The sequence below is a fragment of the Mustelus asterias genome, chromosome 30 (assembly GCF_964213995.1).
Source record: "Mustelus asterias chromosome 30, sMusAst1.hap1.1, whole genome shotgun sequence".
NCBI lineage: Eukaryota > Metazoa > Chordata > Chondrichthyes > Carcharhiniformes > Triakidae > Mustelus > Mustelus asterias.
The window spans coordinates 10203870-10445598 of record NC_135830.1 but is presented as its reverse complement, the minus strand read 5'-3'; the positions used below and the strand labels follow the sequence as shown (position 1 = coordinate 10445598).

General features: G+C 46.2%; 6 protein-coding genes and 4 pseudogenes across 11 annotated transcripts; 6 read left to right on the top strand and 4 right to left on the bottom strand.

The window, feature by feature from the left end:
- The first annotated feature begins 5309 nt into the window (after window positions 1-5309).
- LOC144480750 (uncharacterized) lies at window positions 5310-117424 on the top strand (annotated as a pseudogene).
- LOC144481031 (uncharacterized) lies at window positions 33375-91355 on the bottom strand. 4 transcript variants are annotated; one of them, XM_078200672.1, is made up of 3 exons: window positions 91197-91355; window positions 90448-90559; window positions 33375-35363 (listed from the first exon to the last, which is right to left on the bottom strand). In XM_078200672.1, the coding sequence occupies exon 3, from the start codon at window positions 34998-35000 to the stop codon at window positions 34062-34064; it is 939 nt and encodes a 312-aa protein (XP_078056798.1). In that variant the 5' UTR covers window positions 35001-35363; window positions 90448-90559; window positions 91197-91355; the 3' UTR covers window positions 33375-34061. The 4 variants fall into 4 exon arrangements, with proteins under 4 accessions (XP_078056798.1, XP_078056799.1, XP_078056801.1 ...); XM_078200673.1 differs by having other exon boundaries at window positions 90448-90556; XM_078200675.1 differs by lacking the exons at window positions 90448-90559; window positions 91197-91355 and adding an exon at window positions 36349-36587.
- On the top strand, window positions 36291-66199 carry LOC144480751 (uncharacterized). Its single transcript, XM_078200330.1, has 5 exons — window positions 36291-36351; window positions 37566-38604; window positions 39004-39315; window positions 64611-64662; window positions 65264-66199. Exons 2-5 carry the CDS (start codon window positions 37655-37657, stop codon window positions 66197-66199), a joined length of 2250 nt encoding a protein of 749 aa, XP_078056456.1. The 5' UTR covers window positions 36291-36351; window positions 37566-37654.
- LOC144481040 (small ribosomal subunit protein uS3 pseudogene) lies at window positions 63125-63936 on the top strand (annotated as a pseudogene).
- On the bottom strand, window positions 117069-131281 carry LOC144480749 (uncharacterized). The gene is made up of 4 exons (XM_078200328.1): window positions 131174-131281; window positions 128223-129749; window positions 119597-119718; window positions 117069-118508 (listed from the first exon to the last, which is right to left on the bottom strand). The coding sequence occupies exons 2-4, from the start codon at window positions 129558-129560 to the stop codon at window positions 117842-117844; spliced, it is 2127 nt and encodes a 708-aa protein (XP_078056454.1). The 5' UTR covers window positions 129561-129749; window positions 131174-131281; the 3' UTR covers window positions 117069-117841.
- Window positions 119407-123955, top strand: LOC144481032 (uncharacterized). Its single transcript, XM_078200676.1, has 2 exons — window positions 119407-119485; window positions 121917-123955. The coding sequence occupies exon 2, from the start codon at window positions 122258-122260 to the stop codon at window positions 123179-123181; it is 924 nt and encodes a 307-aa protein (XP_078056802.1). The 5' UTR covers window positions 119407-119485; window positions 121917-122257; the 3' UTR covers window positions 123182-123955.
- A 210-nt stretch (window positions 131282-131491) lies between the features above and the next one.
- LOC144481008 (uncharacterized) lies at window positions 131492-135135 on the top strand (annotated as a pseudogene). The gene is made up of 2 exons (XR_013495733.1): window positions 131492-131511; window positions 132080-135135. The product of XR_013495733.1 is annotated as an uncharacterized LOC144481008 (transcript).
- Window positions 135136-166737: 31602 nt separating this feature from the next.
- LOC144480668 (uncharacterized) lies at window positions 166738-167618 on the bottom strand. The gene has a single exon (XM_078200263.1). It carries the CDS (start codon window positions 167616-167618, stop codon window positions 166749-166751), a length of 870 nt encoding a protein of 289 aa, XP_078056389.1. The 3' UTR covers window positions 166738-166748.
- Window positions 167619-188087: 20469 nt separating this feature from the next.
- LOC144481003 (uncharacterized) lies at window positions 188088-232918 on the top strand. Its single transcript, XM_078200631.1, has 7 exons — window positions 188088-188693; window positions 190079-190080; window positions 197349-197545; window positions 197630-197867; window positions 197952-198362; window positions 231066-231228; window positions 231397-232918. Exons 1-7 carry the CDS (start codon window positions 188088-188090, stop codon window positions 231745-231747), a joined length of 1968 nt encoding a protein of 655 aa, XP_078056757.1. The 3' UTR covers window positions 231748-232918.
- On the bottom strand, window positions 208179-221490 carry LOC144481016 (uncharacterized; annotated as a pseudogene). Its single transcript, XR_013495734.1, has 2 exons — window positions 220183-221490; window positions 208179-209178 (listed from the first exon to the last, which is right to left on the bottom strand). The product of XR_013495734.1 is annotated as an uncharacterized LOC144481016 (transcript).
- Window positions 232919-241729: the final 8811 nt, after the last annotated feature.

The window sequence follows — 241729 nt, the reverse complement described above, 5'->3', positions numbered from 1 at the left end:
CTGGTTTATTGAACAGAAACTGGCTTCAAATAAATTGGTTGAAGTCTGCATTAAAGTAGCAGCTGGAGAAGTTCAAAGGAGCCTGTTAACTGCTGGGACAATTAGACAACAATTTGATTCCCAAATAGAGAAGGAGCTGCAGTGTGTGTCCAAGAATTCTCAGTTTTGTTGTGTGCTTCCCATACACTATCCTTTTAAATAAACCTCACTCCTATCAGCCTTTAACCATTATAAACAGAACAGAGAGAAGCTGAGCAGCATCGGAGCCCCGACTGACCATTTAAGAATGAGTGATGTGTTCAGCTGAAGTTTCCTGTTGGTAGTTTTCTGGGTGATCTCCTTATTTTGATCATTCTCAGTGACCCCTGGTGTGAACCTGCTCTCCTCTCTTTCAGACATTCACTCACTTAACATCTCCTCTCTCTCAGAAACTCAATCGCTCAACATCTCTCATCTCTCTAACACTCACTGAACGTCTCTCTTTCTCCAGGCATTCACTCACACCTTACCTTCCAACTCTCTTACACTCTAACCTCGCTCCTCTCTCATTTTCACTTAATCTCTCTCCTCTCAGAAACTGTCTTCGTCACTTAATGTCTCTCTATCGTTCTTTCAAACACTCACTCATTTAACCTTCCTATTTCAGATAATGTTTAAACTTATTCATTGTTTTCTCTCTCTCATTACCTCTCTCTGAAAAAGCACAAACACACTTCATCCCTCTTCGCTGTCTGAGAAAACATCTAATTGATGGAGATTCAATCCTCTCTGTTTCTCTCTCCCACTTCCTCTGACAGGCCTTGACTCACTTTAAATCTCCTCTTTTCTAATAACCCTCTTTGGGAAAACTCATTTGTTCTCTAATTCCTCCTCATTTCTCCCACTGATGACCCTCAGTCCATCTCCCAATTCAGTGAATGTGTTAAAAGTCCAAATAATCTCCTTTATTGTTTAAAATGGGAATGGAGGTGACTGTAATGCTGAGACTGGCAGCAATCTGTGTGGTTGTTCTTGATGCTGTCAGAGTGAGTTCACCCTCACAGACAGGAAGACTGTTCACGGTGATAACATCAAACTGACGCCGGCTGTTTCATTCTCAGGTAACACAACTTCCTGTTTCTCTGCTGCCAGTTCCAAACCTCACATCTCACTTCTGAGCAGAAAATCCAGGAACCACAATCTGGTGAGAACATCTGTCAATGCGGCCTGTATCTGTCCACAGAGTCAGGGCAGAGTCACACAGATCACATTGTGGTGACATTTACAAATGAGTCAGTTATTTCTGTTCAGAGTTTCCATTTGCAGATAAAACCAGCTGTGTCTGTGGATCAGTTTCTGAATCATAGAATCATAGAAACCCTACAGTGCAGGAGGAGGCCATTCGGCCCATCGAGTCTGCATCGACCACAATCCCACCCAGGCCCTACCCCCATATCCCTACATATATTTACCCGCTAATCCCTCTAACCTACACATCTCAGAACACTAAGCGGCAATTTTAGCCTGGCCAATCAGCCTAACCCACACATCTTTGGACTGTGGGAGGAAACCGGAGCACCCGGAGGAAACGCACGCAGACACGAGGAGAATGTGCAAACTCCACACAGACAGTGACCCGAGCCGGGAATCGAGCCCAGGTCCCTGGAGCTGTGAAGAAGCAGTGCTAACCACTGTGCTATCGTGCCGCCCACTGAGTTCCCTCTGCTCTGATGTGGAGATGCCGACTCTGCTCCCCATAGCTGGGAACTGATAGCCTGCTCCCTTAAATTCTATATCATTCTCTCTGTATTGCTTGTTTCCTCTGTTTCTCAGCTTTTATCTTTGACCGTCTCATCTTTCTGCTTTTTAAAATCTCTCTCAGTTTTTCTCTCAGTCTTTCTGTCTCTCCTTTCCTCTGTATCTTTCTCAGGCTTTGTGTGTTCCTATTTGATCAAGATGTTCAAAATCAGGGAGAGTTTCTGATTGATTACAGAGGGAAAAACAGGGAGAAAAGCAGAAAAACCCGGCAGGTCCGGCGGCATCTGTTCAGAGAGTTAACATTTTGAGTCCATATAATTCTTCAGGGCAGGAAAAACATGGGTTATCCACCTTAGATTAGGGAATGTGCTGGGGGAGATTTAATAGAGGTGTTTAAAATGACAAATGATTTATGATAGTGTCAATGGAGAGAAATTATCTCCCAGCAGCAGGAGGGTTTGTCGATGGAGAGAATCGATTTCCCCGGTGCAGGAGGGTCTGTAAGCAGAGGACACAGAGATTTAATTTAATTGACAACAGAATTGGAAGGGGTGTTAAGGAGAATGTTTTACACAATAACTTGATATGATCTGGAATGCACAAACTGACAGGTGCTAGAAGCAAGTTTAATAGTAGCTTTCAAAGGGAATTGGATAAATACTTGCAGAGGATAAATTGGCAAAGTTATGGTGAATGGGATTAATTAGACAGTTCACTCATCTTTGTGACATTCTGAATGTATCTCTCCTCAGGTTTTAATATTTGATCTTTTCGATTATAATGTGTCTCAAACAGAAGATTAAAATATTGGGTTTGATGAGCTGTCAGATCTCTTTCCTGTGTGTCTGTGTAACTTGAGAACTGGAGATAACCATGAGGAGGAACTGATTATTTTCAGTTCCTCTAACAGATACACCTCAGATATCAGAAATCCCTGGAGTTCCCCATGTCCTCATTATTCTCACCTCGGGTATAACAGCTCTCAGTCAGGCCGAGTCAGTCACATGTGTCTCTGTCATGATGTTTCCACTTGTATTTTATCACTCACCTCCCAGTGACACTCACCATAACACAGACACCTTAAAATATCATTGTTCCCTTGCACTTTGTCCTCCTATTATAATCAAATGTTTGTTGGGCCTCTTGTCTCCCTTAATGTCAGATTACCTGCAGTTAAAATGACCTCAGAGACACTGAAACTGCAGTTGTAAAATACAGCAGAATTGGAATAACAGACAGGTTATTGTCTGATACTGACAGTGGCAGAGTAACACACATCGGAATTTAAATACATTATATCAATAGACCACGACTCACTCACACTATCAAATGAAACCTAAACTTTGGTTATGGTGCACTAGATACTGACTGTATTACCATTACATTGGATCTAATGCTGTGTTCACTAACATACTGCAATGTGACTCTAAATATTTTAACAAACATTGTATTTGTTACACTCAGAGTAAGTCAGTGCTTTGCTGTGTTGTCTCTGTGCCCCATCTCCACTCTGAATGAATTGGAGCCTGTGTGTGTCATTGTTACACTGAGACTCTGTCACTGTTATTACTAATGTGGAGATGCCGGCGTTGGACTGGGGTAAACACAGTAAGAAGTTTAACAACACCAGGTTAAAGTCCAACAGGTTTATTTGGTAGCAAAAGCCACAAGCTTTCGGAGTCTTAAGCTCCTTCTTCAGGTGAGTGGGAATTCTGTTCACAAACAGGGCATATAAAGACACAAACTCAATTAACAGAATAATGGTTGGAATGCAAATACTTACAGCTAATCAAGTCTTAAAGGTACAAACAATGTGAGTGGAGACAGCATCAAGACAGGCTAAAGAGATGTGTATTCATAGAATCATAGAAACCCTACAGCACAGAAAGAGGCCATTCAGCCCATCGAGTCTGCACTGACCACAATCCCACCCAGGCCCTACCCCCATATCCCTACATATTTACCCACTAATCCCTCTAACCTACGCATCTCAGGACACTAAGGGCAATTTTAGCACGGCCAATCAACCTCACCCGCACATCTTTGGACTGTGGGAGGAAACCGGAGCACCCGGAGGAAACTCACGCAGACAACGTGCAAACTCCACACAGACAGTGACCCAAGCCGGGAATCGAACCCAGGTCCTTGGAGCTGTAAAGCAGCAGTGCTAACCACTGTGCTACCGTGCCGCCCCACTGTCCAGACAGGACAGCCAGTGAGACTCTGCAAGTCCAGGCAAGTTGTGGGGATTACAGATAGTGTGACATGAACCCAATATCCCGGTTGAGGCCGTCCTCATGTGTGCAGAACTTGGCTATCAGTTTCTGCTCAGCGACTCTGCGCCGTCGTGTGTCGTGAAGGCCGCCTTGGAGAACGCTTACCCGAATATCAGAGGCCGAATGCCCGTGACCGCTCAAGTGCTCCCCAACAGGAAGAGAACAGTCTTGCCTGGTGATTGTCGAGTGGTATTCATTCATCCGTTGTCACAGCGTCTGCATGGTTTCCCCAATGTACCATGCCTCGGGACATCCTTTCCTGCAGCGTATCAGGTAGACAACTTTGGCCGAGTTGCAAGAGTATGTACCGTGTACCTGGTGGATGGTGTTCTCACGTGAGATGATGGCATCTGTGTCGATGATCCGGCATGTGTTGCAGAGGTTGCTGTGGCAGGGTTGTGTGGTGTCGTGGTCACTGTTCTCCTGAAGGCTGGGTAGTTTGCTGCGGACAATGGTCTGTTTGAGGTTGTGCGGTTGTTTGAAGGCAAGAAGTGGGGGTGTGGGGATGGCCTTGGCGAGATGTTCGTCTTCATCAATGACATGTTGAAGGCTCCAGAGGAGATGCCGTAGCTTCTCCGCTCCGATGAAGTACTGGACGACGAAGGGTACTCTGTCCACCTTGTCCCGTGTTTGTCTTCTGAGGAGGTCGGTGCGGTTTTTCGCTGTGGCGCGTTGGAACTGTCGATCGATGAGTTGAGCGCTATATCCTGTTCTTATGAGGGCATCTTTCAGCATCTGGAGGTGTCTGTTGCGATCCTCCTCATCCGAGCAGATCCTGTGTATACGGAGGGCTTGTCCGTAGGGGATGGCTTCTTTAACGTGTTTAGAGTGGAAGCTCTCCACTCACATTGTTTGTACCTTTAAGACTTGATGAGCTGCAAGGATTCGCATTCCAACCATTATTCTGTAAATTGAGTCTGTGTCTTTATAAGCCCTGTTTGTAAACAGAATTCCCACTCACCTGAAGAAGGAGCTTGAGGCTCCGAAAGCTTGTGTGACGTTTGCTACCAAATAGACCTGTTGGACTTTAACCTGGTGTTGTTAAACTTCTTCCTGTTATTATTGGACAAGCAGCAAATCACCGTCACAATGCCCGGCTGATTGACGGCAGCGCGGACCAATGGGAAGAGGGGACAGTGCTGGAGGACCGACTTGGAGCGGTCGGTCCTCCAACCAATGGGAGCGAAAGAGGGGCGGGGCCAGCTTTGACTGGAGCATGCGCAGTGTGAGTAATGGCGATGGGAAACGGCTTTTGTTCTGGGCTCGGAAATCTGTTAGAGGTGATTGGAGGTACGGAGAGAGCAATGGATCGTCCAGGTGGGTGGAAACGCTGCGTAAGCATGTTGTGTCAGCCGCAAACCGCGGAAGAGAACTTCTCGGACCCAGTTTGTACCGAGAAGGGCTGCAGCTCCTCGTGTTCGTCCCGGGTTAACGTTCGCCATCTTTATTGGGGGCAATATGCAGCAGTGCGCACGTGCGGCCGCCATGTTTGTAGAGGGCAATGTTGTCAATCAGTGGGAGGGGCTTGTTCCCCAGTGTTCAGAATGGAGACAACTTGTCCATCAAACTGCATCAACCCTGAGTCCCAATGTCTTATTGATGAGGCAGAGCGGTGGCAGAGAAGGAAAAAGAAAGGAAAATAAAAACAATAAATGCTGGAAAATCTCAGCAGATCTGACAGCATCTGTGGAGAGAGAATAGAACCAACGTTTCGAGACTGGATGACCCATAGTCAGGGCTTGTACACGTGTAAACAGAGCATGTAAACTTTGACACCTCCATGTACCCTTGTACACCTCTATCAATCTACTTTGCTCCAAGGAGAACAACCCCAAGTTCATAGAATCATAGAAATAACCCCAAGTTATCCAGCCTAACATTGTAACTATAATTCCTCATCCCTGAAACCATTTTGATAAATCTCCTCTGCATCCTGTCAAGGAGCCTCACATCCTCCATAATGTGTGGTGATCACTGGTTTGCACAGACCCAGGTATTCTGTGTTCCTGTCTGTGATCTCATCGCATACTTACAATTGCACAGTGACATCACCCCCGCTCCCCGGGGATTTCCTCAACTGGGAGATTTTTCTCTGATGCCAATGCTTCTGATATCTTTCCAGCTGCAGGCTCCAGCAGGAGATTTTAATATTAAAATCAGTTAAATTGTTTCAGAGGTGAGTGTTTGTGACCATTCACAGGCGCGAGTTCACGTCATAAACCAGCTGGTCACCTCCATGCTGTGGTACCGGCTGGTCCCTTTGACCCCTCCCCCTGGCTTTGTCACCGATATCCAGAGAACCCTCGTGCGGTTCTTCTGGGGCAATCGACTGCACTGGGTCCCTGCTGCAGTTTTGCATCTCCCGCTTGAGGAGGGTGGACAAGGTCTGGTGTGCCTCCGCACTCAGATAGCGACCTTCCGCCTCCAGGCCCTGCAGAGGTACCTTTACGTTGAGCCCCCTCCACAGTGGTGTGCCATGGCGACGTATTTCTTCTGCCAGTGGCACGGCCTCAATTATGACGTGCAGCTCCTGCATATCGAACTGGGGCGTGTTCCGACCACCCTGCAGGAGTTGCCCGTCTTTTACCAGGACCTCCTCACTGTCTGGAACACGGTCGCCTCGCGACGCAGCTCTCCCCCGTCAGGAGTAGCGGCTCTCGTGACTTCAGGTGGCTGGCGGAGAGGAGGGCTGTGGACGCCGGGGTGACCAGAATCGGGGACGTGCTCGATGTCGGAGGAGCGGGCTGGATGAGTCCCCGCATGCTGGCTGAGCGCGCGGGGACGACCGTCTGGCGCGCGGCCAAAGCCATCCTAGACCTTAGGACGGTCGTGCTCGGCCCCGAAACTGCACGCAAACTCGAGACGGCGCAGGCATGCGGTGGGATCCCGCCCGAGCGTTCCCCTGTTCGGGCAGAATTCCACATTGGCCCAAAGCCTCAGCCCCCCCCCCCCCCCCCCTGGGTGAGGTGCCCCACAGCCTGAGCCGCCTCGCGGAAATGTCCTCCGTGCCTTTTTCTACCGCGCGGAGGCGTTTCCTGTGCGGGCTGCTGCTGCACACCTTCCACTACCGCCTCCTCGCCTGTCGCCCGGATACACCTTGGCGGGCCTTGTTGCCGCCGGGCGGCGGAGGTCCCCGCTGGAGGTCCCTCTACGGAGGGATCTCCCCCACTTACGTCTGGGACCTGGGGTGGAGGGTGATGCATGCAGCAGTTCCGCACAACCGTAGGATTCACTGGTTCACGGGCTCCGAAGACTGCCCTTTCTGCGGCCTTGTGGAGTCCGTGGACCATGTCTATGTTGTGTGTCTTAGGCTGCACTCCCTTTATGTTTTCCTAAAGAACCTTTTATTGATGTTTCGTTTGCACTTCAGTCCCATGCTCCTGATCTACGGACACCCAGTGCAGAGAGGGGAGGGTCGGGATGGCGACCTCCTCGTGAACCTGCTCCTGGCGAAACGCGCCATTTACCGGTCCAGGCAGCGGGCGATCGAGGGGGCCGTCCATTCTGACTGTCTTCCCCTCTACCGCGGCTACGTTCGCGGCCAGGTGTCCCTGGAGAGGGAGCATGCGGTGTTCACGGGCGCGGTTGACGCCTTCCGCGCCCGCTGGGCACCGCAGGGGTTGGGGTGCATTATTCACCCTAATAATCACATTATGATTTGATGTTTTTAAGTTTCCTTTGTACTTTGATTTCTGTTCGGGCTGTTCCCCCTCCTTTTTGGGAGCTGCCCCTTTTACTTTGTCCTGATTTAATCTGAGTTTGTTTATTTTGTTTGACCGAAAAAGAGGGCAACATCTGGGAGAAAATCAATGTTTCCCCCTTTCCATTTCTTTTCTCATTCTGGGGGAAATTGGGGACTTGCAGCAACTGAAGGGAAAGGAAGTGAATTCGGTCTGTATATTCCACGCATTTTTCCTCCAGTAATGTAGACATTTATCTGTCTGGCCGCCTGCATGGAAATTTTCAGCTCTCTGTGTCCAGGACAGGAAGCAGTGAGCATGGATCTGTTAATCAGCCTCAAGCAGCACCTTCAGGAGAATTGGGAGGGTGAATATTAGATACAGCAGAGTGAGAATGGAGGGAGAATGTGTGGGATGGAGATTTACAGCTTTTGGGGAATGAGAGAGGAAAGAATGCTCCATAGAAACTTGAATTGTCTGTTCTGAATTTCTATCCTGTGCTGACACTGATGACTTTTGTAAATTCCTTTAGCAGGATATCAGAAGGCGAAAATTTAAAGACGAATATCAAACCAAACTTCACATCAAAATCTAACATAGTCACTCAGTTCATTGGGACCTGAATATCATCGACATTTGAATCTAGAATGGAAATGTTTCTCTGCTCTGTCTGCTTCAGGAGATTTTAAACATCAGTGTGACTGGAAAAGCACCGAGACACACACACACTGAAACATGCACACACCTGAGTGACTGTGGAAAGAACTTTAACCAGTTAAACAGCCTGAAAATACATTGCAGCAGAGAGACTGCACCCATGTTATGTTGTAACTGAACTGATTGTCAAGCCTGGAGAGTCACAAGGACACCCGCACCATGGAGAAATTGTGTAAATGTGGGGACTGTGGGAAAGGATTCAGGTTCCCATCTGCACTGGAAACTCATCGGCGCAGTCACACTGGAGAGAGACCATTCACCTGCTCTGTGTGTGGGAAGGGATTCACTCAGTTATCCCATTTACAAACACACCAGGGAGTTCACACTGGGGAGAGTCCATTCACCTGCTCTGTGTGTGGGAAGGGATTCAGTCAGTTATCCAACCTGCTGAAACACAATCTCACTCACATCCAGGAGAGACCCTTTAAATGCTCTGACTGTGGGAGTAGCTTCAAAAGCTCTGGGGAACTGGTGTCCCACCAGCGCATTCACAGTGAGGAGAGACCGTTCAGCTGCTCTCACAGCACAAACAGGTTTAGAAGGTCATCCAGTCTGCGGGTACACCAGCGAGTTCACACTGGGGAGAGGCCATTCACCTGCTCTGACTGTGGGAAAGAGTTCACTCGGTTAACAATCTGTTGACACACCAACGGGTTCATGCCAGAGAGAGACCGTACACCTGCTCTGTGTGTGGGAAGGGATTCACTCAGTTGCCCAACCTGTTGAGCCACAAGGTCACTCACACCCAGGAGAGACCCTTTAAATGCTCTGACTGTGGGAGTGGCTTCAAAAGCCCTCAGGAACTGATGATCCACCAGTCCATTCACACTGACTTGAGACCGTTTAGCTGCTCTCACTGCTCAAAGAGGTTTAGGAGGTCATCCACACGGCGGAGACACCAACGAGTTCACACCAGGGAGAGATCGTTCACCTGCTCTGTGTGTGGGAAGGGATTCAATCGGTCATCCAACCTGCAGAGACACCAACAAGTTCACAAGTGATTACAGGGGTTGGATTCTTTCTCTTTCAATCTTTCTCTCTCTCTCTGTCAATCTTTCTCTCTCAATCTTTCTCTCTCTCTCTCTCCCAATCTTTCTCTCTCTCAATCTTGCTCTCCCCCCCCCCACCCCTCCCCCTGCTCCTTTCCCCCCCTTGCTCTTTTGAGAATGTGTATAAGGTAGATTGAGAAGAGGAAAGGGTTAAAATTGGGATGCGTAACTAGAAATCAGTTGAGGGATAAACTGGTTTTGGAAAGGGCCTGAGGCGAGGGCGACAAGTGAAACTAATGATCACGTTAAAGAAACTGCTGATAGGTAATTGTGGTTCTGGCTTCGGAGGGCAGGGCCTTATCGATTGGCCTTTTGTCCTTGAAAGTAATCTAATCAAAATGTAACAATACAGCTATGCCCTTATTGGCTAACAGAAGTTTGTGGATGTATCTCCGTCGTGTATCACTGAAACTGTTTTGTAAGCCAGACAGAGACTCACAAACCCATGCTGGATGTGCATGGTCTTGCGATCTCTCCTCTGATGCAATAAAGGCGGCTTTCGGAGAAACCTGTGTCTCTTCAGTTTTTGATCCGACTTCCGAAACACGAATTCTACACTTTCTCCCCCTGCTCCTTTCTCCCTCTCTGCTCTTTTCCCCCGGTCTATCCCCCCCTGCTCTTCCACCCCCCTGCTCTTCCCCCCCCGCTCTTCCACCCCCCTGCTCTTCCCCCCCCGCTCTTCCACCCCCCTGCTCTTCCCCCCCCCTGCTTTTTCCCCCCCACTCTCTCCCCCCCGCTCTTTCCCCCCCGCTCTTTCCCCCCACGCTCTTCCCCCTGCTCTTCCCCCCCCCCCACTCTTTCCCCTCCCCCCACTCTTTCCCCTCCCCTGCTCCTTTCCCCCCCCCCTCGCCGCTCTAACCCCCCCCCTCCCCCCCCCCCGCAGGGTGGGTGAATCTCTGAATCCCTTCCCACACTGTGAGCAGGTGACTAGCCTCTCCTCAGTGTGAATTCACTGGTGTCTCAGCAGATTTGATGAATGATTGAATCCCTTCCAACAAGTGCAGCATATGAACGGTCTCTCCCCGATGTGACTGCGTCGATGAGATTCCACCTCAGATGGGGCTCTGAATCCCTTCCCACAGTCTCCACATTTCCATGGTTTCTCCATGGTGTCGGAGTCCTTGTGTCTCTCCACAATCAGTGCACTGGAACACTCTGATACGGGTGTGTGAATCTCAGTGCTTTTCCAGTCACACTGATGTTAAAAAGGCTGATGATTTTCACGTCCTTATGAATCAAGTGACTCTTTTGAGATTTCCATTTTCCAAACCTCTCCTTCCGATATCCACTGAAAGCAGTTTACAAAAATCATCACTGTCAGCACATGATAGTAATTCAAAACAGACAATTGTAGTTTCTATGGAACATTCTTTAAATCTCCACCCACGCCCCTCACACATACACTCTCTCTCTCATTCCATTTAGCATTCTGCAGCACGGTAGCACAGTGGTTAGCACCATCAGCTCCAAGTTCCCCTCCAACTCACATACCATCCTGACTTGTCTGACATCCAGGACTAAGAGAACAGAAATTTCACCCATATAAATACTGGGAAGTCTGAAGCCATTGTCTTCAGTCCCCACGACAAACTCCACTCCCTGTCGGAGCCGGAACCAGGCTGTTCACAACCATGGTGAAATATTTCACTCCAGGATGAGCTTCAAGACTGTCTATTTCCACCTCAGTGACATCATCCAACGCCACCCCAGTCTCAACTCATAAGACCATAAGACACAGAAACAGAATAAGGCCACTCGGCCCATCGAGTCTGCTCCGCCATTCAATCATGGCTGATATTTTTCTCATCCCCATTCTCCTGCCTTTTCCCCATAACCCCTGATCCCCTCATTAATAAAGAACCTATCTATCTCTGTCTTAAAGACACTCAATGACCTGGCCTCCACAGCCTTCTGCAGCAAAGAGTTCCACAGATTCACCACTCTCTGGCTGAAGAAATTCCTCCTCCTCTCTGTTTTAAAGGATCGGCCCTTTAGTCTGAGGTTGTGCCCTCTATTTCTCGCTGTTCCTACTAGTGGAAACATTCTCTCCACATCCACTCTATCCAGGCCTCACAGTATCCTGTAAGTTTCAATAAGATCCCCCCTCATCCTTATAAACTCCAATGAGTACAGACCCAGAGTCCTGAGCTGTTCCTCATAGGACAAGCTTTTCATTCCAGTGATCATTCTTGTGAACCTCCTCTGGACCTTTTCCAAAGCCAGCACATCCTTCCTTAGATATGGGGACCAAAACTGCTCACAATAGTCCAAATGGGGGCTGACCAGAGCCTTATACAGCCTCAGAAATATATCCCAGCTCTTGTATTCTGGGCCTATCGACATGAATGCTAACATTGCATTTGCCTTCCTAACTGCCGACTGAACCTGCACGTTAACTTTAAGAGAATCTTGAACAATGACTTCCAAGTCCCTTTGTGTTTCTGATTTCCTCAGCATTTCCCCATTTAGAAAATAGTTGATGTCTCCATTCCTCCTTCCAAAGTGCATAACCTCACACTTTTCCACATTGTATTCTATCTGCTGCTTCTTTGCTCACTCTCCTAACCTGTCCAAGTCCTTCTGCAGTCCCCTTGCTTCCTCGATACTACCTCTCCCTCTACATATCTTTGTATCATCTGCAAACCTAGCTACAGTGCCTTCAGTTCCTTCCTCCAAATCGTTAATGTATATTGTGAAAGGTTGTGGTCCCAGCACTGACCCCTGAGGCACACCACTAGTCACCGGCTGCCATCCTGAGAAAGACCCCTTTATCCCCACTCTCTGCCTTCTGCCAGCCAATCCTCTATCCATGCCAGGATCTTACCCTTAACACCATGGGCACTTAACTTATTGAACAGTTTCCTCTGCAGCACCTTGTCAAAGGCCTTCTGGAAATCTAAATAAATCAGGTCCACTAGTTCTCCTTTATCTAACTTCTTTGTTACCAGATATGATCTAAGGAGATCCATCAAAGATGCCAAAAGACAATACCGGACCAAGCTAGAGTCCCAGGCTCGCCACACCAATCCCCGCTGACTATGGCAAGGTCTGCAAGACATAACAGGCTACAAGATGAAGGCATGTAAAATCGCCGGCTCCAACGCTCCTCGCCCTGATGAGCTCAATGCATTCGTTTTGAGCAAGAGGTCAGCGAGAGCATGCCCTCCACCCTGGAAGCCCTGGATGAACCTGTATCTGGGGTCTCCATTGCAGATGTCAGAGCAGCTTTCTTGAAGGTCAACCCACAGAAAGCAACGGGCCCGGATGGGATACCCGGACGGGCACTCAGATCCTGCGCGGATCAGCTGATGGGGGTATTCACAGACATCTTCAACCTCTCTTTACAACAATCTGAGGTCCCTATCTGCTTCAAGAAGACTACCTTCATCCTGGTACTGAAGCAAAACCAAGCAGCGTGCCTTAATGACTATCGGCCGGTGGCTCTGATATTCATCATTATGAAGTGCTTCGAAAGGTCAGTCATGGCACAAATCAATTCCAGCCTCCCGGACTATCTGGATCCACTACAGTTTGCCTACCGCCGCAACAGGTCCACAGCAGACACCATTTCCCTGGCCCTGTACTCAACCCTGCAACACGTAGATTACAAGGACACCAATGTCAGACTCCTATTTGTTGACTACAGCTCAGCCTTCAACACTCTTCTTCCCATGAAACTCATCTCCAAACTCCGTGGCCTGGGTCTCGGCACCTCCCTCTGCAACTGGATCCTGAACTTCCTAACTCACAGACCACAATCAGTAAGGATAGTCAACAACACCTCCTCCACGATCGTCCTCAACACCGGTGCCCCACAAGGCTGTGTTCTCAGCCCCCTATTATACTCTTATACACCTATGACTGTGCGGCAAAATTCCCCTCCAATTCGATTTTCAAGTTTGCTGACGACACCCCAGTACTGGGTCGGATCTCAAACAATGATGAGACAGAGTACAGGAATGAGACAGAGAACCTGGTGAACTGGTGCGGCAACAATAATCTCTCCCTCAATGTCAACAAAACAAAGGAGATTGTCATCGACTTCAGGAAGCGTAAAGAAGAACATGCCCATGTCGACATCAATGGGGACGAAGTAGAAAGCGTCAAGAGCTTCAGGTTTTTAGGTGTCCGGATCACCAACAACCTGTCCTGGTCCCCCCATGTTGACACTATAGTTAAGAAAGCTCACCAACGCCTCTACTTTCTCAGAAGACTAAGGAAATTTGGCATGTCAGCTACGACTCTCACCAACTTTTACAGATGCACCATAGAAAGCATTCTTTCTGGTTGTATCACAGCTTGGTATGGCTCCTGCTCTGCCCAAGACCGCAAGGATCTACAAAAGGTCGTGAATGTGCCCAATCTATCACACAAACCAGCCTCCCATCCATTGACTCTGTCTACACTTCCCGCCGCGTCGGCAAAGCAGCCGGCATAATTAAGGACCCCACGCACCCCGGACATTCTCTCTTCCACCTTCTTCCTTTAGGAAAAAGATACAAAAGTCTGAGGTCACGTACCAACCGACTTGAGAACAGCTTCTTCTCTGCTGCTGCCAGACTTTTGAATGGACTTAACTTGCATTAAGTTGATCTTTCTCTACATCCTAGCTGTGACTGTAACACTACATTCTGCACTCTCTCGTTTCCTTCTCTATGAACGGTATGTTTTGTCTGTATAGCGAGCAAGAAACAATACTTTTCACTGTATGATAATACATGTGACAATAATAAATTATTATTGGAGGACGCGGAAAGTCTGCAGAGAGATTTGGATAGGCTGAGCGAGTGGGCGAGGATCTGGCAGATGGAATATAACGTTAGCAAATGTGAGGTTATCCACTTTGGAAGAAATAATAGTAAATTGGAATATTATTTAAATGGAGAAAAATTACATCATGCTACTGTGCAGAGGGACCTGGGGGTCCTTGTGCACGAATCGCAAAAACTCAGTCTGCAGCTACAGCAGGTGATCAAGGTGGTGAGTGGAATGTTGGCCTTTATCGCGAGGGGGATAGAATATAAAAGCAGGGAGGTCTTGATACAACTATACAAGGCACTGGTGAGGCCGCAACTGGAGTACTGTGGGCAGTTTTGGTCCCCTTGTTTGCGAAAGGATATATTGGCCTTGAGGGAGTGCAGAGAAGATGCACCAGGTTGATACCGGAGATTAGGGGTGTAGCTTATGAGGAGAGATTGATCAGATTGGGTCTGTACTCGTTGGAGTTTAGAAGGCTGAGGGGTGATCTTCTCGAGACGTATAAGATAATGAAGGGGCTGGATAGGGTACAGGTAGAGGTAGAGACATTCTTTCCATTTAGAAGGAAAACCAGAACTAGAGGGCACAGCCTCAAAATAAGTGGGGGCCGGTTCAGAACAAAGTTGAGGGGGAACTTCTTCTCTCAGAGGGTAGTGAATCTCTGGAATTCTCTGCCCATTGAAGTGGTGGAGGCTACCTCGTTGAATATGTTTAAATCATGGGGTAGATAGATTTCTGATCGCTAAGGGAATTAGGGGATATGGGGAGCAGGCGGGTAAGTGGAACTGATTCGCTTCAGATCAGGCATGATCTTGTTGAATGGCGGGGCAGGCTCGAGGGGCTAGATGGCCTACTCCTGCTCCTATTTCTTATGTTCTTAAATCAAATCAGATGGAGAAATTTCATTGGTCTGTGGAATTCTCTACCACAGAAAGCACTGGAGGCTGGGTCATTTAATAAAGATGTGGAGATGCCGGCATTGGAATTGGGCAAACACAGTAAGAAGTTTAACAACACCAGGTTAAAGTCCAACAGGTTTATTTGGTAGCAAAAGCCACTTCCCAGTGTGGCTCTTTCTACCAAATAAACCTGTTGGACTTTAACCTGGTGTCATTTAATAAATTCAAGGCTGAGTTAGACTATTTTTTATCTGAGGGAGGCAGTCAGCATAATAGAATTAATCAGATGAGCCACGAGTTTATTGAATGACAGAGCAAGGTGAATGGGCTGAATGGCCTACTCCTGACGCTAACACACTGATGTTCTCAGGATGTCCACAGTCTCTGCAGCAGCTCCGTTCACCAGGGCCTGTCAATCAATCACACAATCATTTTCTCTCCTGAGAACCGGGACCCTGAAGCCCCGCCCCCTCACTATTGCGTCACCAAGAGGGCCACGCATGCGCTTCGCTCCTTGCTGGACCAAGATGGCGGCCATTAACCTGGGCCTGCTCCAAGAAAAAAATCCCCATAGCAGCAAACCCGGGACCCGCAGGGTCTTATTCGGGCCTTCGGCTTTCAGCAAGTGTTTGTGAAGCCTCCGATCCCTCCCCACCCCGACTCCCGGCTAATTCCTCCCTCCGCCCCACTGATTCTCACCAGCTGAAGAAAAGCGTCTGCCGCACACAAGCATCCGAGCAAGTGACACTGCGCATGCTCGAGATGCAGCATGGAGCCTGCGCACTGGTCTCTTGTGAAGTAAATCAGGCACTTTCAAACCCACGGGGAATGCTGGGTAACAACAGGGCCATTGAAAAACCAAATAGCAACAGAAAATGAATTTGTTACTCATCGAGATCAATTAATAAAAATATTAAAATAAATTATTGGTTTGATTTAGTATTGTCACGTGTTAGTATATGGTGAAAAATATTGTTTCTCACGTGCTATACAAATTGTGAATTCTGTGAATTGTGAATGTGTCTATTGTGAATGGGCACTCTGCTGTGCTCCATTTCTCGAAACCATGCACGCAGCACAGGAGCACAGTGGGTAGCACTGCTGCCTCACAGCACCAGGCACCCGGGTTCAATTCCGGCCTCGTGTCACTGTCCGTATGGAATTTGCACGCTTTCCCTGTGTCTGCGTGGGTTTCATCCGGTTTCCTCCCACACTCCAAAGATGTGTGGGTTAGGCTGATTGGCCCTGCTAAATTGCCCTATAGTATCAGGGGACCAGAAGTTGTAATGTGCACAGGGTAAGACAAAGAACAACAAAGAACAGTACAGTACAGGAAACAGGCCCTTCGGCCCTCCAAGCCCATGCCACTCCTTGGTCCAACTGGACCAATCGTTTGTATCCCTCCATTCCCAGGCTCATGTGACTATCCAGGTAAGTCTTAAACGATGTCAGCGTGTCTGCCTCCACCACCCTACAGGACCTGGCTGGGATTGGTGTCGGTGCAGGTTCAATGAGTTAAATGGCCTCCTTCTGCAGTGTAGGTATGAAAATACTGCTATCTTCTGGAACAATGGAGTTTTTTTCAAGTTTTTTCCTTCTAGTTCCCCTGACTCTCATTCTCAGAAGATGCAGACCCTGGCTGGGTTCAAAAATCAGAATGAGTAGTTCCTCTGTCATTACTACTTTATTTGTGATGCTTACTATTACTTGATGCCCTATGATGTGGAGATGCTGGCATTGGACTGGGGTGGGCACAGTAAAAAGTCTCACACTACCGGGTTAAAGTCCAACAGGTTTATTTGGAATCATGAGCTTCCAGAGTGCTGCTCCTTCATCAGGTGAGTGATGAAGGAGCAGCACTCCAAAAGCTCATGATTCCAAATAAACCTGTTGGACTTTAACTTGGTGTTGTGAGACTTGATTCCCCATGACAGTAGTATGATTACTAAAAATCCGCCGCAACAGTTAACACAGAAATCTGAGGGCATTGTCATCACAGCCTTTCAAACCATTAATAATAGAATCATCAGATATTCGGTTGTAATTCTCTCTATGAAAATCTCTCTGGCAAAATAAATATGGCTTCTCCACAGTAGAAAGGAAATCATTCACTCATCAATCCAAGCTCAGAATGCATGGGGATATTGCTGGTAAGTGTCCAGGACAAATTGCGATTTGTAAGATGAAGGTACATCAGCAGCAGGAGTTAGTGAAGAGGGTGATGGTAATAACTAGACAAACTGACTCAGCAGGAAAGCTGCTCTAAAGGAGATTCCATAGGATCCACCCAAAACACAATCGTTGGCACCAGTACGACAGATTCCAGTTAAACCGGACTGGTTTTGGTGCAGGTTCAATGAGTTAAATGGCCTCCTTCTGCAGTGTAGGTATGAAAATACTGCTATCTTCTGGAACAATGGAGAGTTTTTCAAGTTTTTTCCTTCTGACCCTGACGCGAGTATGGCCAAAGATACCACACACCATAGGAAAGCCTTTCCCTCATCCCTCACAGCAAGTAAGAACTCATCCATCCTACATGATGAGGTTTTCTATCACAAGGATGTGATGTGTATCACAAAAATGGTTAAAACCTTTTTTAGTTACATGGATTACATACATTGTTGTTGGATCATAGCATGGTATATTTCTGTTTTGAGTCCTCGATATTATATCCAGGTTGTGTATCTCACCAGGCTTCCACACCCCATCATTACTCTACAGACTCATGGCCAGTTTCTTCAGAATCTCCAACAAATCTTCACATCCTCCCTGCTACAGACAGTGGAAAAGATGGATCCTGCCCATCTCAACACCTCCAGGGAGAAACTCCCACACAGTACACTAACTGTTCAATGTGAAATGAAGTAATGTTAAAAACATTGTTATAAAATGAGGCCAGGTGGCAAATTGGAAAGGTACATTTGATGTTCCAGATAGATTGGGGAAAAGCAAAACTTATCTTAGCAAATTGGAAATGAGGGAAGGAAACACACCATGAAGGCCAGTGAAAAGGTCAGGTAACTGGATGGAGAATAAACGCAATGAAGTTACTGTGAAAATCCCCTAATCACCACACTCCACCGCCTGTTCGGGTACACTAAGGGAGAATTTAGCATGGCCAATGCACCTAACCAGCACATCTTTTTGGACTGTGGGAGGAAACCGGAGCACCCGGAGGAAACCCAAGCAGAAAAGGGGAGAACATGCAGACTCCGCAAACAGTGACCCTGATTTTATCAACAGGGCCAAGATGTGGATGGTAGTCATGATCCTGGACTGTGTCCAGGCTGAAGTTCTGTTCTTGCCATGCGATCCCCGCGCAGATTGTCTTTCTGAGCTCCAGACAGGTGATAAACACTCAGGATGGAAAGACAAAATCTACACCAATGTCTCAAAACAAAGCTGGATTATTTCACATTTATTCAAAATATTAAACAGTAGCAAAGTTAACGTGGTGATTCGCATCAGAAAGAAAATTTGACTCTCTGAACAAACATGGTTCAATCCTGGATATGATTAAAAGCAGCAGTGACAGCTGAAGCCAATCTCTGCAGTCACTTGTGAACTTGCTGCTGTCAACACAGATTAGAAGAATGGACGAATACCTTCCCACACATGGAGCCAGTGAATGACCTCTGCAGTGTCAATTAATTGGTGTTTCAGCACTTCACATCTGCTTTAACTTTCTTCTCACATTCAGATCATTTAAAATAACTCTTTTCAGTGTGAACAAGTTGATGTTCAGTGAGACAGTATGACTGAGCGAATCCCAGATTAGGGTTTGGAATGCACGGCCTGAGAGTGTGATGGAGGCAGGTTCAGTTGATGCATTCAAAAGGGAATTAAGAATGTTCCCAATTGTGGGGGAGTCCAAACCTAGGGGTCGTAGTTTGAGGATAAGGGGTAAACCTTTTCGGACTGAGGTGAGGAGAAATTTCTTCACCCAGAGGGTGGTGAATGTGTGGAATTCCTGATCACAGAATGTAGTTGAGGCCAAAATGTTGTCTGATTTCAAGAAGAAATTAGATATAGCTCTCGGGGCCAAAGGCATCAAGGGATGGGGGGTGGGGAGGTTAGATCAGGATATTGAATTCGATGATCAGCCATGATCAAATTGAATGGCACAGTAGGTTCGAAAGGCTGAATGGTCTACTCCTGCTTCTAGTTTCTATGTTATCTGAAAAGGAAGAATGTGCAGGATTACAGGGAGAAGGCGGGAGAATGGAATTCGGCGAGTTGTTCATTCGGAGAGCTGGTGCACACATGATGGGCCAAATGGCCTCCTTCTGCATCAAAACTATTTGGTGATTCTGGTGAAATCCTTAAAAACTGAAAATGCTGGAACAAAACTCAGCAGGTTCAGCAGCATCTGTGCAGAGAGAGAAACAGAGTTAACATTTCAGGTCTGTGACCTTTCCTGTGAACTGGGGAAAGCCAGAAATGTAACAGGTTTGGAGAAAGGGGCGGGTGGGACAGGGACAGGGACTAAAGGAAGGTCTGTGAGAGGGTGGAAGACAGGAGAGATTGAATGAGAGAAAAGTGAATCACCCCCAAAGAGCCAAAGGGAATGGAGATGGAGCGAGAGAAGAAAGAGAGAAACAGAAGCTGTGTCTGGAGCAGGGGGGCTGCCGACTGAAAGAAAGAAAAGTGAAACAATCAAAGAAAAAGAAACAGAACGGGCTGAGAGTTTACTCTCTGAAACTGTTGGACTGAATGTTGGGTCCAGAAGGCTGTAAAGTGTGGAGGGGATGGGTCAGTGGGAGGATCTTCTCCTGGACCTGCTCTAGACCCTGGTTAGAACAGTAATCCAGGATGGGTGGGGCTGAAGGGGGTGGCGGGGTCACTCTGACAGATCTTCTGTGGTCTTGTCTGTGCCCAGGTGACCCTGGAGAGGGAGATTCTATCGGGGGTTTGTTGCTGATTAGTTTGATTTAATCACAAGTTTGGGGAAACGAGAGGAAAGAATGTTCCAGAGAAACTGGAATTGTCTATTCTGAATTTCTATCCTGCACTGATAGTGACACTGACACTGTCAACTCTTTTTACAGGGGATTAGAAGGGGAGGATTTACTGATAGAAAACTCAGATCAAACATCTGACAGTCACTCATTTCATCAGGACCTGAATTTCACAGGTTTGGCACAGAAGGCCATTTGGCCCATCGTGTCTGTGTCTGCTCCCCAAGTGAGCATTAAGGCATAGTGCCATTCTCCTGCCTTTTCCCCATGCTAGTGAATTTCATAAGCTATCCAGCTCTTTGCTCCCCCAAGAGACCAGATGAAGATTTTCGGAGTCTAAAATTGCCCTTTATTCAAGTTATAGCAGGGCAAACTGGTTTCCACACACATGGCGACAGACTGCCAGAACAAAGGAATACTATTGCAATTATACCTTTAGGATCAACTACAGGTAATTAACATACACAGATTGAAATTGTACACTGATTTAAAGGTACTCACTATCCAATCACAACTAATAGTTCTGATTACTTCATTTGTTTCCCACAGTGAAGTTTAACCAATTACAGCAACTCTCCCCTTGCCTAATTGAAATATCCAATTATCAACAGGGCACATACACATAGCTACATCAATAAACACATGTCTATGGTCCTTGACGATCTGGCACCCTGAGTGCTGACGTATGACTTCTATCAAAACACTGCAGTCTTGGGCTGTTATCTGAAAGCAGTGATGTTGTAGTTACAGCCTCTTGTGGCCTATCAAAGCCCCCTTGTCTATTGTTTTTGCAGCTGTGCCTTGCAGCTCCAGCAGTTTCCCAGGAACTTTGCTGCATTGAATGATTTTTAACCCTTTCACCATCTATTAGTCCAGTGGACCTTCTCCGAACCATTTCTTACGCATTTACATCCTTTCTTAAATAAGGAGACCAATAATACTCCAGATGTGACCTCACCAGTGTTCTGTATAACCGAAGAATAACATCCCTTCTTTTGTAATTAATTCTCCTCACAATAAACAATAACATTCTATTAACTTTCCTGGTTACTTGCTGTACCTGCCTTTTCTGATTCATGCACAAGGACACCCAGATCCCTCTAAATCTCTCACTGTTTAGACAATATTCTTTGTATTTATACTTCCTGCCAAAATGGACAATTTTGCATTTGCCCACATTATACTACATTTGCCAGTTCTTTGCCCACTCACTTAACCTATGTCCCTTTGTAGCCTCCTCACATCCTCTTCACAACTTATTTTACTAATTATTTTATATCATCAGCAAATTTAGCAACCATACATTCAGTACCTTCATCCAAGTCATTGAAATAAATGGGAAAAAGATTCCAGCATTGATCCCTGTGGCACACCGCTCATCACATCCAGCCAACTAGAAAAATACCTATTTATGCCAACTCTCTTCTTCCTGTTAGTCATAGAGTTATACAACACAGAAAAAGGCCATTCGACCCATCATTTCTATGCTGGTCAAAGACAAATCACCAAACTATTCTAATCCCATTTCCCAGAACTTGGACCGTAGCCTTGCATGTCTTGGTATCGCAAATGCACTTCTAAATAAGCAACAAAGAAAATTACAGCACAGGAATAGGCCCGTCGGCCCTCCAAGCCTGCACCGACTATGCTGCCCGACTTAACTAAAACCCCCTCCCCTTCCGGGGGTCATATCCCTCTCTTCCCATCCTATTCATGTATTTGTCCAGATGCCCCTTAAAAGTCACTATCATGTCTGCTTCCCCTATCTCCCCTGGCAGCGAGTTCCAGGCACCCACCACCCTCTGAGTAAAAAAACTTGCCTCGTACATCTCCTTTAAACCTTGCCCCTTAAACCTATGCTCCCGAGTAATTTGACTCTTCCACCCTGGGAAACTAACTATCCACTCTGTCAATGCCCCTACTAATCTTGTAGACTTCTATCAGATCACCCCTCAACCTCTGTCTTTCCAGTGAGAACAAACCAAGTTTCTCCAACCTCTCCTCATAGCTAATGCCCTCCATACCAGGCAACATCCTGGTAAATCTTTTCTGTACCCTCTCCAAAGCCGCCACATCTTTCTGGTAGCGTGGCGACCAGAATTGAACACTAGATTCCAAATGCGGTGTAACTAAGGTTCTATAAAGCTGCAACATGACTTGCCAATTTTTAAACTCAACACCCCAGCCGATGAAGGCAAGCATGCCGTATGCCTTCTTGACTACTTTCTCCACCTGCATTGCCACTTTCAGTGACCTGTTTACCTGTACACCCAGATCCCTCTGCCTATCAATACTCTTAAGGTTTCTGCCATTTATTGAATATTTCCTGTCTTTATTAGACCTTCCAAGATGCATTACCTCACATTTGTCCAGATTAAACTCCATCTGCCATCTCTCTGCCCAAGTCTCCAACCGATGTATATCCTGCTGTATCCCCTGATGGTCCTCATCACTATCCGCAATTCCACCAACCTTTGTGTCGGCCGCAAACTTATCAAACCAGTTACGTTTTCCTCCAAATCATTTATATATATTACAAACAGCAAAGGTCCCAGCACTGATCCCTGAGGAACGCCACTTGTCACAGCCCTCCATTCAGAAACGCACTCTTCCACTGCTACCCTCGGTCTTCTTTGACCAAGCCAGTTTTGTATCCATCTTGCCAGCTCACCTCTGATCCCATGCGACTTCACCTTCTGCACAACTCTGCCATGAGGGACCTTGTCAAAGGCCTTACTGAAGTCCATGTGGACAACATCCACTGCCCTACCCTCATCAATCATCTTCGTCACTTCCTCCAAAAACTCGATCAAGTTAGTGAGACATGACCTCCCCATCACAAAACCATGTTGCCTCTCACTAATACATCCACTTATTTCCAAGTGGGAGTAAATCCTGTCTCAAAGAATCCTCTCCAATAATTTCCCGATCACTGAAGTAAGGCTCACTTGCCTGTAATTACCTGGATTATTCTTGCTACCCTTCTTAGACAAAGGAACAACATTGGCTATTCTCCAATCCTCTGGGACCTCCCTGTAAAAAGTCTCACAACACCAGGTTAAAGTCCAACAGGTTTATTTGGTAGCAAAAGCCACTAGCTTTCGGACCGCTCGCTGCTCCTTCGTCAGGTGAGTGGGAGATGTGTTCACAAACAGGGCATATAAAGACACAAACTCAATTTACAAAATAATGGTTGGAATGCAAGTCTTTACAGGTAATCAAGTCTCAAAAGGTACAGACAATGTGAGTGGAGAGAGCGTTAAGCACAGGTTAAAGAGATGTGTATTGTCTCCAGACAGGACAGTTAGTGTGATTTTGCAAGCCCAGGTAAGTCGTGGGGGTTACAGATAGTGTGACATGAACCCAAGATCCCGGTTGAGGCCGTCCTCATGTGTGTGGAACTTACCAAGCATTCTCCAACACTTGGTAAGCGTTCCCCAAGGCAGCCTTCACGACACACGACAACGCAGAGTCGCTGAGCAGAGACTGATAGCCAAGTTCACACACAAGAGGACTAACTGTCCTGGCTGGAGACAATACATATCTCTTGAACCTGTGCTTAACCCTCTCTCCACTCACATTGTCTGCACCTTTAAGACTTGATTACCTGTAAAGACTCGCATTCCAACCATTATTTTGTAAATTGTGTCTTTATATGCCCTGTTTGTGAACAGAACTCCCACTTACCTGATGAAGGAGCAGCACTCCGAAAGCTAGTGGCTTTTGTTACCAAATAAACCTGTTGGACTTTAACTTGGTGTTGTGAGACTTATTGTGTTTACCCCAATCCAACACTGGCATCTCCACATTTTGGAAATATATCGCCGTTCCTTCACAGTCGCTGGGTCAAAATCCTGGAATTCCCTCCCTATCAGCAGGGTGGATGTACCTGCACAACATGGACGGCAGTGGGTTCAGGTCCCATACGTCACAAAGGTAGACACTCCTGCGCCCCCTACAAACATGGCGATTGCACCTGCACCCTGCTGCACATTGCCCCTTACAAAGATGCCGGCCGCACATGCGCACTGATAGACATTGCCACCAACAGATTGGCGGCCGTCAGCCCAGGCCCGTGTTGCGCCTCCAATTTGGTACCAACTGGGCGCCCGGGAAGTTATTTACCAGGGTTTGAATTTGAACAACATGTTTACGAAGCCGCTCCACCCACCACATTCATCGCTCTCTGCGCGCCGCCCTCTACCTTGAACTGATCTCGGATCCGAGTTAAAACCGTTCGTCCGCCGCCATTACCCACACTGCGCATGCTTCAGACCCCTCCCCTCTTCACTCTGGTTGGAGGACCAGCTGCTCCTGCTCGGTCCTCCAGCCCCGCCCCCTTTTCCTATTGGTCCAGAGCTGCCGTCAATCAGTCCCTGGGCATTGTGACGGGGAGCATGCGCAGTGCGGCTCATGTCCAGGGACAGGCGCTTGTTTGTCTGATCTTCAGGCGGGAAGGAGGCGGATAAGCGGAGGCAGCGTTAGGGGCAGTGGGTGGGAGGGGAGGCTCCACACACCCAGTGGAGGCTTCAACACCCCCAATAAGGAACTAGCGGCACCGCCTCAACACCCAACACAACGGCAGCTGCAGCGCTTTCTCCCGGGGCCAGGCCCCAGTGGACAAATGTGGCTTCAGGAAGGAAATGCAGCAATGGGTTTGATTTATTATTGTCACATGTATTGGGATACAGTGAAAAGTATTGTTTCTTGGGCGGTATACAGACAAAGCATACTGTTCATAGAGTACATAGGGGAGTAGGAGAGAGTGCAGAATATAGTGTTACAGTTACAGAAAGGGTGAAGAGAAAGATCAGCTTAATATGAGGTCGGTCCATTCAAAAGGAGGAGGCTTTGGAGAGGGTACAGAAAAGATTTACCAGGATGTTGCCTGGTGTGGAGGGCATTAGTTATGAGGAGAGGTTGGAGAAACTTGGTTTGTTCTCACTGGAACGACGGAGGTTGAGGGGAGACCTGACAGAAGTTTACAAGATTATTGAGGGGCATAGACAGAGTGGATAGTCAGAAGCTTTTTCCTAGGATGGAAGAGTCAATTACTGGGGGGCACAGGTTTAAGGTGTGAGGGGCAAGGTTTAAAGGAGAGGCAAGTTTTTTACACAGAGGGTGGTGGGTGCCTGGAACTTGCTGCCGGGGGAGATAGTGGAAGCAGATACGACAGTGACTTTTAAGGGGCATCTTGACAAATACATGAATAGGATGGGAATGGAGGGATATGGTCCCCGGAAGGGTAGGGGGTTTTAGTTCAGTCGGGCAGCATGGTCGGTGCAGGCTTGAAAGGTCGAAGGGCCTGTTCCTATGCTGTAATTTTCTTTGTTCTTTGTTTGTAAAAGTCCGATGGCAGCAGCAGGGAAGAAGCTGTTCTTGAGTCGGTTGGTTTGTGACCTCAGACTTTTGTCTCTTTTTCCCGATGGAAGAAGATAGAAAAGAGAATGTCCAGGATAAGTGGGGTCCTTGATTATGCGGGCTGCTTTTCTGAAGCAATAGGAAATGTAGACAGTGTCAACGGATAAGAGGCTGATTTGTGTGATGGACTTGGCCACATTCACACCCCTTGTCGTTTCTTACGCTCTTGGTCAGAGCAGCAGCAATACCAAGCTGTGATACAACTGGATGGGATGCTTTCTGTGGTGTCCCTGTAAAAATTGGTGAGAGTCGTAGCTGACGTGTCGACATGTCGAATTTCCTTAGCCTCCTGAGAAAGTCGAGGCGTTGGTGGGCTTTCTTAACTAAAGCAGCAGCATGGAGGAACCAGGACAGGTTATTGTGATCTGAACACCTAGAAACTTGAGCTCTCAACCATTTCCACTTTGTCACCGTTGATGTAGACAGGGCATGTCTTCCACTACATTGCCTGAAATTTTGTATATATTCCAGTGATATTTCTCATCAGTATTCACTGTTCAGAAAAGCATGGATGTTAAGGAACTTGGGGAAATAAATAGTGATGTCTTGAGGAGTGTACTCACAACAGGGAAGGAGGTGCTGGAAGTCTTAAAGCACATCAAGGTAGATAAATTCCCGGGACCTGATGAAGTGTATCCCAGGACACTGTGGGAGGCTAGGGGGGGAAATTGAGAGTCCCCTAGCAGAGATATTTGAATCATCGATAGTCGCAGGTGAGGTGCCTGAAGATTGGACGGTGGCAAATGTTGTGCCTTTGTTTAAAAAGGGCTGCAGGGAAAAGCCTGGGAACTACAGGCCGGTGAGCCTCACATCTGTAGTGGGTAAGTTGTCAGAAGGTACTTTGAGAGACAGGATCTACAGGCATTTAGAGACACAAGGACTGATTAGGGACAGTCAGCATGGCTTTGTGAGTGGAAAATCATGTCTCATAAATTTGGTTGAGTTTTTTGAAGGGTTAACCAAGAAGGTAGATGAGGGCAGTGAAGTTGATGTTGTCTACATGGACTTTAGCAAGACCTTTGACAAGGAACCACAGGTTGTTGCACAACGTTAGATCTCACGGGATCCAGGCGAGGTAGCCAAATGGATACAAAATTGGCTTGATGACGGAAGACAGAGGGAGGTTGTCGAAGGTTTTTCTCAAACTGGAGGCCTGTGACCAGCAGATAGCCTCAGGGATCGCTGCTGGGTCCACTGTTATTTGACATTTATAAGAATGATTTGGATGACAATGGAGGAGGCATGGATCGTAAGTTTTCAGATGGCACCAAGATTGGTGGCATAGTGGACAGTGAAGAAGGTTATCTAGGATTGCAACAGGATCTTGATCAATTGGGCCAATGGGCTGACAATGGCAGATGGAGTTTAATTTAGATAAATGCGAAGTGATGCATTTTGGTTGATCAAACCAGGGCAGGGCTTACTCAGTTAATGGTTGGGCGTTGGGGAGAGTTAAAGAACAAAGAGATCTAGGGGTACAGGTTCATAACTCCTTGAAAGTGGAGTCACAGGTGGACAGAGTGGTGAAGAAGGCATTCGGCATGCTTGGTTTCATCGGTCAGAACATTGAATACAGGGGTTGGAACATCTTGTTGAAGTTGTACAAGACATTGGGAAGACCACATGTGGAATACTGTGTTCAGTTCTGGTCACCCTATTATAGAAAGGATATTATTAAACTAGAAAGAGTGCAGAAAAGATTTACAAGGATGCTACCAGGACTTGATGGATTGAGTTATGAGGAGAGGCTGGATAGACTGAGATGTTTTTCCCTGGAGCATAGGTTTAGGGATGACCTTATAGAGGTCTATAAAATAATGAGGGGCACAGATCAGCTAGATAGTCAACATCTTTTCCCAAAGGTAGGGGAGTCTAAAACTAGAGAGCATAGGTTTAAGGTGAGAGGGGAGAGATACAAAAGGGTCCAGAGGGGCAGTTCTTTCAAACAGAGGGTGATGAGTGTCTGGAAGAAGCTGCCAGAGGTAATAGTAGAGGTGGGTTCAATTTTTAAAAGTGTTTGGACCGTTACATGGGTAAGATAGGTACAGAGGGATATGGGCCAAACGCGGGCAATTGGAACTAGCTTAGGGGTTAAAAAAGGGGCGGCATGGACAAGTTGGGCCAAAGGGCCTGTTTCCATGCTATAAACCTCTATGACAAAATCAACTATCTGCTGAAAGGGTTAACTTTTCTACAGGACCTAAAGCGGGGAGTGAACAGAAAACACTTGGCACACAGTTACATCACTTTACATAATTTTTAAAAACTTCTCGAACAACAAAACAAAGTTGATTTCAAACTTCATCTATTAATTCTTTTGTTCTCTTCCTCAATCTAATTATTTTAATTAATCAGTTTTTGTTAGGGATGGGTAACTTCTGTTCTTTATAAACTGGTTCACTCGTTTTGTTAAAACTACATGGGCTCGGAGAATCAGAACGCAGTCTTTATCATCCTTATCCTTTTTCTCCTTTTGCCACCACTCCCTCTGTCTTGCGGGAGGGTCGTGGGGATTCCAATCAGACCGAATCATTTTATCAGAAGAGTAAAATACTGCGGATGCTGGAATCTGAAACAAAAATAGAAGATGCTGGAAAATCTCAGCGGGTCTGGCAGCATCTGTGGAGAGAGAATATAGCTAATGTTTTGATACTGGATGACCCTTCATAACAGCTCATATGAAGTGTCATCCAGACTCGAAACGTTGGCTCTGTTCTCTAATCATTTTATCGATACATTTCTTGTTCTTAGTTTTAGGTTTAAAGTGAGAGGGGAGAGATACAAAAGGGTCCAGAGGGGCAGTTTTTCGCTCAGGTGGTGGTGAGTGTCTGGAACGAGTTGCCAGAGGCAGTAGTAGAGGCGGGTACAATACTGTCTTTTCAAAAGCATTTAGACAGTTACATGGGTAAGATGGGTAAAGAGGGATATGGGCAAAATACGGGCAATTAACACGGAAACATAGAAACCCTACAGTACAGAAAGAGGCCATTCGGCCCATCGAGTCTGCACCGACCACAATCCCACCCAGGCCCTCCCCCCATATCCCTGCATACTTACCCAATAATCCCTCTAATCTACGCATCTCAGGACACGAAGGGCAATTTTTAGCACGGCCAATCAGCCTAACCCACACATCTTTGGACTGTGGGAGGAAACCGGAGCACCCGGAGGAAACCCACGCAGACACGAGGAGAATGTGCAAACTTCACACAGACAGTGACCCAAGCCAGGAATCGAACCCAGGTCCCTGGAGCTGTGAAGCAGCAGTGCTAACCACTGTGCCACCATGCCGCCCCTTTTGGAACTAGCTTAGTGGTAAAAACTGAGCGGCATGGACAAGTTGGGCCGAAGGGCCTGTTTCCATGTTGTAAACCTCTATAACTTCCTAACATCCTGTCACTCTGTGATCCTTGTGAAATCTAAAAACCAGGTATTCGCAACAAGACTCAAAGAGCATCAGCCCACTGGAGGCAAAGTCGTGAGACTGGCCAGTCCAGCAGAAAGAAACCCTCCGACCCTCCCCATTGACCAACTGTGAGAATGAACAAAATGCAGTCCTGGATGTAATTGAGAGCAGAAACAATAACAGCAGAATCCAACCCCTGGAATCACTCGTGAATTTGTTGGTGTCTCAGCAGCTGGGATGAAACTCTGAATCCCTTCCCACACTGAGAGCAGGTGAACGGCCTCTCCCCAGTGTGAACTCGCTGGTGTGACTGCAGGTTGGATGACTGAATGAATCCTTTCCCACACTGAGAGCAGGTGAACGGCCTCTCCCCAGTGTGAACTCGCTGGTGTGTCCGCAGTTCAGATGACTAAGTGAATCCCTTCCCACACACAGAGCAGGTGAATGGTTTCTCCCCAGTGTGAACTCGCTGGTGTGTCTGCAGGGTGGATGACTGACTGAATCCCTTCCCACACTGAGAGCAGATGAAGGGTCTCTCCCCAGTGTGAACTCGCTGGTGTGTCCGCAGATGGGTTGACAGAGTGAATCCCTTCCCACACTGAGAGCAGATGAATGGTTTCTCCCCAGTGTGAACTCGCTGGTGTATCCGCAGGTGGGTTGACAGAGTGAATCCCTTCCCACACTGAGAGCAGGTGAATGGTCTCTCCCCAGTGTGAACTCGTTCGTGTGTCCGCAGGGTGGATAACCGAGCGAATCCCTTCCCACACTTAGAGCAGGTGAACGGTCTCTCCCCAGTGTGAACTCGCTGGTGTGTCTGTAGGACGGATAACTGGATGAATCCCTTCCCACACTTAGAGCAGGTGAACGGTCTCTCCCCAGTGTGAACTTGCTGGTGTATCCGTAAGATGGATAACTGAGTGAATCCCTTCTCAGAGCAGGTGAACGGCCTCTCCCCAGTGTGGCTGCGCCGATGAGTTTCCAGCTCCGATGGGGCTCTGTATCTCTTCCCACAGTCTGCACATTTCCATGGTTTTTCCATGGTGCAGGTGTCCTTACCTCTCTCGAGTGGACAATTAGTTGAAACTTCGTCCACACACAGAACAAGATTACAGTCTCTCCCCGCTGTGAATGGTGTGATATTTATTCAGACTGTGTAACTGGTTAAAGCTCTTTAGTCAGTGCATTGGAACACACTCACTCAAGTGTGGCAGTGTGTTGATGCTTTTTCACTCACACTGACATTTCAAATCTTTTCAAATCGACAGACTGGACAATCATTTCTCCTTCTGGATTCAAAGTCCGATGATGTTGAGGTCCCAAGGACATGACGTTTGAGATTTCGGCCTGTGATTCCTCTTTCAATATCCTGGAAAATTAGTTTCCAAAAGTCATCAGTGTCAGTACAGGATAGAAATTCAGAACAGACAAGTTCTGTGGAACATTCTTTCCTCTCTCATTCCCCAAAAGCTGTCAATCTCCATCCCACACACTCTCTCCCCATTCTCAGCAGGTCTGGCAGCATCTGTATGGAGAGAAAAGAACTGATGTTTCAGAGCTTTGACAAAGGGTCACCTAGACAAGAAACATCAGCTCTTTTCTCTCCTCACAGATGCTGCCAGACCTGCTGAGATTTTCCAGCATTTTCTCTCTTGGTTTCAGATTCCAGCATCCGCACAAATTTGCTTTTATAAGGCTGCAGATACCTCCTCCCAAGTAACATGCGTATGCCCAAGACATTACCACTTGTTTCCCTTATTTCTTTAGCACCCATGGTGCTCTCCACAGTAAACACAGAGAAGTATTCATTAAAAATCTCACCCATCTCCTGTGGCTCCACACACAGATGGCCATACTGATTTTTAAGGGGATCTATTCTCTCTCTCGCCACCCTCTTACTCTTAATATAGCTATAGAACCTCCCAATAGTGCTCCCAGACTGACACTTCAGTCACTTGCTCGACCTCATTTCTTAACTGTCTCATAGAAAGTGAGTCCAGGAATTGATAATGCAAAATAAGGAGCTGGGAGATGAATTGAACAAGTATTTTGCCTCTGTGTTCACAATAGAGGATACAGTTAAAACTCAAACAGCTGGAAATCAGAATAGTAATTAATTAATAATAATGAATAATAAAATACAGTGTAGAAGGAGGCCATTCAGCCCATCGAGCCTGCACTGACAACAATCCCATCCAGGCCCTATCCACATATTTACCTGTTAATCCCCCTGATACCAAGTGGCAATTTATCATGGCCAATCCGTCTAACCGGCACATCTTTGGACTGTGGAAGGAAACCGGAACACCCGGAGGAAACCCATAGACACGGGGAGAATGTAGAAACACTGCACAGACAGCGACCCGAGGCTGGAATTGAACCCGGGTCCCTGGCGCTGTTAGGCAGCTGCGCTAACCACTGTGCCACCGGGCCACATGTCAGTGCCATCGCCCGACTCCAGCCCAGTCTCAGCTCATCTGGAACCCTCACCCATTCCATTGTGACGTCACACCCTCACCCATTCCATTGTGACATCACACCCTCACCCATTCCATTGTGATGTCACACTCTCACCCATTCCATTGTGACGTCAGGGCTTCCCTCTCCGATCGCAATCCCTGCCGGCCTCCCACATGCAGCCTCAATGGCGGCAGTCAGCCCGGGTCTAACACTACAAGCTGCCGCTCCATTTGGTACAAAGGGGGGGGACCGGGAAGTTCATTTCCGGGGTTTGGGTTTGAACAACATGTTTACAAAGTCTCTCCACCCACCCGCCACATTTATCATTCCCCGCACGCCGCCCTCTACCTCGTATTGATCTCGCTTCCAAACTAAAACCGTCCATCTGCCACCCGGAGGAAACCCATGCAGACATGGGGAGAATGTGCAAATTCCACACAGACATTGACACGAGGGCAGAATTGAACCCAGGTCCCTGGCGCTATGTGGCAGCAGTGCTAACCATTGTGTCACCGTGCCACCCCAAAATTGTGGATTACTAATGTCTCATCAATGTTTTCACACTGATGAGAGACTGGGTTCAGGGGATCATTTCAACTCACTGTATACCTAGTTCACATTGGGGAGGGGCTGTTCACCTGCTTTGAGTTTGGGAAGATATTCACTGTTTCGAGGTCAGATTTGCAGTATCTAGTTTTGGGGTCACTGTGGATAGTTTTCTCTGACTTACTGTTACCTGTTTAAAGATGAAGAAGGAGTTTTAAGAAGGAGACAACAGTAATTCTCATCCTGTTCAACATGAAACTAAACTCACTGTTAATTCCTCCTCAGTAACAATTTTAAACACAAAGTTTGCAGGCAGGATTGAAGCGGGGACTTTCTCCTGTAAAGTTGCAGTGATAATGAGTGCCCTCGGGAAATGAGTGTGAATCCCCCAGCCCCGGACAGAGGGGAACTGACCATCCATCTCTTGCTCTAATTCCACCACCCTCTGTCTCCTTCCAGCAAGCCAATTCTGTATTCAATTTTTGATATGATTTATTATCACATGTATTAGTATACAGTGAAAAGTATTGTTTCTTGCACGCTGTACAAAGTATACCATTCATAGAGAAGGAAACGAGAGAGTGCAGAATGTAGTGTTAGTCATAGCTATGGTGCGGAGAAAGATCAACTTAGCGCAAGGTAGGTCCATTTATAACTCCATGGATCCCATGTGATCTAACCTTAACTGGCCAGTATACCATAGGTACCTTGTCAAAGGCCTTGCTGAAGTCCATGCAGACAACATCTACTGCACCGTCCTCATCTATTTTTTTTGATCACCCTTTCAAAAAGCTCTGTTAAATTTTTAAGACACAATTTCCCACGCACAAAGCGATGCTGACAATCCGTAATCAGCCTTTGTCTTTCCAAATGCATGTAGATCCTGTCTCTAAGACTACCCTCCAACAACTTACCCACCACTGACGTTAGGTTCACCGGTCTGTAGTTCCCTGGCTTTTCCCTGCTGCCTTTCTCAAATAACAGTGTAACATTTGCCTCTCTCCAGTCTTCTGGCACCTCACCCGTGGTTGTTGATGATACAAATATATACGCTAGGGGGTGCCACAATGTTTTCCCCAGCTTCCCACAATGTCCTGGGATGCGCTTGATCAGGTCCTTGAGATTTATCTACCTTTATGTGTTTTAAAACTTCCAGCACCTTGTCTTCTGTAAGGTGGGCGCCATTGAAGACATCACTATTTACATCCCTGAATTCCCAAGTTTTCATGTCTTTCTCCAGGGTAAATACTGATGAGAAATATTCCATTAGGATCTCACCCATCTCCTGTGGCTTCACACATAAATGACCTTGTTGATCTTTAAGGGGCCTATTCTCTCCCTAGTTACTCTTTTGCCCTGAATATACTTGTCGAATCTCTTTGGATTTTCTTTGACTTTATCTGCCAAAGCTATCTCATGTTCCCATTTTGCCTCCTGATTACCATTTTAAGTGGACTTCTGCACTCCCGATACTCCTCAAGGGATTCACTTGGCCCCAGCTGCCTGTACCTGACATATGCTTCCTTCTTTTTATTGACCAGAATCTCAGTATCTCTCGTCATCGAGTGTTTCCTACTCCTGGCGGCTTTGTCCTTTACAGTAACAGGAAGGTGCTGGCCCTGAACTCTCGCTATCTCGCTTCTGAAAGCATCCCACATTCCAGACGTTCCTTGACCTGTGAACAGCCTTCCCCAATCAACTTGTGAAAGTTCCTGTACAATACCATCAAAATTGGCCAAGCCCCAATTTAGAACTTTAACTTGTGGACCAGACCTATCCTTTTCCATAACTATGTTAAAACTAATCGAATTATGGTCATTGATCCCAAAGTGCTCCCCAGTAACACTTCAGTCACATGCTGCTTTACATCCTGGTTACTTGTTCGTATGTATATTTCCTCAACTTCATATCACAACAAGGACATCAATTTGTCTCTTATCTTGGGGAAATCAACAATAAATAAACTTTGAAACTTCAAACTTTTACCCAACACACAGTCAAAACGCTGTTAGACTTAACACTATGAGAAAATATTAAACTCCAGTGCAGTCACAGGAATTATGAACATCATGAAAAGAATGAGCCCTGTCAGAATGAAAATAGTCCAGTCCAGGATGTGATTAACAGGAGCAATAATAGCAGAATCCAACCCTGCAGTCACTCGTGAACTCGCTGGTGTCTCAGTAGGTGATAGGACTGAGTAAATCCCTTCCCACACTGGGAGCAGATGAATGGCCTCTCTCCAGTGTGAATTCGCTGGTGTCTCAGCAGTTGGAATGACTGAATGAATCCTATCCCACACTCAGAGCAGATGAAAGGCCTCTCTGTAGAGTGAACACGCTGGTGTCTCAGGAGGAGAGTTGACTGAGTGAATCCCTTACCACAGATGAAACAGATGAATGGGTTCTCCGCAGAGTGAATTTGTTGATGTCTTTGCAAGCTGCACGACCGACTGAATCGCTTTCCACATTTAGTGCAAGGGAACGGTCTCTCCTCGGTATGAACTCGCTGGTGTCGCAGGAGACTGAATGATCGAGTGAATCCCTTACTGCACACAGAACAGGAGAATGGGCTCTGACTAGAGTGAATGTATTGGTGTCTCTGTAGATCCCTTGTGCTTTTGAAGCTCTTACCACAGTCCGAACATTTAAAAAGTCTCTCATCAGTGTGAACAAGCTGATGAGAAGTGAGATTAGTTAAACTGGTGAATCCCTTCACACACACAGAGCAGCTAAATGGTCTCTCCCCAGTGTGAACTTGCTGATGTACAGTGAGGTGAGATAACTGAGTGAATCCCATGCCACATTGGGAGCAGGTGAACGGCCTCGCCCCAGTGTGAACTCGCTGGTGTCTCAGCAGGGTGGATGTCTGAGCAAATCCTTTCCCACACTTGAAGCAGGTGAATGGTCTCTCCCCAGTGTGACCACGTCGATGAGTTTCCAGATCTGATGGGGATCTGGTCACTTTACCACAGTCCCCACATTTCAGTGGCCTGTGTGTGATGTTGGCTCCAGTGTGAGTGCATCGATGGTATTCCAGCCGGGATGGATAATTAAATCCCTTCCCACAGTCCCCACATTTCCACGGTTTCTCCATGGTGCCGGTGTCCTTGTGTCTCTCCAGGTTGCACGATCAGTTGAAGCTTCATCCACACACAGAACACATGTACAGTTTCTCCTCGCTGTGGATGGTGTGATGTTTTATCAGGCTGTGTAACTGGTTGAAGCTCTTTCCACAGTCAGTTAACTGGAACACTCTCATTCGGGTGTGTGTGTCTCGGTGCTTTTCCAGTCACAGTGATGTTTGAAATCTTTTCCCACAGACAGAACAGACATTCTCCTCCTTCCACAGTGTAAGGTTGATGATATTCAAATCCTGACGAATCGGGTGATTCTGTTAAATATTGATGTGATGTTTGCTTTTGTACTTTTTATCTGCAAATTCTCCCCTTCTAACACCCTGCAAAAGAAATTTAGGAAAATGATACCTAAGTCTGGGATAGAAGTTCTGAAAAGATCATTCTAGTTTTTCTGGAACATTTTTTCCTCTTTTGTTCCCCCAAATCTGTAAATCCCTGTCCCACACACTCTCCCTCCTCCCTGGGCTGAAATCCAAACCCATCTCACCATCTCCACCATTTCTTTCCTCCACTCCCAGTTTTCTCCCTCCCTCTCCTCTGTCTGGGTGCAGATATCCACTCCATCTGACAAAGGAGCAGCGCTCCAAAAGCTAATCGCATTTGCTGCCAAATAAACCTGTTGGACTTTAACCTGGTGTTGTTAAACTTCTTACTGTGTTTACCCCAGTCCAACGCCGGCATCTCCACATCATGGGTTCAGTTCTCCAGCTCCTGTCTGCAGACTGACAATAAAACCAATGGGTCTTATTGGGGGTGTTGGGGCCTCCAGCGGGTGTTTGTGAATCCTCCCCGCCCACCTCCCAGGGTTTCCTTCCTTCCTTCCCAGAGATCAGAGTCCTCATTGATTTGAAGCCAAAGTGTAACCTCTTATTTATTGTCCCCCTCCCCCATCCTCTGATGTGAACCATCCTCCAGTGGCTGAGCCAGGATGGGGCCGTTAACCTGGGCCTGTTCCCGGGAGGGAGGGAGGGAGAAGCCCCGCAGCTGCAAACCAGGGAGCTGACAATGATTCTGAAGGGTTTGCGGATCCACAAAGTGTTTCCAAATCCTCCCAGCCACCGCCTAACGCTGACTCCGCTTCTCCGGGACAAACAAGCGCCAAGGACAGCAATGACACTGCGCATGCTCCACATCACAATGCTCGGGGATTGATTGACGGCAACTCCGGACCAATAGGAAGAGGGGGCGGGGCTGGAGGACCGAGCGGGAGCGGCTGGTCCTCCAACCAATCAGGATGAATGAGGGGCGGGACCTGAGGGTAATGGCGATGCATGGACGGTTTTAAGTCGGAACCAAGATCAATACCAGGTAGAGGGCGGCGCGCGGGGAGCGATGAACATGGCGGGTGGGTGAAGAGCTTCCTAAACATGTTCAAAGGCAAACCCCGGAAATGAACTTCCCGGTTCCCCCCGTTTGTGGCAAATGGAGCCGCAACTTGTCGTGTTGGGCCTGGGCTGACTGCCGCCATTGAGGCTGAGTGTGGAAGACCGGCAGGGAGTGAAGTCCTGACGTCACAATAGAATTCATGACAGTAACGCGTCACAATGGAGAGTGAGTGTGACGTCACAATGGAGAGTGAGTGTGACGTCACAATAGAATGGATGAGGGTTCCAGATGAGCTGAGACTGGGGTGGAGTCGGGCGATGGTACTGAGGTGGAAGTAGACGGTCTTGATGATGATGTGGATATTGTGGCTGGAACCTCATCTTGGGGTGAAATATTTCACCAGGATTGTGAACAGCCTGGTTCAGCCTCAGACAGTTCCCAGGAAGAGGGATAGAGTTGCTGGTGAGGGAGTGGAGTTTGTAGTGGGGACTGAAGACAATGGGTTCAGAATTCCCAGTATTGATTTGGAAAAAAATTCTCTTAGTCCTTGACGTCAGACAAGTCAGGATGGTGTGTGAGTTGGAGGGGAACTTGGAGGTGATGGTGTTCACGTCTACCTGCTATCTTAGTCCTTCTGAATGATGGAGGTTGAGGGTTTGGGAGATTCTGTCAAAGTTCTCATTGAGTTGTTGATGTATAAAATCCCTCTCCTTCACCCCTGGCCTCTCCTACTTCTCTCTGTCTCCTCCCACAGTGCCCAGAGTCTTGTGTAGACCCAGCCTGGATGACAAGTTTCTTTTCGTGAAGGACATTAGTGAATCAGTTGGAACAAAAACAGAAAATGCTGGAGAAATTCAGCAGGTCTGACAGTGTCTATGGAGAGAGAATAGAGCCAATGTTTTGGGTCTGGATGACACTTGTCGACAATGGGTCTTCCAGACTCAGAACGTTGGCCCCATTCTCTCTCTACAGATGCTGTCAGACCTGCTGAGTTTCTCCAGCATTTTCTGTTTTTGTTTCAGATTCCAGCATCCACAGTATTTTGCTTTGATCTTAGTGAATCAGTTGGCAATCCAAAAGCTTTCATAGTCACTTTTTCCTAGTGCTGGCCCCAGATTCATTCAGCTCAATTTCACAACCATTGTTTTTTTGTGGGTTCCCTTACTCTCTTCTTTCTGTTTTAATCAATTTCACAGGGTTTTAGAAGATGAGGATTCAAACAATGTATCAGAACCTGATGGAATCGTCCGATTTATTGTAACCTGAATATCATTGTATTTTGAACATGGAAGAAAATAGCACCGTTCACAGTGAAGAGAAACTGTACATATGTTCTCTGTGTGGACAAGACTTCAACCAATCATCTGGCCTTTCGGAGCACAATTGCAGTCACAACAGGGAGGTGGCATGGAAATGTAGAGACTGTGGGAAGGAATTCGATTACCCATCCCTGCTGGAAACTCATCGGCGCAGTCACACTGGGGAGAGGCCATTCACCTGCTCCCAGTGTGGAAAGGGTTTTGCTCACCCATCCACCCTAGTAAAACACCAGCGAATTCACACTGGGGAGAGACCATTCACCTGCTCCCAGTGTGGGAAGCGATTTGCTCACTCATCCAATCTGCTGAAACATCAGCGAATGCACACTGGAGAGAGACCGTTCACCTGCTCTGTTTGTGGGAAGGGATTCACTCAGTCATCCAACCTTGCATTACACAAGCAAATTCACACTGAGGAGAAGCCGTTCACCTGCTCCCAATGTGGGAAGGGATTCAGTCGGTCATCAAATTTGCTGACACACCAGACTGTTCACACTGGGGAGAGGCCGTTCACCTGCTCCCAGTGTGGGAAGGGATTTGCTCACTCACACACACTGCGGACGCACCAGCGAATTCACACTGGGGAAAGACCATACACCTGCTCTGTATGTGGGAAGGGATTCAATCAGTCATCCAACCTAGCAATACACAAGGAAGGGCACACCGGGGAGAGACCGTTCACCTGCTCCCAGTGTGGGAAGGGATTTGCTCATTCAGCCAACCTGCTGAAACACCAGAGAGTTCACACTGGGGAGAGGCCATTCATTTGCTCCGTTTGTGGGAAAGGTTTTGCTCGCTCATCCAACCTGCGGTTACACCAGCGAGTTCACACTGGGGAGAGACCTTTCATCTGCTCCACATGTGGGAAGGGATTCACTCAGTCATCCACTCTGCAGACACACCAGCGAGTTCACAAGTAACTATTGTGATGGGATTTTTCTGTTAATCATATTCGTTGAATGATTCAACCTCTGCTGAGACATCGCAGCAGTCACTCCGATTAGATTTATTATCTGCTCCGACTCTTGGGGATAACCAAATCATTTGAGATTAAGTACATACAAATTGAGGGCATTGATTGGATGATTATGAATGCAAATAAAGAGACATGTACTGACATAGTGTGAAGTTCAGAGAGAAATACCTGTGAAGTTTCACTCTAAATAAATCTGTACCAAATAAAGATTGGCTCCAACTTCTTCCTTCACCATAAGCTGTCAGGATTGTAACATGGTCAGAGGGAATATTTTCTAATGGTGGAGATTGGAAGCTAAAGGGAAATATTTTTCAGACAGAAGTTTTGCAATCCCAACAGCTTTTGTGAGAACTGGCTGAAAGTGAGTGGGAATTGTCAGGGTCTGATTACCCGCTGCTGCTCTCAGAGTCTGAACCATATGAAAGTGGAAATGTGGATACTGGTTACATCCCTACCAAGGGGGAAACAAGGTCTGGCCTTGGCATTGTCACTTCCCAGCAAAAGGAAAATCAGAAGCAAAGTATTTTGTGAGCTGGATGTCCATCAGTTGGACACTGATAAAGGTTTGGATCTACTGTTTGGGTTCAATGATGAGATTGACAAGATAGATGATCGACTGGATGGTTATGAAACATGGTTAGACTTTGACAGGTTTTGTAGGGGGTGAAAGCAGCCATAGCAGATCTGGATATCACAACAAAAGACAGATTGGAACAGCATTAATAAACAAATGAACCCCAGGAATGACTGGGGAACAATTAACAAGTGCTTCAGGTCTGACTCAAAATATCATCATGTGATGAACTTCCCAAAGTGGAAAATTAGGGATTTTGCAGTGAGACACAACACAGAGAATTCTGAGAAATTAGAGATAGCATTAGATCCAAGATAGAGATATACAATTTGGCCAAGGAAAACAACAGACTTGATGATTGGGAGCAGTTTAGAATTCAGCAACAGAGGACCAAGGGATTGATAAAAAGAGGAAAATGGAATATGAGAGTAAGCTTGCAGGGAACATAAAAACTGACTGTAAAAGTTTCTATCGGTATGTCACAAGAAAAAGATTGATGAAGACAAATTACCTTACAGTCAGAAACAGGGGAATTTATAATGGAGAACAAAGAAATGGCTGACCAACTGACCACATACTTTGGTTCTGTCTTCACAAAGGAGGACTCAAAAATGTTGGGGAACATAGGGTTTAGTGAGAGGGAGGAACTGATGGAGATCAGTATTAGTAGAGAAATAGTGTTGGGGAAACTGATGGGATTGAAGGCCTCTAAATCCCCAGGACCTGATAATGTGTACGCCAGATTCCTCAAGGAAGGAGCCTGAGAAATAGTGGATGCATTGGTGGTCATCTTCCAAGATTCTATAAATGCTGGAACAGTTTCTACAGGTTGGAGTGTAGCTAATGTAACCCCACTATTTAAAAAAGGAGGTAGAGAGAAAACAAGGAGTTATAGACCAGTAAGCCTGACACCGTCAGCGGGGATTATTCAAGAATCCATTTTCAAAGATTCTGTTGCAAAACACTTGAAAAACAGTGGCAGGATCGGACAGAGTCAGCATGGATTTAAGAAAGGGAAATGGTGCTTGACAAAAACTATTGGAATTCTTTGAGGATATAACTAGTAGAATTGATGAGGGGGAGCCAGTTGATGTGGTTTATTTCAGTTTTCAGAAGGATTTCGACAAAGTCCCACATAAAAGATTAACGTGTAAAATTAAAGCACATGGGATTGAGGTACTGTGTTGAGATGGATAGAAACTAGTTGGCAGACAGGAAACAAAGAGTAGGAATAAACGGGTCTTTTTCCAAATGGTGGCACGGTAGCACAGTGCTTAGCACTGCTGCTTCACAGCGCCAGGGACGCAGGTTCGATTCCTGGCTTGGGTCACTGTCTGTGTGGAGTTTGCATGTTCCCCCCGTATCTGCGTGGGTTTCCTCCCACATTCTGAAAGATGTGCTGGTTAGGTACATTGACCCAAACAGGCGCTGGACTATGGCAACTTGGGGAATTTCACAGTAACTTCATTGTAGTGTTAATGTAAGCCTTACTTGCGACTAATAAATAAACTTTAAAAAAACTTTTTAAAAATGGCAGGATGTGACTAATGGGGTAATGCAGGGGTCAGAGCTGGGACCTCAGCTTGTTACTACATATAAATGACTTAGATGAGGGAACTAAATGCAATATCTCCAAATTTGTTAATGACACAAAGCAAGGTGGGAGGGTGAGCTGTGAGGAGGATGCAGCAATCCTTCAGTGTAATTTGACAAGTTGAGTGAGTGGGCAAATGATTGGCAGTTGCAGTATAATTTGGATAAATGTGAGGTCATCCACTTTGGGAGCAAAAACGGGAAGACAGATTACTATCTGAATAGTCATAAAGTAGGAGGAGGAAATATGCAACAAGACCTGGGTGTTCTTGCACAATAGTCACTGAAGGTAAGCATGCAGGTGTAAAAGGCAGTAAAAAAGACGAATGGTATGTTGGAACAAAATTCAGCAGTTTAGGCAGCATCTGTGCAGAGAGAGAAACACAGTTAACATTTCAGGTCTGTGACCTTTCTTCAGAACTGGGAAAAGTTAGAAATGTAACAGGTTTGGAGAAAGGGGCGGGTGAGACAGGGACTAAAGGAAGGTCTGATAGGGTGGAAGCCAGGAGAAATTGAATGAGAGAAAAGTGAATTCCTCAGAGCCAAAGGGAATGGAGCGAGAAAAGGAACAAAAGGTGTGCCTGGAGCAGGGGGGGGGGGGGGGCTGCCGACTGAAAGAAAGAAAAATGAAACAATCAAAGAAAAATAAACAAAATAGGCTCAGAGTTGTAGAGTCATAGAGGTTTACAGCATGGAAACAGGCCCTTCAGCCCCACTTGTCCATGCCACCTTTTTTTTAAACCCCTAAACTAATCCCAATTGTCCGCATTTGGCCCATATCCCTCTATACCCATCGTATCCATGTAACTGTTAAATGCTTTTTAAAAGACAAAATTGTACCTGCCTCTACTACTACCTCTGGCAGCTTGTTCCAGACACTCACCACCCTCTGTGTGAAAAAATTGCCCCTCTGGACACTTTTGTATCTCTCCCCTCTCAACTTAAATCTATGCCCTCTAGTTTTAGCCTCCCCTACCTTTGGGAAAAGATATTGACTAGCTGATCTGTGCCCCTCATTATTTTATAGACCTCTGTAAGATCACCCCTCAGCCTTCTATGCTTCAGAGAAAAAAGTCCCAGTCTGTCCAGCCTCTCCTTATAACTCAATCCATCAAGTCCCGGTAGCATCCTAGTAAATCTCTTCTGCGCTCTTTCTAGTTTAATAATATCCTTTCTACAATAGGATGACCAGAACTGTACATACTATCCCAAATGTGGTCTTACCAATGTCTTCTACAACTTCAGTAAGACATCCCAACTCCTGTATTCAATGTTCTGACCAATGAAACTAAGCATGCTGAATGCCTTCTTCACCACTCTGTCCACCTGTGACTTCACTTTCAAGGAGCTATGAACCTGTACCCCTAGATCTCTTTGTTCTGTAACTCTCCCCAACGCCCGTCCATTAACTGAGTAAGTCCTGCCCTGGCTCAATCTACCAAAATGCATCACCTCGCATTTGTCTAAATTAAACTCCATCTACCATTCATCAGCCCACTGGTCCAATTGAGAGTTTACTCTCAGAGTAAAGAGAGTTTACTCTCTGAAACTGTTGAACTAAATGAGGAGTCTGAAAGGCTGTAAAATGTGGGTGTGGGTGGGTGAATGGGAGGATCTTCTGGATCTGCTCGAGACCTTGGTTAAGCAGTAATCTGTAGATCCAGGATGGGTGGGGCTGAATGGGGAGGCAGGGGTCACTCTGGCTGCCGACTTATCTTCTGTCTTGCCTGTGCCCAGGTGGCCCTGGAGAGGGAGATTCTATTGGGACTTTGTTGCTGATTTTGGTCTTTTAGTTTGATTGAACCACATGTTTGGGTGAAGGATTGGAATTGTCTGTTCTGAATTTGTGTCCTGAACTGTAACTTTGACAGAATCTCCCAAACCCTCAACCTCCATCACCGAGAAAGATCAGGATAGCAGATAGATGTGAACACCATCACCTCCAAGTTCCTCCAACTCACACATCATCCTGACTTATCTCACTTTCAGTATTGAAAGAACAGAAATTGCTTTCATATAAACACTGGTAAGACTGAACCCATTGTCTTCAATCCCCACTACAAATTCCATTCCCTCGCCAGCAACTCAATCTCTTCTTGGCAACTGTCTGACCTGAACCAGGCTGTTCACAACCATGGTGAAATATTTCACCCCGAGTTGAGCTTCCAGCCACATATCCAGATCATCGTCAAGACCCGCCCATTTCCACCCCAGTAACATCACCCGACTCCACCCCAGTCTTAGCTCATCTGGAATCCTCATCCATTCTATTAACAACCTGACATTCAGGGTGTAAGAAGAATTTTCTCAGGTGTCCCCCTGGGGTGCTCTGTATTTTGCTGAACCTCTCTCAACCAATATACAGACTGCGAAAGACAGCATATAGTTAAAGAACGAAAAGGAATTTATTTGCAAATGCATGCATCAGGAGAGAGACACAGTCAATGTCCTCGCTGAGCTAATATTGCAAGGTAAAATTATTATATTATTCTGAACATTTCAAAATCCCACCCAGTCTTGTCAATCAGACTGGAGGCCCAATCGCAATATTACCCATTATTATCTGAGCCAATTACGTTCCACCTGTCAACAGGAATAAGCGATTATTCGCTTATTGCCCATGTAGGTTCCTTCCCCTTTACCGAGGAAACCGAACCCATGTCATTCCAGTAACCAAGGCCATAACTAACACCTGCCAATTTTAATTGGTGAAAGGAGTCACTCTTTCACTGGAACCAGGGCCTCCTTTATCAGCTTGAGAGACTGCTCCAGCCTCACTGCCCATGAACGGATTTACTCCCTTAAATACCAGGCCATTAAACTTGCCTTTCGCATATCCAGAAGCTGCCTTTCTATGCTCCATTGTATTAAAAGAATTCAGCCTGTCCACCACTATTTCCCCTCATGCTGCATTCGGAACGAAGTTGGCCAAGACACAATATATATATATTGAAAATACAGTTTAAGCTTATAATACTTGGTTAATTTGTGGTTATTCAGTTTATAATAGAACATAGAACAGTACAGCACAGAACAGGCCCTTCGGCCCACGATGTTGTGCCGAGCTTTATCTGAAACCAAGATCAAGCTATCCCACTCCCTATCATGCTGGCGTGCTCCATGTGCCTATCCAATAACCGCTTCAATGTTCCTAAAGTGTCTGACTCCACTATCACTGCAGGCAGTCCATTCCACACCCCAACCACTCTCTGCATAAAGAACCTACCTCTGATATCCTTCCTGTATTTCCCACCATGAACCCTATAGTTATGCCCCCTTGTAATAGCTCCATCCACCCGAGGAAATAGTCTTTGAACGTTCACTCTATCTATCCCCTTCATCATTTTATAAACCTCTATTAAGTCTCCCTTCAGCCTCCTCCGCTCCAGAGAGAACAGCCCTAGCTCCCTCAACCTTTCCTCATAAGACCTACCCTCCAAACCAGGCAGCATCCTGGTAAATCTCCTCTGCACTCTTTCCAGCGATTCCACATCCTTCTTAGAGTGAGGTGACCAGAACTGCACACAATATTCCAAATGTGGTCTCACCAAGGTCCCGTACAGTTGCAGCATAACCCCACGGCTCTTAAACTCCAACCACTTGTTAATAAAAGCTAACACACTCTAGGCCTTCTTCACAGCTCTATCCACTTGAGTGGCAACCTTTAGAGATCTGTGGATATGGACCCCAAGATCTCTCTGTTCCTCCACAGTCTTCAGAACCCTACCTTTGACTCTGTAATCCACATGTAAATTAGTCCTACCAAAATGAATCACCTCACATTTATCAGGGTTAAACTCCATTTGCCATTTTTCAGCCCAGCTTTGCATCCTATCTATGTCTCTTTGCAGCCTACAACAGCCCTCCACCTCATCCACTACTCCACCAATCTTGGTGTCATCAGCAAATTTACTTATCCACCCTTCAGCCCCCTCCTCTAAGTCATTAATAAAAATCACAAAGAGCAGAGGACCAAGCACTGGTCCCTGTGGCACTCCGCTAGCAACCTGCCTCCAATCCAAAAATTTTCCATCCACCACCACCCTCTGTCTTCGATCAGACAGCCAGTTACTTATCCAATCGGCCAACTTTCCCTCTATCCCACACCTCCTCACTTTCATCATAAGCCGACCATGGGAGACTTTATCAAATGCCTTAGTAAAATCCATGTATATGACATCAACTGCCCTACCTTCATCAACACACTTAGTTACCTCTTCAAAAGATTCTATCAAATTTGTGAGGCACGACTTGCCCTTCACCAATCCGTGCTGACTATCCCGGATTAATCCGCATCTTTCTAAATGGTCGTAAATCCCATCCCTAAGGACCTCTTTCATCAATTTACCAACCACCGAAGTAAGACTAACCGGTCTATAATTACCAGGGTCATTTCTATTCCGTTTCTTAAACAGAGGAACAACATTCCCAACTCTCCAATTCTCTGGCACCATCCCCGTGGACAGTGAGGACCCAAAGATCAAAGCCAAAGTCTCTGCAATCTCATCCCTTGCCTCCCAAAGAATCCTAGGATATATTTCATCAGGCCCATGGGACTTATCGACCTTCAGTTTATTCAAAACTGCCAGGACATCCTCCCTCCGAACATCTATTTCCTCCAGCCTATTAGCCTGTAACACCTTATCTTCCTCAAAAACATGGCCCCTCTCCTTGGTGAACACTGAAGAAAAGTATTCATCACCTCGCCTATCTCTACTGACTCCATACACAAGTTCCCACGACTGTCCTTGACTGGCCCTAACCTCACCCTGGTCATTCTTTTATTCCTCACATAAGAGTAAAAAGCCTTGGGGTTTTACTTGATCCGACCCGCCAAGGACTTCTCATGTCCCCTCCTAGCTCTCCTAAGCCCCCTTTTCAGCTTGTTCCTTGCTAACTTGTAACCCTCAATCGAGCCCATAAAAGGCTGCTGAAGAAGATTAGGGCGCACGGAGTTGGGGGTAGTGTGTTAAAGTGGATTGGGGACTGGCTATCCGACAGGAAGCAAAGAGTCGGAATAAATGGGTGTTTTTCCGGTTGGAGGAAGGTAACTAGTGGCGTGCCGCAGGGATCGGTACTCGGGCCGCAACTATTTACCATTTATATAGATGATCTGGAGGAGGGGACGGAGTGTAGGGTAACGAAGTTTGCAGACGACACAAAGATAAGTGGAAAAGTGAATCGTGTGGAGGACGGAGAAGATCTGCAGAGAGATTTGGACAGGCTGAGTGAGTGGGCGAGGATATGGCAAATGGAGTATAACGTTGAGAAATGCGAGGTTATACACTTTGGAGGAAATAATAACAAATGGGATTACTATCTCAATGGAAACAAATTAAAACATGCTACCGTGCAAAGGGACCTGGGGGTCCTTGTGCATGAGACGCAAAAGCCCAGTCTGCAGGTACAACAGGTGATAAAGGCGGCAAATGGGATGTTAGAACATAGAACATAGAACATTACAGCGCAGAACAGGCCCTTCGGCCCACGATGTTGCACCGACCAGTTAAAAAAAAAAACTGTGACCCTCCAACCTAAACCAATTTCTTTTCGTCCATGAACCTATCTACGGATCTCTTAAACGCCCCCAAACTAGGCGCATTTACTACTGATGCTGGCAGGGCATTCCAATCCCTCACCACCCTCTGGGTAAAGAACCTACCCCTGACATCGGTTCTATAACTACCCCCCCTCAATTTAAAGCCATGCCCCCTCGTGCTGGATTTCTCCATCAGAGGAAAAAGGCTATCACTATCCACCCTATCTAAACCTCTAATCATCTTATATGTTTCAATAAGATCCCCTCTTAGCCGCCGCCTTTCCAGCGAAAACAATCCCAAATCCCTCAGCCTCTCCTCATAGGATCTCCCCTCCATACCAGGCAACATCCTGGTAAACCTCCTCTGCACCCTCTCCAAAGCCTCCACATCCTTCCTGTAATGTGGGGACCAGAACTGCACACAGTACTCCAAGTGCGGCCGCACCAGAGTTGTGTACAGTTGCAACATAACGCTACGACTCCTAAATTCAATCCCCCTACCAATAAACGCCAAGACACCATATGCCTTCTTAACAACCTTATCTACTTGATTCCCAACTTTCAGGGATCTATGCACACATACACCTAGATCCCTCTGCTCCTCCACACTATTCAAAGTCCTCCCGTTAGCCCTATACTCAACACATCTGTTATTCCTACCAAAGTGAATTACCTCACACTTCTCCGCATTAAACTCCATCCGCCACCTCTCGGCCCAACTTTGCAACCTGTCTAAGTCTTCCTGCAAACTACGACACCCTTCCTCACTGTCTACCACACCACCGACTTTGGTGTCATCAGCAAATTTGCTAATCCACCCAACTATACCCTCATCCAGATCATTAATAAATATTACAAACAGCAGTGGCCCCAAAACAGATCCCTGAGGTACACCACTTGTAACCGCACTCCATGATGAATATTTACTATCAACCACCACCCTCTGTTTCCTATCCGCTAGCCAATTCCTGATCCAATTTCCTAGATCACCCCCAATCCCATACATCTGCATTTTCTGCAGAAGCCTACCATGGTGAACCTTATCAAACGCCTTACTAAAATCCATATATACCACGTCCACTGCCTTGCCCCCATCCACCTCCTTGGTCACTTTCTCAAAAAACTCAATAAGGTTAGTAAGGCACGACCTACCTGCCACAAAACCATGCTGACTATCACCTATCAATTCATTACTCTCCAAATAACTATAAATCCTATCCCTTATAATTTTTTCCAACATCTTGCCGACAACAGAAGTGAGACTCACCGGTCTATAATTCCCGGGGAAGTCTCTGTTCCCCTTCTTAAACAATGGGACAACATTCGCTAACCTCCAATCTTCTGGTACTATACCAGAGGCCAACGACGACCTGAAGATCAGAGCCAGAGGCTCTGCAATCACTTCTCTTGCCTCCCAGAGAATCCTTGGATAAATCCCATCCGGACCAGGGGATTTATCTATTTTCAGACCCTCCAGAATATCCTGCACATCCTCCTTATCAACTGTAATACTGTCTATTCTACTCCCTTGCAACCCAGTGTCCTCCTCAGCTATATTCATGTCCCCTTGCGTGAACACCGAAGAGAAATATTGGTTCAATGCTTCACCAATCTCCTCCGGTTCCACACATAACTTCCCTCTGCCATCTATAACTGGCCCTAAACTTGCCCTAACCAACCTTCTGTTCTTGACATACCTATAGAACGCCTTAGGATTCTCTTTAACCCTATCCGCCAAAGTCTTCTCATGTCCCCTTTTAGCCCTTCTAAGCTCGCTCTTCAACTCCCTCTTAGCCAATCTAAAGCTTTCTAGTGCACTACCCGAGTGCTCACGTCTCATCCGAACATAAGCCTCCTTTTTCTTTTTAACCAACAAAGAAACTTTTTTGGTGCACCACGGTTCCCTAGCCCTACCAATTCCTCCTTGCCTGACAGGGACATACCTATCACAGACTCGCAGTAGCTGCTCCTTGAAAAAACTCCACATGTCGGACGTTCCCAGTCCCTGTAATCTCCTAGTCCAACCTATGTTTCCTAATTCTCTCCTAATAGCCTCATAATTACCCTTCCCCCAGCTAAAACCACTGGCCCGAGGTTCATGCCTATCCCTTTCCATCACTAAGGTGAACGTAACCGAATTGTGGTCACTATCACCAAAATGCACACCAACTTCCAAGTCTAGCACCTGGTCTGGCTCATTTCCCAGCACCAGATCCAATATAGCCTCACCTCTAGTTGGCCTGTCTACATACTGAGTCAAAAAACCTTCCTGCACGCTTTGAACAAAAACTGACCCCTCTAACGAGCTAGAGCTATAACAATTCCAGTCAATATTAGTCAAGTTAAAATCCCCCATAACAATTGCCCTATTACTTTCACTCCTAAGCAGGATTGACTCCGCAATCCTTTCCTCAACCTCTCTAGAACTTTTAGGAGGTCTATAAAAGACTCCCAACAGGGTGACCTCTCCTCTCCTATTTCTAATCTCCGCCCATACTACCTCAACAGATAAGTCCTCATCAAACCTCCTCTCTGACACTGTGATACAATCTCTGACCAATAATGCTACCCCTCCCCCTCTTCTACCTCCTTCCCTACTTCGACTAAAACATTTGAACCCCGGGACCTGCAGCATCCATTCCTGCCCCTGCTCTATCCATGTCTCTGAAATAGCCACAACATCGAAGTCCCAGGTACTGATCCACGCTGCAAGTTCACCCACTTTATTGCGAATACTCCTGGCATTGAAGTATACACATTTCAAACCCTGCTCCACCCCACCTCTGCAATGCCGTGCATTGCAGTCCCCATCCATGCATCCCTCACTTTCAGCCCCACTACTCAGGATCCCTCCCCCCCCCCGAATCAGTTTAAACCTCCCTGCATGGCCTTAGCAAATTTACCCCCCAGGATATTGGTCCCCTTCTGATTAAGGTGTAGACCATCCTTCTCATAGAGGTCACACCTTCCCCAGTACGAGCCCCAATTGCTTAAGTACCTGAACCCCTCCCTCCTGCACCATCCCCTCAGCCATGAATTCAAACCTTCCCTCTCCCTATTCCTCTCTAAACTATCCCGTGGTACAGGCAAGAGTCCAGAGATAACCACTCTGTCAGTCTTGGCCTTTAGTTTCCACCCCAACTCCATAAATCCCTGCCTAATATCCCCTTCCCCTATCCTCCCTATGTCGTGTGTCCCCACATGTACAATAACTTGTGGTTTATCTCCCTCCCCCCTAAGAGTCCTGAATACCCTGTCAGACACATCCCGGACCCCAGCCCCTGGTAGGCAACACACCAACCCTGAGTCCCTACCTTTAGTTCCGACCCTCCTATCTGTCCCCTTAATTGTGGAGTCCCCAATCACAAGGCCCAGTCTTTTACAGCCCCTAACCACCTGAGCTTTCTCACTCGGCTCACCCCCAGAGATCTGCTCTCTATGCTCAGTTGATTCCTCCTCAACTGTAGCCTCCAGCACCGAAAACCTATTATGGAGGGGAACCGCCCCAGGGGATTGTCTTCCCGATTGCTTCTTACCCCTCCTCCTGGCATTGACCCAAGCCTCATTTCTAGGAGTTACTATTTCTCTATAACTCCTATCAACTTCCACCTCCGCCTCCCGAATTATGCGGAGTTCCTCTACCTCCCCCTCCAGCTCCTTTACACGCTCCTCCAGAAGCTGCAATCTATTGTTGGCCTATATTGCGAGGGGGATAGAATATAAAAGCAGGGATGTCTTGATGCACCTGTACAGGGCATTGGTGAGGCCGCAGCTGGAATACTGTGTGCAGTATTGGTCCCCTTATATGAGGAAGGACATATTGGCATTGGAGGGAGTGCAGAGAAGGTTCACCAGGTTGATACCGGAGATGAGGGGTTTGGATTATGAGGAGAGGCTGAGGAGATTGGGTTTGTACTCGTTGGAGTTTAGAAGGATGAGGGGGGATCTTATGGAGACTTATAAGATAATGCGGGGGCTGGATAGGGTGGAGGCGGAGAGATTCTTTCCACTTAGTAAGGAAGTTAAAACTAGAGGACACAACCTCAAAATAAAGGGGGGTCGGTTTAAGACAGAGTTGAGGAGGAACTTCTTCTCCCAGAGGGTGGTGAATCTCTGGAATTCTCTGCCCACTGAGGTGGTGGAGGCTACCTCGCTGAATATGTTTAAAGCGCGGATGGATGGATTCCTGATCGGTAAGGGAATTAAGGGTTATGGGGATCAGGCGGGTAAGTGGTACTGATCCACGTCAGATCAGCCATGATCTTATTGAATGGCGGGGCAGGCTCGAGGGGCTAGATGGCCTACTCCTGCTCCTATTTCTTATGTTCTTATGAGCCATCTGAACCTTGTTTCCTCATCCCTACATAAGCTTCCCTCTTCCTTTTCATATTTTCATATTTCTTTTCACATTTCATACCTTTGCATATATTCCACGCACATTGTGAATTCTCAGTACATATACAGTAAGGCACTTTATAATTACCTTAACTTAGTCAATTTATTTTAGAAAAAATGAAATGAAGGGTCTCATACTAGGAATTCTATATCACCCCCCATCAGTCCGTGATTGCAGAAACTGAGCAGTCACAGGAATGTGGTCAAGATAGTCCAGTCCCACAATGCCTCACATTCAATCTGCAGTCCTTCAATTATAACAGAATATGTGGCTGTATGTAGCTGCCTCGGCCGTAGTCAACCCCAACACTGCCTTCTTGAACTGTTGCAATGCCTGAGGTGTAAGTACATCCACAGTGCTGTTAGGGAGGGATTTCCAGCTACACATCCCAGATTTTCATTGAACTGTAGGTGGATACCAGATTGATATATTCCATTCAACCACACCCAAGATGAATTGTTCAAATTCCTTTATTGTCCAGGACAATATATTCACAATCATAGAAATCATGGAAATCCTACAGTACAGAAAGAGGCCATTCAGCCCATCGAGTCTGCATCGACCACAATCCCACCCAGGCCCTACCCCCATATCCCTACATATTGTACCCACTAATCCTTCTAATCTACGCATCCCAGGACACTAAGGGGCAATTTTAGCATGGCCAATCAACCTAACCCGCACATCTTTGGACTGTGGGAGGAAACCGGAGCACCCAGAGGAAACCCACGCAGACACGGGGAGAATGTGCAAACTCCGCACAGACAGTGACCCAAGCCGGGAATTGAACCCAGGTCCCTGGAGCTGTGAAGCAGCAGTGCTAACCACTGTGCTACCGTGCCGCCAATCTCTTTCAAACAGAAATTAAACATTCCCATTTGATTTCAGGTATTAACATATTCTGTTTGTTTGTTCTTTATTGTCGATGTCAGGCTGGGGTTGTTCCTCTGGGAGCAAAGGAGGTTGAGGGGAGATTTGATAGAGGTGGACAAGATTCTGACAGGTTGAGATAAGGTGGACAAAGAAAAGCTGTTCTCATTAGCTGATGAGACAAGGACGAGGGGGTCACAGATTTAAGGTTTTGGGTCAGAGATGGGGGTGGCGGGGGGGGGGGATGTGAGGAAGAATATTTTGATGCAGCGAATGGTAATGATCTGGAACTCGCTGCCTACGAGAGTGGAGGAAGTGGAGACAATAAACAATTACAAAGGAAATTGGATGGGCATTGGGAGGTTTCAAACAAAAATGCTGACTAAATATCTCTGAACTTCCTAACACCCGGTCACTCTGTGATCCGTGTGAAATCTGAAACCAGGTATTTGCAACAAGACTCAAAGAGCATCAGCCCACTGGAGGCAAAGTCGTAAGACCGGCCAGTCCAGCAGAAAGAAACCCTCCGACCCTCCCCATTGACCAACTGTGAGAATGAACAAAATGCAGTCCTGGATGTAACTGAGAGCAGAAACAATAACAGCAGAATCCAACCCCTGGAATCACTCGTGAACTCGTTGGTGTCTCAGCAGGGCAGATGAAGCTCTGAAACCCTTACCACACTGAGAGCAGGTGAATGGCTTCTCCCCAGTGTGAACTCGCAGGTGGGATGACCGAGTGAATCCCTCCCCACATTGAGAGCAGGTGAACAGTTTCTCCCCAGTGTGAACTCGCTGGTGTGTCTGCAGGTTGGATAACTGACTGAATCCCTCCCCACACTGAGAGCAGGTGAATGGTCTCTCCCCAGTGTGAACTCGCTGGTGTATCTGCAGGCTGGATAACTGAGTAAACCCTTTCCCACAATCAGAGCAGGTGAATGGTCTCCCCCCAGTGTGGCTGCGCCGATGAGTTTCTAGCAGAGATGGGTAATTGAATCCCTTCCCACAGTCCCCACATTTCCACGGTTTCTCCATGGTGCGGGTGTCCTTGTGACTCTCCAGGTTAAACAATCAGTTCAATCTCACACAGAACACGGGTACAGTCTCTCCCCGCTGTGAATGCTGCGATGTATTTTCAGGCTGTGTAACTGTTTAAAGCTCTTTCCACAGTCAGTGCACGGGAACACTCTCACTTGGGGTATATGTGTGTCACGGCATTTTTCCAGTCACATTTATGCAAAAAAAAAGTCTGAAGCAGACAGAACAGAAAAGTATTTCTCCTTTTAGATTGAAAGGCCGATGGTATTCAGGTCCAGATGAACTAAATGACTGTCAGAATTTGACATGACATTTGTTCGAGATTTCTGTCTGTCAATCCTCACCTTCTCATATTCTGTGAAAGGAGGTTACAAAAGTCATCACTGTCAGCACAGATTAGAAATTCAGAACAGACAATTCTAGTTTCTATGGAACATTGTTTCCTCTCTCATTCCCCAAAAGCTGGGGGGGGGGGTGGGGGGTGGGGGGGGTGGGGGGTGGGGGGTGGGGGGGGGGGGGTGGGGGGTGGGGGGGGGGGGGGGTGGGGGGGGTGGGGGGGGGGGGGGTGGGGGGTGGGGGGGGGGGTGGGGGGTGGGGGGGGGGGGGGGGTGGGGGGGGGGTGGGGGGGGGGGGTGGGGGGGGGGTAGATTTAACGCTCTCCCCCCCACTCCTCATTAGAGTAAAATCACAGGCTGGTCAATTGCTAATACCTCAAGGTGCTGACATCAGCATACTTGCCATCAAGGTTGTTTACTTTCTAGAAAAACGGACCATTTTCTCACAAACGTTTGAGTGAAGGTTTAAGAACAAACCTACGTAGGCAAGATTGGAATTTTACATGTTCTGTGTATTGAATAATTGTGTAACCTGTCTGTATCTGTGACTTGGATTAGAGTTGTATTAGAATGCTGTCTCTGTGATTACTCTGTTAGAGAGCTGTGTCAGAGCTGTGACTTTGAGCTGTGAGAGCTGTGTCACAGGAGGGTGCTCTTCCAGAGCATTCTCTGGGGTTGTTCCCTCCAGGCGTGAATCATGAATAAACTATTGTAACATGTTCCTGGGTCTCCTGTGGTTAGTTGGAAGAAATACATCACAACAGGACAATAAAGGAATTGGAATAACTCCCCTTGGATGTGGTTGAATGGAATATATCAATCTGATGTCCACCTGCATTCTAGTGAAAGTCTGGAATGTGTAGATGGGATGAATAAGTCGATCACTTTCTCTTGGTGATATTTACATCCTTGTCCATGAACTTTGATTTAACAAAATCCACATTTGAAAGCCCGGCCAGTACATGAAATATCAGCACCATAACAGGGGGAGATAAGAAAGACAGGCACATTTTGATCATTTCATTCGTGCATCTGAGAGTTAAGAATGTGTGACATGATTTTGGGATACCGGAGTGAGTGTGCAGATGTGATTTGTTACATGTGAAAAATAACAAGCCTAAATTCATGGTGAGATGGAGTGAAGAGCGGGTCCCAAACACACACAGCTACTTGAGACACAGCAGGAGATGAAATGGTTAATGTGGCCAGGGGATTGAGACAACATTGGGACATCATCAAGGCACTGACACTCCAGAGAGAAACTGAGTTCAAAACAATCAGGATCCAATTAAACACAATACACATGGACAGAAAGTGAGGAAAATTACAGTAAAATGAATAATATTATAGATTGGGACAATTAAGGGCTTGGGGGAAATAATACTGAATAAGAACTGTCCACAACTTAGATAGTGGTAAAGAGAGAGCTGGAGAATCTTTTACATCCATGCTTGATCTGTTGCTTGAAGCATCTGTCCTTATGGACTAGTAACCTAAAACTCACAGCGCTCCTTCAGTAGTAGGAAAAATCGATTAGATGTTACCCCAGGCGGGGCCAGAACAGAACTGGAAAATAACGGATTGAAATTGAGTGAGGGGTCAGAGAGAGAGTTCTCCCCCTCAGGGTGTGGACTGTAAGAATCCTGGGGGACACTCTACTTTGGGTTTTCTTGCTAATTAGTGAATATTATATTAGATTCTATAACTGGTTATGCATTGATTTTGAATTTGATTGTTACACTTCTCCTGTTTTTATTCCTGTTGTGATTACGCTCGGGGTAAGGATGGTTGACAGGTGACAGGATGGGAAATTGTGGTTTGGGTCATTGACCAAATGTTTTATTGATCCGAAAGGTGTAAAAGGGGCCAAACTTCAGCAGAAATCCAGCAGAGCTGAGAACAGGCGACTTGCTGTGTGGGAGCAGGGAGATAAACAGCTCCCAGAGGACAGAGAAAACAGGAGAGCCTTGAATCCTGGATGACACCAGTGTGTCAAGGCCACCATGTTTTCACTGCTTGGCATGGGAATGCTGACTCCCTGTACCAGGGACGGAGCGTGGGAAGACAATTGGTTTTAGAGTTTGATGTGGCTTGGGCAGATACAGATGGTTCAGTGACAGGTTTTGTTATGTTAGCTGGACAATGATTGGGTTAAATCAGTCTCCATAGTCTTGGTGATGTAACAAAGTATAAGAAGGGATTCCCCGAGCACAGAGATTTGTCGAGGTTTTACATATTGCATTGACTGGTGCCGTGGCATCTGGGGCAGAGCAGGGAGCATTTCCGTGGAGATGCTGCTTCTACCCAGAGTGTAATGGTAATGCTGCTGCACTTTGATACGACTGCTCAGACATTAGCCTGTGTCAGCTCTTATTGATACTGAATAAAATCTAACCACTGTCACCAATAAGGGTTATCACTGGGAATCATTTCAGAGTTTGGGAAAAGGGGAGAAAGGGTTAATTGACTCCCTGAACCTCATTTTCTAACATCGCTGTGTCAAAAATAAAATCCCACCTCCCCCTCTGGCTCCTTTGCCAATTACCTTAGAGGGATTCACTTTCTGTTAAAGAGCCTGCCAACCCCTCTCACCCACTTTCCCTAAAGTGCATCAATCTCATCAGGAAAAGTCCAAAACAATCAAATATTTTTACTGATAAAAGTTTATTAATGAAACAGAACATGGTTAAAACAAACAGAAAATGACTTGAGGATCAAAGACAACCAGAGTAAAGGGATGTTCACAATGTTCTGGACACAACTGGATTCTCTTCAGCTCCTCTGTCCCCTGTTCCTGTGACTCCCCGCTTTGGACACAGGGACACTGAACCCCGGGGGTCACTGAACCCTGGGGGTCACGTCACCATCAGCCCCAGTCACCCCCTCCCGAGCCCCGATTGGTTGGAGGCCCATTTCCCAGTCAGTCCTCCAGCAGCTTCCTGTCTCTCTATTAGTGCGACGCCCAGGGCAGTTTCCCAACTGGGGCGCAGGCCCCGTTATTCTCAGCTAAATTCAGCCCTCAGCTCCGTCGCCTGGCTGTCATTGACACGAGCAATAGGGAGACAGAAAGGAGCCCCAGGCTCAAATGGAAAGTCGAAACTTGTGGCTCTAAACCTTCAACGTTTGTCAGTCAAATCCATCTTATTTATACTGGAGTCGTTACGATGAGATTAATTGAAGTGTTCGGCCAGTCAGCAAGCTCGAGAAGCACTGATTCCAGATTGTTCAATACTTCTACCTTGAATCACAAAAGCTTCTCACTTTATCCCCTTCCTGAACTGAATTCCATCATCCTGAGCAGCTGTGGGTGTCACCTCTCTGTGTAAACTCCTGCCCCTTTTTATAAGGCTCTCTCATTCCTTATTGTGGGTCAATTCTTTAATGGTTGAGGATCGCTCTGTGATGCAGTGAGTGTTTATCCGGTCAATCAATGTTTCTGATGTCAGTCGGAATGTCCATCGTTACTTTTCACCTGTTTCTTACTCTGTGTTTTATAAAAATAAAGTTTATAAACTTTTACAGAATGGTCAGCTTTAAGGTTTCTGTAGTTTGTGATGAGGTCATCCAAAGTTCAAACCTTTCTCTTTTCTCCTTCCTGTTTAACTAAGGGTTGTGGAATATTCCATTCAGGGGGAGGTGGTGGGAATGTCTCTGGCCGAGTAATGCAGAGACCCAGCAAAGGATCTGGGGACAGGCAGCTGGTGGGATTTGAATTCAGTGAATCAATCTGGAATTATATAAAGTTAGTCTCAGAAACGGTGACTATGAAACTATCGACTGTTGTAAAAACCCATCCAGTTCACCCTATTAACACCCCCTATCAGGGAAGGAAATCTGCCATCCTCACCCGGTCTGGCCTACAAGTGAATCCAGACCCACACAGCGATGTGGGTGACTCTTAACTGCCCCTCTGAAATGGCCGAGCAAGTCACTCCGTTCAGGGGCAATTAGGAGCTGAGCAACGTGTGCTGGGGCTTTGCCAGCAGTGTCCACATCCCAGGAAAGAATAAAGAATATTCCACGGAAAGTGATGGGTGATTTGAAATGAATTGAAAGTAGGTCAGGAGGTGCTCGTATCGTCCAGAGCTGCTTTTCAATGGATCCTCCTGTTTAAAATAAAAACACATCAGTGTGCCCCTTTCCCAGACACACTGACCTTGGAATATCACAATGCTGTTTTTAAACATTCCTTTGTTAAAGAATCAGTCATTTAGAATTGTGAAACAGACAGAAATTGAATGTTCCCTTTTTCTTGGGATCCTCCTGTGCCTGGCACCGGTGTCCTGAACAAGGTTATTAACATTCTCTGGGTTAAAGGTTCCTCCTGGTTCTTGCTGTCTGTTGTGTCCTTTGTCACAGTCGGTACCAGGACATTTCTATTGAAAGGTTGTGAAGAAATTCCAGTGAATTCCAGCCCCTTGTGTAACGTTCCATTTGGTGTGCGTCAGATTCAGAGATGTCCACGTGTGTGTGAAAAGGGTTCTGGGTAAGGGTTTTAACCCTTCTTTCCCCGTTAGTAACAATGAGCCCTGTATTCAATTCTAAAGTATAAAGTCCTCATTAGATATCAATTCTACCTGTTATCTACATTTCACCAACCAGTCTATATTTTCATCACAGGACTGCAGCGGGAGCACCGTCAACATCTTACTGACTTGATCGATTTTATCGAGGAGGTGATGATGAAGGTGATCGATGAGGGTAGAGCAGTGGATGTTGTGAACATGGATTTTAGTAAGGCTTTCGACAAGGTCCCTCACGGTCGGCTCATCCAGAAGATTAAGATGCATGGGATTCACGGTGACTTGGCCACTTGGATTCAGAATTGACTTGCCCATAGAAGTCAGAGAGTAGTGGTGAGGGCGTTTTTCTGACTGGAGGTCCATTCCCAGTGGTGTTCTGCAGGGATCTGTACTGGGACCTGCGCTATTTGTGATATATATCAATGACTTGGATGAAAACGTGGATGGGTGGGTTAGTAAGCTGGCAGACGACACAAAACTAGATGGAGCTGTAGATAATGTCGAAGGTTGTCAAAGGATACAGTGGGATGTAGATCAGCTGCAGATATGAGTGGAGAAATGGCAGATGGATTTTAATCCGGGCAAGTGTGAGGTGCTGCACTTTGGGAGATCAAATATTAAGGATAAGTATATAGTTAATGTACAGGGGGATCTTGGGGTTCAAGTCCATAGCTTCCTGAAATTAGCCACACAAATATTTAGTCGGTAAAGAAGGCACATGGCATGCTTGCCTTTATTGAGTACAAGAGTCAGCATGCCATGTTGCAGCTCTATAAAACTTTGTTTGGGCTGCACTTAGAATATTGTGTTCAATTCTGGTCGCCACATTACAGAAAGGATGCAGAGGCTTTGATGAGGGTGCAGAAGAGGTTTCCCAGGATGCTGCCTGGATTGGAGGGTGTGAGCGACTGACAAACGAGGGTTGTTTTCTCGATAGCGGCGGAGGGTGAGGGGAGACCTGATAGCAGTCTATAAAATGAGAGACACAGAATCTTTTCCCCCAGACTTGATATGTCTAATACCAGGGAGCATGCACTTAAGGTGAGATGGGCAAAGTTCAAAGGAGATGTGAGAGGTAAGTGTTTTTACACAGAGAGTGGTAGGTGTCTGGAATGCGCAGCTAGGAGTGGTGGTGGAGGTAGATACGATAGGGGCGTTTAAGGGGGTTTTAAATAAGCACATGAATATGTGAGGAATAGAGGAATATGGACCAAGGGCAGGCAGAAAGGAATAGTTTAATTTGGCATCATGTTCGACACAACATGGTGGGCTGAAGGGTCTGTTCCTGAGCTGTACTGTTCTATGTTCTATTTGTGATCTCCATTTAGAAAAAGGAAATAGAGGCACTGGAGAAGGGGCAAGAAAGATTCACAAGAATAATCCCAGAACTGTAATCACTTGTGAACTCACTGGTGTTTCACCAAGTTTGCTGACTGAGTGAATCCCTTCCCAGTCAGAGCAGGTGACCAGCCTCTGCCTGGTGTGACCTCACTGGTGGGACATTAGTTCCCGAGAGCTTTTGAAGCCACGCCCACATTTAAAGGGTCTCTCCTGGGTGTGAATGATGTTGTGTCTGGGCAGGCTGGATAACTGAGTAAATCCTTTCGCACACACCGAGCAGGTGAATGGTTTCTCCCCGGTGTGAACTCACTGGTGTTTCAGCAGTGTTGATGATATTCTAAACCTCCTTGAAAAGTGAGAGCAGCTGAACGGCCTCTCCCCGGTGTGAATGTGCGAGGGGATCATCAGTTCCTGAGAGCTTCTGAAGCCGGCCTCTCAGGCAGAGCATTTAAAGGGGCTCTCCTTGGAGTGAGTGGCTTTGTGTTTCAGCAAGCTGGATGAAGTAGTGAATCCCTTCCCACACACAGAGCAGGGGAATGGTCTTTCCACAGTGTGAACTCGCTGATGTTCCCACAGGTTGGATGGCCTTTTAAACCTCTTTGAGCAGTGAGAGCAGCTGAACGATCTCTCCTCAGTGTGAATGCGCTGGTGGGACACCAGTTCTCCAGAGCTTTTGAATCCGCTCCCACAGTCAGAGCATTTAAAAGGTCTCTCATTGGTGTGAGTGAGATTGTGTCTGCGCAGGTGGGATAACAGAGTGAATCCCTTCCCACACACAGAGCAGGTGAACGGTCTCTCCCCGGTGTGAACTCGCTGGTGTATCCGCAAGTTGTATAATGTTCTAAACCTCTTTGAGCAGTGAGAGCAGCTGAACGGTCTGTCCTCAGTGTGAATGCGCTGGTGGGACACCAGTTCCCCAGAGCTTTTGAATCCGCTCCCACAGTCAGAGCATTTAAAGGGTCTCTCATTGATATGAGTGACTCGGTGTGTCTTCAGGGTGAATGACTGAGTGAATCCCTTCCCACACTGAGAGCAGGTGAACGGTCTCTCCCCAGTGTGAACTCGCTGGTGAATCTGCAGGTTGGATGAAGTTCTAAATTTCTTTGTGCAGTGAGAGCAGCTGAATGGTCTCTCCTCAGTGTGAATGCGCTGGTGGGACATCAGATACTGAGAGCTTTTGAATCCACTCCCACAGTCAGAGCATTTAAATGGTCTCTCATTGGTATGAGTGAGATTGTGTTTCTGCAGGCTGGATAACTGAGTGAATCCCTTCCCACACACACAGCAGGTGAATGGTCTCTCCCCAGTGTGACTGCGTTGATGAGTTTCCAGATCAGATGGGATTCTGTATCTCTTCCCACAGTCCCCACATTTCCACGGTTTCTCCATGGTGCGGGTGTCCTTGTGACTCTCTAGGTTAAACAATCAGTTAAATCTCACACAGAACACGGGTACAGTCTCTCCCCGCTGTGAATGCTGCGATGTATTTTCAGGCTGTGTAACTGGTTAAAGCTCTTTCCACACTCAGTGCACTGGAACACTCTCACTCGGGTGTGTGTATCTCAGTGCATTTCTAGTCACAGTGATGTTTACAATCTTTTGAAGCCAAGAGGCCAAACAAACATTTCTCCTGCTAGATTCAAAGGCCGATGATATTCAGGTCTCAAGAAATCGAGTCACTCTGTCAGATCTCGATGTGATGTTGGAGATTTCTGTCTGATTTCTCCTTGTCTAATATCCTGTAAGTCAATTTAGAAAAAAAACATCACAATTCAGAATATGATCGAAATTCAAATCGACATTTCTAGTTTCTATGGAGCATTCATTAAAGACACAGTCATGGAGCATTAAACTTGCCGAGCAGGGCCTCCCGTATCAGCACACAGGCAGCTGCTTTGTGAGACTGCCAGCAGTACAGACAAGTCAGAGATAAGGGTGTCCTCAGAAGTGGGATTCATTGTGAAAGCTCAGGGACGGTTGATAAGATGCAGCAATTCTATGATTCTAATGAACATTCTTTCCTCTCCCATTCCCCAAAAGCTGTAAATCTCCATCCCACACACTCTCCCTCCATTCTCACTCTGCTGTATCTAATATTCACCCTCCCAATTCTCCTGAAGGTGCTGATTGAGGCTGATTGACAGATCCATGCTCACTGCTTCCTGTCCAGCACAGAAATCAGAACAAATAGGAGCTGCAGTCAGCATTCGACCCATCGAGTCTGCTCAACCATTCATTGAGATTATTGGCTGATCTACCTCTGCATTATTTTCCCCACACTGCCCCCATATCCATCGATATCTTCAATATCTAGAAACCTATCAATCCCTCTCTTGAAAATTTTTGATGACTGAGGCTCTATAGTCCTCTGGGGTAGAGAATCCAAAACATCACCACATCCTTGAGTGAAGAAATCCTCATCTGAGCTTTCTCTCCATTTTCCAGCCTGTTCCCAATAATTATTGACTCCCTTGTCATTCAAAAACTGTCTAACTCATCCTTGAATATATTCAATCCCTCCACTGGTCCCTATGGAAGAGAAATCTAGATACTAACAATTCTCTGAGGGAAGAGATTGTTGGAAATATATAATATAGCTGCAGTCCAAAATTACACAGCCAGATATAACAAGTGTATTTCATTACAGGGCTATAAATAATATATCTAATCTGTACCATATAACAACAGGGGAGTGGATAGCCTCGCGGTATTATCGCTAGACTATTAATCCAGAAATTTAGCTGATGTTCTGGGGACCCGGGTTCAAATCCTGCCACGGCAGATGGTGCAATTTGAATTTAAAAACAAAATCTGGAATTAAGAATCTACTGATGACCATGAAACCATTGTCGATTGACCAAAAAAACCCATCTCGTTCATTAATGTGCTTCAGGGAAGGAAATCTGCCGTCCTTACCCAGTCTGGCCTACATGTGACTCCAGAGACACAGCAATGTGGTTGACTCTCACCCAGCTTCTGAAATGGCCCAGCGAGCCATTCAGTTCAAGGGCAATTAGGGATGGGCAATAAATGTTGGCCCAGCCGGCAATGCCCGTGTCCCAAGGATGAATTTTTAAAAAATCAACATCAGACACGTCTCTGTCCTATATTAGTTTACTGTCCCCTTTAATATATTTCAGAAATTAGATGGGCACATGAATGAAATAAACTTGCAGGGGAAAGGGAATATAGAAAGGGAATGGGACTGACTGGATTGTTCTATAGAGAGTCGGCATGGATTCGAGTTACTGAATGGACTCCTTCTGTGCTGTAATGACTCAATGAGTGAAAATATATAACATTGCTTCAGTGTTACATTACAAGATGAGAAATAATAATAAATGTACTTTGTTACAGAACCATAAATAATATATCAAATCTACAATATAACAACACTAGGCATATCTCTGTCCTATATTAATTTATTGTTCTCTTAAATGTCAGCCATCTCCTGGGGAGACCTGCCCTTTAATTGTGAACATTCGGAAAGGGACCATCCTTTTAGCCAGACAAATCAATGTGTCAAGCTGAGGGAGCAAAGGATGTCAATGTCTTTAAGAGAGAGAGAGACCTGGGCCAACCTTTCCAGAGTCTGCAGCCTCCCTGGATTCACTTCCTTTCCCTTCAGTTGCTGCAAGTCTCCAATTTCCCCCAGAATGAGAAAAGAATTGGAAAGGGGATAAAAGAAAGTGTTTTACTCACAGATGTGGGAGACAGAAAGAAGTTTGAGTCTGTGTCTGAAGCTCAATCTTCATTCGGCGAGAACAGCAGCAGCAGCTTCGCGGGTGAACAAACTCATTGTCTGGTTTCCGCATTCAGAAAATGGGGGGCTCTGGTTGGCTGCAGGAGAAAAGTACCTCCGGTCCTCCAACTCTTCCCATTGGTCAATACCTCAGCGTGCTGGTGGGAAGGGGCGGGCAGCCCTCCGCACATGCGCAGCTTCCCCTCTCCCTTGGACATGCGCAGTCCTTGGCCGGGGGGTGGGGGAGATCACCGAGCGGCTTCCCGCTCTGGCCGGAGCCGCCAGCCGGTTGCCTGGAAACCTTGGCTCGAGGAGGTGCAAGGGGAGGGGAACAATGGGTGGGTGCGGGTCTCCCGCGTCCGCTCGCCGAGCCTGCGCACTGGAACCCCAGGACGTCATCGCGGAACAGGCTGATGTCTATTGGCTGATTCAGGTAGGGCTCCGTTGTGACGTCACCGTGCGGAAGTTGTCCAATGAGCTTCAGAGTGAAACGTCCTCCTCTGCACGCGAGGGGAAATGGCGGCGCAGATCTCCAAGAAGCGAAAGTTCGTGGCGGACGGCATCTTCAAGGCCGAGCTCAACGAGTTCTTGACCCGCGAGTTGGCCGAGGACGGCTACAGCGGTGTGGAGGTGCGAGTCACACCCACCAGGACCGAGATCATCATCTTGGCCACCAGGACTCAGAATGTGCTGGGTGAGAAAGGACGTCGAATCCGTGAGCCGACTGCTGTTGTTCAGAAGCGGTTTGGTTTCCCAGAGGGAAGTGTTGAGCTCTATGCCGAAAAGGTTGCCACTCGAGGGCTTTGTGCTATTGCTCAGGCAGAGTCCCTGCGTTACAAGTTGCTCGGAGGCCTGGCTGTACGTAGAGCCTGCTATGGTGTTCTTCGCTTCATTATGGAAAGTGGAGCCAAGGGCTGTGAGGTGGTAGTTTCCGGAAAACTCCGAGGCCAGAGAGCCAAGTCCATGAAATTTGTTGACGGTCTGATGATCCACAGTGGTGATCCAGTGAACTACTATGTTGATACAGCTGTGCATCACGTACTGCTAAGGCAAGGTGTGTTGGGAATTAAAGTTAAGATCATGCTTCCATGGGACCCAAGTGGTAAAATTGGACCCAAGAAACCTTTGCCTGATCATGTCAGCATTGTTGAGCCCAAGGATGAGATCTTGCCAACTACACCCATTTCAGAACAGAAGGGAGGCAAACCAGAGCAGCCTGTGATCCAGCAGCCTGGACCAGTTCCAACTGCATAGTTGGTATGTCAGCGTCTAAAGAAACTTTTAATTTTCTGTATTTTGTTTGAATAAAACAAAAGAAAAACCATCTGGGAGGAAATCAATGTTTCCCCCTTTCCATTTCATTTCTCACTCTGGGGGAAATTGGGGACTTGCAGCAACTGAAGGGTAAGGAAGTGAATCCAGTCTGTATATTCCACACATTGTTACTCCAGTCAGATAGACATATATCTGTCTGGCCGCCTGCATGGAGATTTCCAGCTCTCTGTGTCCAGGACAGGCGATTCCCTTCTTTTTGAGGTCTGCCCCTTTTGATCTATCCCTCATTTAATTTAATTTGGTTTACTTGTTTTGCCAAAAAGATTAACAGAATGTTTATTTGTCCCTCAGTTGATTTGATTTAGTTTAATTGTTTTACCGAAAAGATTGACAGGAAGCCGTGAGCATGGATCTGTCAATCAGCCTGAATCAGCACCTTCAGGAAAATTGGGAGGATGAATATTAGATACAGCAGAGTGAGAATGGAGGGAGAGTGTGTGGGATGGAGATTCACAGCTTTTGTGGAATGAGAGGGGAAAGAATGTTCCTTAGAAACTAGAATTATCTGTTCTGAATTTCTATCTTGTACTGAGTGATGACTTTTGTAAACTTCTTTTACAGGATATCAGGTGATGAGGATTTACAGACAGAAATCTCAAACCAAACGTCCTGTCCTCACTCAATTCATCAGGATCTGATTATCATTGGCCTTTGAATCCAGAAGAAGAAATGTTTCTCTGTACCGTCTGCTGCAGAAAGTTTTAAACATCGATGTGAGTGGCAAATCACCGAGACACACACATACTCGAATGAGAGTGTTCCAGTGCACTGACTGTGGAAAGAGCACCTTCAGGAGAATTGGGAGGGTGAATATTAGATACAGCAGAGTGAGAATGGAGGGAGAGTGTGTGGGATGGAGATTCACAGCTTTTGGGGAATGAGAGAGGAAAGAATGTTCCATAGAAACTAGAATTGTCTGTTCTGAATTTCTATCCTGTACTGATTGTGATGACTTTTGTAAATTGTTTTTACAGGATATTAGAAGAGGAATCACACCGATAAATCTTATCTATCACATCTCGATCTGACAGAGTCACTCGATTCCTTGGATACTAAATATCCTCAGCCTCTGAATGGGAAGGAGAAATGTTTGACCGGTCTGTCCACTGCAAGATTTTAAGCAGCAGTGTGACTGGAAAAACACCGGGACACAAACACACACCCGAGTGAGAGTGTTCCAGTGCACTGACAGTGGAAAGAGCTTTAACCAGTTACACAGCCTGAAAATACATTGCAGCATTCACAGCAGGGAGAGACCATACCGTGTTCTCTGTGTGGACAAGGCTTCAAATGATTGACCTGCAATGATACAAGGAGACCGACAATTTGGAAAAACCGTGGAAATGTGAGGACTGTGGGAAGAGATACAAAGCACCCTCTCTACTGGAAGCTCATCGGCGCAGCCACACTGGGGAGAGGCCGTTCACCTGCTGGGTGTGTGGGAAGGGATTCACTGATTCATCCACTCTGCAGAGACACCAGCAAGTTCACACTGGTGAGAGTGCATTCACCTGCTGTCAGTGTGGGAAGGGATTTACTCAGATATCAAGCCTGCAGACACACCAGCGAGTTCACACTGCGGAGAGGCCATTCACCTGCTCTCAGTGTGGGAAGGGATTCACTGAGTCATCCAACCTACAGAGACACCAGCATGTTCACACAGGAGAGAGGCCATTCAGCTGCTCTGCATGTGGGAAAAGATTCACTCAGTTATCTCAATTGCAGGCACACCAGCGAGTTCACACTGGGGAGAGACCGTTCACCTGCTCTCAGTGTGGGAAGGGATTCACCCAGTTATCCAACCTGCAGACACACCAGCGAGATCACACTGGGGAGAGGCCATACAGCTGCTTTCAGTGTGGGAAGGGATTCATTCATTTATCAAACCTGCAGACACACCAGCAAGTTCACACCGGGGAGAGGCCATTTACCTGCGCCGTGTGTGGGAAGGGATTCACTCGGTTATCCACCCTGCAGTCACACCAGCAAGTTCACACTGGGGAGAGGCCATTCACCTGCTCTCAGTGTGGAAAGGGATTCACTCAGTTATCTAATCTGCGGAGACACCAGCGAGTTCACTCTCAAGAGAGGCCGTTCATCTGCCCCGTGTGTGGGAAGGGATTCACTCGGTTATCCACCCTGCAATCACACCAGCGAGTTCACACCGAGGAGAGACCATTCACCTGCTCTCAGTGTGGGAAGGGATTCTGTGATTCATCCACCCTGCTGACACACCAACAAGTTCACTAGTGAATATGGGGATTAGATTCTGCTGTTATTGTTTCTGCTCTCAATTACATCCAGGACTGCATTTTGTTCATTCTTGGCCAATGGGGAGGGTCGGAGGGTTTCTTTCTGCTGGACTGGCCGGTCTCATGACTTTGCCTCCAGTGGGCTGATGCTCTTCGAGTCTTGTTGCGAATCCCTGGTTTCAAATTTCACAAGGGTCACAGAGTGACAGGGTGTTAGGAAATTCAGAGATATTTCATCAGCATTTATTTTTGAAATCCCCCAAATGCCCATCCAATTTCCTTTGTAATTGTTTATAGTCTCCACTTCCCCCACCCTCGTAGGCAGCGAGTTGCAGGTCATTACCATTCACTGCATCAAAATATTCTCCCTCACATCTCTTCCTGCATCTCTGACCCAAAATCTTCAATCTATGTCCCCCTCGTCCTTGTCCCGTCAGCTAATGGGAACAGCTTTTCTTTGTCCACCTTATCTAAACCTGTCAGAATCTTGTCTACCTCTATCAAATCTCCCCTCAACCTCCTTTGCTCCAAGGGGAACAACCCCAGCCTGACAGCGACAATAAAGAACAAACTAACAGAATATGTTAATACCTGAAATTAACTGTGGAGGTCGAATTTCTGTTTTAAAAATATTGCAAACATATTGTCCTGGACAATAAAGGAATTTGAATAACTCACCTTGAATGTGGGTGAAATGTGTTATGATCCAGGTCAGAAATCCAAGGTGTTTTAGAAAATCAGCCTCGCCATAAGATTTGCACTCGAGTGAGTGTAAGGTGTTTCACTCCAGGTACGATTCAAGTGACCCACTAGGAAGCTTTTATCAAACAAAGTTAATTTAAGAACACAGTTAAAATATAATTAGAAAAAATAGCATAACTTTTACCAATTGCAATAAAAAGCAACCATGATCTTTCTTATATCAACCAGTGCAGCTTAGTGTTCCAAATCAAATAATCCCTACAAATATACACCCCATTCTAGGTTTTGCACAGAAAGCAGGTATGCTCACGTGATGCTGGATTTGGCAGCTTTTTAACACCTGCTGTGAATTAGCGCTTAAAATGTTGAATTCAAACTCTGCCTTCCCTGTCCTGGAACTTCCAAAACCGAGAGAGAGAGAGACTGCTTGCTTCTATCTTCCAGCTGGCAACTCTCAGGCAGCGGAATCTTCATTCTAGAGAGAGAGACGACAAACACTGCTTTCAGTTTGCAGTCCAGACAGCTTGTGACAAAATGAAACTAAAACTTTCTCCTGTTAAAAAAAAACTGTCCAAAGACAGCACTGACCTTTCAATCAGGCTCCACCCAACAATTCCAAAAGGATCATAAAACGCCAGGTCACTGTATTAGCCCAGGCTGAAAATAAACAAGATGCCCATTACATTAGCTTCATTATATTCATAGAATAGAATCCCAACAGTACAGAAGGAGGCCATTCAGCCCATCAAGCCTGCACTGACAATAATCCCAGCCTTTCTCCGTAACCCCACCTGTTCACCCTGCTAATCCCCCAGAAACTAGGGTCAATTTCGCATGGCCAATCAACCCAACCCACACATCTTTGGACTGTGGGAGGAAACCGGAGCATCTGGAGAAAACTCACGCAGACACAGGGAGAATGTGCAAACTCCACACAGACAGTGACCCAAGCCAGGAATCAAACCTGGATCCCTGGTGCTGTGAGGCAGCAGTGCTGACCACTGTGCCACCGTACTGCCATGTTGTTCTTTGTATTAGCTGAGTTGTAAATCAGTGAAGGCCAGCATAATATTTGGTCTGTGAAACACTCCGACATCCATGAACTTTGTTTTAAAGAAATCCACATTTGAAAGCCTGGTTACTGCATGAAATATCAGACCATAACAGGGGGAGATAAGAAAGACAGACACTCACTTTAATCCTTTCGTCAGCACATCTGAGAGTTAAGAATGTGCGACATGATTTTGGGATACCGGAGTGAGTGTACAGATGTGATTTGTTACATGTGAAAAATAACAAGCCTAAATTCATGGTGAGATGGAGTGAAGAGCGGGTCCCAAACACACACACAGCTACTTGAGACACAGCAGGAGATGAAATGGTTAAAGTGGCCAGGGGATTGAGACAACATTGTGACATCATCAAGGCACTGACACACACTCCAGAGAAACTGAGTTCAAAACAATCAGGATCCAATTAAACACACTGCACATGCTCACAAAGTGAGGAAAATTAAAATAAAATGGATAATATTATAGATTAGGACAATTAAGGGCTTGGAAGAAATAATACTGAGTAAGAACTGTCCACAACTCGGATAGGGGTAAAGAGAGAGCTGGAGAATCTTTTACATCCATGCTTGATCTGTTGCTTGAAGCATCTGTCCTTATGTACGAGTAACCTAGAACTCACAGTGCTCCTTCAGAAGAAAAAAAGATCGATCAGATGTTACCCCAGGCGGGGCCAGAACAGAACTGGAAAATAACGGAGTGAAATTGAGTGAGGAGTCAGCGACATAATTTTCCTCCCCTTCAAGGTGTGGACTTTAAGAATCCTGGGAGATCCCCTACTTGGGATTTTCTTGCTAATTAGTGAATCTATGACTGGCTGTGCATTTATATTGAATTTGATTGTTACACTTCTCCTGTTTTTATTCCTGTTGTGATTACGCTCGGGGTAAGGATGGTTGACAGGTGACAGGATGGGAAATTGTGGTTTGGGTCATTGACCAAATGTTTTATTGATCTGAAAGGTGTAAAAGTGGCCAAACTTCAGCAGAAATCCAGCAGAGCTGAGAACAGATGACTTGCTGTGTGGGAACAGGGAGATAAACAGCTCCCAGAGGACAGAGAAAACAGGAGTGCCTTGAATCCTGGATGACACCTGTGTGTCACGGCCACCATGTTTTCACTGTTTGGCATGGGAATGCTGACTCCCTGTACCAGGGACGGAGCGTGGGAAGACAATTGTTTGAGAGTTTGACGTGGCTTGGGTAGGTACAGATGGTTCAATGACAGGTTTTGTAATTGATCCGTTCAAACGTTGGCTCGGCAATGATTGGGTTAAATCAGTCTTCATAGTCTTTGTGATGTAAAAAAGTAAAAGGAGGGATTCCCCGAGCACAGAGATTTGTCGAGGTTTTACATATTGCATTGACTGGTGCCATGGCATCTGGGGCAGAGCAGGGAGCATTTCCGTGGAGATGCTGCTTCTACCCAGAGTGTAATGGTAATGCTGCTGCACTTTGATACGACTGCTCAGACATTAGCCTGTGTCAGCTCTTATTGATACTGAATAAAATCTAACCACTGTCACCAATAAGGGTTATCACTGGGAATCATTTCAGAGTTTGGGAAAAGGGGAGAAAGGGTTAATTGACTCCCTGAACCCCATTTTCTAACATCACTGAGTCAAAAATAAAATCCCATCTCCCCCTCTGGCTCCTTTGCCAATGACCTTAGAGGGACTCACTTTCTGTTAAAGAGCCTGCCAACCCCTCTCACCCACTTTCCCTAAAGTGCATCAATCTCATCAGGAAAAGTCCAGAACAATCAAATATTTTTACTGATAAAAGTTTATTAATGAAACAGAACATGGTTAAAACAAACAGAAAATGACTTGAGGATCAAAGACAACCAGAGTAAAAGGATATTCACAATGTTCTGGACACAACTGGATTCTCTTCAGCTCCTCTGTCCCCTGTTCCTGTGACTCCCCGCTTTGGACACAGGGACACTGAACCCCGGGGGTTCCGTCACCATCAGCCCCGGTCACCCCCTCCCGAGCCCCGATTGGTTGGAGGCCCATTTCCCAGTCAGTCCTCCAGCAGCTTCCTGTCTCTCTATTAGTGCGACGCCCAGGGCAGTTTCCCAACTGACATGCAGGCCCGTTAATCTCAGCTAAATTCAGCCCTCAGCTCCGTCGCCTGGCTGTCATTGACACGAGCAATAGGGAGACAGAAAGGAGCCCCAGGCTCAAATGGAAAGTCGAAACTTGTGGCTCTAAACCTTCAACATTTGTCAGTCAAATCCATCTTATTTATACTGGAGTCGTTACGATGAGATTAATTGAAGTGTTCGGCCAGTCAGCAAGCTCGAGAAGCACTGATTCCAGATTGTTCAATACTTCTACCTTGAATCACAAAAGCTTCTCACTTTATCCCCTTCCTGAACTGAATTCCATCATCCTGAGCAGCTGTGGGTGTCACCTCTCTGTGTAAACTCCTGCCCCTTTTTATAAGGCTCTCTCATTCCTTATTGTGGGTCAATTCTTTAATGGTTGAGGATCGCTCTGTGATGCAGTGAGTGTTTATCCGGTCAATCAATGTTTCTGATGTCAGTCGGAACGTCCATCGTTACTTTTCACCTGTTTCTTACTCTGTGTTTTATAAAAATAAAGTTTATAAACTTTTACAGAATGGTCAGCTTTAAGTTTCTGTAGTTGGTGATGAGGTCATCCAAAGGTCAAAGCCTTTCTCTTTTCTCCTTCCTGTTTAACTCAGAGTTATCTGGAATATTCCATTCGGGGGGAGGTGGTGGGAATGTCGCTGGCCAAGTAATGCAGAGACACAGCAAAGGATCCGGGGACAGGCAGCTGGTGGGATTTGAATTCAGTGAATCAATCTGGAATTATATAAAGTTAGTCTCAGAAACGGTGACCATGAAACTATCGACTGTTGTAAACACCTGTCCGGTTCACCCTATTAATGCTCCCTATTAGGGAGGGAAATCTGCCATCCTTACCCGGTCTGGCCTACATGTGAATCCAGACCCACACAGCGATGTGGGTGAATCTTAACTGTCCCACTGAAATGGCCGAGCAAGTCACTCCGTTCAGGGGCAATTAGGAGCTGAGCAACGTGTGCTGGGGCTTTGCCAGCAGTGTCCACATCCCAGGGAAGAATAAAGAATATTCCACGGAAAGTGATGGGTGATTTGAAATGAATTGAAAGTAGGTCAGGAGGTGCTCGTATCGTCCAGAGCTGCTTTTCAATGGATCCTCCTGTTTAAAATAAAAACACATCAGTGTGCCCCTTTCCCAGACACAGTTGACCTTGGAATATCACAATGCTGTTTTTAAACATTCCTATGTTAAAGAATCAGTCATTTAGAATTGTGAAACAGACAGAAATTAAATGTTCCGTTTTTCCTGGGATCCTCCTGTGCCTGGCACCGGTGTCCTGAACAAGGTTATTAACATTCTCTGGGTTAAAGGTTCCTCCTGGTTCTTGCTGTCTGTTGTGTCCTTTGTCACAGTCGGTACCAGGACATTTCTATTGAAAGGTTGTTAAGAAATTCCAGTGAATTCCAGCCCCTTGTGTAACGTTCCATTTGGTGTGCGTCAGATTCAGAGATGTCCACGTGTGTGTGAAAAGGGTTCTGGGTAAGGGTTTTAACCCTTCTTTCCCCGTTAGTAACAATGAGCCCTGTATTCAATTCTAAAGTATAAAGTCCTCATTAGATATCAATTCTACCTGTTATCTACATTTCACCAACCAGTCTATATTTTCATCACAGGACTGCACTGGGAGCACCGTCAACATCTTACTGACTTGATTGATTTTATCGAGGAGGTGACGAAGGTGATCGATGAGGGTAGAGCAGTGGATGTTGTGAACATGGATTTTAGTAAGGCTTTCGACAAGGTCCCTCACGGTCGGCTCATCCAGAAGATTAAGATGCATGGGATTCACGGTCACTTGGCCACTTGGATTCAGAATTGACTTGCCCATAGAAGTCAGGGAGTAGTGGTGGAGGGTGTTTTTCTGACTGGAGGTCCATGACTAGTGGTGTTCTGCAGGGATCTGTACTGGGACCTGCGCTATTTGTGATATATATAAATGACTTGGATGAAAACGTGGATGGGTGGGTTAGTAAGCTTGCAGACGACACAAAGCTAGATGGAGTTGTAGATAGTGTAGAAGGTTGTCAAAGGATACAGTGGGATGTAGATCAGCTGCAGATATGAGCGGAGAAATGGCAGATGGATTTTAATCCAGACAAGTGTGAGGTGCTGCACTTTGGGAGATCAAATATTAAGGATAAGTGTACAGTTAATGTACAGAGGGATCGTGGGGTTCAAGAAAGTTCAAAGGAGATGTGAGGGGCAAGTTTTTTTTACAGAGAGTGGTAGGTGTCTGGAATGCGCTGCTCGGAGTGGTGGTGGAGGCAGATACGATAGGGGTGTTTAAGGGGGTTTTAAATAAGCACATGAATATACAAGGAATAGAGGAATATGGACCAAGGACAGGCAGAAAGGAATAGTTTAATTTGGCATCATGTTCGACACAACATGGTGAGCTGAAGGGTCTGTTCCTGTGCTGTGCTGTTCTACGTTCTATTAGTGATCTCCATTTAGAAAAAGGAAATAGAGGCACTGGAGAAGGAGCAAGAAAGATTCACAAGAATAATCCCAGAACTGTAATCACTTGTGAACTCACTGGTGTTTCACCAAGTTTGCTGACTGAGTGAATCCTTTCCCAGTCAGAGCAGGTGACCAACCTCTGCCTGGTGTGAACTCACTGGTGGGACATTAGTTCCCAAGAACTTTTGAAGCCACGCCCACATTTAAAGGGTCTCTCCTGGGTGTGAGTGAGATTGTGTTTCAGCAGGCTAGATAATTGAGTGAATCCCTTCCCACACTGAGAGCAGGTGAACGGTCTCTCCCCAGTGTGAACTCGCTGGTGTGTCTGCAGGTTGTATGATGTTCTAAACCTCTTTGAGCAGTGAGAGCAGCTGAACGGTCTGTCCTCAGTGTGAATGCGCTGGTGGGACACCAGTTCTCCAGAGCTTTTGAAACCACTCCCACAGTCAGAGCATTTAAAGGGTCTCTCATTGGTGTGAGTGAGATTGTGTGTGCGCAGGTGGGATGAATGAGTGAATCGCTTCCTACACACAGAGCAGGTGAACGGTCTCTCCCCAGTGTGAACTCGCTGGTGTCTCCGCAGGTTGAATAATGTTCTAAATCTCTTTGTGCAGTGAGAGCAGGTGAACGGTCTCTCCTCAGTGTGAATTCGCTGGTGGGACACCAGATACTGAGAGCTTTTGAAACCACTCCCACAGTCAGAGCATTTAAAGGGTCTCTCCTGGGTGTGAGTGACTTTGTGCTTCAGCAGGTAGGATAACTGACTGAATCCCTTCCCACAGACAGAGCAGATGAATGGTCTCTCCCCAGTGTGGCTGCGTCGATGAATTTCCAGCTCAGATGGGATTCTGTATCTCTTCCCACAGTCCCCACATTTCCACGGTTTCTCCATGGTGCGGGTGTCCTTGTGACTCTCCAGGTTAAACAATCAGTTAAATCTCACACAGGACACGGGTACAGTCTCTCCCCACTGTGAATGCTGCGATGTATTTTCAGGCTGTGTAACTGGTTAAAGCTCTTTCCACACTCAGTGCACTGGAACACTCGCACTCGGGTGTGTGTATCTCAGTGCATTTCTCGTCACAGCGATGTTTACAATCTTTTGAAGCCAAGAGGCCAAACAAACATTTCTCCTGCCAGGTTCAAAGGCCAATGATATTCAGGTCCCAAGAAATCGAGTCACTCTGTCAGATCTCGATGTGATGTTGGAGATTTCTGTCTGATTTCTCCTTGTCTAATATCCTGTAAGTCAATTTAGAAAAAAAAATCACAATTCAGAATACGATCAAAATTCAAATCGACATTTCTAGTTTATGGAGCATTCATTAAAGACACAGTCATGGAGCATTAAACTTGCCGAGCAGGGCCTCCCGTATCAGCACACAGGCAGCTGCTTTGTGAGACTGCCAGCAGTACAGACAAGTCAGAGATAAGGGTGTCCTCAGAAGTGGGATTCATTGTGAAAGCTCAGGGACGGTTGATAAGATGCAGCAATTCTGTGATTCTAATGAACATTCTTTCCTCTCTCATTCCGCAAAAGCCATGAACCTCCATCCCACACACTCTCCCTCCATTCTCACTCTGCTGTATCTAATATTCACCCTCCCAATTCTCCTGAAGGTGCTGATTGAGGCTGATTGACAGATCCATGCTCACTGCTTCCTGTCCAGCACAGAAATCAGAACAAATAGGAGCTGCAGTCAGCATTCGGCCCATCGAGTCTGCTCAACCATTCATTGAGATTATTGGTTGATCTACCTCTGCATTATTTTCCCCACACTGTCCCCCATATCCATCGATATCTTCAATATCAAGAAACCTATCAATCCCTCTCTTGAAAATTCTTGATGACTGAGGCTCTATAGTCCTCTGGGGTAGAGAATCCAAAACATCACCACGTCCTTGAGTGAAGAAATCCTACCTCATCTGAGCTTTCTCTCCATTTTCCAGCCTGTTCCCAATAATTATTGACTCCCTTGTCATTCAAAAACTGTCTAACTCATCCTTGAATATATTCAATCCCTCCACTGGTCCCTATGGAAGAGAAATCTAACAATTCTCTGAGGGAAGAGTTGTTGGAAACATATAATATAGCTGCAGTCCAAAATTACACAGCCAGATATAATAAGTGTATTTTATTACAGAGCTATAAATAATATATCTAATCTGTACCATATAACAACAGGGGAGCTGATAGCCTTGTGGTATTATCGCTAGACTATTAATCCAGAAACTTAGCGAATGTTCTGGGGACCCAGGTTCGAATCCTACCACGGCCGATGGTGGAATTTGAATTTAAAAACAAAATCTAGAATTAAGAATCTACTGATGACCATGAAACCATTGTCGATTGACCAGAAAAGCCCATCTGGTTCATTAATGTGCTTTAGGGAAGGAAATCTGCCGTCCTTACCCAGTCTGGCCTACATGTGACTCCAGAGCCACAGCAATGTGGTTGACTCTCAACCAGCCTCTGAAATGGCCGAGCGAGCCATTCAGTTCAAGGGCAATTAGGGATGGGCAATAAATGCTGGCCCAGCCGGCAATGCCCGTGTCCCAAGGATGAATTAAAAACATCAGACACGTCTCTGTCCGATATTAGTTTACTGTCCCCTTTAATATATTACACGACCCAATTCTCCTGAAGGTGCTAATTAATGCTGATCGACACTCACCATTTCATGTTCCTGACAGATCGTAAGAAATAGTTAGAAATTCAGCCCACCAAGCTGTTCAATTGAATTTTTTTTATTCATTCATGGGACATGGATGTTGCTGGCTGGCCAGCATTTATTACCCATCCCTCGTTGCCCTTGAAGGGCAGTTGAGAGTCAACCACATTGTTGTGGTTTTGGAGTCACATGTAGGCCAGACCAGTTAAGGATGGCAGATTTCATTCCCTGAAGGACATTAGTGAACCAGATAGGTTTCTCCGACAATCGAAAGGGTTTCATGGTCATCAGTAATTTCTTAATTCCAGATAATTTTAATTGAATTCAAATTCCACCAGCTGCTATGGGGTGGGATTGTTGTCGGTGCTGACTCGATGGGCTGAATGGCCTCCTTCTGTACTGTAGGATTTCTATGATTCTATGACAGGATTCAAACCCGGGTCCCCAGAACATTAGCTGAGTTTGTGAATTAATAGTCCAGCAATAATACCACAAGGCCATCGTCTCCCCATCAAGATCATGGCTGATCTGATTGTGATCTTAACTCCACTTTTCTTCCTGTCACCCTTGACTCCCTTTTCGATCAAAAATCTCTGTATTTTGAGTATATTTAATGATGCAGCCTCCACTGCTCTCTGGGGAAGAGAATTGCAAAGACTAACGGCCCTCTGAGGGAAGACATTTCTCCTCCTCACCATCAGAAATGGGGGACTCTTTATTTTGACAATCTGCCGACTAATTCTAGAATCCCCAACATTGGAAACATCCTCTCTTCATCTATACTAATCACTACCTCACAATCTGATGTCAATACTATGATCACCTCTAAACTCCAGTCAGTACAGGCCCAAACTTTCCTCCCAAATCAACACCTTCATCCCAGGTATCAGCCTGCAGATCCTTCTCTGAACTGACAATGACAGAGAGGTGATCAGGGAGGGCAGGGGTGAAACAAAGCAATGGATGGACATGGATTCAGATCCACAGTAACGGAGTCACACCAGCCCCAGAGACGTGGAACCAGAGTACAGATAACAGAGCACAGCAGGAAAATTCAAAATTATAGGTAAATGTTCAATAATACTCACCTCTGAAACAATTTCACTGTTTTCTAATTTAAAACCTGCAGCTGGAAAGATGTCAGAAGCACTGGAATCAGAGAAAAATTGCAATCTTCAAATATTCTAACTCCCTGCAGAAGGAGATTACAAGAGTCATATGTTAATTGTGGCTTGAAATTAAGAGATACACATTTTTGGGGGCTTGAGATTGCTGTAAAAATCCTCTTCTTCTAACCATCTGTAAAAGGAGATTCCAAAATCACAGAATCTCTGCAGTGCAGAAGGAGGCCTTTTAGCCCATCGAGTCTGCACCAAGTTTCTAACAGAGCACCTTTACTCAGGCCCTATCCCTGTAACCTGATGTACGTACATCACTAATCCTTTCCTTCCCCCTCATCTTGGGACACAAAGGGACAATATAGCATAGTCGATCAACCCACTCTTTGGAGTGTGGGAGGAAACCAGAGCACCCAGAGGAAACCCACACAGACAGAGGGAGAATGTGCAAACTCCATACAGACAATCACCCGAGGCTGGAATTGAACCGTGTCTCTGGCGCTATGAGACAGAAGCGCTAACCAGTGTGTCACCCCCAACAGTCATTTGTCAGACCTGAATATAAATATGTAGCATTCTCCCCTCCTGTTTTCTAGCATAAGATTACTTAAGATGGAATATACTTACATTGGAAGCAATTCAGACAAGGTTCATGAGCTGATTTCATGAAGGGGTCTGTTTTATGAGGAAAGGTTAGGCAGGGTGCATCTGTGCTCATTGGATTTTAGATAAATGAGATGTGATTGTTGGAGTGAAATTAAGACTGTGACCTTTGAAAGTTAATGCGTACGTGACTACAGGGACCGGCTGCACCCAGCACTTATCCTGTGGTTAACAAAGATCATTCTGTTGCTGAGTAAATAACGAACTAACAAAGAACAATGCAGCACAGGAACAGGCCCTTCAGCCCTCCAAGCCCGCGCCGCCCCCTGGTCCAAACTAGACCATTCTTTTGTATCCCTCCATTCCCACTCCGTTCATATGGCTGTCTAGATAAGTCTTAAACGTTCCCAGTGTGTCCGCCTCCACCACCTTGCCTGGCAGCGCATTCCAGACCCCACCACCCTATGTGTAAAATATGTCCGCCTGATATCTGTGTTAAACCTCCCCCCCTTCACCTTGAACCTATGACCCCTCGTGAACGTCACCACCGACCTGGGGAAAAGATTCCCACCGTTCACCCTATCTATACCTTTCATAATTTTATACACCTCTATTAAGTCTCCCCTCATCCTCCGTCTTTCCAGGGAGAACAACCCCAGTTTACCCAATCTCTCCTCATAACTAAGCCCCTCCATACCAGGTAACATCCTGGTAAACCTCCTCTGTACTCTCTCCAAAGCCTCCGCGTCCTTCTGGTAGTGTGGTGACCAGAACTGGACGCAGTATTCCAGATGCGGCCGAACCAACGTTCTATACATCTGCAACATCAGACTCCAACTTTTATAGTCTATGCCCCGTCCTATAAAGGCAAGCATGCCATATGCCTTCTTCACCACCTTCTCCACCTGTGACGTCACTTTCAAGGATCTGTGGACTTGCACACCCAGGTCCCTCTGCGTATCTACACCCTTTATGGTTCTGCCATTTATCATATAACTCCTCCCTACATTATTTCTACCAAAATGCATCACTTCATATTTATCAGGATTGAACTCCATCTGCCATTTCTTTGCCCAAATTTCCAGCCTATCTATATCCTTCTTGTAGCTTCTGACAATGCTCCTCACTATCTGCAAGTCCTGCCAATTTTGTTTCGTCAGCAAACTTACTGATCACCCCAGTTACACCTTCTTCCAGATCATTTATATAAATCACAAACAGCAGAGGTCCCAATACAGAGCCCTGCGGAACACCACTAGTCACAGGCCTCCAGCCGGAAAAAGACCCTTCCACTACCACCCTCTGTCTTCTGTGACCAAGCCAGTTCTCCACCCATCTAGCCACCTCCCCCTTTATCCCATGAGATCCAACCTTTTTCACCAGCCTACCATGAGGGACTTTGTCAAACGCTTCACTAAAGTCCATATAGACGACATCCACGGCCCTTCCCTCATCAACCATTCTGGTCACTTCTTCAAAAAACTCCACCAGGTTAGTGAGGCATGACCTCCCTCTCACAAAACCATGCTGACTATCGTTAATGAGTTTATTCCTTTCTAAATGCGCATACATCCTATCTCTAAGAATCTTCTCCAACAACTTCCCCACCACGGACGTCAAGCTCACCGGCCTATAATTACCCGGGTTATCCTTCCTACCCTTCTTAAATAACGGGACCACATTAGCTATCCTCCAATCCTCTGGGACCTCACCTGCGTCCAGTGACGAGACAAAGATTTGCGTCAGAGGCCCATCGATTTCATCTCTCGTCTCCCTGAGCAGCCTTGGATAGATTCCATCAGGCCCTGGGGATTTGTCAGTCTTCAAATTCTCTAACAAACCTAACACTTCCTCCTTTGTAATGGAGGTTTTCTCCAACGGTTCAACATTCCCCTCCGAGACACTCCCAGTCAACACATCCCTCTCCTTTGTGAATACCGATGCAAAGTATTCATTTAGGATCTCCCCTACTTCTTTGGGCTCCAAGCATAATTCCCCACTTTTGTCCCTGAGAGGTCCGATTTTTTCCCTGACAACCCTTTTGTTCCGAACGTATGAATAAAATGCTTTGGGATTCTCCTTAATCCTGTCTGCCAAGAACATTTCGTGACCCCTTTTTGCTCTTCTAATTCCCCGTTTCAGTTCTTTCCTACTTTCTTTGTACTCCTCCAGAGCTCCCTCCGTTTTTAGCTGCCTGGACCTACCATACGCCTCTCTTTTCTTTTTGACCAGTCCCTCAATTTCCCTGGTTATCCACGGTTCTCGAATCCTACCCTTCCTATCCTTCTTTTTAACAGGCACATGCCTGTCCTGTAGCCCTAACAACTGTTCCTTAAAAGACTCCCACATGCCAGATGTGGATTTACCCTCAAACAGCCTCTCCCAATCAAGAGCTGCCAATTTCTGCCTAATCCCACTAAAGTTAGCCTTCCCCCAATCCAACACCTTACCCTTGGGACACCACTCATCCTTTTCCATCACTATCCTAAATCTAACAGAATTGTGGTCACTATTTGCCACATGTTCCCCTACCGAAACTTTGAAGACCTGACCGGGCTCATTCCCCAGTACGAGGTCCAGTATAGCCCCCTCTCTAGTCGGGCTATCTACATATTGTTCCAAAGAACCCTCCTGTACGCATTTTACAAATTCCTCCCCATTCAGAGTCCCTGCTTTCAGCGATTTCCAGTCTATACCAGGGAAATTGAAGTCTCCCACTACAACAACCCTATTTTTCCTGCACCTATCCAGTATCTCCTGACATATCCGTTCTTCCACTTCCCTTGGGCTGTTGGGGGGCCTGTAGTACACCCCCAACATAGTGACTGCGCCCTTCCTGTTTCTAAGCTCCACCCAGAGTGACTCGTTACACGACCCCTCTGAATTGTCCTCCCTCTGCACCGCTGTTATATGCTCTCCAACTCTTTTGGCCCCTCCTCTGTCTCACCTAAAACACTTGTACCCCGGAATATTCAGCTGCCAGTCCTGTCCCTCTTTCAACCAAGTCTCTGTCACCGCAACCACATCCAAATTCCTCGCATTAAGGCCCTAAGTTCATCTGTCTTACCTGCTACGCTCCTTGCATTGAAGTATAAGCACTCCAGACCTCCAGGCCCAGTGAGGTCATCCTCCCCCAGAGTGCTCGTCTTCTTTGCCAGCCTTGTCCCAGCCCCAAGCTCGTCCCCAGCCTCTACACTTGTAGACCTAATATTTTGATCCCCTCCCCCCGCCATACTAGTTTAAACCCCCCCGAACTGCACTAGCAAAATTCTCAGCCAGGATATTCGTGCCAAAGAATCAAATGCCCTCATGGGCTTGTCTGGGATTTGAACCCGGGACCTCTCGCATGTTAATGGACAGCGATACCCTAAGCGAGAATCATACCCCTAGATCAACGAGCCTGTACTCGTTTGAGCTACATCCTGTTATTGTATAAAAAATAGGGAACAGACATAAAAAACCAGACCACGAAGTCCAGATGGTCAGCTTAGCTTCAGATAAAGTGGAACCGAAACTTGTGGGTTTTTGTTAATGGTTGTTTTTGAAGGAATGCGATTGGAGGTCAATTGTTGCTGGGGGAGCCCAATTGTCTAAATACAGGTAACCACCCAAAGCTAACTACGAAGTACCGCTAATGTCTGTATGATTAAAGTGTATAAAAGACGGCGAGCCGCCGCTCCAAATTGAGGTGAAAGGCAGCATCCATTAACCCGGCCTGTCAGTCAATGACTCAAACATTGTCTCTTCTGGTCACCCAAATCCTGAAGCTCCGCCCACTGGCCGCGCATGCGCCCTGCTCCCCGCTAAACAAAGATGGCGGCCGCGGCATTGGGCCTGATCCCGGATAAAATCCCCGCAGCTGCAAACCCGGGACCGGAAGGCTCTTATTCAGGCCTTGCAACCTACAGCAGATGTTTATGAAGCCTCTGTTCCCTCCCCACCCCGACTCCCGGCTCCATTCCTCCCTCCGCCCCACCGATTCTCACCCCTTGAAATAAGCATCTCCACACTCGCAGGGCTCCGAGCAAAGTGGCACTGCGTATGCCCCAGATACAACGTTGCGCCTGCGTACTGGGCTCCTGTGGAGTGAATAGGGCACTTTCACACCCGCAAAGGATGCTGGGTAATAACTGCCATTGAAACCTCATACAGTTAATTCAAAATAACATTGTTAGCATTTGAGGTAAATTAATGAAATATTGAGAATTGGTGATCTGCTGTGCTCCATTTCTCAAAGTTCTGCTGCAGGACCATGCAATGGTTTCAAAGCTTTTATACCGTTTCCCCTCTCACTCCTTTTATGGCACTGATTCTGGCTGGGTTCAATCGCACAGTCACTGGTTCTTCTCTCTGTCCCTGATACTGAATATTCACTCTTTTCGAGAATGATACAGCGCAAATAGAAACCATTTGGCCCATTATGTCTCTGCTGGCTCTCTGGAAGATCTATTCAATTAATTCCACAGCCCAGCTGGTAGAGTCAGAACAATGCATATCTGCTGTAGTAATCTGAGACCTTAATGGAAAAGGGTTTCCACAGTTAAGCATATCAGGTGCCTGGTAGAATTTAGTTGAATGTTTCTGCAGATCCCATATACTGCAGTGACATTATCCGAAAGGGCCAAGGGAGTATTCCAGTGTGTTAACCAGAATACTCCAGGGCACAACCTCAGGCGAAAGAGGGCACAACCTCAGGCTAAAGGGACGATCCTTTAAACAGAGATTAGGAGGAATTTCTTCAGCCAGAGATTGGTGAATCTGTGGAACTCTTTGCCACAGAAGGCTGTGGAGGCCAGGTCATTGAGTGTCTTTAAGACAGAGATAGATAGGTTTTTGATTAATAAGGGGATCAGGGGTTATGTGGAAAAGGCAGGAGAATAGGGATGAGAAAAGTATCAGCCATGATTAAATGGCGGAGCAGACTCGATGGGCTGAGTGGCCTAATTCTGCTCCTATGTCTCATGGTCTTATGGCTAAGAGTGGATGAATTTGGAATTACAAAGAAAAGGCATTCATATCCTGAATTTTCATAATTATCACTTGTCTGGGATGTTTCAGTCTGAAAGAATCCCATGTACTTGTCAGGTGAGAGGTCATGTCCAAATGACCTGAGAAAGACAAATCACTGTTAGATTGCACTGGGGTTTATGTGATCAGGTTTTGGTTTTATGAACAAGGTCTGTATCAGACTGGAGCTGTGTCTTTGATTCTCCACAACAGTTGTAGTATCCTTACTAAATATCCACCACAACCACAACAGTCCGGAAGACTGAGGTTATTGTGATCACAGCCCTTCAAATTGGATGCACAAATTCTTTCCCACATGGAGCAGGTGAATGGCCTTTTCCCTATGTGTGTACATTGAGGAGGCAGTGGCATAGTGATATTGTCACTGGAGCAGTAACCCAGAGACCCAGGGCAATGTTCTGACCATGAAACCATTGCTGATTGCTCACTAACATCCTCTGGGGAAGGAAATCTGCTGTCCCTCTCCCCACCCTATACCCGTAATCCCATACATTTAGCATGGCCATTCCACCTCGCCTGCACATCTTTGGAGTGTGGAAGAAACCGGAGCACACGGAGGAAATCCACACAGACACAGAAAGAATATGCTTGCTCCACACAGGTTGAAATTGAACTCAGATGTCTGGATCTGTGAGGCAGCAGTGCGAACCACCATGCCACCTTGCTGCCCAAATAGGAGACCAAAAGTCTCCTTGGGAGACACCAAGTTCAAAGACTTTGGAGAGGAAAGGGAGGCTGGAGATGGGGCCATAATTTGCAAGCAAAGTGGGATCAAAAGGGTTTTTTTTCAGAAAGGGTGATATTTGTGTATTTAAAAGTGAGAGGAACAAAACCAGAAGAGAGGGAGAGAATCATTAACAATATCAGCCAATATGGGGAAGTTGGATGGTCAGCAATTTAGTGGAAATAGAGTCAGGGCAAAACAGGAAAGAAACTGTTGAAAGATGTGGGTTCGGGGCTCAGACAGGGAGAGGCTTTAGACACATTAGTTTGGCTCAGTGGGAGGGTGGAAGAGAGGGAAGCAGTAGGGGCAGCTGAATGGGTTGGCTCAATCCTAGTAACAAAGAAGCTCCATGAGTTCATCACACTTTTTGTTGGGGGTCAGGATGGAGGAGACAGGGGAGAGGGAGAGCCATTCGAAAGGAATGGACTTGATGAGAGAATAAAAAGTTTCAACAGATTGTTTGTTTAACATAAAAGCAGATTTATTTGACTTTCATCCAGGACATTAGTATTTATATGTGGGCTCAAATTTATTTACATCAGAGGTGAATGACCACAATCAACATGTTTGTGATTTGTGATAAACAGCAGAATCAAACTCCAGCAGTCACTTGTCAACTCGCTGATGGCTCAACAGGTTGTATTTCTGAGTGAATCCCTTTCCACATTTGGAGCAGGTGAACGGCCTCTCCCCAGTGTGAATTCGCTGGTGGACAGTGAGTTGGGATGGTCGCCTGAACCCAGTCCCGCAGTGAGTGCACTTGAACGGTCTCTCATCAGTGTGACCACGTTGATGAGACATCAGATCGCTGCAGCTTTTATAGCATTTCCCGCAGTCTGGACATTTAAAAGGTCTCTGCTCACTGTGAACACGTTGATGGGACACTAGATTGCTGGAACTTTTACAGCACTTCCCACAATCTGGACATTTGAACGGTCTCTCATCGGTGTGAACTTGCTGATGTGCCATGAGGTGTGATGTCCGAGTGAATCCCTTCCCACAGTCAGTGCAGGTGAACGGCCTCTCCCCAGTGTGAATTCACTGGTGTTCAGTGAGTTGAGATGACCACCTGAACCCAGTTCCACAGTGAGAGCACCTGAGCGGTCTCTCATCAGTGTGAACACGTTGATGGAACATTAGTTCCCTGGAACCTCGACAGCACTTCTCGCAGTCTGGGCATCAACACGTTGATGGAACATCACTTCCTTTAAACTTTTATAGCACTTGTCACATTCTGGACATTTAAATGGTCTTTCCTGTGTGTGAACTCGCTGGTGTGTCTGCAGGGTAGATGACTGAGTGAATCCCTTCCCACACTCGGAGCAGGTGAATGGCCTCTCTCCCATGTGAACCCGCTGGTTCTCAGCAGGTTGAATGACTGCGTGAATCGCATCCCACATTCAGAGCAGGTGAATGGCTTCTCCCCAGTGTGAGTGCGCTGGTGTGTCAGCAGGTTAGATGATTGAGTGAATCTCTTTCCACACTCGGAGCAGATAAATGGCCTCTCTCCAGTGTGAACTCACTGGTGTGTCAGCAGGGTGGATGACTGAGTGAATCCTCTCCCACACTCAGAGCAGGTGAACAGCCTCTCCCCAGTGTTACTGTATTGGTGAATTTCCAGCTCAGACAGGTCTCTGAATCCTTCCCCACATTTCCACGGTTTCTCCTCAGTGTGACTGCACTTGTGTCTTGACAGGCCAGATGATTGTCTGAATCCTTGTCCACACACAGGACACGTGTACAGTTTTGCCCCATTGTGAACGGTGCTTTTTCCTTCCATGCTCAAGGTTCAGTTATATTCAGGTTACCATAAATTGGGCGACTCAGTCAGATCCTGATGTGATGTTTGGTTTGAGTTTCCTGACTGCAAATCCTCCCCTTCCAAATCTCTGTGAAATTGATTTAAAACAGTGAAAAAGGAGTGAGAGAGATCCCACAAAAACACAAAGGCAGGTTGTGAAATTGAGCTGGATGAATCTGGTCATTTGTGGGGCCGGCACCAGGAAAAAGTTACCATGGAAACTGCTGGATTGTCATAAAACCTCAACTGGTTCACTAATGCCTTTCAGGGAAGGGAATCTGCCATCCAGTCTGGGTCTACACAAGGCTCTGGCCTCAATGGATGGAGAGAGAGGTGGGGGCAAAGGAGGGACTTTATGTATCTACAACTCAACCAGTGGTTTGAACCTTAAAACCGTTAACCTGCACACCGAGAAGGATCAGGGTAAGAGGTGTATGTGAACACCATCATCTCCAAATTCCCTCCAATTTCACACACCATCCTCCCTTGTCTGACATCCAGGACTGGATGAGCAGTAATTGCCTTTGTTAAATATTGGAAGATGAAGGCTATCATCTTCAGCCCTGCAACAAATTCCACTTCCTAACCACTGACTCCATCTGTCCCCATTGCGACTGTCTGAGGCTGAACCGGAGTCTTCACAACCTCAGTGACATGTTTCACTTCAAACTGAGCTTCCAAACATATCCTCATAGAATCTACAGCACGGAGACAGGCCCTTCGGCCCAAACTGGTCCATGCCCACCAAAAATGCCCATGTGAGCTAACTCCATTTGGCCCATAACCCTCTAAACCTTTCCTATCCATGGATCTGTCCAAATGCCTTGTAAATGTTGACAATGTCCTTGCCTCAACCACTTCCTCCGGCAGCTCATTCCACATACGTACCACCCTCTGTGTAAAAAAGCTGCTCCTCAGGTTCCCATTCATTCTTTCTCCTCTTAACTTAAACTTATGCCCTCTAATTCTTAATTCCCCAACCCTGGGAAAAAGACTGAGTGCATTCAACCTATCCATGCCTCTCATGACCTTACACACCTCTATAAGATCACCCCTCAGTCTCCTACGCTCCAAAGAAAAACGTCCTAACTCATCCAATCTCTCCCTATAACTTGAGTCCTGGCAACATCCTTGTAAATCTCTTCTGCACTCTCTCCAGTTTAGTAACATCTTTCCAAATCAAGGTGACCAAAACTGAGCACAATATCCCAGGTGCAGCCTCACCAAAGTCCTGTACAACTGCAACATAACTTCCCAACTTCTATACTCAATGCCCTGACTGATAAAGGCCAGCATGTCAAAAGCCTTCTTCACTGCCCTATCTACACGTGACGCCATCTTAAGAGAACCGTGCACCTGAACTCCAAGGTCCCTCTGTTCCACGATACTCTCCGAGGTCCTCCCATTCACCGTGAAAGTTCTACCTTGGTTTGACATTCCATGATGCAACACCTCACACTGATCTGTATTTAACTCTATTTGCCACATCACCACCGACACTACCTATTTCCACCTCAGTGACATCGCCCCACTTTGTCCTGGCCTCAGCTCACCTGCTGCTGAAACCAGGTGGAGGAAGAAATTGCTAAGCAGATTATGGATAGGTGTGGGGGGCACAGGGTAGTTGTCATGGGGGACTTTAACTTTCCAAATATTGATTGGAACCTTTGTAGGTCGAATAGTTCGGATGGGGCAGTTTTTGTGCAGTGTGTGCAGGAGGGTTTCCTGACACAATATGTGGATAGGCCGACAAGAGGTGGGGCCACATTGGATTTGGTACTGGGAAATGAACCGGGCCAAGTGTTAGATTTGGTTGTGGGAGAGCACTTTGGAGATAGTGACCACAATTCAGTGTCTTTTGTTATTGCAATGGAGAGGGATAGGGCCATACGGCAGGGCAAGGTTTATAATTGGGGGAGAGGTAATTATGATGCGATTAGGCACGAATTAGGGGGCATAAGATGGGAACAGAAACTGTCAGGGAAAGGAACTAATGAAAAGTGGAACTTTTTCAAGGAACAAATACTGTGTGTCCTTGATAGGTATGTTCCTGTCAGGCAGGGAGGAAATGGCCGGTGAGGGAACCATGGTTCACAAAAGAGGTGGAATGTCTTGCAAAAAGGAAGAGGGAAGCTTATGTAGGGATGAGGAAACAAGGTTCAGATGACTCGATTGAGGGTTACAAGTTAGCAAGGAATGAGCTGAAAAAGGGGCTTAGGAGAGCTAGAGGGGACATGAGAAGTCCTTGGCGGGTCGGATCAAGGAAAACCCCAAGGCTTTTTACTCTTATGTGAGGAATAAAAGAATGACCAGGGTGAGGTTAGGGCCGGTCAAAGAGAGTCGTGGGAACTTGTGTATGGAGTCAGTAGAGATAGGAGAGGTGATGAATGAATACTTTTCTTCAGTGTTCACCAAGGAGAGGGGCCATGTTTTTGAGGAAGAGAAGGTGTTACAGGCTAATAGGCTGGAGGAAGTAGATGTTCGGAGGGAGGATGTACTAGCAGTTTTGAATAAACTGAAGGTCGATAAATCCCCTGGGCCTGATGAAATATATCCTAGGATTCTTTGGGAGGCAAGGGATGAGATTGCAGAGCCTTTGGCTTTGATCTTTGGGTTCTCACTGTCCACGGGGATGGTGCCAGAGGACTGGAGAGTGGCAGGTGTTGTTCCTATGTTTAAGAAAGGGAATAGAAATGACCCTGGTAATTATAGACCGGTTAGTCTTACTTCGGTGGTTGGTAAGTTGATGGAAAAGGTCCTTAGGGATGGGATTTACGACCATTTAGAAAGATGCGGATTAATCCGGGATAGTCAGCACGGATTCGTGAAGGGCATGTCATGCCTCACAAATTTGATAGAATTTTTTGAGGAGGTAACTAAGTGTGTTGATGAAGGTAGGGCAGTTGATGTCATATACATGGATTTTAGTAAGGCGTTTGATAAGGTCCCCCATAGTCGGCTTATGATGAAAGTAAGGAGGTGTGGGATAGAGGGAAAGTTGGCCGATTGGATAGGGAACTGGCTATCTGATCGAAGACAGAGGGTGGTGGTGGATGGAAAATTTTCGGATTGGAGGCAGGTTGCTAGCGGAGTGCCACAGGGATTAGTGCTTGGTCCTCTGCTATTTGTGATTTTTATTAATGACTAGAGGAGGGGGCTGAAGGGTGGATCAGTAAATTTGCTGATGACACCAAGATTGGTGGAGTAGTGGATGAGGTGGAGGGCTGTTGTACACTGCAAAGAAACATAGATCGGATGCAAAGCTGGGCTGAAAAATGGCAGATGGAGTTTAACCCTGATAAATGTGAGGTGATTCATTTTGGTACGACAAATTTAAATGTGGATTACAGGGTCAAAGGTAGGGTTCTGAAGACTGTGGAGGAACAGAGAGATCTTGGGGTCCATATCCACAGATCTCTGAAGGTTGCCACTCAAGTGGATAGAGCTGTGAAGAAGGCCTATAGTGTGTTAGCTTTTATTAACAGGGGGTTGGAATTTAAGAGCCGTGGGGTTATGCTGCAACTGTACAGGACCTTGGTGAGACCACATTTGGAATATTGTGTGCACTTCTGGTTACCTCACTATAAGGAGGACGTGGAAGCGCTGGAAAGAGTGCAAAGGAGATTTACCAGGATGCTGCCTGGTTTGGAGGGTAAGTCTTATGAGGAAAGGGTGAGGGAGCTAGGGCTGTTCTCTCTGGAGCGGAGGAGGCTGAGGGGAGACTTAATAGAGGTTTATAAAATGATGAAGGGGATAGATAGAGTGAACGTTCAAAGACTATTTCCTCGGATGGCTGGAGCTATTACAAGGGGGCATAACTATAGGGTTCATGGTGGGAGATATAGGAAGGATGTCCGAGGTAGGTTCTTTACTCAGAGAGTGGCTGGGATGTGGAATGGACTGCCTGCAGTGATAGTGGAGTCAGACACTTTAGGAACATTTAAGCAGTTATTGGATAGGCACATGGAGCACACCAGGATGATAGGGAGTGGGATAGCTTGATCTTGGTTTCGGATGAAGCTCGGCACAACATCATGGGCTGAAGGGCCTGTTCTGTGCTGTACTGTTCTATGCTCTATGTATGACTTACTCAGTTAATGGTAGGCGTTGGGGAGAGTTACAGAACAAAGAGATTGAAGGGTACATGTTCATAGCTCCTTGAAAGTGGAGTCACAGGTGGACAGAGTGGTGAAGAAGACATTCGGCATGCTTGGTTTCATTGGTCAGAACATTGAATACAGGAGTTGGGACATCTTGTTGAAGTTGTCCAAGACATTGGTAAGGCCACACTTGGAATACTATGTACAGTTCTGGTCACCCTATTATAGAAAGGATATTATTAAACTAGAAAGAGTGCAGAAGAGATTTACTAGGATGCTACCGGACTTGATGGTTTGAGTAATAAGGAGATCCTGGATAGACTGGAACTTTTTTCTCTGGAGCTGAGGAGGCTGAGGATGATGTTCTAGAGGTCTATAAAATAATGAGGGGCATAGGTCAGCTCGATAGTCAATATCTTTTCCCAAAGGTAGGGGAGTCTAAAACTAGAGGGCATAGGTTTAAGGTAAGAGGGGAGAGTTAGAAAAGTGTCCAGAGGGGCAATTGTTTCGCACAGAGGGTGATGAGTGTCTGGAAGAATCTGCCAGAGGTAGTAGTAGAAGGGGGTACAATTTTGTATTTTAAAAAGCATTTAGACAGTTACATGGGTAAAATGGGTATAGAGGGATATAGGCGAAATGCAGACAATTGGGACTAGCTCAGGGGTTTTAAAAAAAGGGTGGCATGGACAAGTTGGGCTGAAGGGTCTGTTTCCATGCTGTAAACCTCTATGCCTGTTTGCCCTGGATCAAACTGACACCCAGGAACTCCCAAATGCTGCAGTTTGAATGTGTACTAATAAACTGTTTCTTTTATCCAATGATAATTTATTTTTGTTTTTAAGTATTTTATTAACCTTACCACCTGTTGCTATACTATTTTGATCCTTAGGAACAGAATAAATTTTAGTTACTGAGCAGATACTCACCAAAAATCTAGCTTCTTCTCCTGTAGAAGAGTAAGATCACTTCCCAAAGGCTGAGAAAGTTAGAAAGCAAAAGGGCACCCTTTTCCCTTCCTTCCCTAACTCCCTTAATTACCCAACTCTCAGCACTCTATTCTAAGCTGCTCAAGTGATGCCGGTTCAGAGCTGTTTCTGAGCTGTCGATTCAATTGGGAAGCATTTTCCGATCAGGGCCATTGTGATCTCCTGGACTCGTTTCGATCGCCTCAGGGGGTCGGAGAGGAATTTCCCAGATTTTTTTTTTTTTCCCCATATTGGCCCTGGGGTTTTTCACTCTGGGTTTTCGCCTCTCCCTGGGGATCACATGGTCTGGAATAGGGGGGTGGGGGTGAGTTAATAGGTTGTAATGAACAAAGCATCGTAGCTGTGAGGGACAGCTCGGTGGATAGGATATTGGTATGTAGATAGGCTGGAAAATTGGGCGGGGATCCTGGATTCAGGATTCAATCCTGGACCGGGGAGCGGCGCGGGCTTGGAGGGCCGAAGGGCCTGTTCCTGTGCTGTATTGTTCTTTGTTCTTTGTTCAATACAATACTCACTTGCTGACATGGACATCAAGGCCTGTATGGGTCTCCAGGCCATCATGCACACCATCATGATAGGGAGGATGGAGATGGTGTTGCCAGTCATTTACATGATGAACAGATTCATGGGCAGCTGTTTCAATGGGCCCAAGGCGGTGTCCCAGCAGGACTGAAAACAGAAAGTGAGCAGGGTATCAGTAAAGGGGGCCGGGAGGCCATATGCTGATCTTATACCCAGGCCTGGAAGTAAGGATGACGATTAACCCTTTATCACACAGGCTGCTGTGGTTCACCAAGGTACTTCACCACCATGGACAAACCAGGGGCGTTGTCAGCCACACACTAAAGACACATTCAAATCTAACTTACTTTCTCGACCAGGATCCGGTCTGTTTCTTGGACGCAGATGTCCGGTAGCTGTTTGTCCGAATATGCGACTGGGCACATGGAGTCTCTCTGGCCACACTGTTGATCACGGCTCCTATGAGAAACAGAAAACACAAGTTGGTCACTCTTTCAAGACCTTCTTTAAAAAGGGAGTCTCTCTTTTGCGGACCCCAACGTGGTGGCAATAGTGCCAGCACGAACTAAAGCTTGGGCAAACCTCAGACACACACTGCCATTGCGTGTACCAAACTGCCAGGGGAATGGAGGATGGCAGAAGTGGATTAGTGTCAATTGATAATCAGGTTGCCAATCCGCTTGCCCTCCATTTAGGGACAAAGCGACAAATCACCAGATGTACCAAATTGTATCTTGAAAACAAACTGAGGGTTATTGAGAGAGATCCAGTTCAGCACCCGGCCCTGGAAACGAGCAATCGTTCCTCCAACCACCACCGCAGTTGGCACCTGATCAGGTGGAGGGGCTGAAACCAAGATGGCATCTCAGGGTCATGACCTGGGGAAAAGATGCCAAGTGGGGTCTGAGTGATTTCTGGGGGATTTGAAGGGCTGCTTTGTGCTGAGGAGCTGGGTGCGGGGTAAAAGAGACGTAAAAAACCCGAAGTTGGGAAGTTTTGGGTTGGTGTCACATCCCCAGGTCGCCTCCGCTGGAGAGGCGGACTGACCCGGCTTGCCGCGTACTCGAGCCCCCGGCTCCCCGCGCGGCCTCCGCACCTGCTGCTGCTGTAACTCAGGTTGAGCTCGAGGGTCCAATTCTGCCAGCGCGCGCTGTTGGCGAGCCCCGCCCCTGCCGCCATGGCAACGCCTGCCACCGTTAACCGTCCCCCCCTTTCAAATCTGATTCCGATCCGGAGAAGAACCCGCGCGCTTCCATCAAAACACTCCCGCTGCAATGCGCATGTGCGATCCCAACCTCCTCAGCGTTCTGCGTACACCGCCCATTGCCCCGCCCACCCACATCGCCGCCATCTTTGTTAAGGGCACATTGGTTCTTCATCTTCCGTCCAAACGGAGGACGTCTGCCCCACACAAAGATGGACATCCCTTAATATCAGAGATATTTAAAATATTGCTTTTATCGCTTCAACCGTAACGCCGCATAAAGCGTCAATAAAACCGAAAGGACCTTGTCTCCTCATTCAGCAACCAAAATCATAAGAATCCATTGTTAATAGGTTTCTCCACAGATGCCGCCAGGTCTGCTGAGTTTATCCAGTATTTTCAATTTAAGTTTCCCAATTCCAACATCCGCAGTATTTTACTTTTATTTCCTTCCAATTCTACCTCCAGTGCAACTGGATATCATGAGTAAAGCTACCACCAGGCTGATCCTTCCGGGTGGAACAGTGGTTAGCATTGCTGCCTTACAGTGCTTGGGACCTGGGTTCGATTCTTGCCTTGGGTGACTGTGTGGAGTCCACCCACTGTGGTTGACAGGGCTCCTGACTTTGTCCAACTCATGCCCCAGGCCACTGCTCGCACTCGCTCCCAGAAAGAGGACAGGGCTCCCCTTGTCCTCACTTTTTACCAGACCAGAAACCAGCCTCCGTGTTCAAAGTATCATCCTCCGCCATTGCTGCCAACTCCAGCATGAAGCCACTCCTCAACACATCTTCACCTCAACACATCTTCACCTCACCCCTCACACCCATCAGCATTCCACAAGGAAAGTTCTCTCTGGGGCACCCTGGTCCACGCCTCCATCCCACCCAACATCCCATCCCCTACCCACAGCATCTTCCCATGCAATGGTAGACGGTGCAACACCTGCCCCTTTACCTCCTCCCTGCTCACCATCCCAGGTCCTAAACACCCCTTTCAGGTGAAGCAGCGATTCAAATGCGTCTCCTTCAGTCTAGTCTATTGCATTCGCTCCTCCCCATGAAGTGTACTCTCCTACATTGGAGAGACCAAATACAAACTGGGTGATCGCTTTGCTGAACACCTTCAGTCCGTCTGCAAGCAGGACCCAGAACTTCCAGTTCTTGCCACTTCAACACAGCACCCTGCTCTCCTGTCCACATGTCCGTCCTTGGCCTTTTGCAATGTTTGAATGAACCCCAACGCAAACTGGAGGAACAGTACCTCATCTTCCAATTGGACACTTTACAGCCTTCTGGAATAAACATTGAGTTCAATAATTTCAGAGCATGAACTCTCCCCGCCACCTTTATCCCCTTTCCATTTATTTTATTTCATACTGTTTCTTCATTTCATCTCATTTACCCACTTTTATCATACTTCTTTTTCCATTTCTTCATTCCTGCTCTCCTTTTTGCCTCTCCCCCCCCCCCGCCCCCCCCCCACCGCCGCCCCCCCCCCCCCCCCCACCGCCGCCGCCCCCCCCCCCCCCACCGCCGCCGCCCCCCCCCCCACGCCACTCCTCTTTCAGGGCAACTGCCTTAACCACCTTTACCTCTGCTCTGCTATTCTGATCGCTTAATGGACATTTTTAGCATCTCTCTCAGCCATCTTTATCCTCATTTGCATTCCCTTTGTCCAATTACAGCACCCCCCTTCCACCCTTCCACCCATAATTTAAATCTTTTCTGCTTTTCTTTGCTCTTAGCTCTGATGAAGGGTCATCCAGACTTGAATCGTTGGCTGGTTACTCAATATTTGTTTCGTTATTCGATATTAAATATTAATACATGTATTTAATACATACGTCTTCATTCTGAATTGAATATCTCGGGAATATGCAACATTGAATTGCAAACATGACTGACCAATAAAAGAAATTGAGTCACTGGGTGATACACATCCCATGGTACTTATTTGAGACAGTCAGCTTTTAAACAATATCAGATATCTTTAAAGGGAAGAGATTTAAGAATGATCTGTTAGTTATACTTGATCCCTCTTTATTTTGCGTGTGAAATATTCTGGTGCTTAAATCCCGTTCATCTGTAGGAAAGTCCAGCAGATCTACACTGAGTCTCGATTTCTTCATCTGCCTGAGTGCTTTTTCCTATTTCTTTATTATGAAGAACAATTTTAAAAAGATGCTTCTGGGCAATGTCTGCCATTTCCTCTAGTTCATTTACAGTTTCACTTGTGTCTGTCTTTATGAGCACACAATACTATTTGACATGTTTCAGATGGTGATTAACTATGTTAGTCTGCATTTATAAAACCATTAAGTTCTGTTGTGGTTTGAACAAGTTGCTGATCTGCGCACGTTGTCCAAATACACACATTTATTTCCTCATTGCGTCTCAAACTACAGCATTCCTGATTTTGCTGAGAGCATTTGTGGCCGAGTTTAGAGCAAAGATAATATGGCTGCAACATCGAGATTCGGAATATGTACAGCAAAAACTGAAGCCATGCAAAACTACCCTCACAATAAATGAGTAAATTAATGTTTCTGTCCGGGGCCCTTTCGCGTGTTAGGCGAACGTGATAACCACTACACTACAGAAACAACTGACAGCAGAGCGCCACCAATTGGCCTGGCCACAATGTTCACCTCCACTGTGTTGCTGCAGGTTCTAATGGTTACACTGAGAGCCCATGTCAATTAAATCAAGACAAAAAACATTTCTTTCAACTTGATTTCTCAACTTATCTTCAACTTCAACATTTATAAGCGGTCGTCCAGCAAATATCTAAGGAGCAATGATTTCTGCTCAATCATTAATGCATCATTCTCATCTTCCTTCGAATAATTTTAACCAGCTCCACCCAGTGCTTGTTTGCTTTTCAATGTTTAATATTAATATATTTTTATTAATTACATATCACCTCATTCTGAACTGAATATCTCTGAAATATACAACATTGAATTGCAAGCATGACTGACCAACAAAAGAAATCGAGTCACTGGGTAATACACATCCCATGGTGCTTATTTGAGACAGTCAGCTTTTAAACAAAATCAGATATCTTTAAAGGGAAGAGATTTAAGAATGATCTGTTAGTTATACTTGACCCCTCTTTACTCTGTGAGTGAAACATTCTGGCGCCTAAATCTCGTTCATCTGCAGGAAGCCCAGCAGATCCACACTGATTCTCGATTTTCTCATCTGTCTGAGAGGCTTTCCCTAATTCTTCACTCTGAACAACGATGTTAAAAAGATGGTGTGCAATGTGCGCTATTTCCTCTAGTTCAGTTACAGTTTCACGTATGCCTGTCTTTATACTGTTCGGAGTCTAACAACACCAGGTTAAAGTCCAATAGGTTTATTTGGTAGCAAACTAGCTACCAAATAAACCTGTTGGACTTTAACCTGGTGTTGTTAAATTCCTTACTGTGTTTACCCCAGCCCAACGCCGGCATCTCCACATCATTTATACTTTTAGATATGTTTCAGATGGTGATTAACTTTGTTCGTCTGCATCAATAAAGCCATTAAATTCTGTTGTGGACTGAACGAGTTGCTGATATGAACACGGTGTCAAAAAGGGACCTCTATTTCCTTTCATTGCGTCATAAAAATACAAGATTTCAGATTTTGCTGTAAGATTTTGAGGCCGAGGTCAGAGCAAAGATAATATGGCTTTAATATCGAGTTTCGGATAATGCTCAGCAACAAATTTAAATCATGTAAACTTCCCTCATCCTTAAAGAACAAATACTAATAACATTCCGGCATGGCTTTGAACTGGGGAGCTTTCGTGTGTGAGGTGAATGCAATCACCACTTGCAAGCACCCAATGGGACTCTCTTGAAATGTTGCAACACTCATTGTGAATGCTGTAGACATATTGATCCAAGAATGATTGAAAATGGTTGACAATGGCAGGCAACAATAAGAGGCCCTTTGACCCACAATGCCTATGCCAATTATTTGATTACGAGCTACCCAACTGATGTATCGGTGTGGGCTTGGTGGGCCGAAGGGCCTGTTCCTGTGCTGCACTGTTCTTTGTTCTCATTTCAATTTCCTCCTCTCATTCCATGAAGCTGATTTTTCTCCCTTTCAAGTCATTGTCCAATCCCCAGTTGAAGAAGGAGTTTCTGTGGAATCCGTGTCCATACAGTTTGCTTTAAGTAACAACGTTTCCTTGATCCAATGGCATGAAGTATTGGATATAGCTTCCCAATTTAGCTTTCAATGTAGACATATATTTATTTATGCAATTGATTTCATATTGAATTTACAAAACGAGTTTAATCGGATGAAGCATCTCCTCATTATTTCTGAATTATATATAATATAACTAATTAACTCCACAACTTTCCACAGAATGTGGAATATAACAGAAGAGAATGAATCACCTGCACCCAAAGCAGTCTCCTTGTGTTGTCCTCCTGTGTCCCGAACATTTGATCCGATAACATTGAGAATGGGTGGGAAATCTGTCTTGCATACACTGATCTCACACGGGGTGGCACAGTGGCACATAGCTGCCTCACCACGCCAGGGACCCGGGTCCGATTCCTGGCTTGGATCTGAGTGCAGTTTGCATGTTCTTCCTGTGTCTGCGTGGGTTTCCTCTGTGTGCTCTGGTTTTCTCCCACAGTCCAAAAGATGCACTGGTTCGGTGCATTACCATGCTAAAGTTCTCCCTTAGTGTATCCGGAGTGTGGCGACCAGTGGATTTTTACAGTAACTTAATTGCAGTATGAATGTAATCCCACTTGTGACACTAATAAACAAACTTTAAACATGACACGGACACATCCAGAATATGGTTGACTGTAAAAAAATAAAAATAAATAAGCATTGTTGCTTATTCTCTAATAGTCGTCAATTGCTTATAGTCATCAATTAATGATCACCGTTGGTAAGAAATAGATTTCTGGCTGTTCCTGTTGTTAAAATGGACAGTTCCATCGCGATGAATATCTAACGGGATATTGCCGCACTGACACGACCCCAGGGAATTCCAGTTCAGGGAGTTTACTCTGGAACTAGTACGTTTTTGGCATTGTCAATGGGCGCACTTCTCTTTAGTGAGTCTATGGCTGTGTTAATCTGATTGTTTATCTTCCTCATTGACTGTGTGTCTATGTTTGAGTCGATCGGTTTGAGAATCGATCACTGTGTATACTTTGTTGATTCTGTGTGGTATACGACGCTTCTAGTGAACACGGAGGTGGCGTTATTCATGTATTATCATGGTTAACAGCTGAGACTAATATATATCACAAATCTACAGAATAATTCTGTATTTATAGCGAGGGACGTTGATGTCAGTGCCTGGGCATATATCTATATGGTTATATATCCTTACATGTGTTAGCCTTTGCACGTGGCCGTGTATGTATCTGCTCTCCCCGTGTCTGCTGGGTTTCCTCAGTGCTCCGGTTTCCTCCCACAATCCAAAGATGTGCAGGTTCGGTTGATTAGCCATGCTAAATTGACCCTAGTGTCAGGGGGATTAGCGGGGTAAATATATGGGGTTACGGGAATAGGGCCTGGGTGGCGTTGTGGCCAGTACATATTCGCTGGGCCGAATGGCATTCTTCTGTACTGTACGGATTCTATGATTCTAATATCTCGAAATGTGTCAGTCTTTGCAGGTGGCCGTGTGTGTGTCTGTTTCCAATATGCGGCAGTGCTGTCCACGGGAGGGCGCACTCTGATCACTTATGCAAGGTCACCCATTCCTTTTAGAGAAAGCGCCTGTTTGAAGATGTAAAAATGGGCGGAGACAGGGAGTCACGTTCGACCTCATACCATTCCACTGACTGTTTCAACTTCTCCAATTGCAGTTCTGGTACAGTCAGTGATCACTGTCTCTGTTTCTGAAGCTCTAACTGGAACCATGGGGGTGAAATTCTGTCTGACTCTGGTTATTGTCCTGATCACAGCTCGGTCATTTTGAACCTTTGGGTGAAATCCATCAATCACCAAATTAATTCCCCATTTCCATCTCGAGGCAATTATTCCGTTGTTGTTCCTCCTAATCCGCTTTGTGTCCGCTGTTTATTTTCAGAGATAGAGTCATAGAGTCACAGAGTCACAGTGGTTTGCAGCATAGAAACTGGCCCTTCGGCCCAACTTGTTCATGATGCCCTTTTTGTTTAAACCACTAAACTAATCCCAATTGCCCGCATTTGGCCCATATCCCTCTATACCCATCTTACCCATGTAACTGTCTAAATGCTTTTTAAAAGACAAGATTGTACCCACCACTGCTGCTGCCTCTGGCAGCTTGTTCCAGATACTCACCACCTGCTGTGCGAAAAAAATGCCCCTCTGGAACTTTTGTATCTCTCCCCTCTCATTGAACTTATGCCCTCTGGTTTTAGACTTCCCTATCTTTGGGAAAATATATTGACTGTCCAGCTGATCTGTGCCCCTCATTATTTTATAGACCTCTATAAGATCGCCCCTCAGCCTCCTACGCTCCAGAGAAAAAAGTCCCAGTCTATCCAGCCTCTCCTTATAACTCAGTCCATCAAGTCCCGGTAGCATCCTAGTAAATCTTTTCTGCACTCTTTCCAGTTTAATAATATCCTTTCTACAATAGGGTGACCAGAACTGTACACAGTATTTCAAGTGTGGCCTCACCAATGTCTTGTCCAACTTCAACAAGACATCCCAACTCCTGTATTCAATGTTCTGACCAATGAATCCAAGCATGCCGATGCCTTTTTCACCACTCTGTCCACCTGTGACTCCACTTTCAAGGAGCTCTGAACATGTACCCTTAGATCTCTTTGTTCTGTAACTCTCCCCAACGTCCTCCCATTAACTGTGTAAGTCCTGCCCTGGTTCAATCTACCAAAATGCATCACCTCGCATTTGTCTAACTTAAACTCCATCTGCCATTCGTCAGCTCACTGGCCCAATTGATCAAGATCCCGTTGCAATCGAAGATAACTTTCTTCGCTGTGCACTATGCCACCAATCTTGGTGTAATCTGCAAACCATGCTACCTATATTATCATCCAAATCATTAATATACATGACAAATAACAGTGGACCCAGTACTGATCCCCGAGGCATACCGCTGGCCACAGGCCTCCAGTTTTAAAGACAACCCTCTACAACCACACTCTGGCTTCTGTCCAGAAGCCACTTTTGTATCAATTTAGATATCTCACCCTGGATCCCGTGAGATTTAACCTCATGCAACAACCAACCATGCGGTACCTTGTCAAAGGCCTTGCTAAAGTCCATGTAGACAACATCAACTGCACTGCCCTCATCCACCTTCCTGGTTACCCCTTCAAAAAACTCAATCAAATTTGTGAGACATGATTTTCCACTCACAAAGCCATGCTGAGTGTCCCTAATCAGTCCTTGCGTCTCTTAATGCCTGTTGGTCCTGTCTCTCAAAATACCTTCCAACAACTACGCACCACAGATGTGAGGCTCACTGGCCTGTAGTTCCCAGGCTTTTCCCTGAAGCCCTTTTTAAACGAAGGCACAACATTTGCCACTCTCCAATCTTCAGGCACCTCACCCGTGACTATCGATGATTCAAATATCTCTGCTAGGGGATCTGCAATTTCCTCCCTAGCCTCCCACAATGTCCTGGGATACACTTCTTGATGCTCTTTAAAACTTCCAGCATCTCTTTCTCTGTAATATGTACGCTCCTCAAAACATCACTATTTATTTCCCCAAGTTCACTAACATCCATGCTTTTCTCAACACTAAATACTGATGAGAAATATTCATTTAGGATCTCACCCATCCCTGTGGATCGGCACATAGATTACCTTGTTGATTCTTAAGAAGCCTTACTCTCTCCCTTGTTACTCCTTTGCCCTTTATGTATTTGCAGAAGTTCTTTGGATTCTCCTTTGCCTTCTCTGCCAAAACAATCTCGTGTCCCTTTTTTGCTCTCCTGATTTCTCTCTTAACTCTACTCCTACACCCACTATACTCTTCAAGGGATTCACTTGATCCCAGTGCCTATGCATGTCATGTGCCCCTTTCTTCTTCTTGACCAGGGCCTCAATATCCCGAGTCATCCAGCGTTCCCTACGTCTACCAGCCTTGCTCTTCACTCTAAGAGGACTGTGCTTACCCTGAACCCTGGTTAACACACTTTTGAAGCTTGCCACTTGCCAGAGGTCCCTTTGCCTTCCCACAGACTCCTTCAATTAACTTTTGAAAGTTCCTGCCAGAGCGACTGCCCCCAATCAATGAGCTCCTTTGTCCATTCCTCAGTGCAGAACTCCTTCAGCCTGATCCTCCCACAGTACTCAGCCTGATACAGAGTTAGCTCTTCTAACCATCAGCCTTTGCTGCTGTCTTCATTTGCTTTGTGGTTACACATCAGGTTGTACTCTCTTTAGATCAGTCAGGAATTAGGGTCACGAATGCGGCCACCTGCCCCATTAAGTCCATGCTCGTTCCCTGTGAATCAAACCATTGCCCCGTCGATCCCCAGACCCCTGTAGGTTTATTTCCCTCAATTGCCCATCCAATTTCCTTTTGGAAAGATTCCATCATCTCTGCTTCTCCCCCTTGCCGGAAGTGGGTTCCAGATATTTATCACTTTCATCAGATGCAAATGAATCTGAGAGCAGAGAAGGAGGCCATTCCAGCCATTGTACCCATGATATCCCTTTGAACAAGATCTTCCATTAATCCCATATTTCATTTTGAATCTGTCCAGTTCCCTTTTGAAAGATCCAGTTTAATTTGCTTCCTGCACCATTTTCTGACAGTGAATTTCAAATCACAACAACTCATTCTGTTTTAAACCAAATAATTTCACGATATATTGTGTTTGGATTTTCACAGGGGATTTGGAAACGGAGTGAAAGACATGGTTGTTACTCAAAATTAAGACTCAGTCTTTATTAATGATCTCAATGAGCGGACTGAGTGTGATGTATCCAAGTTGGGGACTATTTCTAAAAAGGAAATTACATTTCTGCAGCTTCTTGCATGACCACAAGATCTTGGAAAGTGTTTTACGGTCAAGTTATTTTGAAGTGTGGTCACTGTTATGATGTGGGAAACTGTAGGGGTGCCTCAGAAATGAAAATGATCACTTTCATCTGTATTAACAGTTAAATATAACTTGGTCAAGGAAGCCATGTTAAACTCGAACATGTGATGAGAACTTTATATCATAAAGCTAAAAGCCTCTAGACACGGCTGAGCAAGCAATTAAGGAATTCTTCAATCATTTTGATAAGCTAGAAGACATTATATTCTGCTAAAGTCTGGTTCAAGAATGAGGCTGATTGTTCAACCTGATCAAGATTAGTAAGAAAGCTTTGTGTCTTTCACAAAGTATATTTTTGAACCATTGTATCTTGTATTAATCAAATGTATTAATTAAAGATTACTCTAACAATTAGCTACCAGTCAGTAACAGATGGGTGAATAAGTAGTGAGCCATAATTGAGTTAAAGTTAATGAATCAATAATAAGTCAGTAGTTGTAATGAAAGATTGAGTTTTATTTGCAGTCAAATGTAAAAGCTTAATTGCTGTGTATGTAAAGAATGTGCAGTGAAGATAAATGTACTGGCGAGAGAGACCTTCCAGCTCTGATTAGCCTCAACATTTGTACAGGGATTGTATAGAATCAGATAAAGGGATGGTGTGAAATTATTCTATTGTATTCCTGATAATGACAGAAAATGGGGCAAGTAATTGAGGATACAATTAATCCAGTGACAAAACTGCTTTCTTTCTTCACTACAACCATTACCTCTCCCTTTGCCTTTTGTTCCAGGACATTTTTGACATTTAATCTCGTCGCCCTCTAACCAATCCCCGACTTTCCCTTTTGTTCGACCTGACCCTTCCCTCTTTCTCACCGGTATCAAACCCATCACATTTCTCCCTCTAGTTCTGAAGTAGAGTTACATTGGACGTGAAACATTAACTCAGTTTCCCTCCCCACAGATGCCTGCCAGACCTGTGTTTTTCCAGTTCTTTCTGTATTTATTTTAGATCTACTTGCAGTGGAGGAAAAACACTATTTACTATCCAGGATAAAATAAATGTCTTTCGTCAGTTTTTGTGGATCATTTTGTTTATTTGTTTGTTTCGCTATGATGAGAGGTTGGAGAAACTTTGTTTGTTCTCACTGGAACAAGAGAGGTTGAGGAGCGACCTGATAGAAGTCTCCAATATTATGAGGGGCATGGACAGAATGGATAGTCAAACGCTTTTTCCCAGGGTGGAAGAGTCACAGCTTTAAGGTGCGAGGGGCAAGGTTTAAAGGAGATGTATAAGGCAGATTTTTTGCACAGAGGGTGGTGGGTGCCTGGAACTCGCTGCCGGGGGTGGTCGTGGAAGCGGATATGGTAGTGACTTTTAAGGGGCATCTGGACAAATACATGAATAGGATGGGAATAGAGGAATATGGTCCCTGGAAGGGTAGGGGGTTTTAGTTAAGTCAGGCAGCATGATCAGTGCAGGCTTGGAGGGCCTGTTCTTGTGCTGTAATTTTCTTTGTTCTTATTTCATTGGAAATGTGCTCTCCCAGGCTCAAAGAGCATCAGCTCATTGGAAGCAGAGGGGTGAAACCGGCCAGTCCAGCAGAAAGAAAACCCTTCAACGTTCCACTTCACCAACTGTCAGAATGAACGTGGTTCAGTCCTGGATGTGATTAACAGCAGCAATAACAGCAGAAACCAACTCGATAATCATTGGTGAATCCGTTGGTGTCTCTGCAGGTTGGAGGACCGAGTGAATCCCTTCCCACACACAGAGCAGGCGAACGGTCTCTCCCCAGTGTGAACTCGCTGGTGTGTCTGCAGTGCAGATGACCATTTAAATCTCATTGTGCAGTGAGTGCAACTGAATGGTCGCTCCTCAGTGTGAATGCGCTGGTGGGACACCAGATCCCGTGAGCTTTTGAATCTGCTCCCACAGTCAGAACATTTAAAGGGTCTCTCATTGGTGTGAATGAGATTGTGTCTCAGCAGGATGGATAGCTGAGTGAACCCGTTCCCACACACAGAGCAGGTGAATGGCCTCTCCCCAGTATGAACTCGCTGGTGTTCCCGCAGGTGGAATGACGTTCTAAACTTCTTTGTGCAGTCAGAGCAGGAGAACGGTCTCTCCACAGTGTGAGTGCGTTGGTGGGACATGAGTTCTCGAGAACTTTTAAATCCACTCCCACAGTCAGTACATTTAAAGGGTCTCTCATTGGTGTGAGTGACTTTGTGACTCAGCAGGTGGGAAATGCGAGTGAATCGCTTCCCACACTGAGAGCAGGTGAACGGTCTCTCCCCGGTGTGAACTCGCTGGTGTCTCTGCAGGCTGGATGACTGAGTGAATCCCTTCCCACAATCAGAGCAGCTGAACGGTCTCTCTCCAGTGTGACTGCGTCGATGAATTTCCAGCTCTGATGGGACATTGTATCCCTTCCCACAGTCCCCACATTTCCACGGTTTCTCCATGGTGCGGGTGTCCTTGTGACTCTCTAGGTTAAACAATCAGTTAAATCTCACACAGAACACGGGTACAGTCTCTCCCGCTGTGAATGCTGCGATGTATTTTCAGGCTGTGTAACTGGTGAAAGCTCTTTCCACACTCAGTGCACTGGAACACTCTCACTCGGGTGTGTGTTTGTGTCTCGGTGCGTTCCAGTCACAATGATGTTGAGAATCTTCTGAAGCAGAAAGAACAGAGAAACATTTCACCTTCTAGAATCAAAGGTCAGTGATATTCAGGTCCCGATAAATTGAATGCTGACGTGATGTTTGTTTTGAGGTTTTGTCTGTAAATCCTCACCTTCTGATATCCTGTAAAACGAGTTTGAAAAATTAATCAGTGTCAGTACAGCATAGAAATTCAGAACAGACAATTCTAGTTTCTATGGAACATTCTTTCTTCTCTCATTCCCCAAAAGCTGTAAATCTTCATCCCACACACTCTCCCTCCATTCTCACTCTGCTGTATCTAATATTCGCCCTCCCAATTCTCCTGAAGGTGCTGATTGAGGCTGATTGACAGATCCATGCTCACGGCTTCCTGTCCTGGACACAGAGAGCTGAAAATCTCCATGCAGGCTTCCGGCCGAACAGAAATATGATGATATTCCTCGACTAAGAATGTTTTAAATGGATTGTTTCAGTTAGTGAAGATACAGGGGGTTGTGATTGATGATAGTCTTGAACTTGCTGCCTGTGAGGGTGGTCATAGAGTTTGACAGCATGGAAAGAGGCCCTTCAGCCTATCGTGTTTGCGCCGACCATCAAACACCTTTCTATTCTAATCCCATTTTCCACTCTTGGTGCGTAACCTTGTATGCTATGGCATTTCAAGAGCTCATCTAAATACTTCTTAAATGTTTCAGGCAGTGAGTTCCAGATTCCCACCACCGTCTGAGTGAAAAGGTTTTTCCTCACATCTTCTATAAACCTACTGCCCCTGAACTTAAATCCATGCCTTTGGTTATTGCCCCCTCTACTAAAGAGAAAAGTTCCTTCCTGTCCCCCTCCATCTGTGCCCCTCAGAATTTTATACACCTCAATAAGGTCCCTCTCACCCTTCTCTGCTCCAAGAAAAACAACACCAGCCTATCCAGTTTCTCTTGATAGCTGAAACACTCCAGCCCAGGCAACACCCTGGGAAATTTCCTCTGCACCTTCTACAGTGCAATTACATCCTTCCTATAGTGTGGCAACCAGAACTGCACACAGTACTACCATAGTGTGGCCAACCAGCGTTTTGTATAGCTCCATTATAACCTCCCTGCTCTTATATTCAATGCCTCGGTTAATGAAGGCAAGTATCCCATGTGCCTTCTGAACCACCTTATGTCGCTGTCCTACTGTCTTCAGAGATCTATGAACATACGCACCAAGGTCCCTCTGATCCTCTGTACCTCCGAGGATCTGACTATTCATTGTGCATTCCGAGATGCCGCTTTTAAAAACTGCTTCAATTGAAGCTAAAGTGTAACCAAATGACTTCAACCAAGCACAGCATGTCAATACTACACTTGATCTTCGCCAAAAGGCCGAGAAGCGATACCTCCTGCTCTTAAGCGTGTCAAGTTCAGGAGTAACCTGCCCGCTAAGGCTATTGGGCACAGGATTCGTGTGATGCTGTATCCATCAAGGATTTAAAGCACAGATGTACATAAATTGGCAATAAATAGTAAAATAAACTGACAGAACAGAGGAGGAGGTTTGGTCTGAAGCTCATTGGCCAACCAACTTCCGCATTCAGACAATGGGGAGCTCTGATTGACTGGAGGACCAGACTCCTTGCGGTCCTCCAACTCTTCCCATTGGTCAAAACCTCAGTATCTTCGTCAGCGGGTGGGCACCTCCCCCGCACATGTGCAGCTTCCCTCTCCCTTGAACATGCGCAGTCCGGGCCGGCGGGAGGAGATCACCGAGCGGCTTCTCGCTCTGGCCGGAGCTGTCAGCCGGTTGCCTGGAACATCGGGTGGGGACGGCCGGGCCTGCGCATTGGAACCGCAGTGACGTCACCGGAAAGCAGCGAGATTCCTATTGGCTGATTCAGGCAGGGCTCTATTGTGACGCCACAATGCGGAAGTTGGCCAATGAGCTTCAGATTAAACCTTCCGCCTCTGCAACATCTGGGAGGAAATCAATGTTTCCCCCTTTCCATTTCTTTTCTCATTCTGGGGGAAATTGGGGACTTGCAGCAACTGAAGGGTAAGGTCGTGAATCCAGTCTGTATATTCCACACATTTTTAGTCCAGTCATATGGGCATATATCTGTCTGGCCGCCTGCATTGAGATTTTCAGCTCTCTGTGTGCAGGACAGGAAGCCGTGAGCATGGATCTGTCAATCAGCCTCAATCAGCACCTTCAGGAGAATTGGGAGGGTGAATATTAGATACAGCAGAGTGAGAATGGAGGGAGAGTGTGTGGGATGGAGATTTACAGCTTTTGGGGAATGAGAGAGAAAGAATGTTCCATAGAAACTGGAATTGTCTGTTCTGATTTTCGATCCTGTACTGACACTGATGACTTGTGTCAACTTGTTTTACAGGATATTGAAAGAGGAATCACAGGCTAAAATCTCGAATGTCACGTCGAGATCTGGCAGAGTCATATTCCTTGGGACCTGAATATCATCGGCCATTGAATCTGGAAGATTTGAAAAGATTTCAAACATCAATCTGACTGAAAAAGCACCAACACACTTCCACATTCAAGTGAGAGTGTTCCAGTGCACTGACTGAAGAGCTTTAACCAGTTACACAGCCTGAATAAATATCACACCATTCACAGCGGGGAGACACTGTACACGTGTTGTGTGTGTGGATGAGGCTTCAGCTGATTGTCCACCCAAGGTAGAGGCAAGGACACCTGCATCATGGAGAAACCATGGAAATGTGCGGACTGTGGGAAGAGATACAGAGCCCCCTCTCTGCTTGATGCTCATCGGCGCAGCCACACTGGGGAGAGGCCATTCATCTGCCCTCAGTGTGGGAAGGGATTCAACCAGCTATCCAATCTATGGACACACCAGCGAATTCACACTGGGGAGAGGCCATTCATCTGCTCTCAGTGTGGGAAGGGATTCACTCGGTCATCTGACCTGCAGACACATCAGCGCGTTCACACTGGGGAGAGGCCATTCACCTGCTCTCAGTGTGGAAAGGGATTCACTGTGTCATCCGCCTTGCAGAGACACCAGCGAGTTCACACTGGGGAGAGGCCATTCACCTGCTCTCAGTGTGGGAAGAGATTCACTTGGTCATCCGACCTGCAGAGACACCAGCGAGTTCACACTGGGGAGAGGCCGTTCACCTGCTCTCAGTGTGGGAAGGGATTCACTCGGTCATCCGTCCTGCGGACACATCAGCGCATTGACAGCGGGGAGAGGCCGTTTACCTGCTCTCAGTGTGGGAAGGAATTCACTCAGTTATCCCACCTGCTGAGACATCAGTGAGGTTACACTGGGGAGAAACCGTTCACCTGTTGAGTGTATAAAAAGGGTTCAGAATTTCATCCCAGCTGCTGAGACACCAACAAGTTCACAGGGTTGGATTCTGCTGTTATTGTTTCCGCTCTCAATTACATCCAGGACTGCATTTTGTTCATTCTCACAGTTAGTCAATGGGGAAGGTGGGAGGGTTTTTTTCTGCTGGACTGGCCGGTCTCACAACTTTGCCTCCAATGGGCTGATGCTCTTTGTGTCTTGTTGCGAATACATGGTTTCAAATTTCTCAAGGATCACAGAGTGACAGGGTGTGAGGAAGTTCAGAGATATTTAGTCAGCATTTCTGTCTGAAACCCCCCAATGCTCATCCAATTTCCTTTGTAATTGGTTATTGTCTCCGTTTCCTCCACCCTCGTAGGCAGCGAGTTCCAGGTCATTACCATTCGCTGCATTAAAATATTCTTCCTCACATCCCCCCTACATCTCTGACCCAAAACTTTAACTCTGTGACCCCCTCTCCTTCTCCCATCAGCTAATGGGAACAGTTTTTCTTTGTCCACCTTATCTAAATCTGTCAGAATCTTGTCCTTTGCTGCAAGGAGAACAACCCCAGCCTGACATTGACAATAAAGAACAAACTAACAGAATATGTTCGTACCTGAAATCAAATGGGAATGTTTAAATTCTGTTTTAAAGATATTGTGAATATATTGTCCTGGACAATAAAGGAATTGGAATAACTCACCTTGGGTGTGGTTGAATGGAATATATCAATCTGGTATCCACCTACAGTCTAGGGAAAGTCTGGAATGTGTAGCTGGAAATCTTTCCCTAATATCACTGTGGATGTACTTACACAATGTGGAGATGCCGGCGTTGGACTGGGGTAAACACAGTAAGAAGTTTAACAACACCAGGTTAAAGTCCAACAGGTTTATTTGGTAGCAAAAGCCACACAAGCTTTCGGAGCCTTAAGCCCCTTCTTCAGGTGAGTGGGAATTCTGTTCACAAACAGGGCATATAAAGACACAAACTCAATTTACAGAATAATGCTTGGAATGCGAATACTTACAACTAATCAAGGCTTTAAGATACAAACAATGTGAGTGGAGAGAGCATCAAGACAGGCGGCACGGTAGCACAGTGGTTAGCACTGCTGCTTCACAGCTCCAGGGACCTGGGTTCGATTCCCGGCTTGGGTCACTGTCTGTGTTGAGTTTGCACATTCTCCTCGTGTCTGCGTGGGTTTCCTCCGGGTGCTCCGGTTTCCTCCCACAGTCCAAAGATGTGCGGGTTAGGTTGATTGGCCATGCTAAAATTGCCCCTTAGTGTCCTGAGATGCATAGGTTAGAGGGATCAGCGGGTAAATATGTAGGGATATGGGGGTAGGGTCTGGGTGGGATTGTGGTCGGTGGGCCAGATGGCCTCTTTCTGCACTGTAGGGTTTGTAAGTTTCTAAAGAGATGTGTATTGGATACTTTCAGCTCTCTGTGTCCTGGACACAGCTGGAAATCTCCATGCAGGCGGCCAGACAGATATATGTCTATCTGACTGGACTAACAATGTGTGGAATGAACAGACTGGGGGAACAATGGGTGGGGGCGGGGCTCCCGGGTCCGCGCGCCTGAACCCGGAGACGTCACCGCGGAGCAGAGTGATTGCTATTGGCTGATTGAGGCAGGGCTCATTGTGCCGTCACAATGACTCAGAGGGGCGTTCCCAGCACACACTGTCCCATTGGCAGCAATATCACTGGTTACAGAAGCAGCACACTGCGGATTGGACACCAGCTCAGAGCGGCTGGCGGTCAAAGCCCCGCCCACCCTCATGTGGGCTCGGGTTCCGCCCCCTCATTGTCCACATGCGGGAGATTAACCAATGGCAACGCGTGGAGGACCGGATGGGCGCTGGTCCTCCAGCCAATCAGAGTCCGGGCCTGATGTCAATGGCTGCGCGGAGCTTGGTCCATTGTCTGTGAGTAAAGTGTTTGAATTCTGCGCTCCAGAGGACTGTGGAGCCTCAGTCATCAAATATTTTCAAGAGAGAGATTGGTAACTTTTGAGGCATTGAGCAACTTGGGGGATAGTTTGGGAAATAGTGGCCCTATGGAAATAGTGTGCGGTAGATCAGCCAATGCTCAATCAATGGTTGAAGCAGTTCGATGGGCTGAATGGCCAACTACAGCTCCAATTTGTTATGATTTCTGTGCTGGACAGGAAGTAGTGAGCATGGATCTGTCAATCAGCCTCAATCAGCACCTTCAGGAGAATTGGGAGGGTGAATATTAAATACAGCAGAGTGAGAATGGAGGGAGAGTGTGTGGGATGGAGATTTACAGCTTTTGCACAATGAGAGAGGAAAGAATGTTCCATAGAGACTAGAATGGTCTGTTCTGAATTTCTATTTCTATTTCTAACTCATTTTACAGGATATTGAAAGAGGAATTACAGGCTGAAATCTCAAATGTCACGTCTAGATCTGGCAGTCATATTCCTTGGGAGTGAAATATCATCGGCCTTTGAATCTGGAAGGGGAAATGTTTGTCCAGTCTGTCGATTTGAAAAAAAATTCAAGCATCAGTGTGACTGGAAAAGCACCAACACACGGCCACACTCGAGTGAGAGTGTTCCAGTGCACTGACTAAAGAGCTTTAACCAGTTACACAGCCTGAATAAATATCACACCATTCACAGTGAGGACAGACCGTACTGGTGTTGTGCCTGGACGAGGTTTCAACTGATTGTCCACCCAAGAGAGCGGCAAGGACACCTGCACCATGGAGAAACCATGGAAATGTGCGGATTGTGGGAAGAGATACAGCGCCCCATCTCAGCTGGACGCTCATCGGCGCAGTCACACTGGGGAGAGGCCGTTCATCTGCTCTCAGTGTGGGAAGGGATTCACTCTGTCATCCAGCCTGCAGACACACCAGCGAGTTCACACTGGAGAGAGGCCATTCGCCTGCTCTCAGTGTGGGAACAAATTCACTCAGTTATCCAGCCTGCAGACACACCAGCGAGTTCACACTGGGGAGAGGCCGTTCACCTGCTCTCAGTGTGGGAAAGGATTCAGTCAGTTGTCCAGCCTGCGGACACACCAGCGAGTTCACACTGGGATGAGGCCATTCACCTGCTCTCAGTGTGGGAAGGGTTTCACTCGGTTATCGAACATGTGGAGACACCAGCGAGTTCACACTGGGGAGAGGCCATTCACCTGCTCTCAGTGTGGGAAGGGTTTCACTCGGTTATCGAACATGTGGAGACACCAGCGAGTTCACACTGGGGAGAGGCCATTCACCTGCTCTCAGTGTGGGAAGGGTTTCACTCGGTTATCGAACATGTGGAGACACCAGCGAGTTCACACTGGGGAGAGGCCATTCACCTGCTCTCAGTGTGGGAAGGGATTCAGTCAGTTTTCCAGCCTGCAGACACACCAGCGGGTTCATACTGGGGAGAGGCCGTTCACCTGCTCTCAGTGTGGGAAGGGATTCAGAGCTTCATCCAGCCTGCGGACACACCAGTGAGTTCACACTGGGGAGAGGCCGTTCACCTGCTCTCTGTGTGGGAAGGAATTCACTCGGTCCTCCAACCTGTGGAGACACCAGCGAGTTCACACCGGGGAGAGGCCCTTCACCTGCTCTCAGTGTGGGGAGGGATTCAGAGCTTCATCCAGCCTGCGGACACACCAGCGAGTTCACACTGGGGAGAGACCGTTCACCTGCTCTCAGTGTGGAAAGGGATTCACTCGGTCATCCAGCCTGCGGACACACCAGCGAGTTCACACTGGGGAGAGACCGTTCACCTGCTCTCAGTGTGGGAAGGCATTCATAACTTCATCCAGCCTGCGGACACACCAGCGAGTTCACACTGGGGAGAGACCATTCACCTGCTCTCAGTGTGGGAAGGGATTCACTCAGTCATCCCACCTGCGGAGGCACCAGCAAGTTCACACTGGGGAGTGGCCTTTCACCTACTCTGTGTGGGAAGCGGTTCAGTGATTCATCCAGCCAGCAGAAACACCAACAAGTTCACACCGGGTGGAAACCGTTCACCTGCTCTGTGTGTGGAAAGGGGTTCTCTCTGTTATTCTGCCTGCAGACACACCAGGGAGTTCACACTGGGGAGAGGCCGTTCAGCTGCTCTGTGTGTGAGAAGAGATTCAGTCTTTCATCTCAGCTGTTGGTACACCAGCGAGTTCACGAGTGGTTCCAGTGGTCGATTTTGCTGTTATTGTTTCTGCTTTCAATTATATTGGTCAATGGGGAGGGTCGGAGGGTTTCTTTCTGCTGGACTGACTGGTCTCACAACTTTGCCTCCAGTGGGCTGATGCTCTTGTCTTGTTGCGAATACCTGGTTTCAAATTTCACAAGGATCACAGAGTGACAAGGTGCTCGGAAGTTCAGAGATATTTAGTCAGCATTTCTGTTTGAAACCTCCCAAATGCCCATCCAATTTCCTTTGTAATTGTTTATTGTCTCCACTTCCTCCACCCTCGTCGGCAACGAGTTCCACGTCATTACCATTCACTGCATCAAAATATTACTCCTCACATGGGCAGCACGGTAGCACAGTGGTTTGCACTGCTGCTTCACAGCTCCAGGGACCTTCCCGGCTTGGGTCACTGTCTGTGTGGAGTTTGCACATTCTCCTTGTGTCTGCGTGGGTTTCCTCCGGGTGCTCTGGTTTCCTCCCACAGTCCAAAGATGTGCGGGTTAGTTTGATTGGGCATGCTAAAAATTGCCCCTTAGAGTCCTGAGATGCGTAGGTTAGAGGGATTAGCGGGTAAATGTGTAGGGATATGGGGGTAGGGCCTGGGTGGGATTGTGGTCGGTGCAGACCCGATGGGCCAAATGGCCTCTTTCTGCACTGTAGGGTTTCTCTGATTCTGTGATCCCACCCAAAACTTTAAATTTGCTTGTCATCCTTGTCCCATCAGCTAATAGGAACAGATTTTCTTTGTCCACCTTATCTAAACCTGTCAGAATCTTGTCCACCTCTATCAAATCTCCCCTCAACCTCCTTTGCTCCAAGGGGAACAACCCCAGCCTGATATTGACAATAAAGATCAATCCAACAGAATATGTTACTGTCTGAAATCAAATGGGAATGTTTAATTTCTGTTTGAAAGATATTGTGAATATATTGTCCTGGACAATAAAGGAATTGGAATAACTCACCTTGGGTGTGGTTGAATGGAATATATCAATCTGGAACCCACTTACATTCTAGTGAAAGTCTGGAATGTGTCGCTGGAAGTCTCTGCCTAACAGCACTTTGGGTCACCTATACCTCAGGCATTGTAGCAGTTCAAGAAGGCAGTGTTGGGGTTGACCATGGCCGATGCAGCTACATACAGCCACATATTCTGTTATAATTGAAGGACTGTAGTTTGAATGTGAGGCATTATAGGACTGGACTATGGAGTCACAGAGGTTTACACCATGGAAATAGGCCCATCAGCCCAACTTGTCCATGCTGCCTTTTTTTTAAAACCCCTTAGCTAATCCCAATTGCCTGCATTTGGCCCATATCCCTCTATACCCATCTTATCCATGTAACTATCTAAAAGCTTTTTAAAAGACAAAATTGTACCCGCCTCTACTGCTATCTCTGGCAGCTTGTTCCAGACACTCACCACCCTCTGTGTGAAAAAATTACCCCTTTCGACACTTTTGTATCTCTCCCCTCTCACCTTAAACCTATGCCTTCTAGTTTTAGACTCCCCTACTTTTGGGAAAAGATATTGACTATCTACCTTATTTATGCCCCTCATTATTTTATAGAGCTCTATAAGGTCACCCCTCAGCCTCCTGCGCTCCAGAGAAAAAAGTCTCAGTCTATCCAGCCTCTCCTTATAACTCAAACCATCCAGTCCCAGTTGCATCCTAGTAAATCTTTTCTGCACTATTTCTAGTTTAATAATACCCTTTCTATAATAGGATGACCAGAACTGCACACACTATTCCAAGTGTGGCCTTACCAATGTCTTGTACAACTTCAACAAGACATCCCAACTCCTGTATTCAATGTTCTGACCGATGAAACCAAGCATGTCGAATGCCTTCTTCAGCATTCTGTCCACCTGTGACTCCACTTTCAAGGAGCAATGAACATGTACCCCTCGATCTCTTTGTTCTGTTACTCCCCAATGCCCTACCATTAACTGAGTAAGTCCTGCCCTAGCTCAATCTACCAAAATGCATCACCTCGCGTTTGTCTAAATTAAACTCCATCTGCCATTCGTCAGCCCACTGGCCCGATTGATCAAGATCCTGTTGCAATCGGAGATAACTTTCTTCACTGTCCACTATGCCACCAATCTTGGTGTCATCTGCAAACTTTCTAACCATGACTCTGATATTCTCGTCCCAATCATTAATATAAATGACAAATAACAGTGGACCCAGTACTGATCCCTGAGGCACACTGCTGGTCACAGTCCTCCAGTTTGAAAAACAACCCTCTACAACCACCCTCTGGCTTCTGTCAAGAAGCCAATTTTGTATCCATTTAGATACCTCACCCTGGATCCCGTGAGATTTTAACCTTATGCAACAACCTACCATGCGGTCCTTTGTCAGAGATCTTGCTAAAGTTCATGTCGACAACATCAACTGCACTGCCCTCATCTATCTTCTTGGTTACCCCTTCAAAAAACTCAATCAAATTTGACCACAGCTCAGTTTCTGCAATCATGGACCATTAAAGCTGCTTCGCAGTGCCCTGACAGAGGACCTGGTGAGAATATTTCCTCATTGAGTTAGAATTAAACTTATTCCAGGACTGTCTGGTGTTCAGTGGCTGAGATACCCGAATCTGTGAAAAGGGGGTCTGACCAATCAACAAACAGTGGTAGGTAGTTGATTAAGAAGTTAAGAAGCGTTCTCAGGCATTGTTTAAATTATTTTACCATAAATTTGTGATGTGAACTGTGAGGGACTATGACCCGATAGTCACTGAAGTGACGGTATACTCCAAGTAGCACTGGACTGAAAAGCGAGAGTAGATTCTAATGAATGGTTATAATCCTACCCTAGCATGGCCAGTGAAAAATCAGAGCTCGAGTGATCAAGAATAATAATGTGATAAGGTGCGAAGGAATAAGATCTCCCCGTGTAAAAATCAAGTTGGGATGACATTTGTATCACATAGGAGTCAATGAATGGAATACATTGGGTATTGCACATCCCCTAGCCTGGCCTGATTGAACACATGAATGGGCTATTGAAACAATAAATCAAGCTTGACCACACACTCAAAGAGTGGCAAAGGCCTTACATAATTTGAATAATAGGCCACAAAAAGGAGGGGTGGCACGGCGGCACAGTGGTTAGCACTGCAGCCTCACAGCACCAGGGACCTGAATTTGACTCCTGGCTTGTGTCACCGTCTGTGTGGAGTTTGCACATTCTCCCCGTGTCTGCGTGGGTTTCATCCAAGTGCACCGGTTTCCTTCCACACTCCAAAGATGTGGGTTAGATTGATTGGCCATGATAAATTGCCCTTTAGTGTCAGGGTGTTATAGGGTAAATAAGTATGGTTATGGGGGTAGGGCCTGGGTGGGATTGTGGTCGGTGCAGATTGGATGGGCCGAATGGCCTCCTTCTGCACTGTAGGGATTCTATGAACCCTCTTGAGTAAGATGATAAAACAACCTGTCCCTTCAATTCTTCCCCCAGACAGGGAATATGACACACCTGTATGTAAGGGTGGCAAGGTGTGGGTACATATCTCAAACCAAACCCCACAGAAAAGGGGAGATAATTGCTGCTGGACATGCTTGGCTTGTATCTCCTAAGCTGCGTTCACTCCCTATGCATGGGGGATGGAAGGCATCCAGTAAAATATGCACTCAAAACAAATGTACTTGTGGAGAAGGACAGAAATATTATTTGTATAACATCACTGTCCAGGCACCCGTGCTCAGTGCGGCGGATTGTAGCCAATGGCCTTTTGTGATGGTATGTCCTCTACATAACTCCTCATACATGAAGCTTGCACCTTACAGCTGAGTCATGGCCAATGTCAATAGGAATTATCGCCAGTTAATGATACTATTATGCATGAATTTGGACAAGTTTGGTGGGGAGGTGATGGCCTCATGATATTATCGCTAGATTACTAATTCAGAACTCAGCTAATGTTCTGCGGACCCAGGTTCAAATCCCACCACAGCAGATGGTGACATTTAATGAAAAAGATCTGGAAATAAGAATCTACTGATGACCATGAAACCATTGTCGATTGTCAGAAAAAAACCCATCTGATTCACAATGTCCTTTCGGGAAGCAAATCTGCCATCCTTAACTGGTCTGGCCCACATGTGACTCCACGAATAATTTAAAAAAACTATGTCTGCATTACCAGCACTCACAGTGTGCATCTGAATGCCAGATAGCTTGAACCCCCTGTAAACCAATGTTGGAAAGATGCATGGGACATATTTCATGTACATACTAATAGAACATATTATTTGATATAGACACACCCACGGTATTGTGCATCTGCCTTCAATTGAACTTCATAAATTATGCAGGTTTATTGAACAAAATACACAAGTTTCTGCACACCTAACTCAAGACAGGCAACATCTTCTTAGGCAGAGTGTGGAAATGACCTGTGCTTAAGGCAAACTTCACCAAACATCGGATGAACTTAATTGCCTCAGTTTTCACCTTTGGTGGGATGTTTTTAATGTATGGTCACCCAAAGCATCCGCTGTTTTTACTTTAATGTTACATCCTGTTGTCATACTGCGTCTTTGTACCCTTTTGTTGTTCATTTTAATTGTCTTGTGGTACAGCGTACGTGCATTGTTCACACAGGTCATTGTTGTGAAGGAACTTATACAGGTACAGATGGGATTGCTGCGTTAGCTGCTGAATCTCAGGGTGGAATGCATAGAAAGTAAAGAGTTAAGATATTCACCAGTCAACTCAGCATTTATTCATGCTGTGAGAACCTAAAGAAGCAGCTGTGCTACAGAAACAAGCTGACCTTCCAGTGCTGTATTTGTATATTGTTTCCCAAGCCTGGGAATTTACCAAATCTCCTGTCAGGTTGTTTGTGCCGCACTGTAAAACACGGGGGGCGGGGCTTCGACCCGGGTACGTTGGTCTTCACCTTGGACCCGGGTACGTTGGTCTTCACCTTGGACCGGGATCACGAACGTTGCCGGGACCTCTCGAGCTCCAGACCAGCGTCGTTAGAAGGGTCCCCGACAGGCAGAAGGCAGTGAGACTCATTGTTTTAATTTCTCTCGTATTATTTACTCTTTTTGAATAAACCATTCTAATAGTTGAGAGATTATAATTCTGGTCTGTCTCTTATTTAACATTCACCTGGATCATTGGTGGCACGGTGGCACAGCAGTTAGCTGCCTCACAGCGCCAGGGACCTGAGTTTGATTCCCAGCTTGGGTCACTTGTCTGTGTTCTCCCCTTGTCTGCGTGGGTTTCCTCCGGGTGCTCCGGTTACCTCCCACAGTCTGAAAGACGTGCTGGTTCGGTGCATTGGCTATGCCAAATTCTCCCTCAGTGTCACCGAACAGGTGCAGGAGTGTGGCGACTAGGGGATTTTCACAGTGACTTCATTGCAGTGTTAATGTAAACCTACTTGTGACACTAACCGGAGGAAGCCCATGCAGACATGGGGAGAACATGCAAACTCCATCCAGACAATCACCCAAGGCTGGAATTGAACTCGGCTCCCTGGAGCTGTGAGACAGCAGTGCGAACCACCATGTCAGCCCATGTTTGCGACCAGGTGTCCCTGGAAAGGAAGCATGTGGTGCCGACCAACACAAGGTCTTCAGTGGGCACTGTGGGGGCTGGAGAGCTTCATTCCTCCCCAGAACCACATCATAGTTTTACATTTGTAACTTTTCATTCAGGGTTTAGTTTGTGGCTGTCCCTTTAAAGGATTCTCCGCCCCCCCCCCCGCCTTCCCATTCATTTAATTTGATAATTTGATCCAAATTTCGATGTTAAAGAGTACAGAAGGGGAATTCATTATTGACCCCAAATCACAGAGAATATGGAACTTGGTCCATGGTGAGTGGTTGAGGTGAACAGCATGAATACATTGAAATGAAAGTTAGATCCACACATGAGGGACACAGTAACAGAAGGATATGCTGATAGGGAGGAGATGCAGTGGGGTAGGTGGAGGCTGATGTGGAGCAAATTACTGACAGACCGATTGAGCCGGCTGGCCCGGCCCTGTGCTGGAGACTCAATGGAACAGAGACTCATGTATTTATCTGAGATCTGACTGCAGGATCGATCAAACAAACTCAGACCAGTCTTAAGGATCATGGTGTTGTGATCTCAGTGAAAACAGTATGGAGCAGACACAACATCTCAGTTACAATGAATATTCACCTTCTGAAAGCCCTTGTGTGGCCGGTGACAATGTGTGTCCGTGAAAGCTGGACCATCAATAAGAGTGACGAGGCTCCAATAAAAGTGTTTGAAATGAAAGGACTCGGACGGATATTCTGTGTGTCACGGACGGCAAAGTGGATGAATGAGTGGGTGCTGGAGAAAGCTGGTGTTCACCGGAACCTGTCTGAGGCTCTGACATCCCGGAAGCTCACCTATTTTAGACGTGTTGTGAATAGAGAGGGAGTGTTTGGAAAAAGAGGTAATGTGAGACAGAACACCTGGAAAATGTGTGCAAGGAAGGCCCGAGATGGGTGGATAATATTAGAATGTGGACCGGCCTCTCGATGGGACAGGCAGTGAAAGCAGCTGAGAAATCAGTGAAGAAAAACTGTTTAGAGTGCAGCCAATCCTCAGAACGAGGATGGATGAACGACAAGACACCTGTAGTGGTAGGAAAAAGACTATTTATTATTCAGGATAAAATTAATGTACTATAAGAAATTAAGAGCAGGCCATTTGAGTCTGCTCCACCATTCAATATGATCATGGCTGATCCTCGATCTCAATGCCATATTCTCCCCATACCGCTTGAAGCCATTAAAATCTAAAACAAAATCTATCTCTTCCTTGAATATATTCAGTGACTTGGATTCCACAGCCTTCTGTGGTAGAGAATTCCACAAGTTCACTACCCTTTGAGTTAAGAATTTTTTTCCTCATCTCAGTCTCATCTGACACCTGCTTTTGTGGATCATTTCAGTGGAAATGTGCCCTCGCTCAAAGGGAATCAGCCACTGGAATGAAAATTGAGACCGGCCAGTCCAGCAGCAAGAAACCCTCCGACCCTCCCACTTCACCAACTGTCAGAATGAACATGGTTCAGTCCTGGATGTGATTAACAGCGGCAATAACAGCAGAATCCAATCCCAGTCATCACTTGTGAACTCGCTGGTGTCTCAGCAGGTGGGATGACCGAGTGAATCCCTTCCCACACACAGAGCAGGTAAATGGTCTCTCCCCAGTGTGAACTCGCTGGTGTGTGAGCAGGTTGGATGACCGATTGAATCCCTTCCCACACACAGAGCAGATAAATGGCTTCTCCCCAGTGTGAACCCGCTGGTGTGTCAGCAGGGTAGATAACTCATAGAATCCCATCTCACACTCCGAGCAGATGAAAGGCCTCTCCCTGTCCCTGCTGTGAATTTGCTGATGTCTCAGCAGGTTGGCTCACTGAGTGAATCCCTTCCCACAGTTGGAGCAGGTGAACGGCCTCTCCCCAGTGTGAACTCGCTGGTGTGTCAGCAGGGTGGAGGAATCTCCGAATCCTTTTCCACACACGGAGCAGATGAACGGCCTCTCTCCAGTGTGAACTCGCTGATGTGCCAGCAGGTCAGGTGAATCTCTGAATCCTATCCCACACTCTGAGCAGGTGAGTGGTCTCTCCCCAGTGTGAACTCGATGGTGCCTCTGCAGACTGGAGGACCGAGTGAATCTCTTCCCACAGTCAGAGCAGATGAATTGCCTCTCCTTGGTGTGAACCTGCTGGTGTGCCAGCAGGGTGGATGAATCTCTGCATCTTTTTCCACACACTGAGCAGCTGAATGGTCTCATCCCTGTGTGAACTCGATGATGTCTCACTAGGTTGGATGAAATGCTGAATTTCTTCCCACACACAGAGCAGGTGAATGGCCTCTCTCCGCTGTGAACTCGCTGGTGTGTAAGCAGGTCGGATGCATTAGTAAATCTCTTCCCACACTGAGAGCAGGTGAATGGTCTTTCCCCGGTGTGACTGCGTCGATGAATTTCCAACTCAGATGGGGACCTGAATCCCTTTCCACAATCCTTACATTTCCACGGTTTCCCCATGGTGTCGGTGTCTCGGTGCTTTTCCAGTCACAGGGATGGTAAAATGGGTGATGGTTTACCCCATCCTATAAAATTGAGTGACTCTGTCTGATCTTGGTGTGAAGTTTGGTTTGAGATTTCTTATGGCAAGTTTTTCCCTTTTAATATCCTGTAAAAGAAGTTTGCAAATGTCATCACTGTCAGTTCAGCTCAGAAATTCAGAATAGAGAACCAGTCACTGATGGGATACATTCTGCCACATGGATAATTATGGATTGTAACATTGTCATTAAAACATGTGATACCAAAGCCACAGCAATGTGGTTGAATCTTAAGTGCCCACCAAGGGCAACTAGAGATGGGCAAGAAATGCTGGCAACCATGTCCCACAAATGAATACAAAAATGATTGAGTGTAAATAATTTACATTTAAAAATGTCTTCTGTCAACGGTGTAAATGCTCATTTATATATATCTATATAGATATATATATTTACATATTTATAAATGCTCATTTTATCATTGATTTCCTGAAGCTTCTGTTTTGAGTTTCAGACAGTTCTATGCCAAGTGTTTGAGGTGATTAAAAGTCTTTCATCTTACTCTTTGCATATCGATATTCACTAAAGCTGCACAGATTGATTTTCTTCTCATTATAAATATATTTTCAATACCTAAAAGGACAGTCTTTCAGCAATCCCCATTTTCCTTCTTTCTGGTTGATAATTAAGGGTCTGTACACTTGGTGTAATTTATGATTTTGTTCCTAATTTTATCGGTTTCCCCACCCGCCACAATCTCCACAACACAGCAAAAATAATCACTACTCACTCATTGGGATTGTCAATGGCGGGCTTTATACCCAGCATTCCCCGCGGTGCTGAAAGTCCCCTTTCGACACTGCAGGAGAGTAGTGCGCAGGCCCAATGCTCATCCAGTTGGAGCATGCGCAGTATGAGTGATGTCTCCTGAGACAAAGACGTTTCTTTGGTTAACAGGCAGTCGGTAAGGATGCGGAAACCTGGAGTGAGTAACGGAGGCGATTCTGGTTGGGAAGAGTTTGTAAACACCGGGTGAATGCTCTCACCCCCTAGACGAACCTGAAGGTGCCGCGTTTGCAGCTCCGGGTCTTTTTACCGAAACGAAGCCCCGGTTACTGGCCGCCATCTTGGTTCATAGCCGAGGAGTGCGCATGCCTCTTCGTTCAGGTGACGTAACAGAGTGGACGGGGCCTCAGGGTCTCTGTTCCCAACTGGGTCCTAGTGCCCGGTGAAACATAGCTGAGTTAACAGATTTTATGATGTGGAGATGCCGGCGTTGGACTGGGGTAAACACAGTAAGAAGTTTAACAACACCAGGTTAAAGTCCAACAGGTTTATTTGGCAGCAAAAGCCACACAAGCTTTCGGAGCTCTGAAAGCTTGTGTGGCTTTTGCTACCAAATAAACCTGTTGGACTTTAACCTGGTGTTGTTAAACTTCTTACTGTGTTAACAGATTTTAAACAGCTTCACCCACTCCCAGGCTGCAGCTGATGTTTGCAGCCCAAAGGAGTCCATGGGCCATGTTTACATTATATTAATATTATATTATAGCCCAAAGATGTGGATTGCCCATGTTAAATTGCCTCTTAGTGTCCCAAGACGTGCAGGTTAAATGGGAAATTGTGAGGTTACCAGGATAGGGTGAGGAAGAACACCTGGATAAGATGCTCTGTCAGAGAGTCATTGCATACTCAATGGGTGAAATGGCACATTCTGCACTGTCGGGATTCTATATTCAGTGTGAGATGTTGCAGCCCTGTATAGTTACCTGAAGGAGCTGCTCCGCAACCTTTGTTAACACTTTCGCCCCAACCTCCTAGTCTTTGGCTGTGTGGGGGGAAGTTGGGGAGAACAAAGAAAAGTACAGCACAGGAACAAACCCTTTGATCCTCCAAGTCTATGCCAATCTTGATACCCTAATTTACAAAAAACCTTCTGCCTTTGCTCGGTCTGTATCCCTTTGGGCAGCACGGTGGCACAGTGGTTAGCACTGCTGCCTCAGAGCTCCAGGGTCCCAGGTTTAATTCTGGCCTTGGGTCACTTTCTGTGTGGAGTTTGCACATTCTCTCCGTGTCTGTGTGGGTTTCCTCCGGGTGCTCCAGTTTCCTCCCACAGTCCAAAGATGTGCGGGTTAGGTTGATTGGCCATGATAAATTGACCCGAGTGTCAGGAGAATTAGTAAAGTAAATGTGTGCGGTTACGGGAATTGGCCCTGGGTGGGATTTTTAAAAATTAATTTGTGGGACATGGGTGTCACTGGCTGGCCAGCATTTATTGCCCATCCTTAGTTGCCCTTGTTCAGAGGGCAGTTGAGAGTCAACCACATTGCTGTGGCTCTGGAGTCACATGTAGGCCTGACCAGAAAAGGACAGCAGATTTCCTTCCCTAAAAGACATCAGTGAACCAGATGGATTTTTCCGACAGTCGACAATGGTTTCATGGTCATCAGTAGATTCTTAATTCCAGATATTTTTTGTTGAATTCAAATTCCACCACCTGCCGTGGCAGGATTTGAACGCGGGTCCCCAGAACATTAGCTGAGTTTCTGGATTAATAGTTGAGCGATAATTTCTAATTCCTCCCTATTCAAGTACCCATCCAGATTCCTGTTAAATTTTGCTAATGTGCCTGCTTCCACCACCTATTTGGCAGCACGTTCCAGGCACCTACCGCTCTGTGAGAAAAACTTCCACTGCACATCTCCCTTAAACATTCCCCTTCTCATCTTGAACCTGTGCCCCTTGTAATTGATAATTCCACCCTAAGAAAAAAACCTCTGACTATCCACCCTGTCAATGCCTCTCATAATTTTGTAGACCTCTATCAGGTCTCCTGTCAGCCTCTGTCTTTCCAGCGAAAAATCCTATTCAACCCCTCCTCGCCAACATCCTTGAGACCAGGCAACATCGTGGTGAACCTTCTTTGCACTCTCTCCAAAGCTTCCAGGTCCTTCTGGTAGTATGGTGGCCAGGAATGCATGCAATACTCCAAATGCAGCTTAACCAAGATCAGAGTATCTTCTCCTGGACCTGCTCTTGGGCCAGATTCAAACAACAATTTGTTGAAGCTGAATGAGCAGTGTCCATAGCAATTGGGTGGATGTCGCATATCCTTGCAGTCTCTCCTGGAGAGGGAGCATGTGGTGTCCACTGATGCACTTGCTACCTTCCACAACTGATGAGCATCGCAGGGTACAAAGTAACTTCAAGACACTGGAAACAACATTCTGGTTTAGTTAGGAAGCTAACCTTTCTTCTTGTTGGTACTTTGTTGCTGATCTTTTTCTTCTTTTAGTTTGTTTGGACCACATATTTGGGGAAACAAACAAGGGAAAAGAATATTCAATAGAAAATTAAATATCTGTTCTGAATTTCTGTCATGTTACAATGATGATTTTTGTAAACTCCTTTTACAGGGTATTAGAAGAGGAAGTTTTGCAAATGTGAAACTCAAACACAACATCACACAAAAATACAACAGAATTGTTCCATTCATCAGAACATGATTATCATCGACCTTTGAATGTGGAAGCAGAAATGTTTTGCAAACATCAGTGTGACTGGAAAAGCACCGAGACACACACACACCCGAGTGAGAGTGTTCCAGTGAACTGAGTGTGGAAAGAGCTTTAACCAGTTACACAGCCTGAAAAAAACATCACAACAGTCACAGCCAAGAGAAAACATCATGTGTTCTGTGTGTGGATGAGGCTTCAACTGATCATCCAACCTGGAGATACACAAGGACACCAGCACCATGGAGAAACAGTGGAAATGTGCATATTGTGGTAAGGGGTTCAGTTACCCTTCCCAGCTTAAAAATCATCAACGCAGTCACACTGGGGAGAGACCATTCACCTGCTCCATGTGTGGGAAGGGATTCATTCAGTCATCCCACCTGCTTTCACACCAGCAAGTTCACCTTGATGAGAGGCTGTTAAACCGCTCGGACTGTGAAAGCAACTTTAAAAGCTCGGAGGACCTGGTCACGCACCAGGTTGTTCACACTGAGAGACAGTTCAGTTGCTCTCACTGTGGGAGGGGCTTCATACGATCACAGAACCTCATCGAACATGAACGCACTCACACTGGGGAGAGGCCATTCACCTGCTCTGTGTGTGGGAAGGGATTCACGCGATTATCCTACCTCACTACACATCGTCTGGTTCACACTGATAACAGACCTTTCAAATGTACTGAATGTGAGAAGAGTTATAAAACCACAAGTGAATTGCTGATACACCAGCGGGTTCACACTGGGGAGAGGCCATTCACCTGCGCTGTGTGTGAGAAGGCATTTGCACGATCATCTCACCTCGCTAAACACCAACTGGTTCACACAGATAAAAGACTTTTCAAATGCTCTGAGTGTGAGAAGACTTACAGAACCACAACTGACCTGCTGACACACCAGCGAGTTCACACTGGGGAGAGGCCATTCAGATGTACAGTGTGTGGGACAGGATTCACTCTGTCATCCAGCCTCCAGAAACACCAGCGAGTTCACACTGGGAAGAGGTCGTTCACCTGCTCCACGTGTGGAAAAGGATTCATTTATTCAGCCAATCTTCTGACACACCAGCGAGTTCACACTGGGGAGAGGCCATTCCTTTGCTCCGACTGTGGGAAGACATTCATCCACTCATCCCACCTTTTGAGACACCAGAAAGTTCACAAATGACAGAAGGATTTGGATTCTGCTGTTATCTTTAAAAATTCATTTTACAGGACGTGAGGGTCGCTGACTGGGCCGAGCATTTATCACCCATCCCTAATTCCCCTCCATTGCAGAGGCCATCTCAGAGTCAACCACATTGCTGTGGCTCTGGAATCACATGTAGGCCAGACCAGGTAAGGGCGGCAGATTTCCTTCCCTAAAGGACATTAGTGAACCAGATGGGTTTTTCCGACAATTGTCATGGTCATCAGTTGACTTTTAATTCCAGATTAATCACATCCAAGCCTGAAACATGTTCAGCCTGAGAGCTGGGGTTTCTTCATGCTGATGTTAATAATCTCCATAACTTGCTGCAGTTTAGTATCCGATGTGTGTCAAATGAACTAATATTATTTCAGACACACCGTCGTGTCCTTTATTTCTCCAGGATAAGAGGAGATTATTCGATATCCTGTTACTGACTGCTCCATTTGTGAGTATTTTTTTTCTCCTTTCTCACTGTCTGGATCATTTCAGTTGCGGACCTTCAGCTATTCTCTTGGACCCAGACCTTCCAGAACGTCTCTCCTCACCTGGGGAATCAGTGAAGGGAGTGATAACACACTCGGCCTCAGTCAAAGCAAAACCCAGTCTTGATGTGCTGGACCCATCATTGAGAATAGGGATGTTTGTGGAGTCTCCTCTTCCTGTGGTTCCACTTTGGGCTGAAGTCAGTGAGGTCTCTGATCTGTGTTCTGTTTTTTATACCAGTAAAACAAATAAACTAATTAACAAGTGAAATCTCCTCAAAACATCATTGTAACAAAAAGACAGAACTTCAAAGAAAATGTATGAAAATTAATTAAAATGTTGTTTAATATAAACCAAAAGTGAATGGGCGGCACAGTGGTTAGCACTGCTGCCTCACAGCGCCAGGGACCTGGGTTCAGTTCTGGCCTTGGGTCACTGTCTGTGTGGAGTTTGCATGTTCTCCCCGTGTCTGTGTGGGTTTCCTCCGCATGTTCTGGTTTCCTCCCACAGTCCAAAGATGTGCAGGTTAGGTTGATCGGCTGTGCTAAATTGACCCTAGTGTCAGGGGGATTAGGAGAGTAAATATGTGGGGTTACGGGAATAGGGCTTGGGTGGGATTGTGGTCGGTGCAGACTCGATGGGCCGAATGGCCTCATGCACTGTACGGATTCTATGATTCTGTGACATGAAACAGAATCAGGGTGAAAGGTAACTAATGAGACTAAAATGTCATTACTGGGGGGCCGGGATTGATGATGCAGCCCCGACCCCACAAGAACCCACCAGTCATGGAAGGCCTGGCAGTGGCAGTGGACACCATGTGCTCCCTTTCCAAGGCCACCCAGCCGTGAATTTAACCCTGGTACAGAGGCAGACATTTGGGTTGGTGGAACCCCCTCGAGCAGATCAGTGTTTGGGAAATGGATGTCTGTAGAACATGAGGGCAGGGTTACATTGTACAGGAAGAGAAACAGAAACCCAAACAGCACAAGAGGCTGGTTATTGATGATTCTTGTGAATATTATTCCCAGGGTATTAGCAGGGGATGATTTACAGGGAGGGAACTTATAGCCAAACATCACATTGAGATCTAACAGAATCACTCGATTCATCAGGACCTGAATATCATTAACCTTTCAATGTGGAAGGAGAAATGTTTGTTTGTTCTATCTGTGGGAAAAGATTTCATAGAAACCCTACAGTGCAGAAGGAGGCCATTCGGCCCATCGACTCTGCACCGACCACAATCCCACCCAGGCCCTACCCCCACATATTTACCCGCTAATCCCTCTAACCTACACATCTCAGGACTCTAAGGAGCAATTTTTAACCTGGCCAATCAACCTAACCCGCAGTTTTTTGGACTGTGGGAGGAAACCGGAGCACCCGGAGGAAACCCACGCAGACATGAGGAGAATGTGCAAACTCCACACAGACAGTGACCCAAGCTGGGAATCGAACCCAGGTCCCTGGAGCTGTGAAGCAGCAGTGCTAACCACTGTGCTACCGTGCCGCCCTATTTCAAATATCAGTGTGACTGGAAAAGCACCGAGACACAGACACACCCGAGTGAGAGTGTTCCAGTGAACTGAGTGTGGAAAGAGCTTTAACCAGTTACACAGCCTGAAAATACATCACAGCATTCACAGCGAGGAGAGACTGTATACGTGTTGTGTGTGTGGATGAACCTTTGACTGATCATCCAACCTGGAGAGACACAAGGACACCAGCACCATGGAGAAAGCATGGACATATGGGGATTGAGGGATGTGATTCATTTACCCGTTTCAACTGGGAAATGATCAACACAGTCACACTGAGGAGAGAACTTTCACCTTCTCCATGTGTGGAGATGGATTTACTCAGTTATCCAGTCTGTCGGCACACCAGCAAGTTCATTCGGGGAGAGGCTGTTCAGATGCTCCAGGTGAGGGAAGGAATTTGCTGACTCATCTGACCTGCTGGCGTATGAGCAAGTTCACACTGAGGAGGGTGCATTCGCCTGCTCTGTGTGTGGGAAAGGGACTCGCTGCATCATCCAACCTACTGAGACACCAGTGAGTTCACAAATGGGTGCAGGAGTTGGATTTGGCTAATGCTGCAGTTAGGATTGGACGTGTGGGTGAATCCTGAGGTGTGTAAGAAATGTGACCCAGCCGCTCTTTTCCATGGATCAGAGCTCCTAGACATGGAACAAAAGCTCCTTTACAACTGTGTTTAGAGTCAAGAAGAAGAACGGTGATTGCTGGAAACATGCTGTCAAATCAGAAATTGGTGTAAAGCTGGGATCTGTTCCTGACTGAGTGAAACGGCAGGTTTAAGTTTCCAGTCTGAAAATAGTACAGATTTAAAATGTTAGTGTGAATTCCTGAATCTACCAATGTAAGGCAATGGAAACATCAAGTTACATTTCTGTCTGGAACCTTTAACCATCTCTCACCTTCCATTGACTTCAATGTGATGGAAACTCACTGTTGAAATCTCTCAGCATTTGAAACATGTTTACAAATGATTGGAGGGTTTTTAGTTGAGATCTTTCTTCTGTCCACTTGAGGTATTAAATAACAGACTTTCTCCTGTGAATATCCAGCTGGAGTTTTGGGCCCTGATGTGTTTCCTTGTTCATCTTGTTGACTCTAAATATTGAATCTTGTGGTTTCAAACACCAGATAATCAAATTCCCAACAACGGATTGTCTTTTACTGACTTTATTAACTGCACTGCAATAATACAGACAGAGTAATTCCTCACATGGTTCCAGTGCTCAACGAAGTACTGAAATGATAAAATTTATATGCATTTCAAAGCCTGTAACATAGGAATGGTGTATTGGTCTGTAACTTTAATTCAATGTTCCTTCTTTTAATATCATGTCCACCACTTTCCTGTTACCTGATCAATTTGTTTATTGTTATTACAGGATTGTCACATATTTCCATTGTTTGTATCTTTAATTTTATGAATCTTTGACGTAAGTTACACAGCAGTTAAGTCTTTGGGCTGTGAGTGTGTTTCTTGAATAAAATACCATTACATTTTTAAAATAGGAATTCGATCTGGAGAACAGAGATAATACAGTCGATTCAGAACTCCCTTCTCCTCAGCTCTGATCTAAAAGGCTACGACTCTCATCAATTTTTACAGATGCACCATAGAAAGCATTCTTCCTGGTTATATCACAGCTTGGTATGGCTCCTACTCTGACCAAAACCACAAGGAACCACAAAGAGTTGGGAATGTAGCCCAGTCCATCACGCAAATCAGCCTCCCATCCATTGACTCTGTCTACACTTCCCACTGCCTCAGAAAAGCAGCCAGCATAATCAAGGACCCCACGCACCCCGAACATTCTCTCTTCCAGCTTCTTCCATCAGGAAAAAGATACAAAAGTCTGAGGTCACGTACAAAAGTCTGAGGTCATGTACCAACCGAGTCAAGAACAGCTTTTTCCCTGCTGCCATCAAACTTCTGAATGGTCCTATCACGTATTAAGCTGATCTTTCTCCACACCCTAGCTATGACTATAATACTATATTCTACATCCTCTCCTTTCCTTCTCCCCTTTGTACTTTATGAACAGGATGTTTGTCTGTATAGTTCACAAGAAACAATACTTTTCACTGTATCCCAATACATGTGACAATAAATCAAATCATCCCTTTCCCCCTATGTACTCTATGTACGGTATGCTTTGTCTGTATAGCGTGCAAGAAACAATACTAATACATGTGACTATAATAAATCAAATCAAATTCAGTTTAAACCTGGTTTGCAGACATGAACAAAGAACAGTACAGCACAGGAAACAGGCCCTTCGGCCCTCCAAGCCTGTGCCGCTCCTTGGTCCAACTAGACCAATCGTTTGTATCCCTCCATTCCCAGGCTGCTCATGTGACTATCCAGGTAAGTCTTAAACGATGTCAGCGTGCCTGCCTCCACCACCCTACTTGGCAGCGCATTCCAGGCCCCCACCACCCTCTGTGTAAAAAACGTCCCTCTGATATCTGAGTTATACTTTGCCCCTCTCAGCTTGAGCCCGTGACCCCTCGTGATCGTCACCTCCGACCTGGGAAAAAGCTTCCCATTGTTCACCCTATCTATACCCTTCATAATCTTGTACACCTCTATTAGATCTCCCCTCATTCTCCGTCTTTCCAAGGAGAACAACCCCAGTCTACCCAATCTCTCCTCATAGCTAAGACCCTCCATACCAGGCAACATCCTGGTAAACCTTCTCTGCACTCTCTCTAACGCCTCCACGTCCTTCTGGTAGTGCGGCGACCAGAACTGGACATTCCAGTCACATATTGAAGGTGAGTGAGATCCTGTGAGACACACACTGAGCCCAGTAGCTGAAAGTGATTCACAAACTGTGTTTTGTGTTCATTGATCCCAGCAATGTTACTGAAACCTTCCCTGGATCTCGAGGCTGGGAGAGACACTCTGGTAGGTATGGGGAGCTGGGACTTGTCCATGAGAGTAACTGAAGGTATGAGACTGAAATAATCTCGAGTTAGAAAGGAGAAAAGGTTCAGTCCTGGGTGTGATTCTCAGCAGCAACAGCAGAGTCCAGCTTTGTCGGCAAGATGTGAAGTTTCTGGTGTTTCAGCAGGCGGGATGTCCGAGTAAATCTCTTCTCACACACAGAGCAGGTGAGCAGCTTCTTCCTGGTGTGAACTCGCCGGTGTTTAACCAGGTCGAACGACTGAACAAATCCCTTCCCACACACACAGCAGGTGAAGGGCTTCTCCCCAGTGTGGATGCGTTCGTGTCTCTGGAGGCTGGAGGACTCAGGGAAACGCTTCCCACACACGGAGCAGATGAAGGCCTTCTCCCCGGTGTGAACAAGCTGGTGTTTCTGCATGTGGTGTAAACAAGTAAAGGCCCTCCCGCACACATGACAAATGTACGGCCTCTCCCCGGTGTGAACCCGCTCGTGTATCACAACATGGGACAAACGAGGGAAACTCTTCCCACACACAAAGCAGGTGAACGGCCTCTCCCCGGTGTGAACTCGCTTGTGTGTGCGCAGGGCGGATGACTGAGTGAATCTCTTCCCACACACAGAGCAAGAGAATGGCCTCTCCCCAATGTGAATCCGCTTGTGCATCACAAGGTGTGTTGAACGAGTGAATCCCCTCCCACACTCGGAGCAGGTGAACAGCCTTTCTCCGGTGTGAATTCGTTGGTGTATCACAAGATGAGATGAGCGAGTGTATCCATTCCCACACTCGGAGCAGGTGAATGGTTTCTCCCCCGTGTGAACAAGTTTGTGCCTCAGAAGGTGGAATGAATGATTGAATCTCTTCCCACACACAGAGCACGGGAACGGCCTCTCCCCACTGTGAGTGCACTGGTGTCTCAGGAGACTATTGTTTGTTTGAAAGGTCTTCTCACACTCTGAGCATTTAAAACTTCTCTCATCAGAGTGAATGAGCTGGTGCTCAGTGTAGTGGGAGGACTGAGTGAATCTCTTCCCACACTGGGAGCAGCTGAATGGCCTGTCCTTGGTGTGAACTTGTTGGTGCTCAGTGAGATGCACTGAGTCGCTGAATGACTCCCCGCAGTGGGAGCAGCTGAACGGTCTCTCGTGTGTGTGAAGGAGCTGGTGCTCTGCAAGGCGGGAGGACTGGCTGAACCTCTTCCAGCAGTGGGAGCAGCTGAACGGTCTCTCGTCAGTGTGAAGGAGCTGGTGTTGGGCCAGTTCCTCAGAGTTTTTAACGCTGTCCCCAGAGTCAGAGCTTTGAAGAGGCTCCTCATCAATGTGATCGAGTTGGTGAGCCAGCAGGTTGGACGAACACATGAATTTCTTTCCACACATGGAGCAGGTGAATGAACTCTCACTATGGCGAGTTCGCTGTCGTGTCATCATGTTTTCCAGCTGTATCAATCCCTCCCCACAGGAGGAGCAGGTTTACAGACTCTCACCAGCTTCCTGCTGAGACAGTCAATTAAATCCCTTCAGATGTACAAATCTTCACATCCTGATTAATTGACTTTCCAATTGTGACACGAAGTTTGGTTTGTTTTTCCTGACTGCAAATCCTCCTCTTCCATTACCCTGCAAAATAATTTCACGAAGAATTACATCGACTATATAATACACAAACAGGCCATTCGGGCAATCTAGTCTGTACGGAGTTTCTACTCCACACGAGTCTCCTCCCATTCTGCTAACCTCGTCTCAGCCTTTCAGCTTCTCTTTTCTCTCATTCTCATCTAGTTTCCTTTTGAAAAAATCTAAGTTATCTGTCTCAACTACTTCCAGTCAGTTCCACATTTTAACAACTGTTTGTGAAAAGAAATGTCTCCTGTTTTCCTGTTGGATTTATTAGTCTGGATTGTGCACTGTGAAGATGTGGTGCAGTGGGGAGTTACCCTTCTTCTGAGTCAGAAGCTCTGGTTTCCAGTCCCACTCAGAGTACATGGCCAAGGAAGGTGTGTTCATAATGTGGCCAAACTGTAAATCATTCATAGAATCACTACAGTGCAGAACGAGGCCATTCGGCCCATCGTGTCTGCACCGACCACAATCCCGCCCTTGCCCTATCCCCAGGCATTGACCCAGGCTAGTCCCCCTGATACTAAAGGGCAATTTAGCATGGCCAATGCACCTAACTTGCACATCTTTGGACTGTGGGAGGAAACCAGAGCACCCAGAGGAAACCCACGCAGACACACTGAGAATGTGCAAACTCCACACAGACAGTGACCTGGGCCGGGAATCGAACCTGGATCCCTGCCGCTGTGAGGCAGCAGTGCTAACCACTGTGCCACCGTGCTGCCCTTCAAACATACACCAATGATAGACAATAAGAGCGGGAGAGATTCCTGGTCAGTCATATGATGGAAACAATTTGGAGCCTCTCCCATCACTATTCATGGCTCCACGGGTAGCGGATATAAAAGTTTCTGCAGCCTGGTTCCTTGTGGGGTCTAGCTGGCCGGTGTGGATCAGATTGGTGCCGACAGCACGGGGTTCAATCCCCATTCTGGCTGGGGTGAATTTGGGTTCTGCCTCTTTGCCCGACCCATGGCGGAGATCCTGACACTTTGGTCAGACCAGCCTTCAGGTAGAGAACACAACAATAAGAAGTTTGTGTGTTCATGGTTCCCAGTATTAGATAGATCAACAAACATTCTGACTGCTAATTCCATTCAGAAGAGACAAATAATTCTCTTGATTTGAGTTTGCTGTGTGTAAACCATCCCCTTGTAAAAGAGTTTCCAAAATCCATCACTCAGTCCGCCTGCTGAAGGGAGCACTGCGCACGCGCGCTGCTGCACTGCTACTGATAAAGATGGCGCTACGCATGCGCTTTTCTACACATTGCCTCCTACAAAGATGGCGGTCGGTATCCGGGTCTTCCAACCGTGGAACCGGCTGCTTCTCATTCCGGGATTGCGGCCTCTATCGAGGATTATCTGAAACATCGGCACACACCCACCGGCTCCAGCTCCCTTCCGCTCTCAGACGTTACTCACCCGCTTGATATTTAACACGACCGCCTCTGTTCTGGTTTTTGTGGCCGACACCACTGATTTCTAAACCTTTCCCTCCGACGCCATCCTTCCCGCTCACCCGGCACTTACTCACTGGCTGCATACACACACTGCGCATGCTCCACATCACAATGCCCGGGGGCTGATTGACGGCAGCTCCGGGCCAATAGGAAGAGGGGGCGTGGCTGGAGGACCGAGCGGGAGCGGCTGGTCCTCCAACCAATCGGAGTGAATAAAGGGCGGGACCTGAAGCATGCGCAGTGCCGGTAATGGCGACGGAGAGGCGGACGGTTTTAATTTGGAAGCGAGATCAATACGAGGTAGAGAGCGGCGCGCGGGGAATGATAAATGTGGCGGGTGGGTGGAGAGGCTTTGTAAACATGTTGTTCAAACCCAAACCCCGGAAATGTAGTGGGGACTGAACACAATGGGTTCAGTTTTCCCAGTATTTTTTGAAATAAATTTCTGTTTTTTAGTACTGGATGTCAGACAAGTCAAGATATGAGTTGGAGGGGAACTTGGAGTTGATGATGCTCACATTTACCTGCTATCTTGGTCCTTCGAGGTGGTGGAAGTTGAGGGTTTGGGAGATTCTATCAATGTTCTCATTGAGTTGTAGATGTATAAAATCCCTCTCCTTCATTCCCGATCTCTCCTATTTCTCTCTGTCTTTTCCCATAGTGCCCAGACTGGATGGCAGGTTCCCTTCCCTGAAGGACATTAGGAAATCAATTGGGTGTTTTGACAATCCAGCAGTTTTCATGGTCACTTTTTCCTAGTGCTGTCCCCACAAATTACCAGGTTCATTCAGCTCAATTTCACAACCTGCCTTTGTGTTTTTGTGGGTTCTCTCTCACTCCCTTTTTCTGTTTTAATTCAATTTCACAGGGTATTAGAAGAGGAGGATTTGCAGTTTGGAAACTGAAACCAAGCCTGGTATCAGCACCTTATGGAGTCGGCCAATTTATTGTACCCTGAATATCATTGCATTTTGAACATGGAAGAAAATAGCACTATTCACAGTGGAGAGAAACTGTACACATGTTCTGTGTGTGGACAAGACTTCAGCCAATCATCTGACCTTTCGGAACATAATTGCAGTCACAACAGAGAGAAACTGTGGAAATGTGGGGACTGTGAGAAGGGATTCAAATCCCCATCCTTGCTGGAAATTCATCAACGTAGTCACACAGGGGAGAGGCCATTCACCTGCTCCCACTGTGGGAAAGGATTCACTCAGTCATCCAGTTTACATATACACCAGAGGACTCACACTGAGGAGAGGCCATTCACCTGCTCTCTGTGTGGGAAGGCATTCAATCGGTCATTCAGCCTAGCATTGCACAAGTGAACTCACACGGGGGAGAAACCATTCACCTGCTCTGTGTGTGGGAAGGGATTCAATCAATCATCAAACCTAGCAAAACACCAGCGAATTCACAGTGAGGACAGACCATTCACTTGCGCTGTGTGTGGGAAGGGCTTCAAAGCATCATCCATGCTAACAAAACACCAGCACGTTCACAATGGGGAGAGGCCATTCAGCTGTTCTCAATGTGGGAAGAGATTCGCGCTCTCAGCCAACCTGCTGACACACCAGCGAATTCACACTGGGGAGAGGCCGTTCATCTGCTCCCAGTGTGGGAAGGGATTCACTCAGTCATCCAGCTTACACATACACCAGAGGACCCACACTGGGGAGAGACCATTCAGCTGTTCTGTTTGTGGGAAGGCATTCAGTCAGTCATCTAACCTATCATTACACCAGCGAGTTCACACTGGGGAAAAGCCATTCACTTGCTCCCAGTGTGGGAAGGGATTTGCTCGCTCATCCAACCTCCTGATACACCTGCGAGTTCACACTGGGGAGAGGCCGTTAACTTGCTCCCAGTGTGGGAAGCGATTCACTGACTCATCTCACCTGCTGGCACACCAGCGAACTCACACTGGGGAGAAGCCTTTCAGCTGCTCCCAGTGTGGGAAGGGATTTGCACACTCAGGCAATCTGTGGACACATCAGCGAGTTCACACTGGGGAGAGACCATTCATCTGTTCCCAGTGTGGGAAGGGATTCAGTCAATCATCCAACCTAGCAATACACCAACGGATTCACACTGGGGAGAGGATGTTCACTTGTTCCCAATGTGGGAAGGACTTTGCTCACTCACACACGTTGCAGGGTCACCAACGAGTTCACACTGGGGAGAAGCCGTTCACTTGCTCTGTGTGTGGGAAGGGATTCAGTCAGTCATCAAATCTGCTGAAACACCAGCGAATTCACAAGGAACTATTGTGATTGAATTTTGCTGTGAATCATATTCAGACTGAACCATGTTCATTTGGGTCTGTTTCTGCTGAATTGAAAAGTGACTCCAGCCCTGCTGTAGGTGTTAATATTGTTGGTCTGAGAATGAAGGATTTGGGGTCAGGAAACTCACACAAAACATCAGATCAGGATTGGATGGAGCCACACAATTTATCGTAACATGAAAAGCAGAGATTTTTGAACCTGGAAGGAAACAGCACCGTTTACAACCACAGTCACATTAGCGAGAGACCATGGAAATGTGAGACTGTGAGGAGAGACTCAGTTACCCGTCAGAGCTGGAAACTCAGTGGCGCACTCACACTGGGGGAAGGCCATTCACCCACTCTGAGTGTGGGAAGGGATTCACTCAGTCTTCTGAGCTGATCACATTGGGGAGAAACCATTTAACTGCCCTGAGTTTTGGAAGAGATTCACTCGGTCATCCACACTGCTGAGTCACCAGCGAGTTTACAACTAACCACAGTGATTGGACTTTCCTGTTAATCACATCGAGGACCGAACTATGTTCAATGTAAGTGAACTGGCAAATGAGGTTAAGGAACAGGTCAATAGAGGTGCAGTGGCAGATTTGAAAGGGTTATTTCAGAAAACCCAGAACAGATACATTCCAGTGAAGAAGAAAAATTCCAAGGGGAGGATCCACCATCCGTGGTTCACTAAAAAAGTTAAAGATAGTATAAAACTTAAAGAAAAAAGTAAACAATTGCACAAAGATGGGTGGCAGGTCAGAAAACTAGACAGAATATAAACAGCAAAGAATGATAAAAAGATTAAATAAGGAGAAGAATTGGAGTACGAGAGAAAGGCAGCTAGAAATATAAAGATGGATAGTAAATTAGAAATCTTTGTATCCTCATTGGCTACCGGGGAGGTCCCAGAGGATTGGAGAAAAGCCAATGTTGTTCCTTTGTTTAAGAAGGGTAGCAAGAATAATCCGGGTAATTACAGGCCGGTGAGCCTTACATCAGTGATAGGGAAATTATTGGAGAGGATTCTTCGAGACAGGATTTATTCCCACTTGGAAATAAGTGGACGTATTAGTGAGAGGCAACATGGTTTTGTGAAGGGGAGGTCATGTCTCACGAACTTGATCGAGTATTTCGGGGAAGTGACGAAGATGATTGATGAGGGTAGGGCAGTGGATGTTGTCTACATGGACTTCAGTCAGGCCTTTGACAAGGTCCCTCATGGCAGACTGGTGCAGAAGGTGAAGTCGCATGGGATCAGAGGTGAGCTGGCAAGGTGGGTACAAAACTGGCGTGGTCAAAGAAGACAGAGGGTAGCAGTGGAAGGGTGCATTTCTGAATGGAGGGCTGTGACAAGTGGCGTTCCTCAGGGATCAGTGCTGGGACCTTTGCTGTTTCTAATATATGTAAATGATTTGGAGGAAAATGTAACTGGATTGATTGGTAAGTTTGCGAACGACACAAAGGTTGGTGGATTTGCGGATAGCAATGAGGACCATCAGAGGATACAGCAGGATATAGATCAGTTGGAGACTTGGGTGGAGAAATGGCAGATGGAGTTTAATCCAGACAAATGTGAGGTAATGCATTTTGGAAGGTCTAATATACATAGGAAATATACAGTAAATGGCAGAACCTTTAAGAGTATTGATAGGCAAAGGGATCTGGGTGTACAGGTACACAGGTCACTGAAAGTGGCAATGCAGGTGGAGAAGGTAGTCAAGAAGGCATACAGCATGTTTACCTTCATCGGCCGGGGTATTGAGTTTAAAAATTGGCAAATTATGTTGCAGCTTTATAGAACCTTAGTTAGGCTGCACTTGGAATATAGTGTTCAATTCTGTTCGCCACGCTACCAGAAGGATATGGAGGCTTTGGAGAGGGTACAGAAAAGATTTACCAGGATGTTGCCTGGTATGGAGGGCATTATCTATGAGGAAAGGTTGGAGAACCTTGGTTTGTTCTCACTGGAGCGACGGAGGTTGAGGGGCGACCTGATAGAAGTCTACAAGATTATGAGGGTCATGGACAGAGTGGATAGTCAGAAGCTTTTTCCCGGGTGGAAGAGTCAATGACCAGGGGGCACAGGTTTAAGCTGTGAGGGGCAAGGTTTAAAGGAGATGTACGAGGCAGATTTTTTACGCAGAGAGTAGTGGGTGCCTGGAACTCGTTGCCGGGGGAGGGAGTGGAAGCGGATACGATAGTGACTTTTAAGGGGCATCTTGAGTTTTACATGAATCGGATGGAAATAGAGGGATATGGTCCCTGGAAGTGTAGGGGTTTTAGTTCAGTGAGGCAGCATGGTCGGTGCAGGGCCATGGAGGGCAGAAGGGCTTGTTCCTGTGCTGTAATTCTCTTTGTTCTGTAAACATTTCTCTGGATATTTGAATAAAAAAAGAGTTATCCAAGTGAATGTTGGTCCAAGAGAAAGTGATTCCGGGGAATTAATAATGGAAAGTGAGGAGGTGACAGATGAATTCAACAGGTACTTTGTATCAGTCTTCACTATAGTTTAGTACTGTACCCGATAGTATCGAGGATAGAAGTAATATCTTATCGGGGTGTGGAAGGGAGAGAGGAACTCAGGAAAACTGCTGTCACTTATGAAGTGGTACTGAGCAAATAGTTGGAGCTGTCGGCTGACAAATCCCGGACCCTGATGGACTTCATTCTCGGCTCTGAAAAGAAGCAGCTCGTCAGATAAAAGCAAAGTATTGCGGATACTGAAAATCTGAAATAAAAACAGAAAATGCTGGAAAGACTCAGCAGGTCTGGCAGCACCTGTGGAGGGAGAAACAGAGTTGAAATTTTGAGGCCATATGGCTGTTCTTTAGCTGAAGAGGGGTAGAAACGACTGGGGTGAGATAGTTGATGCATTGTTTTTAATTTTCCAAAATTCTCTGGTTTTGGTGAAAGTTCCATTAGATTAGAAAGTAGCAAATGTAACTCCTTTATTCAAAGAAGGAGAGAGACCAAAAGCAGGAAACTACAGGACAGTTAACTTAACATGCCATAGGAAAAATGTTAGAAGCTATTATTAAATATGTTACAGCATGGCAGTGAGAAAAATCCAGGCTATGAAGGAGAGTCAACATGGTTTTGAGAAAGGGAAATCATATTCAACCTATTTTTTCAGTTCTTTGAATGAGTCACATGTGCTGTGGATAAAGGGGAACCAAAGGTGCAGAAAGGTGAATGTACTGAGATTTCCAGAATGCATTTATAAGGTTATTGTGGAAAATGAAAACTCCTAGTGGGGCGGGGGGAATGGTAACATATTGGCACGGAAAGAAGATTGGCGAGTTAATAGGAAACAGGATTGGCATAAATGGGTCTTTTTCTAGTTGACTGGATGTGATGAGTGGTGTGCCACAGGGATCAATGCTGGGACCTCAACCTTTTTACCATTTATATCAATGACTCAGATGAAGGAATTGAAGGTATGGTTGCTAAATTTGCCTGTTCAGGTACACTGAATTTGGGAGAATTTAGCATGGACAATGCACCGAACCAGCACATCTTTCGGAATGTGGGAGGAAACCAGAACATCCGGAGGAAACCCACGCAGACACGGAGAGAACGTGCTGACTCCACAAGACAGTGACCCAAGCCGGGAATCACACCCGGGCCCCTGGCGCTGTGAGGCAGCAGTGCTAGCCACAGTGCCACCATGCCACCCAGTTGGACTGAACAATGTTCATTCTGAGAGTCAGGTTTTGTTTCTGACAGTAATAACCATCCTAACTCAACTGGATAAATATGAAATTAATCAACTTTTTTTCAAAATTATTCTTCTGGATTTTTCCTTTTGGAGAGCGATTACACTATTTCTGCTGTGAAATGAGAACTATTGTCATTCTCCATCCATTTCAGGAAGCCTCATCCAGGATTTTAGCTATTGTGTCTGCATCATTTTTACAAACAGGAAAAGTTTCAATCCACCAGGTAAACATAGCTGTAATTAGCAGGATCTACCAGTCTCCTCTTAGTGTGGAGAGTGGGCCTGTATAATCAAGCTGCAGTGTTTCCCAGGGAACATCAATAATGTGGAACAAGTTAATTGGGACAATGCATTTTGCAGAATCTGATTAGTTTGAACACATGAGGCACAGCTTCAGGTGCTGATGGACATTCTGATGTCTCCTCAGCCACTGATATTGTGATCATGTTGTATAATATTGAGGAGTCAAAAAACAAGAAATACGCCTTGCTTTGATCCATCAAATATACTAATTCCTTTCTAAGCCATCGAGTTGTGACTGAAGTCAAAGTTAAACCATATTTGTGAAAGAAAACTTCATTGTGTCAGATGAGTGAGTCCTTACTTGCTGTGAATGATGAGGGAAAGTTTTCTCTATGGTGCCAACCCTTTTTACCCACAGTCATCTTAGGTCAGTGTCCTGACAAGTTTTTAAATGACATTTAACTGGAGTCTGTCGTACCAGTCCCAACAGTTGTGTTTTGGGTGGATCCCATGGAATCTCCTCTCGAGCAGCTTTCCTGGTGAGTCAGTCTGCCTGGTTATTACCATCACTCTCTTCACTAACTCCTGCTGCTGATCCACCTTCACCTGGCAAATAGCAATTTGTCCTGGACATCCAGTAACATTCCCAATCATTCAGAGTTTGGAGTGGTGAGCAGTGGTTTCCTTTCTGCTGTGGAGAAGTTGTGTTTCCTCCCCCAGAGGGGTAGGTTTTCTGAGGGAATTACAACCAACGTAGCTTTCAGAATATTTGATGATTATGTCGGTAACAGTTTGAACGGCTGTGACCGCAATAACCTCAGAGTTCTGGGCTAACTGTTGCGATTATGGTGGATATTTAGTAAGGATACTACAATTGTTGTGGAGAATCAAACACACAGCTCCACTCTGATACAAACCTTGTTCATAAAACCAACACATGATCACATAAACCCCAGTGCAATGTAATAGTTATTTGTCTTTAACAGGTCCATCGGACATGACCCCTTTTGCCTGACTGAGACGTAGGATTCTTTCATACTGAAACATCCCAGCCAAGTAATAATTATGAAGATTCAGGACGTGAACGCTTTTTCTTTGTAATTCCATAATTCAACCATTGGCCCTTTAGGATAATGTCACTGCCGTATTTGGGGTCTGCAGAAATATACAATTAAACTCTGCCAGGCACTTTATGTGCTTAATGGGCACTTTATATCTTCTCAATGAATTAGGCAATCAATCTTTCCACAGGACTGATTGTGTCTGAGAACTATCCGACTGGAAAACCTTTTCCATTAAGGCCTCAGAATACTACAGCAGATATACATTGTTCTGGCTGTGGAATTAATTGGATAGATCTTCCAGAGAGCCAGTACAGAGATAATGAGCCTAATGGTTTCTATTTGTGCTGTATCATTCTGTAAAAGAGTGAATAATCAGCATCAGGGACAGAGAGAGGAACCAGTGACTGTGCGATTGAACCCAGTAAGAAGTCTGACAACACCAGGTTAAAGTCCTACAGGTTTATTTGGTAGCACAAGATTTCGGAGTGTTCCTTCTTCTTCAGGTGAGTGAAGAGTTCTGTTCACAAACAAGGCATACATCGAGACAGACTCAATTTACAAGATGATGGTTGGAATGCGAGTCTTTACAGGTAATCAAGTCTTTACAGGTATAGACAATGTGAGTGGAGAGAGGGTTAAGCACAGGTTAAAGAGATGTGTATTGTCTCCAGCCAGGACAGTTACTGAGATTTTGCAAGTCCAGGCAAGTCGTGGGGGTTACAGATAGTGTGACATGAACCCAAGATCCCGGTTTAGGCCGTCCTCATGTGTGCGGAACTTGGCTATCAGTTTTTGCGCAGCGATTCTGCGTTATCGTGTATTGTGAAGGCCGCCTTGGAGAACGCTTTCCCGAAGATCAGAGGCTGAGTGCCCGTGACTGCTGAAGTGTTTCCCGACAGGAAGAGAACACTCCTGCCTGGTGATTGTCGAGCGGTGTTCATTCACCCGTTGTCGTAACATCTGCATTGTCTCCCCAATGTACCATGCCTCGGGACATCCTTTCCTGCAGCTTATAAGAACATAAGAAATAGGAGCAGGAGTAGGCCATCTAGCCCCTCGAGCCTGCCCCGCCATTCAATACGATCATGGCTGATCTGAAGTGGATCAGTTCCACTTACCCGCCTGGTCCCTATAACCCCTAATTCCCTTACCGATCAGGAATCCATCTCTCCGTGATTTAAACATATTCAACGAGATAGCCTCCACCACTTCAGTGGGCAGAGAATTCCAGAGATTCACCACCTCTGAGAGAAGAAGTTCCTCCTCAACTCTGTCCTAAACTGACCCCCCTTTATTTTGAGGCTGTGCCCTCTAGTTCCAGCTTCCTTTCTAAGTGGAAAGAATCTCTCCACTTCTACCCTATCCAGCCCCTTCATTATTTTATATGCCTCTGTACGATCACCCCTCAACCTTCTAAACTCCAACGAATACAAACCCAATCTGCTCAATCTCTCCTCATAATTTACACCCCTCAACTCCGGTATCAACCTGGTGAACCTTCTCTGCACTCCCTCCAAGGCCAATATATCCTTTCGCAAGTAAGGGGACCAAAACTGCACACAGTATTCCAGCTGCGGCCTCACCAATGCCTTGTACAGATGCAGCAAGACTTCTCTGCTTTTATATTCTATCCCCCTGGTGATAAATACCAACATCCCATTTGCCTTCTTGATCACCTGTTGTACTTGCAGACTGAGTTTTTGCGACTCATGCACAAGGACCCCCAGGTCCCTCTGCACAGTAGCATGTTGTAATTTTTTTCCATTTAAATAATAAACCAATTTACTATTATTTCTTCCAAAGTGGATAACCTCGCATTTGCTAACGTTATACTCCATCTGCCAGATCCTCGCCCACTCACTCAGCCTATTCAAATCTCTCTGCAGACCCTCCACTTCCTCCACGCAATTCACTTTCCCACTCATCTTCGTGTCATCAGCAAACTTTGTTACCCTACACTCAGACCCCTCCTCCAGATCATCTCTGTAAATAGTAAACAGTTGAGGCCCCAGTACCGATCCCTGCGGCACGCCACTAGTCACCATCTGCCAACCAGAAAAGCACCCATTTATTCCAACTCTCTGCTTCCTGTTAGATAGCCAATCCCCAATCCACGCTAACACCCTACCCCCAACTCCGTGTGCCCCAATCTTCTGCAGCAACCTTTTGTGAGGCACCTTATCGAATGCCTTTTGGAAATCCAAAAACACCACATCTACTGGTTCCCCTCCGTCAACCGCACTAGTCACATCTTCATAAAAATCCAGTAAGTTCGTCAAACACGACTTTCCTCTCATGAATCAATGCTGCGTCTGCTTGATCGAACCATTCTTATCCAGATGGCCTGTTATTCCTTCTTTAATGATGGATTCCAGCATTTTCCCAACTACAGACGTTAAGCTAACCGGCCTGTAGTTACCCGCCTTTTGTCTACTTCCTTTTTTAAACAGCGGCGTAACAGTAGCCGTTTTCCAATCAGCTGGAACTACCCTCTGACTGGACCAAAAATGTCTGAAATATACAGACTGGGCTCACTTCCTTTCCCTTCAGTGGCTAAGGGTGGACAAGTCACCAGGATCCAATGAACTGCACGCTAGGCTTTTAATGGAGGTTGCTGAAGAGATTGTGGAGAATTTTGTTGAAATTTTTCGTAACTCCCTAGATTCCGGGAGAGTATCAGAAGATTGGCAATCAGCCAATGTGATGACCTTGGTCAAAAAGGGAGAAGGCAGAAGGCAGGGAACTATAGGTCAGTTAATTTAACATCTATTATTGGCAAGACGCTGGAGTCAATAACCAAAGAGCAAATAGCTAATCATTTAGGAAAGCTGAATATAATCAAACCTCGTCAACATTGTTCTATGAAAGGTAAATCATGTTTGACAAATTTCCTTGAATTGTTTGAGGATGTGAGAAGGAGGGTAGATCAAGAGAAATCTGTACTTGTAGTTTATTTAAAAAGGGCGCCACGGCAGCACAGTGGTTAGCACTGCTGCTTCACAGTGCCAGGGACCCAGGTTCAATCCCGGCCTTGGGTGACAGTCTGTGTGGAGTATGCACATTCTCTCCATGTCTGTGTGGATTTCTGAGTGCTCCAGATTCTTCCCACAGTCCAAAGATGTGTGGGTTAGATTGATTGGCCATGCTAAATTGCCCCTTTGTGTCCCTATAGATGTAGATTAGGTGGATTAGTGGGGTGAAAATGTGGGGCTACAGGGATAGGGCCTGGGAAAGATGAGTCAAGAGTTGGGGAAGATGCAATAAAGTCACCCCTCTGTCACCAAAACATGGCAAATGGAGTTTAAAGTGTGAGGTCATGTATTTCAGTCAGAGGAATCAACAGGATGATGATCTAAATGGAAAGGGGCTGCCGGTGAGTGAAGTACAGCGGGATCTTGGTGTTCTTGTGCATGAATCACAAAAAGCTGGCAGGCAGGTCCCACATGAGGTAAGAAGGAAAATGGCATTTTGGCTTTTATTGCAAAGGGGTTGGAGTTTAAAAACAGGGAGGTTTTGTTGCAACTGTACAGTGTGTTGGTGATGCCTCACCTGGAATAGTGCATACAGTTTTCATCCCCTTCCATAAACAAGGATACAGTAATATTCAACATAGTCCAAAAGGAAATTCACCAGGCTAATTCCTGGATGGGAGGGTTGTCCTATCAAGAGGGAGGAAATTGTCACGGTCTGTGTTCCTTGAAGTTTTGAAGACAAAGGGGTGATTGAAACATATAAGATCCTGAGGGGGCTTGACAAGGTAGATGGTGAGATATTTTCACGAGTGGGAGAGTCTCAAACAAAATAAATACCTCATTGAATGTTTTTAAGGCAAAGATAGATAAATTTTTGAACAGTAAAGGAATTAAGGGTTATGGTAAGCAAGCAGGTAAGTGGAGCTCAGTCCACGAAAAGATCAGCCGTGATCTTATTGAATGGCAGAGCAGGCTCGAGGGGCCAGATGGCCTACTCCTGCTCCTAGTTCTTATGTTCTTATAAGCACTGATTCCAGATTGTTCAATACTTCTACATTGAATCCCTCTCCTTTCCTTCTCCATATGTACTCTATGATGTACCGATCATGGTGCCCGAACTAAACTAAAACAAAAACCTTCTGACTCATAGAAACCATAGAAACATAGAAACCCTACAGCACAGAAAGAGGCCATTCGGCCCATCGAGTCTGCACTGACCACAATCCCACCCAGGCCCTATCCCCATACCCATGCATATTTTACCCACTAATCCCTCTAACCTACGCATCTCAGGACACTAAGGGCAATTTTAGCATGGCCAATCAACCTAACCCGCACATCTTTGGACTGTGGGAGGAAACCGGAGTACCCGGAGGAAACCCACGCAGACACGAGGAGAATGTGCAAACTCCACACAGACGGTGACCCAAGCCGGGAATCGAACCCAGGTCCCTGGAGCAGTGCTAACCACTGTGCTACCGTGCCGCAACTAGGGATGGGTAATAAATGCTGGCCAGCCAGCGACGCCCATGTCCCACGAATGAGTAAAAGAAATCACAGAATTATTTTGATTCAAAGTTGAGACCTTATCCACACACAGAACACGAGTAGAGTCTCTCCCGCTGTGAATGCTGTAATATTTTTTCAGGCTGTGTAACTAGTTAAAGCTCTTTCCACAGTCAGTGCACTGGAACACTCTCATTCGAGTATGTGTGTGTCTCGGTGATTTGCCACTCCCATTGATGTTTAAAACTTTCTGAAGCAGACGGTACAGAGAAGCATTTCTTCTTCTGGATTCAAAGGCCAATGATAATCAGATCCTGATGAATTGAGTGAGGACGGGACGTTTGCTTTGAGATTTCTGTCACCTGATATCCTGTAAAAGGAGTTTACAAAAGTAATCACTCAGTACAAGATAGAAATTCAGAACAGATAATTCTAGTTTCTAAGGAACATTCTTTCCCCTCTCATTCCACAAAGGCTGTAAATCTCCATCCCACACACTCTCCCTCCATTCTCACTCTGCTGTATCTAATATTCACCCTCCCAATTCTCCTGAAGGTGCTGATTGAGGCTGATTGACAGATCCATGCTCACTGCTTCCTGTCAATCTTTTCGGTAAAACAATTAAACTAAATCAAATCAACTGAGGACAAATAAACATTCTGTTGAATCTTTTTGGCAAAACAATTAAACTTGAAAGAAATCACTAACTATTCTGTTAATCTTTTTGGCAAAACAAGTGGACCAAATTAAATTAAATGTGGGACAGATCAAAATGGGCAGACCTCAAAAAGAAGGGAATCGCCTGCCCTGGACACAGAGAGCTGGAAATCTCCATGCAGGCGGCCAGACAGATATATGTCTATATGACTGGAGTAACAATGTGTGGAATGTACAGACTGGATTCACTTCCTTTACCTTCAGTTGCTGCAAGTTCCCAATTTCCCCCAGAATGAGAAAATAAATGGAAAGGGGGAAAACATTGATTTCCTCCCAGATGGTGCAGAGGAGGGAGTTTCGGTCTGAAGCTCATTGGACAACATCCGCACGGTGACGTCACAACGGAGCCCTGCCTGAATCAACCAATAGACATCAGCCTGCTCCGCGATGACGTCCTGGGGTTCCAGTGCGCAGGCTCGGCGAGCGGACGCGGGAACCCCGCCCCCACCCATGTTCCCCTCCCCCAGCACCTCCTCGAGCCAAGGTTTCCAGGCAACCGGCTGGCGGCTCCGGCCAGAGCGAGAAGCCGCTCGGTGCTCTCCCCCCCACTACCAGGGACTGCGCATGTCCAAGGGAGAGGGGCAATTGCGCATGTGCGGAGATCGGCCCACTCCCCCCCGACGTCAATGCTGAGGTATTGACCAATGGGAAGACTTGGAGGACCGGAAGTAAGTTTCTCCTGCCGCCAACCAGACCTTCCCCATTGTCTGAACGCGGAAACAGGACAATGAGCTTGTTCACCCGGAAAGCTGCTGCTCTCTCTGTGAATGAAGATTGAGTACAGACAGACTCAAACTTCCTCCTGTCTTCAGCATCTGTGAGTAAAACACTTTCTTTTCTCCCCCTTTCCATTTCTTTTCTCATTCTGGGGGGAAATTGGGGAGTTGCAGCAACTGAAGGGAAAGAAAGTGAATCCAGGGACGCTGCAGACTCTGGAAAGGTTGGCCCAGGTCTCTCTCTTTCAAAGACATTGACATCCTTTGCTCCCGCAGCTTGACACATTTATTTGTCTGGCTCAAAGCATGGTCTCTTTCCGAATTAAAGCGCTGGTTTCCCCAGGAGATGACTGACATTTAAGGGGACAATAAATTAATATAGGACAGAGATATGTCTAGTGTTGTTTATGGGACAGATTAGATGTATTATTTATGGTTCTGTAATGAAATACATTTATTATTATGTCTGGTTTTGTAATATAATACTGTAGATATGTTATACATTTCCAGTCTTGGTCATTACAGCACAGAAGGAGTTCATTCAGTAATACAAGTCCATGCCGAATCTCGTTTCAGCTTCATCTCAACTTCGGCTGCATTTGAGATGCTGACCTCCCTCTGGGAGAAAAGGTTTTTCCTCTTGCCCCCTGTAAACCATCTACCAGTCACTTTAAATCTATGCAAAAAAGCAAAATAGTGCGGATGCTGCAATCTGAAAAAAACACACAGAAAATGCTGAAAAATCTCAGCAGGTCTGACAGCATCAGTGGCAAGAGAATGGAGCCAACATTTAAAGTCTGGTTGACCCTTCATCAGACTCTTGACCTCTGACATTTTCAGTGTTATGCCTATGTTCCCTGTTAATCGCTCCTCGACTGTGGGAAACATGTCAGTCCTTTTTACCCTTTCTCGGCCTCTCATAATTTTCAAGTCCTGGTTACATTCAGTCAGTCCCGTTACCCCTCCATATCCCCATTGCAAGTAAATTTGCCAGTTTATTACCTTCTGGTGCCATCTACCTCCACTTCCACATGCTGCTGAAATCAAGTTCTTCCACTCATCCCCCATATATCCAGTAACACAATACTGTGTATTACATGGGTTTTTTAGTCCAGTTAACACATAAAATCGGTGAGCATGGATCTGTTGGTCAGCAAGAATTGGTCCCTTCAGGAGAATTGGGAGGGTGAATATTAGATACAGCAGAGTGAGAATTGAGGGAGAGTGTGTGGGATGGAGATTTACAGCTTTTGGGGAATGAGAAAGGAAAGAATATTCAATAGAAACTAGAATTGTCTGTTCTGAATTTCTATCCTGTACTGACTCTGATTTCTTTTGTAAACTCCTTTTACAGGATATCAGAAGGTGAGGATTTACAGACAAAAGTCAACATTTGACAGAGTCTCCCAATTCATCGGGACCTTAACATCGGCCTTTGAATCTAGGAGGAGGATATTACAGGATATTGAAAGAGGAATCACAGGCCATAATCTCAAACGTCATGTCCAGATCTGACAGAGTCAAATTCCTTTGGACCTGAATATCATCGGCCTTGAGTCTAGAAGGAGGAATGGTTATCCAGTCTGCCGATTTGAAAAGATTTCAAACACCAGTAAGTCTGGAAAAGCACCAACACACTGCCACACTCAAGTGAGAGTATTCCAGTGCACTGAATAAAGAGGTTTAACCAGTTACACAGCCTGAATAAATATCACACCATTCCCAAAGGGAAGAGACTCTACCCGTGTTCTGTGTGTGGATGGAGCTTTAACTGATTGTCCATCTGAGCCATGGAGAAACCATGGAAATGTCCAGACTGTGGGAAGAGATACAGAGCCCCATCAGAGCTGGAAGCTCATCGGCGCAGCCACACTGGGGAGAGACCATTCATCTGCTCTCAGTGTGGGAAGGGATTCACTGAGTCAGGCCACCTGCAGCAACACCAGCGAGTTCACACTGGGGAGAAACCATTCACCTGCTCTCAGTGCGGGAAGGGATTCACTCGGTTATCCAGCCTGCAGACACACCAGCGAGTTCACACTGGGGAGAGGCCGTTCACCTGCTCTCAGTGTGGGAAGAATTACAGTCAATCATCCCACCTGCATTCACACCAGCGAGTTCACACTGGGGAGAGGCCGTATATCTGCATTCAGTGTGGAAAGGAATTCGCTTTGTATTCTGAATGGCGGAGACACCAGCGAGTTCATACTGGGGAGAGGCCGTTCACCTGCTCTGTGTGGGAAGGGATTCATTCAGTCTTCAGACTTGCAGAGACACCAGCGAGTTCACACTGGGGAGAGGCCGTTCACTTGCTCTCAGTGTGGGAAGCGATTCATAGTTTCATCTCAGCTGCTGAAACATCAACAAGTTCACGAGTGATTCCAGGGGTTGGATTCTGCTGTGATTGTTTCTGCTCTCAATTACATCCAGGACTGCATTTTGTTCATTCTCACAGTTGATCAATGGGGAGGGTCAGAGGGTTTCTTTCTGCTGGACTGGCCGGTCTCATGACTTTTCGTCCAGGGGGCCGATGCTCTTTGAGCCTTTTGTGAATACCTGGATTCAGATTTCACAAGGATCACAGAGTGACAGGTTATTTGGAGGTTAAGAGATAATTAGTCAGCATTTCTGTTTGAAACCCCACAAATGTCCATCCAATTTCCTTTGTAATTGTTTATTGTCTCCACTTCCTCCTCCCTCGTAGGCAGCGAGTTCCAGGTCATTACCATTCGCTGCATCAAAATATTCTTCCTCACATCCCCCCTGCATCTCTGATCCAGAACCTTAAATCTGTGTCCTCCTCGTCCTTGTCCCATCAGCTAATGGGAACAGCTTTTCTTTGTCCACCTTATCTAAACCTGTCAGAATCTTGTCCACCTCGATCAAATCTCCCCTCAACCTCCTTTGCTCCAAGGGGAACAACCCCAGCCTGACATTGACAATAAAGAACAAACTAACAGAATATGTTAATACCTGAAATCAAATGGGAATGTTTAATTTCTGTTTTAAAGATATTGTGAATATATTATCCTGGACAATAAAGAAATTGCAATAACTCACCTTGGGTGTGGTTGAATGGAATATATCAATCTGGAATCCACCTACAGTCTCGTGAAAGTCTGGAATGTGTAGCTGGAAATTGCTCCCTAACAGCACTGTGGGTGTACTTACACCTCAGGCATTATAACAGTTCAAGAAGGCAGTGTTGGGGTTGACCATGGCCGAGGCAGCTACAGACAGCCACATATTCTGTTATAATTGAAGGACTGCAGATTGAATGTGAGGCATTATGGGACTGGACTATCTTGACCACATTCCTGTGACTGCTCAGTTACTGCAATCACGGACCATTAAAGCTGCTTAGCAGGGCCCCGACAGAGGAGCTGGTGAGAATATTTACTCAGAATGAGTTAGAATTAAACTTGTTCCAGGACCGGCTGGTGTTCAGCGGCTGAGATACCCGAATCTGTGAAGAGGAGGTCTGACCAATCAACAAACAGTGGCAGATAGTTGGTTAAGAAGTTAATAAGCGTTCTCAGGCATTATTTAAATTATTTTATCCCAAATTTGTGATAAGAACTTTGAGGGACTTGTGACCCGTTAGTCGGTGAAGTAACGGTATACTCCAAATAGCACTGGACTGAAAAGCAGACCTCAGAGTAGATTCTAATGGTTATAAACTGACCCAAGCATGGCCAGTGAAAAATCAGAACTTGAGTGGGGACTGGACAGATCTCTTACCTGCTATTTGGAAACTAAGAACAAGAAACTTATCGATAAAATTATTAGAGAATAGAGCCAACGTTTCGAGTCTGGAAGACACTTCATAACAGCTCTTGTAAAGGGTCATCCATATCTGAAACATTGGCTCTATTCTCTCTCCACAGACGCTGTCAGACCTGCTGACATTTTCCAGCATTTTCTGTTTTTGTTTCAGATTCCAGAATCTGCAGTATTTAACTTTTATGATAAAATGATTAGTTCTGATTGGAATCCCCACGACCCTCCCGCAAAACAGAGGGAGTGGTGGCAAAGGGAGAAAAAGGATAAGGATGATAAAGTCTGGGTTCTGATTCTCCGAGTTCATGGAGAATCAACAAAATGAGTGAACCAGTTTATAAAGAACAGAAGTTACCCATCCCTAACAAAAACTGATCAAATAAAAATAATTAGGTTGTGGAATATAACAAAAAAATTAAGAGCTGAAGTTTACAATCGAGTTTGTTTTGATTTTTATACTTGTGTAAAGTGGGATTATTGTGTGCCAATTTTTTTCTGCTCACTCCCCATCCCTTTAGGTTCTGTAGAAAAGTTAACCCTTTCAGCAGACAGTTCATTTCTTTTCAAATCATCTGAAAACTCGTGTCTATTTTAGTTTATAATTGAAGATTTATGGGAATTGGCTAAGATGGGCTTTTGACATTTTTAAAGTATAAAAAAGTGGTCTTGAGAAGGCAATTTGGTAGAGAGAGGTGGAGGGAGAGATGTTTACAGAGAGGTGTGGAGAGCTGTTGGTTTTACAAGTTATCCACGTTTTCAGAGCCATCACTTCATGTCCTGGTCTGAGAGGGATGGAGAGAAGTCTGTTCAATTGTTAATGTTAAGCTTTCTCTATTAACTGTTAATCGATACTTTGCCTTTTATCATTCTGACTTGTTACATTTTTAATGGTTAATTAACTTTCTGAATTCACCATTTAAATTGTTCTGTCTAGCCACATGGTTGAGACACTGGAACCTGGTGTGATTTACGATGAGGGAGGTTTTTGTAAACAAGAGAACCCCCATAAATCTTAGTTCAAATAAATCAAAGTTCTTACAAATGGAATGCAATCCTTTATTACGAGAGAAATTGAACAGAGAAGTAAAGATGTTCTGCTTCAGTTATACAGGGCGTTGCTGAAACTGCATCTTGAATAGGGGCTGCAGTTTTGTCTCCTATTTAAGAAATGATACAAATGCATTGAGAGTGGTTCAGAGGAGGTTTAATAGATTGCTTCCCAATTCTTGACCCTCACAGGATAAATTTTGTCCAATTTTCCTTGTCTTCACCTCTGACAAAAAGTCATCCTGACTCAAAATGTTGTGTCTATTCTCTCTTTACAGATGATATCAGACTTGCTGAGATTGTCCAGCATTTTCTGTTTTTGTTTCAGATTCCAACAACAGCAGAATTTTGCCTTTATACCAACTGTTGTTGGATAAGGGCATCAAAAATATCGGGTGTGGAACGAGAATGTGGAACGCAACTGTTATGGTGAAATTAAAATGATGGACACAAAATGGTTACCTGGCACACAAAATGGACTCTGGGAAGGGACATTAAAAGGCACTGGCTTTGGGCACAGACAGTTACACAAAGAGTTAAAACCTGCAGTATCTGAATTGCTGCAGGAAGCTGGTCAGACCTGGGGCACTTTAAGACTTGAGATAAGAGCAGACCCAGAACAATGAGCTTGATAAAATCCGCCACTGATGGAGACATGAATACATAAATGTATATATCGAAACCAGTCATTGATAGAGGACATAACTGCATAAATGTATCCATTCTATGTATAATGATGTGTTAACTGTCCATGTCCGTACCTGTCTGCTTGGAACGATGTGTTAATTGTCGATGTCCGTATCTGCCTACTCAACTTGTAACGATGTGTTAACGGCTAATGTCTGTACTATCTATTGTCTAAAAGGTATAAAGATGCTCAACTACCATTGTGTAGTTGAGAAGGTCGCTGCCAAGTACTGCGGAGTACCAATGCTTTCTCCCAAAGCTTTGTCCGAAATAAAACTGTTTTGTTGAACCTCCAAGTCTGACTCCGAAGTGGTAAATTTCCCACAACGCAACACAAACAGATCAGCCATGATGTAAATAAACGGTGGAGCAGACTCAAAGGGCCAAATGGCCAACTTCTGCTCCAATGTCGAATGTTGGTCACAAATTTCTGAGAATTGTGAAACAAGGCTGGAAGATTCACCTTGCTTGTGTTCGTGGGAAAATGTCCAGGAGAACCATCACTGTGAAGGACAGTTCTGGGATTAAAAGGTTGCCAGATTGGAAAAGGAAAACAATGGAAATAAACTCTTGGGGAGTAAAGAATCACTTTGGGCTCATTCTTGGAGAATTGAGTGTGAACATTCCAAGATGGAATAAAATATACCCATTGAGTGCGACATTTGATGGTGTTAAGAGTAAAAGGGCAAAGTTCAATTTTACAGTTTAAGGGTTATGTTCCCGACAAAAAAGTGTTTAGTCATTGTTGCTTCCAGTTTGTTGGAGGAGAAGTCATAAAACTTGAAGTTTTGTCATGTGATTCTTTGATTTACTCATTGAGTTTAGAATTCATTTCTCTAAATTATTGATCATTACAGAGATCCTAATAATTCATTCAAAGCCCTGTGTTTTGACTTCCCATTTGAGCCTGGGGCACCTTTCTGTCTCTCTATTGCTCTTGTCAATGACAGCCAGGCGACGGAGCTGAGGGCTGAATTTAGCTGAGAATAATGAGGCCTGCGGCCCAGTTGGAAAACTGCAATGTATGTTGCAGTAATCGAGAGACAGGAAGGTGCTGGAGGACTGAGTGAGAAATGGGCCTCCAACCAATTGTTATATCGGTCACTCAGAGCTAAAGAGAAACTCGTCTCTTTAAATACATATACAGGGAAGAGGCTGCAATGAAATCTGCCCCTTTTAACACGCACAAAAGCTGGAGGATGAGATTGACAGGCTACAGGAGGACTCCATTCAGCCCATCGTCCTCCTGTTATCTCTTTGAAAGAACTCTCTGATTCATCCAACTGCACTGTTTTTTCCCCAAATTCTTCCCACTCAAGTCTTTACCCTTTGGAGGTAAACTATTGAATCTGCTTTCAGGCAGATCAGAACAACTCAGTGTCAAAAAATAAAATCTCATCTCCCCCTCTGGCTCCTTTGCCAATTCCTTAGAGGGATGACTTTCTGTTAAAGAGCCTGCCAACCCCTCTCACCCACTTTCCCTAAAGTGCATCAATCTCATCAGGAAAAGTCCAGAAAAATCAAATATTTTTACTGATAAAAGTTTATTAATGAAACAGAACATGGTTAAAACAAACAGAAAATGACTTGAGGATCAAAGACAACCAGAGTAAAAGGATGTTCACAATGTTCTGGACACAAATGGTTTCTCTTTAATTCATCTGTAGCCTGTTCCCTGCCCTCTTTGTGGAACACCTCCGCTCAGCCCACAAGCATCACCCTGACCTTCCGCTCGCTTGCCATTAGAATTCACCACCTTGCTCTCACACTCACATTTCTGTCCTCGGCCTGCTGCAATGTTCCGGAGAAGCCCAACACAAGCTGGACGAACAGCCCCTCATCTTCCGATGAGGCACTTTACAGCCTTCTGGATTCAACATTTAGGTCAACAACTTCACACCCTGAACTCTCTCCTACATTTCGATTTGTTTTGTTTTGCCGAGTGCCAGTCTACACCTTGTTTTCATGTTTTTTGCTTCCAGACAGAGCTGTCCTTTATTCTGCCATTAACACTTACTGTGGACCAATGCTTTGTTTCTTTACCACAAACATTACCCCTCCCTTTGCCTTGGGTTCCGGGATATTTTTGTCATTTAATCTCACCCACCCCCTAACCAATTCCTGACTTTCCCTTTTGTTCTCCCTGCCCCTCCCCCCTTTCTCAGCAGCATCAAACCCATCACATTTCTCCCTCTCTTTAGTTCTGAAGTAGAGTTTCATTGGACGTGAAACATTATCTCTGTTTCTCTCTCCACAGATGCTGCCAGACCTGCTGTGTTTTTTCAGTTCTTTCTGTATTTATTTTTGATCTACCTGTAGTGGTAGGAAAAACACTATTTACTATCCAGGATAAAATAAATGTCCTCCATCAGCTTTTGTGGATCATTTCAGTGGAAATGTGCTCTCCCAGGCTCAAAGAGCATCAGCCCATTGGAAGCAAAGTTGTGAGACCGGCCAGTCCAGCAGAAAGAAACCCTCCGACCCTCCCACTTCACCAAGTGTCAGAATGAACATGGTTCAGTCCTGGATGTGGTTAACAGCAACAATAACAGCAGAATCCAACTCCTGTCATCACTTGTGAACTCGCTGGTGTCTCTGCAGGGATGTTGACTGAGTGAATCCCTTTCCACATACAGAGCAGGTGAATGGTCTCTCCCCAGTGTGAACTCGAACGTGTACCTGCAGTCTGGATAACTGAGTGAATCCCTTCCCACAGTGAGAGCAGGTAAACAGCCCCTCCCCAGTGTGAACCCGCTGGTGTGTCAGCAGGCTGGATGCCCGGGTGAATCCCTTTCCACACACACAGCAGATAAATGGCCTCTCCCCAATGTGAGTTCGCTGGTGTTCCCGCAGGTTGAATGAATCAGTGAATCCCTTCCCACACACAGAGCAGGTGAATGGTTTCTCCCCAGTGTGAATTCGCTGGTGTCTCTGCAGGTGGGATGATGTTCTAAACCTCTTTGTGCAGTGAGAGCAGCTGAACGGCCTCTCCTCGGTGTGAATGTGCTGGTGGTCCCTCAGATCCTGAGACCTTTTGAATTCACTCCCACAGTCGGAGCATTTAAAGGGTCTCTCACTGGTGTGAACTCGCTGGTGTTCCTGCAGGTTGGATGTTGATCTAAATCTCTTTGAGCATTGAGAGCAGCTGAACGGTTTCTCCTCAGTGTGAATTCGCTCGTGTCTCAGCAGTTCCTGCGACCTTTTGAAGCTGCTCCCACAGTCGGAGCATTTAAAGGGTCTCTCATTGGTGAGAGTGACTTTGTGGTTCAACAACTTGGAGAAATAAGTGAATCCCATGCCACACACAGAGCAGGTGAATGGCCACTCCTCAGTGTGAATACGTCGATGAATTTCCAGCCGAGATGGGAATCTGAATCCCTTCCCACAGTCCCCACATTTCCACGGTTTCTCCATGGTGCGGGTGTCCTTGTGACTCTCCAGGTTAAACAATCAGTTAAACCTCACACAGAACACAGGTACAGTCTCTGCCCACTGTGAATGCTGTGATGTATTTTCAGGCTATATAACTGGTTAAAGCTCTTTCCACAGTCAGTGCACTGGAACACTCTCACTCGGGTGTGTGTGCGTTGGTGCATTTCCAGTCACACTGACGTTTAACGCCTTCTGAAGCAGACAGAACAGAGAAACATTTCTCCTTCTAGATGCAAAGGCCGATGGTATTCAGGTCCAGATGAATTGAGCGACTGTCAAATCTTGACGTGGCATATGGTTTGGGATTCTGTCAATGGATCCTAACCTTCTGATATCCTATAAAAGGAGTTTGCAGCAGACATCAGAGTCACTACGGGATCAAAATTCAGAACAGATAATTCTAGTTTCGATAGAACATTCTTTCCCCACTCATTCCCCTAAATCTGTAAGTTGGTTAAGATATGGGGGTAGTGATTAGTCATGCTCCTGAACTTGCTGCCTGTGAGGGTAGTCAAGCAGAGATGATCAGTAATTTCTCAATGAGATTGGATGGGTGCTGCAGGAGTACAGAATGGGACCCTCTCCAGACTGACAGAATTGCTCGACAGAGAGTCAGCAGGGCCTCGAATTGTCCAATGGACTCCTCCTCTGCTGTAATGACTCTGACTAGAAATATATAACGTAGCTACAGTACTACATTACAAGACAAGAAATAATAATAAATGTACTTTATTATAGATCCATCCAATATTTATCACATAACCACACTGTCATAATTCTGTCCTCAGAGTTTTAAAGCACAGCAAGAGGCCCTTTGACCCATCGTATTTGTGCTAGCTCTCAAGCACCAATCTGTTCTAATCCCACCTTTCACCACTTGGTCAGTAGCAGCCTTATATGTTATGGCACTTCAAGTACTTATCTAAATGCTTCTTAATGTTGAGCGTTCCCACCTCTCTCACCCTTTCAGGCAGTGAGTTCCAGATTCCCACCACCCTCTGGGTGAAAATCTTTTCCCTCAAATCCCCTCTAAATTTCCTGCCCCTCACTTAAATCTATGTCCCTGGATATTGACCCAGCTACTAAAGGTCAGTGGACTGAGGGATCATATTTTTGTACATCTCAATCAGGCCCCCCCCTCAGCCTTCTCTGCTTTAGGGAGACCAATTCGAGCCTAACCAGCCTCTCTTCATGACTGACACGTTCCAGCCCAGGCAACATCCTGGTGAATCTCCTCTGCACCTTCTCCAGTGCAATCACATCCTTCCTAAAGTGTGGCGACCCGAACTGCAAACAGTACTCCAGCATTTTATACACTCAATCATAACCTGCCTGCTGAAATATTTGATGCCTTGGCTAAAAAAGACAAGTATCCCATATCCCTTCTTAACCAGTTCATCAATCTGTCCTGCTGTCTTCGGGGTCCAATGGACATGCACCCCAAGGTCCCTCTGGTCTTCTGTACTTCCTGGCGTCCTATTGTTCATTATCTGTTCCTTTTTTTTAATACTTTTCCAATTCAATCAAATCAAATCCAATTCAGAGTCCCAACAAGTTGAGACACCCCAGATCCAGGCCGACAAGACAGGGCGAGCGACCAAACCACCCTGTCCCGGGCCCGATCCACATGAGCCAAGCTGATTGGAGAAGGGGGAGGCTCCTCCTCCAAGACTTGAACCCATCTGCACCTCAGCCAAAAGGCCGAGATGACGCTTTTAAAAATTGCTTCATATGAAACACATGAAGCCCCAGCGCAACCCAATGACCCCGACCAAGTGCGGCCGACCATGGGCTGCCGACCACACTACACCCGATCTCAGCCAAAAGGCCGAGTTCCTTTGCCTTGTTAGTCCTTCCAAAATGCATCACCTCAGACATTTCAGGGTTAAATCACATTTGCCACTGTTCTGCCCACCGAACCTGCTCGTCCACATCATCCTGTAATCTAAGGTTTTCCTCCTCGCTATTTACCACATCACCAATTTTTGGACCATCAGCAAACTCACTGATCGAACCCCCACATTCATATCCACAGGAAACTCCGCGCGGCCATTGACACAGGGCCCGGACTCTGATTGGCTGGAGGACCAGCGTTCATCCGGTCCTCCAGGCGTTGCCATTGGTCAATCTGCCGCATGTGGACAATGAGGGGGCGGAACCCGAGCCCACGTGGGGGTGGGCGGGGCTCAGCCAGCACACGGGGACTCATCCAGCCCGCCCCTCCGCCATCGAGCACGTCCCCAATTCAGGTCACCCCGGCGTCCACAGCCCTCCTCTCCGCCAGCCACCTGAAGTCATACGGCTGGAGGAGCGGATTCCTGAGCAGCGGCTCTCGCACGAGAGCTGCTAATCCTGACGGGGGAGAGCTGCGTCGCAAGGCGACCTTGTTCCAGACAGTGAGGAGGTCCTGGTAAAAGACGGTGGCTGAGCCAGGATGGGGCCGTTAACCTGGGCCTGTTCCCGGGAGGGAGGGAGAAGCCCCGCAGCTGCAAACCAGGGAGCTGACAATGATTCTGAAGGGTTTGCCGATCCACAAAGTGTTTCCAAATCCTCCCAGCCACCGCCTAACGCTGACTCCGCTTCTCCGGGACAAACAAGCGCCAAGGACAGCAATGACACTGCGCATGCTCCACATCACAATGCCCCGGGGACAGATTGACGGCTGCTTCGGACCAATAGGAAGAGGGGGCGGGGCTGGAGGATCAAGCAAGAGAGGCTGGTCCTCCATCCAATCGGAGTGAATGAGGGGCGGGTCTGGAGGACCCAACAGGAGCGGCTGGTCCTCCAGCCAATCGGAGTGAATGAGGGGCGGGGCTGAGGCGTCCCCATACAACGCACGGGAAGTAGTTCGCATGCGCAGTAATGTTACAGTCTGGAGCATGCGCATTAAGCAACGGCGTTTGCAGCACGCACAGTGTGGGTGATAGCAATCGGAGCGAAGTTCCTCTGTCTCATCAGCAGCCGGTAAGGATGCGGAAACATAGAGGGAGTAATGGAACCGGCGGATGGACGTAGAGGGTTCCTAAATACCTGGTCAAGGCCTCAAATCTCGAAAATGAGCCCGTCGGTCTGTGTTTGCAGCTTCCGGTCTTTTTCCCGAGCCGAGGCTCAGGTTAACGGCCGCCATCTTGATTCAGCAGGGAGGAGAGCGCATGCGCGGTGTCTTGGTGACGCAACAGCGAGTGGGCGGGGCTTCACGTTTCTGCTTCCCCTCCAGGTCCTAGCTCCCGGTTTTATAGCACAATGAGCAATAGGTTTCTCAACAGCTTCACCCACCCAGGCTGCAGCTGCTGTTTGCAGCCTCGATGAGTCCATGGGCCATGTACATATTCAGTGTGAGAGGTTGCAATCCCTGTATAGTTACCTAAAGCGGTTACACAGCTTTTGGTTACACTTCAGCCCCAGGCTCCTCATGTTTACATAGAAACATGATGTGGAGATGCCGGCGTTGGACTGGGGTGAACACAGTAAGAAGTCTCACAGCACCAGGTTAAAGTCCAACAGGTTTATTTTGTATTTGCTACCAAGTAAACCTGGTGAGACTTCTTACATAGAAACATACACAGAAAATAGAAGCTGGGAGTCGGCCGTTCGGCCCTTCGAGCATGCGCCGCCATTCATTATTGTCATGGCTGATTATCAAATTCAATACCCTGATCCCTGTCGCCCCAAGAGATTTATCTAATTGAAATCAGACTCTACTTCCACTTTTGAAGAACGTGAATTCAAAGATTCATGACCCTCTGAGAGAAAAACTTCTCATCTCTGTTTTCAATGGGCAATGCTGTTTTTTAAAACAGCGACTCCCTCGATTCTCCCCTGAGAGTAAACATCCTCTCCAGATCCAAAAGAGAAAATGCTGGAAAGTCTCAGCAGGTCAGGCAGCACCTTTTCTCCCCCTTTGCTTCCCCTTTCCCCCTTTTTCTCAATTTTGCCTCCCTCCAATCCACCCCCCCCCCCCCCCATCTTCATCCATCACAACTTCTTCAGCTTCTCTGCTGTTTGGCCATTCACGCTTTCTATTCTCTCTATGGACTGCCATTAGCATCCTTTCCCCTGGTTCCTGTGGCTTGGACCCATCTTTCATTCCCTCACAGTGTAAACATCTCCCACTTTCTATGCCTTTTTTATGCTTTGACAAAAGGTCATCTGGACTCGAAGCTTCAGCTCTTTTCTCTCCCCCACAGATGCTACCAGACCTGCTGAGATTTTCCAGCATTTTCTCTTTTGGTTTCAGACTCCAGCATCCGCAGTAATTTGCTTTTACCCTTCTCTCCATATCCACCCTGTCAAGAGTTTTCAGAATCTTGAAGGTTTAAATTAAGTTGCCTCTTACTCTTTTGAAGTCGAGCAGAAGCTAAACTCGAGCAGAGACTGTCTCACTGCTCCTCATCAGACAATCCACCTATTCCAGGTGTTAGTCTACTAAACCTACTATGAACTGCTTCTCATAAAGCAGTTAAAGAATAATATGCACTCATATTTTTCCTTAAATAAGGAAACCGATAATGTACACACTGCTCCAGATATGTCTAACCAATGCCCTGTGCAACTGAAACATAACTTCACTGCTTTTACTCAATTCCCCTCATAATAAATAATAGCTTTCTGAATTACTTGTACCTGAGATAATATTGCGATTTTCTATCGTGATGGATTTTGGACACTTTTTCTTAAACAGGGGGTTAGAAAGGGAGGATTTACACACAAGCTCAAACCAAGAGTTGTCTCTTCTGATATGGGCTTTCTGAATGGGATAAGTCGGAGGATGTGAATGGAATGTTTCCACTTGTTGGTGTTTCCAATACTGGGAACCATGAACAGACAACAGAGATGAATAAATCAAACAGGAGGAGATATTTATTTCTTGTTAGAATATGGAACTCACTGCGACTGGAAGTGGTTGAGACAAATACTTTAGATGCTTTAAAAAGGAAACCAGATGAGAACATGAGAGAAAAGGGATTAAAAAGTTGAGTTGAGGTGAGCAGAATGAGAGGAGATTTGTGTGGATTAGAAATTCCAGTACAGATCAGGGCAGGGGTGGGGGGGTGAGGGGTGGCGGCGGAGGCAGTGGCACAGTGGAACTATCACTGGACTAGCAATCCAGAGACCCAGGATAATGTTCTGGGGACCTAGGTTCGAATCACCACAGCAGATGGTGAAATTTAAATTCAATTAAAAGTCTGATGATGACCATGAAACCATTGTTGATTGTCGTAAAAGCCCATCTGGTTCACTGATGTCCTTTAAGGATGGAAATCTGCTGGCCTTAACTGGTCTGGCCTACATGTAACCCACAGCAATGTGGTTGACTCTCAAATGCCCTGTGAAATGGAGGGCAGTTGGGGATGGGCAATAAATGCTGTCCCAGTCGGCGACGCCCACACCCCGTTAAAAATGAATTTAAAAATTAGACTGGCCTGTTTGTGTTTTGTGTATCTCATGTATTCATAGAATCTCTACAGTGCAGAAGGAGGCCTTTCAGACCATCCCACCCAGGCATATTCCGTAACCCCACATATTTACCCTGCTTATCTCCCTAACCTACACATCCTGGGACAGAAAGGGGCAACCACCTAACCCACACATCTTTGGAGAGTGGGAGGAAACTGGAGCACCCGGAGGAAACCCACACAGACACGAGGAGAATGCGCAAACTCCAGACAGACAGGTAACCAAGGCCACAATCGAACCCAGGTCCCTGGTGCTGTGAGGCAGGAGTACGAACCACTCTGCCATCCATGTAATTCTTTGTAAACTTATTTTGCAGGAAATTGAAGAGAAGGATCTGCAGTCTGGATGATCGAATCTCACGTCAGACAGAGTCAATCGGTTCATCGGGATCTGAAGATTTGTACATCTGAAGGGATTTAATTGACCATCTCAGTTGGAAACTGGTGAGAATCTGTTTCCTTGCTCCTCCTGTGGGAAGGGATTGATACAGCTGGGAAACATGCTGACACGACAGCGAGCTCGCAATAGTGAGAGTTCATTCACCTGCTCCGTGTGTGGGAAGAAATTCATGTGTTCGTCCAACCTGCTGGCTCACCAACTCGATCACATTGATGAGAAGCCTCTTCAAAGCTCTGACTCTGAGGACAGCGTTGAGACGCCTGAGGAACAGGCCCAACACCAGCTCCTTCACACTGACGAGAGACCGTTCAGCTGCTCCCACTGCGGGAAGAGGTTCAGCCAGTCCTCCCGCCTTGCAGAGCACCAGCTCCTTCACACACACGAGAGACCGTTCAGCTGCTCTCACTGTGGGGAGTCGTTCGGCGACTCAGTGCATCTCACTGAGCATCAACCAGTTCATACCAAGGACAGGCCATTCAGCTGCTCCCAGTGTGGGAAGAGATTCACTCAGTCCTCCCACTGCACCGTTCACCAACTGGTTCATTCTCAGAAGAGACATTTTAAATGTTTTAAATGTGAGAAGACCTTCAAAAGAAGGATTAGTCTGCTGAGACACCAGGACACTCACACTGGGGAGAAGCCGTACCCCTGTTCTGTTTGTGGGAAGAGATTCGCTCATTCATCTCATCTTCTGACACACAAGCGAGTTCACACTGGGGAGAGGCCTTTCCTCTGCTCCCTGCGTGGGAAGGGATTCACTCGATTTTCACACCTTTTGACACACAAGAGTATTCACACTGGAGGGAAACCATTCACCTCCTCAATGTGTAGAAAGGAAGAAGTTCAATCATCTGACCAGCTGACACACCAGCGAGTTCACACTGGGGAGAAGCTGTTCACCTGCTCGGTGTGTGGGAAGGAATTCACTCGGTCTTACTATCTTCTGAGGCACCAGCGAGTTCACACTGGGGAGAGGCCATTCCTCTGCTCCGTGTGTGGGAAGATGTTTCATTGTTCATCCCATCTTGTGATACACGAGCGTGTTCACACAGGGGAGAGGCCTTACGTTTGCCCTGTGTGCGGGAAAGCATTTGCTTCTTTACAACACCTGCTGAAACATCGGCCTGTTCACACCGGGGAGAGGGCGTTCATCTGCTCCGAGTGTGGGAAGGCTTTCACCGAGTCATCCAGCCTCCGGACACACCGCCGCACTCACACAGGGGAGAAGCCATTCTCTTGCTCCATTTGTGGCAAGAGATTCACCCAGTCATCTGACCTGCTGAGACACCAATACATTCACACAGGGGACAGGCCGTTCACCTGCTCTGTGTGTGGGAAGGGATTCATTGGTTCATCCCGCCTGCAGACACACCAGCGAGTTCACACCGGGGAGAAGCCGTTCACCTGCTCTGTGTGTGGGAAGGGATTCACTCAGGTATCCAGCCTGCAGAGACACCAGCGAGTTCACACTGCGACAGAACCGTTCACCTGCTCTCAGTGTGGGAAGGGATTCACTGATCCATCCCACCTGCAGAGACACCAGCGAGTTCACACTGGGGAGAAGCCGTTCACCTGCTCTGTGTGTGGGAAGGGATACACTCAGGTATCCAACCTGCAGAGACACCAGCGAGTTCACACTGGAGAGAGGCCGTTCCTGTGCTCTGTGTGTGGAAAGGGATTCGCTCAGTCGTCTAGCCTGCTGAGACACCAACGCATTCACACCGGGGAGAAGCCGTTCACCTGCTCTGTGTGTGGGAAGGGATTCACTGATTCATCCTATATGCTGAAACACCAGCGAGCTCACACTGCGACAGAACCGTTCACCTGCTCCCTGTGTGGGAAGGGATTCACTGATCCATCCCGTCTGCAGAGACACCAGCGAGTTCACACTGGGGCAAAACCTTTCAACTGCTCCATGTGTGGGAAGGGATTCACTGATCCATCCCGCCTGCAGAGACACCAGCGAGTTCACACTGGGGCAAAACCGTTCAACTGCTCCATGTGTGGGAAGGGATTTACTCAGTATTACAGCCTGCTGAAACATAGACGACTTCATGTGTGACCGGCAACGTTGGATTCTGTTGTTTCTGCGCCCTGAGATAAACAATAACAATTGGATCAATAGAGGAGGCAGTGGCACAGTGGGATTATCACTGGACTCAGGGTAATGCTCTGGGGACCCAGGTTCGAATCCCACCACAGGCAATGGTGAAATTTGAATTCAATTAAAATCTCGAATTAAAAGTCTAATGACAAACCTTAACCATTGTTGATCGTTGTCAAAACCACTCTGGTTCAGTCATGTCCTTTCGGGAAGGAAACCTGCCATCCTTACTTGGTCTGGCCTACATGTGACTCCAGACCCACAGCAATGTGGTTGACTCTCAAATGCCCTCTGAAATGGAGGGCAGTTAGAGATGGGCAAGAAATGCTGGCCCAGCCAGTGACGCCTATATCCAGTAAAAATTAATTTAAAAAAGTTCCTCAGTATCTCAGTAACCTCCTCCAGCCCCACAACACTCTGTGTAAATACAAGTTGTTGCTGATTATGCCCTGAGATAGAAAATGTGAACCCGATTCCCCTCGTCCACCAACACAGCAACTTCTTCATAAAAATTGAAGCACATGGGATTGGGGCGAATGTATTGAGATTGAAAACTTGTTGGCAGACAGGAAATAGAGTAAGATTAAACAGGTCTTTTTCCAACTGGCAGGCAGTGATTATTGGGGTAATGCAGGATCAGTGCTGAGACCCCAGCTAGTCACCTGCCATGGGTCTGCTGTTTTATTCCCCCTGTTTATTATGCATCATTTCTAAATTGCTGCTTCTTAATATTCTGATTTAAAACCATGGATAAGCTCAAACCACTTTTGGATAACCTGTGACTCCCTGATCAAGAATCTTACCGACCACTGCATGCCATTCTGGTCACCGTATTATAAAAAAGATATCTCTGCACTGGAGAAGGGTACAGAGATGATTTTGAATGATGATACCAGAAATGTAGAAAGCAGCTCACCACCACCTTCTCAAGGTCAATCAGAGGTTAGCAATAAATGCTGGCCAAGCCAGCGATGTCCACATCCCATAAATGATTTTGAAACTGTGTGTTTGGTTATCCATCAGGAAAGGATTGACACGCTCACGCTTTCTTGAAAAATTAAGGCTGAGGAGTAACCTAATAGAGGGCTTCAAAATTATAAAAGGTTTTGAAATAATGTTTCTTCTTTTGGAGAAAGGCAAAACTGGAGACCATCAATACAAGACAGTCGCCAAGAAACCCAATAGGAAATCCAAGATAAATTTCTCCACCCAAAGAGTGGTGAGAATATGGAAATCATGACCACAGGGAGTGAAATGAACAGCATCGATGTCTTTCAGGGAATGCTCAACAAGTATTTGTGTGTGATTTTATAATTCATTCAGGATTTATTTCAAAAAATCTAAGAACAATAAAGTAACAGGAGATATTTTGAGGCATCTGAGAGTCTGTGTGTGTGAGGGTGTCTGTGAGTGTCTGTGTTACTTCTCATTGGTTTCACACCAACCTTCCTCTTTCTGAGCAGACATTCTGGCCCCTGATAAACCCATTGAGTGATTTGAATGGTACAATTCAGAGATTCTTCGTCCAGGGTGAAACCACAGGCTGACTGTGTGCTGTGTAAAACCAGACATCTACACAACCTAATCCCACTTCTCCTGGAACAACGTGAAGTGACTACAATTTTCCAGATTGATTTTTTTGCTCTCAATATTCTTTCAGATAATTCATAAATTCCATGAGTACGTTATCCTTTAACACACCTGTGGTGTCCAGTTTAAATACTTCCCTCAGTCTGACCAACACATAGCAATGGGATTGCCACTATTACAGGAATCCATTCTGTAAATCTGATTCCAAGGTTCTCTGGAGTAATGCAGTGATCCAGACTTTCCCACTTAACACCAATCCATATCCCTATCTGAGTTCCAGATTTTAACATGATTTTTCAAAACACAGGCAGCAGGGTGGCACAGTGATCAGCAACGCCAGGGACCTGAGTTCAATTCTGGGCTCAGGTATTACAAGTAAGCTTACATTAACACTGCAATGAAGTTACTATGAAAATCCCCTAGTCGCCACACTCGGCGCCTGTTTGGGTACACTGAAGGAGAATTTAGCACAGCCAATGCACCTAACCAGCATGTCTTTCAGACTGTGGGAGGAAACCTGAGCACCCGGAGGAAACCCATGCAGATACGGAGAGAACATGCGAACTTCACACAGACAGTCACCCAAGACCGGAATTGAACCGGATCCCTGGCACTCTGAGGTAGCAGTGCTAACCACTGTGCCACAGCTCTCTGTGTGGAGTTTGCACGTTCTCTCTGTGTCTGCATAGGTTTGCTCAGAGTGCTCCAGTTTCCTCCCACACTCCCAAGATGTGCAGGTTAGGTGGATTGGCCATGGCAAATTGCCTCTTAGTGTATGGGTTAGGGGTAAGCCGAGGAAGAGTCGGTGAGACTCGATGGGCTGACTGGCCTCTTTCTCCACTGTAGTGATTCAAGAAGAAACATTGTTTAAGATCTTTGAACCTGATTCAGCATACCTCTCCCTCACAGCACATGAATTTTTCTCTCAGATCAGTTGTTCCTTTATAGTCTGTGTTGTTCTGAATGATGACAGTATTAACCTTATCCAAACCTGCCCTAACCCTCTTGTCGGTTCATTTACTGAAACAAGGGTCTGTTGTTTTAATGGTGACAATCCCTGTCTGCTCAGTTATTCCTTTAACTCAGCCCTACAATTGTTGTGAATTGCTCTCTCATGCTCCCACATTTCAGTGACAAATGTTGATCTGTTTGCTCCGAACCCACTGGGCTCCATCTGTTTAAAGCCACAAACAGAAAGGTCCAGTTTTCTCCTGGAGTTTGACACAGAGCAACTTTTAAAATGAAGGCAGCACTGCTGCCTCACAGCGCCAAAGACCCGGGTTCGATTCCCGGCTTGGGTCACTGTCTGTGTGGAGTTTGCACATTCTCCCTGTGTCTGCGTGAGTTTCCTCCGGTTTCCTCCCACAGTCTGAAAGACGTGTTGGTTAGGTGCATTGACCCGAATAGGTGCCGGAGTGTGGCGACTAGGGAAATTTTACAGTAACTTCATTGCGGTGTTAATGTAAGCCTACTTGTGACTGATAAATAAACTTTACTTTGATGCAGAGTTTCAGCCAATGAGGGAGCTCCAGGCTCTCCCCGCCCCCCGCCATTCACTCCCATTGGTTGGAGGAACAGCCACTCCCGCTCGGTCCTCCAGCCCCGCCCCTCATTCACTCCGATTGGTTGGAGGACCAGCCGCTCCCGCTCGGTCCTCCAGCCCCGCCCCATCTTCCTATTGGTCCGGAGCTGCCGTCAATCAATCCCCGGGCATTGTGAACGGGAGCATGCGCAGTGCCGATACTGGAGCGATGTTGTTGGAGGGAAATTGACAGCGATTCAGATTCAGAAACTGGAGGTGAGCGGGAGGAATGGGGCCGGTATTTGGGTTTGAGAGGGTAAATAAACACCCTGTGGAGGCTGGGAATCCAGAACTGGCAGCTACAGACCCCCTGTTCGCATTGTTCAACCCCAGTTGCATTTCTACAGCAACTTTCAGGACCACAGGATCTCCGAAAGCATTTTGCAGCCAATGAAGTAGATTTGAAGTGTAATCTAACAGATCATTATATTGTAATGGTTGGATCAGATAACATCTTACATTTACAGACTTGCATTTACATAGCATCTTACACATCCACAGTAAGTCCCAGAACATTTTACAGCCATTCTGAAGTGTAGTCACTGTTGTAATTTAGGAAATGTGGCAGCCAATTTACACACAGCAAGAGCCCACAAACAATGTCTGTTGATGTGTTTTTAGTGATGTTGATTGATAGATATTGGCCTGGACTCGGGATAATTCCCCTGCTCTTCCTCAAAATAGTGGGCATGGGATACTCAGTAATTTGATAAAGTGGATTCAACATTGGCTCAGTTGTAGAAGACAGAGGGTGATGACAGAAGGCTGCTTTAGTAACTGGAGGCCAGGGTCCAGTGGCGAGCCCCTATTATCATTTATATAAATGACATAGATGACTATGTGGGGGATAGGATTGGTAGGTTTGAGGATGATACAAAGATTGGCCAGGTGATCTGCCCAAGACCGCAAGGAACTACAAAAGGTCGTGAATGGAGCCCAATACATCACGCAAACCAGCCTCCCATCCATTGACGCAGCTACACTTTCCGCTGCCTCGGCAAAGCAGCCAGCATAATTAAGGACCCCACGCACCCTGGACATTCTCTCTTCCACCTTCTTCATTCGGGAAAAAGATACAAAAGTCTAAGGTCACGTACCAACTGACTCAAGAACAGCTTCTTCCCTGCTACTGTCTGACTTTTGAATGGACTTACCTTGCATTAAGTTGATCTTTCTCTACGCCCCAGCTATGACTGTAACACTATATTCTGCACTCTCTCGTTTCCTTCTCTATGAATGGTATGTTTTGTCTTATAGCGTGCAAGAAACATGTGACAATAACAAATCAAATCAAATCAAAATCAGTGAGGGTGAGTGTCTTGGGCTACAGGAAGATATGGACAGAATGGTCAAATGGGCAGATAAGTGGTAGGCTGAGTGTGAGGCGATACACTTTTTGGAAGGAGTAATTTGACAAGGAAAAATTCAGTGAACAGCATGACACTAGTAAGCTCTGTGGAACAAAGGGACCTGGGTGTGATTGTCCATAGATCTCTGAGGAGAGAAGTGTATGTTAGTAGGCTGGTGAAAAAGGCATGTAGGACACTTGCCTTTATCAATTGAGGTATAGATTACAAAAGCAAGGAAGTCATGTTGGAGTTGCATAGAACTGTGGTGAGGTCACTGCTAGAATACTGTGTGCAGTTCTGGTCGCCACATTATAAGAAGGATGTGATTGCATTGGAGGGGGTGCAGGGGAGATTCACCAGTGAAGGTGAGTTACAGATGAGAGGGACAGTATCAAAAGAGAGAACCATTGACAATATTAGATAATGTGGGGAAGTTGGGTTATCAGTGGTTTAGAGGGTAAAGGGAGAAGAAGGGAGGTCTCATGGACAAGATGAGCAGTGAGAGGGTTTGATGGGAGATAGCAGAGGAATTGGAGAAAGATGTGAGTTCAGTACTTGGAGAAAGGGAAATTTCAGAGAGAGTTTTGTCTGGTGGTCCAGTGGAAGGGAGGGAAGCAGCAGAGGCAGCTGATCAGATTGTCTCAATCTTAGAGACAAAGAAGCTCCACGAGCTCCTCACACTTGTTGTTGAAGATGAGGATGGAGGAGACGGGAGAGAGGCCCTTCAAAAGGAGAACCATTCACACATTTTTAAAAAAGACAACAGACAATACATTAACACAAAGACGGTGTATTTGAATTTTGTGCAGAATATTCGCCTCTATAACTGGCCTGAAGTTTATTAACATCAGCAGGTGCAGACCATAATGTGACTGACAACAACATCCAATCTCCAGTTATTTATGAACTTGCTGGTGTCTCAGCAATGCGGATGACTGAGTGAATCTCTTCCCACACTTGGAGCAGGTGAATGGTCTCTCCCCGGTGTGAACCCGCTGATGGACAGTGAGATGAGATGATCGCCTGAACCCAGTCCCACAGTGAGAGCATCTGAATGGTTTCTCGTCAGTGTGAACTTGTTGATGGGACACCAGTTCCTGAGAGGTTTTAAAACATTTCCCACACTTCAGACACTTAAACGGTCTCTCATCAGTGTGGCCTCTTTGGTGTGTAATTAGGATGGATGAATTAACAAATCCCTTCCCACACTGGGAGCAGGTGAATGGTCTCTGCCTCGTGTGAACTTGCTGGTGTGTCAGCAGGGTGGATTTGTGAGTGAATCCCTTTCCACACTCAGAGCAGGTGAATCGTTTCTCCCCGGTGTGAACTCGCTGGTGTGTCAGCAGCGTGGATGACTGAGTGAATCCCATCCCACACACAGAGCAGGTGAATGGTCTCTCCCCAGTGTGAATTAGTTTGTGTTTAATCAGGGTGGATGACTGAGTGAATCCCTTCCCACACAAAGAGCAGGTGAATGGCCTCTGCCCAGTGTGTGTGCGCTGGTGATTTTGCAGGGTGGATAACTTAGTGAATCCCTTCCCGCAGTCCGAGCAGGTGAACGGCCTCTCCCCGGTGTGACCACGCCGATGGGTTTCCAGCTGGGATGGGTAATTGAATCCCTTCCCACAGACCCCACATTTCCACGGCTTCTCCCCATCATGACTGCATTTATGTTTTAACAGGCCAGATGATTGGTTGAAGTCTTGTCCACAAACGGACCACGAGTAAGGTTTCTCCCCACTGTGAACGGTGCTTTTTCCTTCCATGTTCAAAATCCGATGATATTCCGGTCACAAAGAATGAGGCGACTCTGTGAGATCCTGATGTGGAATTTGGTTTCAGTTTCCCAACTGCAAATCCTAATCTTCTAAGACACGATGAAATTGATTTAAAACAGAAAAAAAGGGAGTGAGAGAGAACACACAAAAACAGGTTGTGAAATTGAGCTGAATGAATGGGGTCATTTGTGGGGCCGGCATTAAGAAAAAGTGGCCATGAAAGCTGCTGGATCGTCATAAAAACCCAACTGATTCACTCATGCTTCAGGGAAGGAAACCTGCCACCTGGTCTGGACTGACACATGAACCAATATCTATCGAAGGGGTGAGAGAGGTGGAAGAAGCAGAGGGTGAAGGAGAGGGTTTCTCTACATCTACATCCTGACCAGAACTCTGACAGAATCTCCTAATATCTCAACCTCCACCATTTAGCTGGACCAGGGTAGTAGGTGCATGTGAAGATCATCACCTCCTAGTTCCCCTCCAACTCATACAACATCTTGACTTGTCTGACATCAATTACTGCATGAGCAGAATTTTCCAGCATTTGAATATCGGGAAGACTGGAGTCACTGTCTTCAGTCCCCACTACAAACTTCACCACCCTCACAACTGACTCCGCCCTCTCCATGTTAAATATCTGAATAAGTTGTTCACAACCATGGTGTCTTACTTGAGAAGAGTTTTAGACCACATATCCACATCATCACCAAAATCATCTATTTTCATAGAAATCATAGAAACCCTACAGTGTAGAAACAGGCCATTCGGCCCATCGAGTCTGCACCGACCACAATCCCACCCAGGCCCCACCCCCATATTCCTACACATTTTACCCACTAATCCCTCTAACCTACACATCTCAGGACGCTAAGGGACAATTTTAACATGGCCAATCAACCTAACCCGCACATCTTTGGTTCCCCCCACCTCAGTAACATCCCCCAACTCTGCCTTAGCCTCAGTTAATCATAGAATCTCTACAGTTCAGAAGGAGGCCATTTGGCCCATAAAGCCCACACCGCCAACAATCCCACCTTGGCCCTATCCCCATCGCCCCATGTATTTACCCTGCTAAACCCTGACACTATGGGGCAATTTAGCATAGCCAATCAACCTAATCCACACATCTTTGGAGTATGGAAGGAAACCGGAGCACCTGGAGGAAACCCACGCAGACACGGGGAGAATGTGAAGACTCCACACAGACAGTGACCCAAGCTGGGAATCGAACCCGGGTCCCTGGCACTGTGAGGCAGCAGTGCTAACCACTGTGCCACCATGTCGCTGCAGAAACCATCATCCATTCCTGTCTTACCTCTAGACTAAACAATTCCAATACAGTTCCAACCGGCCTCCAACATTAAGCAACCCCCTCCAAACCATCCTAAACTGTCCATATGCTTTCTCACACCAAATCATGTTCACCCATCGCCCCTGTGCTTGCTGATCTACAAATGCTTCCTTTTAAGAAGCATCAGAATTTTAAAATTCTCATCTTTGTTTTCCTCCATGGTTACAATCATTCCTGTGTCTGTAATCTTCTCCAGCCACACACTCCTCTGAGATCTCAACGATAATCTAATTCCTCTTGAGCATTCTCAGTTTTAATCATTATACCATTACAAATCATCCTTTCGGTTGCACAGGCCACAAGCTCTGCAATCTCTTCTTTAAATCTCTCTGCCTGTCCATCACCTGTGCTTTCTTTAAAACCCACCTCTTTGACCAAACCTTTGGTCACCTGTCCTAATATGGCTCAGTATCAAATATCACAGTATAATATTTGTGAGAAAATGTCTGAGGCTGTTTTATTATGTTAAAGACACAATATGAATATAAATGATTGCAACTGCCCTGATATCGTTGTTCTCATCAGTAAGAAATTGGAAGTGAAAGGGTAAAGCAGTTTGATGGTCAAATTATTCACATTCTGTCAGTGGTAATTTTGGGGCGGCACGGTAGCACAGTGGTTAGCACTGCTGCTTCACAGCTCCAGGGACCTGGGTTCGATTCCCGGCTTGGGTCACTGTCTGTGTGGAGTTTGCACATTCTCCTCGTGTTTGCGTGGGTTTCCTCCGGGTGCTCCGGTTTCCTCCCACAGTCCAAAGATGTGTGGGTTAGGTTGATTGGCCATTCTAAATTGCCCCTTAGAGTCCTGGGATGCATAGATTAGAGGGATTAGTGGGTAAAATATGTAGGGATATGGGGGTAGAGCCTGGGTGGGATTGTGGTCGGTGCAGACTCGATGGGCCGAATGGCCTCTTTCTGTACTGTAGGGTTTCTATGATAATTCCAAAACATTGCCCCAAACAAAGATGGCGGCTGCGCATGCGCCGTGTTGCTCGTGCGCCGACTGAAGACGGCGACTGCGCACGCGCCGTGTTGCTCGTGCCCTGATGACGATGGCCCTGATTAACCCGGGTCTGGAACTGGGAGAATGCTGAGGCCCTGCTCTGCGCTGAGGGCTGGGACCATCCTCTGATATCGCTCAGTTCTTTTTAAGAGTTCGCAGTTTACGTAACATGTTTACGACGCCTCTCCAAACCCCCGCCTGGTCTATCGCGTCCTCCGCCCCGCCATTCCCACCTTTACTGATTGTGGATCCGAGAAAGAATGTCTTCGCCGCCATTAATCACACTGCGCATGCTTCACTCAGCCCCGCCCCTCATTCACTCCGATTGGTCGGAGGACCAGCAGCTCCCTCGCGACCGTCCAGCTTCCTCTCCTTCTATTGGCCAGGACCTGCCGTCAATCAGTCCCCGGGCATTGTGAGGTGTCGGGTGAGAGGTCAGTGCCGAGGGGCGGGGTTTACAATGAACATTCTCCACTCTCCCTGTCCACCGCTTCCGGCTTCTCCCCACAAACCATCTCCAACAAAGAGAGAAGGGGACACACTGACCGAGTGACAATGTCACTGCATTAGTAATCCAGAGAGACAGCACAATGTTCTGGGGACAGGGCTTCAAATCCATTCAATTAATACAATTTACAATTTAAAGTTCGTCTCAGTGATGGTGACTGAGGCTTCTCTGAGAAAATCTCCACACATTCCATTCTGGGCACAAGATTCAGATTCCTGTTTTGTCACAAGATATGAATGAAGTTATGTTCAGTTTGTTATTTTTGTTAAAATTGGGTTTTTTTGTTAAATTTGTCAAAAATTTGACAAATGGTACAGTGGTTAGCACTGCTGCTTTTCAGCGCCAGGGACCCGGGTTCAATTCCCAGATTGGGTCTGTGTGGAGTTTGCATGTCCTCCCTGTGTCTGCGTGGGTTTCCTCCGGGTGCTCCGGTTTCCTTCCACAATCTGAAAAATGTGCTGGTTAGGTGCATTGGCCATGCTAAATTCTCTCTCAGTGTACCCGAACAGGCGCTGGAGTGTGGCGACTAGGGGATTTTCATGGTAACTTCATTGCGGTGTTAATGTAAGCCTACTTGTGACTAATAAATGGACTTTACTTTAAAAGGATCTGGAAAAAATTATCTAAAACTTAATTTGGATATCCAGAGAGTGTGTGGGATGGGAATTTACAGATTTGGGGGAACAAGAGAGGATAAAATGTTCCAGAGAAACTAGAATTGTTTGTTCAGAGTTTCTGTCTTGGACTGACATTTGGTTACATTTGTAAACCCCATTTACAGCATATTAGAAGCTGAGGATTTGTGGAGAAAATATTCAAGTAAGGATCAATTCAGAGTCAAAGTCATTTGGGGAATGAAAGTGAAAAATATTCCACCAAATTTACTGATAATGTGACATAAATCCAACATCCCGGTTTAGGCCGTCCTCATGTGTGCGGAACTTGGCTATCAGCTTCTGCTCAGCGACTCGGAGAGTTCACCAGCTGCATGAGGAAAGGGATTAACTGGCTCGTCCCATTCAGTGACACAGTCGGACAGTCACACTGAGAAAGGGTTCAGACACTTCCTGACTCTGAAGGGATTTATTCAGCTTTCCCGCCTGTTAACATCCCAGTTTAAAAACCAAATGATTTCTTGCACAATCAGTTGTGGGATGGAGGAGAGTCAGTGTGTGGACGAGGAAGATTCACAAACACTCCCCTCAGGCTGCAAATCCCAAATCCACATTTTCCCCATTTGCGTTGGCAGCTCTGGGCATTGCCCAGGTGATGGCCCCAGGTTAACAGCTGCCATCCTCATAGGGGGCCATGAGCAGCTGGTCACATGTGCACATATTAATCTGACTTTTCACTGCACCTTCGCTCTGACTGAAACACTATAATCTGCACCCTTTCCTTCTCCCTTATGTACTCTATGAATGGTATGTTTTGTCTGCACAGCACGCAAGAAACAATACTTTTCACATGTGACAAAAAATCAAATCAATGTGTCATCATCCTGGGCTAGGAACCGGGAGAAGGGAACATAGAACAGTATAGCACAGAACAGGCCCTTCGGCCCACGATGTTGTGCCGAGCTTAATCTGAAACCAAGAATGTTGTGAATTTCCCAGAATTGTTACAACACAGAAAGAGGCCATTTGGCCCATGTGTCTGTGCTGACTCTTGGAATGAGCAATTCATGGAGAGCTATTCCCCTGTCTCCTCCCTGCAACTCAGTTCATTTGTCCCCTTCAGATAACCAAATTCAGAGTTTGTATCCTGGACTGACAGTGATGGATTTTGGAAACTCCTTTTACAGGGGGCGAGAAGGGGAGGATTTACATATAGCAAACGCAAAGCAAGAGAAATATTTGTTCGGAATGTTCTCCTGTCCTTACATTGACAGCTTTTTTACACACCTTTTTCGACAGGAAGTTGCAGTCGGAAAACACGTCAATATCTGACAAATTCACTCGATTTATCAGGATCTGAATATCTTTGACCTTTGAATGTGGAAGGAGAAACGTTTGTTCTGTCTGTGGGAAAAGATTCCAAACATCAGTGTGACTGGAAAAATACACACACCCGAGTGAGAGTGTTCCAGTGAACTGACTGTGGAAAGACTTTTAACCAGTTACACAGCCTGAAAAACCATCACACCATTCACAGTGGGGAGAGATTGTACATGTGTTCTGTAGGTAAACAAGAATCAAAGTAATCATCCATCTTGAAGAGACACAAAGACATCTTAACCATGGATAAACCGTGGGAATGTAGGGACTGTGGGGAGGGATTCTGTTACCCATCCACACTGCAAATTCATCAACGCAGTCACACTGGGGAGAGACCATTCACTTGCTCTCAGTGTGGGAAGGGATTCACAAATTCATCTGACTTTCTGGCACACCAGCGAATTCACACAGGGGAGAGACCATTTATCTGCTCTGAGTGCGGAAAGGGATACACTCGGTCATCCCACCTGCTGATACACAAGCGAGTTCACACAGGGGAGAAGCCATTCACCTGCTCTGTTTGTGGGAAATGTTTTACAAATTCATCTGATCTTCTGACACACCAGCAAGCTCACACTGGGGCGAGACCATTCACCTGCTCCATCTGTCATAAGAGATTCACTCGGTCAACACTCCTCACTGCACACCAACTTGTTCACACTAACAATAGACCTTTTAAATGTTCTGACTGTGAGAAGAGCTTTAAAAGCAGGCGTGAAGTGCTGTCACACCAACGGACACACACTGGGGAGAGGCCATTCACCTGCTCCGAATGTGGGAAGAGATTCACCAATTCATCCAACTTTCTGAGACACCAGCGAGTTCACACTGGGGAGAGGGTGTTTACCTGCTGTGTCTGTGGGAAGGGATTTGCTCAGTCAAACAACCTGGTTCGACACCAGCGTGTTCACAAGTGACTGTAGGAGTTGGATTCTGTCGTTATTGCTGATGTTAATCACATTCGGGACTAAACCATGTCCATTCTGACTGTTATGTTTTTTCTGCTGATAATTGAACTGAAGTTTAATATTCTGGATATATCTCACATTAATTAACTTTGGTTTAAACACATTGTTGTAGATTTTGTTTTTCCCACCTAAGTGTTTAACATCACCTGTCTGGACCTCAAGGACAATCCAGGGGAAGATCATACAGCAGGAACAGAACTTCAGCCTGGACACAGTCCAGGAGTACAATGACCATCAACATCTTGTACCTGTTGAATAAAATCAAACATAGCGTTTATCTTCCTTCGAGTTATCTGACTTTTTCATTTTGTACATTTCACACTGATCCCCGTGGTAACATAGATATTATGTTCCTTCTTCATTTCAACCCAGAACATCATATGGACCTTTACAATTAACTTCTCAGTCCCACTTCTTTCATCAATGCTTTCAACTTTAAATGTTCAATAGGTGATGCAGTAATGTAATGTTCTTGGTGGTTCAGGGGCAGTACCGATCTTCTCTACTGCCTGTAGCAGGGAGGGTGCTATGGTTTGTTGGGGTTTTTGTAGAAACTGGTCATGAGTCTATTGTGTAGCAATGGGGAGTGGGACCCTGGTGGAAAGCATAATCTGGATTGGCCGACCAATCATGAACTGAAATGGGCTGTGAACAGGGTTTTGAAAGGAGGGATATGAATGGTCATTTCGACACCAGGCGAGGCAGTGATCCAGTCATTGACCCTGAACAGATCATCAGCTCCCTTCTTGACAGCTTTTTTCAGTGTTGTTTCTCCAGAGTCATCTAGGATGTGCAGAATTATTGCATTAAGCACTAAATGATACTCTGTGTGCTTAAGTAACCAAATGAACCCTTAATGTCTGGACAATTGATTTTGATTTGATTTGATTTATTATTGTCACATATCAACATACAGTGAAAAGTATTGTTTCTTGCGCACTGTACAGACAAACCATACCGTTCATAGAGAAGGAAATGAGAGAGTGCAAAATGTAGTGTTACAGTCATAGCTAGGGTGTAGAGAAAGATCAACTTATGCAAGTAAGTCCATTCAAAAGTCAGACAGCAGCAGGGAAGAAGCTATTCTTGAGTCGGTCGGTACGTGACCTCAGACTTTTGTATCTTTTTCCTGATGGAAGAAGGTGGAAGAGAGAATGTCCAGGGTGCTTGGGGTCCTTAATTATGCTGGCTGCTTTGCTGAGGCAGCGGGAAGTGTATAGATGGAGTCAATGGATGGGAAGCTGGTTTGCGTGATGTATTGGGCTACAGTCACGACCTTTTGTTGTTCCGTGCGGTCTTGGGCAGAGCAGGAGCCATACCAAGCTGTGATACAACCAGAAAGAATGCTTTCTATGGTGCATCTGTAAAAGTTGGTAAGAGTCATAGCTGAGATGCCAAATTTCCTTAGTTTTCTGAGAAAGTAGAGGCGTTGATGGGCTTTCTTAACTATAGGAGCAAGTGTGTTTCAGAACTATCAACTGGAAAACTCATGTACTCTGGCACGAGAAAGAAACTGTTGATTCTGGAATCGAAGCCAGTCAGGGTATGGTCAGGGGCGGAGTGGTGAGTGGAGGGATGTTAATGTGCAGTTGGAAAAGTTTAGAAACCTCTGCTTAGTTGCAGAGGAGAGTAGGGGTTTAAATCACTTTGAGAAATGAAACATAGAGCATCTATTCAAAAGAATTAATGGGGGGCAAAATTATTTCATGTTCCCTGTTTCACTGGGCAATGGCGCTGTAGGTACCCAGCATTCGCTGCGGGTGTGAAAGTGCCCAATTCAGGCCACAGGAGGCCAGTGCGCAGTCGCGGTGCTGTATCTGGAGCATGCGCACTGTCACTTTGCTCGGAGCCCTGAGTGCGGGAGACGCTTCTTCCAGCGGGTGAGAATCAGTGGGGCGGAGGGGGGGAATGGAGCCGGGAGTCGGGGTGGGGCGGAGGGAGGAATGGAGCCGGGAGTCGGGGTGGGGAGGGAGGAATGGAGCTGGGAGTCGGGGTGGGGAGGAATGGAGCCGGGAGTCGCGGTGGGGAGGGAGGAATGGAGCCGGGAGTCGGGGTGGGGAGGGAGGGAGGAATGGAGTCGGGAGTCGGGGTGGGGAGGGAGGAATGGAGCCGGGAGTCGGGGTGGGGAGGGAGGAATGGAGCCGGGAGTCGGGGTGGGGGGGGGGGAATGGAGCCGGGAGTCGGGGTGGGGGGGGAGGAATGGAGCCGGGAGTCGGGGTGGGGGGGGGGGGGGATGGAGCCGGGAGTCGGGGTGGGGGGGGGGGGGGATGGAGCCGGGAGTCGGGGTGGGGAAGGGGGAATGGAGCCGGGAGTCGGGGTGGGGAAGGGGGAATGGAGCCGGGAGTCGGGGTGGGGAGGGAGGGAGGAATGGAGCCTGGAGCCGGGAGTCGGGGTGGGGAGGGAGGAATGGAGCCGGGAGTCGGGGTGGGGGGGGGGGGGGGGGGGGATGGAGCCGGGAGTCGGGGGGGGGGGGGGGGATGGAGCCGGGAGTCGGGGTGGGGAAGGGGGAATGGAGCCGGGAGTCGGGGTGGGGAAGGGGGAATGGAGCCGGGAGTCGGGGTGGGGAGGGAGGAATGGAGCCGGGAGTCATAAGAACATAAGAAATAGGAGCAGGAGTAGGCCATCTAGTCCCTCAAGCCTGCTCCGCCATTCAATAAGATCATGGCTGATCTGAAGTGGATCAGTTCCACTTACCCGCCTGCTCCCCATAACCCTGAATTCCCTTACCGATCAGGAATCCATCTTTCCGTGACTTAAACATGTTCAACGTGGTAGCCTCCACCACTTCAGTGGGCAGAGAATTCCAGAGATTCACCACCCTCTGAGAGAAGTTCCTCCTCAACTCTATCCTCAACTGACCCCCCTTTATTTTGAGGCTGTGCCCTCTAGTTCTGGTTTCCTTTCTAAGTGGAAAGAATCTCTCCACCTCTACCCCCTTCATTATCTTATATGCCTCTATAAGATCACCCCTCGGCCTTCTAAACTCCGAGTACAAACCTAATTTGCTCAATCTCTCCTCATAATCTACACCCCTCATCTCCGGTATCAACCTGGTGAACCTTCTCTGCACTCCCTCCAAGGCCAATATATCCTTTCACAAGTAAGGGGACCAAAACTGCACACAGTATTCCAGCTGCGGCCTCACCAATGCCTTGTACAGATGCAGCAAGACTTCTCTGCTTTTATATTCTATCCCCTTCGTGATAAATGCCAACATCCCATTTGCCTTCTTGATCACCTGTTGTACTTGCAGACTGAGTTTTTGCGACTCATGCACAAGGACCCCCAGGTCCCTTTGCACTGTAGCATGTTGTAATTTTTTTCCATTTAAATAATCATCCAATTTGCTATTATTTCTTCCAAAGTGAATAACCTCACATTTGCCAACGTTAGACTCCATCTGCCAGATCCTCGCCCACTCACTCAGCCTATTCAAATCTCTCTGCAGACTTTCCGCTTCCTCCACGCAATTCACTTTCCCACTTATCTTCGTGTCGTCAGCAAACTTTGTTACTCTACACTCAGTCCCCTCCTCCAGATCATCTATGTAAATAGTAAACAGTTGAGGCCCCAGTACTGATCCCTGCGGCACGCCACTAGTCACCATCCGCCAACCAGAAAAGCACCCATTTATTCCAACTCTCTGCTTCCTGTTGGATAGCCAATCCCCAATCCACACTAACACCCTACCCCAACTCCGTGTGCCCCAATCTTCTGCAGCAACCTTTTGTGAGGCACCTTATCGAATGCCTTTTGGAAATCCAAAAACACCACATCTACCGGTTCCCCTCCGTCAACCGCACTAGTCACATCTTCATAAAAATCCAGTAAATTTGTCAAACACGACTTTCCTCTCATGAACCCATGGTGCGTCTGCTTGATTCTTATCCAGATGGCCTGCTATTTCTTCTTTAATGATGGATTCCAGCATTTTCCCAACTACAGACGTTAAGCTAACCGGCCTGTAGTTACCTGCCTTTTGTCTACTTCCTTTTTTAAACAGCGGCGTAACAGTAGCCGTTTTCCCATCAGCTGGCACTACCCCAGAGTCCAGTGACTTTTGAAAAATAACCACTAACGCATCCGCTATTACCTCCGACATTTCTTTCAGTACCCTGGGATGCATTGCATCCAACCTAGAGAGACACAAGGATACCAACATCATGGAGAAACCGTGGAAATGTGGGGTCTGTGGGAAAGGATTCAGTTCTCCATCCCATCTGGAGGCTCATCGACGCAGTCACACCGGGGAACGGCCATTCACCTGCTCTGCGTGTGGGAAAGGATTTACTCGGTTATCCTGTCTTCAGACACACCACCTTGTTCATTCTGATAACAAACTTTTCACTTGCCCTGACTGTGAGAAGAGTTTTAAAAGGAAACCAGATTTGCTGACTCACCAACGTATTCACACTGGGCAGAGACCTTCTCTGTGTGTGGGAAGGGATTTACTCAATCATCCAACCTGCAGACACACCAGCAAGTTCACACTGGGGAGAGGCCATTCACCTGCTCCGAGTGTGAGAAGGGATTCATTCAGTCATCCCGCCTCCTGAGATACAAAGAAGTTTACACAGGGGAGAGGCCATTCACCTGTTCCCTGTGTGCGAAGAGATTCACTAATTCATCCCACCTACTGAGACACCAGCGGGTGCATAAGTGACAGCAGGGATTGGTTCTGCTGTGATTGCTGCTGTTAATCACATCCTGGACTGAACCATGTTCATTCTAACTTTTTCAGTTTGTTTCTGTTGATGTTGTACAAGACATTGGTAAGGCCACAATTGGAATACTGTGTGCAGTTCTGGTCACCCTATTATAGAAAGGATATTATTAAACTAGAAAGAGTGCAGTAAAGATTTACTAGGATGCTACCGGGACTTGATGGTTTGAGTTATATGGAGAGGCTGGATAGACTGGGACTTTTTTCTCTGGAGCGTAGGAGGCTGAGGGGTGATCTTATAGAGGTCTATAAAATAATGAGGGGCACAGATCAGCTAGATGGTCAATATCTTTTCCCAAAGGTAGGGGAGTCTAATACTAGAGGGCATAGGTTTAAGGTGAGAGGGGAAAGATACAAAAATGTCCAGAGGAGCAATTTTTTCACACAGAGGGTGGTGAGTGTCTGGAACAAGCTGCCAGAGGTAGTAGTAGAGGCGGTTAGAATTTTGTCTTTTAAAAAGCATTTAGATAGTTACATGGGTAAGATGGGCGGCACAGTAGCACAGTGGTTAGCACTGCTGCTTCACAGCTCCAGGGACCTGGGTTCGATTCCCGGCTCGGGTCACTGTTTGTGTGGAGTTTGCACAATCTCCTCGTGTCTGCGTGGGTTTCCTCCGGGTGCTCCGGTTTCCTCCCACAGTCCAAAGATGTACGGGTTAGGTCGATTGGCCATGTTAAAATTGTCCCTTAGTGTCCTGAGATGCGTAGGTTAGAGGGATTAGTGGGTAAAATATGTAGAGATATGGGAGTAGGGTCTGGGTGGGATTGTGGTCGGTGCAGACTCGATGGGCCGAATGGCCTCTTTCTGTACTGTAGGGTTTCTATGGTTTCTATGTGTAAAGAGGGATATGGGCCAAATGCGGGCAATTGGGATTTGCTTAGGGGTTTAAAAAAAAGGGCAGCATGGACAAGTTGGGCCGAAGGGCTTGTTTCCATGCTGTAAACCTCTATGACTATGTTAATAATCCCAAGAGCTGAGCTGGAGTTTAAGATTCTGAATACACGTGAAATAAATCAGCTCAGTGTCAAACACCCGGTGTGTTGCGTATTTGTTAAGAGACTAACTGAAATCCTGTTCTCGACTGTTTCATTTCTGGGTCTTCTCTCAGTTGAAGGAACATTTATATTTGTGTTGAGCCTTTCATGATATCAGGTTGTTCCAAAGCTTTCCTAGCCAATCAAATTCTTTTGAAGTTCAGATAATGTTGGAAATGCAGCAGCTCATTTGCACAGCAAGATCCCATGGAAAATAATCCAGATAATGTATTTGAGTGATCTTGATTGAGGGATAAAGATTGATCAAGACTCTGGGGAGAAATCTCCTGCTCTTTGAAAGAGCATCAATGGATCTCTTATGCCTGACTGTTCAGTCTTACTTGGAACATAGGACCTCTGACAGTGCGGGGCTCCCTCAGTACTGCAATGGAATGTCAGCCTGGAATTCCTGTCCAATTCTCTGGATTTGAAACCACAGCCTCCTGACTCAGATATGAGAAAGCAACCACTGAGACAAGACTAACACCTCATCATTACTGTGGATTATTTCAGTTTTCAAACTTCTGGTTACCCTCATGGACAAGTCCCAGCTGCCCATTCCTTTAAGAGTGCCTCTCTTAGCCTGAATATCCCGAGGAGGTGTCGGTAACACAGCCATGTAGCTGTCCTCAGTGTTTAATGGGACAGTGTGGACACAAATCCACAGGAAGTAGTCTCACAACACTAGGTTAAAGTCCAACAGGTTTATTTGGTAGCACTAGCTTTCCGAGCGCCGCTCCTTCATCAGGTGAGTGCCTGATGAAGGAGCGGCACTCCGAAAGCTCGTGCTACCAAATAAACCCATTGGACTTTAACCTAGTGTTGTGAGACTACTTACTGTGCCTACCCCAGTCCAACACCAGCAACTCCACATCACAAATCCACAGGGACAGTGAGAGTCTGATTCAATGTTGTACAAATCTGTTCAATATTTCATCCTTGGCTCTGAGTCTTTTGGTGATGATTTAAATCTGATGTCTGTTAGTTGCTGACTCATCGACTTGAGAAATAGTTTTTTCTCATTCACCTGATAAAATTTTGAACCCATCCAATCAGTTCTTGTGAAAAGAGCCCCAGTTTCTATAATCTTTCCTGATAACTAAAGCCTCTATTCCCTGTGATCGTCTCAGTGAATCTCTTCTGCACCCCTCATGATTTTGAATGTTTCTATCAAATCTCCTCTCGGTCTTTTCTCCAAGTGAAAGAGTCCCAACTTCTCCAATCTGTCTTCATCACTGAAGTTTCTCATCCCTGGAATCATTCTCCTAAATCTGATTTTCCACCCTTTGTTTTCTATTTCCATGTGGAGAGAATTGCTACACGAAGTGGAAAAACTCAGCGTGTCTGCCCATATTTATCAAGAGAGAAAGCAGAGTTAAGGTTTCAGGTCCTTTGACTTTTTGTCACAGTTGAAGAATTACTGCCCGATTTCACTCTGAGCTCCAATCTTTCACACAATGTTCCCTTGTTCTTGATTCCCCACCAGAGGAAATCATTTTTCCATATCTACCCAATTGAAAGGATCAACTGATTTTGGTCACTTCCCTTTAATCTAGATCAGCACAAATTTCCCTTTTACATTCCAGGACCAGCAGCATTTCAGGAATGGTTTAAAACAAGAAATTCACAATTTCCTATCCCATGAAGAAAAGGTTATGGTTGTAACTTAATACTGGGTTGGTGCTGAATCTGGACATGTAAAACCAGGTTAAAGTTTAAAGTTGAGATCATTTTTTTAAAGGTGAGATCATGTACTAGCGGACTCAAGAACAGCTTCTTCCCTGCCACCATCAGACTTTTGAATGGACCTACCACAATAAGCAGATCTTTCTCTACACCCTATCTGTAAGTGCAACATTATATTCTGCAGTCTTTCCTTCTCCGCTATGTACTCTATGAACAGTATTTATTTTCTTGCACGCTGTTGAGACACAATACTTTCACTGTATCCCAATAAATGTGACAATAATAAATCAAATCAAAACAGAGAATTGTTACAATGATTAACCCGGAAGAATTGAAGACACAGAGGATAAGATAAACTTTGAAAGATTGAATATTCGAAGGTAAAGTAAAAGTATTTTTTTATTAGTCACAAGTGGGCTTACATTAACACTGCAATGAAATTACTGTTAAAATCCCCCAGTCACCACACTCCGGCACCTTTTCGGGTACACTGAGGGAGAATTTAGCATGGCCAATGCACCCTAACCAGCATGTCTTTTGGACAGTGGGAAGAAACCGGAGCACCTGGAGAAAACCCATGCAGACACGGGTAGAACATGCAGACTCTGCATAGAAAGTCACCCAAGCTGGAAATTGAATCTGGGTCCCTGGTGCTGTGAGGCAGCAGTGCTAACCACCGTGCCGCCCCTGGTGGAGGGATGTGGGGAAGAAGGACTGATGATATGAAAATAGTAAGAAGTCTCACAACACCAGGTTAGAGTCCAACAGGTTTATCTGGAACCATGAGCTTTCGGAGCGCTGCTGCTTCATCAGGTGATATGAAAATACAAGCTGGACTGCAGTGAATGAACCTGAGTGAAGTGGTTCTGATCATGTTGAGGGTTTGTTGGGATGCTCACTCTCCTTTGTTCAGACACATGTCCCAACATCCAACTGCAAGACCTCTGTGCATCTGCACTGCCAGCGCAAGCGCAGTTTTCCCTTGGGTGATGTCATTGGAACAGCCTGTCAACGTGTTCGCGCACGTGCAGATTCTGAGCTAATCGCGCAGTCGCAACCATGCGGTGACGCCATCACGCACACACCATTGTGGTGTCATCACGCCCACTTCCGGGGTTCCCACAGTGGCGGGAGTTTTGAAATCTCTCTCTCTGGTTTCTGATCTTTCCAGCTGCAGCTCCCAGAAGCAGATTTATCTTTAAAAACAGCGGCATTGTTTCAGAGGCGAGTGCTTGTGACCATTCCTCTGAAACTGAGAGTTTTTAGTGGTGTGTTCTGTTATCTGAGAGAGGTTCCACATGTGGCTGGTCTGACTTCTTTACTGTGGATCATAGAATCATAGAAACCCTACAGTGCAGAAGGAGGCCATTCGGCCCATCGAGTCTGCACCGACCACAATCCCACTCAGGCCCTACCCCCACATATTTTACCCGATAATCCCTCTAACCTCCGCATCCCAGGACTCTAAGGGGCAATTTTTAACCTGGTCAATCAACCTAACCCGCACATCTTTGGATCTGAATCCATGTCCATCCATTGCTCAGTTTTACCTCTGCCCTCCCTGATCACCTTTCTGTCATTGTCTAACTTCCCTCTGTCTCTAATGCTGGGTATGTTTTAACTGTGTTTAATATTTTACTGTTAGATTGTCTAAATGAAGTTTCAACTGTTGTCCCTCCCCCGACTATGTATTGATGGTGATATTTGAATGCAGTCAAAAAATCTGGAATTTAAAGTCTACTGATGACCATGAAACCATTGTCGATTGTTGTAAAAAACCTATCTGGTTCACTAATGTCCTTTCGGGAAGAAGATCTGCTGTCCTTACCTGGCCTGGCCTACATGTGACTCCAGATTTTCAGCAATGTGGTTGACTCTTATCTGTCTTCTGAAATGGCTGAGCAAGCCACTCAGTCCAAGGGCAATTAGGGATGGGCAATAAATGTGAATGACTTTTTTAAAAAATTACTAGCTTTATCTTCCCACAGCATAGAATCATAGAATACCTACAGTGCAGAAGGAGGCCATTCAGCCCATCAAGTTTGCACCAACAATAATCCCACCTAGGCCCTATCCCCATAACCTCACATATTTACCCTGCTAACCCCTCTGACAGTAATGGGCAATTTAGCTTGACCAATCCATCTAACCTGCACATTTTTGGAGTGTGGGAGGAAACCGGAGCACCCGGAGGAAACCCATGCCAGCACAGGGAGAATGTGCAAACAGCACACTGACAGTCACCCAAGGCTGGAATTCAACCCGGATCCCTGGTGCTGTGAGGCAGCAGTGCTAACCACTGTGCCACCGTGCATCTTTCAGCATCAGGACGTTTTTTTTTTCCTGTAGTCAATTTCTCTTCCACTTCTGAGCTTATTGACCATGAAATCCTGCACCATTTTTATTCTCCAAATTTCATTCTGCAGTACCTTCCTGAATTGTTCATTCTGTCTCTTTCTCTCGCCACAGGCAGTACCCGGCCTGCTGAGTTAACAATTAACATAAGAAATAGGAGCAGGAGTAGGCCATCTAGCCCCTCGAGCCTGCCCCGCCATTCAATAAGATCATGGCTGATCTGACGTGGATCAGTACCACTTACCCGCCTGATCCCCATAACCCTTAATTCCCTTACCGATCAGGAATCCATCCATCCGCGCTTTAAACATATTCAGCGAGGTAGCCTCCACCACCTCAGTGGGCAGAGAATTCCAGAGATTCACCACCCTCTGGGAGAAGAAGTTCCTCCTCAACTCTGTCTTAAACCGACCCCCCCTTTATTTTGAGGCTGTGTCCTCTAGTTTTAACTTCCTTACTAAGTGGAAAGAATCTCTCCGCCTCCACCCTATCCAGCCCCCGCATTATCTTATAAGTCTCCATAAGATCCCCCCTCATCCTTCTAAACTCCAACGAGTACAAAACCAATCTCCTCAGCGTCTCCTCATAATCCAAACCCCTCATCTCCGGTATCAACCTGGTGAACCTTCTCTGCACTCCCTCCAATGCCAATATAACAATCAGCCACGGTCGGAAATATTTGGGCAGATATCTAAAAGCTTGGTCAAAGACGTAGATTTTAAAGAGGAAAGGGAGGTGGACAGCTGTAGAGAGCGAGGAGGCCAGAATTAGAGGAGTGGCGATTTGTCAGCATTGTGCATCTGGAGGAGATTATAGAGATCATGAGAGTCAAGGCCATGAAGAGATTTGAAAAATCATTTCAACAATTAAGGTGGTGTCTTAACCAGAAGCTTGTGAGGGTAAGATGAGGGTTTCAGTGGACAATGAGATGAGGCAAAGGTGAAGTTTGATGATACTCTGACCAAAATAGGATTCTAACGATGACATGGAAATGTGGTCAGAAACTCATCTTGGGGTCCAATATGAGGGAAGGTGGTGGTGTTATTATTCATTCATGGGACGTGGTCATTGCTGGCTGACCAGCATTTATTGCCCATCCCTAATTGCCTGAGGGCAGTTGAGAGTCAAGCACATAGCTGTAGCTCTGGAGTCATGGGTAGGCCAGACGGAGTAAGGATGGCAGATTTCCAAATAGGCTTTTACAACAATGGTTACATGGTCAACGGTAGATTCTTAATTCCAGCTAATTTTTTGTTTATTGAATTCAAATTCCATCACTTTCCGTGGTGGGATTCGAACCCGGGCCTCCAGAACGTTGGCTGAGTTTCTGGATTAATAGTCCAGTGACAAAACCACTTGGCCATCGTCTCCCCATCATGGTATTGTCGCTGGACTAGGAGCCAGGAGACCCAGGTCAAGATCTGGGAGCCATTTGAATTCAATGAAAATAAAATTTAAAAAGGCTAATGACAATTGTAGAAACCCACCTTGGTTCACTAATATCCTTTAGGAAAGGAAATCTGCCATCCTTATTTGGCAATATGGTTAGGGATGGACAATTAACATTGGCCCAGCCAACATTGCTCACATCCCATTAATTAAAACAAAACACACAATGATACAGATTGGTTCTGCCACAGTTGTGAGGAAAAGTCAGCAGCCAGGAATTGGACAATAGAAACATAGAAACCCTACAGTGCAGAAGGAGGCCATTCGGCCCATCGAGTCTGCACCGACCACAATCCCACCCAGGCCCTACCCCCACATATTTACCCGCTAATCCCTCTAACCTACGCATCCCAGGACTCTAAGGGGCAATTTTTAACCTGGCCAATCAACCTAACCCGCACATCTTTGGACTGTGGGAGGAAACCGGAGCACCCGGAGGAAACCCACGCAGACACGAGGAGAATGTGCAAACTCCACACAGACAGTGACCCGAGCCGGGAATCGAACCCAGGACCCTGGAGCTGTGAAGCAGCAGTGCTAACCACTGTGCTACCGTGCCACCCTGAATGTCTTCAGATTTCCCAGTTTATTATTGGAGGACTGGTGTCAGACAAATTAAACATCAGGCTGATGTGCAGGGCAACTTGGAGGTGATGTTCACATATAGCTGCTTCCCCTCGTCATTCTAGACTGCGGAGATTGAGGGTTTGGGAGATTCTGTCACAGTTCCTGTCAAGTTGTACATCTATAAAAAATCTCTACTTCGCTCTGCCTCTCTCACCTCTTTCTCTCTCATCCTACTGCTGTGGCAAGTTTCCTGCCCTCACTAGAGGTGAGGCTATATTGGATCTGGTGCTGGGAAATGAGCCAGACCAGGTGCTAGACTTGGAAGTTGGTGTGCATTTTGGTGATAGTGACCACAATTCGGTTACGTTCACCTTAGTGATGGAAAGGGATAGGCATGAACCTCGGGCCAGTGGTTTTAGCTGGGGGAAGGGTAATTATGAGGCTATTAGGAGAGAATTAGGAAACATAGGTTGGACTAGGAGATTACAGGGACTGGGAACGTCCGACATGTGGAGTTTTTTCAAGGAGCAGCTACTGCGAGTCTGTGATAGGTATGTCCCTGTCAGGCAAGGAGGAATTGGTAGGGCTAGGGAACCGTGGTGCACCAAAAAAGTTTCTTTGTTGGTTAAAAAGAAAAAGGAAGCTTATGTTCGGATGAGACGTGAGCACTCGGGTAGTGCACTAGAAAGCTTTAGATTGGCTAAGAGGGAGTTGAAGAGCGAGCTTAGAAGGGCTAAAAGGGGACATGAGAAGACTTTGGCGGATAGGGTTAAAGAGAATCCTAAGGCGTTCTATAGGTATGTCAAGAACAGAAGGTTGGTTAGGGCAAGTTTAGGGCCAGTTATAGATGGCAGAGGGAAGTTATGTGTGGAACCGGAGGAGATTGGTGAAGCATTGAACCAATATTTCTCTTCGGTGTTCACGCAAGGGGACATGAATATAGCTGAGGAGGACACTGGGTTGCAAGGGAGTAGAATAGACAGTATTACAGTTGATAAGGAGGATGTGCAGGATATTCTGGAGGGTCTGAAAATAGATAAATCCCCTGGTCCGGATGGGATTTATCCAAGGATTCTCTGGGAGGCAAGAGAAGTGATTGCAGAGCCTCTGGCTCTGATCTTCAGGTCGTCGTTGGCCTCTGGTATAGTACCAGAAGATTGGAGGTTAGCGAATGTTGTCCCATTGTTTAAGAAGGGGAACAGAGACTTCCCCGGGAATTATAGACCGGTGAGTCTCACTTCTGTTGTCGGCAAGATGTTGGAAAAAATTATAAGGGATAGGATTTATAGTTATTTGGAGAGTAATGAATTGATAGGTGATAGTCAGCATGGTTTTGTGGCAGGTAGGTCGTGCCTTACTAACCTTATTGAGTTTTTTGAGAAAGTGACCAAGGAGGTGGATGGGGGCAAGGCAGTGGACGTGGTATATATGGATTTTAGTAAGGCGTTTGATAAGGTTCACCATGGTAGGCTTCTGCAGAAAATGCAGATGTATGGGATTGGGGGTGATCTAGGAAATTGGATCAGGAATTGGCTAGCGGATAGGAAACAGAGGGTGGTGGTTGATAGTAAATATTCATCATGGAGTGCGGTTACAAGTGGTGTACCTCAGGGATCTGTTTTGGGGCCACTGCTGTTTGTAATATTTATTAATGATCTGGATGAGGGTATAGTTGGGTGGATTAGCAAATTTGCTGATGACACCAAAGTCGGTGGTGTGGTAGACAGTGAGGAAGGGTGTCGTAGTTTGCAGGAAGACTTAGACAGGTTGCAAAGTTGGGCCGAGAGGTGGCGGATGGAGTTTAATGCGGAGAAGTGTGAGGTAATTCACTTTGGTAGGAATAACAGATGTGTTGAGTATAGGGCTAACGGGAGGACTTTGAATAGTGTGGAGGAGCAGAGGGATCTAGGTGTATGTGTGCATAGATCCCTGAAAGTTGGGAATCAAGTAGATAAGGTTGTTAAGAAGGCATATGGTGTCTTGGCGTTTATTGGTAGGGGGATTGAATTTAGGAGTCGTAGCGTTATGTTGCAACTGTACACAACTCTGGTGCGGCCGCACTTGGAGTACTGTGTGCAGTTCTGGTCCCCACATTACAGGAAGGATGTGGAGGCTTTGGAGAGGGTGCAGAGGAGGTTTACCAGGATGTTGCCTGGTATGGAGGGGAGATCCTATGAGGAGAGGCTGAGGGATTTGGGATTGTTTTCGCTGGAAAGGCGGCGGCTAAGAGGGGATCTTATTGAAACATATAAGATGATTAGAGGTTTAGATAGGGTGGATAGTGATAGCCTTTTTCCTCTGATGGAGAAATCCAGCACGAGGGGGCATGGCTTTAAATTGAGGGGGGGTAGTTATAGAACCGATGTCAGGGGTAGGTTCTTTACCCAGAGGGTGGTGAGGGATTGGAATGCCCTGCCAGCATCAGTAGTAAATGCGCCTAGTTTGGGGGCGTTTAAGAGATCCGTAGATAGGTTCATGGACGAAAAGAAATTGGTTTAGGTTGGAGGGTCACAGTTTTTTTTTTTTTAACTGGTCGGTGCAACATCGTGGGCCAAAGGGCCTGTTCTGCGCTGTAATGTTCTATGTTCTATCTATGTTCTATGTTCACGTTGGTTCCATAAACCAGCAGATCCATTCCGTTCAATTTTACAAACTGCCTTTGTGATCCTGTGGGTTTTCTCACTCTCTCTTTTTTTCTGTTTTAAATCTCTCAGAATATTTGAAGAGAAGGATTTGCAGCCGGGACATTCAAACCCACAGCAGAATCTGACAGAATTACCCAATTTATCGTAACCCGACTATCATTTTACTTTGAACATGGATGAAAAAAGCAGTGTTCACAGTGGAGAGAAACCGTTTATGTGTGTTGTGTGTGGACAAGGCTACAGTCGATCATCTGGCCTGTCGAAACACAAACGCAGTCACACTGGAAAGAAGTTGTGTAAATGTGGGGTCTGTGGGAAGGAATTTAATTTCCCATCTGAGCTGGAAATGCATAGACGCTGTCACATCGGGGAAAAGCTGTTTAACTGCTCCGAGTGTGGGAAGGGATTTAATCGCAATGCGCATCTGCACCAACACCAGCGCGTTCACACGAGGGAGAGACCATTCACTTGCTCAGTGTGTGAGAAGGGATTTACTAGTTCATCTATCCTGCTGAGACACAAGCAGGTTCATACGGACGAAAGACCTTTCAAATGCGCAGAATGCGGGAAATGCTTTAAAAGTTCGAGGGAACTGATGAGCCATCAGCTCATTCACTCTGATGAAAGACTGTTCAGGTGCTCTCACTGTGAGGCTGGGTTCAAGCATTCGTATCAACTCTCTCTCCACCAGCGCACTCACACTGGGGAGAGACCGTACACCTGCTTCCAGTGTGGGAAGAAATTCACTCAGCCATCCCATCTTCGGTTACACGAACGGGTTCACTCTGGGGAGAAACCATTCACTTGCACTGTCTGTAAGAAGAAATTTGCTCATTCATCCCATATGTTGAAACACCAGCGAGGTCACAAGTAATTGCAATGATTGGATATTGTTAATCACACCCAGGATTGAACTGTGTTCATTTGGGGTCTGTTTTTGCTGATGTTACTAACCTCCAGTCCAGTTATACAAGTGCTAATCTTCTGGCTAAAAGTCAAATAAACTGGCTTTGTGTTAAACAATGTGAGTCGCTTGAATATCAGACGCAAGTTAATTCCTTCTGAAGGATTCTCCGTCTTTCTATCTGCTCCATCCTCACCTCCAAGTGAGAGGAACTCATGGATCTTCTTTGATTGGAAGATTTCAATCTTAGTGACAGTTGCCTCTGCCGTGTCCATCCCATGCACTAACCCACTGAGCTAAAATACCCCTTATCTGAGTCCTGCATCTGTATCTTTCTCCAGATTCTCCTACCTCCCCTCATGACCTCTGCCCTCAAGACCCACTTCCTGCACCTTCTATCGTATTCTCGCTGAACTGCTGACTACACAACATCCCCATGTGAGCTTACATTGTTAATGGTTCGCATCTTTCTTCGGATATTGTCCCTCTTTCCTTTAAATCTGTTGTCATCTCCCCCCACTCCCCCCAAAATAACAAACACATCACTCCTGCATCAGTCCCTGGTTAAGCAGCACCCTTGTTTTAAAATTTCTATCCTTATTTTCAATCACTGTATGGCCTCGCCCTTCCCTATCTTTGTAATCTTCTCCAGCCCCACAACTCTCAAACATCAGATCATTTACAATTCTGGCCTACCAATGGTAGCAGTGCTTTCAGCGTCATCACCTGTAAGCTCTGGAAATCCCTCCATAAGCCTCTCTACCTCTTTCTCCTTCTTTACGATGCTTCTTAAATGCTTCTTCAAAACTTTGTAAGTGCAGAGGATTGCTGTAAAATAAGACATGCTGTAGAAGCTTTTTCATTTAACAGGACAGATACAAGAATAGCAAATTTCAAAGGGAACAACAATTTATTCTGTGTGGAAAGAGGTTGCTGATGGGTTGGGAAGTTGATTCTGGCTGAGTCATTGCAATGTGGAATGCTCCAGGGAACAGTTTGTTCCTCCGTGCTTTTGTTTAATTGGAAAATTGAAAGGAGGGAGATGGCAAGTCGCTCACACCAATTGCTGGGAATTGTAGAAAGAATGAACCGCACATGAAGCTCGTTCTCAGAAAATAACTGGATGGAACAGCACAAAGTGGAATGAAGAACTTCCACTGGTTCTCATGAGTATCTGGAGTAGGTTCCTATTAGCCCCATCCAACCACAGGAGTGTCATATTGGAGACCAAGTGAGGGTAAGAAATTGTGCAAAGGGAGATGTGTTTGGACCTCTGTATAAGGGACCATACACTACAGTGGATAAGGTCAGTTGTATTGAATATGCAAACGGGCGGCACGGTGGGGCACAGTGGTTAGCATTGCTGCCTCACAGCGCCAGGGACCCGGGTTCAATTCCTGGCTTGGGTACTATCTATGTGGAGTTTGCACGTTCACCCCGTGTCTGCATGGGTTTCCTGCGGATGCTCCAGTTTCCTCCCACAGTCCGAAAGACGTACTGGTTAGGTGAATTGGCCATGCTAAATTCTCCCCCAGTGTACCTGAACAGGCACGGAGTGTGGCAACTAGGGGATTTTCACAGCAACTTCACTGCAGTGTTAATATAAGCCTATTTGTGGCACAAATAAAATAATAAACGTTTTTTCTAAAAAGTCAAATGGTTTTCTCATAACTCAGTGAAGCTCAGAGTCCCAGATAACGGAAGAAGCTGAGAAGGATCAGGACTGCTACGTTCATAACTCAGTGAAGTTCAGAGTCCCAGATAACGGAAGAAGCTGAGAAGGATCAGGACTGTTACGTACGTGGTGAAGAATATGCTGCGGACCTGGGACAATGATGAAAAAGAAGTGAAAAGTGCACCTGTACCATGGCTATTGTATCAGGAGGACGTTAAGATGGAAGCTCAATCCCCCTCAGCATCTTCATCTGGATGTTATCCAAAACCACATTAGGAAGGAGAATGATATCCAAAATGTCAGACAGTAACGGGGTATAATGAATGATGCTGCAACAGCTTTTAACACCAGGGTTGTTAATACCATTAACTTAGCCACTCTGAAGATCAGATCTTAACCATACATTTACAACATATGGTCAGGCCCTAAAGTCTCACGTACAAATGATCAATCAAATTATTAAAGAAAGTAAAATTGTATTAAGTGAATCAACTGAATGTATAATGTATGGATCTTGGTTGGTGGAACAAGCCAGAGAGATTATATAGTATATTGCTAAAGGAAGATGCACTGCAGCAATTCACCAAGGCTCCTGAGGCAGCACCTTCCAAAGCCACGACCACTTCCATCTAAAAGGACAAGGACAGAAGATAAAAGCAAAATACTGTCGATGCAGGAATGTGAAACAAAAACAGAATATGGTGGAAAATCTCAGCAGGTCGGACAGCATCTGTGGGGAGAGAATGGAGCCAATGCTTTGAGTCTAGATGCCCCTTCATCAGAAGGGCAGAAGATACATGGGAATACCACCACCTGCAAGTTCCCTCCAAGCCATTCACCATCCTGAATTGGAAATGTATCACCATTCCTTCACAGTCACCGGGTCATAATCCTGGAATCCCCTCCCTAACGGCATTGTGGGTGAAGCCACAGCACATGGACTGCAGGGTTTCAAGAAGGCAGCTCACCACCACCTTCTCAAGGGCAGCTGAGGATGGGCGATAACTGCTGGCCAGCCAGCGCTGCCCATGTCCATGAATCAATGAAAGAAAATGGTTCCCTTGTAGTTAACAGACCAACACCTAAAGGCTGTGCCCACTTATCCATTTAATATGACTATGTGTCAGGTTAGAGAGCTGGTACAGGTGCAGGCAGTGAGACATCAGTGTGAATGGTTCAATAGGAGGAATACTACTCCATTCAATCCAGAGACACTTTCTGATTTTGCTCACTTCTTTGTCATTCTTGTTGAGCCAGTGTGACGGCCTGAGCAATTCAAACCCGATGAGCTGAGTGGGTGTTCACTGCATCACAGATCTGATCTTGTCCCAAAGCCTTTCCACACTGTCTTCACTGGAGTCTGTGAGAGTGAGGTGGGAAGAAAGCCACACCTGCAATTGGTCTGAATCATAGAATCCCGACAGTGCAGAAGGAGGCCATTTGACCCATCGAGTGTGTACCGACCACAATCCCACCCAGGCCCTATTCCCATAACCCCACATATTTACCCTGCTAATCCCCCTGACACTAAAGGGCAATTTAGCATAGCCAATCAGCCTAGCCCACACATCTTTGGACTGTGGGAGGAAACCAGGGCACCTGGAGGAAACCCACGCAGACACGGGGAGAATGTGCAAACTCCACACAGACAGTGACCCGAGGCCAGAATTAAACCTGGGACCCCTGTGTGTGGAGTTTGCACATTCTCCTCGTGTCTGTGTGGGTTTCCTCCGGGTGTTCCGGTTTCCTCCCACAGTCCAAAAATGTGCGGGTTAGGTTGATTGGCCATGCTAAAATTGCCCCTTAGTGTCCTGAGATGTGTAGGTTAGAGGGATCAGCGGGTAAATATGTAGGGATAAGGGGGTAGGGGTGGGGTGGGATTGTGGTTGGTGCAGACTCGATGGGCCAAATGGCCTCTTTCTGTACTGTAGGGCTTCTATGATTTCCCTGATGCTGTGAGGCAGTGGTGCTGAACACTGTGCCACTGTGCCGCCCGTTCTCTTGCCCCTCTATCCTGGAGAATGTGAATGTGAAATCTTCTCCTGAGTAGCACAGGAGTGAAGGGGACTTTTAAAGAAAACACTTCAAAACACTCTGAAGCTCTGTTTGAAATGCAGCGACCTTACCAGCGACACATATATTCAATATTGAAATCAGAAACAGGGTTTTGAACTTTGCGTGTGTAAATCCTTCCCTTCTAACCCAGACAAAATTAATTTACACAATCCATCCCTGTCAATCCAGGATAGGAATTCACAACATTCTCTCCTGTTGACAGGGAGCACCGTGCACACGCACTGCTCTGCATTAAACAATGAAAGATGTGTTGGGTTTGCATGGACAGAATATCCTGCAGATGTTTCAAATCTGAAATAAAAATAGTCAAAGCCCCAAATAGTGAACAGACCCGGCAGCTTCTGTGGAGACAGAAACAGAGTGAAACATACAGTCAAACACCCACATGAATCCGGAGCAGCAGTGGCCCCTCTACTCCAGCATTTGATAAGATCCTGGCTGATCTGATTGTGACCACAACTCCACTTTCCTGTCTACCCCCAACACCCGCCCCCCCCCCAAAAAACCCTTAGACTCTCTTGTCAATCAAGAATCCATCCATCCTTTCCATACCTTTTCTCCCCCTTTTATTTCCCTTTCCCCTTTTCCCATTTTACCTCTCTCCCACCCATTCCCTCTCCCCCTCCCCCCACATCTTCATCTGTCACAGCTGATTTTAGTTTCCCTGCCGTTGGCCATTCACACCCTTTATTCTCTCGATGGACAGCCATTAGCAGCTCTTTACCCGAGTTTCTGTAGCTGTGACTCATTTTTCATTCCCTCACCCTGCAGTGTAAATATCTCCCACTTTCTATGCCTTTTAGCTTTGACAAAGGGTCGTCTGTTCTCGAAACGTCCGCTCTTTTCTCTCGTTACAGATGCTGCCAGACCTGCTGATATTTTCCAGCATTTTCTCTTTTGGTTTCAGATTCCAGCATCCGCAGTAATTTGCTTTTATCCACTTAATCAGTCTTGAAAACATTCAATGACTCTGTCTTCACTGCTCTCTGGGGAAGAGAAACCAAAGACCCTCTGAGAGAAAAAAACATTTCAATCTCTCTGTCTCAAACATCTCAAGTCTAATTCGCTCTCCAGTGCCACACAGAGAAAGCCAGGCCTGTGAAGGAGGGAGAGAGGGAGATGGGGAAGAACAAAATGGAAGGTCTGCAAACTGACAAAATGATTCACGGCTCAATACCAAAGCGAGTGGTAATGGGACAAGTAAAGTCACAAAAGATGTTCTGGATGAGGTGTGCATAGCAGCAGTCTGAATACGAAGTAAATAAAACAAAAGGTGAAGAAAGCAACAACGAAACACAGAACGCGAAGGGGGCAGAGATTGTGGTGTAAAATTGTTGAACTCAGTTTTGTTCCGAAGGTTGTAAGATACCTCTTTCAGTTGCGGGAAATATATTTCCCAGTTCGATGACAGGTCACATTCAGTCTGTTTCTCTCTCCACAGAGGTTTCCTGACTTGTTGAGTGTTTCCAGCCAAAAGAGAAAATGCTGGAAAATCTCAGCAGGTCTGGCAGCATCGGTAAATAGAGAAAAGAGCTGCCGTTTCGAGTCCAGGTGACCCTTTTGACAAAAGCAACAATTTGCTTTCATTCATGAGTATTTCCAGCGTTTTCTGTTTTATGTCACAGAGAATGTGTAAGAATTGTCACACCCGGAACAGAAGTCTCTTCCTCGGGACAGTCCAGCTCGGGTCAGGGTGGGGGGATAATGTTCACTGTTTTATATTTGTGTCTGGCGCGAATAATATCTTAGATTAAACGGAGAAGTTTTTTAAACTGAGGAGAGTAACTGCATTTGGGCGCTGACTTTAAACAACATTAACAAGCCCGGGCTGCTGGAGAAACATTTTGGGATTTGTGAGCAGTCAGTTCCGGCTGGTTTGAAGTGAAATCCTGTCGGTGCTGCGGCAAATCTGAACTCAAACCAGACAAACTGGAACCGCTGGGTTAGAGATTCCGGGTGTTGGGATGTGGAGGCTGGGGGAGGGGGAGATGGCGGGAAAACTCTGAGCCTGACTTCAGACAGAGTGAGTGGGGTAAAGGGAAGGAATGACAGGGTTAATGTGGGAGTCAGGGACAATAGCAGAAGGTGGGAAGCTCTGGAAAGGAGCAATGGGGTAAAGGCCATCAAAGAATGCTTGTTTAAATGAAGATAAAAGCAAAAATACTGCGGGTGCTGGAATGTGAAACAGAAACAGAAAATGCTGGAAATCTCAACAGGGCTCACAGCATCTGTGGAGAGAGAATAGAGTTAATGTTTCGAGTCTGGATGATCACAGATGCTGTCAGACCCGCTGAGGTTTTCCAGCACTTTCTGTTTGTGTTTAACTGAAGGTTCATCAGGGAAAGAAGCAGCGAGTTCACATACACTGAACCCAGGGAGAGGGGGTGACCCAGGATAAGGGACAGGCGCAGCTCAGTGAGGCTCTGCAATGTACCTCAACACATCCACATTGAGAGCGCCAAGGGGGAGGGGAAGGAGAAACTATTTGGGACACAGCAGGAGGTCACCCCTCCCCCCACTCTGTGGTTCCACAGACCCTCCCACACCTGGGCAGGGTTGGCTCAAGGTGCAGGAAGCTGCAAGCTGAGAGGCTGAGCTGTGAATTGGGCGGGGTTGGGGGTTTGAGTGACAGTCCTGGGGCTATTTCAGGACAAGAACTGCCACAGATTCACTCTTTTTTCCTGGGACGTTTCAGTGGAGCTGTGTTGGTGAGTGTTTGTAATCTCGGTCTCACTGTCTCGGTAATGGGGGTGGGTTGTAGATTGCTGTGAGTGTTAGACTAAATAACCTCTCCTCATGCTGCCAGTTCCAGTCTGCAGACTCCATTTCTCAGTCCAGTTTGCTGCTCTGTCTCTGTCTCTCTGTACTTTGCTGCAGTGCTCCACATTCTGAGCAACATCCAGCCCATTGTTATCTCCTGAAAGTGGCAGCAGACTGCCTTCACTGTGACACAGTGATTAGCACTGCTGCCTCATAGCGCCAGGGTTCGATTCCAGCCCTGGATAGGTGACTGTGTGGAGTTTGCACAGTAAGAAGTCTCACAACACCAGGTTGAAGTCCAATAAGTTTATTTGGAATCAAAGCAAATTACTGCGGACGCTGGAATCTGAAATCAAAAGAGAAAAAGCTGGAAATTTTCAGCAGGTCTGGTATATCTGTAAGGAGAGAAAAGGGCTGACGTTTCGAGTCCAGATGACCCTTTTTCAAAGCTACTCCATCAGCGCTCAGAAAGCTCGTGGTTCCAAATAAACCTGTTGGACTTTAACCTGGTGTTGTGAGACTTCTTCCTGCGCCGACCCGAGTCCAACACCGGCATCTCCACCTCATGTATGGAGTTTGCACAATCTCCCTCTGGATGCTCTGGTTTACTCGCACAGCCCAAGGATGTGAGCTGGATTGACCATGTTAAACCTGTCCCTGAGTGTCCCAAGGTGTGGAGGGTCTGATTTGATTTATTATTGTCGCACATTCTGGGATACAGTGAAATTTAATATTTCTTCCGTGCTATACAGAAAGAAAACATAACTTGATAAAGTGCAGAGAGGGAAAGGAAAAGAGTCGGGTGCAGAACATAATGTTGCAGTTGCAGAGTGTGTGAAGAGAAAGGTCAGTAGGGGGATTAGCAGGGCAAATGCGTGGGGTTACCGAGATAGAGTGTGTGCCTGGGAAAGATACTCTGTCAGAGAGTCAGTAGAGACTCGATGGGTCGAATGGCCTCTTTCTGCACTGTAAGGATTCTATGATTAGTGAATTACGGTGAACAACTTTTGAATAGAGGGGTTTCTGAGGCGCAAAGCATTGTGGGAATTGTGACCGCCATTAGTCAGTGACTGACTCTAAATGTTTCATTGCAGACTGAGGGCAGGTCAGCAACCTGAACCCTCAATTCTGTTTGTGACTCTCACAGGCTGCCTGGCCTGATGAATATCTCCAAGATTTATTTTCTTTATCCCAGATACAGTCTCTACAGAGTTTTGAAACATAGAAACCCTACAGTGCAGAAGGAGGCCATTCGGCCCATCGAGTCTGCACCGACCACAATCCCACCCGGGCCCTACCCCCACATATTTACCCGCTAATCCCTCTAACCTACGCATCTCAGGACTCTAAGGGGCAATTTTTAACCTGGCCAATCAACCTAACCTGCACATCTTTGGACTGTGGGAGGAAACTGGAGCACCCGGAGGAAACCCACGCAGACACGAGGAGAATGTGCAAACTCCACACAGACAGTGACCCGAGCCAGGAATCGAACCCGGGACCCTGGAGCTGTGAAGCAGCAGTGCTAACCACTGTGCTACCTTATTGTTTTAGAGGTTCGAGTTTAGAAGCAGTTAGGAGTCGGTTTGAATCAGGCTGCATGTTGGATGCAGAACTCGGTTCCTGCCTCCTGTGTGGGGTTTTTTTATTGTTGCTTTTTTCTGAGTTCTATTCTCTCTGGGTTCTCTCTCAATCCCCTTTTTTCTGTTTTAAATCAGTTTCACAGGGACTAGAAGCGGACGATTTGCAGTCTGGAAACTGAAAATAAATAGGTCAGGATCTGCCAGAGTTGCTCAATGTATTGTAACTGATTATCAGTGGATTTTGAACATGGAAAGAAAAAGCACCATTCACAGTGGAGAGACACTGTACACGTGTTCTGTGTGCGGACGAGGCTTCAGCCGATCATCTGGTCTGGCAAAACACAAATGCAGCCACTCCATGGAAAAACTGCAGAAATGTGAGGACTGTGGGAAGGAATTTAATTACCCATCCCAGCTGGAAACTCATCAGCGCAGTCACACTGGGGAGAGACCATTCACCTGCTCTGAGTGTGGGAAGGGATTCACTCTGTCATCCCACCTACTTACTCACCAGCGGGTTCACACTGATGAGAGACCTTTTAAATGCTCAGACTGTGGGAAGTGTTTCAAAAGTGCTGGTGAACTGATGTCCCATCAACGTGTTCACACTGATGAGAGACCATTCAGGTGCCCTTACTGTGGGACTGGGTTCAGGCATTCACATCACCTCACTGTACACCAGCGCACCCACACTGGGGAGAGGCCATTCACCTGCTCTGAGTGTGGAAAAGGATTCACTCGGTCATCCCGCCTGCTGACACACCAGCGAGTTCACACTGGGGAGAGACCTTTTAAATGTTGTGACTGTGAGAAGTTCTACAAAAGTGCTGGTGAACTGATTTCCCATCAACGTGTTCACACCGAAAAGAAACCATTCAGGTGCTCTCACTGTGAGGCTGGGTTCAGGCGATCATATGACCTCGTTCTACACCAGCGCACCCACACTGGGGAAAGGCCATTCACCTGCTTCGAGTGTGGAAAGGGATTCACTCGGTCATCCCGCCTGCTGCAACACCAGCGAGTTCACACTGGGGAAAGGCCATTCACCTGCTCCGAGTGTGGAAAAGGATTCACTAAGTCATCCACCCTGCTGACACACCAGCGCACTCACACTGGGGAGAGACCTTTTAAATGCTCTGACTGTGCGAATTGCTATAAAAGTTCTGGTGAACTGATGTCCCATCAACGTGTTCACACTGATGAGAGACCGTTCCGGTGCTCTCACTGTGAGGCTGGGTTCAGGCGATCATCTGACCTCACTGTTCACCAGCGCACCCACACTGGGGAAAGGCCATTCACCTGCTCCGAGTGTGGGAAGGGATTCATTCAGTCTTCCAGCCTGCTGAGACACCAGCGCACTCACACCGGGGAGAGACCATTCATCTGCTCCGAGTGTGGGAAGGGATTCACTCAATCATTCCACCTGCTTAAACACCAAAGAATTCACCAGTAACCACAATAATTGGAATCTACTGTTAATACTATCCAGGACTCTAATATGTTAATTGGGTTTGTTTTTGTTGATGTTAATGAACTCCAGTCAGTTATGTGGTTTAATATTCTGAAAGTCAAATAAATTATCTTTGTGTTCAGTACTGTGAATCTTTTTAACATCATCAGCACAACTGAATTCCTTCTGAGTTGCTCTCCTTTTGTCCCTCTTCCAGCTTCACTTCCCCACAAGTGCTCATTGGGAATAAAACTCACGATGTTCTTTGTCACTAAGTTTGAGACAATCCAATCAGCCATCTCTACTGCTTCTCTCCCTTCCGCTAACCCACTGGACCAATGTTCCCCTTTGTCTGAGCTCTGAACTCTCATCTTTCTGCAGTTTCTCTCCCGCCTCCCCTCATGTCCTCTTAGAGCTCATCTTGTCCAAGAGACCCACCACCTGATCCCTCAATCATATTCCCACTGTACTGCTGACAGCACAACTTCTCCATATCAGCTGATATTGCCAATAGCTCCCTCTCCTCCAAATCCAATATCATCACCCACTTCTCTATAAAATATCCCTGACACATGCCCTGTAAACTACCATCCCGTCTCCCTTTCCTCTCTAAAGTCCTTGAATGTTTACCTTCCACATATTGCAAATTGTTTTCCCTTTCTCACAGTGTATGGAAAAGTTTATTTTGCTTGTTCAGAATCTGTGGAATCTTGTGCCTTTATTCACTTAAGTGTCTTAAATATCCACCTTTATCACTTTTGTACAAACTCACCCAAATCTGAAAGCAGTTTAGTGGGAATTGGGTGAAGAGAACAGAAGGTGGGTTTCCTGGACAAGATGAGCTGCCAAGAGGAGATGGAATGTTGCAATCCCAGCTGATGTTACTATTGGACAGGAGGGTCCAAGAATAAAACCCTGGCTCAAGTGACCATAACTTTTATCATTTTGTTTTAGAAATGTGGATGAACAGAGTCACTGAATGGCCAATTTACTTTTAACAAAAATATTTATTAAACATGAAAAGGTTGACAATAACACAAGACTCCTTCATTCCACCCTCCTCCTGCTGCAGTGAACACACAGACACAGTGAGCGAGCTCCCTCTTGTGCTGTGAGGTCTCTATCTGGGAGATCACTGATTTCTCAGACGATGAAAGGATCTTATTGGAGAATTGTGCTGCTGTATTTTTCTTGTTGCTATTATTTTTTATTGTAATATACTTTAATGCAGATGAACCAATTCACAGACTCAATAACAATCTCAGAAACAGCAACAAGAAAACTTGCAGACACACACAATTTACAGACACAGGGAAACTCACAAATACATATGTAGATATACACTATCTCAGACAAACAGCTACAGGCAAACTGTCAGACACACACAAACACGTTCACAGACGCATGCAGACAAACAGAGACACACAGACATACACACTATCACACACTCACAAACATAGAGACAGACTGAGACCATGAAGAGTTGGTGTCAATCTCACTCTAATCCACCTGCTTAAATAATAACACCTGCACTAAAATAGTAACAGAAGCAAATCTGAAGCTCGGTGTGTGGGTTTTATTGTGAATAAGCTAAAGTATAAATATATCCCCATAGCTTTGAGTGGAGTGGAATTAATGATTTATCTGCTGCCTGCGATCGCCTTCAACAAATATTAAATCATAGAGATTATAAATTTTGAACAGCAATATCTAATAAAAGAACAAAGAATAATACAGCACAGGAACAGGCCCTTCGGCCCTCCAAGCCCACGCCGCTCCCTGGTCTAAACTAGACCATTCTTTTGTATCCCTCCATTCCCACTCCATTCATGTGGCTATCTAGATAAGTCTGAAATGTTCCCAGTGTGCCCGCCTCCACCACCTTGCCTGGCATTCCAGGCCCCCATCACCCTCTGTGTAAAATACGTCCTTCTGATATCCGTGTTAAACCTCTCCCCCCTCACCTTGAACCTATGACCCCTTGTGAATGTCACCACTGACCTGGGAAAAAGCTTCCCACCATTCACCCTATCTATGCCTTTCATAATTTTATACACCTCTATTAGGTCACCCCTCATCCTCCGTCTTTCCAGTGAGAACAACCCCAGTTTACCCAATCTCTCCTCATAACTAAGCCGTTCCATACCAGGCAACATCCTGGTAAACCTCCTCTGCACTCTCTCTAAAGCCTCCACGTCCTTCTGGTAGTGTGGCAACCAGAACTGGGCGCAGTATTCCAAATGCGGCCAAACCAACGTTCTATACATCTGCAACATCAGACCCCAACTTTTATACTCTATGCCCCGTCCTATAAAGGCAAGCATGCCATATGCCTTATTCACCACCTTCTCCACTTGTGACGTCACCTTCAAGGATCTGTGGACTTGCACACCTAGGTCCCTCTGCATATCTACACCCTTTATGGTTCTGCCATTTATCTTACAGCTCCCCCCTACGTTAGTTCCTCCAAAATGCATCACTTCGCATTTATCTGGATTGAACTCCATCTGCCATTTCTTTGCCCAAATTTCCAGCCTAACTATATCCTTCTGTAGCCTCTGACAATGTTCCTCACTATCTGCAAGTCCAACCATTTTCGTGTCATCCGCAAACTTACTGATCACCCCAGTTACACCTTCTTCCAGATCGATTATATAAATCACAAACAGCAGAGGTCCCAATACAGAGCCCTGCGGAACACCACTAGTCACAGGCATCAAGCCAGAATAATACCCTTCCACTACCACCCTCTGTCTTCTGTGACCAAGCCAGTTCTCCACCCATCTAGCCACCTCCCCCTTTATCCCATGAGATCCAACCTTTTGCACCAACCTACCATGAGGGACTTTGTCAAATGCTTTACTAAAGCCCATACAGACGACATCCATGGCCCTTCCCTCATCAACCATTCTAGTCACTTCTTCAAAAAACTCCACCAGGTTAGTGAGGCATGAATCCCTCTCACAAAACCATGCTGACTATCATTAATGAGTTTATTCCTTTCTAAATGCGCATACATCCTATCTCTAAGAATCCTCTCCAACAACTTCCCCACCACAGACGTCAAGCTCACCGGCCTATAATTACCCGGGTTATCCTTCCTACCCTTCTTAAATAATGGGACCACATTAGCTATCCTCCAATCCTCTGGGACCTCACCTGTGTCCACTGACGAGACAAAGATTTGCGTCAGAGGCCCAGCGATTTCATCTCTCGTCTCCCTGAGCAGCCTGGGATAGATTCCATCAGGCCCTGGGGATTTGTCAGTCATTATATTCCCTAAAAAACCTAACACTTCCTCCCTTGTAATGGAGATTTTCTCTAACGGGTCAACACTCCCCTCCGAGACACTCCCAGTCAACACATCCCTCTCCTTTGTGAATACCGACGCAAAGTATTCATTTAGGATCTCCCCTACTTCTTTGGGCTCTAAGCATAATTCCCCACTTTTGTCCCTGAGAGGTCCGATTTTTTCCCTGACAACCCTTTTGTTCCTAACGTATGAATAAAATGCCTTGGGATTCTCCTTAATCCTGTCTGCCAAGGACGTTTCATGACCCCTTTTTGCCCTTCTAATTCCTCGTTTGAGTTCTTTCCTACTTTCTTTGTATTTCTCCAGAGCTCCCTCCGTTTTTAACTGCCTGGACCTAACGTACACCACTCTTTTCTTCATGACCAATCGCTCAATTTCCCTGGTTATCCACGGTTCTCGAATCCTACCCTTCCTATCCTTTTTTACAGGCACATGCCTATCCTGCAGCCCTAACAACTGTTCCTTAAAAGACTCCCACATGCCAGATGTGGATTTACCCTCAAACAGCCTCTCCCAATCAACATCTGCCAAATTCTGCCTAATCCCACTAAAGTTAGCCTTCCCCCAATCCAACACCTTACCCTTGGGACACCACTCATCCTTTTCCATCTCTATCCTAAAGCTAACAGAATTGTGGTCACTATTTGCCACATGTTCCCCAACCGAAACTTTGAAGACCTGACCAGGCTCATTCCCCAGTACCAGGTCCAGTATAGCCCCCTCTCTAGTCGGGCTATCTACATATTGTTCCAAAGAACCTTCCTGTACGCATTTCACAAATGCCTTCCCATTCTGACTCCCAGCCCTACGCGATTTCCAGTCTATACCAGGGAAATTGAAGTCTCCCACTACAGCAACCCTATTTTTCCTGCACCTATCCATTATCTCCTGACATATCCGTTCTTCCACTTCCCTTGGGCTGTTGGGGGGCCTGTAATATACCCCCAACATAGTGACTGCGCCCTTCCTGTTTCTGAGCTCCACCCACAGTGACTCATTACACGACCCCTCTGAATTGTCCTCCCTCTGCACCGCTGTAATATGCTCTCTAACTAATACTGCTACTCCCCCACCTCTTTTGGCCCCTCCACTGTCTCACCTAAAACACTTGTACCCTGGAATATTCAGCTGCCAGCCCTGTCCCTCTTTCAACCAAGTCTCTGTCACCGCAACCACATCCAAATTCCTCGTAAGCATTAAGGCCCTAAGTTCGTCTGTCTTACATGCGACGCTCCTTGCATTGAAGTAGATGCACTCCAGACCTCCAGGCCCAGTGAGGTCATCCTCCCCCAGAGTGCTCTTCTTCTTTGCCAGCCTTGTCCTGGCCCCAAGCTCGTCCCCAGCCTCTACACTTGTAGACCTAATTTTTTGATCCCCACCCCCCTGCCATATTAGTTTAAACCCACCCGAACTGCACTAGCAAAACTCCCAGCCAGTCTCGCACGCTATCTTCCTGGCTCACCGGTCTAATCGAGCGGCGAGTCGAGCCGGTAAGATCGCCCCCTGTATCTTTCTTTCACACTCAGACTGAACAATCAGCCTTATTCTTGAGGCAGATTTCACAGAATATAATGTCCTCTCGCTGATCAAAATGAAAGAAGAAATTCTTAGTTTAAACAATTCCTGCTCGCTACACAGATTCCACAAGCATTGAGGTGAATACAGTGTGGTAACAACAAAATGACAACAATACATTCAGTAACAACACAAACTTAATTTAAACTTCATCTTTTTTTTGTTATATTCCTCAACCTAATTGTTTTCATTTGATCAGTTTTTGTTAGGGATGGGTAACTTCTGTTCTTTATAAACTGGTTCACTCATTTTGTTAATTCTACATGGGCTCGGAGAATCAGAACCCAGACTTTATCATCCTTATCCTTTTTCTCCTTCTGCCACCACTCCCTCTGTTTTGCGGGAGGGTCGTGGGGATTCCAATCAGACCGAATCATTTCATCATAAAAGTAAAACACTGCGGATTCTGGAATCTGAAAAAAAAACAAAAAATGATGGAAAGTCTCAACAGGTCTGACAGTATCTGTGGAGAGAGAATAGAGCCAATGTTTCGAGTCTAGATGTCCCTTCATAAGAGCTCTTCTGAAGTGTCATCCAGACTCAAAACGTTGGCTCTATTCTCTTATCATTGTATCGATAAGTTTCTTGTTCTTAGTTTCCAAATGGCAGGGAAGAGACCTGTCCGGTCCCCACTCGAGCTCTGATTTTTTCACTGGCCATGCTTGGGTCGGATTATAACCATTAGAAGCTACGCTCAGAGGTCCACTTTTCAATCCAGTGCTACTTGGAGTATACTGAAGTGACATTATCGGGTCACACATTTATGATAAAATAATTTAAATAATGCCTGAGAACGCTTCTTTACCAACTACCTATCACTGTGTGTTGATTGGTCAGACCCACTTTTTACAGATTCGGGTATCTCAGCCGCTGGACACCAGCCGGTCCTGGAATAAGTTTAATTCTAACCCATTCTGAGTAAATATTCTCACCAGGTCCTCTGTCGGGGTCCTGCTAAGCAGCTTTAATGGTCCGTGATTGCAGAAACTGAGCAGTCACAGGAATGTGGTCAAGATAGTCCAGTCCCACAATGCCTCACATTCAATCTGCTGTCCTTCAATTATAACAGAATATGTGGCTGTATGTAGCTGCCTCGGCCATGGTCAACCCAACACTGCCTTCCTGAACTGCTACAATGCCTGAGGTGTAAGCACACCCACAGTGCTGTTAGGGAGGTATTTCCAGCTACACATTCCAGACTTTCAGTCGACTGTAGGTGGATACGAGATTGATATATTCCATTCAACCACACCCAAGGTGAGTTCTTCCCATTTCTTTATTGTCCAGGAAAGTATATTCACAATATCTTGAAAACAGAAATTAAACATTCCCATTTAATTTCAGGTATTAACACATTCTGTTAGTTTGTTCTTTATTGTCGATGTCAGGCTGGGGTTGTTCCCCTTGGAGCAAAGGAGGTTGAGGGGAGATTTGATAGAGGTGGACAAGATTCTGACAGGTTTAGATAAGGTGGACAAAGAAAAGCTGTTCCCATTAGCTGATGGAACAAGGATGAGGGGGACGCAGATTTTGGTTCAGAGATGCAGGGGGGGATATGAGGAAGAATATTTTGATGCAGTGAATGGTAATGACCTGGAACTCGCTGCCTACGAGGGTGGAGGAAGTGGAGACAATAAACAATTACAAAGGAAATTGGATGAGCATTTGGGGGGGCTTTCAAACAGAAATGCTGACTAAATATCTCTTAACTTCCAGCCTGGGCTCGATTCCCGGCTTGGGTCACCTCTGTGTGGAGTTTCCACATTCTCATCGTGTCTGCATGTGTTTCCTCCGGGTGCTCCGGTTTCCTCCCACAGTCCAAAGATGTGCAGGTTAGGTGGATTGGTTATGCTAAATTGCCTCTTAGTATCAGGGGGGCCAGCTAAGCTAAATGCATGGGGTTATGGGGATAGGGCCTGGGTGGGATTGTGGTCTGTGCAGAGTCAATGGGCCAAATGGTCTCCTTCTGCACCGTAGGGATTCTTTGATTCTTTACACTCTGTTGCCATTGTGAAATCTGAAACCAGGTATTCGCAACAAGACTCAGAGGGTATCAGTCCACTGAGGCAAAGTCATGAGACTGGTCGGTCCAGCAGAAAGAAACCCTCCGACCCTCCCCATTGACCAACTGTGAGAATGAACAAAACGCAGTCCTGGCTGTAATTGAGAGCAGAGACAATAACAGCAGAATCCAACCCCGAACATCATTCATGACCGTGTTGGTGTCTCAGCAGAACAAATGAAGCTCTGAATCCCTTCCCACACTGAGAGCAGGTGAACGGCCTCTCTCCAATGTGAACTCGCTGGTGTCTCAGCAGGTGGGATGAAACTCTGAATCCCTTCCCACACTGAGAGCAGGTAAAGGGCCTCTCCCCAGTGTGAAGTCGATGGTGTGCCAGCTGGGTGGATAACTGAGTGAATTCCTTCCCACACACAGAGCAGGTGAAGGGCCTCTCCCCAGTGTGAACTCACTGGTGTGTCCGCAGGTTGGATAACTGAGTGAATCCCTCCCCACACTGCGAGCAGGTTGCGAATACCTGGTTTTAAATTTCACAATGATCACAGAGTGACCGGGTGTTAGGAAACATAGAATCCCCATGGTGCAGAAGGAGGCCATTCGGCCCATTGACTCTGCACAGACCACAATCCCACCCAGGCCCTATCCCCATAACCCCATGCATTTACCTTAGTTGGTCCCCCTGACACTAAGGTGCAATTTATCATGGCCAATCCACCTAACCTGGTTTCTCCCCAGTGTGAATTCGCTGGTGTGTCTGCAGGTTGGATGAGTGAGTGAATTCCTTCTCACACACAGAACAGGTGAATAGTCTCTCCCCGGTGTGAACTCGCTGGTGTCTCTGCAGACTGGATGAGTGACTGAATCCCTTCCCACACACATTGCAGGTGAACAGTCTCTCCCCAGTGTGACTACGTCGATGAGTTTCCATATCAGATGGGACTTTGAATCCCTTCCCATAGTCCCCACAGTTTCTCCATGGTGCGGGTGTCCTTGTGACTCTACAAGTTAAACAATCAGTTAAATCTCACACAGAACAGTCTCTCCCACTGTGAATGCTGCGATGTATTTTCAGGCTGTGTAACTGGTGAAAGCTCTTTCCACACTCAGTGCACTGGAACACTCTCACTCGAGGGTGTGTTTGTGTGTCTCAGTGTTTTTCCAGCCACACTGATGTTTAAAATCTTTTGAAGCAGAAAGAATATGGAAACATTTCTCCTTCTCGAATCAAAGGTCGATAATATTCAGGTCTCAACTATATGATATATTATATTATATTATGATTATATTATTCAGATTCTATGATTCCGATTTAAAAACAAATGAACTGTCTGCTGAAAGGGTTAACTTTTCTACAGAACCTAAAGGGGTGGGGAGTGAGCAGCAAAAACTTAGCACACAATTACATCACTTTACACAAGTTTAAAACAAAACAAATGATTTTAAACTTCATCTATTAATTTTTTTTGTTATATTCCTCAATCTATTTACTTTAATTTGATCAGTTTTTGTCAGGGATGGTAACTTCTGTTCTTTATAAACTGATCCACCCATTTTGTTTATTCGACATGGGCTCGGAGAATCAGAACCCAGACTTTATCATCCTTATCCTTTTTCTCCTTTTACCACCACTCCCTCTGTTTTGCGGGAGGGTCGTGGGGTTTCCAATCAGACCGAATCATTTTATCATAAAATACTGCAGATACTGGAATCTTAAAAATAACAGAAAATGCTGGAAAATCTCAGCAGGTCTGACAGCATCTGTGGAGAGAGAATAGAGCCAATGTTTCGAGTCTGGATGACCCTTTATAAGAGCTCTTATGAAGTGTCATCCAGACTCGAAAGGTTGGCTCTATTCTCTAATCATTTTAATTGATAAGTTTCTTGTTCTTAGTTTCCAAATGGCAGGTAAGAGACCTGTCCGATCCCCACTCGAGCTCTGATTTTTCACTGGCCATGCTTGGGTAAGATTATAATCATTGGAATCTACTCTCTGAGATCTGCTTTTCAGTCCAGTGCTACTTGGAGTATACCGTCACTTCACCGACTATCAGGTCACAAGTCCCTCACAGTTCTTATCACACATTTATGATAAAATAATTTAAACACACCTGAAAACACTTCTTAACTTCTTAACCTCCCCCCGTTTGTTGATTAGTCAGACCCCTTTTTCACAGATTCCAGGTTTCTCAGCCGCTGAACACCAGCCGGTCCTGCAATAATCTCATTGAATCTCTATAGTGCAGAAGGAGGCCATTCGGCCCATCAAGTCTGCACCAACCACAATCCCACCGACCCTATCCCCATAACCCCATGCATTTACCCCAGCTAGTCCCCCTGACACTAAGAGGCAACTTAGCACGGCCAATGCACTTAACCTGCACTTCTTTGGACTGTGGGAGGAAACCGGAGCACCCGGAGGAAACCTACACAGACATGGGGAGAATGTGCAAACTCCACACAGTTATCTAAGCTGGAAATCGAACCCGGGCCCCTGGCGCTGTGATGCAGCAGTGGTAACCACTGTACCACCGTTCCACCCCAGTTAATTCTAACTCATTCTGAGTAAATATTCTCACCAGGTCCTCTGTTGGGGCCCTGCTAAGCAGCTTTAATGGTCCGTGATTGCAGAAACTGAGCAGTCACAGGAATGTGGTCAAGATAGTCATGTCTCACAATGCCTCACATTCAATCTGCTGTCCTTCAATTATAACAGAATATGTGGCTGTATGTAGCTGCCTCGGCCATGGTCAACCCCAACACTGCCTTCCTGAACTGCTACAATGTCTGAGGTGTAAGTACACCCACAGTGCTGTCAGGGAGGGATTTCCAGCTACACATTCCAGACTTTCACTAACTGTAGGTGGACACCAGATTGATATATTCCATTCTACCACACCCAAGGTGAGTTATTCCAATTCCTTTATTGTCCAGGACAATATATTTACAATATCTTTAAAACAGAAATTAAACATTCCCATTTGATTTCAGGTATTAACATATTCTGTTAGTTTGTCCTTCATTGTCGATGTCAGGCTGGGGTTGTTCTCCTTGGAGCAAAGCATGTTGAACGAAGATTTGATAGAGGTGGACAAGATTCTGACAGGTTTAGATAAGGTGGACAAAGAAAAGCTGTTCCCATTCGCTGATGGGACAAGAACGAGGGGGACACAGATTTATGGTTTTGGGTCAGAGATGCAGGGGGGGATGTGAGGAAGAATATTTTGATGCAGCAAATGGTAATGACCTGGAACTCGCTGCCTACGAGGGTGGAAGAAGTGGAGACAATAAACAATTACAAAGGAAATTGGATAGGCATTTGAGGGGTTTCAAACAGAAATAGTGACTCTTAACTTCCTAACACCCTGTCACTCTGTGATCCTTGTGAAATTTGAAACCATGTATTCGCAACAAGACTCAAAGAGCATCAGCCCACAGGAGGCAATGTTGTGAGACTGGCCAGTCCAGCAGAAAGAAACCCTCTGACCCTCCCCATTGACCAACTGTGAGAATGAACAAAATGCAGTCCTGGATGTAATTGAGAGCAGAAACAATAACAGCAGAATCCAACCCCTGGAATCACTCGTGAACTTGTTGGTGTCTCAGCAGCTGGGATAAAAGACTGAATCTCTTCTCACACACAGAGCAGGTGAATGGCCTCTCCCCAGTGTGAAATCGCTGGTGTCTCTGCAGGTGGGATGACTGAGTGAATCCCTCCCCACATCGAGAGCAGGTGAACGGCCTCTCCCCAGTGTGAACTCGTTGGTGTTTCCGCAGGGTGGATGAACAAGCGAATCCCTTCCCACACTGAGAGCAGGTGAATGGCCTCTCCCCAGTGTGAACTCGCTGGTGTCTCTTCATGTTGGATGAGTGAGTGAATCCCTCCCCACACTGAGAGCAGGTGAACGGTCTCTCCCCAGTGTGGCTGCGCCGATGAGCTTCCAGCTGAGATGGGGCTCTGCATCTCTTCCCACAGTCCCCACATTTCCATGGTTTCTCCATGGTGCAGGTGTCCTTGCCTCTGTCTTGGGTGGACAATCAGTTGAAGCCTCGTCCACACTCACAACACAGGTACAGTCTCTCCCCGCTGTGAATGGTGTGATATTTATTCAGGCTGTGAAACTGGTTAAAGCTCTTTAGTCAGTGCACTGGAACACTCTCACTCGAGTGTGGCAGAGTGTTGGTGCTTTTCCAGTCACACTGATGTTTGAAATCTTTTCAAATCAACAGACCGGACAATCATTTCTCCTTCTAGATTCAAAGTCTGATGATATTCAGCTCCCATGGAATATGACTCTGTCACGTCTAGACGTGACGTTTGAGATTTCGGCCTGTGATTCCTCTTTCAATATCCTGTAAAACAAGTTTATAAAAGTCATCAGTGTCAGTGCAGGATAGAAATTCAGAACAGACAATTCTAGTTTCTATGGAACATTCTTTCCTCTCTCATTCCCCAAAAAGCTGTAAATCTCCATCCCACACACTCTCCCTCCATTCTCACTCTGCTGTATCTAATATTCACCCTCCCAATTCTCCTGAAGGTGCTGATTGAGGCTGATTGACAGATCCATGCTCACTGCTTCCTGTCCTGGACACAGAGACCATAACAAATAGGAGCTGCAGTCGGCCATTTGGCCCATTGAGCCTTTTAAACTATTCAATGAGATAATTCGTTCATCTACCTCAGCATCATTCTCCCCACACTAAACCCATATCCCTTGATATCTTCAATATCTAGAAACCAATCAATCTCGCTCTTGAAAATAGTTGATGACTGAGGCTTCACTGTCCTCAGGGGTTGAGAATTCCAAATCTTTACCACATCCTTGAGTGAAGAAATCCCCCCACATCTTAGCTTTTGCTCCATCTTCTTGTCTGTTCCCCATAACTCTTGACACCCTTGTCAGTCAAAGATCTGTCGAACTGGAACATATTCAATGATCCTCAGCCTCCACTGGTCCCTGTGGAAGAGAAATCCAAAAGACTAACAACCCTCTGAGGGAAGAGATGTCTGGAAATATATAACGTAGCTACAGTTCCATATTACAAGATATTCAGATCCCAAGGAATATGACTCTGTCTAGACGTGACAGTTGAGATTTTTGCCTGTGATTCCTCGTTCAAAATCCTGTGAAATGAGTTTGCAAAAGTCATCACAGTCAGTATAGGATAGAAATTCAGAGCAGACAATTCTAGTTTCTCTGGAACATTCTTTCATATTTCATTCCCAAAAAGTTGTAAATCTCCATCCATATCTATGGATTCTATTTACAAATGAAAGTGGATGGGCACTTGAAGGAAATAAACTTTCAGGAGAACGGGGATATAGAGGGGGAATGGGACTGGAATGTTATACAGAGAGTCAGCATGGACTCGAGTTACCAAATGGATTCCTTCTGTGCTGTAATCATTTTATGACTGGAAATGTATAACATCGCTACAGCCTTATATTACAACGCAAGAAATAATAATAAATGTATTTTTTTACAGAAACATAAATAATATATCTAATCTGGGTAGACATATCTCTGTCCTATATTAATGTACCGTACCACTTAAATGTCAGCCATCTCCTGGGGAAAGCTGCCCTTTAATTATGAACCATCCTTTTCGCCAGACAAATAAATGTGTCAAGCTGAGGGAGCAAAGGATGTTCATCAGGCTGATTCAGGGAATTGCGGGACTGATGTAGGAGGAGAGATTGACTAGGTTCGGATTGTTTTTGTTGGAGTTCATATGAATGAGAGGGAATCCCAAAGAGACTTATAAAATTCTAACAGGTCTAGACAAGATAGATGCAGGGAGGATGTTCCCGATGGAGTCCAGAACCGGGGGTCACAGTCTGAGGATTCAGGGGAGACCATTTAGGACGGAGGTGAGGAGACATTTCTTCACCCAAAGAGAGGTCACCCTGTGGAATTTATTACCACAGGAAGTAGTTGATGCCAAAACATTGAATGTATTCAAGAGGCGGCTGGATATCGCACTCGGGGCGAATGGGATCACAGGTTATGGGGAAAAAGCAGGATTAGGCTATTGAGTTGGATGATCAGCCATGGTTGTAATGAATGGCGGAGCAGGCTCGAAGGGCCAAATGGCCTCCTCCTGCTTCTACCTTCTATGTTTCTATATCAATGTCTTCAAGAGAGAGAGAGAGACCTGGGCCAACCTTTCCAGAGTCTGCAGCCTCCCTGGATTCACTTCCTTTCCCTTCAGTTGCTGCAAGTCCCCAATTTCCCCCAGAATGAGAAAAGAAATGGAAAAGGGGAGAAAAGAAAGTGTTTTACTCACAGATGTTGCCCTCTTTTAGGTCAAAACAAATAAACAAACTCAAGTTAAATCAGGACAAAGTAAAAGGGGCAGCTCCCCAAAAGGAGGAGGAACAGCCCGAACAAAAATCAAAGTACAAAGGAAACTTAAAAACATCAAATTAAAATGTGATTATTAGGGTCAATAACGCACCCCAACCCCTGCAGTGCCCAACGGGCACAGAAGGCGTCAATCGCGCCCGTGGACACCGCATGCTCCCTCTCCAGGGACACCCGGCCGCGAACGTAGCTGCGGTAGAGGGGAAAACAGTCAGGATGGACGGCCCCCTCGATCGCCCGGTGCCTGGACATGTAAATGGCGCGTTTCGCCAATCCCAGGAGCAGGTTCACGAGGAGGTCGCCATCCCGACCCCAACAAAAAGAGAGTGCAACCTAAGACACAAAACATAGACATGGTCCACGGACCCCACAAGGCCACAGAAGGGGCAAGCTTCATAGCCCGTGAACCAGTGAATCCTACGGTTGTGCGGAACTGCTGCATGCATCACCCTTCACCCCAGGTCCCCGATGTAATTGGGGCAATCCCTCCGTAGAGGACCTCTACGGAAACAAGGCCCGCCAAGGTGTATCTGGGCGACAGGCGAGGAGGCGGTAGTGGAAGGTGTGCAGCAGCAGCCCGCACAGGAGACGCCTCCGCGCGGTAGAAAAAGACACGGAGGTGGAGAGAATGTTTATCCTCCTACCCTGACCTTGACCCGGGAGCCGTAAAGGTTGGTGAGAGTCGTAGCGGACATGCCAAATTTCCTTAGTCTTCTGGGAAAGTTGGTGGGGCTTACTTATCTACAGTGTAATTTTTCGTTAGAGAGAAGAAGGTTAAGAGGTGACTTAATAGAAGCGTACAAGATGATCAGAGGATTAGATAGGGTGGACAGTGAGAGCCTTTTTCCTTGGATGGTGATATCTAGCACGAGGGGTCATAGCTTTAAATTGAGGGGTGATAGATATAGGACAGATGTCAGAGGTAGGTTCTTCACTCAGAGAGTAGTAAGGGCGTGGAATGCCCTGCCTACAGCAGTAGTGGACTCACCAACATTAAGGGCATTTAAATGGTCATTGGATAAACATATGGATGGTATTGGAATAGTGTAGATTAGAGGGGCTTTAGATTGGTTTCACAGGTCGGCGCAACATTGAGGGCCGAAGGGCCTGTACTGCGCTGTAATGTTCTATGTTCTATGCTGTCAGATCTGCAGAGATTTTCCAGCATTTTCTGTTTTTATTTCCCTTTCTTTTTCCTTCTCTGTCACCGCTCTGTCTCATCAATAAGACATTGGGACTCAAAGGGTTGATGCAGTTTGATGGACAAGTTGTCTCTATTCTGAACAATGGGGAACAAGCTCCTCCCACTCATTGACAACATTGCCCGCTACAAACTTGCACATGCGCACTGCTGCATATTGCCCCCAATAAAGATGGCAAACGTTAACCCGACGAACATGAGGAGCTGCAGCCCCGCTCGGTACAAACTGGGTCCGGGAAGTTCTCTTCCGCGGTTTGCGGTTTACACAACATGCTTACGCAGCGTTTCCACCCACCCGGGCGATCCATTGCTCTCTCCGTACCGTCAATCACCTCTAACAGATTTCCGAGCCCAAAACAAACGCCGTTTTCCATCGTCATTACTCACACTGCGCATGCTCGAGTTAAAGTTGGCCCCGCCCCTCTTTCGCTCCTATTGGTTGGAGGACCGACCGCTCCAGATCGGTCCTCCAGCACTGCCCCCTCTTCCCATTGGTCCGCGCTGCCGTCAATCAGCCGGGCATTGTGACGGTGACTTGCTGTTTGTCCAATAATCACAGTGACAGAGTCTCAGTGTAACAATGACACACACAGACTCCAATACAATCAGAGTGGGGATGGAGCACAGAGACAACACAGCAAAGCACTGACTTACTCTGAGTGTGACAATGACACACACAGACTCCAATACAATCAGAGTGGAGATGGAGCACAGAGACAACACAGCAAAGCACTGACTTACTCTGAGTGTAACAATGACACACACAGGCTCCAATACAATCAGAGTGGGGATGGAGCACAGAGACAACACAGCAAAGCACTGACTTACTCTGAGTGTAACAGTGACACACACAGGCTCCAATACAATCAGAGTGGGGATGGAGCACAGAGACAACACAGCAAAGCACTGACTTACTCTGAGTGTAACAGTGACACACACAGGCTCCAATACAATCAGAGTGGAGATGGAACACAGAGACAACACAGCAAAGCACTGACTTACTCTGAGTGCAACAAATACAATGTTTGTTCAAATAATAAGAGTCACGTTGCAGTAGATCCAATGTAATGTCATGATTTTGAACATCTTGATCAAATAGGAACACACAGAGCCTGAGAGAGGTACAGAGGGAGAGACAGAAAGACTGAGAGAAAAATTGAGAAAGATTTTAAAAAGCAGGAAGATGAGGCGGTCAAAGATAAAAGCTGAGAAACAGAGGAAACAAGCAATAGAGAGAGAATGATATAGAATATAAGGGAGCAGGCTATCAGTTCCCAGCTATGGGGAGCAGAGTCGGCATCTCCACGTCAGAGCAGAGGGAACTCAGTGGGCGGCACAGTAGCACAGTGGTTAGCACTGCTGCTTCACAGCTCCAGGGACCTGGGTTCGATTCCGGCTCGGGTCACTGTCTGTGTGGAGTTTGCACATTCTCCTCGTGTCTGCGTGGGTTTCCTCCGGGTGCTCCAGTTTCCTCCCACTGTCCAAAGATGTGTGGGTTAGGCTGATTGGCCATGCTAAATTTGCCCCTTAGTTTTCTGAGATGTGTAGGTTAGAGGGATTAGCGGGTAAAAATATGGAGGGATATGGGGGTAGGGCCTGGGTGGGATTGTGGTCGGTACAGACTCGATGGGCCAAATGGCCTCTTTCTGCACTGTAGGGTTTCTATGATTCAGTAACTGATCCACAGACACAGCTGGCTATATCTGCAAATGGAAACTCTGAACAGAAATAACAGGCTCATTTGTAAATGTCACCACAATGTGATCTGTGTGACTCTGCCGCGACTCTGTGGACAGATATAGGCCGCACTGACAGATGTTCTCACCAGATTGTTGTCCCTGGATTTATTTTCTGCTCAGAAGTGAGATGTGAGGTTTGGAACCGGCAGCAGAGAAACAGGAAGTTGTGTTACCTGAGAATGAAACAGCCGGTGTCAGTTTGATGTTATCACCATGAACAGTCTTCCTGTCTGTGAGGGTGAACTCACTCTGACAGCATCAAGAACAACCACACAGATTGCTGCCGGTCTCAGCATTACATTCAGCTCCATTCCCATTTTAAACAATAAAGAAAGGAGATTATTATGGATTTTTAACACATTCACTGAATTGGGAGATGGACTGAGGGTCATCACTGGGAGAAGTGAGGAGGAATTAGAGAACAAATGAGTTTTCCCAAAGAGGGTTATTAGAAAAGAGGAGATTTAAAGTGAGTCAGGGCCTGTCAGAGGAAGTGGGAGAGAGAAACAGAGAGGATTGAATCTCCATCAATTAGATGTTTTCTCAGACAGCGAAGAGAGATGAAGTGTGTTTGTGCTTTTTCAGAGAGAGGTAATGAGAGAGAGAAAACAATGAATAAGTTTAAGCATTATCTGAAATAGGAAGGTTAAATGAGTGAGTGTTTGAAAGAAAGATAGAGAGTGTAACAGTGACACACACAGGCTCCAATACAATCAGAGTGGAGATGGAACACAGAGACAACACAGCAAAGCACTGACTTACTCTGAGTGCAACAAATACAATGTTTGTTCAAATAATAAGAGTCACGTTGCAGTATGTTAGCGAACACAGCATTAGATCCAATGTAATGGTAATACAGTCAGTATCTAGTGCACCATAACCAAAGTTTAGGTTTCATTTGATAGTGTGAGTGAGTCATGGCCCATTGATATAATGTGTTTAGATTCCGGTGTGTGCTACTCTGCCACTGTCAGTATCAGACAATAACCTGTCTGTTATTCCAATTCTGCTGTATTTTACAACGTCGATGGTTGTCATGATGTGGAGATGCCGGCGTTGGACTGGGGTGAACACAATAAGAGTTTTAACAACACCAGGTTAAAGTCCAACAGGTTTATTTGGTAGCAAATACCATTAGCTTTCGGAGCGCTGACGAAGGAGCAGCACTCCGAAAGATAATGGTATTTGCTACCAAATAAACCTGTTGGACTTTAACCTGGTGTTGTTAAAACTCTTACTGTATTTTACAACTGCAGCCCCTGGGGCTGATTGGAGTCTGGTATAACAATCACAAAGGTCGGTTTCAGTGTCTCTGAGGTCATTTTAACTGCAGGTAATCTGACATTAAGGGAGACAAGAGGCCCAACAAACATTTGATTATAATAGGAGGACAAAGTGTAAGGGAACAATGATATTTTAAGGTGTCTGTGTTATGGTGAGTGTCACTGGGAGGTGAGTGATAAAATACAAGTGGAAACATCATGACAGAGACACATGTGACTGACTCGGCCTGACTGAGAGCTGTTATACTCAAGGGGAGAATAATGAGGACATGGGAAACTCCAGGGATTTCTGATATCTGAGGTGTATCTGTTCGAGGAACTGAAAATAATCAGTTCCTTCTCATGGTTATCTCCAGTTCTCAAGTTACACAGACACACAGGAAAGAGATCTGACAGCTCATCAAACCCAATATTTTAATCTTCTGTTTGAGACACATTATAATCGAAAAGATCAAATATTAAAACCTGAGGAGAGAAACATTCAGAATGTCACAAAGATGAGTGAACTGTCCAATTAATCCCATTGACCATAACTCTGCCAATTTACCTTCTGCAAGTATTTATCCAATTCCCTTTGAAAGTTACTAGTAAACCTGCTTCTAGCACCTGTCAGTTTGTGCATTCCAGATCATATGAAGTTATTGTGTAAAACATTCTCCTTATCACCCCCTCCAATTCTGTTGTCAATTAAATTAAATCTCTGTATCCTCTGCTTACTGACCCTCCTGCACCAAGGAAATCGATTCTCTCCATCGACAGACCCTCCTGCTCCTGGGAGATAATTTCTCTCCATTGATACTATCATTAATCATTTGTCATTTTAAACACCTCTATTAAATCTCCCCATCACATTCCCTGATCTAAGATGGATAACCCATGTTTTTCCTGCCCTGAAGAATTATATGGACTCAAAATGTTAACTCTCTGAACAGATGCCGCCGGACCTGCCGGGTTTTTCTGCTTTTCTCCCTGTTTATCCCTCTATAATCAATCAGAAACTCTTCATGATTTTGAACATCTTGATCAAATAGGAACACACAGAGCCTGAGAGAGGTACAGAGGGAGAGACAGAAAGACTGAGAGAAAAATTGAGAAAGATTTTAAAAAGCAGGAAGATGAGGCGGTCAAAGATAAAAGCTGAGAAACAGAGGAAACAAGCAATAGAGAGAGAATGATATAGAATATAAGGGAGCAGGCTATCAGTTCCCAGCTATGGGGAGCAGAGTCGGCATCTCCACGTCAGAGCAGAGGGAACTCAGTGGGCGGCACAGTAGCACAGTGGTTAGCACTGCTGCTTCACAGCTCCAGGGACCTGGGTTCGATTCCGGCTCGGGTCACTGTCTGTGTGGAGTTTGCACATTCTCCTCGTGTCTGCGTGGGTTTCCTCCGGGTGCTCCAGTTTCCTCCCACTGTCCAAAGATGTGTGGGTTAGGCTGATTGGCCATGCTAAATTTGCCCCTTAGTTTTCTGAGATGTGTAGGTTAGAGGGATTAGCGGGTAAAAATATGGAGGGATATGGGGGTAGGGCCTGGGTGGGATTGTGGTCGGTACAGACTCGATGGGCCAAATGGCCTCTTTCTGCACTGTAGGGTTTCTATGATTCAGTAACTGATCCACAGACACAGCTGGCTATATCTGCAAATGGAAACTCTGAACAGAAATAACAGGCTCATTTGTAAATGTCACCACAATGTGATCTGTGTGACTCTGCCGCGACTCTGTGGACAGATATAGGCCGCACTGACAGATGTTCTCACCAGATTGTTGTCCCTGGATTTATTTTCTGCTCAGAAGTGAGATGTGAGGTTTGGAACCGGCAGCAGAGAAACAGGAAGTTGTGTTACCTGAGAATGAAACAGCCGGTGTCAGTTTGATGTTATCACCATGAACAGTCTTCCTGTCTGTGAGGGTGAACTCACTCTGACAGCATCAAGAACAACCACACAGATTGCTGCCGGTCTCAGCATTACATTCAGCTCCATTCCCATTTTAAACAATAAAGAAAGGAGATTATTATGGATTTTTAACACATTCACTGAATTGGGAGATGGACTGAGGGTCATCACTGGGAGAAGTGAGGAGGAATTAGAGAACAAATGAGTTTTCCCAAAGAGGGTTATTAGAAAAGAGGAGATTTAAAGTGAGTCAGGGCCTGTCAGAGGAAGTGGGAGAGAGAAACAGAGAGGATTGAATCTCCATCAATTAGATGTTTTCTCAGACAGCGAAGAGAGATGAAGTGTGTTTGTGCTTTTTCAGAGAGAGGTAATGAGAGAGAGAAAACAATGAATAAGTTTAAGCATTATCTGAAATAGGAAGGTTAAATGAGTGAGTGTTTGAAAGAAAGATAGAGAGACATTAAGTGACGAACACGGTATCCGAGAGGAGAGAGGTTAAGTGAATGTGAGACAGGAGCGAGGTTAGAGTGTAAGGGAGGTGGAAGGTAAGTGTGAGTGAATGCCTGGAGAGAGAGAGAAACGTTCAGTGAGTGTTAAGAGAGATGAGAGATGTTGAATGATTGAGTTTCTGAGAGAGAGGAGATGTTAAGTGAGTGAATGTCTGAAAGAGAGGAGAGGAGGTTCACACACCCAGGGATCATAGAAAGCCACAGCACAAACAGGCCCTTCGGCCCACAAGTTGCGCCGATCACATCCCCACCTCTAGGCCTATCTATAGCCCTCAATCCCATTAAATCCCATGTACTCATCCAGAAGTCTCTTAAAAGACCCCAACGAGTTTGCCTCCACCACCACCGACGTCAGCCGATTCCACTCACCCACCACCCTCTGAGTGAAAAACTTACCCCTGACATCTCCTCTGTACCTACCCCCCAGCACCTTAAACCTGTGTCCTCTCGTAGCAACCATTTCAGCCCTTGGAAATAGCCTCTGAGAGTCTACCCTATCCAGACCTCTCAACATCTTGTAAACCTCTATCAGGTCACCTCTCATCCTTCGTCTCTCCAGGGAGAAGAGACCAAGCTCCCTCAACCTATCCTCATAAGGCATGCCCCCCAATCCAGGCAACATCCTTGTAAATCTCCTCTGCACCCTTTCAATGGCTTCAACATCTTTCCTGTAATGAGGTGACCAGAACTGCGCGCAGTACTCCAAGTGGGGTCTAACCAGGGTCCTATAATCACTGAGAATGATCAAAATAAGGAGATCACCCAGAAAACTACCAACAGGAAAGTTCAGCTAAACACATCACTCATTCTTAAATGGTCAGTCAGGGCTCTGTTGCTGCTCAGCTTCTCTCTGTTCTGTTTATAATGGTTAAAGGCTGATAGGAGTGAGGTTTATTTAGAAGGATAGTGGATGGGAAGCACACAACAAAACTGAGAATTCTTGGACACACACTGCAGCTCCTTCTCTATCTGGGAATCAAATTGTTGTCTCATTGACCCAGCAGTTAACAGGCTCCTTTGAACGTCTCCAGCTGCTACTTTGATGCAGACTTCAACCAATTTATTTGAAGCCAGTTTCTGTTCAATAAACCAGGACTGACACACACACATTAAAATGTTTTAGACTTTTTTGCATTTTTAGTCTGGAAACCTAATCCTGCCGTTTCACTCTCAGTCAGGAATAGATCCCAGTTTTACACCAATCTTTGACAGCACGTTTCCAGCATTCACCATTGTTCTTCCTGACTCTAAACACAGTTGTAAAGGAGCTTCTGTTCCGTGTCTAGGAGCTCTGAACCATGGAAAAGAACGACTGGGACACATTTCTTACACACCTCAGGATTCACCCACACGGGGACTTTGCTGTCAGTGAAAAGTGATGAAAAAGACCAAAGTGCTGCTTGTCCCTCTCAGCGAGACCCTGAAGGACTGTGTCAAGAATGAAGTTCTGTTCTTACTGTGTGACCCTCCCTCAGATTGCCCTTTCTGAGCTCCAGCCTGGTGATGTTAAACACTCAAATGGAAAAGACAAAAATCTACAACAATGATTCAATCAAATGTCTATTTCACATTTATTCAGAATATCAAACCTCAACAGAAGAAAAAAGTTAGAGTGAACATGATTCAGACCTGGATATGATTAACAGCATCAATAAGTGTAGAATCCAAACCTTGCAGTCGTTTGTGAACTCGCCTGTGTGTTAGCAGGTGGGATGACTGAACAAATCCCTTTCCACAGACATTACAGGTGAACGGCCTCTCCCCAGTGTGAACTCGCTGGTGTTTCAGAAGATAAATGAGAAAATCCCTTCCCACAGACAGAGCAGGTAAATGGCCTCTCCCCACTGTGAATTCTCTGATGTGTCAGCAGGTTGGATGGCTGACTGAATCCCTTCCCACACGTGGAGCAGGTGAACGGCCTCTCCCCAGTGTGAACTCGCTGGTGATTCAATAGGTTGGATGAACGAGTGAATCGCTTCCCACACACGGAGCAAGTGAATGGCCTCTCCTCACTGTGAACCTGCTGGTGTGTCAGAAGGTTGTATGAACGGGTGAATCCCTTCCCACATTCAGAGCAGGTGAACGGTCGATCCCCTGTGTGGAGTTGCTGGTGTATCAGAAGGTTGCATGAATTAATGAATCCCTTCCCACAGTCTGAGCAGGTGAAGGGCCTCTCCCCAGTGTGAATTCTCTGGTGGTTCAATAGGGCAGATGGACGGCTGAATCCCTTCCCACACACACAGCAGGTGAATGGCCTCTCCCCAGTGTGAGCATATTGGTGCGTCAGCAGATCTTTTTTATTTTTAAAGCTCTTCTCACAGTGGGAACAATTAAAAAGTTTGTTATCAGAGTGAACAAGTTGATGTGTCTGCAAGTGGGATGACTGAATGAATCCTTTCCCACACGCAGAGCAGGTGAATGGTCTCTCCCCAGTGTGAATACGTTGGTGCGTCAGCAGATCTTTTTTGCATTTAAAACTCTTCTCACAGTCAGAACATGTAAACATTCTCTCATCTGTGTGAACAAGTTGGTGTGTCACAATGTGGGATGAGCGAGTGAATCCCTTCCCACACACAGGGCAGGTGAACGGCCTCTCCCCAGTGTGAACCCGTCAGTGAGTCAGAAGGTTGTATGAATGGGTGAATCCCTTCCCACAAACAGAGCAGGTGAACGGTCTCTCCCCAGTGTGACTGCGCCGATGAACTTCCAGTTGTGATGGGAAACCGAATCCCTTCCCGCACTCCACACATTTACACGGTTTCTCCATGGTGCTGGTGCCCTTGTGTTTCTCCAGGTTGGATGATCAGTTCAAGCCTCATCCACACACACAACATACACGTAGTTTCACCCTGCTGTGAACTGTGATGTTTTTTCAGGCTGTGTAACTGGTTAAAGCTCTTTCCACATTCAGTTCACTGGAACACTCTCACTCGGGTGTGTGTTTGTCTCGATGCTTTTCCGGTCACACTGATGTTTAATTTCTTTGCCCACAGGCAGAACAGACAAATATTTCTCTTTCTATATTCAAAGACCAATGATATTCAGCTCCGAAGGAACTGAATGACTTTGTCAGATGTGATGTCCGGTTTGAGTTTTCTGTCTGCCAATCTTTCACTTCCAATATCCTGTAAAAACAGTTTAGAAAAGTCATCACTGTCAGAACACGATACAAACTCTGAACAGACAATTCTAGTTTCTCTGGAACATTTTTTCCTTTCTTGTTCCCCCAAATCAGTAAATCCCCGTCCCACACACTCTCCCTCCTCCCTGGGCTGAAATCCAAACCCATCTCACCATTTCTTTCCTCCACTCCCAGTTTTCTCCCTCCCTCTCCTCTGTCTGGGTTCAGTTCTCCAGCTGCTGTCTGCAGATTGACAATAAAACCAATGGGTCTTACTGGGGGTGTTGGGACCTCCAGCGGGTGTTTGTGAATCCTCCCCGCCCACCTCCCAGGGTTTCCTTCCTTCCCAGAGATCAGAGTCCTCATTGATTTGAGGACAAAGTGTAACCTCTTATTTATTGTCCCCCTCCCCCATCCTCTGATGTGAACCATCCTCCAGTGGCTGAGCCAGGATGGGGCCGTTAACCTGGGCCTGTTCCCGGGAGGGAGGGAGAGAGAAGCCCCGCAGCTGCAAACCAGGGAGCTGACAATGATTCTGAAGGGTTTGCGGATCCACAAAGTGTTTCCAAATCCTCCCAGCCACCGCCTAACGCTGACTCCGCTTCTCCGGGACAAACAAGCGCCAAGGACAGCAATGACACTGCGCATGCTCCATATCACAATGCCCGGGGACTGATTGACGGCAGCTCTGGACCAATAGGAAGAGGGGGCGGGGCTGGAGGACCGAGCGGGAGCGGCTGGTCCTCCAACCAATCGGAGTGAATGAGGGGCGGGACCTGAAGCATGCGCAGTGCGGGTAATGGCGACGGACAGACGGACGGTTTTCATGTGGAAGCGAGATCAATACGAGGGAGAGGGCGGCGTGCGGGGAATGATAAATGTGGCGGGTGGGTGGAGAGACTTTGTAAACATGTTGTTCAAACCCAAACCCCGGAAATGAACTTCCCGGTCCCCCCCTTTGTACCAAATGGAGCTGCAGCTTGTAGTGTTAGACCCGGGCTGACTGCCGCCATTGAGGCTGCATGTGGGAGGCCGGCAGGGATTGTGATCTGAGAGTGAAGCCCTGACGTCACAATGGAATGGGTGAGAGTGTGACATCACAATGGAATGGGTGAGAGTGTGACGTCACAATGGAATGGGTGAGGGTGTGACGTCACAATGGAATGGGTGAGGGTGTGACGTCACAATGGAATGGGTGAGGGTGGGACGTCACAATGGAATGCGTGAGGGTTCCAGATGAGCTGAGACTGGGCTGGAGTCGGGTGATGTCACTGACATGTGACCCGGTGGCACAGTGGTTAGTGCAGCTGCCTAACAGCGCCAGGGACCCGGGTTCAATTCCAGCCTCGGGTCGCTGTCTGTGCAGAGTTTCTACATTCCCCCCGTGTCTGTGTGGGTTTCCTCCGGGTGTTCCGGTTTCCTTCCACAGTCCAAAGGGCCCTGGCAGATATATTTAAAATGTTGGTATCCACGGGTGAGGTGCCGGATGATTGGAGGATAGCTCATGTTGTTCCGTTGTTTAAAAAGGCTCAAAAAGTAATGTGGGAAATTATAGGCTGGTAACTTTGATGTCAGCAGCAGATAAATTATTGGAAGGAGTACTAAGAGATAGGATCTGCAAATAGTTGGATAGACAGGGACTTATTAGGGAGAGTCCAGCTTTGTGCGTGGTCGGTCATGTTTAACCAATCTATTCGAGTTTTTCGAGGAGTTTACCAGGAAAGTGGATGAAGGGAAGGCAGTGGATGTTGTCTCCATGAACTTCAGTAACGCCTTTGACAAGGTCCCACATGGGAGGTTAGTTAGGATGGTTCAGTCGCTCGGTATACATGGAGAGGTAGTAAATTGGATTAGACATTGGCTCAATGGACGAAGCCAGAGAGTGGTAGTGGAGGATTGCTTCTCTGATTGGAGGCCTGTGACGAGTGGTGTGCCACATGGATCAGTGCTGGATCCATTGTTGTTTGTCATTGTTGTTTATCAATGATCTGGATGATAATGTGGTAAATTGGATCAGCAAATTTGTTGTTGATACAAAGATTGGACGGGTAGTGTTTAGTGAGGAAGGTTTTCAAAGCTTGCAGAGGGATTTGGACCAGCTAGAAAAATGGGCTGAAAAATGGCAGATGGAGTTTAATGCAGACAAGTGTGAGGTATTGCACTTTGGAAGGACAAACCAAGGTAGAACATACAAGGTAAATGGTAGGACACTGAAGAGTGCAGTAGAACAGAGGGATCTGGGAATACAGATACATAATTCCCTAAAAGTGGCGTCACAGGTAGATAGGGTTGTAAAGAATGCTTTTGGTACATTGGCCTTTATAAATTAAAGTATTGAGTAGAAGAGATGGAATGTTATGATGAGGTTGTATAAGACATTGGTGAGGTTGAATTTAGAGTATTGTGTGCAGTTTTGGTCACCTAATTACAGGAAGGATATTAATAAGGTTGAAAGAGTGCAGAGAAGGTTTACAAGGATATTGCCGGGACTTGAGAAACTGAGTTACAGAGAAAGGTTGAATAGGTTAGGACTTTATTCCCTGGAGCGTAGAAGAATGAGGGGAGATTTGATAGAGGTGTATCAAATTATGATGGGTATAGATAGAGTGACTGCAAGCAGGCTTTTTCCACTGAGGCTAGGGGAGAAAAAAACTAGAGGACATGGGTTAAGGGTGAAGGGGGAAAAGTTTAAAGGGAATATTAGGGAGGGGGCTTCTTCACGCAGAGAGTGGTGGGAGTGTGGAATGAGCTGCCAGATGAAGTGGTGAATGCGGGCTCACTTTTAACATTTAAGATAAACTTGGACAGGTACATGGATGAGAGGGGTGTGGAGGGATATGGTCCAGGTGCGGGTCAGTGGGACGAGGCAGAAAAATGATTCGGCACAGCCAAGAAGGGCCAAAAGGCCTGTTTCTGTGCTGTAATATTCTATGCTTCTATGTGCCGGTTAGAAAGATTGGCCATGATAAATTGCCACTTGCTATCAGGGGGTTAACAGGGAAATATGTGGATAGGGCCTGGATGGGATTGTTGTCGGTGCAGGCTCGATGGGCTGAATGGCCTCCTTCTACACTGTATTTTATTATTCATTATTATTAATTAATTACTATTAATGATTCTATGAATGAAGGTGGTCTTGATGATGATGTGACATGTGGCTGGAAGCTCATCTTGGGATGAACTATTTCACCCTGGTTGTGAACAGCCTGGTTCAGCCTCAGACAGTTGCCAGGAGGAGAGATAAAGTTGTTGGCGAGGGAGTGGAGTTTGTAGTGGGGACTGAACACAATGGGTTCAGTCTTCCCAGTATTTATATGAAATAAATTTCTGTTCTTTCAGTACTGGATGTCAGACAAGTCAGGATGGTGTGTGAGTTGGATAGGAACTTGGAGCTGATGGTGTTCACAGGGTTTGGAAATTCTGTCAAAGTTCCTGTTGAGTTATAGATGTATAAAATCTCTCTCCTCACCTCCGGCCTCTCCTAATTCTCTATGTTTCCACTCAGAGTGTGGAGATGCCGGCGTTGGACTGGGGTAAGCACAGTAAGAAGTCTCACAACACCAGGTTAAAATCCAACAGGTTAATTTGTTAGCATAAGCCACTAGCTTTCGGAGCGCTGCCCCTTCATCAGGTGAGCGGGAGTTCTGTTCACAAACAGGGCACAAAGACACAAACTCAATTTACAGAATAATGGTTGGAATGCGAGTCTTTACAGGAAATCAAGTCATAAAGGTACAGACAATGTGAGTGGAGAGAGGGTTAAGCACAGGTTAAAGAGATGTGTATTGTCTCCAGCCAGGACAGTTAGTGAGACTTTGCAAGCCCAGGCAAGTGGTGGGGGTTACAGATAGTGTGTCATGAACTCAAGATCCTGGTTGAGGCCGTCCTCATGTGTGATTGACAGATCCATGCTCACTGCTTCTTGCCCTGGATGCAGAGAGCTGAAAATTTCCATGCAGGCTGCCAGACAGATAAATGTCTACATTACTGGAGTAGAAATGTGTGGAATATACAGACCGAATTCACTTCATTCCCTTCAGTTGCTGCAAGTCCCCAATTTCCCCCAGAATGAGAAGAGAAATGGAAAGGGGGAAACATTGATTTCCTCCCAGGTGTTGTACAGAGGAGGAAGTTTCACTCTGAAGCTCATTGGTCAACTTCCACATTGTGATGTCACAATGGAGCCCTGCCTGAATCAGCCAATAGGAATCACTCTGCTCCGCGGTGACGTCTCCGGGTTCCAATCGCAGGCCCGGGCGCGCGGACCCGGGAGCCCCGCCCCCACCATTGTTCCCCTCCCCCTACACCACATCGAGCCAAAGTTTCCAGGCAACCGGCTGACGGCTCCGGACAGAGCGAGAAGCCGCTCGGTGAGCTCCCCCTCCCCCCGGCCCAGGACTGCGCATGTGCGGGGGAGAGGGGAAGCTGCACATGTGCTGGGGAGAGCCCACCCTCTGATCTTCATACTGAGGTGTTGACCAATATCTTTAACTTCTTAACCAACTATCTACCACTGTTTGTTGATTGGCCAGACCTCCTGTTCACAGATTCGAGTAAATATTCTCACCAGGTCCTCTGTTGGGGCCCTGCTAAGCAGCTTTAATGGTCCGTGATTGCAGAAACTGAGCAGTCACAGGAATGTGGTCAAGATAGTCATGTCCCATAATGCCTCACATTCAATCTGCAGTCCTTCAATTATAACAGAATATGTGGCTGTATGTAGCTGCCTCAGACATGGTCAACCCCAACACTGCCTTCCTGAACTGCTACAATGCCGAAGGTGTAAGTACACAGTAAGAAGTCTCACAACACCAGGTTAAAGTCCAACAGGTTTATTTGGTAGCAAACGCCACTAGCTTTCGGAGCGCTGCTCCTTCGTCAGGTGAGTGGGAGATCTGATCATAAAAAATCCTGTTTTGTGAACAGAACTCCCACTCACCTGACGAAGGAGCAGCGCTCCGAAAGCAAGTGGCGTTTGCTACCAAATAAACCTGTTGGACTTTAACTTGATGTTGTGAGACTTCTTACTGTGTTTACCCCAGTCGAACGCCAGCATCTCCACATCGTGTAAGTACATCCACAGTGATATTTGGGAAAGATTTCCAGCTACACATTCCAGACTTTCACTGGACTGAAGGTGGATTCCAGATTGATATATTCCATTCAACCACACCCAAGGTGAGTTATTCCAATTCCTTTATTGTCCAGGACAATATATTTACAATATCTTTAAAACAGAAATTAAACATTCCCATTTGATTTCAGGTATTAACATATTCTGTTAGTTTGTTCTTTATTCTCGATGTCAGGCTGGGGTTGGTCCTCTTGGAGCAAAGGAGGTTGAGGTGAGATTTGATAGAGGTGGACAAGATTCTGACAGGTTTAGATAAGGTGGACAAAGAAAAGCTGTTCCCATTAGTTGATGGGACAAGGATGAGGGGGGCACAGATTTAAGGTTTTGGGTCAGAGATGCAGGGGCGGATGTGAGGAAGAATATTTTGATGCAGTGAATGGTAATGACGTGGAACTCGCTGCCTACGAGGGTGGAGGAAGTGGAGACAATAAACAATTACAAAGGAAATTGGATGAGCATTTGGGAAGTTTCAAACAGAAATAGTAACTCTTAACTTCCTCACACCCTGTCACTCTGTGATCCTTGTGAAATTTGAAACCAGGTATTCGCAACAAGACTCAAAGAGCATCAGCCCACTGGAGGCAAAGTCATGAGACCGGCCAGTCCAGCAGAAAGAAACCCTCTGACCCTCCCCATTGACCAACTGTGAGAATGAACAAAATGTCCTGATGTAATTGAGAGCAGAAACAATAACAGCAGAATCCAACCCCTGTGAACTTGTTGGTGCCTCAGCAGCTGTGATGAAATTCTGAACCCTTTTTATACACTCAGCAGGTGAACGGTTTCTCCCCAGTGTAACCTCACTGATGTCTCAACAGGTGGGATCACTGAGTGAATTCCTTCCCACACTGAGAGCAGGTGAACGGTTTCTCCCCAGTGTGAACTCGCTGGTGTCTCCGCAGGTTGGATAACTGACTGAAACCCTTCCCACACTGAGAGCAGGTGAACGGCCTCTCCCCGCTGTGAATGCGCTGATGTGTCCGCAGGACGGATGACTGAGTGAATCTCTTCCCACACTGAGAGCAGGTGAATGGCCTCTCCCCAGTGTGAACTCGCTGGTGTCTCTGCAAGGCGGATGACACAGTGAATCCCTTTCCACACTGAGAGCAGGTGAATGGCCTCTCCCCAGTGTGAACTCGCTGGTGTGTCTGCAGGTCAGATGACCGAGTGAATCCCTTCCCACACTGAGAGCAGATGAATGGCCTCTCCCCAGTGTGAATTCGCTGGTGTGTCCATAGATTGGATAACTGGTTGAATCCCTTCCCACACTGAGGGCAGGTGAACGGCCTCTCCCCAGTGTGAATTCGCTGGTGTCTCTGCAAAGTGGATGACACAGTGAATCCCTTTCCACACTGAGAGCAGGTGAACGGTCTCTCGCCAGTGTGAATTCGCTTGTGTGACTGCAGATGGGGGAACCGAATGAATCCCTCCCCACATTGAGAGCAAATGAATGGCCTCTCCCCAGTGTGGTTGCGCCGATGAGCATCCAGCCGACATGGGGCTCTGTATCTCTTTCCACAGTCCCCACATTTCCATGGTTTCTCCATGGTGCAGGTGTCCTTGCCTCTGCCTTGGGTGGACAATCAGTTGAAGCCTTGTCCACACACAGAACACGTGTACAGTGTCTCACCGCTGTGAATGGTGTGATATTTATTCAGGCTGTGTAACTGGTTAAAGCTCTTCAGTCAGTGCACTGGAACACTCTCACTTGAATGTGGAAGTGTGTTGGTGCTTTTTCAGTCAGATTGATGTTTGAAATCTTTTCAAATCTTCCAGATTCAATGGCCGATGATATTCAGGTCCCAAGGAATATGACTCTGCCAGATCTCGACGTGACGTTCGAGATTTTAGCCTGTGATTCCTCTTTCAATATCCTGTAAAACAAGTTGACACAAGTCATCAGTGTCAGTACAGGATCGAAATTCAGAACAGACAATTCCAGTTTCTGTGGAACATTCTTTCTCTCTCAATCCCCAAAAGCTGTAAATCTCCATCCCACACACTCTCCCTCCATTCTCACTCTGCTGTATCTAATATTCACCCTCCCAATTCTCCTCAAGGTGCTGATTGAGGCTGATTGACAGATCCATGCTCACGGCTTCCTGTCCTGCACACAGAGAGCTGAAAATCTCAATGCAGGCGGCCAGACAGATATATGCCCATATGACTGGACTAAAAATGTGTGGAATATACAGACTGGATTCACGACCTTACCCTTCAGTTGCTGCAAGTCCCCAATTTCCCCCAGAATGAGAAAAGAAATGGAAAGGGGGAAACATTGATTTCCTCCCAGATGTTGCAGAGGCGGAAGGTTTAATCTGAAGCTCATTGGCCAACTTCCGCATTGTGGCGTCACAATAGAGCCCTGCCTGAATCAGCCAATAGGAATCTCGCTGCTCTCCGGTGACGTCACTGCGGTTCCAATGCGCAGGCCCGGCCGTCCCCACCCGATGTTCCCCCTCCTCCAGCCAAGGTTTCCAGGCAACCGGCTGACAGCTCCGGCCAGAGCGAGAAGCCGCTCGGTGATCTCCTCCCGCCGGCCCGGACTGCGCATGTTCAAGGGAGAGGGAAGCTGCGCATGTGCGGGGGAGGTGCCCACCCGCTGACGAAGATACTGAGGTTTTGACCAATGGGAAGAGTTGGAGGACCGCAAGGAGTCTGGTCCTCCAGTCAATCAGAGCTCCCCATTGTCTGAATGCGGAAGTTGGTTGGCCAATGAGCTTCAGACCAAACCTCCTCCTCTGTTCTGTCAGTTTATTTTACTATTTATTGCCAATTTATGTACATCTGTGCTTTAAATCCTTGATGGATACAGCATCACACGAATCCTGTGCCCAATAGCCTTAGCGGGCAGGTTACTCCTGAACTTGACACGCTTAAGAGCAGGAGGTATCGCTTCTCGGCCTTTTGGCGAAGATCAAGTGTAGTATTGACATGCTGTGCTTGGTTGAAGTCATTTGGTTACACTTTAGCTTCAATTGAAGCAGTTTTTAAAAGCGGCATCTCGGAATGCACAATGAATAGTCAGATCCTCGGAGGTACAGAGGATCAGAGGGACCTTGGTGCGTATGTTCATAGATCTCTGAAGACAGTAGGACAGCGACATAAGGTGGTTCAGAAGGCACATGGGATACTTGCCTTCATTAACCGAGGCATTGAATATAAGAGCAGGGAGGTTATAATGGAGCTATACAAAACGCTGGTTGGCCACACTATGGTGGAGTACTGTGTGCAGTTCTGGTTGCCACACTATAGGAAGGATGTAATTGCACTGTAGAAGGTGCAGAGGAAATTTCCCAGGGTGTTGCCTGGGCTGGAGTGTTTCAGCTATCAAGAGAAACTGGATAGGCTGGTGTTGTTTTTCTTGGAGCAGAGAAGGGTGAGAGAGACCTTATTGAGGTGTATAAAATTCTGAGGGGCACAGATGGAGGGGGACAGGAAGGAACTTTTCTCTTTAGTAGAGGGGGCAATAACCAAAGGCATGGATTTAAGTTCAGGGGCAGTAGGTTTATAGGAGATGTGAGGAAAAACCTTTTCACTCAGACGGTGGTGGGAATCTGGAACTCACTGCCTGAAACATTTAAGAAGTATTTAGATGAGCTCTTGAAATGCCATAGCACACAAGGTTACGCACCAAGAGTGGAAAATGGGATTAGAATAGAAAGGTGTTTGATGGTCGGCGCAAACACGATAGGCTGAAGGGCCTCTTTCCATGCTGTCAAACTCTATGACCACCCTCACAGGCAGCAAGTTCAAGACTATCATCAATCACAACCCCCTGTATCTTCACTAACTGAAACAATCCATTTGAAACATTCTTAGTCGAGGAATATCATCATATTTCTGTTCGGCCGGAAGCCTGCATGGAGATTTTCAGCTCTCTGTGTCCAGGACAGGAAGCCGTGAGCATGGATCTGTCAATCAGCCTCAATCAGCACCTTCAGGAGAATTGGGAGGGCGAATATTAGATACAGCAGAGTGAGAATGGAGGGAGAGTGTGTGGGATGAAGATTTACAGCTTTTGGGGAATGAGAGAAGAAAGAATGTTCCATAGAAACTAGAATTGTCTGTTCTGAATTTCTATGCTGTACTGACACTGATTAATTTTTCAAACTCGTTTTACAGGATATCAGAAGGTGAGGATTTACAGACAAAAACTCAAAACAAACATCACGTCAGCATTCAATTTATCGGGACCTGAATATCACTGACCTTTGATTCTAGAAGGTGAAATGTTTCTCTGTTCTTTCTGCTTCAGAAGATTCTCAACATCAGTGTGACTGGAAAAGCACCGAGACACACACACACCCGAGTGAGAGTGTTCCAGTGCACTGAGTGTGGAAAGAGCTTTAACCAGTTACACAGCCTGAAAATACATCGCAGCATTCACAGCGGGGAGAGACTGTACCCGTGTTCTGCGTGAGATTTAACTGATTGTTTAACCTGGAGAGTCACAAGGACACCCGCATCAGGGGAAAACCGTGGAAATGTGGGGACTGTGGAAAGGGATTCAATGTCCCATCAGAGCTGGAAATTCATCGACGCAGTCACACTGGAGAGAGACCATTCAGCTGCTCTGATTGTGGGAAGGGATTCACTCAGTCATCCAGCCTGCAGAGACACCAGCGAGTTCACACCGGGGAGAGACCGTTCACCTGCTCTCAGTGTGGGAAGCGATTCACTCGCATTTCCCACCTGCTGAGTCACAAAGTCACTCACACCAATGAGAGACCCTTTAAATGTACTGACTGTGGGAGTGGATTTAAAAGTCCTCGAGAACTCATGTCCCACCAACGCACTCACACTGAGGAGAGACCATTCTCCTGCTCTGACTGCACAAAGAAGTTTAGAACGTCATTCCACCTGCGGGAACACCAGCGAGTTCATACTGGGGAGAGGCCATTCACCTGCTCTGTGTGTGGGAACGGGTTCACTCAGCTATCCATCCTGCTGAGACACAATCTCATTCACACCAATGAGAGACCCTTTAAATGTTCTGACTGTGGGAGCAGATTCAAAAGCTCACGGGATCTGGTGTCCCACCAGCGCATTCACATTGAGGAGAGACCGTTCACCTGCACTCACTGCACAATGAGATTTAAATGGTCATCTGCACTGCAGACACACCAGCGCGTTCACACTGGGGAGAGGCCGTTCGCCTGCTCTGTGTGTGGGAAGGGATTCACTCGGTCATCCAACCTGCAGAGACACCAACGGATTCACCAATGATTATCGAGTTGGTTTCTGCTGTTATTGCTGCTGTTAATCACATCCAGCACTGAACCACGTTCATTCTGACAGTTGGTGAAGTGGGTTTTCTTTCTGCTGGACTGGCTGGTTTCACCCCTCTGCTTCCAATGAGCTGATGCTCTTTGAGCCTGGGAGAGCACATTTCCAATGAAATAAGAACAAAGAAAATTACAGCACAAGAACAGGCCCTCCAAGCCTGCACTGATCATGCTGCCTGACTTAACTAAAACCCCCTACCCTTCCAGGGACCATATTCCTCTTTTCCCATCCTATTCATGTATTTGTCCAGATGCCCCTTAAAAGTCACTACCGTATCCACTTCCACTACCACCCCCGGCAGCGAGTTCCAGGCACCCACCACCCTCTGTGTAAAAAATCTGCCTTATACATCTCCTTTAAACCTTGCCCCTCGCACCTTAAAGCTGTGACTCTTCCACCCTGGGAAAAAGCGTTTGACTATCCATTCTGTCCATGCCCCTCATAATATTGTAGACTTCTATCAGGTCGCTCCTCAACCTCTGTTGTTCCAGTGAGAACAAACCAAGTTTCTCCAACCTCTCCTCATAGCTAAACAAACAAATAAACAAAATGATCCACAAAATCTGACGAAAGACATTTATTTTATCCTGGATGGTAAATAGTGTTTTTCCTCCACTGCAGGTAGATCTAAAATAAATACAGAAAGAACTGGAAAAACACAGGTCTGGCAGGCATCTGTGGGGAGGGAAACTGAGTTAATGTTTCACGTCCAATGTAACTCTACTTCAGAGCTAGAGGGAGAAATGTGATGGGTTTGATACTGGTGAGAAAGGGGGAGGGTCAGGTCGAACAAAAGGGAAAGTCAGGGATTGGTTAGAGGGCGACGAGATTAAATGTCAAAAATGTCCTGGAACAAAAGGCAAAGGGAGAGGTAATGGTTGTAGTGAAGAAAGAAAGCAGTTTTGTCACTCGATTAATTGTATCCTCAATTACTTGCCCCATTTTCTGTCATTATCAGGAATACAATAGAATAATTTCACACCATCCCTTTATCTGATTCTATACAATCCCTGTACAAATGTTGAGGCTAATCAGAGCTGGAAGGTCTCTCTCGCCAGTACATTTATCTTCACTGCACATTCTTTACATACACAGCAATTAAGCTTTTACATTTGACTGCAAATAAAACTCAATCTTTCATTACAACTACTGACTTATTATTGATTCATTAACTTTAACTCAATTATGGCTCACTACTTATTCACCCATCTGTTACTGACTGGTAGCTAATTGTTACAGTAATCTTTAATTAATACATTTGGTTAATACAAGATACAATGGTTCAAAAATATACTTTGTGAAAGACACAAAGCTTTCTTACTAATCTTGATCAGGTTGAACAATCAGCCTCATTCTTGAGCCAGACTTTAGCAGAATATGATGTCCTCTAGCTTATCAAAATGATTGAAGAATTCCTTAATTGCTTGCTCAGCCGTGTCTAGAGGCTTTTAGCTTTATGATATAAAGTTCTCATCACATGTTCGAGTTTAACATGGCTTCCTTGACCTAGTTATATTTAACTGTTAATACAGATGAAAGTGATCATTTTCATTTCTGAGGCACCCCTACAGTTTCCCACATCATAACAGTGACCACACTTCAAAATAACTTGACCGTAAAACACTTTCCAAGATCTTGTGGTCATGCAAGAAGCTGCAGAAATGTAATTTCCTTTTTAGAAATAGTCCCCAACTTGGATACATCACACCCAGTCCGCTCATGGAGATCATTAATAAAGACTGAGTCTCAATTTTGAGAAACAACCATGTCTTTCACTCCGTTTCCAAATCCCCTGTGAAAATCCAAACACAATATATCGTGAAATTATTTGGTTTAAAACAGAATGAGTTGTTGTGATTTGGAATGCACTGTCTGAAAATGGTGCAGGAAGCAAATTAAACTGGATCTTTCAAAAGGGAACTGGACAGATTCTAAATGAAATATGGGATTAATGGAGGATCTTGTTCAAAGGGATATCATGGGTACAATGGCTGGAATGGCCTCCTTCTCTGCTCTCAGATTCATTAGCATCTGATGAAAGTGGTAAATATCTGGAACCCACTTCCGGCAAAGGGGAGAAGCAGAGATGATGGAATCTTTCCAAAAGGAAATTGGATGGGCAATTGAGGGAAATAAACCGACAGGGGTACGGGGATAGAACGGGGCAATGGTTTGATTCACAGGGAACCAGCATGGACTTAATGGGGCGGATGGCCGCATTCGTGACCCTAATTCTTGACTGATCTAAAGAGAGTATAACCTGATGCATAACCATAAAGCGAATGAAGACAACAGCAAAGGCTGATGGTTAGAAGAGCTAACTCTGTATCAGGCTGAGTACTGTGGGAGGATCAGGCTGAAGGAACTCTGCACTGAGGAATGGACACAGGAGCTCATTGATTGGGGGCAGTCGCTCTGCCTCGAACAGACATTGAGTGAACATAGACCCTTGTGTGTTGTGCTCCTGAGAGAAATGCCACCCCCTGAGAGAGGCATGACTCCCTCAGCCTTTGTGACTAAAAGACAGTGATCCATATGACCATAAGATATCAGGGCAGAATTAGGCCATTTGGCCCATCGAGTCTGCTCTGCCATTCAATCATGGCTGATATGATTCTCATCCCCATTCTCCTGCCTTCCCCCCATAACCTTTGATCCCCTTATTGATCAAGAACCTATCCATCTCTGTCTTAAAGACACTTAATGACCTGGCCTCCACAGCCCTTTGTGGCAATGAGTTTCACATTTGCCACCCTCCTCTCAAGAAATTCCACCTCATCTTTTAAAGGAGCGTCCCTTCACTCTGAGGTGTCCCACTAGTGGAAACATCCTCTCCACGTCCATTCTATCTCGGTCTCTCAGTATTCTGTAAGTTTCAATTAGATCCCCTCTCATCCTTCTGAACTCCATCGACGATAGACCCAGACTCCTCAACTGCTCCTCATATGACAAACCCTTCATTCCTGGGATCATTCCTGTGAACCTCCTCTGGACCCCCTCCAAGGCCAGCACATCCTTCCTTAGGATGGGGCCCAAAACTGCTCACAATATTCCAAATGGGGTCTGACCAGAGCCTGATACCGCCTCAGCAGTACATCACTGCTCTTGTATTCTAGCCCTCTAGAAGTGAATGCTAGCATTGAATTTGCCTTCGTAACTGCCAACTGAACCTGCATGTTAACCTTAAGAGATTCCACAACCAGCACTCCCAAGTCCCTTTCTGCTTGAGATTTCCGAAGCCTTTCACCATTTGGAAAATAGTCTACGCCTCTATTCTTCTGACCAAAGTGCATAACCTCACACTTCCCCACATTATATTCCATCTAGCACTTCTTTGCCCATTTGCCTAGCCTGTCCAAGTCATTCTGCAGCCTCCCAACTTCCTCAACACTACCAGTCCCTCTACATATCTTTGTATCATCCGCAAATTTAGAAAGGGTCAAGACCTTTCAGGTGTCCAGATCACCAACAATCTGCCCTGGTCCCCCCCATGCTGACACTATAGTTAAGAAAGCCCACAAATGCCTCTACTTTCTCAGAAGACTGAGGAAATTTGGCATGTCAGCTATGACTCTCACCAATTTTTACAGATGCACCACAGAAAGCATTCTTTCTGGTTGTATCACAGCTTGATATGGCTCCTGCTCTGCCCAAGGTCACAAGGAACTACAAAAGGTCGTAGTGTAGCCCAATCCATCATGCAAACCAACCTCCCATCCATTGACTCTGTCTACACTTCCCGCTGCCTCGGCAAAGCAGCCAGCATAATTAAGGACCCCACGCACCCCGGACATTCTCTCTTCCACCTTCTTCCATTGGGAAAATGATGCAAAAGCCTGAGGTCACGTACCAACCGACTCAAGAACAGCTTCTTCCCTGCTGCCATCAGACTTTTGAATGGACTAACCTTGCATTAAGTTGCTCTTTCTCTATACCCTAGCTATGACTGTAACACTACATTCTGCACTCTCTCATTTCTTTCTCTGTGTACGGTATGCTTTGTGCGTATAGCGCACAAGAAACAGTACTTTTCACTGTATGCTAATACATGTGACAATAATAAATCAAATCAAAACAAAATCAAATCAAAATAAATTTAGCAATTATGCCCTCATTCCATCTTCCAGATCATTAATGTGTAACAGTGCATGTTCTGTGAATATGTGACTGAAAGCACATCTCAGCCAGCAGACCCCGAGCAGAAGAAGATAAAGGAGATTTGCCAGTGTTGACCTGCAGGAATAACCAAAGCACAAAGAAAGGTCCCCAAGTCTGGGACTCAGAAATATTGGAACAAAAGCCTATCGGCAGGGAGCCTGATCAATTTGCCTTTTTGGTTTGATTTGATTTACTATCGTCACATGTATTAACATACAGTGAAAAGTTTTGTTTCTTGTGCGCTAAACAGACAAAACAAAACATTCATAGAGAAGGAAATGAGAGAGTGCAGAATGTAGTGTTACAGTGATAGCTTGGGTGTAGAGAAAGATCAACTTAATGCAAGGGAAGTCCATTCAAAAGTCTGACAGCAGCAGGGAAAAATCTGTTCTTGAGTCGGTCGGTACGTGACCTCAGACTTTTGTATCTTTTTCCCAATGGAAGAAAGGGGAAGAGAGAATGTCCAGGGTGCGTGGGGTGCTTAATTATGCTGGCTGCTTTGCCGAGGCAGCGGGAAGTGTAGACAGAGTCAATGGATGGGAGGCTGGTTTGCGTGATGTATTGGGCTACATTCACTACCTTTGGTAGTTCCTTGCGGTCTTGGGCAGAGCAGGAGCCGTACCAAGCTGTGATATGGTGCATCTGTAAAAGTTGGCGAGAGTCGCAGCTGACATGCCAAATTTCCTTAGCCTTCTGAGAAAGTAGACGAGTTCCTTGCACTGGGTAGTATTTGAGTCCAAGCTGTGAGTTTTGTGTTTTTTAATCAGTATTTTAGCAAGTGTTGAGTAAAAAGGCAGTTTAAATGGTTTTTGAATGTTCGAAGATAAGTTAAGAAAGGAATAGTTCATTGGTGAACCCTTCAGCATGCAGGTCAGCGGGAGCACCCCCGCACATGCGCAGCTTCCCCTCTCCCTTGGACATGCGCAGTCCCGGGCCGGGGGGAGGGGGAGATCACCGAGCGGCTTCTCGCTCTGGCCGGAGCCGTCAGCCGGTTGCCTGGAAACCTTGGCTCGAGGAGGTGCAGGGGGAGGGGAACAATGGGTGGGGGCGGGTCTCCCGTGTCCGCGTGGCGGAGATCCCACCCCCTGACCTTCATGCTGAGGGGTTGACCAATGGGAAGAATTGGAGGACCGGAAGGACTCTGGTCCTCCAGCCAATCAGAACGCGGGTTTTGTGTGAATGAAGATTGAGCTTCAGACAGACTGAAACTTCCTCTGTGCAACATCTGTGAGTAAAACACTTTCTTTTCTCCCCCTTTCCATTTCTTTTCTCATTCTGGGGGAAATTGGGGACTTGCAGCAACTGAAGGGAAAGGAAATGAATCCAGGGAGGCTGCAGACTCTGGAAAGGTTGGCCCAGGTTTCTCTCTCTCAAACCAGAAAATGATCCATTTCTGCCCACTGTTTGCTGTTAGCCAATTTTCTATCCACGCCAATATGTTATCCCCACAGCATGAATTTTTATTTGCTGCAATAATCTTTAATGTTTCACCTCATCAAATGTCTTCTGGAAATCTAAGTACAGCACATCCACTGATTCCATTTATCCAATTCCCAATGGGGAATTTTAGAAAATTAAACAACACATCAACGATCTCACTCTGTTAAGACCCGAGAATGGAGCCCAGCAGGACCCGAGGACTCATCAGCCCACAGCTCCAACAGTTTGCTGAGGACCACTTCCCTGGTAATTGTGCTTTTTCAGAGTTCATCCCACACTTCTGTTTTCTGATTTCCAGCTGTTTCTGAGTTTTAACTGTATCCTCTATTGTGAAGACCGAGGCAAAATACTTGTTCAATTAATTTCCCAGCTCCTTATTTTTCATTTTTAATTGCTGGACTCACTTTCTATAAGACTCTTAAGAAATGAAGTAGGGCAAGTGAATGAAGTGTCAGTCGGAGAGCACTTTGTGTCCAGTGACCAGAACACTATTAGTTTTTAAATAGTTCTGGAAAAAGATAGGAGTGATCCACAGGTTAAGGCCCTAAACTGGAGCAGGGCCAATGTTGTGGGCATTAGGCAGGATCTAGCAGATGTTGATTATGTGAGTCTGTTTGAAGAGAAAGGAATGACTGGCCAATGCGAAGCTTTTAAAAGTGTGATATCAAGAGTCCAGGAGAAGTATATTCCTGCTCAGATGAAGGGAGAGAATGGTAAACACACAGCCATGGAGCATTAAACTTGCCTCGCAGGGCCTCTCATATCAGCGCAAAGACAGCTGCTTTGTGAGACTGCGAGCAGCACAGACAAGTCAGAGATAAGAGTGTCTTGAGAAGAGGGATTCATTGTGAAGGCTCAGGGACGGTTGATAAGATGTAAGAATTCTATTATTTTAATGAACATTCTTTCCTCTCTAGTTCCCCAAAAGCTGCAAATCTCCATCCCACACACTCTCCCTCCATTCTCACTCTGCTGTATCTAATATTCACCCTCCCAATTCTCCTGAAGGTGCTGATTGCGGCTGATTGACAGATCCATGCTCACTGCTTCCTGTCCAGCAGTCAAAAAATCATAAGATTTCGGAGCTGCAGTTGGCCATTCAGCCCATCGAACTGCCTCAAACATTCATGGAGAATTGGCTGATCTACCTCAGCACCATTTCCCACACTATCCCCTAGATAGAGAGAGAATAGAGCCAACGTTTCGAGTCTGCAGAGAGGAAGGAATGTTCAATAGAAACTTGAATTGTCTGTTCTGAATTTCTATCCTGCACTGTCACTGATGACTTCTGTAAACTCATTTTACAGGGTATCGAAAGAGGAATCACAAGCTGAAATCTCAAACGTCACATCTCGATCTGACAGAGTCATATTCCTTGGGACCTGAATATCATCAGCCTTTGAATCTAGGAAAAATGGTTGTCTGGTCTGATGACTTGAAAAGATTTCAAACATCAGTGTGACTGGAAAAGCGCCAACACATTGCCAGACTGGAGTCAGAGTGTTCCAGTGCACTGAGCTTGAACCAGTTACACAGCCTGAATAAATATCACACTGTTCACAGCGGGGGTGGGGGGACTGTTCTGTGTGTGGACGAGTCTTCAACTGAAGAGAGAGGCAAGGACACCTGCACCATGGAGAAACCATGGAAATGTGGGGACTGTGGGAAGAGATACAGATACCCATCCCTGCTGGAAGCTCATCGGCGCAGCCACACTGGGGAGAGGCCATTTACCTGCTCTCACTGTGGGGCGGGATTCACTCGGTTGTCCCAGCTGCAGACACACCAGCGAGTTCACACTGGGGAGAGACCGTTCACCTGCTCTCAGTGTGGGGAGGGATTCAGTCAGTTATCCAGCCTGCAGACCCACCAGCGAGTTCACACTGGGGAGAGGCCCTTCACCTGCTCTCAGTGTGGGGAGGGATTCAGTCAGTTATCCAGCCTGCAGGCACACCAGCGAGTTCACACTGGGGAGAGACCGTTCACCTGCTCTCAGTGTGAGAAGGGGTTCAGTCAGTTATCTAACCTGCAGACGCACCAGCGTGTTCACACTGGGGAGAGACCGTTCATTTGCTCTCAGTGTGAGAAGGGGTTCAGTCAGCTATCTAACCTGCAGACACACCAGCGAGTTCACACTGGGGAGAAACCGTTCATCTGCTCTCAGTGTGAGAAGGGATTCACTCATTTATCCAGCCTCCAGACGCACCAGCGAGTTCACACTGGAGAGAGACCATTCACCTGCTCTCAGTGTGGGAAGGGATTCACTGATTTATCCACCCTGCGGAGACACCAGCGAGTTCACACTGGGGAGAGACCATTTATCTGCTCTCAGTGTGGGAAGGGGTTCAGCCAGTTATCCAACCTGCAGACACACCAGCGAGTTCACACTGGAGAGAGGCCATTCATCTGCCCTCAGTGTGGGGAAGGATTCACTCGGTCATCCAACCTGCAGACACACCAGCGAGTTCACACTGGGGAGAAACCATTCACCTGCTCTCAGTGTGGGAAGGGATTCACTCGGTTATCCAACCTGGGGACACACCAGCGAGTTCACACTGGGGAGAGGCCGTTCACCTGCTCTCAGTGTGGGAAGGGATTCAAAGTTTCATCCCACCTGCTGAGACACCAAAAAGTTCATGAGTGATTCCAGGAGTTTGGATTCTGCTGTCATTGTTTCTGCTCTCAATTACATCCAGGACTGCATTTTGTTCATTCTCACAGTTGGTCAATGGGGAGGGTCGGAGGGTTTCTTTCTGCTGGACTGGCCGGTCTCACCACTTTGCCTCCAGTGGGCTGATGCTCTTTGAGTCTTGTTGCGAATACCTGGTTTCAAATTTCACACGGATCACAGAGTGACAGGGTGTGAGGAAGTTAAGAGTCACTATTTCTGTTTGAAACTTCCCAAATGCTCATCCAATTTCCTTTGTAATTGTTTATTGTCTCCACTTCCTCCATCCTCGTAGGCAGCGAGTTCCAGGTCATTACCATTCACTGCATCAAAATATTCTTCCTCACATCACCCCCTGCATCTCTGACCCAAACCTTAAATCTATGACCCCCTCATCCTTGTCCCATCAACTCATGGGAACAGCTTTTCTTTGTCCACCTTATCGAAACCTGTCAGAATCTTGTCCACCTCCATCAAATCTCCCCTCAACCTCCTTTGCTCCAAGAGGAACAACCCCAGCCTGACATTGACAATAAAGAACAAACTAACAGAATATGTTAATACCTGAAATCAAATGGGAATGTTTAATTTCTGTTTGAAAGATATTGTGAATATATTGTCCTGGACAATAAAGGAATTGGAATAACTCATCTTGGGAGTGGTTGAATGAAATATATCAATCTGGAACTACCTACAGTCTTGTGAAAGTCTGGAATGTGTAGCTGGAAATCCCTCCCTCACAGTACTGTGGGTGTACTTACACCTCAGGCATTGTAGCAGTTCAGGAAGGCAGTGTTGGGGTTGACCACGGCCGAGGCAGCTACATACAGCCACATATTCTGTTATAATTGATTCATTGTTTGAAATTTACAAGCTGTGAGAATCTGTGTTTCGTTTGTTTTATGTGGATGTTTGTAGATGTGTTTATCATTGTTTTGGGCGACATTTGTTAAGGTTTATCTTCCTCGAGAATTAACTTTATCTTTAATTAAAGGCATTTCTGAAAGTTTAAAAACAGAACCACAAGAACGCTTAAGGAATTCATTCTGGTTGTTGTTGTAAAGCACATGCTAAGTTTCTCTGCTTGTGTGTGGATGATATTTGTGGGTTGCTTCAAGCTTTGAGGTTTTCTGTCTGTGATTTAAATCAAACAGATTTTTTTTAAAGTAAGTGTAATTGATAAAGTTTTTTTTTCAAAAGTTATGAACCTGGAACAATATTTACATGATGCCAGGATATTTTACTAAACATGCAGGAATGTTAATCCGGATACAATTCACACATGTGAGAATGAGAGTTTTAATTTGTAATGGTTATTTAAAATTTGGGACATGTGAAATGATTCTGACCAATCCTGTGTTGGATTAAACTTCCTGTCAGGTCCAAAGATTTATTGCTGACATAAGAATGGTTAAAATGCTGTGGGAATTATAAGTTGAAAAGGAGAGATTATTAAATAGAAATGATTCCCAGACCGTGTGGTCATTAGATTAAAACAAAGGAAGGGTGCTGACATCCATTTGAGAACTTTTAATCCACCCCTTTTCAAACTAAGGGAGTCTATGTCCAAAGAAAACCCCAAGGATGGTAGATGAGGGGGTCTGGAAAACATCATGATGGGGGCACCTATCTGTTCACAAGATGCTCACAAAGCCC

Bases quoted from the DNA above. Each gene is read 5' to 3' on its own strand.
- LOC144480751 (XM_078200330.1), top strand. From the start codon at position 37,655: ATGGAAGAAAATAGCACCGTTCACAGTGAAGAGAAACTGTACATATGT. The intron at 39,316-64,610 runs GTTTTGTAGGGG...CTTTGAATCCAG, and splicing joins ACATGGTTAGACTTTGACAG to AAGAAGAAATGTTTCTCTGT. The intron at 64,663-65,263 runs GTGAGTGGCAAA...CAATGATACAAG, and splicing joins AGAAAGTTTTAAACATCGAT to GAGACCGACAATTTGGAAAA.
- LOC144480749 (XM_078200328.1), bottom strand. From the start codon at position 129,560: ATGATGACACGACAGCGAACTCGCCATAGTGAGAGTTCATTCACCTGC. The intron at 119,719-128,222 runs TGAACCTTTTCT...ACCGGGCACTAG, and splicing joins CTGAGAATCACACCCAGGAC to GACCCAGTTGGGAACAGAGA. The intron at 118,509-119,596 runs GTAAAAAGACCC...ACCATCCCTGTG, and splicing joins GTAACCGGGGCTTCGTTTCG to ACTGGAAAAGCACCGAGACA.
- LOC144481031 (XM_078200672.1), bottom strand. From the start codon at position 35,000: ATGGAGAAACCGTGGAAATGTGGGGACTGTGGGAAGGGATTTAATTAT.
- LOC144481003 (XM_078200631.1), top strand. From the start codon at position 188,088: ATGGATGAAAAAAGCAGTGTTCACAGTGGAGAGAAACCGTTTATGTGT. The intron at 197,546-197,629 runs CTTACTGTGGGA...CATTCACCTGCT, and splicing joins TGAGAGACCATTCAGGTGCC to CTGAGTGTGGAAAAGGATTC. The intron at 198,363-231,065 runs GTAACCACAATA...TCATCGACGCAG, and splicing joins AAACACCAAAGAATTCACCA to TCACACTGGAGAGAGACCAT.
- LOC144480668 (XM_078200263.1), bottom strand. From the start codon at position 167,618: ATGGAAGGAAAAAGCACCGTTCACAGTGGGGAGAAACCTTACTCGTGG.
- LOC144481032 (XM_078200676.1), top strand. From the start codon at position 122,258: ATGGAGAAACAGTGGAAATGTGCATATTGTGGTAAGGGGTTCAGTTAC.